Raw genomic sequence first — 288,358 nt, forward strand, 5'->3', positions numbered from 1 at the left:
AAGTTCAGTGCATATAAACCACTTTCAAAATGTCTGAAACCAGTTTAAGATAAACCTGGATGGATGCAGTATCAGACTGAACTGATTTAGGTTTATTGAACTTCTGTCCCAAATCCCCTCAAGATTCAAGTTAACTCACAGTCCCCCAGCATCCCAGGATGCTTTGCACCTCCACGGCAGCCCCCTTCCTTTGCAGGATGGGCAGGCTAACCTTGGCCCAAACAGTCTGCCCCAGCTGAGCGAGGAGGTGTGCTCTAGTGTCCCTTGTATTATGGTCTGAGTCACTGCAGGCATATGGCTGCATTTCTGCAATCAAAAGTGAATGTCCATTCACTTGCTTATCGGTTCAATCTACGCAGTTTAGACTAAACTGAAAATTGACTTGATTCAGCCTCTGGCTTTTTGACTGTCTGCACTTAGCCCAAGAGTTTATCGGCCTTTTGGTCTGGTAATAGATTTGAGCCACAAAGCTCAGATCCATACCTAAAGCTTCCCATTTGGAGGAGAATTAAGATGAAGAGCTGTTGCTGCCCAAGATCTGTTAAGATGAGGGCTAGACATAAAGGACCAGATTCAGACCTGATGTGTCATATGGTGTAGACTCTCTGGCAAGATACAGACATGCAGGCATGAGCATTTCCCTGGGGACAACAGCTACTTGTTCCCAGGGAATGCCCATGCATGCATGCTTTGGCGCATGCCACATTGCACCAGGTAGGGGAGGGGAGGCTGGGGCCAGCACCTGGGCTGGTCCCAGCAGACTTACCTGAGGTCCTGGGTGCCTCCCAAGGCTCTAGAAGCAGTGATCCAGCAGCAGGGAGCCTGGCCAGCCACCAGAGCATGGCTTTGGCTGGCCAGGCTCCGGTTTCGGGTGGTGCACACTGCTGCTACATGCACTGCCCTGCTTTTTTCTTCCGCAGGTTTTTTCCACGCTGGGATCTCTCAGTGTCATAAAAACCATCCCTGCACTACAAATTAGTAGCAGTGTTGCATACTGCACATGGGCAGTCGTTTGGATGCGTCCTCTTAGTTAATTTACATTGTTACTGATGTTAATTTTGCCTTCTTCACCTTACTGGGTGTTTTCCCTCTGCTTTATACAACTTTCTTCTGTTTTGTTGCCTGCTTTAGAGTCAGTGGCCAAATTATGAGGTGATGTGTAAGTGTGAGTTGTAATAATGTGGAGAGTGTGTGAGCACAGATTCAAGTAGTGTAGACAAAGTGTATGAAGGTATTACTCAGATTTTGAGGAATCTGGAGAAACTGTAAATTAGATCAACTGAGACTCTCGCAAACTAGTCTCTGAAAGTTTGGAATTCAGATGTTTGAGGGCATAGAGATCTGGGTTATCAGTTCAAACCCATTTCTATTGTAGCTCTTTGGAATGCAACAAGAGGGTGTTCTTATAATTATGTTTGTAATTAAATGCTGGTGAGAGGTGATGAAAGGACATGACTGAAAAATGCAGTCCTCTGGGTCACACTTTACATTAAAGTTTGATGGGTAAAGAGTTTAGAAAAGATGAACCAGTGTTATACACCTCTTGCAGAAATGACCACTTAGACTGTGAGGTCTCTGGGGCAGGGACCATTTTTTTGTCTGTACAGTACCCAGCACAGTTGCATCCCAAGTGATTGCTAGGGCTCATAAATCCCACTGTAATAAATAAATACTACTCCATTGACTTAGTAATCTCTTTAACAGTTTATAACTATGCAATAAGCATGATTATAACATGCATTAATCATTTATTGACCCTTTATATATGGGTCATTATTATTATATAGAGCCATCCTCTGTTTCTTCACAGAAGAGAAAGATAGGTAGAGCAAGTTTTTGCTTGCATAGTGGCTCAGTGAGTTACCAACCAGAAGGCCCAGTCTTTCTGGATAAAAAAAAAAAAATAGCCTTTCTTCTTAGCCAAGCCTTGGTCTCTCTGCTGAGGCTCCAAACGAACCTGCTGCTTGCCATGGCTTTTGTGATGTGGGCACCTGCTCACTTGAAATTGGATGGAGACTTATGAGCACATTTCACATTAGAAACCTAACAGCTGTGAGGTGCTAACAGTTTTCTTCCTAATCAAATGCTTTACCTCTAACTTCAAAACGTTAAAATATAATGGCTAAGAAAAATGCAAATTAATATGAAATCTTTTTAGAATTGCTTCAGCCATTGAGCATACAGAAATGGCTGTAAGAGGCATTTGTATTGCTTAATAGTCTGAAAATAGAGAAACATTAAAAAAGAAATTATGTCCAGAGCATGTTGAATGGTATTTGTATGTCTCAGGAGACCTTAGCTAGAAACAGCTGAATTACTTGAGCGTTTTGACCCTTGAAACTCAGGTCCCCTTCCAACTGGCAAGTGAACAGTGCTAACAAAACAAGAAGGCTTGGGTCTGTCTTGCTGTGTTCTCCAACACTTACTCTATTTTCTCTGAGAGAGAGGGAGTGTGCACAAGAAGGAAGCTTTCTCCATTAATCCCATTCTCGCACCTTCCAAAAGTGCTTGGCCTATCTATACTCTCATGCCACTAGGAATGATCAAACTTTGAGACCCTGTTACTTATTTGGAAAGTTCTGTCTAGAGCAAAGAACTGGTGGTCGTGACACGTGGGGAGGTGACAGATGTGCAGTTCCCTGCGCTAGCTCATGGCGCTTTACATGAAGTGCCACTAATTAGAGTACTCCCCTAACCCAAAAGATATTTGCCTTTTGGGTTGGGGGGAGGTGGGAATCAAGCCTGTGTGCAGGAGCCCAAGCAGCCTGCTTGCAGCAGAGGAGTTGCCCCTCTTCCTTGGTCCCACTCCCCTCCCTCCCATCTCCGTACCTGTCTGTGGGAACGGAGGGGAGTGAACTGCCGGATGGGTTTGCCCAGCCTGAGCTGGAGGGGTGGGAGTTGGGGGGGCGGGGCTCCAATCCAACCCCCCTTCCCTCCCCTCCAGCTCAGTCTGAGCAAATCCCCACTGGCAGCTTGCTCCCCCTTCCTTCCTGCAGGCAGCACTGGGGGCGGGGCTGGGCTGCATCCCTATTAACCCTAGGGAACACAAGTTCCTTAAGGCTCTCCACTTTGGAGCACCTTCATCTGATCCCTCATATGAGGAGGGTTAATTCGCTGCATGATCGGCTACTTTAAAAGCGCTCTGCAGCCGTGCATGTGTGTCACAGCATGGCTACAGAGTGCTTTCAGGGGGCCGATCACGTGACAAATATAACTTCTGTCTGCTTCCATGATTTCTACTCTCCACATTGCCACTCATTAAACTGTGTGACCTTGGGCCAATAACTTAGTCTTGGTGTTTTTCACTGTACTGATCTATAAAATGGAAAGGATGAGGGTCTGGAAAGGCTTTTTTAACTAACGTCTGTGAAGCAGAGTGAGATCCTTGAGAGGAAGGTGCAACGTAAGTGCATACTTGAAGCAATGAGTGGCCCAAGCCATGCTGTTCTGAGTCAGGTGCGCTGAGCTCAGAAGCTGGATTCAAGTTTCTAAGAAGGCTGGTGAGAGCATGTAATTGTGTTCTTCAAAACAATAAATGCAAACCAAAAGCAACATTAGCTCTGTTTGAAAAAAAATCTGGAGGGGAGGGGGTTCTGATTTTTTTCCATGAAGTGATTTGTAATGACCTATTTTGTTTTGAAACAGTTTAACTCTCTGCCATGCCTCTTGAAAGAATTCAAGCTTCATTATCCCAGAGACAAAGAGCAAGACAAAATATTATTTAGGTGGATGTGGATGTGTTTTATTAATAAAAATGGAATAGATGTATAATTTAGTTGTATAACCCTCTAGCATATTGATAAAAGAATAGGCCCTTTTCCTATGGTTCCAAACTATTTCGTCTTTTCTGTAGTGTTTTGTCATTTTCTGTCCTCAAAAAGGTTGACTCACAGCATATGGGGCTCTTTCACAGGTCAAGTGTGTACCATTTTTTAATCAATCAAGGCTTCCTTTCCAATATGACACAGCGTAATACAGATTTAGCATTGCAAATTATATCTTTGAATGATTTTATTTCAGAGTTACACAACTATTGTTAAAATGTCACAGAAAGTCCAAATCCTGCAAACACTTAGCACTAGGTGGTATAGCACGTTATACTAAAAGTTAATTTCACTAGATGCTGTAAAGTGATGCATTTATAAAAGCAACATGTTTTACATTTACTTCCAGTTGCACGCTAGGCCAAATTCTGGTCTCAGAACAGCTTTATTAGCATCATATTGTGTAACTCAGATGTGACTTTATTCCAGCACGTTTATATTTCTAGGAAATTACAAACATTCATTTCACTGGCATTTCATAGCTAGATTTCTGCTTCTGGGTCTAGCACAGCATGTTGTAAAGTATGAATCTGGATGTATATGTTAGAAACCCCCAAAGTCATCAGTGGGACTATTCATAGGCCCCTTTGTTATGTTACTTTTATGCTGTGATTAACATGTACATCATGTCATAAATGGCAATGGTGCTTCACGTGAACTCAGTTTTAGGTGCCATAAAATGGCAAACCAGCTATAAAAACGTTCATTATATGTGGAACATTTTCATAGCTGGTTGGTATGGCACCTCAAATTGAACATGTGGCATGTTCAGTGCTGAGGCTGACAATCAGTTGGTTGCTGGATCCAGCCATGCTGGGAAACTCGAACCAGCCCTGGTGTGGTTCCAGGGCCAGAGCCAAAAATCAGCAGCTTTTGTCAGCCCCAGCCCCAGTCCTGCAGGCACCCAGCTTTCAACTTCCTAGTACAGGGAGAGCCCAGGATCACAACCCCTGGTTCCACCTGCACTGGCAAGTAGAAAGGGCATGATTTGAGATCTGAGCTACAATTCCATAATTGTGGCTCCTGGCATGCATGTATAGTATAGCGTGGCAGAAAGTGCAATTGTTGGAACTGGGATGAGATCCCATGGCAGCGTTAGTTGTGGGAACAGAAAGCAAATGTACTTTTATTTTTATGTGTGTACTGCAACATGGCATGCTGGCTGTTTAGGTACTCCTTTCTATAAAGGAGCCGATGGCAGGAAACAAACAGCTAAAAATGACAATGAGTCTTTCAAAATCAAGAGAGACACTTTTGTTCCAAGCTTTAGCATTAAAGTCTTTGCGCCTCAGAAATGCAATGTATATGTTTCAGAGTTAAAACTTCTTCATTTTGCTGCTGCTGTGAAATTAGTCTATTTCCCCCTTTCCAAAGCACTGTACATGTTGGCAGGGAAGACTTGTTTTGTTGGAGTGCCAAAGTTGAACTCACTAGCAACTTAAGTGGAAAAAATGAACTGGATCCATTTGTTTCATGAGGATGATGTGTATCCTGTTAAAAAGCACTTTGGAGACTAAATTTAAGGCAGACTGTGCAGGTTTGGTACTGAGGGAGGTGGTCGAGAAAATAGGTGTAACTCCTTGGTTTTTTTAACTGTATGAGTTCTGGGTTTGTGTAAATGAATAGACATGACTTTGCCCCTGGGTGGCTGTGGCTACAGGACATGCTACCACCACGAGTTATCTGTCTTGCAGCATTACAAGTTGACAGCATAGGATTCTTCTCTCAGCTTCCCATGTGAACGCTGGATCCTTCCACTAATGGATTTGTTACAGGCTTGACCCTTTATGTAAGAAACGCATCTCAAAGGGCATCATAATTCCCACTGCTGCTCAGACTCGGGGTCTATCCAGATGGTTAACCTGACCTCCAGGAGTGGCCAATTCAAGAAGCTTCAGAGGAAGATACCAACAATTCCTGTAGTAGACATTTATGGAGCAGCCTTCCCAGAGAAGAAGTTTTTGCCTTATTTCCACTCATGGGGCGGTTGGCTAACAGCACTGCCAGTTTCTTATAGACCATTCAAAGTGCCAGTCCCTCCCTCAGAGTGCCCATGGATCAGGATCAGGAGAAATAGGTGGAAAAGACCTAGTTCACAGAGTGCAGCAATTATGTGGCCAGATCCCCAGCCTCGTGTATTGTAGGCGCTGCGCTGGAGTTGGCAAGCTGGGTCCTCAGCTACTGTGAACCAGCCTTGCTTCATTAATGCCAGTGGGACAGACCCTTTGCTACTACTGTTGCTGCAATTCCACGGGCACAAGAGAGCTTCGTGGCTTTGCGTCAGCTCATGGCGGAGCCTAGTAGAGGCATGTCTGTGCACTGTATTTTTTGCCAGTCTCACAAGGAGCAAAGATCTTGCCATATTGCTTTGAACTATGGGCTGTCTTCAAGCAAACAAAAAGCAAATAGTATCCACCCAGCCCTGCCTTTCCCAAATTGTTAATGGAAGTGGAGGTCTCTTCCTCCTCTGCTGGAAGAGGCTCTTCAGCTGCCTCCACAGCACAATTGCTGGCCACCATTTTTGGGACCTTGTAGAAATGTTCTCTGCCAGTTTGGTATCTGTGCAGAGAGAAAGAGGCAGGGAAGGAGAGAGGGTGGCACTGATGAGGGGCTTGCATCATCTCCTCTTGGAGCTCTACCTGTGGCTTTATTACATTTTACTGAAGCTTTCTCCTTGCCAGTTGAGGGCAGTCCAAGGGCCAGCTGCTACTTAGGTGTCTGTGACACAGTGACTGCAATGGAGACAGTCTCCATCCCGACCTCCTCTGTTTGCTAAGTCAGCAGAGAAGATGGAGCCTCCTGAAGATCTCTTTACAGAGTCTGGGCCAAGTCCTAACACCTAGGATGGTATGATGTCCTCATTTTGTTCTCTTCTCTGCGATGGTTAAACTCATTGGAAGGAGTTACCTGCTCCTAAATGTTTTGCCTTCAGGTGGGCGATCCAATACACTGTGCCTTGCTAAACTAAGAGTATGGGCTTCATGGTGATTGTGCATTAGAAAATCAGCTTCTCCCATGAAGACAGCAAGTTATGGTCACTGGTGCCATACTGGGATAGTGCTAGCAAAAAGTACTGCCTCAGGAGGATTAAAACGCTCAATGCTAGATTTCAGTCCTTGCGGCAGAATGAATAATGACAGTAGCTAGCACTGTCATCAGTGGACATCAGAGTGTTACTAGTGCATAGAGAAGGGAAGTAAGTATCTTGCACAAGGTTTCCCAGCAAGCTGGTGGCAGAACCAAGGGTGGAGCCCAGGTCTCAAACTTCCAGTGCAACGAGCTATTGAGTAGGCCTCATTGCCTCCAATCATCATAAATCCCACATTTAAACACTAGACTTTTTGAAGTCTATCATTAAGTTTATCTTCTCCAGATGAATACCTCATGCATGCTAGGGATTATGCAGACTAATCAGATCCATATTAGGGAGAGGTCGGGACAAGTAAATTAATGCTTTTTCTTGTGTGTGTACTTTTCATGTGATTTTTAAGAAACCAGCCCCATTATAATATGTCAAAAAATTTGGGGATGATTGAACAGACCTGAGCCGCCACAGAAACTGGTCTAGATAACTCACAAGATGCAGCACTTCCCTCTGAGGTTGTTCTGACCTACTGCTGTGGCATGTTGCTAGTAGCCCGTGTGCTGTTGCAAATACCTGGTATAAATTGTCACGTGTCCACTGAAGTCGACAGACTCGTTCCCAGTGTTAGCAGCTGGAGTTCTGGTCATACACCTATTAGTTTAGAAGTGGTACTCAAACATTTTCAAACCAGAATCATCATTGCATGATGATCCCAACCAGAAACCATTGCATCATCTAGTCTGACTTGCACAGCACCCTTCTGATGCATCCCCATCCATGGGTTACACTTAATCATAATTCTTCTTAGTACCTATGATCCATACTTTGGGGCAGCCAAATCAGAAGTGAAAGAGAGTGGTCACTTCCCCTGAAGGTTACAGACAGTGACAAAGCAAACATTTACAAAGCGCCTATGGGTAGATCGAGGATTTCGAAGAAGTGGGGTACAAGTTACATGTAACATCTACTATTGTTGCTTTCCTAATATGCTAAGGGCCTAGCGCTACCTTATTCAGTTAAATATCCAGGCAAAAACAAATATGACTATTGGAATGTGCACTCATTTCCTAGATTATATATTGAATTAAAAAAAAAACACAAACTAGGCAAAAAATACAGTATCATTACATGGCACTCAGCAGTCTGGTGCAAGCTCAGCCAAGTTTGCATATGCAGCTTGCTGGAGGCTCTGTTTGTTGTGCATCGGACTCCTCAGCCACTCCAAGTTGTGGTGGTACCCAATAACCTACCAAAGACCTAATCTCCCCGGTCTCCTGAGTCCAAAGTCTGAGAAAGGTGATTAGTCTTGTAGTCGTTATGGCTAAACTTATGCCTCTTATTCATATTCATAAAACAAAATCTAGTTTTCTTGAGTGTCTTGAAGGTGCCTCTGATGCTTTGGTGTCAGTCGTTTCTATACCTGAGTTCATATGACCACACCTGAATTAAGATTTTTAACTAGAGCTAAAAACAGTTTGCAGGACTGTGAAATTGAAGAGAGCTATTACTAGGAATGGTGAATAGGTAGCAAAATTGCAGAAGACATTATAGTTCAAATAGCAGAACATCAAGATCATTAAAGAGGACAGAGGATCATTAACCCTTGTGAAGAGACATTAGTAAGAATCAGATAGCTTTTGATGAGTCATGAAATCAACTGAGTCCCTCAGGGCTGCCTGAATAGAAATGCCACCACCTCTTCCAAGCCGTTGGTTTTGAAGTTTGGATGGAGCAAGGAATCAAAGGGAGGTGCAATTGCACCGCTTCAACCCTTACCATATTTGTCCCTGAAAGTGCCTGAGTGACTTAGGAGCCCAACTATTAGAATCAACAGGAATTAAGCTTCTAAATCAGTTAAGGACTTTGGAAAGCTGTACCTATGGCCTAGAGTGAATGTTCACATCGAGGAAAACAAAACCTTACTTTTTCTGAAATATCTGAACAGCGAGAATTGCTTACCTGACTGGAAATAGCATCTCCAGGTATATACACATTGGTGGTAACACCCGGCATAATTACTGCATCCAAACTGGCCTCTTGTAAGGTCTGGTAGGTAGATGTGGGTTCACCATATGGTGGTGCTGGCATATCCTGTAGTGCCTGCTGTTTGCATATGGTGGAAAAATCATGATGCAGCTCAAATTCCTCTAGGCAAGAAGATGCTGTAAATAGCATGGCTGAGTTTCAAACTCTCACAGTACAGTGGGAAGGGATCCAGGATTTTCTGGTGTCAGGAGGAAGCAAAAAAAACATTTTATGGATCCTAGGGGGGGAAGAAAAGAAAAGCTGCCCCAGCTGGATTTGTTAGCTCTGGCAGGGACAAATATTTGGCTCACGTTAGGGTGGCAACATCTGAAGTAACAACAGTTCCCTCTGGGATCTTGCTGAGTGCATGTTGGTGGGCTTTCTCCCAGCCCAAGAAGGGTTGACACCATGCCAAAGTCTGTGTCAGGTTCTTGCTTCGCACAATTTATTGGTTTTCCCGGAAAAATTGGGCATTATCCCCCCAAATAAATTAGTTCCCTCATCCAGTAAGGGCTGCAGTTGCTCAGAGGCTTTTCTCACACTTCTCCAAGCTCTTGCCCTGGCCCTGCAGGACTGTACCTACAGTTTCTCCCACTGTCTAATATGTGGACATTTTGCTCTGCTTCTAGGCCTCCTGCTTCCAGGAGAGCTAGTCCCTGCCCCAGACTCCCTGCTGGGTGTCTCTGCTCTAAATGAGCCTTGCTGACCTTCACAGGGGCCAAGACTCAGATCTTTTAAAACATATAAATGCCTGACTCCCACTGAAATGCCCTTCAGACCGCCATCTAGCACACATCCCTCCAGGGCCAGCTCAGAGCAGATAAAATAGTAACAGGCAGGGTTGATGGGTCTGCTCTTAAGGGGACCATTAAGGAAGTACCAAACCTCGGGGTAGCAACTGTTTCCTTTTGCAAACATTGTAGCATCAGCCTACAAGGAGCTGTGGGGTTTCCAAAGGCCAAATAATTCAAGAGTGAATAGTTTTATGGACTAGAACGCCCCACATTATTTTTCTTTCAGGAAGAAAACTGGAGATGGAAAGCTTTCCACTTGGACAGGAGACTTGTCTGCAAGCTAGGCCAGCACTGTGCTAAATAAGTAATTGTGCCAAGCACTTACGGGTAATTAGGCACGAAAGGACTCAGCAGTCTGCTCCCCTCCAATGTAACTCACAGCCTGCATATTTGCAATGTGCCTTTTGCTTCTAGGGCTTCAGAGTTGTGGCGCTCAAAGTGGGTCATGGGTATACCAGGTAGTCAGGAGCATTACTGGGCCAGGGTGGCAAGTGAGCAGCTATAGCCTGAACATCTGTAGTGTTTCAGGCACAGAGTCTCATCAGTGCCATGGTGGTCATTTCTGTTTAAGACATCCTTGTAGCTTCTATTGCTTTTGAAGAAGGACTGCTACTTAACTACTATGATGCCAGAGGACCCTGATAGGATGTCTATCTGGTTCTGCTGGGCAGATGAAGTGCATAGCTGGGAGGGATACCGGGAAGATGATCCCAGTCATGGAAATCGGGGGCATTTGCTAGCTTTTGTAGCCTTCTAGCAGAGGAACGCTTTGAAGTGTGAAATGGCACCAGGTGATGGGAAGCTTCCTTTGGTCTGTATGTTTAGCTGTGATTAGCAGAGTGCAGATGCTTATCCAGACCTGCACAGAGATTTCCAGTAGTTCGTGGGATTAAGCAAACCAGAAAGGCTCCAAGGTTTGCTTTTCCTTTGGCACTTTCTCTTGTGACCCTGAATGAAATGAGGAAATGCAGAGATGTGTAAACAATTAACTAAACTTCTAAAACTTGGCTCCACTTCGAAGCAACATTTTTCCCACCAATTTTGATATGACCCGAAGTCCTGCAGTCCAGATGCAACTGTGGGTAAGACTTGGAATGGATCTCAGTTGCGAAGGGCAGCAAGTTTTTGGATCCATGCTTTTGACTCACCTGCTAGAGAAGTCAGATCTGAATTCAAAGTCTTCCCAAGTTTGGAGCTATTTCGGTAAAATGTCCAGGTTGAACGCAGCATTGAGTATGAAGTATAGGGTCATGTTTGTGATTGAGGTAATTCCACTGAACACCATGGGGGTAAGCCAGGAATAAATTTGGCCCGTGGTCTATTTGTTCTAATTCAGGGGTGGGCAAAATGTGGCCCATGGGCCGTATGCAGCCCGCCAGCCCTTTTATCCAGCCCGCGGGGCCCCTAAACAGTTTAGAAAGTTAATATTTATCTACTCCTGGCTGCCTGTCATGCGGCTCTCAATGGCTTGCCAAAACTCAGTAAGCGGCCCTCCGCCTGAAATAATCGCCCGCCCTAAATGGTATTGCTGACTCTTGTGATTTGGTTCTCCTTGCAATGCGACTCTGAGTATCATGATATTTGGTGTTTTCCTTTAAAGCACCGCTCCTGGAGTCCAGGGAACCTGAGGTTTCATTTAAAAGACAGCTTCTAACCTCTCTGGTGGTGGAGGGGAGCTGAACAATGTAATCTAAGTATAACCTACAGACTCAGAAACTGGGGGAGGGGACCCAGAAGTACTCCGTTTTAAAAATATGCGTTTTCAGCCAAACTTCTGTGGCTTGTTGGGGAGAGGCTTTCTGACTCCTGGTACCTGAGCAGCTGGAGATGGCAGCTTTGTGAGGATGGAAGTGCCTGTGCCCAGTCCTGTCTGTTTTCCTGCAAAAGTCATGGTCCCCCCCTAAAGAAGCCTGCAGTCTAAGACCCAAGTCCTATTCCTACTGAAACGAATGGCAAGCTCCCTTTGCTCTATGAAGAGAGCAGGATTGGGCCCTCTCTTTTTAACTAAATCAGCATGGATTGTTTTCTCTCTGGCTATTCAATTCCTATGGCTCATTCAACAAAAAATCCTGTCCAGGAGCCTAAAGATCCAATTCTGGATGATAAATTCTATCATGGAGTGTTTTCCTCCTTTTCAAATGTGCTTGGAAGGAACAGATTGGGGAGAAAACTCCCACGTGTTACGGGAGCATTTAATCATTCTTTAAAAGCCGGTCCAGTTTTATTTTCTCAGGGGAGCATGTTGCTTTAGCTGAAGCAGAAAGCAAACTATCCCAAGTGTAGAAAAAACTCACCCTGATGTCCTATTTGACAAACTGACCTGCAGGTCATAACCTGAGTTTATTGATCTGTGGGGCCTTGTCTGGGTGCCGGGCATGTTTTCTGGACTTTGGTTTCAGCTGCATTCCTGACTCCTGAAAGAGTAGGGGGTGTGGACTTCCACTAGGAGTAACCACTGGGAAGGAAGTAATGTTCATTAAGCGTGCTTCATGCAAGCAGTGCAGGACTAAGCATGCTCAGTGAAAAAGCTCGTCTCCTTTGCCTGTCAAGCCCTGTGTTTGAACTCGTTCCAGAATACTGGATTTACTTTTCACAAGGAAAGAATACCTGACTGGACTGCAGTTTTTCTTTCTTTCTTTTCTGTAGTACCCAGAAGATTGGAAACAGTGTTCTTTTTATGATCAATGCAGTCTCAGTCAATACAATATGCTTGCATGCAAATATGAGCATTTCAGTGGAGAAAGAAGAGAAACTTTGCTACCTGTGAAATGAAGACTTCTTAGGTCAGTAAAGAGGGTGAATAGAAACTAACTTTTCTAAGCCCATCTGGCAGCACATTAACTATTTTTCCAACCTTATCCCGCCTCCTCCAAATCTTTAACAGAATTAGATCAAACTTTCAAAAAGTTTATTAGCTAAGTTAGACAGTAGCTTTGCAGCTGCTTCATATTTCTGATATGATAAAGCAGTTTAACATGGAAATGCTGGTTTTTTGGCTAAACTCCGTTTCTGAAAACTTGAGCTACTCTTATCTTAAAGGGTTTTAGTTTTTTTAAAGTGTTTACTAAGAGCTTAGTCCTTTGCTTCCACCCCTCTTCACTTCTCAGAGCTGAAAATGGGATCTATTTTTTAATAATAAACTCTGGTTTTGAGCAAATCTTGTGGCTAGTTCATGTGATCATTTCTAATCTGAATGTAGATGTTCTGCATATTAATGAATGACTAGTTTTTGGTGGGAGGTGGAGGAGAATATATTGCTTTTCCTTTTGCAGTGAGAAAGGAAAGAGATTTTGCGTATTTAAAATCGAGTTGAAATAGCATGCTTGAATTTATGAGTTGTTTTGGGACATTTCAGTTTTACATTTAAAAACTTCTTTAAAGGCATATTCTCCAGAGATTTGTAAACACTGAACTTTTGGAGGGGGAAAAGAATAATCCTTCTTTTAATGCATTTTTCTGGCTAATGGAGAGTTTTTGGAATGAAGAGCGAGTAGTTAAAGAAGAAAATGATCACTGAATAAGAGGTAAAGTATACTCAAATAATAGAGTTTAAAAAGTGCCTTTAGTGAATGACACTCTAGGACAGAGCAGAAAATGCTTTTGTTTAGCTGCTATTTTTGATAAACTTTTGCTTCAGATGAGCTCTGAAGCAGCAGTTGTTCTTATCAAAGCTTAATATTCAGGTTAGGAAGTAGGGAAAGTGTGTTGAGCAACTGAATACCCAAATGATAGTCAGGAGTTCTTTTAACTTTTTTTGAAATAATCCAGCAAGTAAATGAGGATCACGTACACTCACCGCAGTAGAATGACTTTGTTGTAAATTTATTTTTCTATTATTCAGCAGTGTAAAATAGCGCTACGTCTGAAACTGTTTCTCCATGAAAAAACAGAGCTCCGTAGAAGGGATGTAGTTAGCTTAGCAGTGGTGCATGCTGCTGTTGGAATACAAATGAACAGCATATTAGTAATGTATAATTGGTTGTCTTTACTACCCAGTGACAATAAATGAAAGCCCTTCAGCTTCACATCAAGTAACACTCAGCCTCTCTATTTCAAGAACAGGAGCAGGTTGGGAAGTGGGATCGATTGGCTTTTCTAACCTGTTTAGGTACTTTCAGCTGATTCCCACTGGGGTCACCTGTACTGTGGAGAGGGGCAAGGAGCATCTGGGGCCAAGTAGAAGGAGTCTGAAAAGGAGCAGGCATGATGTTCTGTGATGGTTTTGCTTTTCCCTGTACTTCACTTGGGCTCTTAGGAAGCTTTTGGGTGGAAGAAGCCCCCAAAACCTGAAAAAGATCATGGAGGCAGCGGGTTGATGGAGTTGGCAACTCCTGGGTTCTGCTGCTGGAAGACGCTGGCCCACCGCATGCTCAGAGGCCGTTCAGTTCCTTTTCTTTATGCCTCAGTTTCTTTTCCTGTAAGCAGGGATGGAGACATTTAGTTACTTCTGTAACTAGAGAGTGGTGCAAAAAGTGTTTCATGTTTGCAGAAGAGAGGCGAGCTAACATTGCATAAAATTCATATCCAGGCTTGGATTTCTAGCACCTCTGACTTCAGCTCCACAGATTCAGTTCGGTTCATTTTAGTGAAAGGAATAATTTGTCATCTTTTGACATCCAGATGCAGGTGTAAATATCTCCTCTTCCTCCTCCTCCATTTTCTGCATAACCGAAAGTCCAGTTCATTTTGCACTGTGGAAGAAGGAAGGAAACATCTTTGGAACTTGGTTTCCCATTTCCAGGATGAAGATTAATAACTTTTAGGCTCACCGGGAAGTAGATGACAAACAGCTCTTAGAAGTGTTGTGCCAAGTTCTTCTACCAAGGGCAGGATTAAGGCTTTGCAGGTGAATACAACAAGGCTCCCAAACAATTTAAAGAAGACTGTTCCTCAATCAGAGACCAACCCTCAGCTTGCTACTCCATTTAACTTCACCTCACCTTTATTTTCATGCCAAAACTCTCCTCTCCCCTAGATTTTCACACTACAAACCTGCTGGAATTTTTATTCAGTGCCTGGACGTAGCATCTTTGTTTAAAAATTGTGGCCATGATTTCTTTAGACCCTGGGCATCTTCAAGCTATCATGAATGTCTGGCCAAGCAATTCAATAGCCAGCAGTTTGTTGAATATATGCAACATATATCTATATCCCTTTCCTGATGTCCTCTCAAATACATTGAGTTTTGGCTTGCTGAGTGATTTAGATAGTTGCAATGCTATAATGCAGCTCTCCAATCTTTTCTTCTCTGTTAAAGTTTGGGGCATGTCTTTTGACATATGCCAGGTAAAACAAGAGGTGGTGGTGGCTGTTTGGAGGAAGCCAGAAAAGAAGAATGGGGAATATTGTACTACCCCAAAGTAGCCAGTTATGTTTGCTTTGCATCTGTGTCCCATCCTGGGGTGCGGAGGCTAGAAACATGAAGATCTACATGTTCAGGGTGGGTGTTCCTGTTTTTACCTTTCTGGTCTGAAAAGCTTCACTAGGGGCTGCTATTAAGAGGACGGCTGCTCAGAACTTGCTGCATTTCAGGGTAACCAGGTCCGTTGCAAGTGTTCTGGTTTGGTCTGTCAAAAGTGAGGCCACCACAATCAAAAGTCACTTTTGAAAATGGTTGCATCTCTGGCTGGTCTTCTTGTACTATTGCCAGAGAAAGCCATGAATTCAGACAACTGGAGACTTTCACAACAAGCATCCTAGTTCTGCTGCTGTTCTCACCTTCTCAAAGTAGTAGTACCATGAACTAGAAAGCACAGAGTTATGCTTATTGCTTATTCCATGGAGAGTGAGGTGCCCAACATGGAATTATCTCTCTTCTGACAAGGCTTAGAGCATGCCTTTACGTTTCATATCTCCGGGGTAGAAATGCAGAGCAATACCCATCTTGCGATACTCAAGGCAGCATTGCAATGCGTAATGCTCTTTGCAGCATCTCAGGCACTTTTGCTTCTGTCCTTATTGGAAGGACTCTTCTTCAGGTTCCTGGGCTGTAGAGCAGTTGGTAACAGTTTGTTCTTATTTGTATTTCCAGATTTTGATTGAAACCCAGTATCCCTTACCTTGCTTAGGGATATCTGAGCATGCCCTTTTCACCTTGTTTCTTCCCCTCATGAGTATATAACGGCAATAGTAACATAGAAGCCATAAGACATATCATTAGGGAAGCCAGAAGTGGTATCAGGAGCATCTGTATAGCACTATATTGGTCATGATCAGCTGCCTATTTATTATGAGTCATGTGGAAGATTCATCCTGTGCTAAAAAGTTGACAAGGCAACATTTTCTTGCGAGTATTACTAGGCTTTTTGTTACTGGCTTCCATCTTTGTAATATGTTTCTTTAACCCAGTTGGTAGCTCAACTTAATCCAAAGGTGAAAGACTTGGTTTCATAGTTTCATAGCTGGTAGGGTCGGAAGGGACCTGAGCAGATCATCAAGTCCGACCCCCTGGCTTGGCAGGGTGTTCCTTACTCCTCAGTTAGTAGGGGGAAAAAAATTTCCCTGAGCCAGAAGTATTAGCAGCTAGTGACTAGTAGTCATGGGTCTGACCCTGCAACAACCCATGAGACCAAAGTGAAGCAATCTGTTTTTCAGCTTTTCAGCAGCAGGAACAAGGAGGACTCTTAAGCCAGCTCTCATAGAAGGAGAGACAGATGCAAAACCTATATCAGAGTAGCAGAGAGAGCAGGAATGATCTCCTAGGGAAATCTTTGCCTAAGATCAAGATTTTTTCCCCCTAGTTGTTATGGTTACACTCGCCATTTCTCTATATCACTGTGGTGTGGTAGTTGAGATAAGATGGGGCAGTAACCATAAGCAAAATGCAATCTTTCCGCCATTTTATTTGCGTTAATTAAGAAGACAAATTCTGTTTGTTTTTACAGGTTGCAGTGGAACTTTAAGGCACTAATAAAATATAATATTGTTCAGACGTCAGACATGTAAGTACAAATATAGTTCAGCATTGCATAGTATGTCAATAAGGAAAGAACTTGGATTCTAATGATCACAGAACAGGGCGCACGTTAATAGTACGCTGTTTATAAAACAAGGAGACTGGGGAAAAACCTAGAGATTTCATAAACCCTCACTGTTTGGCCTTTGATTCAGCAAAATCAGGGTTGGCTGGAGCCAGAGCCTACTTAATTTGAGCCACAAAAGCTCTTAAGGTAGTTGGTGGTGGGGGAGAGAAGGAAGGGGAGAGAAATCGTTCTGTTTCTAGCTTGTGACTGTTGGAAATGGCATTGCGTAGCATTTTCTAAACTGCTTGAGTGACTTAAGAGTCTAAGCCTTATTTTCAAAAGTGACACGAGTTTTAGGTATCTAGAGGTGCAGATAGGAGCCTATGTAGGTTAGGTACCTAACTACCATTGAGTTCTGCTAAGAGGTAGTGTCTGATTCATCACAGGCATTTTTGCAAATGTTGTTAATCTTCCATCTGCACCTTGAAGTGCCTAACTATTTTTTGTTAATCTGCACCTAAATCTCCTTGACCTTCAGTGGATCTTGCTGTGGTCACTTTTAAAATGGGACCGAGGAGCCTTAAGTGGTTTTGGGAAAGCATGTACTCATCTGCTTCAAATTAACAAATAAAAGTAGCAAATGGCTCTTGGCCTCCAACACATTTGGCAGAAGAGTAGCCACGCAGTAGCTTCAACCAGGAGAGTATTTCAGTAACCACCACCCAGAACCTCAAAATTCAGATCTGAGTCTCTATTTTGGCCACCCAAAAAATCAAGTTTGTTTGGATTCGGGGTTAGCATTTGGTCTGTTATTGCAGCAAACAGCTGTGACATTTGCTCCCATTTCACGTCTGGGATGCTGAACTCACCAAAGCTCAGGGATGTTTGGATTTGAGGCTGCAGTTGTGTCATTGGAGCGGGAAGGAATGGCTGCAAAATCTTGGACTAGAATACGGTGCTGGTTCTGGCAGATCCACATTTTTTCATGTGCGAGAAACTGTGATCTGGGCCCATCCGTGGCAGAAATGAAAACGAGGGGAGAAATAGTTTGCATTGCCATGGAAATGCTCTGCAAAAACAGGTGTCTTTTTCTGAACTGCTTCTGTGCTGCCATCAGGGTTCAGGTGGCTGAATAAGCGCATATTGTGTTTGCCAAGCAGCGAGGGCCCAGGCCTGTTCCCAAGTGCTTTTGTTTGGGTGTATGTAAAGCTGTCAATGCATCGGTCCTTCAGCTTCAGCTGTTTGAAACTCCCATCTTCTCTATTGATTTTGCACAGAACGTTTACTGCCCTTGAAGGTGCGACCTGTACCTCTGGCTAATTTATTTCTGTCATGGCTGCAGCATTCTGCAGGGTGGCATTGATAGGAAAAAGGACAATGGGTTCAAAATGGAATATAAATCCAAGCTCTGAAAGCCTCGCAGACATTCCCGTACCTCCGAGGCCTCACCCACCCCCACCCTCGAAATCCCCAGTGCAGACTCTGGAAGGTCCTGGGTAAAAAAAGAAATCAAATTTGCAGAACTAATCAGTTAGGTCATTTGGGGATGAGCTTTTTTTTAGGTGGCGCAGCGCTGGACTAAAATGTGTTAATTTCAAAAGTATTGAAAAAGTATCCTGGTTTCTGGGCCTGAACGGACAGCCCTGATCTGAATCCCTCTGAATATTTCTGAATCCCAGCATCAGTGCTTGGAGCCATCTGCATTTTAGTCCAGGGAGTAGGGCTAGCTTGGATCTTGTCTGGTGCTGAATATTCACTTGCCCGTCAGTACTGGGAGAAGGGCCGAGGTAAAACCTTTTGGTCGGGGCGATTCGGGTGTGTCGGGCAAGGGGTTTAAGTGATGTTGCTCTTCCTACTTTTATTTAAAGTTCTGTTAAATGATATTTCAATGAGACGTGAGGAAGCGTCAGTGCTGTAACCTTCTGTCCCCCTTGCTCAGGCTGGGCTGCACTTTATTCTTTGGGTTGTTCGGGTGAGATCAGTCGCCCTTGCCATCAAATATGTCAAAGATACTTAAATCCATTGGGCACGTCTTGGCCACCTCTCTGCCGTATTCGGGAACGCTGCTGTGTGACACACCTCACCCTCACACTCCTCCTTCTCATGCAGCAGCGAAGGGAGGCAACGTATCCAGCTGAGAGCTCCTCTCCCAAGCTGTCTCAGGTGTGCTTCATCCGCACGCACTCAGTGTTGCTGTATGGTGGCTCCACTGCCTCTCTTCTGGGTTTTGGCGGGAGTGGACAGGTCAAGCTTGACGGTTGCAAGGCAGACATGTCTCTAGTGAGTTCTCTCTCCTTTAGGAAAGTGGAGTGAGCTTTGTAGCTCTGTGCGAAGTCACACGACATTAATGGCAAAACATTAGTGAAGGGGAGACTGGGTAAAAGTTTATGTTTAGGTTCTGAATTAATTAGGCCAAATAATTGAAATCCAAGCACGAGACCATATGAAGCAAAGATACTGTCCTTCTGAGTCACATAATCATAGAGATGGAAGGGACCTCAAAGGTTACCCAGTTTAGAGGTAGACACCCTGGGGCGTAGGTGCCAGAAGTAGCATGGATAGCCTGTGTGTGTGGCATATGGTAGATCAGGGAGGGGACAGGGAGCAGAGTGGCAGGTAGGGCAGGAAGCAGAAAGGAAAGCGGTGCATCAGGTAGGGAGCATACGAAAGGAATCAGACAGCAAAGCAGCAGATCAGGCAAGGAGCACAGGACTGAGAGCGGAATTAGAGCAGAAGATTGGGCAGGGGCGGCAGATAGGAGTGGCACACGGGGAGGGTGCAGGGCTAATATATGACATGCCAATCAAGAAAATTTGCTCCAAGAATGATCTAGTTCAACCTCCTGCATGAGTGCAGGCTGCCCTGTTTTTAAACCCTCACAGACAATATGCAACCTCTTCTTGTTAACCTCCAAAGATGGAGATCGCATAAGTTCCCTGGGCAGCTTGTTCCAATAGCCTACCCGTCTCACAGCTAGGGAGTTTTCCAAAGAATTTTTTTTGCTGAACTTTCCACTGGCAGAAACTGAACCTGAGACCACACGCTTGAGACCTTCTCGGCTTGATGCTGCTTACTACTGTCAGCTGCTGTAGTGGCCCAGCCATAGGGTTTACTTTCAGCAGGGTACAAATCGTTTCCAGTTTCAGGAGTATGAGTGTTAGAGCTGGGTATAGTTCAGACCAGAAGACTGCAAAGCTCAGAGCTAGACCTGTAGGAAAGAATCAAATCAGGTAGTCACTATGGTACAGACATTACACTTTTACTGGTGTAAGTGAGCAGAAACTGGTCTGTACCCATAATGAACAGAAGTTTGGTGCATACAGGCTGGTTTTAAAATGGCAGAGTCCAGTCTAAGATTTGCACCCCCACTGGCAACAAAGGGTGAATGTGTGTCCTGTTAGCTACCAGTCGAAACTACACCGCTTACAGAAAACCACGTAACTTAGACTGATTTTGCCTTGAGCTTTCTGAATGTCTGTACCTAGCCTATGTGGCTTCAGGTCCCAATGAGCCAATGTTGCAGAGTGGGAAATATTTTGCTGCATGTCTTACATGATGAATCACCTTTCTGCACTTCTAAAGAGCCTATTACTGTAAAGCTGTGGGGCAAGTTAGGAGACGTGAATTTTTGGGGAGATTTTTGAATGGGAAGAAGGTTTCACATTTTCATACAAAATTGAGAAGGCTTTTCCTAACATGGAAGAGAATGCATCTTACCTCTTCTTTCAGCTTTGTGGCAAACATAGATGAATACAAAATCTCTCAAAGCATATAATTATGGTTTGTATCACAAAGAAGCTGAATCTGTGCATTCAGGCACAGAAATTCCTGATCTCAGCATTTCAGTATTTGTATTTCTGTTTGTTCCCTTCACCCCCCACTTCCCTTTTGGTTTGTTCTTTTCAGCATTAAAATAAGAGGAGAACTTGTCTTCTCGTGGTATTGCCACCCTCCAGAAACATACACACAGAGAGAGAACCTGAATGGAAAAGGTCTTGTAGTCTTTAATGGCTTCTTGGATCACTATCGAAGCCCAGGAAAAGAGTATAAATACAAACACACTGATGAAATAATACTAGAAAAATACTACATTTAGTACAGGATCTTGGGGTCTCATTGTCCTTGTCCTTGTGACAGTTCTAGCGAGGTCTGATTTTACAGACTAGACCATGCAGGGGGGTCCAGTAAAAGATAACACCCACAAAGATCCTTGCTCCTTGCATTTATTAACTAGGGTAACTCTGGTATAATTCACAATAGACTCAACCCTGGGCGTTTCACTTAAAAACACTGCAAAGATCAACTCAAGGTTTTATTTCCTGGTGTATTTCCTATCATCTTTTCAGTTCGTTTTGTATGTTTGTAAAAAAAAAAATGACAGCCCCCACAACAAACCTTTAAATTTGTAATGTGGGGGCAACAATTTTCAAGCATTCCCCATTATAATCTGAAGTTTCATTAACAAAAATTTGTGATTACCTTTAGTTTGTATTATTTTTGAGTACTCGGGAGTGTGCTAATTAATCCACAGAAACACAGGCAGCCCTGAAGACTGCATAGCCTAAATTAGGATATAACGCAAGAAAGAAACAGGCAAATGGAGAGAAAAGCCAATATTAGAATAATGACGTCACATGACCGTTCCATGCAGACCATCCCCATGCAGAATCCAATGCCCATCAAAATCAAGGCAAAGAGTTGCAGAGAGCAGTGAACTAATTACATTTGGTTTTTGTAAGTGCATCTACAATCCAGTCAGGACTCGCAGCCCCAGGGTGCTAGACGTTCTGCACATACAACAAAATACAGGGCTTATACCACCTCCATTTTTTGTTGTTTGAATCTAAGCCCTGTACGGTGGGTACATTCAGTGCAACTGAACTGGGTGCCTTGCAAATGGGTAAGATCTATACTGATATATAAAAATAAATTTAAAAAATCTGATGCTGTGTTTGTGTAAAATGCATGCTCTTTTCAGTATTTACTCAGACACATTGTGTACGGTAGGTTTCTATGGGCAATTCTGACATACCTTTCTCTGCAAAATGCTAGTCAAGGCTAAATATTCTGAAGTGCATCAGCTTTTCCCTGACAATCCCTGTCATTGAGCCCCTTCTGAAGATGAGCTTCATGCTGCTTTGTTAAGGCCTTTCTTTGTGGTATCACCAGGTATGATTCTTGGTTTTAGCCACCATTAGTGTCAGCAACAGAGTGTGCACAGTGCAAACTTCTCCCGCATTATTTCGGTACCAAAAGGCCCTAATAGAGGTTGACGCCTCCTTATGGAAGCTGCTGTATGCATATACCAAGAGAGTCCCTAGCCTGAAGGCAAAACTGTCTGAGGATGGGAGAAAGAAAATCATAAATATCCCCATTTTACTGACAGGGAACCGAGGCACCGAAAGTTGGGGTGGTTCTACAGGAAAGTGGTGCCTGAGCCAGCTTGTTGACAAAAAGAGCCTTTTTCTCAAGACCCACTGCCATCTTTTAAGCAGTGTTGTCGCTCCTTATACTGAACTCTTGCACATTTCCTTCTTTCTGAGTCAGTGGTGATAGATGTTGTTATGATGCACTTGACTGTGGGCATTCTCCTCCTTGGGATTTGACCAAAAACGAAGGCCGCGTATGCTTGTGAGAAACCTCACAACAATGTTCATCATTGCATGGGCGTTAACTTCTGGGTCAGAATCAAATTCTAGTTTGGTTAATTACCATCTGCTTTTCGAAAGTCCACGTGTGTTTTCAACTAACCAGAACATTCGTAACGTCATAAAATCATAGGACAGTAGAGCTGGAAGGGACCTTCTGTTCTCTGGGGACCCAGATTTAACTCCTCATGCAGCTTCATTTCAGTAAAGGGGGAAGTGATCCGTAAATATAATTCTTGCAGGAAATAGTGCTAGAGGGTCCTAGTGATACCATAGCTGAAGCATGCAAAGCGGGAAGGGAGCATTTGGAATTAAAGGCATTACGTTAATGCAAATGATGATCATTTAATATTCTGTGCACCTAAACCTACTTCAGCTGATTTTTCTAGAGCACAGATAGAGAAACAGAGACATCACACCATTAAATATTCCTAAGTATCTAAGGTTGTCAGAGAGCTGCTTTGCAAACTGTTTTTTTACATGAGAATGCATCTCATATGCTTCACAGATGTACAAATCCCTGTTTTGTAAGGCGGGTTATGAAATGCATGGATTTATGACTTGGAGCACAGGGAGAATTAGACTGTCCGCAAAATGGCATGGAAATCACTATTTGTGTAACAGAAAATTAAACATCGGCATCTAAAAAACATAATGTATTTTGCAGTCAACAGTTGTAATGTGGTTTATAGCTTCTTTAGATACAAGGACTGTAAGTGTGTAGCGAACACAGTCCCTTTGATATAGCATAGGAAATATTTGCAGTCATTGCATCTGATCCAGCAGATAGCTATGAAGCTGCACATGTGCATGTGGCACCCCTTGTGTCCCGCTCCCGGCAGCCCCAAGCAGCACCCCTTGCAGGCTAGAATGGTGCCCACCTGCAAGGGGGAGCCCAGGCACCCAGGGGCCCCTCACTGGCAGGGGCAGTAGGGCCCATGCATTAATCTGCCTATGAGTTTAAGACCCATGCTTTAGAACGGCATTAATATATTGCCGGCTGGAAGATCAACCACTGGGCTAGCACTAGAGGCTCCATGAAGTCCACACGAGGTTTTGCTCATGTTTTTAACATGAAAAGCTCTCGGTAATGCGACAGACACCTGTTAACGAACCTTCAGTTAGATACGGTGGAAGCAGGGACTAGGAAACACCACAACTGCTGGCAGGTTTTCTTTCCAGCTGTGTGGTTGGCTTGCTTTGTAAGCTTGAGGGACAAGTCATTTAGCAGCGTTGTGTGTCTTAGTTTCCTCATCTGTCAGCTGGGGATAATACTTCACAAGGGAAGTGGAAGTATCATTAGACTGATGTGTATAATGTGCTTTCACATGCTAGGTAGAAGAGTGGGAGCATTAATGTGTAGAAGAGAAAAAGAAAAAAAGTAGGTTAGCCTGTCTGGGCTTGTCACACTTCCACTGTGTCAGCAAACTCAGGGAGACAAGAAAGCAGGGAGAAGTACCGGTAGATCAAAAGAATACATTAAAATAAAAAGTAAACAGCGAGAGTTAAACTTCAACTTATACAGCAGCAAATAGAGGTACCCGAGGAGATGCTGTAACAAATAGCCTCGTTTTTGGTGCTCAGCTCAATTAGCCCTGCGTTTCCAGTGGGTGCCAGAGCGTTCAGCTAGTGCACTCGAGACATCCCTCAGGGAATTCCTGCAGCTCACATTTTGTCCTCTGATTCCCATCAGGTCCCACAAGCTAATCAGGGTCTCCTTTGCCCACACAGGAGACCTTTAAGTAGGGAAGGAATTTGCGTTGGAATTAGAAAGTAGCTCTGTCTGCCAAGTCTGCTCTGTGGTGGCACCCCGGACCGGCGGGGGGGATGTATCTACTGCAAAAGCCAAATTATATCTCAGGTTATTACATCCTGTACACTTGGACAGCGCCTTCCATTTCAGCTGGAGGAAGGATTGCTCTTTATTTCCTGCACTACACTGTTGTGTAGTGTAGATGTGTTGTGTTTAACAGCTGCTGTGCATTGCAATGGTGGTTGTGTTTCAGCGATGTGTCTGCACTACAAACCTCTCTCCATTCGTTACCTACCTCACAGATGTTGTAAGATTTAACTAATATCTGTAGGCAAATGGAGAGTCTTGCATTAGTGATGCTGTTGCAGCACAGAGGAGCAATGTTTGGAAGGAGTTTGCAGAGGAGACCACTAGAAGGAAGCATTTTGAGAATTCATGTTTTCTAGGGACTCCTTGTAATAGAAGGGAAAATTCTCCATATGCAGAATAACTAGAGACCATTCGCTCTAGGAATTTAGAGCAGTGCAGTCTTCAGAGCCAGTGTTTCCTCCCCTTTTCTAAGTCTGTGTATGAAGGGGCACCATTGTGTCTAGATTTGCAGCTTTGAAAGGAACAGATGTATCTTCACAATCTATCGATCACTCAACTGGATCAGCTCCCAGGTTGCCATTTACAACAGAGCACACACAGATCCTTTTTCAGAGGTGGGAAGGGAACTACTTGTTGGTGTCTTTGGAGTTGGCGGGTGTTTGGCGTGTTTGAAAATCAGGCTATTATGTGCACATAAAAACTCTCTTTGCTCCCGTTTGCATCCAGCCAACCACTAGGAGATGCCATCCATCCTCTGTTGCCCTCTTCTTTATCTCCTTATATGCTTTAAAGGAGCCTTTCCATAAAGCGTGAGGGTGAGTGCAGGCAGTTTTTGAACTACTGCATTCTTTCATATTTGATACCATCTGTTTAGACTGATCACGGTTCTGAATCCATAATGGAGCCCATTTATTGCATCAGAGAGTCATTGAAGAGAAGGCTAAGAGGGTACAGCTTTACAGTGGTCAATGGGGCTTCATCCTTTTACGTCCAGTCTTGGTTTGGCTCATCATCTTGTTGTGAGAAGGACCAGCTGAGTCTTCAGGAATTCCTGGTCACTCGCATAGGATCAAGCAATGGCAATCCCACTCGCTGTAACTGCAGCCAACTGCCCTTGAGAAATAGAAATGCCTTTATGAATGTGTCTTACAGTTGAGAGCTCCACTCATCGGTAAAAATGCAGAGCAGACATCTTCACCACAAAGACCCCTACTCCATACAGCTAAATAATCAACGTAAATAGGGACTGATAGTAGCAAATTCCTCCATAGCACCTTGCACTTTATTCTGAGTGTCAGCTTTCTGCACCTTCGGTTAGTTGTAGGCTTTTGGAGTAAAAATGCTCCATTTTCATCTTAAATCTCATCAAACGGACTCATTTGTGGCAAATCTAGTCTACTTGGAATCCTTGCCTCTGTGGTATCATCTTATCTTACACATGGGCTGACTTCTGCTGCATTTCATCAGGAATGCAATCTTCCTCTCTGAAAACTGCAAGTGACCACAAACTTCCTTCCCCGCGCTAGAGAACAATATGTGTTCAAACCAGCTGACAAGTAGATGTGTCAAGTAGGTGGCAAAGGCGAAGAAAAGGCATATGATAGAGGCCTTATCAGTTTGTGTGTCTGTACCTTAGGCCATCGGAGCGGAGGAGGATGAAAGCAAGCAGTACATCTCTCAGAGCATGTAGGAAGACAACAGACATATGAACACCCAACTCGGAGGGTAGGAATTCCAGCCTTGGACACGCAAAAGCTGTGATTCAGGAACACAGCCAAAGGGCAGCTCTGAGCTACGCTCCAAAATCCTGCGCTTAGGAATAGGGCCAGAGCCACGGTTTGTCTCAGACTCTGGTCCTTCAGCTTTTGTGCTAGTATCAAAGAGGGTGGAGCACAGATTGGCAGCTCTCTCCCTATCTGGGTTTTGATGCAAAAGGGGTTGTTTGAATGCAGAACAGCAAGAATGAGGCTGTTTCAATAGGCTTGTAAAACAGCGGTCTTGAGAATTCAGATGAGGTCTGTTTAAAAAAAAGGAAAAGTTATAAAAATAGTACTCTGTCCATCCTCTTTCAAACCCCACCATCTGCGCAGGGAAGGTTTTTTTTCACTCAAGATAACTTTGATCAGAGTGTATGGAACTGCCCGCCATGGCGTCCTTTGTGTCTGGGGTTTATGCACAGCATTTCTCTAGAAAAGAGCCACGGGGTGTGATCAAGTTTATATTGCCTCAAACACCAGTGAAATGGGAAGATTAGCTGGTGCAAATATATTCTGGCAGAGGTAAGTTATCGTCTTCGGGGGCCCAAAGGACAGACTTTCCACTTTTGTGAGCAAGCAAGGAGAAGAACTTAACCAACCTTGCACAGAAAGTTCTTAACACTTGTTGGAGGGTGTGTGCACACGTGCACGCGCGCGTGTGTGTGTTACAGTTATCCTCATAGGGATGCTCACAGGTGCCTTCGTTTAAAACTGGTTAAACCACGTAGTGGCTTTAATAAAAAATGGAAATGAAATGTCAGTGATATCCATGGTTGTATGCAAGGGCTAGTTTAAAGTCTCTGCCCTAAGCAGCTTGCAGTCAGTGCAGTGCAGAAATTGGGTAGCGTGCACATGACACTGAGGCAACCTTTATGGTAAGACAAGAGGGAAGACCAATTTGAAAAATTCAAACCCGCTTTGCTAATTGCAAATGTTAATTGAGTGTGAGCTCAGCTTCTAAATTCTTTTCAAATCCTGATCCAGGTTTTGGTCTTATGGCCCCTGCCCTGAGTTTGTTCTGTATTACTTTATGTCTTGTTAGTTGTTTGGGTACACTCTTTTATTTCCTATAAAGGCAGGTACATCTCACTGGAAACGGGATGTTACCTAGGTCCCGATTCCTTGGAACCCGTTAACAGGCTGTCTCAAGACTCGTACCTAAATGCCTTTAAACTGTCTCTTTTCTCTCCAGTTCATTCCTAGAATTTTCTACAAGTCCATAAATTAAACCAAATCCCTTGATTTTCCTATAGTTCTTCCTTTTTGAGACCCCATGTAATTTTTGCCCATTATCCTCTGAGTTTAAAAAAAAAAAATCTCTGTAACATTCTCATTTTGATGAAATGCAGACCATCTGCAGCAGTTTGGGGCTTGTCGTGCCTTCCTTCAGAGAATGATATTGCAGAATCATCTCAAGAAAGAAGTGACTTCCTTCACTCACACAGTCAATCAGAGGCAACTCCCAGTCTCCTATTCTAGTTACTGTACCTGTTGTCTCCTTAAATGGAGACAGTTTATTCACTCAAAGGCTTTTGCTTTATGCCTTGTCATTAGCTGGGTAAGTTCTCAGCCTGGCTGAGGCATTGTCTTATCATTTATACCTCTGCAAATAGGGTGGAAACTATAATTGATCAGACTGGGTCTTTTTTGCATTCATTCTGCCCAAGTGAAGCTAGCACAGGAGCAGAGACTCCCATTCTCTATGGCCTGAAATATCTTCTTGGGGTTTTTTATGGCTGTAATATATTTGACCATTTCCTTGGAAGGATGGTGGGATCCTGATGATTGTTGCCTGCTGTTTGGACACGCGCATCAATACGATAGCTCTTCTGCATTATTTGGGTTTTGAGCAAATCCACCATGCGAGTGGGCAGCATTGCTCTTATTTGTATTGTGGTACACCCCAAATGTTGCAGCCATGGAGACACAGTGCGGGTCTGAAACAAATGGTGGGCCTTTCTTCAGAGAGTTCACAATTTCCATTTTCTATCAGTACTGATGCTTTTCTCCCAGTACTTCACCTATTTGCTTCAGATCAGTGTGGCAGCTAAAGATCTCCATCTTAAAAATAAGGCAGAAAGGGTTGAAGGCTTTTCCCATGTCACACAGCACAGCTGCTGCTGGAATCTGGACTCTCAATCCCATTTTTTTTAGCCACCATAAATAGCAGTTTTAGACCAGGACACATCCAAAGATTATCATAGGATAAGGGCTGCAGGAAAATCAGGATGATGAGCAGCTTGATGCAGAATAGCTTCTTACTGGTGGGACAGTAATTCATATTTCAGAGATAAGTGTCTAAGTATGTAATGCATATATTACCCTTATTTAAAAATAAAATCCCAGAGAATTGCCTTGTAACTTAGTCCAAAATAGCACGAGTACTTCATATCGACTGCATAAGGAAAATAAGAGTTAGCATGTGAAAACCCCCCAGCCTCTTTTCTATGAATATATCCATTAAAATGTTTTTAATTGGTTGACTATCAGCGATGCCGTAGAACAGACGACATCTTGAGCGATTACAATCTTCTGCGGGTTTTCATGCCTCTTTGAATCTTGTGTGTGTTCGCCGGCTATTCCAGCTTGTAAGTATGTCACACCATCCCCTCTTGAACAGCCTAGCTATAGTTTGGCTTAAAAGACTTCTCTGTCTCTTGTACAAACCAATTAACAGCCACTTTCCATTTTACCACCGGTGCCTAAACTGTAAGGAAGACTGGCCACTAGCCAATTCATTAAAGTCTCCAGGATAATAGTTTGCTGTCTAATGAACAGTCTGGCTTTAAGCCTCCCCATTCAGCTGTGATGGTGCTTCTGAAGCTGACAGATATTTATAAGGCAATGAGGAAAGGTCATTTGTTGGCCGTTAGTTTCATTGATTTGTCCAAAGAAAGTTCTAGATATTCACCTCTGCTTCACGAACGCGGAATGAGGCATAAGCAAATGTCCCAGGGAAAAAATAAATGGATTTGCTCATATTTGCTTTAAAAATTGCAAACAATTACCCCCGGCTGAAAAGTTCCTTTTGCATTTTTGGCTGCAAGGCTTTGTCTGTCCCATATCAAATTTACTAGCCGTGGTGGTGCTTATTAATACTGCAGTCACTGAAATCAGGGCCCCTTTTACTAGGATGTGCAAACATACACAGAAAAAGAAGGGTCCTGCCCCAAAGCATATGGTCTGAGTAGACAAGACAGGCAAACGGGGAGAGAAACCAAGTGTTGTTTCCATTTTACGGATGGGAAGTAATGCACAGAGAAGAGAGGTGGCTTTCCCAGTATTGCTGGGGAGTGTTTGAAGCTGAATGGGATCTCCTTGCTCCCTAGTGCAGCATCATGTGTAGCCCTTAATCTGTGGCTCTTTCTCATGGCTTGTGTGTGCATATAACGAGAGACACGCTGTGCACTGGAAGGCATTAATTGATAGCTGCATTTCTGCATATTTGCTGACAAGACCAAAAGAAAATGCAACCGGGTTGACTTCTATTTCTTTGCATTTCAAACACGAGGGAGTTCAGCCCTGCAGGTGGGTTATGAAATATTACCGCTGCTTTTCAGGTGGGGACACTGAGGCAAAGAGAGAGTGGGCGGCTTGCCAAAGGCTACGTTACCTCTCTGTGGACCTTGGGTTATGCCCAGGTGACCTGAATCCCGATTCTGGGACGTAGCTGCCAAACCATTGATGCACCCAGCTGGAGCAACTTTATAATGACCACTTCTGTTATTTAATTCATCCCTGTCCCCCTTTACCATTGCATCAAACACTACCTGTTTTTCCTGGCACTGGAACATTATGAAGGCAAAAGCCTTCTAATGAAGGAAGGCTACAGTGCAGACCATTTTTCTTTTAAGTAGTGAAATTAATTTGTTGCTTTAACTTTAATTTAGTTTAAACTGAAGCCACTGTCTGGAATTGCAAGTCAGACATTTCCAGCTCCAGTCTCATAATGCCCAAGAGAATAAAGCCAAGAATGACTTGCACATTTCTCAGGCCGTGTCGTTTGCAGATGACTCAAGTCTTCCAGCAGGAAGCAGAGATGAGCTCAAGTCACCTAACTTTGGAAGGAGATCTGGATTTTTCACTGGAAACTTATTTTTATGGATTAAAAGAAATTAAATGGGTGAAAACACATTTCCAGTGGAAATTTCCAACCAGCAGATTTGTGCGTGCGGCTGTGCACTCAGGAGAAAGGGCTGGACACGATTGTTCAGTGTTCATCCAACACCTGATGTAGCTGTGGCTGGGACTGGGGTTCTTGGGTACAATGAAAGCAAATCAAAGCAAAGACCGCCAGGGGAAGGTGCCAAACCCCTAGGTCCTGGGGCAGAAGCATCTCCTAAAGGTCGCCATGCAAACAGGGGTTCCCATTACACTTGGTAGATGGCAGACCCTGAGTTACTCTGCTTTGCTCCCACTGAGAAACTCACAGGGCAAAAAGGAAGAGTCTCCCCTGCTATAATACACATGGGAGCCTGCCCTCTGCTTATGGTTGTGGTTTGGGACAAAGAGACTAGAGCTGGATTCTTCTTAGGAGTGTGACTGTGGTAGTACAACGTTGCCCTGTGCACCAGAGACAAGTACGGAAGCAGGAATCACTACCTGGGCTTATGGAAAGCAGACTCGGTCTCAAATGCAAAGCCTCTGGTTTCTTCCAGCGTGCAGTCCGGGTGTTGTCGCTCACTCCATACGGAGGAGGATGGAGCAGGAAGGATCACTGCTTGACGAAGACCCCTGTGGATGGAAGATGCTGGACTGAATCCTGTGGCGCAAAACTTCTGGTGAATGCATCTGTTCGAGTTTGCCCATTCGCCTCTGGTGACGTGTCTGGTGGAGGTCCTGATGGACCCCAGCCCGCCAGGCTCGGTTTTGAACCATGCCTGCTTTCCTGGGAGCTTGCTGCTCTTGATCTTTGGCAGCCGTCTGGGCAGGCTGAAGGGGAGCAAGGAGCATGGGAGCTCTGGATATTCGCAGCCCACACTCCCAGGGTCTGTGGCTTCGGGGCAGTCCCCCAGGTTACAGGCCTCAGCTGGGAAACCAAAATGGTTGGTTTTCATTACGAATTGGAAAGAAACCAGCTTTTAAATGACTGAAATCGTGGCTGAAATGGGATACGGAATTACCTCTTTCTGCCCAGATCTGCTCCCGTGCCCCAAGTGCATTGACAGCCGAGGAGTCGCCATCTGCTACAGAGGCTGTGCTTTCAGCTCACTGCTGCTTCTGCGATGCAGCAGCTGGAGAAGGGCAGGCCCGACAACAGGCAGCAGGGGAAGGGCGAGCAGTGCAGGTACCGTCCCCGGCTGCCAACGCCTCCGTGCTTGCGCGTCTCTAATGCTAAGAGAGCAGGGAACTCTCTCGTACTGGGGCGGCTTTCAAAGCCTTAGCAGGGAGCGGTACGCATCACGAGTAGGGCTATAGAGAGAAGGAAAGGAACCGAATATTGAGAAGTAGAAAGTGTCTGTGTAGCTGATGGCAGGCTTTGAATCTGGGACTGTCGACGTTACGCGTACAAGTGCCTGCTGCTTGAGCTAGTGGGTAAAAACTTCCAACAGGTAGAGGTAGCAATCTCGCAAACCTCTACAGCTCAGCCAGTGGCCGGGAAGGAAGTGTGAAGTTCAGAGGAGGAGGAGACAAGAACTGGCTAGTGCAGGATTAGGCTAGGCCGAGAGAGAGGAGGAAGAAGTCAGAACAAAAGTGGAGTTTTGCACGAAGCAGCGAGCACAGGCTGGGTGGTGTTGGTGGGGGGTGAGCCAGCAAAGAGAGCGATGACGTGGTTGGAGCGGACCATGAAATGAATGGAAAAATTTCCCACTGCAGATAAGAAGCGAATGCATCTGAGATGAAGAGCTCTCAGCCTGGCAAAGTTATTAAGTATCTGAATTCCTGGAAGCTGGCCCAAGGACATTGTTAAAAGAGGACTGAAGTCAAGCATGTACCCCCTCTCTGACCTGGCTGAAGGATATTTAATGTTTAAGCCCTTTAAGCAGAGAGAAGCACCTCTTAAAGATGCAGGAGCAAAGCAAAATCCTTGTCACTGATCTGTGCATGTTCTCGCACCAGCTGTGGTTCAAAAGGATCCCAGCAAATTGATCGAGTCCCAGAAGTGATCTAGGGATCTGGGACAGACATTGCATAAACCAGTTTGACCCAAATCAGTTAAGTCTGATACTACATTCAACCAGGTTTATCTTAAACCAGTTTCAGCCATTTTGAAACTGATTTATGTGCACCGAACTTGTGTTTGCTTACAGGTTTAAAGCAGTTTCTGATCACTGAAACCCGTTTTATGTGTAATGTCTGTCCCTAGCCTGGAGGATCAGCTATTTCCAAAGCCAATACAAATCCTTTTCAATCCTTTTCCTTCTCTTTTTATGTTCAGTCTTTCCCCACTTTTGTGTGTGTTTTTTGCAGCCAAGGAAGGGGATCGAAACCATTTAGGCTTTCCAAGCTCAGGAGTTACAGGATGAAAATGAGTAAAAGAAATGGCTAACGATGCCATTCACTTACATAGCGTTTTTCCTCCCTAGATGTCAGATGTGCTTAGCATCATTATCCCTGTTGCCTAGATAGAGAACCAGAGGCACAGAGCAAGAAGTGATGTGCCTACAATGACCTAGTAAACCAGTGGCAGAGCCAAGGATTGAATGCATATCTTCTGAGTCTCAGGCAAATGCTCTGTCCCAAAGACCATATTGCCTCCTGCTAGGAGGAAAATGTATCCTAAGGATAGAGATTAATCAGACCAGAAATTTTCTCTAAGGGAAATGGTAGAAGCTCCATGATGTGCAAAGAAAACCCAAGAATCGGTTGTACAGAAAGCCTGTTGGCAAGTGAGCCCTTATTTAGTGCTGGTTCACAATGGACAAGGTAATCTTGGCCAAGCTGTTTTCCATCCCTTGCTCCTATTTGCACTAAGGATTAACTTTCATTTAGGGCACATTAAGGTGTGCTAGATCTGCATACAAAACAGTTCAAAGATCGCTAGAACAAAAGCACCTGCAGCAGCAAATAGCTCAAAAGTTCAATGGCTGTGAGCACAGTGTATATGCGTCCCCCATTGCACAGGCTGCAATATGTCTTCGATCAAAACGGCTGCTGAACTCTAGTAACACGGAGAATTTCTGGAGATTCAAAGGTGGAGTCACAGGACACAAAAATGTCATCATTTTGTAATTCCATGCACCAAGGCAACCCTGTCCTAGTGCAGTTCCATGCTTCTTGCAGTTCCTGTTGCATTGGATAGGCACCAAAAAACTGAACAGTTCGTACAAATGGGACCATCTATCTAGCAGATCTTTTGCTCCCTAATGACACCCAGGCTACATTCTGCTGTGACTGGCCAGCATTTTGCTTTTAGGCTAATGTTACAGTTTACCAGAACTCATTCCATATTGGCATTTGATCCTGAGAGAAAGGGAAAAATCTGGTCAATACGGTTCTCATTAGCCAAAAAAGCTGTAACATGCTGGAATCATTAGTCGTTTGTTGATTGAGTTAACCATGCAAGGCGGACTGCAATTGATCTCGCTAAATATGCTACAGTTAAGGAGAGTCTGTTATAAAACTGCTTGGATGACATTAAGTGTCTTGGAATTGGCCAAGAATATTGGTTTCAAAATTGTCGTTTGTCTTTAAACTGAGAAAAGATGGATAATTAATATTAGGGTGCAAAGCAAAATGACCTCTCTCAAGGCGTTAGAAACAAGGGCCTTGCTTCATCTCAGTAGGAAAAGAGGGACGAAATCCGAATCATTAGTGTGCTTGCAGAGGAGGGCAGGGGGAGGCACGTTTTTTGGTAGTGGGCCTTCATTTAGGACTATACAAATATGTAGAGAGGCAGCATTGGTCTGCTTCGTTTAAAGATAACACAGAAAACACAAAAGCTCATTTTCTCTTTGCATTGCTTATAATTTAGCCAGCGTGTTTAAAAAGATGCTGATACAACTTCTGGCTCAGAAAATGGGTGAACACGAGTTACTGAAGGGTGTTACCTTGGAAATATATCATGATCGCTTTAAACCTTCTCTGTGTCTTTCAGCTTTTGAAATGCTGAAGATCACATCTTGAGGGAATTTGTTAAAGCCTTTGAAGTATTTTTATGTTATGCCCCTATGGCAGAAGATTGTGCAGATCAAGAAAGCAGAGAGTAGATTTATTCACAGAAAATACATTTAAATTATCCAGATATATGGGGCACGCATACTTCATTTATAGCCCGGTGTCTGTCTCTGAAATCCTTCCCAGGAACGGGGTTGTAGAATTTAAAAATGAGCTTCTGTGCGCCGCACTTTTGGCCTTTCGGATGTAGCGCAGCCTGTATTGTGCGGTAAGTGGGACAGACTTCAGAGAAGAGCAGCAAAAGTGATCGAGGGGACCAGAGTAACTCGCTTACAATGAAAGACGAAACACCCTACCAGTCTGCGGCTTGGCGAAGTGGAGACTACTGCACGTCAGTGGACATCGCTGGAGAAAGGCATCCAGCTTCAAAATCCCCAGTGTAGCCCACAGCAAGATTTTAGCTAGACTTTTATGGCTAGGTCCTTATCTGGTATAACTTAACACAACTCGCTTGAAGGCAGTAGGCATGAGTCCTGATTAAGGAGATAAGGGTCTGGTAGTCTCTGGATGGAAGCACCATGGATGTTGCAGTCGGAGTCATTACTGATGGGCTTTTCTCCGTCTACGGTGCTAAAAACATGATCATAACCGAACACAACAAAATTGGCCAGGATTGAATAGGCCTATAGAGACCCAACTCCCTTCTCCTTTTTGCAGCTACATCAGCTTTGGACTGCAGCACTTGCGTGGTCCCATTTTTGTGGCTAAGCAGATGAAAAATACCATGAAATAGTACAGCATAATGAAGACCAGCGCCTCCCAAATGAATATTTGAAAGAGGCTGAGATTTGGTTTTTGAGAGACAAAACAGAGTCAGACAGGAATAGTGAATATAGACAGGGGATGCCAAGGGAATCGTTTCCATAGAAACAAAAACATGGAGGCTTTCAGGGCTCCCCCATCTCAGCCTTACAAATTCATATGATTATCTTAATGGTCAACATAATGGATTGAAAAGATGCGGGTGATTAGTAAAATCTGATCCGAGTTTGCTGCAGATGTAGAAAGCATTGTCCTGAATTCTCTCTCTGTCTTGGGCTCAGACTGGCTCATACTCGCTGCTTAACCGGCCTGGTATTGATCTGTTGTAAATAAGGATTAATTCCATAGCAATCATTGGGTTCGGTTAGTGTAAAAACTAGGAGAGAATCAGATCCAGTTTCTTTAATTAAAATGCAGGGAAAAAAGTTCTCTGCTTTAATCTCCACCCCCCCCCCCCGTGCGCCGGGGGGCATTTATGCATGCTCAGATATATTTTGCTTGTAAATCAACAACAAAAGATACTTCAGAAAATATTATATAGTGTACTTTAGTTAAGGTGCACATCTACCTATTGGTCCTTAATGATGAGCAGTTGTTTTCCTTGTTTCCTTTTATTGTGGGATAACTTCACAATAACTTCAGGGTGTTCAGAGCTACTTTTTTGGATCTCTAGCACCTGAAAACAGCTAGAGCCGCCGGCAGGACGGAGAAGCCTTGGCCACGCTAGCACAGTACTGAGGAAATTGGGGCTTCAGTCCCAGCTGGAGATTCTGAATGCACGACACAATGCAGAGGCTTAACTAGCGTGTTCAGTGTCTTGGGCGGAGATGCTGTCAAGTACCAGAGAGCAGGGTCAGGGAGTGCTGTGGGGTGCAGCTGGCACCCCCTCTAAATTGGCAACCTGAGGCTGGTGCCGCGCTCGCCCTGCCTAGTTATGCTACCGTCAGTATACACCAATAACTCATTTTTGCTAACGTTTGAAGAAGTTTGAATAGCCTTCTGTTTTGGTGGCTTCTTTATTTCTAGGATCTTCTGTTTGCTCCGTTTCTCTGTTTTAGATTTCTGTACAGACAGGAGTTGTAATACTGTAGGACTGGCTGATGCCATGGTCCGTCTGAGTTTCTCAGGACAGGTGGGCAAACTTGGTATCATGAGATTTCCTGCCCACCAACCAAAAACCATTCTGATAGTTCCCACAAATCTCCACTTTTTCCATACTTATCCGAAACAAACCTCATGCTGGAGGTGCAGCCAAACCATATCTCCCAGATCTATAATGCCCCAACTTTGGCCCAGTTTCCAAACCAGGGCAGAAGTGGGGCTCTTCCAAAGTTTTATGACACTTGCTAGCTGCTGCTCACTACTATGTAGTGTGTTGCCTTAACCTCCTCATGTGAGGCTTTATTTTTAAATAGGGCTGGGCGAATTTGTTCTGTCTGATTATAAATCAGCTTGAACTTTATTACCCACAAAGTTCTGCTTTAACGATGATAAGTTTCTGCTTCTCTTTTGGAGAGACGGAAATGGAGGGGAAAGAGGAGAGATTACGAACAATGCTAGGAAATATATGCATAGGACTGAAGACAAAGGTGGGGACAAGACATTTTTGAAAGAGTATGGTGTATATATATATAATATATATATTATTATATAAAGTATACCTTATACCTTTGCATACCTTATACCTTTGCTATTATATATAAAGTATACCTTTGCATTCTGCTAGCTGAGCTTTCGGTGAGGTTCTGCCATTTTGAATATGCAGAGTAGCTAGAAAGAATTTTGTTTGGGTTTTTATATATTGCATAATCCCTGAAGGGGGGGGGGGAAAGTTACAGAAAAAGGTTTTAAATCACAAGAAAAAATGCTTCACATCCTGCACACGACTTTTGCAAGCCCCCAGAATTGTTGGAGACCTTCCGGAGACCCTGACAACCGCAAGACTTGCATCTCATCTCCGAGGCCTGCCGCTCCATAAGCAGGCATAATGCTCGGGCTGCTTTTCAGAGGAAAACATCACAGCATTGAGAAGGATCAGCCAGAAATGACATAACTGCAAATATGAGAGGAAATCAAAGAGCTGCAGGGTTCCGCCCATGAGAGAGAAGCAGAACTCGACTCTGCCAGGGCAGCCAACGCTGAAACAAGATTAACAGGAAGAGACGCCCAGAGAGAAACATTTTTTTCCAGATAAAACTTGTGCATGTGTGAATTTAGACTTAACCCTGACCCACGCTTTGAATTGCTTTGCTTTGAAATGCCCTCCCTGAACTAATTAGTGAGGCTGCAATTCCGCCGTTCACAACTTTCATGATTTTTATATCAAGTTGACTGAGGTTTGGTATTTTTCTTAAAGCCCAGCTCATAGAGTCCTGGGAATTTGCCCGATCTTTATTGGTGCCTTTGGTTGTGAGTGGAATAAAAATGATAATACTACCAATAAGAGGAACAGGAAATATTTCCAGATGGATTGGAAACATCAAACTGTGCGCATAGCCTACTTCTGTAGCCATATCTTCTGGTCCCCTGTCCTCTTTCCTTTGTTCTTTGTGGCATGGACGCTGTTCATGCAAATGCTTTTTCAGTACCCAACATGGTGGGGCCCTAACCCTATTGCACTACCAATATTAATGGTATTTTCAGCCGTCTCATTCCTTGACTGTGCTTCTCCATCTTTTCTCCACGGTGGCATCCATTTACATGTCAGTATCCTCCAGAATTTTCCTCCTACCTAGCTAAGATCAAGGGTAGTATTTTCTAAAGCATCTAAGGGAATCAGTCTCCTATGGCTCTGATGGTCTGATTTTTAAATGCATTCAGTTTTCAAAGATGTGGCGAGGCACTTGGGAGTCTCCAAATGGCGTAGTTGCCTAACTCCTACCGAACTAAATTGGAGTCCAGGGCCTACATGCTTTTGAAATCCTCGTAGGTACCCTCAGACACTGAAATATCTCTAAAAAATTGGCCACAAATGGCTTAGACACTTCCTAAATTACTCAGACCCACTTTATCCCTAGGTATGATGCCTTCTAATTTAACAAAACCCAAGAAGCAAGACAGCACCCCCCAGGCTAAAGCTGCTCTTGGAATAGCTTGTTCCATGGTTAATGTTACCTTTGCCTCGAGTTGCAGGTTTACTTCACTGTTCATTTGTTACCATGTAGCATATTTTAAACCAACTCCATCAAGTTTTTAATCTACAAACATTTTCAACTGCTGAACTGCCTCCTGATTATGCTTGCAAAATGTAATTGGTCATCAACTCACACTTCTCTGACCCATTTCCAAAGCTATTTCGTTTGATTATGTTTGGTGATCTTTTCTAAATTATGTCTAGATTTTATCTGAAATCCATTGATAATGGTTATTTAAGCCCTTTCTATGTTATCTGATTGTTTTAATTCCAGGGAGTACATTGAGGAGTTTAAGTGTGTATTAGATATCACATTGATGGATCAGCCAAGCGAGGAACATTTGGAAATTCACATATTCCTTTTACTTTGACCTGTGATATTTGAAATATAAGCCTCTTGCATGCCATTAACAATTTGAATATCTATAAACATTTCTCAGTATGTTTAGATTTTGTTTTGGAAGCGTTTGGATATGTTCATGTAGTTTTTTCCTTTAACCCATCCAAGAATATTAATTGCCCATTTGGCTTGCTGTTTGCCATTTATTTAATCCCTTTTCCTCCAAAGTAATATTGGAACGCATATTGTATCAAGTAGAGCAGTGACAGCCATTATGGTCTAGTGGAATTAGCACAAGGGTGAAAGCCTGAAACTACTCATTTTAATATTGCCTTTGACACTGACTTGCTATCTAGCCTTGGTCACCTCTGTGCTCAATTCTCCCAGTTGCAGAACTGAGTTAATCTCAACCACTTGAGAACACAGTACATTTTAATAGGGTTTGTGCAGCACAATGTTAAACTTAAAGTGCTGAATTGTATTGGTAAGGGCTCTTAACTTTCAGAGGTGTACTACTGGTACAGGCACTCAGAAGTTGGCTCCTTATCAGTGCGTCTCGCTCCTAAGTCTAAGTACAGATAGTCAAAAAGCCTGAGGCTGGATTGAATCAATCTGCACAGGTTAGTCCAAGCTGCCTAGATTGAACTGATAAGCAAGTGAACAGGCATTCATTTTTGACTCTGAATACAGCTACATGCCTGCAATGGTGCAGGCCAGGCACCAGGGGGTACTAGAGTGCACCTCCCTGCTGGGTGGAGCAGACAGCTTGGGCCAAGGCTAGCCTGCCCACCCTGCGAGGTGGGGGGGCGGTGCAAAGCATCCTGGGATGCTGGGGGATTGTGAGTTAATTTAAATCTGGAGGGGAACTGGGACCAAAGTTCAATAAACCAATTTAACCTAAGTCAATTAAGTCTGTTATTACATCTGTCCAGGTTTATCTTAAACCGGTTTCAGCCATTTTGGAAGTGGTTTATGGGCTCTGAACTTCTGTTGTGTTACAAATTTGAACCAGTTTCCGATCACTTATACCAGTTTATGTGTGTAGTTTCTGTTTCTAGCCTAAGTGTCTAAGTCACTTAAACGCCTAAGTTAGTTGTATGCTTTTGCAGACTTTACCTTACGTCAATAAGTACTTTCTGTTTCCCTACAAATTCCTCTTGTCACTGTAATGGTATATTCTTTTTCATGAACTGTCCAAGCTATTCCCTGGGCAGTGCTGCTCTGTGCAGTTAGAGAGGGCATATTGCACCCCAGGGGTGACTTCCTTGAAGTAGTAAATCAAATGTCTTCTTTTCACCATCATAGATTTTGGATAAAAGGCTTCTGCCATTAGCATAGTCACAGAGGAAGACAGGCTCAAAGAGGTATCTAGGTACTTAAACAGGAGTTAGGAGTCTAAAACTGATTTCAACTCTAGCCTTGAGTAGGGGAACTGAATAAAGTCAAGCACACTTTTGGTACCACAAATGTTCTTCTGAGTAAAGAAATGCAGTAGAAGAAGCAGAAGTCTTTGCCCTGTTCTGCTGCAGTTTTTTTCCCAATGTAAAGGCCCTTGCATGTATGTTGTGTTCAGCAAATTGATTAGCTGTGGCAAGATACAGCTGTAAATATCTGGCACATGGGAACCACAGCCTGTTTTTGCTAGCTAGTTGAGTCAAGCACCCAGATTTTGATAAAAGCCCCCTTGGCTGCTTAGCATAAAACCAGGGAGGGTCAGCTGCGTGACTGGTGTAACTCGGCAGACATGAGTTGGGGTCAGTGGAGCTGATCATCTGTCCCAGAAGATTGCTCGTTGTCCCAGTCCTATTCTATAGGGCCCAAACCTGAGCTCCTCCTGCTTGCATGTTGAGCCAGACTGATCCCTGGTACGACCGCACGGTCAAGTAAGTAGCCCGAGAGATGCACTTGCCTGTTGTATTCTGTGCACATCCCCACACATGGACCACGGTCTCCTTTGCTTGCGGCTAGACAGAAAAGATGCTGCTTGACGCAAGTTGCTTTGTGGTATTAGCGTCATGGATTGACGGCTCACTGACTTTGGGCTTGGGGTCAGGCCCTTGACCATTTGAGGAAGATAGATATAGGCTGAAGGGCAGAGACCTAAATACAAAAGGACCCTGGCTGGACAAACTCCACAAGGTTGTGATGCACATCCCATTCATGCTCCAGCCTGAAATTGCTTTGGACTGGTGACTCACCTGTTCCCCCCGGTGATGGAAATCAGGGTGGACCAATTGACTGAAGATGAGGATCTGACCAAGGGTCACAAGAAGCAATTAGACACCTCTCTGAGTATTGCATTTGTGTGAGGAAAGGAGATGAAACAACACTGTACATCTCGAGCTGAGAGGTAACGAAAAGGCTTGCAACGTCATTGAAGCCTGTGCTGACAAGTTGGGAGATATAGATAGATAGATAGATCTATATATCTATAGATAGATAGCTATATATTATATATATAATAAATATGGCTATATATTATAAGGTATATATTATAAACATATATTATTTATATAGAGAGAGATATTTATCTATATATAGATATATAAATATCTATATATCTATATCTATGTATGTGTGTGTATATGTATGTGTGTATGTATGTGCCCGCACACACACATACACACAGCATGCTGAAGAAGAAACTAGGGAAAGGAGCTGCAGAAACCTAACTATGGACTTACCTTTTAATAGCTGAATGTATACCTATCACAGAACGCAGTATCACCCTGTATAGCATGTTTTCTCAGTGGTTTGTCCAGTCTAGTCCCAGTCAACTGAACTCTGCCTTTTTCTACTGCAGACTACCGCACAACTGTCATTGTCCCAAAACACTGATATGCAGCTGGTTCAGAGATATATAAGTTATTGGTGACTTTTCTGAGTTCACACCAGGTGAGTTTTAATGCCGCTCTCCAGCCTGTTGTGTAAATTCCCTTACTGGGCCAAAAGACACAGTGGCCTGAGAGAAACTCTCCTCTGATACACCACTGTAGACTGAGTAGCATGGAAGTTAACAGTTACTTCAGGTTTATACTAAAGAACATGGGAACAGGATTTAATCCATGTGTTTCGTGGGTGCATTGTTGGCCAGGAGCACGTACTGTCTCTAAAGGGATGCAAGAAGGCATCTAACCATATAGCTAAGTGTCTTCCCAGACCAGAAGTCAGTGGGTCAATCCCAGTTCCTGCCCCTGACTTTGGACAAGTAACAACATGCGTTTGCCTTTTGTTTTGGGCTAAGATGAAGCGTGCTTTCAGTTTGCTATCTATTGCATTCGTTGACAGAGGCTGTGTTTTCAGTGACAGACCGATTCACCCATGGGTTGGCCTAGTTTCTCTCAGGCGTGACTGCTAAAATTGGTGGAGTTGCACCTGGGTAACGCTGGGCTAACCCAATGGCGCAGCAGTATCTATGATTCAATTAGTTCTCCCGCATTTCTGATTGCTATGACACATATATAAAATGGGTATTTTGGTGCATCTTTCTCATTGAGCGATGCTGTTAGGGTAAATGCACTAATATGAACAAAGCATTTCATGATCTTTGGGTGAAAAGTAGAAGATAAGTGCAGCGGGTTATTCTGATGAGGAGGAATATTTTACTCTTCTTTAAAATTTCAGAAACTTTTAGGATCTGAGTCTCACTGAAGGCAGCAGGCTGCCACTAACTGCACTGGGAGTTTGTTCAGGTCCTTAAGCGGAGAATTCAGCTAGGTTCTTCCTACAAAACACATCTCTCAAGTGAAACTTTTGCCTATATTTTCCCAGAAGATTCCTCTCTTTCAGTTCAGAATTTTAGCAGCAATTCTTATGCTAACAGGGGTCAGGAGATGAGATGTTTCTCACGTTACACTTGAAGCTTCTCATGAATAATGGCCTATATCACCTCTATTGTCTGTCCAAAACATAAGCAACCAGACATAAGGGCAGAGGAGAAATTTAAACAGTGCTGAATGAGCCAGCAGGACAGAGAGAGAGAGCTAAGATAGTCAGGGAATGACACAAATGCAAGGTAGAGCAGATGGTTATTTAGGGAAATGTTTGAGCAGATTAACTACTCAGCAGCTAGAGAATGAGTCACTCCCTCTGGTTAAAAAGTACCCTGAAATTTTCAGAGTGAGATTAGGAGAATCACTGCTGAAGATCACTGTAGCCAAAATAAATTAGAGGTCATTATTCTGGAGTGAATTTTTTTTAAGTGTTAAGTAGAACACGTCAGGCTTTGCACAGAAATCTCAGGGGGCTGCCATAGTTTGGGCTCCCATTTGGTCCAGTTTGGGGGCAATCTGTCCATTTCTAAGGTCTTTCTTATTATCATCTCCCTCAAATTAGTTTCTTTGCATTTTTCTTTCTCCGAAAAAAACTGTGGGGAAAATGTCATGATGTTTTGAAGAGAGATGTAAAATCGCCCAATACTGCTTTGCATTTTTGTTCAATACGAATGGAGCAACCATCTGATTTTTATTTGATATACGCTTTTATTGCTACTGATGCAATAATGGAATAAACATAAAAAGTACCATTAGCACATTGAGAAAGCGTGAAGTGATGATGTTAGGTCTTGATCTTGCAAGCACTGCCACTTATAAATAACTTGATGCATGTGGGTTGTTTATTTGTATTCAGTGGGACAGCTCGTGCAAAACTTCATGTGCATGCAAATGTTCTCTTTAACTTTGGACTTTCTCCATATGTTAGTGCTGGTTTTGTAGGGTATCTGGCTTTGCTGCATCAATACCACAGTACCTATAGGAAGGTATGTTGCCAATCGTCATTTACAGATGATTTTTCCACTAGAAATTTCATAGCCACTGTTATTTTTTTCGACGTGTTTTCAATGTGAAATTCTATACCAAACTGAATGTACAACTTTGGGCGATTGGGTTATTGTAAAATTCCCCATTACAAGTTGTAGGAGCAAATGAAAGGATCCCAGAGGTGGTGGAATTGCGCTAGTTTATTCCAACCGTATTTGGCCTCTGGTCTTCGCTGGGGGCTGTCAGGTTACCTGAAAATAGTCCAGTCTCATTTCATCCATTTCCCAGAACTATCTTTTTCTTATAAGGCCCTGATCCCTTATTCCTGCACGCAGGGTCAGGTCCAGGCCTCAGAATATTTTAGCCTCGCAGCTTTCTATTGACAAATGCACTTTCAAGGAAGCTTTTATTGAAACTGTACAGATCTGAACTACATCCTGGGTGCAAAACAAGTTTAAAATGACAGTGTTCTGTTTCAGCACTGTGGGGAAAAAATACAGATTTTTGTTTTGCAAGAATTTGAGTTTCAAATTTATTTTCCATTAAAAAAAAGTTTTAAAGGATTGGAATCGGCCCCAACTGCATTGAATTAACGGGAAGAAACCAATTTTCTTTTCAGATTTTTGTTTTCATGGAACGGTATTGAAATTTGGCTAGTTTGCCCAATTTAGGTGGAAAAGCACATCGATATTCCAATTTATTGACTGATTTACTTGCACGGCAGAACATCTGTTTCAAGTCAGCTCTACTGTGCAACTCTGACCCAGTGAAAACCCACAAAATAGGGCCTTCGTGGTATATAGTTCTTCCTCCGCGCTTCTGAAAAGACGTGATTATACTCACAGGACCTAACCAACCCACAGAACTGAGTGCCGCAGGAGGGCATTATGTCAGTGTACCAAGGCTGGTTTTAAAATCAAGAATAATTGTAATTATTCAGACTCATAGAAGGATGATACAATTTTGCTTTTGGCCATAATCTAACTGGTACACTCAGTAGGAATGTTTTCACATGCTGTGTCCAGCAGTTTATATATACAGTAAACTATAGGAGGAGAGGTTACCATCCTCTAAAATATAGAGACGATTGAGTTAAAAGAGAAACATTAAGGCTGTTTCCTATTAAGACTTACCAACCATCAGAACAGAGTGGCCTCTTCAGACATAACAACAGTACCTCATATGATCCTGTGTCTTAGTATGAATGAATAAAATTAATTTCTCAACCCATTGAATTGTAAATACATTTTGAGCCTGTGTATCCTTGTATTATCTAGGATTAAGATCCTCTTTAGAAGAGCCATTTCCATACATTTCAACCTGCCAATCCCCAAATGTGTGTGTGAGGGTTGGGAGGGGGAAGGGGAAGCAGATGCAGTGAGAGGGAGAGAACAAAGATAGGGAATGCAAGAAAACGATGAAAATAAAATGGGAGTCGGGTCTGGAACATAAACGCCATTTCTCTTTCAAGACTTTGCATTTCTGATGTGTTAGAATCAAAGTAAGAGAATACAAGACCAAGAAATTTAGGTCTAAAAAGTGATGGACAGCTGAGACATCTGGTAAAATTTTCAAAAGTGCCTAAGTGTCATTTTCAGAAGTGACTCAGCTTGGATTATCAAAGGAGCTTGAGGGTTTTCAGCTTTCAGGCCCACTGAATGTAAATGTGGGTGGGACACTTTACTGTCTTAATCTTTGAAAATCCCAGCCCAAGTCTCATGAGAATTAAGGGTCTTAAGGCCTCCTCTATGTAGACACTTATGAAAACCCCAGGAGGCACTCATCTGCATCTTTAGGCACCTAAATAACTTTTTAGAAGTGTCCCTTAGATTCCTAAGTCACTTTGATGCTTTTGAAAATTTTTACCAGACATTTCAAATTGGCATTTCAATAGCACAGTTTTAATCACATGGCTCATAATCTTGCCTGACTGTGGACACATCTCTATTATTGAACCCAAGCAGAGCAGCGTGGTGCCCCTTCCTTTTCCATGATGTACTTGATGCCTTAGAGCTGAAGGCCTTAGCAAAAAGAGCAACTCACTGTCAGGAGAATGCTTCTTGCAGTGTTTTCCTGGGCCCATGCCCCAGGCTGCTATCCCTGATGCAGTTGTATCCAACAGGATCCAGTAGGCTTTGAGTGGGAGTGCATACCACCCTTGAACCATGCCCTTCAGGAACGAATCTCATGCAAATATAGAGGCTGCCACTGCTTATGCCAGGTTTTTGGTCAGGGGCTATTAAGGTGATATTCTGTTAAATGAGCCTGAGTTTTGCAAAGTCAATGGCCACGTTAGCAATCGTCCAGGAGTCCAAGCAGCAAATTCTCGCCAATTCATTGATTCATAGATTCATAGATGTGAGGGTCGGAAGGGACCTCAATAGATCATCGAGTCCGACCCCCTGCATAGGCAGGAGAGCATGCTGGGTTCAGATGACCCCAGCCGGATGCCTATCTAACCTCCTCTTGAAGATCCCCAGGGTAGGGGGCTGGTCCACCTCCCTTGGGAGCCCATTCCAGATTTTGGCCACTCTAACTGTGAAGAGGTTCTTCCTAATATCCAGTCTAAATCTGCTCTCTGCTAGCTTATGGCCATTATTTCTTGTGACCCCCAGGGGCGCCTTGGTGAGCAGAGCCTCACCAACTCCCTTCTGCGCCCCCAGGATGAATTTATAGGCAGCCACAAGGTCGCCTCTCAGCCTTCTCTTGCGGAAGCTGAAGAAAGCCCAGGGTGGCCAGTGTGGCCATGCTAAAATTGCTACGACAAAGGAGATCGGTTTAGGAAGTGGGTTGGTTGGGTACTTGATACTGTGGGCTGGTTCATGCTAGTCTCAGGCCTGGTGTGTTAGCTAAGACTAGCAGGGCCCCAACACGATGGAAGAGGAGGAAAGTGGAGGAGCAGGTGATTCTGGTTCCTTTGCAGATGTGGAAGATTATCAAATAAAGAAAAACGTCTTTCAGTTGTCACGGGGGATTCACCACTGTCCTAACACACCTAAAAAACTTGCCCTGGCCAGCTCAGCTAGCTATATTCGCTATGCAAGCAGCATGTTTTTATTCTCAGCGTTGGCCTAGAAGTAAGAAAAAGTATTTACGCAGGGCCACTGTTTTACCTGCCTAATTGGCACATACAGCTACAGATTTTTGTATCAAATTGATTCACACACAGCTTTATGGTTTGAGGTCTCCCTCCCTTAGAGAATACCTCCAGCCCTCTTGTCTCACCTGTGGCAGCTCCCAATACTCCTTAACTGAATTGCCTGGGGAGGGCGCCAGGACCAACACATCAGCTTTCATCTCTTCCAAGCCCCGTTGTAAAGCAGCACATACTCAATGCATAGCCTAAACTCCTAAATCCACAGGCCAAGCACAAAGCTGAATTCTGTGATTTGTGCAACTCCAAACATGCTGTTTGAACTTGACTGATAATGCCCGATAATCCCTGTCTGTGCCAAGACGCATCTTGAGGGGATTGTGAGAAACATGACTCTGGGTCAGCCTGTCTGGGCTGTCCCAAGAGGTAAAAGAAAACTGGGCTTTATAAATTGCTATAAATGGAGCTGCCTCTTTCTAAACCTGGGTGTGGATGCTGCGCTGGAGGTAAGAGCCAAGCATGGGGGTAGAGGCCAGAGTGCCTCAGGGGTTCAGAGTTGCTCTGGATGATCTGCAGTGGTTGTTCCCATTGACACGGGAGACTGTAGGGTGGCCATCATTGAGGACGGTCCGGTTTTCTGCTACTCTGTCCTCTATTGATACCAAACCCAATGCCCTTATGTCCTCCATTTTTCTCTGGAAGAAAAGAAAGGCGTTGGGTTTGGTATCAATAGAGGACAACCGGACTGCAGTGGCCCCTGGAGCAGCTCAGAATCCAGGGGATGCTAAGGTGGCTGAGTTCCCCCTGTCCATGCCCTGTGTGCACCCCTTGTACTATACCCCTAAGAACCACAGCACAAGGTCTCAGCCTGGACAGCTTTTTCTACAAAACCTGGCATCTTAGAATAGAAACCCCTGCAGAAAGATTGAGAGGGGGCAATTAATAACGCTCCTCTCTCTGTCTGCTGCCGCTCTGTGTGTTCTCCTTTCTTGGAGAGGCCTGAACACTGGGGCTTGTCCTTAGAGCACCATGCATACTAGAAGCAGCATTTTTCATATAAATTGGGAACAGAACTGGTCACCAGAGTTTGAAAATCTGGCAGGCAAAGCTGATTGGACATGCTCAGAAGAGCTCACGATCTCACTGCTGCATGCCCTTTGGGCCTGCAGTGAAAAACAAGTCTGCACATTGCCAATATTTATATATGTGATTCTATTGTTTTTATCTGGGAATGAGATCAGCTAGCGGGAGAGAGCCCAGAACAAAACCCAGCACATTTGAGTGTTTGTTCTTTTTTTTTTTTCCATGGCAGTACTAGTGATGTGAAGCAGTGATCACCGCTCCCACATAGATCTTCAGGCCCGCTACCCCAAGGCTTCACGGCCTTTTCTATACCAGGAAACCTTTTCCCTCTTGCAGTCCCCCCCATCCCATATTAGGCTCTCTTTTTTGTCTTGCTGGAATATACCTTCCACCCCCTTAATTTAGCAGTACCCCACACATTTGCAGCGTTGTCTTTGGACAGCATTTCCATTACTGGCATTAATAGTCCCTTTGCTTTTCACGAGCAGAGAGAGCCTTACAGAGTTGCTTACAAACGCTTATGCAGTTCTGAATTGGTCTATAAGGTGCAACTCTGCCCCGACTTTTGCTTTCCACGCTAATGTTGAAAGGACTGGGGCATGTAGGAACGGGATTGGCAGTGATCTATTTGCTTGGGCATGACGTACTGTTTATTAAGTTATCTCTTACCATGGCTGACCAAGGGCAAACATCATTTCAGCATGGCCACCTACCATTTCCAAGAAAAATATCAGGATCCTTACCAACAAGCATATCCATTGCTTAAAGTATTACTGTTTTCCAGGAAGATTTTAGATGATGTGTTGGTACTGGCTAATCCTTACTCTCTCTGATATCAAATACTGTAAAGATATCTCTACTAGTTGTTTTCCTTGACCCTCTGAGGTCAATAGCTACAATAACGTCTCTTTACTTTTCAGCAGACACAGATGATTTTGTGTAAAAGTAGATGAAACAATTAATCCAGACTGAAAAACGGGAGGGAATATAGTGCAGTTCGAGATGATACACTGCAAGTCTTTTATGCGCCTGTATCCAGCATAAGGTGAAAACTAAACTGTGATTTAGCAACTGTTTCACTTTGATACAAGCTGCCCTGGTTTACATTTAACTGATGAATGCTCACAAACAGTTGGTCTGCCTCCCTTTAAAGTGATATAGTCATTCTGTTTGTCCACAGCCTTTGTGACAATGGCAGCGGGGTTTGGGTATGATTCTGTAGTGGTTCAATACTTGATATATAGGCATTGGCTAAGCATGTACGTACATAGGAGAGCCCCTGCTGACTTCCTCACCTGGTAGAGTTTTTTTTACTTCTAGATCACTGGAAATACTGATTTGGAGGGTCAAGTTTCAATCTTGAGGATATGATCTCAAGAAGTGCTGAGTACCAACAACCATAATGGAAGATAATAGGAAATGGAGGTATTCAGCATGGTCTAAAACCAGGCTCTGAGTATGTGTGTGTGTGTATATGCATATGCATGTGTACACACATACACACACGCGCACGCACACACATACAAACACAGAGAGTAGATGCATATACATGCTTTGGTTAGTCTATAAAATGCAAATGTACCTTGTCTTCTACCTGACTTTAGACTACATGGCTAACTACATCCCTTGCTTAGGATGCCAACCTGACCCAAAAAGAATAACAGGGGTGATCAGAGAAGAAACTGCCAGGTTGGAGTCTAGTGGACTAGAGCTGGGACTAGGCCTATGTTGCCTCTCTGCTGAGCTGAGGACTACCACTGAGGGTGCGTGAGCCCTGCACACTCGCTCTCACCCTGTGTGATCCCACATATAGCAATTAGCGGCCTTGACTGCATGCCCAGCACTGCTCCCAGGTTCTCCTGAGACTGGAAAGAGCCAGGATTGACATGGCCTAGGAGCCGTTGGCTCTGCTGATGACTTAAGAGAAAAGGTGGCCCAGTGGCAGTGTGCTTGTTGGGACTGTCGAGATGCTGGAGATAGTAGCACTACTCTTGCTCCCATGGGTGCTGCACGGGTGAGATAGATACTATGGTAACAGGGGCCATAGAAGTACTTAAGACAGATGGTCTAGTGTGGATGAGGGCTTTGGAGTCCTTGGTTCTGTTCCTGGCTCTGCTGCTGCCCTGCTGCGTGATCTTGCACCAGTCACTTCATTCTGATTTCCCCACAGGGGTGAGGATACTTCCCTTTCTTCCCTTTAAAGTGCTCTGAGATCTATAAGTGCAGGCTGCTGTGTGTGAAGGCCGCGTGTGCTATCGTTTCTGCATCAAGGTTGGCTTATTTCAGCTTGATTTCTTGTGCCTTTGTTCAGCCTCTTCTGAAACAATGGCAGCAATACAAATTCCGTGCCATTTGCGCACATACTTTTTTCTCTCCTACCTTTTCATTAGAGCCTCAAGAAGATTAAAGGATTGTTTAATGAATCTAACTCTCTGACCTCTCTAACCAAGAGAGAAGTACACACAGAGAGAAGTTCTAGTTATTGAGAGCTGGGTCCTAATTTATCTCTATCAGGGGCCATGATACTGCCATGGTAGATCAGACCAGTCATCTGTTTAGCTTTGTAGCCCACCCTTGCCAGTGGCAAAGAAATTAAGTCTCAGAAGAGTTAAAATCCGTTGACTGGATTTTACACGGGTGGGAGATATTTCTCTTATTCTCAAGCAGTAGGACACAAACTCAAGTGGTGAGTTTGGGTCCTAATGCTTGCGGGTTGGGTCCTTTAGAAGTGTTTCTCCTCATTTGTGTAACTGCAGATTATATTCTTATTATTCATGTAAATATTGAAACTTTTTGAGTCCTGCCAAGCATTTTGTTCCCGCAGGTTAACTGTAAATTGGGGCTAAAAGGTATCTTCCTTTCCTTCAAATGAAAGGTCTGACTGCAGTCCTGTGTTTGATGCTTTGTAGTGGGGGGGAGGTAGGGGTTAGGAGATGGTGAAAAATATGTTTCCCAGACAGTGAAGACATGCAAAGGGAATTTTTGGAGGAGGTATCCAGCTGGTTGTGCCGAACCTATCATTTAAATGCTGAGATGTAACTTTATGATTAATCACATGCTAGACGGCCAAGATCATTGCAGAGGTGTCGCTACTATCTCAATAGGAATAAATAAAATAAATAATGAGCTTATTTAAAAAATTGTTATAATTGGGATTTTAAAGCAGGCCCTCCCATGCTAAAAATAGCTCTTCCTTGAAATGAGCCCGAAGTAATGCATCCTGTAGCAGACTCGAATCCTCTGGTCAGGTATGGAGGAGCCTGTGTAACACTGCACAGGGGCAAAGCGTTATTCTCAAAGGTTGGGGTTAGCCATGATTATTAAGAGTTCAGGTATTGTGTTCCTGTCTATAGCACAACCAGACGACACCTAGTTTTCTCTGTTGGCCGTGGCTAAGAGCAGCTCAGCAGCTTCTGCAGCCACTGATACATTTCTCCAAGGCCAGATGCTCCCTTTACCCATCCCATTGTATAAGACAAACAATTACAGAAGCATCCTCTTTATCCAATTTGTCTGCAGTGGTAGCACTATAAGCTCCTTTGAGAGAGACGAGGAAAAGAACCCTGAAAATTCCTACTGAAAGCTTGTCGAAACTCATTTTAAAAAAGAAATAAAATACCAGAGCGTATGTCTGTCTGCAGCCGCGGCAGAAGGGAAAAGATGTAAGCAAGCCCAGCCGTTCCTTCCAAGGCTCTGTTAGTTCCTGGATAGCAGCCAGCGTTCAAATCATGGCTCGAGGCAGTACCCCTTTCTCCCCTCTCCCTGACCTGCTAACAGACAAGACATTTGTACATTATTAAGCAGTGGAGTACATACTGTGCCTTGCAACTGGACAGTCCAGCATACAGTTCAGAGCTGTAAATCTCCAGTTGTGCGGTTCATAGTGGCTCTTGGATAATGCCAGAAATATCCCCTGGTGCCCTGCCCTAGATTTAAAGATTCCCCCTCCTCACACATACAAAGTAGATAAAGCTGCTGGACCTATCAACCTTGTGACATGAGTGATTGGTTGTGTGTTAGATGCTTTGCGAGGTGTATGCACTGCAACTTGGCTATGAAATCTGCTGCTCTGAAGCCTAGTGAGATCCCAAGGCAGCTACAGTTGTGTGATGTGTAGGGGGAGGAAGGTTTCGGTTCCTCTGTCTATCCTTTTTAAAACATTTGTCCATTCCTACATGGTTTCCCCCTCTTCTTTGGCTGCAAATGAACTGGCATCTCTCAGTGCACTTCAGTTACTGTTATTTTGCACAACGGTTTCATTCCCATGCCATCATACTTATTTGGTTGCCTTCTCTTTACTCACCTGCCTTCAGTCTACGACCAACCTATAGCATGGCATAGGTGCATTTACAGGAAGGGTCACAACGCCTCTCTTTGTGTTGATTTCTTTAAACAAAACTGACTAAGAGACAAAGAGAAGAAAAAGAGATGCCTTAAAAACATACATTTTGTATTTAAAAAGAGAGGTGAAACAGACCCGGGCAGTCTCATTGTCCTTCCGTTGTTCCGTTTGTCATTGTTCCACATCAAGACTGAACCTTTGTATCATATGACTCTCAAGACTTTCGAATCTGACCTAAAGTCCAACAAAGGCAGTGGAAAGAATCCCAGTGACTTCAGCAGACTTGGATTAGGCTTGTGGTACTTTCACGGGCGCAGCCTTTCTGCTGCTGCAGCGAGCGCCACAGTAGTGGAAGAGGCAGTAGCCGTTCAGTGTTGGGCACGTGTAGCAATGTGATATGAAAGGGTCCCATCTCATGGTAAGGGGGATAGCCCAGCTTTCACAACTCATCCTGTTCTTGGCCTGTCTTTTAGGATTCCTAGTGAGATATCAGTTGGGGTACTGGTTCTGGCGCAGTGGATCAAGCATGTGAGGTCTACTAATTTTCTTCCTCCCTGCGGTTGAGTGGCCAGGAGACGGGGCTGACTTGTGGCTTGGACTCCCAGCTATTTGAACTGGCGACCTAGAAGGGACGGGCTTTGTAATCGTTGGAGATGCATAGCTTGCTTATACTCGAGGAGAGAGGGTTTTCTAAAGCAAGCGGAAAAGAAAAGGCTAAAGGGGATTATAAAAAAAAAAAAAAAAAAAAAAGAATCAACGTTAAAATACTTTAATAAATATAATAGCATCCTAGTGAATCTCAGTTTTAGTTTTCTGGTGGTAAACTACCATCAGAGACCCGTGGCATCTGCCCTTTGAGAAGGGGGACTGCAGTGTCCCCGGCCATTCTGTGCCGCAAAGCCTTGATATATATTTTTTGTCATCGATCCAAAGTCTTATGCCAGTCCAGTGATGTAAGGTCACTCTAATTTCATCCCGCAGTTGCTGGTTGGTTATTTTTGTGCACCATTCCTCTCCCTTCTGCCCCCACTCCCCTCCCATTTCTGGAGGTTAATCACCGTGTGAGGTGAGTCCATCGCTGGCACATTCTGCGATCGGGAAAGTTTGTTGCTTCGTTATTACTGCCTTAGCACCAGGGGAGGAATCTACAGGGTCTTGCCCTGTGGGTGACTGCACTGGTCCACGATTTGAATTGCAGGACTTTTCTGGCTAACTATGAGTCTAATGGGGGTTGACCAGTCTGAGTCCAGAAGAAAAAAGGACTCCCTCTCGTAAGCTAGAGTGTTTAGCTAACAAACATTGAGCACTTCCCATGCTTAGCCACACGAGGAAGAAAATACCTGCCAGGAAAGGGAGATAATCCCATTTTAGGAAAAGCACAGTACAGTTTGCTATTTTTTCTTTTGGATATTTGGGGGTGGGAGTGAGATGTATATCAACTGGCCCAAACCTCCCCAAAGATCATGCCCCAAGGATGAAATTTTTCTTTCCTTTTCCCTTTCTGGTCACGTTTTACCACTGGAGTTACTCAGCGAATTAATAGGTATAGAAATGCAAAGCTCTTTTCTTATTACATGCCATCGATCTGATTGCAGTGTCATTAATTGAAAGACTCGGGAAATGTGATGGATGGTTCGGCTCAGGATTCCACATTCGTTTTGGCATGGCCCTGCAGGAGAAAAGCTGCATGAAGCTGATTGAAGGGCCCCTTTTGTCTGACATGAATTATTCTTTCATTGTCAAACCTTGTAACAGCATTCAGACATAGGGAGATTTACAATGTGAAATCCTAAACGGGGTCTATTCTTAAAATAAAATTGGGGGGGGGGGAAAGAGCTTTATCTTGCAACTTTGAAAATAGCTACATTAAAAAAAAAACAACCCTATTTCTGCAAATTAACTCTCGTCTGCAAAACCCAAGAGGCTGATGTTTCTTGCTTAATTTTGAATTATTTCAATGCTAAGGCCTCAAGTGAAAAACAGTTGCTTTAATGGTATAACCGTTGTCGACGTTTTTATTATGCCCAAAGATATTTGCTAGCGTGGAAGGGCTTGTTTGCTTTTTGTCTACTGTCGTTTACCTTCCATATGGATTTGCCCACGAATCTGTGGCTTCCCAATATCCTGTGAAATTAGAGCTGAGGATTATTTTCTAGGAAGAGAAAATATAAGTGTATAATGTTTAAATAATTGTTGGAAACATTTTGGAAAGCAGGGGCATAGTCAAAGTCACTGGTTCTATCAGGCTTTCAGATCTGCATCCAATTTCATCCTAAGGGCACATCTTGTCAGATATCTTGTGGCTTTGGTCTTAGCTGCTGACTGCGGAGGGCTCTGCTACTAAATTCTTGTTGCAACGAACTGAGCCATGCAGCTGGGCAGTGCCTCCAACATCACAAAATTGAACAATAAACATGTAGCACAAAGGTGCAGCTTATCCCTTATGTATCAGCGATGTTATCGGTTACAAAGTCGCCTAAGAGTTTTCAGGGCAAAATAGCCACCCGGCTTTTAGTCTCGTTTGAGGAAAAACCTCCTGAAATAATATTATACGATATCAGAATAATGTTATGGGTGTTCCAAACGCCTAGGGAAGTTGAATAGCTAGATGAGACAGAGGAGACAGACTAGATGAAAGAAACCGGTAGATTAGATTACATATGATTAGTGGTGTCTATTCATCTAATTTTTATTTTTTTTAAGGAAAAAAAGAACGATTTTATCAGTTTGTGGTATGTTTGAAGGAGCAAAGGCATTAGAAACTGCTGTAGCCTCAATATGAACATGCCAAGAAATAGAAGGGTTTGACATAAAATGTAACAGTGCAAATATTTAAGTTCCCTGTGTTAGCTTCCTACCTCGCTTAGCTACCTATCTGTCTTCTTGACTTCCCTAAGTGGTTATAACACACCCACCACCAGGATTCAGTCCTCTTTCCATTTTATTTAACTATTTTCCCACCTCGAATGAGACGACACGTTAACTGATTAGTTTGCGTTAAACTCTTGAGCAAACACACCATCTATTCAGACGTATACTTGCGGGCAACAAGCTGGTCTGATGAAGATTAGCAATTTATAGGAAAGTAGGGAACAGCCTTTTCAGATGCTAAGAAATTAAACGAATTGAGGGGAAACGCTGTTTTTCGCCCCTCCCTAGTCTGCATGTAGTACCCGTACATGGATGTATATTTTAAGGTCTTATTGTTCAGTGAAGAGCAAGACCACGTTGTAGTTTTTGTTTTGCTTTTGTCAGTCCGATAGGACCTTTTGGCAAAGGGAATGAGAGAGCCTGGTTGTTTCTAGTGGGGTCGCAGAGCCCGGGCAATGCTCTCCTCATTGTACTAGTCCTGTGGTGTGTCTGTATTTCAGAAAGCAAAGAGCCTGGATATACCCTCCCTGGGCACACTGGAAATCTACTGTCACCATAGCGCCTGCAATTCCCAGCAGCTAAGTTTCGAAATGAACAGCATGACGGGTCAGCACAACACCCATTTAACACTGTTTTTTTAAAGCCCGTTATTCTTGTATTTTTGGCTGTACACTAAGCCCTGGGATTCTTGAACTCAGGGCTTCTTTGGGTAAAGGAATCATTATCCTGCACTTTCTCTTTAATCGTGGTTCGTTGTGAGCACCTGCTATGTGGTTGCCAGTTACTAGTTACAGTCTTCTAGCCTGCTCTTATTGGGGCATTTCTCTGTAGGGGCGTATTTTAATTTTCTTTTCAAAGATTTTTTTTTTTTTTTTGAAGCCTTCTAAGGCTAAATAAAGTTGATGGCTTTGCAGGGGCAAAAACATGGGAAGAAAAACATTTTTGTTTGGTATCACTTACCAGCTTTCCAAGGATTATCAGATAAGTAGAAACAGAACTAATGATACAGTGCTAGTCAGCATATGTCTCCATGTGGAGCTCTGAGAGCTTATCATACATGAGGAAAAATGCTTGCTTACAACTATTTCCATCCAGTTATTTAATTGTTATACTTCCGTGCACTCCCAAACACGGGTTACTATTTTTGCATATTAAATGACAATCAAGGCCGTAGCGCAGCTTCTGAAATCTCTGGAAATAAGGTTTTCAACAGGATAGTCTCATCTTTGAAATGTTTTCTCAATAGACAGTAAACCTGATCTTTTTTGCATCTTTACCTCTTATTGTGGATTCAAGGTGGTTTGGGTGACGGGTTTTTTGGGTTTTAATTTTTGGCTTTATTTTGTCCTCCTTGATTTTGACTTTTTCCGTTTTTAAAAGGTAAGATTTGTTTCTCAAGGTTAAAAAAACCCCCAACAAACGAGGATAAAAGGTGCTGTATTTTTCTTTTTAATTGTTAGGATAACATCTAAAACCAAATGGGAAGCACCTTTAAAATATTCTTGAAATGAACTGTTGCTTTAAAAAATAACTATCAAGTTCTATTTTCGTTTTTGGTTTTTGTGCACTCGAATTCAGTGAATTAATCATTCGCTTATAGTCTCTGGTGGAATAGTTAATGTTCTTATACATGTAGATATACATTGCTTAAAATAGAAGATGCCAAATACATATACTTCCTAAGCATCTTTCAATCAAGAACAATTGATCAAAAATGAATGCAGTGCTACAGATAAGAGCATCTTTTATCTTAGAGCCTTTAAACCACCATTTATTTCCATCTAGTTTAGCTTAATTTCTTTTTATTGTGGTATTCCAATGAAAATATACAATGCCGTGTCTAATTTTGTTAGCATTCACATTAATAACCTGTAACTTTACATAACAATGAGCACTAAACAGCGAAAAGGCAGAAACAGATGCAATTATTTGTTGCTAGCTAAGTTACTGTACGTGACCCAGGTGCTGTAGTACTATTTGCATGTGTTTCCCACCTTTGTTCACTCAGACACATGGGGATCTCAAGCTATTGCTGACTAATTGATAGTTGTAGTAACTGCTATAGGCTCCTTAGATTAGAAATGCATGCAGACGTGTGTCTTGATTCAAACATTAAGGAACACACACTCTCACTTACTTACATGGGCAGAAAGTCTTCGTACTAATAGAGGTGTGTGATGGAGATAGCAGGACATAAAACAGAAGAGAGAGAGAGAGAGAGAGAGGGAGAGAGACAGAGAGAGACAGAGACAGAGAGATGGCATGCAGCATATATACCCCTACAAATAGTTCTAAAATGCGTTTGCAAATGCAGAAGTCTTCAGAACCATCCAACAGTTTCAGAACACCCTTTTTATCTCTTCTCCGTGGGACGTCTCCATCCAGATTACTCGAAAAAAGCGGAAAAGGTGAGAGCTCTGCCATCTTAGCTCTGAATTCATCTGATTTCCTTTTTTTTTTTCCTCCCTTGTATTCCTCATGCCATTGTCCATTCTTATGATGGCAGCCGCCCTTGCTCTTGAATGCAAGTGTCACAGCGGGAGCAAAAAGGGTTGAGGGCTGCATTGTCAAAGCCATGGTTGCCTATTGTTTCTTAGCCTTTCACTGCTCTGCTTTTCCGAGCCTCTTTCCCTATCAGTGGCCCCTGTCAAGGGGAGGAGTAGGGAGAAAATTGCAAGAGTTAGTCGTCCTTTTTATTGCACACTGTTATGATAAACAGCCTAGCAATACATTCCACAAAATTAGGAATTATAACGACGGGACCGGGGGAAAATTCTTTGTAGATTTGTGTTTGTCGCTGCCCATGTGTCAAAAGCTTGGTTTCTTAGGGCAGACTTTTGTACTGGTGTTTTGCCCAGCAAAAAGTAGAGGCAGCTGCAAAGTGAACAGTGAGCTATTTAGCCACAAGGTAAAAATTTCCTGTTGCTATTTGGATACCGATGCTTTTCAGTCTTAAGGAGGGGAAAAAAGCATGACTGAAGGCATTTCTCTAGCTGTCCATCCATTCATCCATCTATCCATCCGTCTGTATTTTACATGTTAAAGCAAATGATTATATATATATATATATATATATATTTTTTTTAAGGACAGAGACTCTGTTTGCAACTTGATTTTTTTTGAAAATGGCTCAACACAGAGCAAGGTTTGTGGTACAGTTCATTGAATTTTGCACTGGAAAATGAAGGAGGAATGACTCTATCTCTGGTTGCAAGAGAGTGCTGGGTTGTCAGATCATCTAAAAGTAAAATTTCTGTTACTGATCTAAAAGTCACCTTTTTTTTCCCTTCTACAAAAATAAAGTGCTCATGCCTGTTAATTGACATTTATATGTGTTATATTGTCTTGCCTGAATAGGCCAGTTTTTCCGGGTCTCAAAACTTTAGGGAGGTTTCAGAGTCATGGCCTCAGAAGTTTTTTGTTTAACGATGTCTGGGTATTGAAAAAAAAAATCTAAAATGTGACTTCCTGTAATAATTAAAGTGTATACAAATATCCAAGTTGTAAATGATCCAGTAGTTTTACCTTAAGGTGCTGTGTGTCTGTATTGCTGATTTTTTTTTTTTAAATCTGTGCTATCTAAGCAAGTAGAAGAGTGGCAACTGAAATTTTGCCTAGTGCTTTAGTATATACATTAGTGTTATGCTAAATACCAGCATCTTATCAATCCCCTTTTATTTATAGTTAGCAGACCCAATTTAGCTAAAATTTACCCATCGTGGAATTTCATTTTTAAGAGATTTGTGCATGACATTACGTTAACCAAATTATTTTGATATCTATAATTACCAAGAGAAAATGTTTCAAGCCATTTGAATGTTTATTTCTTGAACCCTGAATATTTAAGTGGTTGCGAATGTCTAGCACTATTTTATCATGTCTAATAATAACTGGCAGAGTGCTTTCACAGATGTAAATGTGGTTTAAGTCTTATAGGGGTTTGGAGAGAAATGCCACTTAACTGAAACTTTATATGCTCCTATTTTGGTTATGTTTGAGAGGACCTCATATTTGAGTCTTCCAAATACTAAATTCACAACAAAAAATATTTTGAAATAAATGGGGAAAATATTTCACTCCAACTGTTTTTTTTTTTTTTCCTTACAGAATTGTAGAAGTTACGGATTATAGAGTGCTAATAGTCTAATGAGCAAATTGTCTTCATGAAGTCTGAAAACACCTAGCTTTGCTTTTTTTGTTCTTAATGCTAAGCTTTTGCCATGTGCATTATCTTGCATTGCCAAGTTTAGGTCAGGCATGTGTCTGTCTGAAAAATCTTTAGAAATAAAACTTTTGAGGAAATGATGAAAGAACTCTGGCCTTGTTTTAAACCAAGGTCTGAATGCAATTGGGGCCACCCTCAGAGCACGATGTTTAATTTCCATTCCACATCTGCCTTATATTTACTATTGCAGGCCAGTGGTTACGTGCAAGGAGCACTTATCAGTGATAAAGTTTAGTAGCTCTTTTGTCAGGGGGCTGTTATTTCTGCCCTCTAAATCTGGGCTATCATTTTGTAAAATCTCCTATAATAGGAGCCAAATGGATAACCTGGGATCCTTAATGTGGGGGAAACTACTGTTGTGGACGAGGATTCAGGAGAGTTACAAATTCTGGTCACTGTCTGTTTTAGACACAGGGGGCTAAGCCTGATCTCATTCACTCTTGTCAGTCCACTGAAATCAGTGGATTTACATCAGTGCAAACCAAGTAAATACTGTGTCCGAATCAGGCCTAGTGAATCCTTTTCAGTTCAAGACCACAGACTGAACTTGCAGTTTTTTATGCATGCAGAGCTCCTACTTACCACATCTAATGTTAGATACCTGTGGGCCAGATACAACTGGACCAAACCTGAACTCATGTACATAGATGCAGGTCAGTTATTTCAGTGTTAACGCCTGATTCCCAATTACTGAAACGAGATCTGAGTATGAACTTTCGTGAGCCAGGAATAAGCCCTTGAATAAGTAGACGTATGTTTTTGCATAACTGTAGACAGTGAATTATTTTTCCCATGTGAAAAACAAAGTGGGAATTTTCAGTAGCATTCAGCATTGGCCTAACTCTTCTCACTGATGCTCATGGAAACCCTTTATTTTTCATGGAAGCGGAGGTAGTTTGTTGCGAGAGAAAATAGGAGTTCAGTTTGAGTAAAAAGCAGTAGGATTTGGACCCACAAATGTGTTTCATTTCTGCACAGAGCAGTCAGTTGGGAGTGAATGAAGTTTTGTAAACTTTGTTTTAGAAAATAATCTTCTCTGCACATTTTCTGAGGTGCAGTTTTAATATAATAAATGAGCTCATGGATCTTTCTATTCCTGGAGGCCTATTCTTTTTGGTTGTACAGAGGACTAGCTCCAGCCCCATCTACCAGTTAACTCCTCAGAATAGGGTTTGAGTGGGACCAAAGTGATGCACAGGCTTTGGACTCGGGAGTAAACTTGATCTTCCCTTCATTACAGGGAAACTTCCTGTGACTTCAGAGGGAATTGCTCGTATCCAGGAGAGGGAATGAATCTGCCAGGCTGCACTGGAGACAAGCCTCTGAGTGAGAATGACACTAAAAAGCTGCTGGCAGAGCAGTGGAAACCTTACTACTGAGTAATCTTCTCTCAAGACTTCCAGCCTTGGGTTACAACAGGGTTCATGTAAGTAGCCTGACGCCTTTCTTGATCGAATCTAAGCACTGAGCCTTTGACATTTTCCATCAGTACTTTCAGCAAAGTGGTAAAGCCAATGCCTGCAGTCCTTGTGAGCATGCATGTATGGCACACCCCTTCCCCCCCCACTGCTCCTGCTGGCCTGCTTGGGCTAATGTGCACAGAAGGTCCAAAGATGTGGATGTAAAACCAGAGCACAAGGAAAGCGAACCTTCTTGGTGGGAAAAGTCAAGAAAATATGCATGGCCGCTGTAGACGAGTTTGTCATTGAATCCACATTCCTGTCTCATTATCACTTGCGGCATATAGGAATCAGGTAATAATACCCTTTATAAATAGTTTGAGAGCCAGCTACCGAACTCAGCCAGAGCCGCCCTATTCAAGGGCCCAGTCAAAGTCAGCCTCTAAAATTCACTCATCACTGATATCATGCCCAATTTTAGCTGCTGTTAATTCATATGGTCAATGGTAGCTTAAATGTAAAACATGTAAGCTACCATTGACCAAGAATGGGAAAACAGCAAATGCTAGAATAATAAAGCTATCGTGTGTCATGTTCTTTACAAGCGAATATATCCCAGACCTTGTTTCCTGTTATGTTGCCTTCATGTTCCCTCAGGGCTACCCACTTTGAGCCCTGGACTGGTTTCCTAGTCAGCTTCCTCTCTTTTTATTGCTGCCCCATGTGTGTGTGGAAAGCCTTCTGAGTCTGCTAAGTCACCACCTTCTCAGATCCCTCCTAAAACCCATGTTCTTCCAGGTTGTCTGCAAGAAATGAATTCGTCTGTTAGAATACATGTGTGTTTGCTATGGATCTGGTTAGGTTGATGTGAACTTACCTACACCAAACACCCATATGATTTTCCTCTTGTAATCCTTTTCCTTCTTTTTCCATTTATTTCTTAATGCCATTGGTTGTGTGAGTCCTAGAGTTACATTAGTTAACATCATGGCTCTACTGACCACATCAAGGCTTTTTATTGGCTACAGAGAGGTTGCGGTGTTGTTTAACTGGCGAGTTGTAATAATCAGAACTTCATTCCCAGGTACAGGCCTTAGATCAGAAAAAATCTGGATTAAGACGCATTAGCAGATGGCAAGACAGATCTTTAGGTCCTGGGCATCTGCAACCATTACTTAAATCAGTGAGAGTTGCAGAAGCTTAACACTTCTTAGGAACATGCATTCATGAAAGAAGAAACTAACAGTTACTTGCTTCTTGGTGATAAACTTCCATGTAACATCACCTCCTGTACAAGCACATCGTTATTGTGATGCATAATGTTACCAAAACCCGTTAGAGTCATGAACACGTATTTAGGAAAGCTCATAAATTTCCTTTAACTATGGACTTTACTTCACTGAATGTTCCTAAGGATTGGGACTATTATTCATGAATACTAACCCAAGTCCAGTTAAATCCTGGTACAAAAGTCAGCACCAGTATTCCTAGGCTCCAAGGTGATGCAAGTGATGGATAAGATCACAAGTGACATTTCCTCTTGTCTAGCTGCCGAAGGGTGGTTGGTTGCTTCCTTCCACTCTGTTTGCATTGCTGGAGGAGAAGACATAGTCAGCTTAGTGAAGCATTCATTTAGCTGTTAAGACCAAAGGTCCTGAAAGTTGCATTGTGCATGCAGATATCACGTGGCCCGGACTTACAGATTTCCTAAAAATACACTACTTTATTTGCATATTCGGACTTTGTATTTGATTGATCTTTTTCTTTATTTTTATTTCCTGTGTCTGTTCCCTTTTTCCAGTATCAGTAAAAAATAAATCCTTTTATTGGCTACTTCGGGTGCCCTTAATTGGCTTTGTTCTGGGACAAAGGAGGAGCCCTCAGGTGCTCCTGTCTCCTTTGGGAGGAAGAGCTCTTCCTCTCTGGCTCGTATGATGGCTTATTTCAGACTCGGCTGACGAGTTCCCCAGTAGATGGACTCAGCTGTCTCTTGGCTCTGCACTGTCATTGCTACTGGTGATACCACTTCTCTCAGCAGCCACACTGTGACAGCTTCCACGATGCCCTCAAGGAGCATGAGAAACTCAGTTTTTCATGCTGCACATGCTCTCTGAGGCTCTGAGTTTGGACTGGAAGTGTGCATTTGTGGGCTGGGGCAAGGAAAGGATGAGCAATGTGTGACCCACACATGATTTGCGGACTCAAGCTCACTTACTTCAGCCATGGGTTAGGTGGTAATTCTAGTTCACATGTCCAGTCATAGAGCACAGTAACCTGACTAGGACCACAGAGACTAGAAGTGCATGGCAGCATATCCTGTTCTCAAGTCCCATCAATGCCTCTGGGAGAATTAAACACCCACTAGAGAAAAATAGATATTTGTGTTAGATGCCTAGATTAGAGGCATCTAACACAAATTAGAGGCACAAATGAACACAAAATTAGAGGCATTAGAGATTAGAGGCCTAGACTAGATGCCTTTCTGGGATGTATCCTTTAGTTACACATAACTGGACTCAGCGTAGGGATAACTGGGTGAATCTGGGTGGCCTTTTTGTACTGGAGGTCAGACCTGATGGTGTAATGGTCACTTCTAGTGGTCAGAAGACCTGTGGATCCACTCTGCTTCTAACCAGCCTTGGAAACAGGCCATATAGATTAATGATTTAGGAACCCTTTGCTCAACTCTAACCAAATATGCCGTCAATAAACATGGAATTTCACATCTTCTTTTCTTGTTGCTAGCAAACTTTGACATTTTCATGTTATTTAATTCATAATTAAAATATATTAACAGCTGCCTTTTCAGTACAGATGGTCTGCAGGTGAAACTTGTGCATGCCCAAACTACAAGATGTTGGACATCTTGAATTTTGCAGCTTGTTACCTGTCTCTTCCATGTCATAGTGCCATAATTTGGAGAGGAATAAAGTTGTTGAATAATATCCTTGTTTTCTTTTCCAAGTCCAGGCTTTATCTCTACCAATAATAGTTAAGGTCTTTATGATATTTATAGTCAAAGTGCATTACAGGCGGCCACCTTGACTTACCTTCTTGTCACTTACCCCAAAATAGGAAGTCATTCCTGGAAAGGAGAACAAGCACCGTTGTTGCCCGCAAGCTCTTCCCAGGAAAGGGCAGCATTAAGTCCAACTTGTGTGGTCGTAGGAGTCCTGATGGAGGAGGTTGCCCAAGAAGTGTGTTGACTCTCTGTGATGCTGTATGGCTTCAGTCTGGTCTTGCTATTCACCTCCAAACCACTTGGCAGATGGACTGGTTGGCAGCTTGGGCATGTGCTTTACAGTAGAGTTGACTAATTAGCTTTGCTGCAAAGCATCACTGTCTACACATGCGGCATTATTTTAAGCTGCAGTAAGCTAATTAACAATGCCATAGGGCAGTACTAGTACTATCCTCTGGTGGAGCTATTTACTCCACCACAACACACATGTAGATGGTGACTGGGGCTGGCTAGGGGATGAGGACGCTACAGGGCTGGGGCTGCCTGCTGGCTATCCCTGCACGATAGTACCCTTCTGCCCCAGCCAGCCCCAACGCTGCACATTGAGCTGGGTCAGAGCAGCTCCAGGCTTGCAGGCTGACCCCGCCAGGCCCTCTGTCAGTGGGGGCTACGCTGCCTTGGCTCAATGTGCTGCGGTTGCGGGTGCAGGTATAAATGCTGCACCTGGGAGACAAAAACTCCAGCACAGTTTGCCCAGGCACACTAATTTTATATGTAGATCTGCTCACTGTATGTTACTAGCAATTGTAGTTTGGGCTCCACTGACTCCACTAACTGAACTGATTTTTTCACATAGAGAAACTAATCAAAGAGCAATGATTTGCAAAAGTCTATAGAAGGAGTAGTGTCAAAATGTTTTTCAGGATGGGAGAAGGGTTTCCTTCTGCCTTCTACTTGACCTAAGACTGTACTTTGGGAACCTTGATTTTGTCCTGGGTTTTTACAGCTCAGCACAACAAAGTCTGGTTCATGACTAGGGCACCTAGGTGTTACTTCAATGCAAACAGATTATTATAAGAAATAGTAGAAGTCCTTACTGCCTTTGTGGCTCACCTCCCTGTACTGGGGTAGTAGCATCAGTCCTGAAGTGCCCCTGGTAATTGAATGCTGATGATTACAGAACTTTGAATAAACTCCCAGTCGAGCATGTCTTTTCCAGGATAACTGTTTAGGTAGGCAATTGAAACGTGTGAGGAGAGAGTTTAAGAAAGGCCAGGATTCATTTAAACCAGTTATTAATCAGCTTTTCTTATCTAAAATATCTATATAATTTAAATTAATAAATGTAATCATGAAGATGTGAGCATTAATTAAAACCATGTAAATGTCTCCATATCTCTCATAGTATACACCTAGTACCTACAGTGCAGTGCAAATGCACATATGTACTTTAATAATAAAGCTATATAATTGGCCTGGTAATCTTAGTCATTGAGAAAGTGTGTCTGTTTCCAAGGCTGTATTATGCTTGTAGTTTGCAGTGTGGATTGCCGTTTTGGATGCCTTCTTCCAGAAGGTGATTCAAAAACTAAACATTCGTAAAATGATCTTATAGGCCATCTGGTTCTTGCTCGTTTGAAAAGCTGCATTCAGAAGAGTGGATCAGACAAGGAAGTCCATGACTAACCTTCATTGATGGGAGGTTTAAAATAAACTTGTTGCGACTAAAGACCGCCGTGCCAGTTTTCCAGCATGCATGTTGTCATTTTAATGCAGTGCACTTTATCAATCAGCTAATGATTAATTGCAGCAGGATGGTTCCCGATTTGAAATTAGACACAAAATGCTAATATGCAGGGGACAAGGTACACACAAACTTTGTCCTGGATCCAGCAAAGACTTGTACATAGGTGCAGCTTTGCTCATAGGAGTAGACTACTTGAAGTCATTATTAGGATTACTCATTTGGGCATGTTTGTTGCCCATTGGTCTATACATGATCTATGCCTTATAGATTTCATAGACATTAGGGCTAGAAGGGACCTCGCGAGATCATCGGGGCCAGGCCCTTGCCCAAGGGGCAGGAAGTCAGCTGGGGTCACATCACCCCAGCAAGATAAGCATCCAAGCGTTTCTTAAAGGTATCCAGAGTAGGTATTTGCACCATGTCTGGGGGAAATCTATTCCAGATCTGGAGACTTGGACTGTAAAGAAGTTTTTCCTTAAGTCCAGCCTAAAATGGTCTTCTAGCAGTTTGTGACTGTTAGACTTTGTCTTTCCTTGGGGTGCCCTGGTGAGCAGATGTTCTCCCGGTTCCTGATGTACCCCCTTATATGCTTATAGGCAGCCACCAGGTCACCCCTGAGCCTTCGCTTCTCCAGGCTGAAAAGTCCCATGCCTCTCCGCCTCTCCTCATAAGGCCTGCTCTCTTGACCTCTGATCATGCGTGGGGCTCTCTTCTGGACCCTCTCGAGCTTCTCCACATCCTTTGTAAAGTGCAGAGCCCAGAAGTGGATGCAGTACTCCAGCTGCAGCCTCACCAAGGCCAAGTAAAGCCAGAGGATGACTTCTTGGATCTTGCTCAAGATGCATCTGTAGATGCAAGCCAGTTTTTTATTTGCTTTGCCGGCTGCGGCATCACACTGGTGGCTCATGTTCATCTTGTGGTCAGTCATGCCCCCAAGTCTCTTTCAGATGTGGTGCTAGTGAGTGTAGCACTGCCGAGCCTGTAAGTACGATGTGGGTTTTTTCTCCCTTTTATTTTTCTGCTGTGCCCAGTCTGCATAGGATTTGAGTATTTTGCTATCCCGTGTAACAACCCTGTGCAGCTTTAGATGCTCATGTGGGGAGCTGAGGGGGGAAGGGAGTCCCCCCCTACCTCGTAGGCCCAGCCTGGCTCCCCCCAAGACCCCATCAGGGGTTGCCAAGCTGGACCCATATGGCAGGGGCGGCTCCATTCCTCCCCGCCAAGACTCTTGACAGCAGCAGCCATAGCTGCTTCACCTGGAGCTGGTGCAGGGGGGAGGGAAGCAGAGCCCCCCTTGCCTCATGGGTCTGACCTAGCTACCCCTGCTGGGGTCTTGGGGAGAGCTGTACTGGGCCCACAAGGTGCGGGGTGGGGGGGGTGCTGTGTTTTTCCTGCCTCCTGCCCCAGCACTGGCCACTGTCAAGACACTTGAAGGGTGGCCTGGGAGGGAAGGGAGCCCCCCAGCCTTGTGTGCCCAGCCCGGCTCCCCACAAGACCCTAGCAGGGGTAGCTGGAGGGGGGGGCATGAGGCATGTGTGGCTGGGGGGGATCCCTTGCCCCAGCCCACCCTCCCTCCCCAGCTGTGCAGGGAGGAGACTGCCTCCACTATGTGACAGCCCTGGGGACAGGGCTGGACTGGTGCTCACCCATGTGAACACCAGCCTAGCCCCATAAAGCTGCATGGGATGTGGGTGTAATCACCTAAAATGAAGGCTCTTTGCCTTAGTGCGCCCTGTCTGATACTTAATCAGACGAGGGTTAAATTTTCATGTGATCAGCCATTTTAAAAGTGCTCTGCAGCCATGGGTGTTTGTAGAACACTGTCCATGGCCTCATCTTGTGAAAAATGTCACTTCTCTAAGTGCCCTGAGTCTAATTCTGACTTCCCTTTGGTAACTCCACTCAGTACATTGGTGTTCTTCATCATGCACCGTAAGTCAGGGTGTATAAGTCTTAGAATATGCCTAAGAATGGTTGCAAAGGATTATGGAGCAGTATGTTATGGGAAGAAGCCATTTTGAGGGTCACACGCCAAAAAATGCTTTGCGACGGCTGAACAAAGTTACTCTTGCTGAAAGTTTGTCCAGGTTTAACCTTTTTACTTTTGCAAAATATGCTGTGGATTTTTTTTAAAGGATTTTTTTATAATGGTATTATCATTGAAATCCCTACCTAAGACCCTATCCATCAAAATCATGTTACATGTTTCTCAGCCAAGTTCGCAGCATGCATGGTTTAACAAATACAAAGTGCTTGGTTATATAAGACACTATAAGTCATGAATACATTTTCTATATATCCTGGTCATTTCCTGAGTAGATTTCAACTAGGTTGAGAGCTGAGTGAATTTAGTGGAAACTTGCATTTACTTTTATCTGAGAGGAACTTAGAGAGGTAAGAGAAGTGAAGCATGTTTTGGAATTGGGCACTTCTACCAAGATCTCTGTGGGGGACATCTTGTTGAGCCATGTTCTTTCCACTCCACTGCAGGACTTGTAGGAAAAAAATGTCATCAGAAGACCTTTAAAATATTGCGGTAGGTCATCATCTGGGGTTGTTTAACCAAAGTCAATGGATTCTCAGTTTGCACCAGCTGAGGATCAAACCCAATGGAGAACTGAGTGGGAATAATCCCATTGCTGGTACGTGTCATTGCCAATGGCGGTATCATATTGATAAAATAACAGCAGATTTGAGCTTTCACCCATGTGCACCAATCCAAATCCAGATGCTCCTACTAAACTGGTCAGTCTTTCCCCATGTAAAATTCTCATTGAAGAACACTGAGAGTCTTAACTGGGAAGGATATGACCTCATAGAACTTGATTCGTTGACCATTAATATCCTTTTTCATTTTTTTTCACTGGCTATTGGATGAGGCTTTTGCCTAAGGTTCAGGGAACTCTGGCAAACTTTTTTTCACATCTCTATTTCAATCTTTAGCTGGCCCCTTTGCTTTCTGGTTCCTTGTCCTATGAAAGACTCTGTTAAGAGATGGCTATATAGTAGAGAGATTGGCTATGCTAGCCTTTTTCCGTGGTGTGGCTGGCAACTTGGTTTGCAGCAAGCAGCACTCATTTTAGTTGAACTCTTAAGACTGGTGAGAAGGATAAATGTAAACTGTGACCGATTCAGGCAAGCAGTGTATCTGTAGTGATTGGGGACTCTCATGATTGCATTTAGCTTACGGGATAATTATAGTTACAATTGAGTTAATCATCCAAACTCTGAGAGGACGCTGAGCTGAGCAGAAACTCCTCCATCAGTGCCATCATTGTTACATACTACAATTTGTTATGTGTCCACCTGGAGCTCTTTGGTCCGGTAGCTTCCTCTGTCTCAGACGTGGATCCAAAAGTCTCCTTTTTGTCTTCTTGTTTTGTGTCCTATCCCCAGTGGCACAGGACGGTGAGCAGTATCTTTTAGGACAGAGAGAAGGGAAGACCCCAAGAAGCCTGATTTCTACTTCAGTGCTTAGAATTGCACCCTTAAGTGTCAGTTTTCTCCTCCAGATGAGCAAGACTTTAACTATAACCATAGCATAGATATAGAGCCAACATAATATTTACTGTCATTAAGTTCTTGTTATATTCTCTATTAAAAAATGGAGAGTCTGACAAAAGGTCGTAATTTATCAGCAGTCATTTTTTATAACTTTAACAAAGGACTGAAAATCTGTTCACTTTCTCTTGCTGGCTGTTTCAGTGCTGGATCTCTGATCTTGTTGCTAAGTCACTGGTTTGCGAGACAGGAGACCTGGATCAATGGGTTTTGCTGTGCTGTTCTTGTGTGGCCTTGGGCAGGTCACTTAGGGTAACATTTTCAAAAGTGGGAGCTTGCAGTATTTTCAGAAATGAAATTTTAATGGTATGTAGGTGCTGGACCCCTATTTGTTTCAGGGTAGGGGCTACCTCTCTTACCATGAGTTTCTAGTGTGCCCAGAACAACGGGACCTGGTCTTGGTTGGGGACTTTAGGTACTAAGGTAATGCAAAGGGTTGCAGAAGGGACCATAGTTATAACTTTTTTACGTCTAGGTCTGCATTAGGGCTGAAGGGTATTGGCAGGGTCGGGTAATGGGAAGTAATCATGTACATAGCCTCTTTTTGCACCATATCTGTTCTGAGAGAAACAGGAGGCTTCAGTCTTCAAGGTTTCCAATCCCTTAGTTTTCATGAGAACAAAAGAATTCTCCCAACTCCGTAGCTTATAAGAACCAAAACCCGTCTTGGGATTTCTTCTGGGTCCCCATCACAGCATCTGCTTGGACCCGCTGCTTGTCCCAAAGCTGTCAGGTGTCCAAAGTGCAACAGTGAGACATTCTTTCACTGTAGCTGATATGAGGCACCTTTGCTGCCTGGCATACTTGATGCTGAAGGCCCAAACTGGTTGAGTTCTTGACTGGTTTATGGTTGTTGCTAACTATTTTGAGGTTTAGTGAAGCAAAGATCAAGTGTTTTCATGGATGAACACCAGGAACATGTAATATGGGCTCCAGATGGTTGATCCACCTCATTAGCCAACTACTAAGCCACTGCAGAAGGGAAACTTTTGAGGACAGAAATATCTTTATGACTAGAAAACCATTCAAATTTGGGAAATGGTATCTGTTGACAAATGTTGACTGAGAGGTGCAGAATCCCAGACCTAGGACATTGCAGCTCCATGTGAAACCTGTCTTCCACTCGCTACGCTGGCTTCCTATCACATCACATCACAGCCGGTCTTCAAGGTGCTCAGAGGTTTAGACCTAGGATCTCTAATAGATTACCAAAAGCTCCAGGACGGAGCACCACAATTAACCATCCTGTTTGGCAAGCACCCTCTGTAGGAAATAAAGCTTTTGTTCAGCCTGGTCCAAGAAAGGAATGAACCTCTACCAGATCTAAGAACCACCATTATCTTTTCCCGGTACAAGGTGTACTAATAAAAACGTAGTGCTGAGATATTGAAAAGCTAAATACCCACACAATGTCTTTAATGGTGGGGAGAATACCGGGAGAAAAGAGAAGCTAGTTGCTTCACTTAATATACTTCTGTAAAGCACGTTGATCCCAAAACGACAGAGGCAGTAGAAGAACCTGAGCAGAGTAAAATAATAGGGAAGAAATAACAAGGACAAAAGAGAGGTTGTCTACCTTGATCTGCATCCCGGACCTATCTCTTTGCATGTATTAACTGGCTGCATTGGTTATGGCAGACATTTTAGGTTGAAGTTACCTTTCTATATAAAATTGTAATTCATATATGAATGGGTGGCATAACAGTAGCTACAGGAGTGAGTGGATCCTGATTCCTGCTGAGTGACAGCCGTCTAACCATTTGTAACCCTGACTCCTGTCATATGAAGTGCTCTTTGCAGCACTCCTTTGTATCTCACCTTTATTATATGGTATATTAGTGACAGCAGATTTGGACCCACAGTATTATGGTGCAAAGTAGAAAGTGCAACGCCCAGTACCAACTGTAATAGCATAATAGGATAAGTGCGAGAGAGAAACAGCAGGATATAATAGGTACTCAGATGCTTCAGTGCTGGAGGCCATGTATTTACCTGGCTAGAAGAAAGCTGGAAAAATAGGGCAACATAAGAACAGAGTGACAGTATACATTCTCCAGGAAGTGCTTGTGGGTGAATTGAAAATGCAGCAATATGGCACATTATGTAACAAATAACAACAATAATACCTGCACTCAGTCCTGTTCATACTGCCACTCTTCACCCAAGGTGCCTAGCGGATCTCAGAGTACTGCCCCCTACCTTGTTACATTGCTTATCCCCCCGTCCCGTATAAAATCTCTCCACTGTGCTTCGTTCTTCATGAAATCTGGAATGACAGAAAGAACGAGTACGTTCTCCAGCCTAGTCTAAATGTCACATCTCCAGCTGCAAATACTAAAATGCAGCTACTGCACAGGTTACCAAAGACCAGCCATGCCATGTGACACTTGGGAATGAAACTGGTGGGGGAATGAATCAGAAGTGATGATACCAAGGAGGTACTAAGGATACGGCTTATTATGTGCAGGGAGAGGTAAGTCAGTGGTGATCATCCAGGCCTTATTTAGATCACTTAACAAAATGTCATTGTCTTTGGCATGAAGGATAGTCTGGCTGGCTGGTGTCCTCTCTTCCATATCCATGGTCAGAGGTGACCCTCTCTGTTTAGATTTGCCTTTGCAAGGAGGTTGGTTACCTAAAAGGCATTAGCTTGGGCCAGTTTCAGGGTGAAGACAAAAGAAAGCATTCACTGTTGAGCTTTGAAGTGCCACCCAGTGCTTCAAGAAGAAGCCAGGGAACAGACTTGCTAATGCCTTGTACTTAGACAAGAGGTGTCTGCAAGGGTTTAGATAGGGCTGATTCTGCCTTGAGCAGCAGTTGCGCTACATGGCCCCACGAGTCCTTTCCAAGCTCTATTGTCTAGATGTCACACAAATGGAGGGAGAGGACTGCTGGCCTTCGTCTCCCAGGAGCTGTAATGTCTAGCTTTCTCACCCCTGCCTGTGCTGACCCAATTTCCCAACAAACTGAACAGTCTGGAGGAAACATCATGAGTGAAACCTGCCACTTCTTCTGTTCTTCCTCTCTCCTCCCGAACCTTCCCCCACCCCACCCTGCCACATTTGCAGATGCAGACAGGGGAGATACGGCTCCCTAGGTTTTGCTTTCTTGTTTAGCAGGGGGTTATGCACTGAGCTTGGACACTCCCTCAGGCAAAGCCAGATGATGTGCTTGCCAGTCGTTTTCAGAGTTAAGATTTATTTTTCCATCCCACCCCCCCCCCTTTGAAGTTTACTGCTCTTATTACTTTCATGCTCTTCTTTTTTCCTTTTTTGCTACTCCAAGTCCAGATTGCTGAGCTCTGACTGGGCTTCTGTTGACCACTCACACTCACTTATGGTTTTTCCAGTTATCCGGTTTACCAGTTTCATTTACTTCAGTGAAAACAGATTTTTTACTCATTTGCTGACTTGGACTGAGAAAGGTGGTGGCTCATATATTCTCCTGCTGGAGAGATGACTCATGTATTCTTTTCTTCTTACATAATGACTTATATTCTCTTTCTCAATGGTGCTTAGGAACAAGTTAAATGAACCATTTAGATGAGTCTCAGAGAGACACCAGAGATAGAGGTGATATGTGTAATATGATGTTACTTCATTGCTCTTCAGCTCGGGCTGCCTTGCACTGAGTTACTCTGTTAGACCTCTGTACGCCTGCTTGCTGATGTCAGAAAGAGTCCAAGTGGGTTTAGCTACACAGCGGTGGGCTCAAAGACTATGTCAGAAGGTGTAAGTTAAGTCTTTCATTTACACCCTGACCGCCTTTTGCTGTGTTTTACTCTTCTGACTTCATCCTAGTACACAACTGAGATATGCAAACTTCTAGAGAGTGGGCTAAATTCCCTTTACCTTTGCTCTAAGGCTTTGGGGCTTGTCTAGACTGTTATTATAGGCCAGAGCTTCAGGTGAAGTATCACATCACATCAGTGGAGCAATGCTAGGTTACATCAGCCAAAGTTTTGGTCCTGTCCAGGGGTGGTGCAAAATGCTGCCCGCAGGCTGGGTACGGCCCACCAGGCCATTCTATCCAGCCCGCAGGGTCCCTAAACATTTTAGAAAATTAATATTTATCTTCCCCTGGCTGCCTGTCATGCGGCCCTCAATGGATTGTCAAAACTCAGTAAGCGGCCCTCCGCTCGAAATAATTGCCCACCCCTGTGCTACACTGATATTACTAGGGTTCAAGAGATATAGAGAACACACGTGTGTGCAAGACCCACAAGACTGGTTTGTTATAAAGGGACTTGGGATTAACTGAACTGTGTAACAAAAAGAGGGAAGTTTGCTGGGGATGGAAGAGGAGCAAGAGAGGGGACCTGCAGGAGTGTATTTTTGTCGTGGTTACCACCCACTGCAAATGCATTAATGAATAGAGCTCTCCCTGATTTAAGCTTCTGCAAATGGCCTAACTACCAATGGGACTCCTTTAAAAATATCTTCCAGAGAAATGCCACCATCCTTAGCTGCATTTCTGGGTTTGAATGGTATGGAACTGGATGCAGGTGTTGGACTCCCTGTTTTCCTCTAGTGTTAATCCATCCGCCTCCCCGCTTCAACCGTTATATGTCAGGTCCTGAAATGTGTCTGAGGTTGATATATAGGCTCATGTGATACCACTTGTGTTATATAAATCTTGAAGGAAATGGATAATAAAATTCACACCACAGTTCCAGGAACTGCCAAGATGGAGGAATGTGTTCAGAATGAAACACAGTGCGGTCTTTAATAATACAACAAGGTTTATTAAAATTACTAAAAAGTCTGTAGTTCTTTCCTAGGTAAAGTATAGTATAAAGATTATTTAAAACAATAAATCCTGAGGTTAAAAAAACATTAAACATTTTTGAACGTCAAGAAATTTGCATGGAACATCTTTCTACATATTTAAATATGTCTCCTTCTACATATTTAACAGATTTATTAGGGAAAATCCAATTTAATTTTGTTTTCAGCCTACAAAGATGAAAACATTTTGCTGACTTCTAGGAGGACAGAAAAAAAAGTATCTATAGAGAGTTGTTTTACGTTGACTCAGTTACTTTCCTGAGGGGCATATGCAGAAGTTTAACTTACATTAAAGAGGAGAAAAAAGTTCTTTATCAAACACAGTTGCACTCCTAAAACAGAAAAGTGAAGATTTTAAACCAGAATGTATTAGATTAGTGGGCAAAAATTACAGAAGCCTCCCCTGGCAAATTCAGATGTGGAGTTGGAGACCGTGCCATCTTGGATAATGGTATCCAGGTTGCAGCCATACTGGTCTAGAGACAAAAGGAATCAGGACTCGTGGTAGAGGTGATTTCTTTTATTAGGTCAGCTAGATTTTTGCAAAAAATTCTATGTGGGAGAACTTTTACAATCTATTCTTGCAAAAGCTTGCAATTAAAGACTTTTTTTTTTTGCAAAAATCTGGTTGGTCTAATACAATATATCACCTCTACCATGAGTCCTGATTCCATCTTGGATAATGGCAGCGAAAAGGGGTTCAGGTGCCTGTTTCATGTTTCCTGAGGATGAAGAGAATGGGTTTGTTGAAAATATTGGATTATATCTTTTGTGTGGCAAAATCACATTTCCCTGAATTTTCATCTTGGTTATTTGTTGATAATTAGCTTGGACCATATAATACTATAACAAATGTAATATTTTAGGTTCTTGCATTGCCTACGTCACAGTAGCATTTAAACACCTCATAGTCTTTAATATATTTATCCTTAAGATATGCTGGGGAGGGAGGTCTGTATTGTTATCCCCATTTTGCAGATGGGAAACAGAGGACACAGAGAAGCTAAGTGACATGTCCAAGATCACACAGGAAGCCACTGGCTGTCTGAGGAGCTGAATCCATGTCTCCCATATTGGTTAGTGTCATAACCACAGTCCCATCCTCCCTCTCTACTGTTGGGATGATGGATTTGTCATATTCGAATGGTGGTATGAACGCACACATATACATGTTCTGTATATGTATGCATGCATGTGTGCATGGGGAAGTGACTTTTAGGCAGCCGGAGTTAGAAATGGGGAGTGCTTTTTAGCATCCCTCCATGCGGAGACCGTGCCACGGGATATTTAAACCACAAAGGACCTCAGTTTCTGATCCCCTCTGAAATGTGGGTAACAAACATCCATATTCAAACCTGCCTGGTACGTGTGGCGAGCTTGAAAAGTCATTTTGCTGCAGCTGTGGGAACCTCTGAGTGCCAATGTCAATGTGTCACATGACAAACTTCAATCAGATTTTCGGCTGCAGTGCGTGGAGCACAGAGACCATTTTAACTGCATTTGCACTGATTTGCTTCATATAGGAGACGCTGGCTATTTAGCATTATTGATTCCTCTTGACTTATTGGATGCATTAGTTGCCGTTGACCGTGGCATCCTGTTGGAACAGACCGGTGCATCACGTGCTGCCATCTGGCTTTGTCCTTGCTCCGAGTCAATTCCCGTTTTACTCAGCAGATGTCTTTTGTTCTTGACAAAGATTGCTCATCCAATTGCTCTGAGGTTGTACTGTGTGTCTTAGCTAGGCTTGGTCCTGTACGCCCCTTAGGTCAGACTGTTTCCACTCCCTCCAGTCTATATTGCTGTTGCATAAACCATAAGGAGTCTGGTTTTTTTTTCCCCAGGGGGTCTGGCCAGGGTATTGCTGAAATGAACTTAGTTCTGCCTTGAAACCAACCAAGTGAAAATGTCTGTTTAAAAAAAAGCCAGATCCATGTTTGATATAAAATGACACAAATCCATTCCTGATTCCAGGGCAGCTCTGCAGAGCCTGGCCCTCTGGGCTTTACAGGAGTTTTTCATGTATTAGAGGGAAGCATACAGGAGACACAAGGGAGGGTTGTGATCTGCAGCTGGGATTTGCAAAGGAGCCCACCGAGCCGAGCTCCCTTAGGTCCCTTTGGATTTCTGCACCTTCCCAAGCACTCGCGCCTCTTGTGTGTCTGCTTCTCCTCCCCCATGGCTCTGATTCTCCTCTTCCTTTTGCCAGTGGGCCCTCAGGATCCACTTTGCTGAAGTTAGTTAAGTTCTGGCAGTGTTAAACCAAGGGGAGCCAAGCATGAGGCTCTGCTGAGATTCACCCCTGCATGAATGATTTCAGTGGGAGCCCTGGGCTCATGTGGGCACTCTACTAAGAGATGAATTGCAGTCTTGTTGGCTACAAAAAGCTTCTTGGGGCTTGGAGAGCAATGGCTTGATCTTCACTTCTACCCCATCTGGAGAGATGGAGTCGTTTTGGATCACAATCCAAATCTCCCCAGAGGTTAGACGGATCTGGGTTGGTGATCACTTGAGGCGCACCCTGCTGCTGCAGAGATCTCTGCTGTGTGCCTTCCATATCTTCTGTTCTCTTAAAGAAAAAACCCAATTGCTGCAAAAATGAAAAATCAGTAGGTTCTGGTTTGATTCTTCTGCAGTTAAAAGCACCTTAACTTTGTTGGCTTCACGGCAGTAACTCCCCATTTGCACCTGTGCAAGCGAAACCTGAATCAAACCCACACACTCCAGTCAAAGGCTTATTTATTTCCAGTTTTCGTGTTCCTTTTCTGACCCATTATCACTTTGGCCCAGTAAGAAAATGTTGCATTTCATTTAAAATCATACCATACTTACTTAAGCCACAATAAATTACTGTGTTATCACCTTGCTCGACTGACTGAATCTTTGTTCATGTGACAGGGAGCCTTACAAGAGAGATTTCTTTTTGCTTTGCCATTGGGAATTGGAAGGGGAGGGTGCAAAATTAAATTTAAAAAAAAAATCTATTAAAAGGAAAACTGACTCCAGCGGTGAATTATGTCGCTGTCATTACTGTATCTGAGCTCCCTCTGCTGGGTGCACATGGAATCGGCTGCCGGTAAAACGTTACTGGCCATCACAAACAATAGGCGTGCAGAAAAGAAGGCTGCAAAGGCAATGCACCTGAATCTAATCTTGCTTTATGCCAATTTATAACTCCGCTGTGTTCAGTGGAGTCGCTCTTAAGTTACAGTGATGTAAGCAAGCAGAATTAGACCTGGTATTTTCAACTGTGCTTGCAGCTTATTGCAAGCTGGCTATTTTTGTTGTTATTCTGGCCTTGTGTCTTGTAACACAGACAGTAGGGGGCCCAGCATGCTGCTGTGCAGCATCTCCCATCAGCATATACAGCTGTGCAAAACAGCTGTGAAATGCTGCCATTTTGAATCGGGTGAATTTGAAACAGACTCTGTACGGATGGACACGAAGAAGGCGCAAGGCAGCTGAATTAGCCCCGGTGCACCCATCCAGTGGAGAATGCACTATGGCCGGCGGCACAAATCAGGAATAACTCCCCTGAAGTTCATGGGCTTTGTGGAACTGGTGCAGGAGAGCCAAATCAGCCTCATAACAGAGATAGCTGCCAGTTGCCAAGCTTGTGCCTCAATCCAGATGCCTCGTCTTGAAGGTAACGGACCTTGACACGCACTCCTGGTGGCACTGTCGCCCCATCGCCGTCCTTGTCTTTCTGCAGCAGCAGTTGCCCTGGGCTTGATGACCTCCACCTAGCATTTTATCAGAGGCAGGACACTAATTCTTTTACATTACAGGAGAGCAGGGCCAAGGTAGGCTGCGGCCCACGTTCTGTGGGAAGCAAAGGGAAACATCCAATCGTCCCCGTGCTGCCTGGCTTAAGGAAATAGCACTTCCCCTCTGCACTCCAGGGTGACAACTTCCCATCGTCCTTCACGCTCCGCTAAACTTTGGCTGCAGATTGGGAATGAAATTAAAATATCGGAGGCAGAAACCAGCAGTATCTGCAAAAAACAGCCACGGATCTTACCCCAAACCATGACCTGCCCTCCCAGGGCCGAGCACATCCTGCACTTTCCAGAGCCCAGGGGCTTCCATGGACCATCGTACTTTTGCCAATGGCCACATGGCAACACCTGAGCCTTTCTTACTGTGTCCCTGGTGGGGAGGTGTCTGTTTCTTATCGATATGGGAGAAGACCTTTAAATGCATTTACTGAGAGATTTAAATATCAGGGCACCCAGAGCTCTGGGTGGTGATTTGCCGTATGCATACAACCACCCAACAGGTCTTTGGGCAGAATGAAGTCAAAGCCTGGGTGAGCTAACTGGTTGGGACCCAGGACGTCTGGGTCTGTGACTGGTCCTGGCACTCTCTTTGTCCTCTGAGAAGGCACTTGGCCTCCCTGTCTATCTCGTTCCCTTCTCATCCTTTGTCTGCCTGGACTATTTAGACTGCAAGCTCTGTGGAGCATGGGCTGTCTCTTGCTCTACGTGTTTGTGCAGTGCCTAGCGCCACGGGGCATTGAGCTCGGCTGGGGCTGCGAGGGACTGCTGTTGCACTAATAACAATAGGCAACCTGCCAACTATTGAACAGGTTGGCATTGAATCAACTCCCCTCTTCACCAAAAGAAGGAGTCTGAGCCAGTGTGGGGGGAGGGCTGAAAAAGAGAAAACAATCGGAATATACAGGTGAGCTTTCTGATTGAAACCCCGAGCTTTGTCATAACGGATCCATCTTTCTTCCTGCTAGAAAGTTTCCGAAGAACAATAAATTCGCTCTGGGTCTGAACTGAATGCAAAATTGATCAGACTGCAGGAGCCACAGGGAACCTATTATATATGTATGCGTGTGTGAGTGTGTGCATGGGTGTGTGTATGTGCGCGCGCCATCCACAGCGAGGCAGAGGAGTCTGTGTGCGCATTGCTTATACATTCACTTGCAGCCACTTCCTCCTGCACCTGCCTGCGGATGCCACAGAAAATTGATTTTTATGAAATGAAAAAGGTGAACCGTGGCACTCGGCAATTCCGAGCCATCTGTCTTGTCAGGGCTGGTGGTGGAGGGAAGCAGAGCAAGGTGGTTACTTAGAATTATTCATTAATAAAGATCCACATAAATCCCAGCCAAAGTGCCAGCCTGCTGCATGCAAAAGGGAAAGAAAATGACATATTTTCCTGCAAGAATTAGGCAGCATGGCAACCCCCTCATCCGCCCAAAGGGAAAGCCGAGAAAGCAGTTCAGGTAAATGAATGTTCCTCAAAGGGTGCTAAGTATCTCCTGAGAGGTGCTGAGTCCCTGCAGCTCCCAGTGCCTGCAGCTCTAAAAATGAAACAAGGGGTGTCTTTTAAAAATACTGTTCGGGCAAAGGAACAGCTTTGGGGACGCACTGCCTTACCTTTGCTCCACCCTGGTCACTCAAAGGGCTTGGAAACTGGTTGGATCTCCTTAGCATGGCATTCCCTGGCATAGCCAGCTCCTTCGTTGCCCCTGCCATGACCATCCAGGCTCCCCTACAGCAGCACTACCATGGGGCTGGCTCCAGACCCAGTGAGCCACAACCAGCGCTGCCTAGCCGCAGCTCAGTGGCGCCGAGAACTTCGTCCAAAGTCCTCTCCCACCTCCAAAGTAGGGGATGAAAGTACTTGCCAGCCTCAACTGCCTTTTCCCGCACTTGGACAATTATTAAGGTAGACTGCATCCCAGGTATGTGTTTCTTGCCTTCGTTTCACCTCGCCAGCATCACCTTTGTTCCAGGTGCTTTGATTGACTTTCTGTTCTTTTGAAGCTGGCTCCTTTCCAGCCTTTTTTTAATGCTATTTTTCTTTTCATATCACGTTGCGATATGGAGCTGGGTTCTCGGCTGCAATAAATCAGCGTAGCTCTGCTGAAGACAAAGGACCTGCTAGTTTCCTTCGGCTAAGGACTGCGTTTTAAAAACCGAAGGAGTGCATTCTCCTCCAGTTTTATCATTAACCTTCTCTGTACGTGGAATTGGACTTCAGGTTATAAACTGTACTGTTTGGATTTCAAAGTGGCAGACTGTATCCTCCTGTTATTTTTCCAATATTGTATCATGTCAAAGGCCTCTGTTTTGAGATCACGACAGAGATTACGAGGCCCCCACAACCCTCTTCTGTTCCTGAAGAATCAATCAAGCTAAACTAATACTTTAATAACTACTTTTCTTGCCAAGGAAATAAATTTAGGCGTATGCACGCGCACGCGTGCACCCACACACACTCGCACACACTCTCACACACACACACACACACACACACACACACACACACACACGGAGTAATGCAGCAAGGAGCTGAGGAGGACCTCGTCTGGTCAATGAAAGGAAGAGACGGATGTCTGGTGCCATGGCAATGGAATACGGATTACTTTGCTCTGAAAAATAGGTTCCTTTTTTTTTTATTCCAGTGCTTTTTCTCAGGCAGCTAAGAGTTGTCACCGAGTCTGATGAGAGGCCCCTTTAGAGGAAAACAAGTCTCCGAGTAGAATTGAATGCCTGCTTTCACCGACTGCTGCTTGAACGGTCTGCTTTGCTTTTAAGAAAAATAAGGATACAGATGACCATGTTTGTTTGGAGCACTTTCACAACCAGTGTGTGCGAGTGTGTGCGTGCGTGCGTGCCCATTTCAGTAATTTGATATAGATTCAGATGTGTGGGAAACCAGTGTACATTAGTGAGCGATTTGTGGAGGGGTTTGACTGTTAAAAATGTTTCACGTTGCCAGATATCAGGTAGGATCACATAACTGAGCAGTTTGTGCTTTTACCCCCTTGAGCTTGAACCTCGGTGGGTATCAGGTTGTTCCCTTGAACTGTTTACACGAGCTGACAGTCTGGCCTCGAGTGATCAGGAGGTTTTCAGACCAATCACCTTCCATTAGAAAATGCCAATTCATCAAAGCCCGTGACCCTCAGGGGAAAAGGTTGGCTTGGGCCAAACTTTTCCTCTCTCAAAAATGGTGAGAAAGTGTTAAAATTGTCAACCCCCCACCCTGCAACCCCTTTGTTTCGATGTTTACAAAATGCAAAAGTTTCCTGTTCCAAATGTATCTCTTTCATTCACTCTAAGGACATTTGAGTGAAAAAAGGTAAAAACAAAAAATATTTAAAAAAAAAAAAATCTGAAGGAACTATTTGGAAATGATCAAAGCAAGCTGATTTGTTGGACCCAAGCTGAAATGGTTTGCAAAATCTTTGGAGAGTCTGGCATACTATCGGTTTTTAGGTTGGGATTATTATTTTTCTAATTGTAAAAAAAAAAAGAGGATCTAGAAAATAGTTTTGTGTCTGGCCCTTATCTGACCCAGGCAGAGTAGAGAGGTTGTGAATCTCCATCCCTAGGTTGTGAATCTCCAACCCTGAAAGTTTTGAGAGCGGGTTGGAAAGACCCTTGACTGGGATGGTTTAACCAGGGACCAACCTGCCTGGACCAGGGGGTGCACTGATGCAGTCTCAGCTATCTTCTACAGGGTAGCTTGGCTCCTGGCAGCTCCAGTTCCCCACAACCTGAATGCTTGGATCACCAGCAAGGTCCAGGCATGACTGGAGTCCTGGGCTGGTGGGAGATACCAGGGGCTTCCAAGCAGCATTGGATGAGGAAGACAGGGACCTGTTTCACTGTAAGTCCAGCATCCCATGCTGCTGCTTGCAGAAGCCGTGGCTGGAATGGGGCACAAGCAGCCCTGGTGCTTCCCCAGCCTCCATGTCTGCTGGGGACAGTGGGGTCTGAGGGCAGGTCCCCCCTTCCTATGCCCTTCTTACATCTGCCCATGATTGAACTAGGTGACCTCCTGAGGATCCTTCCAAAGCTACTGTCCTATGGTTCTGAGATGATTTAATCTGTCTAACAGCCTCAGAGAAACAGGCAGGTATGAGCAAAGCCATTTACAGCAAGTGAGATGAGGTATATGTAAGTCGAGGATTTTGTTAGGGGTTTGCAATCAATTGCCGTATGATCTAGCCTCTGTCCTCCTCTGGCCAGTTCTGTGCTCAGATAGCAAATGGAGAGGTTATCTGGCCTGTCCTTTCTGAGAATAAGATTGCTGGGCTGATGTACCCGCTGGAAGTTAATGCCACCAAAGCCAGTGGGCTTGATTACCTAGTGCTTCAGAGCTTTTTTCATTGTGGAGACTTGAGCAAAGTGGGACAGGCTTTCAGCTCGTGTAAACCAGCTTGGCTTCATCAATGTTAATGGGGCTATGGCAGTTTATACTGAGTGAGGAGTGGAGAGCAGGGGTGCTTTGTTAATGATTTGTGCCCACATCTTGTTCATGTGAACGGTGCTAAATAGAGGAGATCCAGGCCTTTAGTACCTATGCTCATTTTATGATCAGCATCAAGCCCCGCACCCCCATTCCCCTAAGCAGAGTAATTCTGTTGTACTTTCTTCTTCCAGCAGGTACGTATGGCCTGAAACTATAGTTGGAACTACTATTGCAGTATTTCCTCAGTGTATGGAAGAGACTTCATAAACCACAGTATAATATTTTGCATTTGTGCACAGCCCATCCGATCAGGAGTAGCTTGGAAGTAGCTCCCATGTCTAATGCTCTGTCTTTACTAGTCCTCAACCAAAAATGATCTCTTTTATTATAGGTGGAGTGGGAATAGTGTGTGTGTAAGATGGACCAGAACTTAAAAAAAAACCCAGGAAATTGACCCTGCATCTGTGAAACAAAATCTTTGTCCAGGTAAAAATTTCTGGTCATCATAGCAATAGCGGAATGGTTACTTATTTTTGGATTTTCATTTTCACTGATTTACTTAATGCACCGACAGTTGATCTGAAGTGAACGAGAACTCAAGAGGTTTTAGTTTAGTTTAATTTTGTTTTTAGTGTGTGCATCTACATGTTTATTAATGTGCCATAATTATGGTGCATTAAGTCTAGTACTTGTAATAACAGGTACTAAATGCTCCGTAATCAGTGCTACTGCGCATTAGCACAGATAAATGCTTTTTGTGTGACACTTAATATCCACTGGACTAATCTACTGTCCACTGGCAAAACCTGTGCTAATACATTAGCAATACAATACAATACATCTAATGTCCACTGACAAAACCTGTGCTAATACATTAGCTTATTAGCACAGGTTTTGCCAGCTGTGCTAATGTGCAGTAGAATTAGTCCAATGGGCGTTTAGCATCTCGTATAGATGTGCCCAATGAGTACCAAACCACGGTTGCTTTAACTAGGAGGAATAAATAGCCAAATAGGAAATATGGTTTCTTTCAGTGCTTCTGCCCCAAATCTGTGCACCAAAGGGAGAGTGGGAAGGTGAGAACATGACTAATATGCATATTTATTGTTTTCTGGAGGAAGGTTAGTGGATACAACTGAGTGGAGGTTTAGGCCCTGTGAAGCTATCTGGTCTCATAAATAGATGCTCACTTGTTTTCCCATTCTTGATTATATGCACGTACCTGCTGCCAAACACACACACACACACACACACACACACACACACACAGAGCCAAAATTTAACTTATGCTGCTGTGGTTTTCATACTGGTGTCAAGGAAGACCCCTGTCAATGACCAAAGCCTCATTCTCTTCAAGGTTTTCTTCCCTTTGTATCACAAAATGATGAAAATCATTGTGGCATCAGAAAAGATAATATTGTCCCATGAATCAGTCTGTGTCCAAGTGTGCTATTGCCTTCTGCTGGACAAAATCAAAACCACTCAGCTATGCAGTGTAGACTCCATACTGATCATAGCTCAAGTGATAGAGTCTGTACTCTTCCAAAGGAGGGAGGAGGTGGGATGGTACTTTTGATCCCTGTTAAAATTATAAAAAGGAAAGAAATGTCAGCACTGCAACTTCAGTGACTTTCCTTCAGAATTGCAATGTTGACCCTCAAAAGGACTAATGTCTTAGTGAAAATTGTCATGATTTTCTTTGCCTGGTTTATAGCTAGCTGTAAATGACACTAAGCCTTTCTATAGTACATTTCATCCAGGGATCTCAGTGTGCTTTGTAAAGATCAGCAAATATCAATTTTGCTTTTACAGATAAAGAGATTAAGATTGGGGGGGGGCAAGTCCAAGCACATCAAAAGCAGCTCTCAATTTTAGGTTTTCTATCTTAGATCTAATGCTCAGAAGTGTTTAGATTCAGCTGAAGTCAATGGGATCTGTGGGTGCTTTGATTCTCTGAAAGTCAGGCCGGATTCCTCTCAAACTGGGCACTAGAAAACTGAGACACCTAATGGTAAAAATGGTAGTGTAAGTAGCTTGTGGAAGACCATGCACAGAGACTAGCAATGAGAAGTCCTGATTCTCAGCCTAGCACTTGATCTTTTCTACTATTCCATTGTCTGCCAGCAAGTTGTCTTTCGAGGTTTACAATGAAGAGTTGGGCTAAACTAGTGGTAATAGTTCAAGTGTGTTTGGAAAGGGATTCCAGTTCTCATGGGTTTGCACTAGAGCTGGTCTGAACATTTTGGCGCCTATGAAACCTTTTTTTAAAAAAGGATTTTTTTCCAACCAGGCACAACCTGGTCCATCCAGTTTTTCCAACCGGGTCCATCACTCTGGGGTTTAAATCAGAATTCCCGCATGGAATCAAACTGCCCATCACTCAAGTACAATCAGGGCAAGGTGTTGGGCCAGCCTTTAAAACATTAGAAAACTTGGACAGGATTTGTACAACAGAGCGGTAAATTCAATGCCAAATCACAGGGAACAAAACTAGACATCGCAGATTACTACTTGTAAAGGGATCTGAGCTTGTATGTATTTGGATACGTTGTGGCATGGGTTTTGGTACTTTTTACAATTGCTCTATACATTGGGCTCTGTCCGGGGCACATTTCCTGTGATAGATCTGGGTGACTAAGATTGATGGGTATAAAAGAATTAGTATCGATGACACATTATGAAAGGCTCAATAAAAACCGCAAGCTTGAGAAGTTGGGAAGTCTTCAGTCATTTTCTTTTAATTTTATTATTTCCTTGGCCTGGCCTTGGATTATTTTCAAGAAAAGTGTGACAAGAGGCCAGCAGTTGACCGGAGAAGGCTTTTCATTTTCCATCCAAACCTGTTAAATTGTGAAATGTGCACTTTGTTTTCAGATCAGTGATTCTGGAGTAAGCTGAGCCCTGATTTGCATTTTAAATGAAGTTGGATGTGGTTTTAGGGAGGACCTTGAGCTCTGGTAAAGACGAGTGCAGCCCATTGAAATCAATGGACCTTTGTTAATTTACACCAGTCAAGGACTCAGCCTGGAAATGACACGGGGCGCAGTGGGAAACCCCAAAAAGCAACTTCCAGACATAAACACATTATGTGCAAAGCATAAACATTATTAAAACAACTCTAGCCCTGCAGGGCAGGGTTTTTCTGTAATGCTTTCTTGATTGCACTTCCTCAAGGCTGGTGAAGTGAATAGTGGGCTGATTATCCATGGACCGTGATGTAAATCAGTATGAAACTGTTCCCATTGTATGTGAGAGATGAACTTTGCATATTCATTGGAAGGCAATAGTCAATCCTCTTCATATTCCTCCTTCAGGCTCTCCCAGGGCCTGATCCAAAGCCTGTTGAAGCCAACGGGTGCCTTTGTCCTGGCTCCTCAATCTGTTCCCCATTACTGCTCTCCAACCTGCGCTGCAGAGGTTTGCTGTGTTAAAAAAATAACACCCTGCAAACACGGCCTACAGTATTGACCATTTAAATGATCACAGCTGTATATGATGCATTGAAAAGCAGATGGATCAATGACTTTTGGCGCAGAACAGATGACCAGAGAGGAGGAAAAATAAAGCAAGTAAAAATGCTCTCTCCACGCACAAGTCCAGGATACAGTAGTGAGCAGTAAAAAAGGGCCACATACAATGCGTATAAACAGGGTAGTTTTTGATCAAACCAAAAGACCCCACCTCAGAGGGGAATCTGTGTCCTTTTACATCAAGCTGTGTTTGAATGAGATTGTGGAGGTATGTCTGCTTCATGTGTCCAGCTCAGTGCACTGCCTTGCTCCAGCTCGCACACGACCCACCAGGAAATGCAGCAGTGAAGTCTTTCTGAGGGCATCCCCTCCATCAGCTGATGTACTTGACACATGTCCAGGGCGTACCCCCTAAATGCTGCATCACCACACTTCCCAGTTTGATGGGTTGGTGGGAACAGGGGCGGATACATAAGCTGGGCTTAGGCACATCCCTCCTCGAATGCCCTAGGAACGCAATGCAGCCAGATACCCAGAGCCTCACCCATGGTATGCACCACTGACTTCAACAGGACTTTACATTGCTTACTGTGAGCATCAGGACCTGGGCTTTAGCAAGTCGTCACAAAAGAATCAGCCCCTCTCTAAAGATTTGTGTGAGTGCTGCATTTTACAGAAGGCCACTCTTGGTTTGTACAGTGAGAGGACAAGGCTTTTTGAACAAATGCACAGCATGCATGCATTAATCTCATTATTCAATTATGACGGGCTTTTTCTCCTAGCACTTTAATTAAGGCTCATTTATTAAGCATTATACCATCTTTTGGTTAAACATAAAAATCAACCCTAGGAGCTATACATGCCAAAAAGATAATTGCCCCTTGGAATTCAGATGCTTCAGTAACTTAGACTGAAATCTGGGTGAATGTATTTAAGTGTTGTTGTCTTTTTTCCCAAGCATATTTCATAATTTTTAAATATTTCCATGCCATAAACTTTAGTACAAACTCCAGATCTAGTTAGGCAATCAAAATGTAGGGGCTTTTGGATAATTCCAATCAACCAAGTGCATTTCAGATATATTTCTGTTTTCAGAGAAGAGGTTGTTAGCATAATTTATTGTAGATATGAATTGCTGAGGGATAATAAATGGCACAAATGACTTTTCAAGGAACCTCAGAAAGGTGAGGGATGAATTTTAATTTTGTAAATTCAGATTATGATTTGCACCAGTGTAACTAAAATTAGAAGCACTGTTTAACTTTGTTGGAGACAGGATGGTGAACATTTGGTCTGACCCAGGATGGCTGTTCTTATGTTCTTGTGTGTCTTTGGGGCTAGTGAAAGTTTTCCTGAAACCTTTAATAGAAATAGGATTGACACTAAGACTAACTCTATATTTTAAGGGTCTAATCAACAGATTGATTAAGGACTTAAAAAGGGATATAGAAACAACGAGGGGAAATAATTGTGGAAAAGAAATCACACCAAAATGCCACTCCTCAACTGACGCGTGGAAAGAGAAGCGCTGCAAAGAGCATAGCAGAGACGGAGCATTTGCTCCCACAACTGCAAGTTATTTAGATAGCTCTGATATTTGGTGGGAGAAATGTAGTAGGGAAAAAGCACGCTTCTCCATGCTTGATAGGAATTCGCCAAATCACAGAGAATTTGGCCACTGACCACCTAATTAATAGGTCAATAATGCGTCTCAGTTACTGTTAATACTGACTTTCTGGTGAAGGGCTTAGAGGTTCTGTCCAGATTCTCAGCAAAGATTATATTCCTCTGAAAAAGCTTCCAATGGACCTCACACCTCTTCACCAATAGGTGTTTTGGGCAGAATGATGGAGAAAGGGTAAAAGCGCAGATGTGGAATTAGACTCCCACTGAAGTCATGAGAAGTTACCTGTATCTTGACGTTGGGACCTACTACGACATTATAGATTGAGAGACTGCTGGCTTTTGGGAAATTTGACGGATGATAAAAGAGAAGGGTACAGTAACTTGGGAATAATGGCTCTGCATTGACTTCTCAGGTATGAACAACTTACAGACATTGGAAAACAGATGTGAGACCTTGTGAACTTTCCTTGATTTTGATACAGAATACTGTTTAGTGACATATTTGCAACTGAGCATCTTCTGGGCTTGATGACCTGTATGTTTTAACAATGTGATTTACTGTATTATCCCATTATGGTTTCTGCTGCTCCGTAGACTCCTATTAAATGGTAGTCCCACTCCCCTCTTGCAGACATCATCCTTGCATTGAGGGATAGCCGATGATGATGATAAGGGCAGGTAACTTCAAATGTTACTGTTTTGCCACAGCTTTATCTCGGAGGCTTTAGCCCATTAACCATAATGTTTGTTAGGTACTGCTTCAGTTTGTCCCATCGGAAAGGATACCACACAGCCCTTTGCTGACCATCCAAAGCTATTCTGTTTTGGGCTGGTTGCCATCTTTTCTGGGCAAATGTACAACTCATGTCTTGAACTGTGCCAGACTCACTGTTTGAGGTTCATTTTCAGCTTTGGAGCCTGGCTGCACAAAAAGGCTACATAGTAGTATTCACATTACATATAATCTGACTCCCACTAGATAGTCTTCGGGGATTAACAAGGTACCCACTGCTATACAGCATGTTTTGGCAGTAAGAAGAGCTGGTGAATCCCATGCCATCCTTTCTTCTGAGAGTCTTCAAGTTTCTTTTTGGCACGTATGTGCAATCAGGCCCAAGATATAAATACTGCCAAGACTTCTTGCAGAATACATGACATTTATATTGCTATGCAGTTTACTGATCTAAACATACCATTGCCTTGCCTTGATAGCCCAGGGCAAGTACTAACCAGTTTGCATGTAGGCATCACGCCATCTGAAAGGATGAGCGTGAGTAGAGACAGTATGTGCATCATCTCTGCATGTTGAGAGAACATGATTCCCAGCTGAGGGTATCCAAATGTGTCTCCATCCTGAATTTGCATCTCTTCGGGTAAAAATGACATGCCAGAACTAAGCATATGGTAATGTAAATACAACGGGTAACTGTTGTGCCGCCGCTTCACATGGGTTTCCATTCTCCGGGGGAGATCTTCAATTGACATAAATTGGTCTGGCTCCATTGAAGTCAATAGAGCCAATTTATATTTGCTATACATCTGACCCTATGAGATTGAAATAGATTTTTAGATAAAGCCTTGGGGAGTGTGCATGTATGCACACAAGTGCATGAGTGAGTGGGTGTAGAAGAAAGTAGTTGAAAGAAAGCCTTAATTTCTTTTTATTTCTTCACAGAGGACATCAGATACATTGCAGTGGAGTTATTACCCATAAGGTTGGGACTTCTGGGCTCTATTCACATTTCCATCATTAATTATTAAATGATGCAGGGCAAGTCACCTACTATCTTTTCCGTGATTCACATTTCCCTAGTAGTAGTAGTTAAGAGGGAATAACAGTATTTTCCTACCTCCTGTGGGATTGTGGGAACTGGTTGATATTTGGAACTTGAAACATGCTTTGAGATTGTTAGATAAGACTAGGTATCCAGGATCAAGTTAGGATTTTTTTCTACAAATCCTGAACCAATCAGCTGGCTGTGTGGGTCCATCCAAGTGACCTCAAGTAAAAAAATGTACATGCACAAATTTTGGGTACTTCTAATGGAACTTCACTGGATCTGTCCATAATATAAATCAGTTATAGTTTTAGTGAGGCTGCTGTCAAAATGATATAAGCATAAAAAAATAAACCCAACGGATTGGCTTGAAATTTCACTTTTAGCAGTGTAAATTTATCAGCTTCAGTTGGGTTACTACTGATTTATATAACTTTAAACCAGGAATCAAAATCAGGCCCATTATTCCTGTAAGAGGCATTGCTGTTGGATTAAGGTATCCAGGCACTTCTGAAACTCCCACTAGGATATGGATCTTTTGGCACTGAGATACCTTTAAAATTCTGGCTCTAAGTAACTTGCCCATGGCCACTCAGGACATCAGTTGCAGAGCCAGGAATTGAATCCAGGTCTCCTTAACCACACTCCAAACCACAAATCTCCTTGAGGCAAACCCATGCCTTAACCACTGGAAAATCAAAATGCAAAAGCCAAGTGCAAAACCGGAGTTTGAGGCCAAGCTTGAGGTTCTGAATGGTTCTGATCTTTAGGAAGTGTGTTGATCCATCTCAGATCCCTTCTGGGTTTGGTTTCACTGGAGCAAAGGATTGTATTACATGTAATGAATTTCAGATTCTTGAAGTGAAGCACGCAGATGGTGCTTGCATTGGCACCCTGGGGATTTTGTACGTGGAAAAGTACGGGTAGAGTTTTGGGACCTGAGGAAAATTTCTTTTGACATTTGGGCCCTTATCTTCCAAAAGTCATGGGATAATTATCCTTCTAAGGAAGTGTTTGTGTTCACTGCAGGTTATACTTTATTCAGTGAGCTGTACCTTTACATGCATTTGGGTGTAACAAATAGCATTAACATTTGCAGGGCCTTTCGGGCGCTATGTTTTAAATGTGCTAAAATAAATAAAAGTAAGAAAGTGAGGACAAAAGGAAAATTTTCCAGAGGTAAATAAAGGGAATATCACTTTGCCTGAATTGGTGTTTCACAAAAGCATGCAATTAAAGCAGGCCTCAGAACCGAGCCATCATATTAACAATAACATATATGTCGAATTCTTATGATATGCATTATGGTTTTGGGATCGGATCCAAGGCCCGTTTAGTTCCTTTGACTTTGAAGTGAGTATTGTATCAGTTCCTCAAAGAGATTAAAAAAGCTTTTTGTGATTTAAAAGAAAGCCAGCCTGATCAGGAGTTGTGAGCTATGAAGCTTCTGAGTTCGAATCCTGGTTCTTCTGCTCACTTGCTGGCCTATGTCTCAATTTACTTACTTAGCAAATCAGAGCTAATAGCACTGAGCTGCACCGAGGGGTAATGTAGAGATAAATTAAATTAGAGTTTGCACAAGTGTTTTGAATGTATACAGATGCTATAAGAAAGTTGCCTACATATTATTTTTTGTTAGGCTAGACTTGGCAGCTGCAACACACTTGAATTATGTCCCATTAAGAAGTTATGAGGATTATTTTTGTTGGGGACAAGGGGAAGTGGCAGAACTTTTACGGAGCTAGTTTTCTGGCCAGGATCCATAGCTGGTATTAACAGTCTTTGACTTCACAGGAGTTGCACCCTTTGACATCCACACAAGATCTCTTCTTAGGTAGCTACCAAGAGAACTTCAGCTCTCATTATATCTTCATGAACGAACCTGTCCTAAAGCTTGAGGTTAATTTGTCTTCATTTTCCTCCACTTAGCTAGACATCACACTTGAAGTGCAGGGAACAAAAGGAGAAGAAAGAAGAAAAAGATGGTGTGGTATAAAGCTCCCCAGTGGCACAAATGTAAGTACATTTGTTTTCCAGTAAATATACTGTATGACAAAAATCTTTTTGTGGCATACTTTTCCATAATGGAGGACAGGGTGAGAAATGGTGAGATATGGATTGTTAATGGTCAACGATCAGCCACAGGTTCATTATGTACAATAGAGAGAGTTGAATTTCCTCTCATTGCCATCAGTTTTATGCTGGTTGTAATGTCACTGCCTTTGGTAGAATTAGTCCTGACTTATGCTAGCAGAAGTGAGAGAAGACATAGACTGAGGCCATTCAGAATGAAAGCCCCCCGATTCATCAAGGCGATTACAAACATGGCACATTTTAAGCCTATGTGTGGATCCATTTCATTCATTGAAGTCAGCTGGGTTATCCTCATGTTTGTATCTCCTAGGTCCAGACACATCCAATTGGCTTTTTAAGCACATATCAAATGTTCAGCATATGCATTGTTTACTTGATTCCAGTGGACAACTCACAGGCATAAGATTAACCAGGGGCTTAAGCATTTCCAAGAATCAAGGGTAGTACCACAGAGGGTCCTGAGCACCAGCTAGGAGGGGCCAAGAGCCTGCAACCATCATTGATTTCAAGGACTTGATGAACACATTTGCATGAGCTACAGCCATGAACATGTAACAGTGACCTAGAAGGATGGCTCTTCAGGCATTGCTGTTGGTAGAGAAATTAATGGGAAAGAGGCAAATTGTTAACGCTACATAGGAATATAATATACTAACGACTGAGGCCAGATAGGTTCATCATTTGGAAGCAAGGCAGAGTGAGCACAGCCTGCCAGGGTTGCAATATTATTGCAAGTTCCTCATCGGCTATCCACATTCAATCGTCTCCTGGGTGCCCCCTCAGCAGAACGGAGCCAAACAAGCACAAAAAAGGGTCTCTGAGATGCTGTAAAGTCAGTCAGCCTTGCTGTGAGTCACTGAAGGCAGTCTCTAGTGGAAGCACATCTTGAGTGCACGAGGCTGGAAGATCTGGCCACCCTAGTACATAAGGAATTGGCATGCTCTCCATTCCTTAGGGCCGTGGTTCAAGGAGAATTCAGTATTTCCTTTTTGACTCCTTTGGTTAGCCCTCCCCACGAGCCTTATGGCCCATAAAAGTTCCCAGGCCCATCTGATCCCACTTCATCAAGTCCAAACTCCCCTTTCTCCTAGCACCTGAGGATGCCTGTGAAACCCGCCGTCCTCAGAACAAGCACAGCAAAGTCTGCGGCTCTTGCCAGCTTCTCTGTCCTTTCCCACCTGCTCTGCTGGTAGACCTAGAAGGAGCCATTTCTACAGGTGAGATGTGCAGGCTTCGTACCGTTCACTGAACAGCCATCAATAAGTTTAATCCCCATAAACACAAGTGCGATTCAGACCAGCGACTGAGAGCTCCAAAGCTCCATAGCCCGCGACCAGTCTCACCGGCTTCTTATTCCTCTGTGGTTAACCCCTCTCTCTCTCATTCCTTTCAGTCTGACCCTTAATTACTTTCTGAGCCTCCTTTGATTTGATACAACTAGAATTTATCTCATTTGTGCATTTCACACAGTAACTTCAAAAGCACCACTGGGTCCCTTTGAGGATAGGATTGTAGAGCATTGGCACTTCCATAGGTCACTTAAAGAAAATGAGAAGCAGCAAAATGGACAGTGTATAGAGAACGGTATGCTGAAGAACGTCAGAAAGCCAAATGTGCCCCAAACGAAGGTACCCTTTCCCCCCAGTGTGTCTTTGTGCATAGGACTGGGTAAGCAAAACCTCTATATCACTGTACCACTCTTTTAGTTGTGTCCCTGCATACAGAGGGGATGTTTAACCTGGAATAAGTAGCAGTATGCTCAGCGTCTCATTTTGATCTCTGCGCACAGACCATGAAGGATTTTTGGTGGGGCTACTTTTCTAAATGAAAAAAAAACTCCTGCTTTGTTGAAAATCTCTTTGATACACAGTGGGACTCCTCCATCATTTAACCAATGATTTTACATCACTGGAATGCAGAAAATCATCTAGAATTAAAAACAAGCCCTGTGAACAATTAATCCGTTTTACATCACAGAAGGCAATGGAGTGCCACCAAGGATTAATTTGACCCGTTAATAATGCTTAACGTAGTTTTGTAGATCTCAGAGCTCTTTTGACTTTCATAGTTTAGATCTGTAATGTGAAGTTTCTCTTGGAATGGGTCCATTTTAACTGGAAAAGGGGCTTATTTCTGAACAAAGTCAGAAAAAAAATAGCCTTTCTCTTTTTTGCAGAAATTGACCGCTTTTTGCATTCTTAAAGTCCGTGAAATTCAGTGTCAAGTACATTTTGTAACTCTTTCATGCCCCTCCGTCTATAACTCAGATGCGACCCACTGTGCTGGGCTCAGAGACTGCAGGACATCCTGCCAATGACCCAGCATCTGCAGAAGCTTGTAACATATGTCCAGTGACTGTAGTTAGATGAGTCATGTGTAGCTAGGGTCAAGTTTCATCTCAGAGAAAATATTACAGCCTAGGAACAAACCCCTGAAAATAACAGGAATTGGGACTCTATTTGGGCCATAAACACAGGTTACGGCAGTCTGGCTATTTGCTTTAATCCCCTCTGCTTCTATTTTAATTTTATATGGTATTGCACTGTAAACCACTTTCATTTTTGCTCCTTTATACCATGACATAAGGACTTGGGATATTTTGGAACCTGCAAAAATGCCATTTGCACCTATATGGCCTACCATGAATTTTCCTCTGGTCTTGAGCTGACTGCCATTCCTGTGGTGCTGTGTCAACATCTTCATACAAAGGGCTTTCACACCCCTGCTAACCCCAGATGAACTCCCTGTCCAAGGAGGGGTGGTTGTGTGTGCCCAAAGAGATGAGACAGGGCAGGAGTGAAAGCAATTTTGCCCCTTTCCCAGGCAGTTCTTTCTGTGCTGTACCTGAATTCGGCCTTTGGATGACGCTCATGCCATGGGTAACATCAGACATGGCAAGAGCCTCAGGTTAGGCCCTTTTCAAAACAGCCTTGGGTACTTAAGGCTTCAGCAAGCCAGGTTTTGAAAGGTATTTTTATGCCAAAAAATACAGACGGGCCCTTAGACACTTCTGAAAATCCCACTAGTTACTTCAATGCTCACATGCTTCTGGTAATCCAGATAGGTGTTCAGCAGTAGCTTTGGTACCCAAATATCTTTCCAAAGCTGGCCCTATGGGCCTAGGTCACTTTTGAAAACAGGACTTCAATTCTTAAGTCATTTCGGCATCTTGTAAAAGATTATGCTGTGTTTGTGCCTAGATACCTCAATATATAGCCTTATATCTTGTGTGGAAAATTCAAACTCTGTGCCAGCCCTCAGCCGCGGTGTATGGTAATCATGATTGCCAAAGGAACGGCTTTGGCGGGCCCGTGAGTGCTGTTTCAGGTGGGCATGCAGCAGGAACAGGCTCTCAGGGACCGCTTCGGTTCAGCCAGAAAGAAAAAGAGAAAGAAAAGTCACTTGAATTTAAAACTATTCAGTTGGGAAGGAGGGCATTCATTTTAATGGGAAGGGGCAAGGGAGGGAAGATCTTTTAAATGGCCTCTCTGGAGAAACAGGGATGATGCAGCCTTCGAAATAGCAAAGAAGCTGCTTGAGATAGTCCCATTGCTAAGACCATGTCTGGAAGAGAGATCTAGCCCACGCAGCCTTTGGTGCCGTAAATACTCCCGGCATCAACACAGTAAATGGTTAATCTGCAATTTGCAGTGATGCATTTTACCCTGATGCATTTTGCCCAGCACTACACTTGGAGTTTACCTGAACGCACCAGGGATTTGGGCTGGCATACATACGAATGATGAGGCCCCTGAGAGCAGCAGTTCCCACTGCATGAAAGGTGTAAGGCTCTTAAAATGGAGGCGCTTGTTACATGGTGCTTTCAGCAGAGCTGGTGCAGAGCCACGGAGACATCAAACTGTTCTGATGTAGCAAAGCAGCCAGCGAGTGTTATGCAAAAAGTGGAGACGAAGCTGGATTACAAGGGTCTTGCTATTGCATTTTTGCAATATTTTGCTATATATTTGGGTGTGGTTTAGTGGGTAGGAGCCAGATCAGGACAGGACCTCAAAACATCTGTTTGATAGTGGGGTAGAGCAAACCTTTCTTCATTTCCCACCTCTCCTCTGAGCAAAAAGTTGGTGAAGGCATTTCATGTCAGTTAGTGAATTTAATGATGCCCTGGAAGAAGGAGGGGGGGGAGAAAAACTGTGTTTGCTTGTTTCCTAGGTACACCACAGTGCCCACAGCGAGTCTCGCCACTCCCAGAGAAAGTTTGTGCAAGTCCTAAAATAATTTCATCCCACTGGCCCACAAATATTCCCATTTGGTGAGCCTTATATAGAGTAATTACTGTTTAACATGGCACCACAGCTAGGTCAGGGCTTATTTTGGGTTGCAAGTTATAAAAAGCTGTTTGTAAAAAAAAAAAAAAATGCCTCTATTTGTCAATCTGTCGTTCTGAACAAACGGGTCTAGAAACTTGGTAGTTTACTTATTCCTGTTTGTTTGCTTTAGGCGTCAGCATTCATCGGAGGGCTGGCAGCGGTACCAAATGCATCTAGCCATCACGTCCTGGTTTATCTAGATGTGCCTTCACTTTAATTATGAAAATGTAATTGCTAGGTAGCCAGGTGCTGTGGGAATATTGACCCCACAACACCTGTCCAAAGACACGTGTTTGGAAAGGGGGTTAAACCCAAACAGCTACATACCACGGGCAGGTAACAGGTGTGGCCACTGAGAAAGAGGTTAAGGCAAGACTCTTGCCTTTGCTTTTCATCCAAATGGCCCATTACGTGCTCCAAGCACAGTGAAATTTAAAGCAATCAGTTTTTACAGCTGCTTGCAGTAGAGGCAACTCTATTATCCACACTTTACAGCTGGGAAAACGGAGGCAGACAAAAGTAAGTGCGACTTGCTCAAGACACACAGTGAATCAGTGGCGTCGCTTTTGGATAAGCATCATGGAGCTCGGGTTCTTATTCTTGTGCTCGTGCCTCAAAGTTATTTCCGATTGTAATAACGGGTTGTGTAAAATGCCCGGTGCACAGACAGCATGTGCGCGTCTAATTTTGCTTGGCTCATTTCTAAAATACAGCTAGCTCCAAGGTGAGAAACAGCAGCTCATTAATGGTTCAGATTGTGCAATAATATAGAATGGGAAGTCAATGATATTGTACTCAATTATGTAATTACCCATGTTGAAAGCTGGCCAAGATACCACCCACACTCTCGCAGAGAGAATCACAGCTTCTTTAATGGTACCAGGGGAGACAGTATTGTTCAGAGGGTTAGAGCTGGAGACTCTTGAGTTAGGATCCAGGTTCAGTTCTCAGTTTTTACTCTTGTCTCATTGCATTGCCTGGGGTAATTCATTCCCTGACCCAGAGTGATTTCTAACAAGGCTTTCACTGGAAGCAACTGGTGTCATGCTATATGAAATGATAGAAAACACAGTTACTGACACTGCTACCACACAGCGTGTGCTCCAGCTTTGTCTCCTTGTATTTATCAGGGACCACACTCTGCCTGGAATACCATACAAGTCCACAGAGACATCTAATGGCTTCAAGCAAACAGGTTGCGGCAGAAATCACACTTCTCTTGGAAACTCCCATTTGAGTGGAAAAGACGTCTGGTTTCCTTCTCTGCATGTTCTGCCATTTCATGCACCAGGCCAGGTCTTCTCACCCCAGCGCACAGAATTTATGTTCTCTTCCATCTGAGCCATGATCCGCAAAGGAGTGCAGGAAAGCAAATCTCATGTAGGCGTGTTTCCGTTCGCATAGACTTCTGCTGCTGAGAGCTGGATGCAGGCAAGTGCAGGTTCAAGACCATTCTGTCTCCCTTGCTTGCACAGATGCATTCAAGCCTGACCTGGGGAACTCAGCAGAAACATATGTTCCAGGTAAGGAGCCAAACCATCCTCCTTGTGCAGCAATAGGAGCGGTAGGAAAACAAGAGTTAACACGTCACCGTGCTGGGCATAGCAGCACAGTCAATAACTTGCCTGCTCCTTGGTCATCATCATTCCAGCAACTGAAATCTGCTAAGATAGTCTTGAGATTGTGTTGATTTTCATCAGCTTGGCTGTTTCTAAATGTGATGCTTTGCCTCTCTGGGCAGGCATCAAGGGAGCATACCAGGTACATGTTTCAGAGGCCTAAAAAGAAGCAAATTTTCTTGGTCCATTGATTTTCTTTCTTTGAGATGATCTATACCAAGGCCCAGTGCTTTGTTGGGAGAAATTAGAAGCCAGGCATTGAGACTGGTACAGAAGATAAAAGCGAGAATAGGAACTGCTTGTACTGGATGGGAAATGGTTTTCTGAGCCTGTGAGCACTTATGAAATCTCAAAATGTTTTCTTGCTTTGCATTGAGACCAAACTGCGAACTTTCAAAACTGTTCTTGAAAAGCAAAAGAAAGACACCTCACCACAGCTAACAGGCTTGTGATCCAGGCATTCACCTGGGATTTAAGAGAGACAGATTAAAGTGCCTTATCCATCAGGCAGAGCTGGGTCTTGAGCCCGTATCACCCAGAGGTGAGCACCTTAATCACCAGCTTATTGGTTATTTGCAGCTTGCTTGCTCTGATTTTACCAGAAACCATCTCAGTGAAAGCTTGATTAAAATAGCTGCACCGCTGCAAAAAGCGTTGGTTTTTATGAGCAGGCCTTTGCCAACAAATACAAAGAAAAAAGAAAAGCTTGGTTGAAAAATTCCTGATCTGCTCTGGACATTTTCTCAGGTTTTTGGTTTTCTTCCTTTGTCCTCTTGTACACCCAGACTTGGCTATATTTCCTCCCGATCAAGTTTCCGTACAAGCTAGAGGTAAGCACCAAGCTTCACCAAGTAGATATACCAATCTGCCTTGCTTCTTAAGCTGGACGGCCTCCTTGCAGGAATGAGAGAGGCGTTCACTTCCCTTGCCTATCCAGATGTGGGCCTCTGTGCTATGTGATCAGCTGCCAACACTCTCTTGTGCTGTTTGCTCATTGCTGCTGGGGTCCTGAGACTTCATTTCATATCTCACCATAATCTTCAAGAGCATCAGATTGTCACTCCGTCCCCAGCACGTCCTTCTGCCTTGTAAGAGTCTTTTGATAAATTAGGTGGGTCGCTCCCAACGAGCATATGGCGAGATCAGGAGGATTAGCCAAGGGAGCTAGGCTCCCGCACAGCCTCTTTGCTGTATCTCAGCAGAGCGCTGGTGATTTTTCTCTTGCATTATGGAGCATGCACAAGCTACTGCCTACCCCAAAAGAGCCTCATGAGGATTGGGTGAAGTGGAAGCAAGCAACTCCTAATGAAGCCGGTGAAGAGAACAGCTAATGGCAGAAAATGACTGCCCACCGCGTACTCCTTATTTCCTGAATCTGCTGCCTTAGACCACGTCTGAATCATTTTGTGACAATAAATCGAGTGGAGGAGCAACAGGGCTGTGAGTGTCCAGACACAGCGCCTGGCCAAGGTGCTGCCTGTTGCTTTGCATGGGAGTGGAGGGCTCCTTCTAGTTTTAGGCGTCACGCGGGGATTGGGATAAGGCTGCCTTTTTTTTCCTTGCAGCTGACCATCGTGCCCTTGTGCTAACCGTTCGCCATCTACGCTCACCTCTGCAAGCCTGGCCAATGTGGCCAAACGGCAGCAGCTAGTGCTCCATCTTGTAGGATAGCACGATGCTTATCTGAATGCAGAGACATAAACGGTAAGAGATTGAATGCAAATGTAGCATCTAGCAGCCCTGTGCTTTCTCGCAAACTATTGATTAGGTGTCTGATTTGCTTTCCCCTGATAATAGGCCATAGGAAGAAGCCAATAGGGCGAGGAGAAAGAAAACCTGTCATGATCATTCGATGCAGCTGGCGAGCCAATAGGGAGACAAAGCCAGCCGATTGGGTTAGAATAAAACAAGGGTGGGGGATCTGTCTTAGCAACAGCAGAAAACAACTCTTTCCCCCTCCCCTCCATGCCCACAGTGCAGCCACACTGGAAAGTTCCTGATTATGTTTCTTAATGCTTTTGTTTCGCTGAAACCCAATTTGAACGTGACTAGTTTGGTGCACGGACTCGCCGTCTTTACCTGTTCACTCCGTGATCCTTAGCAGAGGACGGATGGGTTTCTTTTCTTTCTTTTTCCTGGCCAACTAGTTATTCTTCTAGGTACCTTAATTTCAAATTCCTTTGTGTCTGCGGTGGGGACTGAAAACGAAGGTGGGTTTTGATCTGTTTCCAAAAGAGAAAACAATACAAAACAGGGACCCAAGTAGGACTCCCTTTTCTCTGGTATCGGTTAAATCTCAAAGGAAGCAGGCTGGTGCAGCGCACAGAGTTGGCAGTCACGGTTGTTTGCTCAGCTTCTTCCAGCAACTCTCTGAGTAAACTCGGGCCGATGATTTAACCTCTTTGGCCTTGCTTTCCCTGGAAGTCCTCCTGGGTCTGCTCTGCAGCATTCAAAATCCAGATCGCCCCACAACACAGCCGATGCCTAAAAGTCCCAGTCGCAGAGCTTGCAAAGTGCATTGAGGTCCTATGATGATAGAGGCATTCCCTGCAGAGCAACGTCTGCTGAATAACATGGAAGTCATCCCTTTCGGGCAGCATGGGTGAGATCTTATGGTCCTTATAGTGAAGGTACGGAGCATGGGGACGCAGCACAGTCTAGTTGCTCAGTCGGTGAATAGGGAACCAGGAGAAAGCTGGTCTAAGCTCAGTGCCACCAGGACCTTGCTGTGTGGCTTTAGGTGATTTATTCCAGGTCCCCACACCTGTTTTATCACCAACCTTTAGTTTGTCTTTCTTAGTTAGATTGGAAACTCTTTGGGGAGGAGGGCAGTTCGTGCTACAGCCCCGTAGAGGACAGTGCCACCTCAGTCTCTTGCAGGAAATGGAAGCAGTATCCTGAGAGTATACCAAGGTACAGGGTTTTTTTTTTCTCCCCAGTTTAGTCAAGGGAAAATACAACAAGCAATTAAAACCAAAACCCGTCTGAGCATTTGCAGGAAATCAAACTTTGCTGTTCTCTGAAAACGACCTTCATTGTCCTCTCCTCACCTGGTGCCTTCCCCAGCTCATAAGCATTCACACTTTTATCTCACTATTTGCATGCTGATAATGGACATAGATTTTGTTAGTGTTGCATCTGTCGAGACGATGGGTACAATAATAGAAGCACCATCGGGACCAATATATATTGGTCTGAGGAGTGCGTCCAATAATGTCTAGGTCAGGGAGCCTTTAACTGCAGAGTCAGGGAATTTAGTCAGCTGTCATCACTTCTTAATTAAAAATAGCTGAGACGCGCTTGCATTCCACTACTGTGTGTGAGCTCATTTGTCATCTGTCCTCTGCTCACCAACAAGCCACCCCTTCTTCTCACCCCCAAAAGAGAGACGATGCGCGGAAACTTAGCAGGTACAAAGACAACAGAGCAGGTTTTAGGTGATGCCACAGATGAGAGAGGAAAATACCTTTGCATGCCACACGTACCTCACCTGTGGGACTCACTGCTGTGAGATGACATTGAGGGAAGGTTTAGCAGGATTCAAGGACTAGGATTTTTAATGGCGTGGTATAATGCATATCTATCTATCTATCTGTCTGTATCTGTATGTGTGTGTGTGTGTGTGTGTGTGTGTGTGTACATATATATAAAATGATGGATGCCCACACTCAGGCTTCAGAAAAAAGGCAGTCAGTTGCTGCCTGAGGTTTGGGAGGAAAAAAAACTTACCTTATGAGCAGATTAACCCACAGTTTTCCACCCTGGCCATTCTGCATGGCCAAGGACAGAAGAGACGGTGGGTTTGGTCCGGTCGGGAGTTCCCGGTCTGATGTACATAACTGACTGGATTCCTCGCTCCCCAGTAAATGAAATTTTGCAGCAGCGCTGATAGCTATCACCTGCCTGTAGGTTTCACTAATTTATTTGCAAAATTCCTGAGGGGACAGGGAGATGGGAGGTTACGCCAAGGTCCAGGAGCTGCAGAGGGAGATAAATAGCATTTTGAAATGAAAATGCAAGCCTGTTTCCTTCCCTGCTTCTCCCCCTGCTTCCAAAAAAGAGAATACTTTGCTTTGCTGAGATGCTAGTTAACAATTTAACACTTCAAGGCATGGGGAATTTTTTTTCCTGGCTTCTCTCTCTCCAAATAAAGTACTGGTAGAAATGTATTGGGCCTGCTTTGAATCTGTTACCAAATTCTATTGAAAGCCATTCCTGTTTTACACCAGTGAGAGTGAAAAGAGAATTATATCTCTTCTGTTTATTATGCCCAAAGAAGTGATCGTTTGGATCCTTTTGATACTACAATAAAAGAGCCAGATTCATGCCTGGTATAACTTTTCTAAAATCAATGGAGTTACATAATGGTAAATGTGACCCTCTGTCTTGAAATATTATAATTTATTACATTTATTACATTTATTATGGTAGCACTGAGGGACTAGCTGAGAACATGAAGCCAGTTTAATAGGAGCTGGGCACACAGAGCAGGTGAAAAATTCCTGTGTCAGTCAGGAATAATGTAACAGCCAAATAATTTAATATCCTCTGATGAGCGAGTGGCTAAACTCTGCTGCTTCCCATTCTGGAAATTACAAGAAAACTTCAGGAAATTAGATGCTCAAATCCTATTGAATCTCTATGCCATTTTTGGCACCTAATAGTCATAGGCTCTTTTAAAAATCCAAGCCTCAACTGCTTAGCAGTCCAATCAAGTATTGGAAGAAGGCGTTAATGGTAATCCAGTTACAGTTCACTTAAACCTCTGGAAAGTCGACCATATATTTTCCACTAGTCAACTAAAGTGCCTCATGTATGGCACCCAAAGCAGAACAGGAGTGAGGGAATCAGCGAATCATAGAAAACAAGGTCTGGGAGGGACCTCAGGAGGTCACATCCAGTCCAACCCCCTGCTCAAGGCAGGACCAGCCCCAGCTAGATCATCCCAGCCAAGGCTTTGTCTAGCCGGGTTTTGAAAACCTTCAAGGATGGAGACTGCACCCCCTCTGTGGGGAGCCTGTTACAGTGCTTTGCTAGCCTCTTTCTAATACCTAACCTGAACTTCCTTTGCTTCAACTTGAGAGCGTTGCTCCTTGGTCTGTCATCTGCCATCACCGAGAACAGTCCAGCTTCATCCTCTTTGCAGCCGCCCTTCAGGTAGTTGAAGGCTGCTGTTAAGTCCCCTCTTGCTTCGCTGCCCGGTGCAGTAGTCTGGGAGCTGACCTTGCCTGTGAAGACTGAGGCAAAAAAAAGGGCATTGCTCACTTCCGCCTTTTCCGCATCCCTCTGTCACAAGGTTGCCTCCCCCATTCAGTAAGGGACCCGCACTTTCCCTGATCCTCCTCTTGCTACCAATATACCTGTAGAAACCCTTCTTGTTCCCGTTCACGTCCTTTGCTAGCTGCAACTCCAATGGCACTTCGGCCTTCCTGGCTTCATCCCTGCATGCCCAAGCAATGCTCTTATATTCCTCCCTAGTTACTTGTCCAAGTTTCCATTTTTTCCTTCTTGTGATTTAGTTTTCTGAAGATTCCCTGCAAAGCTGAGCTGGTCTTCTGCCATACTTGCTAGTCTTCCTGCGCATTGGGGTGGTTTGTTCCTGCACTCCCAGGCTTCTTTCAAGTACAGCCAGCTCTCCTGGACTCCTCTCCCCCTCAGTCGGGCTCTCCAGGGGATCCTGCCCATCAGTTCCCTTAGTGACTCAAAGTCTGCTTTTCTGAAGTCCGAAGTCCTTACTCTGCTGCTCTCCATTCTTCCTTTCCTCAGGATCCTGAACTCAAGATCCTGAACTCAACCAATTTGTGGTCGCTGCTGCCATCCACTACCACCTTCCCCACTACTTCATCCCTGTTTGTGAGCGGCAGGTCAAGAAGAGCACGGCCCCTAGTTGGCCGCTCCAGCACTCTCCAAAATCTTCCTGGATCGCTTGCGCACTGCTGTATTGCCCTCCCAGCAGGTGTAATGGTGACCGAGGGTCCCCCATGAGAACCAGGGCTACTGACTTGGGAACAGGGCTAGCTGTTTAAAGAAAGCCTCATCCACCACTTCCTCCGGGTCCAGTGGTCTATAGCAGACTCCCAGCACGACATCACCCTTGTTGCTTTCCCCTCTACCCGTAACCCAGACTCTCAACAGGCCTACCTCCAGCTTCATACTGTGCAGTCATATGGCTCTTTTACATAAAGTGCAATTCCTCTTCTCCTCCCCTGCCTGTCCTTCCTGAACAGTTTGCACCCATCCGTGATGGTGGTCCAGTCATGCGAGCTATCTCATCGTTCTCTGCTATTCCAATCATGTCGTAGTTTGGTGACTGTGCAAGGACTTCCAATTCTTCCTGCTTGTTTCCCCGGCTCTGTGCATTCATATACAGGCACCTGAGAGAACTAGTTGACTGTCTTGATTTCTCAGGAAGCATGAGAGCACCCCCCTGTTGCCCCACTCCTGCTTGGACTTCTTCCAGGTCTCCCTGGATTCATACAGCCCATCAGTTTTCTGGATTTGTCCCTAGCTTTCCCTGCCATTACATGGAACTGTGGGTGGGAATGTCCCCTAAGTATTTACTTAAGGAAGGTGACACACATTTAAGAGGATGAGAACCGACATTATTTTAGCTCCTCCTGAGTCTTTCTAGGAAGTTGTGCTTGTTGCTGGAAATGAAGCTCTATTCTGAAAGTGAAACCACGCTGTCCATTCACTCAAGAAAATCAGCCCATTGCCACTTGAACTGAAGGAGAACTACTTCAGCTAGTACTAGAGGCAGCTCCTATATCCACTGTATGGTATGGATACTGTAGTGATAACAACTATAATTTACAGATGCTCCCAAGCAGGAGACTGAAGGAGCTGGAAATTGGGAAATGGTCCATCAGTTGAGTAACTAGTTAAGTTATTGAATTAGAAAGAGACAGAAGGCTTACAGAGGTTGCCTGTATCTCCGCTATAAAATTCACTGGTGCTTAGTTCTGCTCATCCCTTGTATACCTGTATCTGTTCAACGCAGTAATCATTACAGCTACTGGAGGATGATTTTGTTAGCTCTGGCACACAAATCCCACTTTGCAGGCAACTTTGCTGGGAGTTTTACATGCAAAGTTCGTGTATATGGTACAACCTGCCTGACACCCTGGGCAGACTGTGTTATATATCTCCTTTAGTGCTAAATGCACACATGTTATGGAAAGGCAGAGCATGTACTCATTAACCACTTCCCTCCATTCTGTGCATCGTTGGAGTGCATCGTAAGGGGACACGGAATAATTGATAGGGAAATGTCATGGAGAATCTATTGGCTTTGACTTAATCTTGTTCTGAGTTTTTCTGCTCTGCCAAAGAGCATCTCAAGGTGTGCTAGCCCAGGGAGAATGAAGCAATGAGGAAAGGTTCCCAGGGGCCCCTGCCATCAATTTTAGGGCAGATCTAGGACAAATTTAATGACAGACTGGTGACATTGCTTGAGGGTGACAAGCTGTACAAACATTTCAGAACCTCAAACAAGTTTCGTGTAAATTTGGCTTTTCAGAACTTCATCTGTGGAGCTCAAAGCACATGGCAGACGTTTAAGCCTCATAACCCTTAGGCGGGGTAAATTAACCTCAGGTTATCACTGTAAATTTTTTAACTATAAGGCCTCCCTCTTGTTTGCTTGCAGGTCCTCCTTAACAAAAATCAAAACCCGTAAGTTATTCCTTCGTAGAATCAGAAAATAACACTCCTGCAATATATCTCCACTGAATCAAAGTCCTTGTCTCCTCTTCTCTTCAAGGAACCCTAGAGGCTTCTTACCTTCATGTCAGTGGAGACATTTTCAGATTGCACAAAACTTTTTTCAGACTAATTAAGCTCTGATGACTTCAGCTGTATTTGCAGCTTCTGATTAAGGCCATGATACTAATTAAACTCTTGAATGATTAAAAATGCAAATAGTCAGACCTGTGTTCAGCAGCAGACTTTCATTTCCATGCTTCAGGACAGCAGAGGGAATATTTTGGCATCATCACGGGTGGTGACAGTCTTTTTTTTTTTTTAAATTGCTACATTTTACTTTATGCAGAGATAACAACATTGGCTGCTGGGGTAAATGTCATGTCTGTCTTGCCGCTAGAGGAGGAGGTTTGATTAAAAGAAAACAGAATAAAAGACCCCTCTCTCTATTGGTGACTTGGTGGAGAGGATTTGAACGCGCCACAGGGACTGACTTCACCTCTCATCTCTACAGGCAGAACCTGCTTCCCTAGAAAGCAGAGGTAAAATTCCTACAGCCAGATCCTATTCCCCCTCTTAGGCATCTCTAAGTGCGACTGTATTTCATCTTGCTCAAGTCCCTGAAAAGCTATTAATGCAGAAGATAGGTGGGGTCTCCTCCTTGTTTTTTGTGACTTAGTGTTAAGGCTAAGATGAAGGCATGTTATAAAGATAGACATGTTAATGGTTTCAAGGGGCTTGAACAGAATGGAATAAGATTGCACTTAGTGGCTTTGATGTCTAAGTACCACTTAGATGCCTACTACATGAAACAGAATCTGACTTTTAGTGGGTAAAATCCATCCCTGTGCAGAAGGTTGGCGGCAGGAGGCCAGTGCTTCCCTTGCACCTTATTTTGAAGGCTTATGTGGGATGTAAGCACAGGCTGGCATTCTTGGGGAGGATTAAACCCAGGGAGAGTACAATCAGGGGAGCTTTTGAGGAGATTTCATTAGGTTGGGTTGGAGACTTATTGGCTGGGGGAGGTAGAAGAAGCTGGAAAAGCTATTGCAAAAGCTGTGTCCCATCATTGAATAAGTAGCAAATGTTTTACTCTCTCAGGCTGGAAATTCAAGATAGTGCAGCAACAGCAGCATGAGACTAGGAACATAATTTCCATGCTGTATCAGACCAGAGCCTTATCTAGCCCAGTCTCCTGTCTCCAGCAGTGGTCAGACCCAGATATCTCGGAGGAAAACCCAGGGACCTTGCAATAGTCAGTCCCAACCTACCCTGAATGAATATTGCTTTAGTTAATTCATAAAGAAAGACATTTTAAAAAAAGAGAAGTGAAAAGGGCATTCAAGTGCAGCTATACCTTGTCACATGGAGCGTATCAGGTCTGCAGATGGTGTAAATTGGCATATATCCACTGAAGCCAGTGGAGCTGTATCAGTTTCTGCCAGCTGAGGATTTACCCCAGTCCTTCCAGTTGGTTCCAGTTGCACATGCGTGTGATGATAAATGGGATTGCTGTCAACATTTTTTGGAGACTGTCCTTTTAATATGCTAAACCAAAGGATAAGTGGTAATTACTGTACCTAAAAATGGTAGATTTTACCCTCCTGCTTACAATGGGCTGCAGGTGTTTCACAGCCAGCACAAGTTAACAAGGACAGACGTCTTGGCCGAATGCCAACATGATAAAATCGTCCAGGGGGAGAGGGGGAAAGAAAGAAAGAGAGAAAGAAATCACAAGAGTCATTCCATGCTGAGGTTTTGTGCTTCTGTGTTTCCTGAAATGAATACAGCGGTCAGTAATCAAAGGTTTAAAAAGTCATTCAGCCCCGCCTGCATGCCCTCCAAATTAGAATACAAACCATCTGCACGGCGGGATGGAGTGCCCTTGAAAGACAGCCCTTCAGATCCTGACATCCATTACACCAAGGGAAGAGGGAGTAACTCCACTGACGTTACCGAGTCCCCTGGATTTCGGACTCTGGCCTCTGCCAGAATAACATTTGGGGCCCAACCCTTTTATATGGTATCACCATAGTAATAGGCGTCTCTTCGCCAGAGCTGATGAGGCATCTCTGCAGGATTGTCTAACTTTAATTACTCCCTCTCAGCCAAAATTTGAGCTCCATAGAAATAGAGGCTCTGAAGACAAGGGAGACCAGTCACAGGTCAGCAACCTCCCACCCTCAACCACTGGAGAGCCAAGTCTAGGGCCAGCAGTCCCAGATGCCACAATAAATCCCACGCTTTGTCTAGAAGTTGTAACTCTGTTGGCAAATCGGGGGGGAGAAAGGACATGCCGTGGGAACACTGAAATAGCATGCGTGTCTATTGCTTTGTCCATGGTGTTGCTCTGGAAAGCCCATGTTGTGAAACAAGAAATCTTAGGTGGGATGCATAGAGATTTAATGGCACCGCAGCTCCTGAAAACACTGGAATATAGAAGTATAAAAGGAGAGATGGAGCAGAGAATCAGCAGCCAAGGATTTGATTCAGCTCATGCCAGATACCAGGGTGTACTTCTGAAATAAGTTAATTTGGTTCAAAGTAAGAGATCCCTGGTGCAAATTGGAGACCCAGGAACCTGTTGGGTTGTTCGGGTCCAGAATTTTAGTTCAGCCTCTTTTCTACCCGAGTGATTTTTAAAAATATATTTTTTTCAGCTGTTTAGAAGTGAAAAGCAATAACTGATGGGTATTTATTCTGTTTCCCTCAGTTAGATTGACTGGACTGCGCCTGGGACAGAAGGATCACAGAAGCTGGGTTAAAGTTAGATTCAAAGGTAAACACTATTACACATCACATGTATCACTACTTTTAAGGGATCGGTCCTTCTTCCCTTGGGTCATTGGGGATTTGGGTCGGCCATTTGTTTTGGTTGGAAGAGAACAGGAATTCTGTCCTACTCGGTATTTGGAAAGTGCTTGGCATATTTTGATGGTGCTTGCAATGCAGATACTAGTAACAATACTGAATAATTACCTCTTTAAACCTATTGTGATAGCTTAGAAATTCTGTCATCTTTGTCAACCTAATCTGTCACTTGAGCACCGTTGCTATAAGCAGTCTTAGTCCTAGGCCTTACATGCCGTGGATATTGGTGCAAAGTAATAAAAATAATCTTAACACTTAGTGTCTCCAGCTAGGGACTTTTTTGGAAATCAAGGCAGCATCACATGAAGGCTGGGTTACAAGGACATTATTTCCTTTGATCCTTTCAGTTCTTTATTATCTGAAGGGAAGACGAGAGTAGAGGGTAACCTCTCCTCCGCTGGAAAATCCATCTCAAATGTGCCTGTCTGCAGCTAGGAAAAGAATGGTTTAAACTCTGCAGACCATTAATCCTTCTCAAGCCTAAATAATAACAATGTAAAACCCGTGCACGGGTCAAGGATTTGGCACCAGCGTATTGGGCTAGGTAGCCAGTGTCCTCCTATCTTTTAAAAGAGTTAAGCTTTAAGAAACCTCTTCTAGCACAGTTAGGGCTGACTGTGAGTTGGCATGCATATCCACCGTGTATTGTTTGGCCTTCATCCCCACCTCTCTACAATGGCAAACAGCACTGCAGAAATCCCACGTCACTATTTGTACATGCACTGTGTGCGCATTCGGCTTCAAGAGCGTTCCCGGTGATCGGTTGAATTTAGCATTGGAGGTTCCTAAACCCAATGGGAATAGCAGTCCTTAGGGGGTTTGCAGACATGCTACGTTATCAGCGCAGAAGATGCTCATCAAGGAGTGGCCTGTGTGAGTGGAGGTTAGGAATGGGTTCAATCAACAGCACTAACCACTGTTGCTTATACTGACTGATAGCGTGTCTGAAGCCCGCTGTGTGCCCACTTCCTTTCTTATTTGTGTGCAGGGATACAAGAGGGCTCTGGCATGGCTGAAGATACAGAATTAAGTATGATACAGAAATGTATGATTGTCTTGCATATTGGTGTGGAAACTAGGGAGGCATACACAAGTACTAAGTCGACTTAAAATAAGGTGACTTAACACATGTACAGCTCCTTGACATGATGGTAGTCATCTTGATCTAGTACAGAGGTTCAGTTCACTGGTATAACCTAAATCAATTTGATTTGAGTGTAAACCAGGTCTATTTTAGACCGGGTTCTGCATTTTTAGCCTGGTCTATGTGCACCAAACTTTCGTATGGTAATGGGTTTAGACCAATTTCCCATCACTTAGACCAATTTAGATATAATGTCTGTACTTGGCCCTTGTGAGCTAAGTCACCTTAACTAATGTGATTCAAGATAACACACCTCAGAGGTGCATTATTTTGTGCCACATTGAAGTTGACTGTGCTCCACGTACATGTGTATGCTCTGACACTTAAGTCAACTTCAGAAAGTTAAGTCATGTTAACTGTCAGAAAGTCAGTACGTGTGTACACACCTAGAGGCTCTAATAAGAGAGCAGGGTCTCCTTGTGCTAGGTCCTGCACGCACATGACATGATTCAGGCCCCAAGTTGTTTATAACTTTTTTAGCAAGCAGAAGACTGCAAGGGACTCGTGAAGCAACCATGATGAGAAGGCGCCTGAATGCCGGTGAGTAGTTTGTAGGTATCATGGCAGAGGAAGGTGGAAGGAGAACTTTGAAAGGAGTAATCCTATATATTTCACTCTTATGATTTTCTCCTGTTTTTGAGGCAGGGCTCTTCTGGATGTTGGGTTGAATTTCTGTTCTGCTCGTTGCATTTACTAGTGAAACAGTGTGCCCATTGCAGGATCAAACCCCATGTGGTTGGAAGGTTGTTTAAAATGTAAAGGTGCCGTAAACATATGCACCTGGGTGGAAGACAATGAAGCTGTGCTGGTTTCTGACCCACTGTCTTCAGACACAGCCTCCTCTGTCAGATGCCAGCAGGTGTGCCCCCTGCCCAGACCCTCGCAGGCTTTCTCCTGCTGCTTCCCCTAGTTTCGGTATTACATCTTTGCCCTTGTCACTGTTTTTAATCTGCCTCTGCTGCATTTACAGCTCTTGTTGCCTGTGCTGAGTCGCAGCCTCATTTCTGAGTGGCTGCCCTTGTGCCAGGAATCAAAGTCAGAGACGGTGAAGCACCCTCGTCCTGCTTTAGCCCAGCATATGCTGCTCTCAGGACTGTTCCTGCTCACTCACTCCACCTGCTGGGACAGGCTCACAACATCGGTCTCCGAAACCCCTAACAGGTCCCCTGGCTTTCTATCCAAGATCACGCTTCTAGGCTTGAAACTGCGCAGACAGCTGCAGTATGCTCGGTGAGAGCAGGCGCTGTGTCTGAGCTTCCAGTTTTTCTGTCCAAATCATTGCTGGTTTTTTTTTTTTTTTTCCAAAGGCTCTCCTGGCTACATAGCCAGGTGCCTTGGTTATACTCCTCCATGTAATACCTAACTCAAAAACATTCGGGATTGGCTTGAATTTCATGTCATTTCAAGTCTCTGATGAGTTTTGCCCTGATTGAAGCATCTGACTCTTCTCTGGCTTTCAGATAGGAACCTAGTTTGTATTAATCCTAGATCTTATTCCTGGTTCGCTGTATTATCTATCACTGGATCATCAAAATGCTTTCATCCCAGCCTGCTCCCTCTGAAACACGATGCCTATATCCGGTCCTGGCAACTTGACCTTCTCAGATTTTTAACTCGAGAAAAGCTAGAGGTAGGTTTAGTGCCAACCTTCGTTGCCACATGTTTTTCTACTCCACTTGATAATTCCCCTGGGGAAAAAAAAAAAAAAACCTGGCAGAAGGGCTTAAAAATTGGGGCCGCCTCTGATTCCTATTTTAGTTCTTCATCCCTGTTGACAGTTCAGCTGGATATAATATCCTTCTTTAGACTGTCCATCAGCTCAAAACAAGTCAATAGTATCAGCACCAAGGCTACAAAGGGGTTTCCTGATGGTGCCAAGAAGATGAGCATTGGTAACAGAGCAGGGATCCTTGTGTGTTGTGGAGTCACGCAGACTCCAAAATGCATCTGCTTTATTTCAGGACACGTACTGCGCTGAATGGTTCTTTGTGCGCCTTCCCTCTGACTCCCGAGACCGGCTCAGAGGAACCCAGAGATAAATATGACAGCTACTGTTATATGGTATCCCCTGGATACCATGTCCTGACCTGCACCCGCTGTCTCTCTTAACTCTGTCAGTAATAATGTTTATATTGCTGTGTCAACTTCATTTCTTATCATGTAACTAGAGATGGGCCATGCGACTGGAAAGTTTTTCTGTACCTCTGCATGCAGGGTCACTTGGAGGCCCGCAGATGGGACAGGCAGTTTGCCACTGAACTATTTACCCCGGGCGGATGCCATGATGTTCTATATATCATTCGAGGGAAAAATGATACCCCCTGGAATGACAACAGCATGATGAATGTGGGCTCGTTGGCACAGTTACGGCAGGACAAATCTCCATACCCACAAACATGCCTTGGCATTGTGGGGTTGCATAGGTGGCGCCTGTCTAGATCTTGTGTCGGGTCATCAGGTCCTAAATAGTTGCAAATTCTCTGTGTAATTTCAAATGGCTACAATAATATTAATTTCCTGCCCCGGACTGTTTTGTGTAGTGTTGATGTACACTGTTAAATGGCTCTCGTTTTCCATCGTAAAAATGCTTGCATTTCAATAGCAGCTGAAGGGATTTAATGTAGCTACAGCTATGCAGGGAGAGGGGGGGATGGAGAAAACAGGTCTCTGTCTAGATAGGAGTTCAGTTTCTGGAATACCACCAACATAGTGTTTCACCTGGGAAGACCTTTTGAAAGCCCAGCTTTTTGCCATCTAGTTCTGGACAATGCTGCTTTCTGAGCCGTCTGAGAGAGGCAGACCTTTCTGCTGAGATTGCAGTGCCTGGCATCTAATGTCCTGGCTCATTAAGCCAAACTCACATAGAAGCCAGAGTTATACAGAAGGCAAAAAGAGGGTTTTTACACGTGCTGGGGGTAGCAGAAAGCCTGAAGTCCCTTCACAGGTGCTGCTCAGGGACACATGGGGATGTTGCCTGCTTTCCTCTTTCTTTGTCTGGTCCAGTAAGAATAACTGCCAGGGCCCAGAATAAAGACTTTTGGGCTTCCTAAAAAGGTGAAGATTATTCCACATGTGGAGGATACTTAAGAAGAGATGCAAAGCTGGGTGAAGGACAAAGTGAGCAATGAAACGTAGGATCAGGAAGGACAGATAGATGAATGCATCATTTCTCAACCACGTCGGGATCCTTCATGATAAGCATTGCCATGTAAATGGATCCCCTCCAGCTTTTTTAAAAACATTGGTCCCCCACTCCCCAGCTGATAGGATATTGGACCCAAGTTCCTGGCTGCATATGCTGCCCAGTGTCGATTTTATGTCAGATTTTTCCCATTAAGGTCAATGTATGGTTCTTCAGGCTGGCTGTCCTGCAGGTGACAAGTTGAGCTGTGGGTAGCCTGTGAAAACGGCGTCCTGTTAGTCTTTGGGGAAAAAATACAGGCTTTGATACAGAACACTTGCAATGCCCTAGTTTGCTTCTCCCTTGGGCCACCCCCATTGTAGAGTAGATCTCCAAAAGCAAATGAACAAGAAGAGGACAGAAATGTCTCGTCTCTGCAACCATCTGAGAAACTGGGTATTTACAGTATCTCAACAATCTTTGTTTTTGCTCACAATTTTTACCTGTTTTCTTTCTACTCTACTTTTCCTTTCATTAAAAAAAAAAGTTCTAATGATTAGGTGCCCATGCTTCAAGATCATTTGGTACTTATTTTATGTTGTAGTTCATACTGGGGAGCCCCACGACGGGGACAAGGACCCCAGTATGCCAGCAGCTGCAGAAGCACAGAGCAGGAAAACGGCCCCTGCCCCAGGTGCTTACAATCTGAGTAAGGTGAGCACGGTTGGCAGACCGAACCAAACTCCTTTGGATTTGTGCAAGCTTCAAATCCTAAACGAGATCTGGATCCAAGTTTTTTACACAGTCCCTAAATGTAAGCTCAATCCAGAGAGCATCCTCGCATCATTTGCCCTCTAACTTTTGAGACGCTTTGGCTGTGGTTTTTTGCAACTCTATTATCTCTTGGCGCTTGCTCCTTGGATTAAATGCCCATGCAAAGGCAGTGGAGGAATGAGACCTCCACTCTCTGCCTCATTGTACTGTAGTTTATTTAGGCATTGGATCCCAACAGGCTCTGACACGCAGGGATGGAGTCATGGTTAGTTATACCTTCATAAAGCACTGGCTGGGTCCGTGTGCAGGTCATTGTATTTTGGCTTTTACAAGCCAGTAGCAAATGGCTACCTTCTGGAGCAAGGAGAAGACACAGAAGGGTTTGACTTCCTGAATGTACATGTCCATCCCTGGGATGCTAGGAGGCAGTTCAGAAACTTGCTGCCCCTTGCTAACCTGTTGGCTAGTACCCCCCTTACAAGATACACGAGGTCTACAAGAGGATGTAGAAAGGGGATTTTGGATAATGTGGGTGTACCGCTGGCACCAGAGGACATCGGGCTTTCTGTGCAGAGGGACATGCATTATGGGACTTTCCATGCAGTGGGACATCCTCAGATGGGAATTGCCAATTACGTAGCCTAGTCCTTCAAAACTTGTGTGAGGCTTTTGGAGGAAACGAAACATTTCAACCCGAGGAGAGCTTCTCGCCGCTCTGCTGGAGCTGACTGGTTTATAATGAAGACAGACCCTGACGTTCTACCTTCCTTCTCTTGTAGGCTTTGTGCAAAAGGCATGAATTATTCCACCTTAAGAAAAAAAAAAAAGAAAAAGAGCCCACACTGTGCAGAGAGGGAGAGAGTTACAGAAAGTGGGCCCCCTGCTTTTTTCAGAGAGGGAATGTAAGCAGATCCGAGCTGAAACTGCTTCGCTCAGCAGTTTTTGGCTTGTTTTAATTGGCCTGGCCTGAAAGCATTCTGAATGCTGTACCTGTGCCAATGAAAATGCAAATGCTTCCCCTAGACTGAGGCACTCATACGGGCTGAGCCCCTGCTCTGATAGCAGCAGCAGGGCATGCCGACGTGTATGTGATGGGAACCGGGGAGGCTGTGATCTCGCCCGGTTTTCAAAACAAAGGCCCATGGAAAATAAAGAATAAGGCAGAGGCGGGTGAAGTGCAGAGTACCGTTTGGAAAGCCCTGGAAAACAGCAGCTTCTCCTTAGCAAGAGACAAACGCAGTCTCCCCTCACACCAGACTTTTGATCTCTATTTTTAACTTTAGGGGGAGCTCTGCCTATCTTCTTGAGACTCCTCATTGTGCGCGCTCAGCATGGGATCTGTTGCGCTCAGGTGCAAGAGACCCCCTAGAATCACGAGTATCCCCATAACCTACGAATAGGTTAGAAACCAAATTCTGAGCTCAGTTACTTCTGCGGGGTCCCAGCGAAGCAGTAACTAAGATTGCAAGGTAAGGTCATCATAAAGGTCCACTACACATGGCAGTTAATGGGTGAGGGGTGAGGGAAGGAGAAATATGCAAGATAAGTTCCTGTCTTTGTTGGCTGTACTGAGACGAGTGCCTGGCAGAGCTATAACTGGGTCATAAATCACCTCGCCGTGTTTTATGCTCCTGCCTTTTACTTTTGCTGCAGCCCACTGGAATGTTTCTGTATGCACCGACTCGAGAGGCCATCCCTACTTGGCACGTGCATTAAGGGTCAAATTCTGTTCCCTTTTCCACAGCTGCAGCGTCCCTGGTGCATCTAAACCAGCAGTGGTTCTGCTGCCTGGCAGATTCCAGATGTGGGGAGCAGTTGCAGAAGGTTTGCAACTGGTGCGTCATGAAAAGCCCAGCTCTATAGGCACTCGTGGGGGCAGGATCAGGACTGGTGCATGAGACCTGCTGCGAGTCGGCCCAAGAATCAGCGTGGGCTGAGAGCATGGGACTAGGAATTCTAATCTCATCTCTGCCAGAGACTTAATATGTGACCTGGGGAAGTCTTCGAACCTTTCAGTCTCACTATCCATGCAAGGTAGGGTTATAATAATACCTTCCTTTTTGGGTGTTATATTATTAATACCTTCCTTAGATTGTAATAATACCTTCAAGTGTTATGACTTGATATCTGTACGACCCTTTGAAGATACAACATATTAGGAGGGTTTATTTTTGGAGAGAGGTGAAGTTAGTGCTACCTGGACACAGGTCTAAAGTTTCCTGAAATTCAGAGGCGTGGAGATTTGCATATGCTCTCGCTACAGTCAAGCTGTGACTGCAGTGTACTGGTGACACATCTGAGCTAGCTGGCTCGGGGACCGCTAGCCGGGTAGCTGCTGCAGGCTCACAGCTGGGCATTGGCAGCAAAAACAACCTGGGCTTGGCTCCCTTGAAGAATAGAGGAGGAAGAGGCATGGCTGTGGGTGCTTGGGGGTTCTGTGTTTGCCCAGTGCCTGGTCTACTGGGCTCACAGGTCAAAAATAAGCTACAACAACAAAATTGAGCCCTTCTCCTGCTCTATTTCAGGGGCAGATACTTATTTGCTGTCCTGTTCCTAAGGCATAGTCGGCTTAACTTTACAGCAGTGCTTGTCCCCACAAGAGGGAGCTGGCAAAAGTTGGTGATGATCTAACCCTACTGCCGGAAGGTCCCCTGCCTGTTATTTAATGGTAGGCTCAGCAAGGTCCACAGGCTGATATGTTAGACCCTACATAACTTTTTAGCTGGAAGCTGCAAGCTGAAATCCTGCATAGGCTGGAGGATGGAGGGAGTTAACTGGAGGGAGTGAGGAGGAGAGAAGTAAGAAGGATGGAGGAACGATTAAGGATGGACTAGGAACAGGCCTGACTTGCTGCCCAGAAGGCTGAGCAACCTCAGAGCCTGTTTTTCAATTATAAATGTGTTTTTTAATTTATTTTTTTTAAAACTGTATGCACATGTCTGGCTTTTGAAATCAGGGGCCGTGTATGAACGAGACAGATGGGATTTGTTCCCCTCCTCTCCCTTTCTCATGCAAACACCAACAGAATGTTCCTAAACACCACTGAGCAATTCCTTAACCTTCAGATCCTCATCGCCGCAGATTGCACCACATTTGTTGATATATAAACACTTGTAGCACACCCACCATGGGAGCATCAAGGCATGTCCTATGCTCTTTATCGGGGGGAAAAAAAAATCAAGTTTAGGCACTTCTAGAGATCCTCCCTTAGACCCTATGTGCTCTCTGTGCTTACATGCTTAATGGCCAGTTGGAGCATCTGACTGCATCCGATTTAGTGGCTCAGGTTTGAGAATGGCGTTCTGTTTGTGACTAACGCCAGGTCTTTTTTCTCCTTCCACCTTATTGTTCTCTTGGGTTATTGTTGATGATGCTCTGAACTCCGGTCCCTTGCCCACCGGTGTTTTACCTCCCAAATTCCAAGTTTTATTTACTCCCCTTCTCTATAATGGGTCAACTAGAAACACGTGGCTCACACGTGTGCGAGGAGAATCAGGTCCCAAATCCAAATTCTTTGGCTTTTGAAGTAATTATATTCAGGCTAGGTGCTAGAACTCACCTTGAACTGGGAGTTTTGAGAAGGGCATTAAGTAATTAATCTTAACCGACTGGTGATTTATCTGTCAGTTAGTTACAGTGCAGTGTAACCTTATATTCAGCAGTGTGCAGGTCATTCGGAGAGCCTTCCATCATCCCCACCCACTTCTAACTCTCCCTTCCAGCTGGTTATACAGGCAGTTTTCCATGGTTTTGTCCTTGCTGGCTGTATCATGTCTGAGTTAGTCCAGGGCGTTGGATGCTATTTGGCTGGGTCCGGACATGAAGCCACACTAACCATGTGTCATGGATCAGAAATACAATAGAACGCCCTGCTTGCTTCAAGTGATGAGTCTTCCAGTTACAGAACTGGCTCTGTCCTTTGCCATGATCACAAGATGGGAAACCTGGAGAGCTCTTGTTTGATTATGTGGGGTTTTATAAGAGAGGTTTTTAATTTCAGTGTCTCTGAAGAGTGCAAAGAATGTCAGTTTTACTTGAATTTGACCGTAGGTCATTATGAGTGCATCATAGTTCAATTCTGGCATATACGTACCTGGGTCTTCCCCATAGGTGTTCATACCTGCCCTCCCCAATGCATACTCCAACAGCCCCACCGTTACCATACATTATTCTGTATAGCTTACCCCCTCCCCAATATGCCAACACACAGAGATGTCCCCCTACACACACAAATACTATATACTTGCACACACCTCTCCCACGTATAAAGGTACCTACTCAAACATAAACAAATGCCAAAATAACATCGATCTACACTGAACTCACATATACCCCATGTGCGTTTCCCTTCATATACACACAAATCTTCTCTACATCCATTTATCATTGCAATATAAAGATTTGTGACACACCTACCAATGCATAACCATCCTGTATGTAGACATCTATACATTTTCTCTTCCGACATATGCTTCCCCCATTTATAGCTATACAGATGATTGCACTCAATGTATTTTCACCCACAAACCTATATCCCTATACAATGGGGGATAGGAGTCAATCCTACATTCAAAGGGATAGGAGCCAATGGGAATCTAGCCCCCTTACTTTACCTGGATGAACTAGCGGTCTAACATTGCTTCTTCCTGTTTCCATTATTTCTTAGACTTGTTGTCAAGTTAGGACCCAAGACTGCATTCACAAAGCAAACCAGTCCAAATCAACTGCTGACTGATTATTTTTTTTGTCCTCATATCAAGTAATGAACACAAATACTTTGCATTTTCTAGATAAATACCCAGCATCTTGGGGTATTTAAAATTAGATTTGTATACATTTACAGAGCAGTGATTATTTTAATCTCATCTGAGGCAATTAAAAGGCAGCATGATGACATTTAAGGTGATATTTTTCTCCCCATGTTAAATAATTATATTTTTTTTAAAAATGTAATGATTAACAAATTGTTCCATTGCTCCCATTCTGGATCAACCTTTCCGTTAATAATCCAAACCATTAAACATCATCTTTCTCAAAGGATTCAGCAGTTAAAAAAATTGACAGAATCTTTCTGCATAAATATAATTGATAATTACTTGAGCAAAGACATTTCATGGGATACACAGGTAAGAGTTATTAAGGTTTGGCGTTTGAGTCAGCTAAGCAACCCGTAAGGTTGATGGCTGACTTCTTAACAATTATGAAATTAAATTAAGGCAACAGCTGAGGATCTGGCCTTTGCAGGCCAACACCAAGAGCAAAGGGGAAGGTGGTTTGGTGGATAAGCTGTGAGTCTTCGACTTGGGAGAAATGAGTTCAAGTCTGCCACAACTTCATTGATTATTTTGGCCAAGTAATGGATGTCTAGATTTTTTAAAGCTTTTTCATTAAAGTCATTGGGAGTTTGGCACCTAAGTACGATCTAAAAATCTGCCCTTTGGTCTTTCTCTTGGCAGAGAGAATGCTTGTTTTTCCCCATAAGTATTGTGAGGGCAAGTATGTCAAAAACTGTGAAGTATTACTCTTCTCTGTTAATTGGGGTAGTCGGCGGTGTGTCTCAAAGTTCGTAAACTTTTTTAGACTCCATCCCTTTTTTTGGATGCTTAGTGACATGCTCTGGTCACAGTCAGACAATGAAGAGCTCCAAAACTGGGGTGGAAATGTGAGGTTTTCACCCACTCAGTTTATTGGGCTGTGCATTTCTCCAGCTGTTGGAGGTAACTATAATTCGGCCTGGGATCAGTCATCTTTTTTCCGTACCATTGAGGCCTTCCTCCTGCTAAACCCAATGATTCAAGTTGCTTTAAAGGAATTGTGCTTCTAGTTGAAGGTTAATGTAATAAGGAGACACTGACCCTTTAAAAGAGATGCAGCACAAGTAGGTGCCCTACTGATGGAGTATAGACTAGAGACACCACTGTGCTTTAAAAAAAGACTGAGAGATGGACTCAAGGGAAAGATTCCTGAATTCACTGATAAAAGAATCTGGTCTTGTGTTGCTAATAGTTTTCTCTCTTTTTTTCACGCTCCTTTGATTTCTTTCTGATCCATTTTCACTTTATTTTTATCCCTGACCCCTTTCTACTCTTCCCCTCTCTAGCTCTGAACCCCCACCCCAGATGTCCTATGCTTTATGTGAATACTGTCATTGGGTGTTATTGATGCTGGTATATTGGTTTTCATGATCAAGTTCAAAACCCAGCTAGGATTTTACTCGCTCCGAAGTCCTCCGAATTCCCTGTCTCAGACCAGGTTACATTACCCTCCTGAGAACAGCTTTTCTCAGGAAATGTTGCTATTTCCGGTCTCAACTGAAGCCAGGAAAGGAGGAGGCAGCAACGAAAATATTTTTTAAAAGTTAACTGGACTTGTTTAGACTTCATAACAGGGAAAATTCACCTTCTAGTTGTTTCTTCATTTAAAACAGTTTCTTGAGACCAGTTTGTTCGGGGTGAAGAATCTGAATTTGGATTCATTTCAGACTAAGGTTGGGGAATTGGGTTCAAGACTGAACCTGAGTGAACATTGGGGTATGGCAACAGCATTGTGTCTTGAGCTGCTTTGCCAAGACTTTGGCCCCAAGTAGCTTCCTTTATGCTTTTCTGCTTCTGCTGACATTTCCAGAAAAAGTCCCTTTTTTTAGTTCCTTTTTTGACCACTTGGAAACTTAATGGGATCATTGCAGTCTCCTGATTTGGGATCCAAACCTCGATCAGACTCTTTGGGATGTTATTTATCTCGAAATTCCCATGAATTCCTGCTGAACCTGCAGACGCTAATTTTAACCCAGTACTATGTTAATATAAAATGGACTTTCCTAAATTTCATCTGTTAGGCTTTCAAAGCTGCTTGGGGTATTTTAATTTTAACTGAAGATGGGTGGTTAATCCCTTAGACTGTTTTATAAATCTCAGATTTATTTGTATAAATAACCGATAAAGTCACCAGTCTCCACAGTGGCTAAACAAGTTAATTTTTTTTTTCTGATATGAATGAAAAAGACTACCTTAATTACCCAGTGCAGTTACAATGGTAATCTGTATTATTACGAAAGCTGTGCAAACAATGGATGTTGCATTTTGCAAAGACCGTTGGGATTTTAGAAGGTGGCTTTATTCAAACCAAAAATTTTGAAATGCCCCGAAGGAAATTTCCCCCAAAGAAACATTGTTTAAGGTTGATCAAAATGTTCCACGTTGTCAAAACCGTTTTGTTTCTGTGTCACCGTTTTTTAAAAAAAGACTGGATTAAACATAGTACAAAACAGAAATATTCAAAACAGAAAGTAATTTACAGTGAAATACACCGTTCTAAAAACGTTCAAATGGGTTATTTCAGTACCATCCAATCTTTTGCCAGTTTTCCTCCAAAGCAAAATTCTGCCAAGAGTGGCTCCGTTTTTCAAATATGGGTCCAGCAGTTTCCCTCGTCTGCTATCATCATCCTGATTACTACTGCTATTAGCTTATGTTGAAGTATTGCCACAGAGCCCCAATCACGGACCACTGCCCAGTTACTCTAGAAATGGCGTAGACACTAACTGTAAATGCCCCCTGCCCCAAAACTCAGATCCTTCTTTTGATGAAACGGGTGGGGGTTGCAATATTTGCACACACTGCGGTGATGCCCGGGGTGCCAAGCTGGACTGGTGCTCCATTATGCCTGGTGCTGTACAGACACGTGGGAAGAGACAATCTCTGTCCCAGAGAGCTTACAGTCTAAACAGATGAAGCAGGGGAGAGGAAACTGATGTACAAAGAGGGGAAATGACTCGATCGAAGTCATTCAGCAGGAAATAGAGCTCAAGTCTCCTGATTTCCAGTCCAGGGACCTTTTTGTTAGACTACGCTGTCTCACAGAGATAACCCCTCCTTAAATTTAGGACTAGTTCCACATAGTTCGGGAGTCAGCTAGGAAACTTTGAGTGGATTACACACACGCATGCAGAAATGCTTGTGTGTTTGCAGCACAAACAACAAATATACCCATCTCATCCTTATTCCCTGTGCCACACAACTCACCGCGGTAGCCGTGAACCTGCAGGTCCATTTGAGCCCTGATGATTTTGGACCATTCCTGCAGAACAGTATCGAGTTGTGCAATTTGGGTTGTTTTTGTTTTTATATAGTAAAGCACGGATAACGTTTACTCATGAGACAAAATAGGGACACACTGCCAGAAACAGAGGCTCCTGTCAATTATACAGGATGCCATTGTGGTATTATCATGTGATTCATCCACGAGGCATATGAGCAATTGTTAACCTCAAGGCACTCTCACTTTCCTGCCCTGTGACACATACGTAATTCAGTGCAAATATCCCAGATGTTACTAAAACACTAGGATTATAGTTTGAAATCATGACGTGTGTTGCCTTTGGCTTTAAGCTTCACATGTTGCCCTTAACTATGTCACCTGGTGCTCACGCATCAGGATCAGAAGGAGAATTTTCCTTCCAGATCATGTAAGTGATGTACCATGCAATTTGCCATCTACTTTATCAGCACTGGCTGTCCACGGTGGGTGTGTATATGCAGAATCAAAATGGTCTTTGATGTTACTCCACTGAGGTCAACTATATAAATGATGAGTGTGGCCCAAAAGGTCTGGTGCCGGTTAAAAAAACAGAGTGAGAGACTCTTAGTGAACAATTTGTCCAATTAAGTGAGAAAAAAAAGACCATGGCTGAAGTGATTTCATTTAAAAGCTCGAAGGAAGGCTACGATTATGGAGGGAGGAAAAACAACCTCGCGCGTTAAACTTTAAACCGATATCTAGCAACGTACCTAGTGGAAATCAATATAGCGTTGCCCACTTGGGAATGCGGTTTTGAGATCCATATGTCCAAACTACTATATACTGACTATCACTTGCAGCGGATAACATCCCAATACTGAAGGCCTGCCCTTGAACCCACTTCTTTAGCGCAATAGTACATGCACCACAACACATCTCTTAGTAAGCTGGGTCGTGGATGGGTGAGGCATGCTGGTGGGCACCGGGTATTTTGCAGAGTTTTTACAGTCTCCAGTGATTCCAGTGCCGGTGCCACGTCCGCTGTTACCATGTTGGTTCGGGCACACCTTGTTGGTCAGCCATCTTTATTCAACTGTTTTCCTTCCAGACTTGCACCACTAGATGGCAATACAAGGGCACACATATACCCTCTCTGTGTTACCCAATAAGAAAAGACAAATTTTGCCTAAAAAGGCAACTGAAATTTGAATTTTTGGATGCCAACCAACTGTTCAGTAACTTAAAAAGACATTAATTTATACTTCAAGCTCCTTAAAAGTCCAGGGCTAGATGCTCAGTGGTGTGTTGACGGCGATAGAGCTATGGTAGTTTATACCCGTGGCAGATTTGGCCCATATCAATCAGCTGTCCATAAATGCGGGACTTAACGTTTGGATTTGATAAAAATTAGGAGGGGGAAAAATAGGGAAAATTAGCAAAAATTAAAAGGGCAATCCTGAAGTTGGTCATGATAGTCTTCTCCCAAATCAAAATCTGTTTGGTGTCCATCTCTAGCTACTGACCCGTCCTTCCAAAATTGATCCTTGCTCATTCAGCCACAGATTTTGTGATTAATAACTGAATAGTACATCGCAGTTTACCAAGCCCTTCAACGGGGAACGATTCTCCTGTTTGGAAAGGGCCAGCGGAAAGTCTGTGCACCACTCAAGCCCTGTTTTGTGGTGTGAAGTGGGATTTAAGTGGTCCATGGGCCTTGAGCTGGTTTTAAGCACAAAGGTGAATGACACCCTCAGTGCCCCACATAATTAGAGCACACAGAACATTTGTGCGCGTGTATCCTTGTACGTGTGGAGTGGATTAGCGACCTCATTTGTGATGAAGATTATAACGAGGAGGGAAAATGTCACAACATGGATAAATACTCATGCCAAATAATAGTAACGAGAACAGAAACAGTAGAAATGTAGCTCTCATCATACTAGTCTAATCATAGGGTGGTCCTTTTTTAGATGCCATGAAGACAGCTGTTGTCTAACTGAGAGCTGGTTCTGAAGATGTTTGTTAGGAAACATTGTGCCTGAGATTTCCCCTGTTTGGATTACCCTTTTTTTTTTTTTCTGAACAAGCCCTGTGACTCCCCTTTTTGATCCCTTCAGCTTTCTCAAGCTAAGCAGGGTCAGGTCAGGTCAGGTCATCCCTTGGGAAACAGACTTACTAGGAACACCTATGGTGAGTAATGTAGGAAGTGTTGTGGGGGGAGTTGATAGGTGAATTATAGATTATAAGGCCCTGTCGTTATCTAGTCTGCCCTCCTCCATAATGCAAGCCATGGTGCTTCCCAGAATTAATTTCTGTTCGAACTAGGGCATTCCTTTCAGAAACGTTTCCAGAGATGGAGAATCCACCACCGTCATTGGTAAATTGGTCCTCTGGTTAATTATCCTCACTGCTGAAACTGCGCGTGCCTTATTTACAGTCGGGGTTTGTCTAACTTCAGCTTCCAGCCTTTGCATCTTGTTATGCTTCTGCTAGCCAAACTGAAGAACATTTTATTATCAACTTTTTAACCCCATGTAGAAGTGCGCAGGCCGCCATCCAGTCGCTGCTGTTCCAGTGTGATGCGAGGGTCGGCCATTCTCTTCAGAGCTGTTGTTTTTTAGATGAGATGTTAGACAGAGGTCTTGACCACTTATGCTCATTTAAAGAGCCATCTTTTTGCAAGCCTGGGAGTGTTCAGTTCAGTCTTCTGGCTGTGTTCTGATTTGGTTGACTTTGTCCTGAAACTTCTTCCTGCGACGCTTGTTATCCATGGGGTTCCTCTTCAGTTCCCACTTAAGTCATTGCCTGTATGCAGTTTTGCATCGGTTTGATTCTGTTTGCTAGGACTGCACTTCTGGTTTTTTTCCTACTGATATATCACTGCAAGTCGCAGCATGGATGCAATTCCACTAGTATGAATGTGCCTGGTATCAAGTAAGGCCTTCTAGTACTGGAATAACGATACCTGTGTAAGCAAAGTTACACTGGTATTACTGTGTCCACACTCTGTGGGGTGGTACCACTCTGCATCAGGGTACTTACAGTAGTACAACATTTGTGTATTGGCCAGCCATCATGTTGCAGTGTAACACCACTTGCTCCTCTGCTGTAGTAAACTGTTATATCAAAGAGTGTATTAAACCCTCCAGCCTACCATACGATACAATCTTATGTTAGCTGGCCAAGTGTTGTGGGATCTTTTGGATTGTAAAGCAACTATAGGCTAAAACCACAAAACAATACTTGTAAAAATCAATGGGAACACATCCATTGACTTCAGTGAGTATTGGGCTGGGATGTGGAATAATTATCATCTGCCTGATTTTTCTCTCTTCCACATACTTTCTCCCTCTGTCATCGTCCCTTCCTTCCTTCCCTCTTCAGTTATTACATTGAGAACTAATTTTGTCTTTAAAATCTAATCTCGGCTCTGGGATGGACTGTTCCTTATTATGTTTCTGTGATATTAGAAAGGTAGTTAGTTAGGTGTGTTAACTTGAAGTCAGGCAGAAGACAGGAGTAAATTTAGATCTTATTATAGACTAAATCCGAAATGTATAGCATGAGTTTTTTGCGAGTCTGAGCTCCCTCCACCAGGTGCATGATATTACCCAGATTTGACCCATTTTCTTACGGACATGCATTAATTTATCTTCAAGTTTTGAAAATTCCTTCCATATGCAGCAGAGTGGAGATTTCTTTTAGTCATGTAACAATAAAGTCCTTTAGACTCATTGGAGGCAATAGGATCTCACCAGTGTGAGTCAGGTAAAAGAGGAGAAACAAATACCCTTGACTGGATGATTACCAGGGGCGGCTGAGTAGCTAGATGGGATAGAGATAGATTGTGAAGGAGTACGCAGGCTTTCCAGTGCGCGGGGATGAGCAGGACTAGGAACCATTCACTCCTCCCGGGACAGGTGGAATAGGAAGCTGTTCCACCTCTCCCATTCACAGGCCCATGCAGCAAACTTGATGCAAGGGACGTTGTAATTTATTGTTGGTATGGACCAACAGGAAATTCCTGCCTCCACCCCCCGGAGCCCAGAGGAAGCATGAGAAGCATCGTGACTCAGAGGCATGCCTGAGTCACATTGTACGTCACTCCCGGGTGGTGCGAGCTCACATACCAGCCCGGTTCATGGCTATACCTAATGTCACAATCTACCCTGTAAATGGCACCTGCTATTATTTGCACTTACAAAATGATGCCTAGAGTTATTTGCAGGCACAAAGTGAGAAGCTTCATCGAACAAATCTGACTTAATTAATACTGTTTTGAATATGCTAATAAACAGCACAAGGCAGGTGCTTGGCAGTATTATGATAATCAACGAGCTATTTATTACAGTTCATGAAATATATTTAATTAAATGTCTCTCCCTTCTTGGTACACAGTGTATCTGTCCTCAGCTCACCATAGAATCAGTGAGATCATATAGGGTCATTTAACATCCAGTGTCTGGTAATAAATCACAGGGCTCAAGAGTCTGCACTAAAAGGCCATGAACGGACCAAGAATCTAAGCATCAGCACAGCCAGAGTGAATCCTCCTTGATAAATTTTCACTTATCTCAAATCCAGTTATTCCCTGAAGGCAACCTAGTTGTCTAAGCAAACACAGGTCACTTTACCTTCGGTAATGAGAGCTTTGCTGTTGTCAGTGCCAGACAACAGACATAGCAGTTACAAAATGCACTTGAAAGTCTTTCTGGTAACGGGATGCCAGATTAAATGAACCAGTTAGTCTGGTTTGCTTTTGGGCAAGATATAGGACACCTACTTAGACGGTGTCCTACATTGCGGCTTGATCACTTGGCTCAATTCTACCAGTAGGAATGTAGTAGTCCAATGAACAGAAGAATAGGAAGAGGAAATACAGGAGTGGAGAAGGAATGACTTTATTCTGATGTCAAAAATTCTACTATTCAGTTATAGGTTAACTTTGCTTTCATAGATTTCATAGACATTTGGGCTGGAAGGGACCTCGGAAGATCATCGAGTCCGGCCCCCCGCCCAAAGGGCAGGAAGTCAGCTGGGGTCATAGGATCCCAGCACAATAGGCATCCAATTTGCTCCTGAAGGTATTCCATGTAGGTGATTGAACCACCTCCGATGCCAGGCTGTTCCAGACCTTGGGGGCTCGGACAGTAAAGACATTCTTCTTTATGTCCAGCCTGAAATGGTCTTGTAGTAGTTTATGACCATTCGACCTCGTCATCCCTTGGGGCGCTCTGGTGAACAAATGCTCTCCCAGATCCTGGTGGTCACCCCTGATAAACTTATAGGTGGCCATCAGATCACCCCTGAGCCCGCGCTTTTCCAGGCTAAAGAGCCCCATGGCTCTCAGCCTGTCGCCGTAAGGTTTGTTTTCCTGACCTCTGATCATGTGCGTGGCTCTTCTCTGGAATCTCTTAAGCTTCTCCACATCCTTTTCGAATTGTGGAGCCCAAAACTGGACGCAGTACTCCAGCTGTGGCCTCACCAAGGCCGAGTACAAGGGGAGAATGATGTCCCAGGATTTCTTTGAGAAACATCTGTGGATGCAAGCCAGCGTTTTGGTTGTTTTACTAGCCGCAGCATCCCACTGCAGGCTCATGTTCATCTTGTGGTCAACCGGGACCCCCAAGTCTCTTTCTTCCGTAGTGCTAGCCAGCCTATAAGGATGCTGCAGGTTTTTCTTCCCAAGGTGGAGAACATTGCATTTTTTGGTGTTAATTACCATCAGGTTCTTGTCTGCCCATTTGCTGAGACTGTCCAGGTCAGCCTGGATCACCCGCCTGTCTTCTGGTGTGGAAAGTTTGGTGTCATCGTTGAACTTGGCCAGTCCACTCCTGACTCCAATGTTCACATCATTAATGAAGATGTTGAACAATATGGGTCCAAGGACAGAGCCTTGGGGGATCCCGCTGGGCACAGGACACCACGATGATTGACTTTCATCAATTACTACCCTCTGGGTCTGACCAAGGAGCCAATTTCCCAGCCAGTGGATCGTGGTGGACCCAAGGCCACAATTGGCTAGTTTTGCCAAGAGGTGATCATGGGATACCAGATTGAAGGCTTTTTTGAAGTCAAGATATATGACATCAATCTCATCTCCCTTGTCCAGGTGATAGGTCACCTGGTCATAAAAGGAAATGAGACTGGTCAAGCAAGACCTACCTGCAACACACCCGTGCTAGCTATCCCTCAGGATGTTGGCGTCAGCCAGTCCATTAAGGATGGCCTCTTCAATAAACTTTTCTAAGATCTTCCCCGGGATAGATGTCAGGCTGATAGGCCTATAGTTAGCCAGATCCACTTTCCTCCCTTTCTTGAAGATCGGCACCACAATGGCCTTCTTCCAGTCTTCGGGCACTACACCAGAGCACCAGGAGCTCTCAGAGACCTGTGCCAGGGGCTGGGCTATGATGCTCGCCAGCTCCTTGAGCACCCTGGGGTGCAGGTTGTCAGGGCCAGCTGACTTGAAGGGATCCAGCCTCTCAAGAAGTTCCTTCACAAGGTCAGCATTAATGGAGGGCAGGGGATCTCCCTCACCTGGACCTCCCTGTCCCATAGCGGGCATGGGCATCCCATGGGACTGATGAAAGACCGATGCACAGTACCTATTTAATAGGTTGGCTTTTTCCTGGGCATCAGTTGTCAGTTGCCCCATCTGGTTTAGCAGGGGTCCAATGTTGCCCTTGCTTTTCCTCCAGCTCCCCACATAGCTGAAAAAGGGCTTTTTATTGTCCTTGATGTCCGAAGCTAGTTGGAGTTCAGTTGCAGCCTTGGCTTTCCTGGTTTGCTTCCTGCAAGACCGGACCAGTGCAGAATAATTCTCCTTGGAGGTGAATCCCATCCTCCATCCTTTGTCGGCCTTTCTTTTTAGCCTCAGGAGGTCTGCTAGATCCCTGGAGAGCCAGGGGGGCTGCTGTGTGCTCTTGTTGCCTTTTCTCCGAGATGGAATAGAATTAGCTTTATGCCCACTTTATGGAAATGGGAGACTTGTCCCTAGGCTTGGACTACAAAAAATTCAATTAAAAAAATAAAGATCTTGATCTGAACTTTGAAGCTTGTCTCAAAGTATTCAGAGAGAGAGAAGTTAACATCAAATACATTATCATTTCCTTAAAGTTCATTCATAGGCATTGTCTGGATTTTTCAAAGATACCTTTGCGTAGGGGTTGGCAACCTATGGCTCATGGGCTGGATCTGGCCCATGAAGAGATTCGATCTGACACACAGCTGTGGGGATCAATGGTACACAGCAGCAAGGACACCTTCTGTGCCCTGAACCATGCACTCCTGTCATGTGCCACCATTCCTGTTGTCAGCATCATGTCCCAACGCTGTGCTGAAGCATCCTATGTTACCCTGTGCTATCAAATCTGTGACTCCCCGTTGCCTTTGGCAGTGGAAATTAGTGGTAGTGAATGGCAAAGGTAAGTAGAGCCCAGAGCAAGGGGGTGGGCAGTGGGACATTGTGGAGGAGGCACCATGAAGGGTCCTGGCAGCTGGTAGCAACAGCTGGATCACAAGAAGCAGCCAGTCATTGTTAAAGGTTGCTGGCTCTTGCCTTTGGGAGTTGAACATCTGTCTCCCACTGAAGTCCCAAAAGTGAGACAGAATGCAGTGCCATGCAGTGACACATGAGCTATCTAGATGAGATGTCAAAGCAAACCAGCTCCCATACCATGGATTCCATGTGGGTTGATTTAATCCTGCTCCTTAAGGCGTGGTTTCACTTGATAGTGGATCAAGATTCCCTACATTTGTAATTTGTATGTCGCTCTGTCTGCTGCGGTCTGGAATCACTTTTTCTCTCCCAAAAAGCTTTCACAACTTAAAAAAAAAAAACAACCCACATTTTTGGCAACAGGTCATTTTTCTAAGCAATTAATTAAGTGTTGGGTTTAAAAGAGCTCAGTTCAGTCTTCCAGTATGCGTCAAGCATAAATTTTGGATTAATCACTGAGTTACACTATGACTGAAAAAGGGCAGAAAAAAAAGAGGGAGAGAGTAAAAATTTCCTCAGGAAATGAATCAGAGGAGTAACCTATTCCTCATTTCCACTCTTACAAATGGGAGAGAGAGGATTTTGTCAATGGTGGGTCAGTTTACAAATGTGTCCTTTGCAGTGTGAGTCATAATCAGTCATAATACATTTCACTGCAATGCAACCGCAGATGCAGTTTCAACCCGGGAGTGAATGCCAGCCAAAGTTAAACTGAGTAACGGGACCTCATTCCCATAGTAATAGTAAGAATGGAAAGGCTACCTGTTAATCTCCTTCTTCTTCCAACCTCATCTTGTGTCCCTTTAAATTGATGTCAGCTCTCCCACCATCTTCAAATGGACACTATCAGGACTCAGTCCTCTGGTTCCCCACTCGTGATCAAAGGAGTTACGGGTAGTGAGAACCTTGGAAGATTGAACTGTTCCTGTAAGTCCCATACTGCCCCTGCCCCGTTCGGATTATATGACTTAAATCCAAAATATGGGTAAACTCTTTGCTTTGGAATCCACTCCAAAAGACTATTTTGATTGCTTTTGGGTTGGTGTCCTGCCTAGGAGAGACTGAAGATGAGGGAGAGTAAAACTTTCCAGCCAGAAATGGACTATTTTGGCAGCAGAGACTGTGGGTGGGGAAGGATTAGGATTTTTTCCTTAGCTGGTTTAAAAAAAAACAGAAAGAAAGAAAGGAAGAAAAGAAAAAAAAAATTATAATAATAAAGTAAAAAATTTAAACTATGTTTTGAAGTTTCCAAAATTTCAAAGAGGACCCTTCTAGTCGCAAAGATAACAAAATAAAACCGTAGTCAGCACTAGAGCAATTTAAAAATGTTTAAAAACCATTGATCTAAAATGACCAACAATTATTTTTTAATTTTTTACAATTTTTGGATAAAACATGAATTTTTAGTGAAAACCTTGAGCCAAACATCAAAAGCTGAAACTTTTCAACCAGATCTACTTCCCCTAGAGTGTAAAGATGAGTTGATTGGTTTTCAAGATCTCTTTTCAGTGTACTAAGGTAGCTGTACGTACCTGCAGGGCTAAAAAATAGAGGTAAGAGATCAGAAGTAGGTACCAGATCCTTGGCTGTTGTAAACCAGGGTTTGGCCTTTAAAGTCTATTAAGCACTGGCAATTTATACGAATTAAGGAACTGGTCTTATGGTGTTCAAGAAGATTTCTAAAGAGACAGTGTGGAGAGTCTGTTCAGCAATACGCCTGTCTGTAAAGTCCTTGTGCTAAATAAATTCTCCGAGAGATGGCTTTGGTTGTATTTCTCTTTATTAATACCATACATTCACCCATCATCTTTCAGCTGGCAAACTTCCAAAGTGCTTCATTGTTCCCAAATGAACATATTTGTTTGTTAAAAATAATGATGCAGCTCCAGGGGGCTTGGGGAGGAAAAGCCGGAGAAGAAAGATGATAGAGATAAGGTCAAGCTAAGGTCTTCTGACTCGGGGATCGGTGCCTTGTACAGACAACCGTTCTTCTTCGGTATACAGTTAAAACTTCCCTCAGAGGAAAAAGTGCTGAAGGATTTTAAATGTCCATGCAAGTAGGCAAGGGATTTTAGTATGTAAGTTTTTGCCTGATGCACTTTAAACTGGACAAAGCTCAATTTAGATTCCCAAAGAAAATCTAAATTTGGTGGTTGAGACATATACACCCTCTTCTTTCTGTATCCCCAGGCAGCGCTCCCCGCCCTGGCCCTCCCTTCTCAGAACTAAGGATCCCGCCTAATTCTTTGGACCAGGAAAGCATATTTCAAGATCAGCATGGAACAATTAAACCAATGATCTCTATGCTTCAAGGAGAAAACTGAGCTGCAGTAGCTCTGCTTTGACAGGTCTTTGGAGGATTTCAGGGAAGTTACACCCACTTCATTCATGATAATCGGCTGTTTAATGCAGAGCAGCTCAGTGTTATGAATGAAAGGGAGCATGTTTTGGCTTGCAGATCAACTCACAAATATAACGCTTCATTCGTCAAATACCCAGCAATGTAACAATCTGACTTCATTCTTGAAATGGAAATTAAGGAATTGCAAGATTCTCTGAAAAAAATGCATCCTCCGTTTCTTTAAAGATCCAGAAACAGTTCCCCTTCTCCTTTCTGTGGACGTACGAGTCACGGTGGCTGGAGAACTTGGAAGAAAACCAGAGCCTCTGGACTGAGTTTGGTGCAGCTGAAATAAGGTCTTGGTGGGTTTTGTGCTTTCATTCTCAAGATGCCAACTTCCTGGATTTTGTAGCGTGTGGGTTGGGAGACAGCAGGGGTAGCACATGGATCGGGTCGTTCTGATTTCATTTGAACATGGATGTAGGGAACCTGCTGGCAAGGTCCAGGGGCTAGCCACGTTGGCCTGTTTATACCACTATGTATTTATCTCTTCATAGTAAAACTAGCCCTGGGGAAAGCTTCACTCTTGGGCATCACAGGGCTGCTGGAAGAGTTGTGTTTTAGGTGCCTTCCCAGCTTCTGGGTGTGTGCAGACTGTTCACCATCCCAGATATTCTGGACGCTGGTGAAGCTAAAAGGGAGTGCTGAAGGCAAACAGTTTACGACATCCCAAAGTGTGTGGGGGGGAATGAAGGCAACTTAATGTTATATTGGCCACAGCCTTTATCCCCAGGTTGTTCCTGAAAGAAGCAGAGTTGAGAAGAGGTGCAGATTCCACCCCCGGCCCATCCTTATCACATGACAATGATCTGTTTGGCCCCATGTCCTGGGCAGGAATGGGGGGAACCATTCAGATCGCGTACAGATTGACAAGTGATTGCAAAAAGCTTGAGTTGAAATCCAGTTGTTTTGTTTTGATTATTGTAGTTTTGAAAGTAATGTGAATAGCCATTTCCCTTCTTTCTTGAGGCTTTTCTTCTGGATTTGGGACAAAAGTAGTTGACATCTATTGTAACTTTCTTCCTTCCTTTCCTCCCAAGCGTTAGGTATTTCCACCATTCTTCCTTGGGGTGTGGGCATGCTGCCATGCTCATTTCAGGAACAAACTGAACCACAGGGAAGTTAAGTGGTTTTCCCAAAGAATAAGTCAATGATAGAGCTAGGATTGAGCACCTAACAGAAAGCCCTTCAAAGCCCGTATGTCCACGTTAGATAGGTCTTAGATATGGTCACCCTGTTTCCCTAATATTGTAGCTTTTCCCAGTCCTCAATACGTGCATCCTCAGATTGTCACTCTGAGGTATGGCCTGGGGTGTTATCCTTTATAGATGGAGCCGGAGCACAGATGGACTGTGGCCAGCAGTCAAATTGCCTCACTGTGCACCTGAAAGTAGGTCTTGCTCCAACTAACTATTGCATACCTGTTTGGTGAGGCATCTGGCCATCTAGATGATCTATACAGAGCATGAAATATGGTGCATGCCTCCAGAGGGCATATCAGAGAGCCTGCAGACCAGACCCTTAGTTGTAGCTTGGGGCGTGCCGAAACACAGAGGTATGTCTGAATTCCCACCCCTCGCGCTATCCTTTGTGCATCTCTGTTCACTTGTGATTCGCAAGGTCTATGGCCACTTCTGAGATAGACACACATGAGGTTCGCTGGCACAGTAGTGATGTCCCTAGAGCTTAGGGGTATTAGTTTAAGGACATTTATTTAGTTGGTGTAATAAAAAATATCACATCTACCCAAAGCACCCTGTCTCCCTAGATCTTAGAGCATTCACCCAGGACATGGGAAAATTTTCTGTCCCCTGTCCCCTCTGCCCTTGTCCTTATGCTGGGTCATGGCCAGCCAAGACTGCAAGTGATATGGAGGTAGAAAGTGAATGATCAAGAAGGATCCTGCCTTTTTAGTTCAGTGATTATGGTTTTCCCACTGTTTTTTGGTTAAGAAAGAAATAGCCAGCGGCTCTCTGCACAGAGAAAGCCAAGCAAAGAAATGGTGAAGAGTGTATTTGAGTTTAGGCACTTTTGTTCATCAATGTTTATTCAGCAGTTTGAGAGCTTCTGTTGAGATGGGGTAAAGAAGACTTTCTCAGCATTTCCCTTACGCAGGATCTCCCCTAGAAGCTCCCTCCACCCCAACCAGACATTTCCCTGGAGCCCCTGTCTCAGATGGCAGTATGGAAAGAGCTGATTGCTCACAATCCCATGACAGTGTGGGTGCGGGTGGGTTTGTTCTGGCTACCAGACAAGGCATTAAACGAATGTCTTTCTTTCCTTCCTTCAATCTGTATTTTGCAGGACGGTATGGGAAGAGATCAAGGATGGAAGAGTATTTCATTTTTCCACTCATTTTCAGGGTGAGTCAAATCGCTTGCTGTCCTTTACGGTGCAGCAGAGAAGTTTGTTGGTAGGTTCAGAGGAATATCTCCCTAGTTTTATCTTTTTAATGATAACACTGGCCCTAATTTAGCAGCAGTGAGGTGGAACATTGGGATTTTGTCATCCGTTTCCAAAACTATTGTCAGCTGCTTCTTTTTTTTCCTATTCCTCATTTTAGTCTTACACTGTGTGGTAGGTTCCAACAGATAAGTTCATGCCAACCTGATGATTATTTAATTAACATTTGCCCTGCGTCTTAAATCTGAAGAGTCTTTATCTGCTTATTAATTAGTATATTATTTATTATTGTGCGGGTACCTTTATTGTAGTTGAGTGTTACTTCCTGAGAAATTTGTGCAAGAATTATGACAAGGAGTAATAGGATGAAAGAAAGAATAAGAAAATTTAGGCGGATTAAGGCAACGTCTTAATGGGGAGATTTAGGTATTTTTTTATTTATATTTCATGAGCACATGGAAGCCATAAGTACGACTGTTATCCTCACTGTCATAAGTGACTAGAAACTTTCAGCGTTTCAGGTTTTACTTTGCTCAATTTAAAACACTTAAAAGGGCTTGATTTTCAGAAGTGCTAAGAGCCTGTCCTCTGAAAAGCAAAGTAGGTCCCATTAAGGTGTCTCATGATGGACATCAAAAACCTTAAGGTACTTGGGGTGGGATAAAAATGAAGGACAAAGGCCATTTCTGCCCTGAGAGCTCATATGATTAAGGCCCTAGCTCAGATATATTCCTGGCTTTACACTGATTGCAATGAGCATTGGATAGGGTAGCCAGTAGCTACCTGTAGTTGTTTGAAGGATGTAATCCTCAGTCACTATTACACCAATGAGAGATTTTTTTTTCCTGTGAAAGAGAAGTTGGAATTGACTTGCAATGAGGGAGTGAGTGCATAGGCACTCAGATCTCTCAGTGATGAGCATTGCCCAAGATTATAGATATAACTAGAAGTAATGGGATGAAATGAAGAAAGGGCAAGCCAGGTTGAAAAGCAGGACAAATTTCCTAATGGAAAGACGGGCTGCTTTACGAACAGACTTTCAATGGAAGTCAGGTGCTGAACACATTGTGGCACTTCTGAAAATCTCACCCTTGGGCTAAAATTCACCGATGCCAGTAGAGTGCTACTGATGTAAGTGAGGGCAGAAACTGGGCCTCATTATGCAGGTGGGGCGAAATTCATACTGTGCAGAACGCACTACCATACGCTGTGCACCATTCAAGTCTTTATAAATGGTACTTACTACTTACCACTAGCATGGGCATTCTGCAGAAGGATGAAAATAATCTCTACTACAGATGTATCTATGTGAAGACCATGTCTAATTGATATCCCTGAGCGCTACAGCAACATGCATATTAAGTGTGTATATACCAACCGTACGACAGCATTCATGACATATAGATGTGTACATAATATAAAAAGGCACTCTAAATATGACATGGGTGCAGACTTGTGTGTGTGTGTGTGCGCACACACATATGTGAGCATGTGTATGGCACGTGTACATCTAATTCTGCTGCTGTTAAAATCTGGGCCCAAACTCCTCCTGATCAGGCTTCCCAGTAGAGATAGGTGGAGGACCACCTAATGTTGGCCGACCCTAAATGGAGACACAGGATAGTGGCTGAATTTCTTAGCCCTTCCAAGACGGCAACACTCTGGGCATGCCTAGAAGCAGATCTTGAGGAAACTTTACTGCAAAAACGTAGGCACCTGCAGACTGAAAGCATCTCAGGCGCTGGGAACAGTGATTTGAGACATGCCCACTTGGACTTAGACTCCTAAATTATACCCAGGATGCCCTGTGTCTAAATTCAGAGCCTTGCAAAGACAGTGAAAGATATCCTTCACGGCCTTTTTGCAAGCCACAGATGCGGGCAAAGGCATATTGGCAGCAGAGATCCCACATAGTTTGACCTCACATGGGTATTCCCAGCAATGGCAAAGCAGTCCAGGGGCAATTGTGAGGTTATGTCATCATCTAGAGCAACTGCTGGCTGTTTTGAATTATGCCAGTGATCACAGTGCCCCGAATGCAGACAGCCCCAAGTTGGGCATGAAGCCATTTTTGCCCCATGCCCGAGATGGCCCAGCACTGAGTCCTTCCCTTTGGCTCTTGCTGTGTTTGTTCAGCCCCTGATAACAGATCATGAAGATCATGCATCACTCCTTTCCCACCTAAGCGAACAAAAAGTGTGAGTGGTGTGCGACAGGCGCTGAAACAAAACTGGCAGCCAAACTGATATTTCTGCAGCACGTGTGTCTCACTGGCGCTCTTTGCTTATAAATTCTCAGATTATAGCAGGAAAAAAATGAACGCAAAGTTAAATCTCCCCTATATGGTGCAGAGGAAATATGAACAAGGTGTCTGAAAAGTTAGAGCCATCTGGGTTTAGGATGATGAATTAGATGCATCTAGCAGTAACATAGCTGCTTTGTATTATGTGCTTCCATCCATGAAATGCCATAACTATGCTGCTTCTGGAACATTCAAAGTTTAATGTGTTTTGAATAATATATTACAGTATTATGGAATCGTATGTAGTATGGGGCTTCATTTGCTAGACGTTTAAATTCCTTTCTACACCAATATTGTGAGGTTGTTTTTTTTTAAAAAAAAAAAAACCAGAGTAAGCACCCACTAGGATCCCATAACTGGATTTTTTTTTTTAAGAGTATTGACCCATTTTACATGTTAAACAGCAAGGGATGGTAAAGTGAGGATCAGGATTGGGTCAAAGACCCACAGCTGGGTCTTACCTTTCAAAAGGCTCAAAGACCAGCTCCTCAATTGACACCTGATAAAAATGCAGAGCAACTTAGATGAAGTTCTTGTAGTTACCAAATATAAATCTGAGGAAAGGCAAGGCACTGCAGACCCCAAGCCTCTTGGTAGATTGCTCCGATGTGGGCTCCCTAAGACAATAAAAATGTCCATGAAAAACATATGCAGATAAAACCTGAATTTAGTCTGTGCTGTTGTTATAAATTGTACAGAGCCCTGGTGCAACGAGCCTTCTAGGGCTTAAGAGACACAGGACAGAACAAAAATTCTTTGGCACAGACCTGAAAGTGGAGCTGGGGAATAAGCTGTTCCTGCTTCTGCAGTGCAAATAAAACTCTCCATCACAATGCATGAGCCCCATTTCACATTGATAAGTAAAGTATTGATTTTAATCATCTATAATGGAACTGATTAGCTGAACCAGGGTAGCCATGAATGCTTTCAGGATGTGTTATCTTGGATTAAAACAAAGGGTTAAAAAAAAACTCTAGGAAGAAGACCTAGGAAGGAAGCATTAACAAGCCCAAGACATGCTCAGGTTCACCTGGAGCTTGTTAGGTGGGATGTGGACCAGAACAAGCTTCCCATCACCATAAACTGCAAACACCTGGAGATGGGTGGGACTTGAACTTAATATATTTGCAACCTGCAGGGTCACTTTTTTGTTTTCTCATGGGTAGTGGGTACGGAGGAAGTAAAGGTTTGGGGAGAAGCTCAGTTCAGTTTGCAGGGACTCCTGTTCTTGCAGTTAGAGATCAACAATTTATACTGCAATAGCTGTTAGGGAACAGTTCATGATTTTAGTGGGTAGTGTTTTTATGTTGGAAAAGAGTCTGAGTGTACAAAATTCAGGTCAGGGTTTTGAATTCCCCTGAGTGTGAGGGTGCCTAACCTGAAAAGGGCCTAATCATGGCTTTTGGGTCAGGAGCTAGGTCTGAGGGACACACCAAGTTTAAAAGCATCTATGTTTAGTGGTAGGATATATCCTCCTGAAGGTGAAGAAAGATGTATGTCTGGTAGAATCACTTTGATTGCTGCTGTATCAGATGCAAGCATCTCATAATGCAAAATAAGGAAGCTAAGGCCAGGTACCTTCATCAAATATTGGTTCTGTTATGGCTGTGCTGGAAAGAGCTATGGTCAGCCAGACTTCTTGCCAATAAATTGCAGTGTGACTTAGCATGATTTTCTCTCTGCTTTTTATTTGTTTTATTTTCTTGCCTGCCATCCTATTCCTGGCTATGGCTCAACTTTCCACAATAAAGAGGACTTTGCTCTTGGGGTTCAGCAGAAACCCTTCTTTGGTTTCCATCCCTTCTGTGGTCAGAATGTCTCCCAAGAACATAAAAACAAGAACAAATTGGTTTCAGTCTGTCTGCCTTCTCCACAGCCACCCCTGTTCTAGCAGGTTGGATTATTGGGTCCTCCAAGAGTGCGTGGCTTTCCCTCATTAGCTTTGCAGGTCAGGCACTGTCAAAAAGCATTTCCCCAGCGCAGCTTATGGTTCAGACCCCCCTACAAGGCGTTCGCACACCTGTGTTCCCGATCCCATGGGCTGAATGCTGCTGTTCTCAGATATGCTCAAGAGACTTTTCAGGAGCAATGTAGAAACATTTCCAGTGAAGTGGCACTTAGTGTGTCTATGCTTGGTGAGCAATGCTGCCTCCCTCTTTGCTTATGTTGGAGAGAGCATTTATGACTAAAGGGAAAAACACTAAAAGTAGCTTGCGTGTGCCCTTGTTCAGCTCTGTCATGGGGGGGGTGGGGGGGGAAAGGTAGCCTGGTGGTTAAAGCTCTTGACTGAGATTGCCAGTGTGGATTTAATTCCTGGCTTTGCCGGCCTACTCCCCTTATGGCTTTGGGCAAGTTCTTCAGCTTCCTTTCTCCCATGTGTAGAATGGGGATGCTGATTATCCCTAACCTGCAGGGGCATTTTGGGAATGCATGCATTCATGTTTATGAGGCCTTGGGTACAGTGGGCATGAGCATCTGCCTAGATTAAATTAGGTTTTTCTGTACTCAGCTTCCTCTGAATTCATCGCAGAGTTCCTGACTCCCAGCTTGTGCCTTCACCACACGAGTGAGGTGGAGACAGTTATATATTTGTCTGAGCCCCTTGTTATAAGGGTGGCAACATGAGTTTCCATTCCCATTTGTGTTCCCTCCTAGCAGTCAATTTGCCATTGCCCTTTTTATTTCCCACCCAACTCATAATAAACCTGCTCCAAAATACAAAAGATTTCTCTTCTGGTGATTTCCCAGCTTGGTGCGAATGCTTGCTAGACTTTTTTTTTTTTTTCTCTCTCTCTCTCCCGGCTTTATTTCAATAGAGAGAAATGTAGTCCTTGCTCCCAGTGAAAAATTGCGTTGGCAGCCAGGGTTATTTTGTCGGACGTGTCGCTTTAAGTGGCGCCTTTGCCATCTGTTCTGTCTGCTAATTATGAATGCAAAACAAACGTAACTCACAATTGCTTCATTTAAAATAAGGGAGACTGCAACGACTGAAATGTTCTTTCTTTTTTCCATCAGATGCTGCTTTCTTTCCTCTCTCTGTTTCACACCCTCAGCGGGGTAGGAGCCCGTGTCTCCTGTTCGTGTTCGGGTAATAGGGATTGCCGGGCGAGGTCAGCGCAGGGATACTGACCTCGCCCAGGAGCTGGTTCCCAACAGGGGTCAGTGCCATCTGCTTCAGAGGAAGGTGCAAGACATCCAGGAGTGAGCATTTACTGGGGAATTTTTAAGGGAAAGACCCTTCCTGGCAGAAAGATGGGCAGCAGAACCTGATGCTTGAATCACGAGAGCCTGAGTCTCGTTTCATTTACGCTGCTGGAGGTTGTGACTGGTGTAGACCCTGTTAAGATATGAACCACTTCTTAGGTCGCTCTCTTCCCAGAAACTGGACGCTAGAAGAACTGTGGCAAAAAGCTGTAAGGTGCAGGGTTCACTTGCTGCTATCTCCAACCGCACAAGTTAATTAATGACTCCTCTTCTTTCCCCCCGATGATGGGCTCAGAGGCATTCCTCCTTCAAACTGTCTCCCACCCCAAGATCAGCCGTCCTTTAATTGCCGCGAGCTTGCAAGGAAATGACTCCCCTTCAGCCAGCTCTGCAAACCCGGAGCATGAGCATCAGCAAAGCTGCTTCTAAGCCAGCCCCGGCCAAGGTTCATGAGACTAGTCGGGAAAGTATCACTGGAAGCGCAGGCACAGATTGAGGTGACCTAGATTTTGAAAGCGAAGATGAGATAAAACGCTCGCTCTGCTCTCTTCTAAGGGGACATGAAGCCAAAAGCCAGAGCAGCGAAGCAATTTCTCTCACTGCATCACGGAAGAAAAGGGGATTTTAGTCCTTTCCTTATGTAGCTCCATTGACTCGAAGCCTCCTGTTCCCCCTTGTTTCACTCTTGCACTTTCTGTTTCTTTCTTCTGTGTTTCCAAGAGCGGACAGAGACGTGGCCCTGATTTTTTTTCCCCCCCCTCCTGATAATAGCTGCAGCTTTCAGAAACACTGCTGCTTTGTTCTGTCCTCCTTGCTTATGGTATTGAACGTGTAGATACATGCCTTTTACCCCCAGCCATCACTGGCGCTACCAGAATCAACACATTCCTTTTTATTTGAACTCCAGTTTCAGTGTGGGAGGGAATGGAGCCGCCGCTGCTTTTATACCTACCAGAAGAAATCTTCAAGATAAAGCACTTTCTTCTTGTGAAGCCAGTGTGGGACTCTTTCCTTTCCTTCCAAGACATTTGGAAATCCCGTTAGCTTCTTTTATGGGAATTTCCATGAAGAATTAGAGTGAAGCTCTTTTCTGTTCTGCATCTCTGCATAGCTGGTTGTGTGGGGCAAGGACTTATTTTTCTAAATAACGTGTCTGAAACCCTTACACTCCCAGCAAACTGATGTGGCCCTTCAGCCCACTGGGGCGCATTACCACATGGGGGGCTATCAGAGCAGACCTTGAAAGCTAGTTACAATGGCTTTGGTCCAGAATGACAGGTCCTACACTTAGACTCCTTTGAGCAATTGGATCCCAATCCCGATCCCAGCTCTGTAGATCGAGGCCACTCGTGCTGCAAAAACAGTTTATACTGGAAAGGTTCTAGGACTTTTTTTCCTAAGACTCAAAGCTTTGCAGTGTCCCAGGGCTGGAAAATGCTCTTGTGTCTTAAGCAGTGGATGAGACCCAGGAGATATGAAATACATTCCTGGCACTCTCGCACACTTCCTCTCTGACCTTGGGGAGTTGCTCATTCTCTCTGCGCCTCTGTTCTTCATTAGTAACATTTAATGCTGGCAAGTCTTAGGATTTCAGCTCCTGGAGTCATGTTCTTGTTATGTGAGGGAGTCAGCTGGAATTTTTCTTTTTTTTATTGTGCGGGTGGGGAAGAGGGACATCATAACACCAAACATAAATCTCCTCTTCCTCCCTCCCCCCAAAGGATGACAAATAAGAACATGAGAACAGCTGGGGTTGGTGATACTGAGAAGTAAAGGCAAAATACGTATTGCTCCTCATTTTCATGGGGTGTCCATGCACAAGTCTCACAGAACGGATCAGAGAGGCCAACTTTACATACTCCCAGGGTTTTATTTTAACAAGCTCGTGATAAATCAGTCCTCCTATTGGTATCAGCTGCCTCGTTGCGGAGAGCTAGTTCTAAATGACAGATGCTAAACAAGTGACAGGACTTGATGGGCTATAGACATGACCTTCTGATAGATGAGGCAGACATTGCTGCCAGCGCTGGAAAGAGAATCATCTACTGGAGCCGATTTTACATGAGGCATGGACATATAACACAACTAATACCAGTTGTTTCAGGCCATTTGATACAATGATAGATGTGTTGACAGAATAATGCACAATTCCAGTGGTACTGTTTTGAAGGTTGACTAATAGAAATGTAGGACAGCCACTCATCTTCTTAAAGGTCATCTTTTATTTATTTGTTTATTTTTCTAATTTCTCAATCCAGTTGGATATAAATGCAAGCCGTATATTTTTTGGCAGAAGGGCATTTTTATGGCCACGAAGAGGTGGCTGGAGGAATTAACCTTACATTCTTTTTACGTTATCCATGCGTAGGTGTGAGCATTTCTTTTCTCCCTGCAAGGCACATTGCAGGCAGTGGCAGCTCAAGGGCTAACGCTTGGGTGGGGCTCTGTAACTTGTCCCAGCTGCACGCACATGCGCGTTACGGGATGGGCACTTGCACTTCCCCTTGGCTTCTGAGGCTGCTAAGCACCTCTTGTAAGCATATGGCACCTTGTAAAATCAGACCCTAATTGGCCTTCCCCAAAGTACCGCTCTCCAAACTATTCACTGAAGGGCCCCTTACTGCTGATTTGGATGCTAGCTTGCCTGTGTGCAGTGTACAGCCCGGGGCACTCATGTGGCTGTTCTAATATTGATCCTGCAGGTCATGAATATTGTATAGAGTTGGGATAATGGATGGAAGAGAGACTCGCTCAGTTCTTATTCAGTCTGTCCCCTGGTCAGGGCAGCTGGGTTTCGCTATCACCCAACATTTTCTTGGTGTTTAGTCTAGAATTTCCCTTTTGTCTCAACTCATTCCTAGTTACAACCCCCCTGCAAGGGCCAAAAGATAAGCGTTTTACTACAATACTTATCCAAGTATATGAAGGTTTTATCAAAAGCCATGGCAAGTGTGATGCATTGGCATCTGGGTCTCACTGTTCCCTGCCTCGCTGAATTTTTAACTACCAACCTGAAGTCTGGACTTCCACTGTGTTATTTAGATGGCCTTTTCCTGGGGTAATTCCTTGCAATTCAACGTGTGCCCTTTCCTAACCCTGGCAGTCATTCAGACCCCTTTTTTCCTAGAAATGGGAATTTAAAAGCACACAATCATGTCAGTGTGGCAGACTAGACCTAGGCACACCTGCTGTGCTGGGCTGGGTTAGCATTGTGCCATTATTCTGTTGCAATCATTGTGAAACCTCCTGGTGGACCTAGAACATCAAGCATCAATGCAGGCCTGGTTTTCTTGCCTGGCATGCCTAACGCAACTTTTATTTGCTTGTCCATTGCTTGGGTCCTACGGTGACGGGCATGACAAATCTTGAGCTATTCTAACACGGTAGCAGCAGCAAGATGATTGAGGTATTGCAATATAACAAAAAACAAGAGGTGGACTCATAAAGCAAGCAGTTTGGATCCATTGGTCCAAGGATCTGAAGTACTCCAGGACCTCCCCCATTACTAGGTTGTTCTAGTTCTGATTTCACGTAACTTATTGAACGTCCCATCAAGGCAGAGAGAAGAACACATGCCAAACCTGTGGTAAATGTGTTCAGGGACCAACTCTCTACTGTCAACCTGTATAGCAATAGTTCAAAGTGTCCTTACTTTTTTTTTTTTTTTTTACTCCTTTTTAAAACATAATTTGCTGCTAATATGTTATTTCTGGTGGGGAATATACCACATTTAACACCTTCTCTCTAGCTAGCTGGCACTTGAGTAACATGTCAGGAATGTGCTGAATATTTCCTACCTCGACTGGGGATTCATCCCCTCTTTGCACATTTCTAAGCCAACCTTGCCACTGGATGGCTTTTCTCCATGACTTATAACCAAGTTTTGGCTTTTGCCGCAGGAATGCGCTAGCCTGCTTGCCCAGAGCTGTAGGTGTTATCCAACTATATTTGCCCAAGACCCACAGCTTGGATTTCCTCTCCTAGTTTTCCAGTGACACAGTTCAAACACGTAGCTAGCCAGACATGCAACGAAGATAAAAGGTACACGTGACAGCGAAGAGTAACATTTAAAAATAATGATATACCTCCAGCTATAAAAGGAAGTCTTAACTATCTGCTTTCTTCAGGCTGAGTAAGAAACAGGTGCTTTGGGGACATGGGAATAAATGTATATAGTGGCTTTGAAAAATTCTCATTTAGCTCACAACCAAAATGACGATGTGCTTCTGTCTCGTTGCCCTGTGGACTGGGAGCTCCTTTGGAAACATCATGCAAAGTTGACCAGAACTGAAAGGGTTTGTGTTTTGTAAAGTACCTGTCGGGGTGGTCTTGATCTTACTTCGGCCTTGAAGTATTGCTATTCCTATTGCTAAATCTCTCTTCCTGTTCTTGTGCAGATCTCGCAGACACGGAGGCAAGCTAAGAGCCTGAGTGAAGGAATTTAATTTGACACAGGGGTTGTTTCTGGGGTTAAAATACTCAGTGTTACCCTCCAGGCAGCGCATACTTGTTTGGATTCAGATCCAAACCACATGAAAGCCCATGGACTTTGACTCAGTACTTTGCTGCATTCCCTGACTTGAGGAGGAGGAGAAAGCTGTGGTTTTCAGAACAAGGGACTGGAGCACTGGATGGCGTGGTAGTGATTGAAAGGTAATGCCATTCAAAGGCTGGGCAGCGGCAGTGTTCACGTGGGTTGCCACAGACCATTGTTACAACTGCCTCTTTCTTGGTGCTCAGTCATTGATTTTAATGAACAGGAAACTAGGCTGCTCTCTTTACCATAACCAATGTTGGACTCCTGTGGATGAGCAGACGGTTCCCCTTAACTATCAGTTCAGCGCACTTCAACAGCAGGAAAAAAACCATTTGAAGACTTGAAATGATCTCTGGAAGTTAAAACTGCAAAATCTGGTTTGAGGGCAGTAAGGCTTGACTCCAGCTTGTGTCTGTTGCTTGAATTAAATCGGACTCAATCTTTTTTGAAGTTTATAACAGTTTGGTAAACTTAAAAAAAAAAAAAAAAGCCACAAAATACTAGACTTTCTGTTTTTCAGCCAAAATAGGAAACGGATACCAAGATGTTGAGCCCAGACTCTTTCTCCTGGACATGGGATTCACTAAACAAATACGTTGGGTGAAGCCGTAAGACTTTTTTTGTCAAGATGCTTTACCACAGACGGTCAAATCTTTGAGCCTTCACCCACTGCTGGCTTGAACCTGGTTTACTAGCTGCTATTTCTGACATGGGAGGCATCCAGTTTGTTGGTGCTAATGAGAGCACGTCATGAGCTTGCAGACCAAGGCTGTGGGGAGAGATTTTTGTTCCCAAATCTATCAAAGGCAGAGATGGGGACACAACAGAGTGGTACCGTTGAGCCCTTGTGATGAGCCGGCTGGTTTTGGAGGGTGTACAGTCTGTTTCTTTCTCCGTCACCGTACAGCGCGGCAATACTCATGAATAAATCTGAAAGTGTTTCACAGGGGGATTATATAATATTATCCCCTTCTTGCAGGTGAGGAAAAGAAGGTGCTAAGATGTTAAATGATTTAGCAGGAGTCAGGCTGCACAGGGCTCAATGGGTCTGGATGAGGAAGGACTGAATCTACAGTGTTTGTAAGAGCTGGGTGCAGTGAGAGTTGGTGTTTCAAAGACAAACCCATCAGCTGCCAAGTCGTCCCCAGGACCCTGCAGGCAAAGGCACCAGACACAAGTACAAGCATTAGCACAGGGCCCAGCTTACACCCCTTTCTTCTACATGGGTGTGAGAATTTAGCAACGAGAGCTCATCAAAGGAACAGCTGCCTGTGGACAGCTCAAAGTCCAGAGAGAGCAATTTGTAGAGCACTCGAGTAAGTTTGAGGGAAGATATGGATGACTTCAATTTGGAGGAGTTCTTAATTCACCTCTCTTTTCTTAAGCAATCACTTCCTTTGTTAAGTGAGTGGTTTTAACTAGTTCCCTTCCTATTTTGTTTCAGATGCTTGATACCACACCTAAAGCTCAGCAACTCAGGTGAGTCAAATGTCCTTCTCCCCTGCAGACTTTATTCTTAACAATTAGGGGCGGTTTTGCGTGCAATCTGAGTAGAAAGAGGTTCAGAAGTCTTCAACTGCAGTCTGAACCAGAGGTTTGTTTGCATTTGCCCGAGCAAATACTTTGCAGAAAAGACCCCCCCCCCCCCCACACACACACCAAAAAAAAATCACAAAAATGTAGACCCAGCTTAGTATTTCAGGCCTACCTTTAACATTTTGAAAAACTCGGCCCTTACAATGATGATGACCTGACCTGACTGCTCAAGACCTTCAAGCCGATAGATTGACCGCCTCATTGAAATACCTTCCATGTTGCAGGGTTGTTGGTTGTAGCTGTGTTGGTCTACAGACATAGTCGGGCAAGGGTCTTTGGGTAGATGTGATACCTTGGAGACCTCAAAGCAGCAGAGTCTCCCAATTCCTGAGAAAGGGTGTTTATGCCTGAAACCTTGCAAATAACTTTTTCCAGCTATTTAGTTGGTCTACTAAAAGAGATCACATCTACACAAAGAACCCTGCCTAGCTGAAATACCTACATTGGATTTATTATTTGAGTGTCTCCATCCATTACTGCCCCAAGAGCTTTTTAAAAATGACTGAATGTTATTATACCCACTTTATGGGCTGGGTAATTGCAGGTGAGAAGCTGTTAGTTAACCTGTACAAGACCATAGTAAGTTGGTGGTAGAAGTCCTAGTAGAACTCAGGTGTCCGGCGTGCAATGGGGATCCTCTCCAAAGAGACCCATCTTTCTGACTCAGGATTTAAGACCCCTTATCATACCCACCTGTAGCCACGTAGGCCTTCACTAATTTAAGGTGGTTTCTTAAAAGTGCCCTTCAGTTCTCCAGGCTCTATGACCTTCATGACATGTCACTAAAAGTTTTGGATTGCAATGTTGCCGGCAACATGCTCTCTAACTTTGGGTCTAACTTCCTGGCCTGTGAGAATCTCTCCTTGAAGAGTGCAACCTTTGCATTGTTAAGTTTACTGCGGTGCAGGGTGCAGAGGACAGTAAATTGCCACAATGGCAGAAATAGACCTACTAAACACCACAAAGGAAGCTCTTGCTTATATAGGCCTTGGTTATATTGGTTTTGATGGAAGATGCCGGCCAAGTTATGCTTCCCGTCAAGCTGATGCATTCGGTTTTGCCCGTCCTCCTCCTACCTACATCAAGTCATTACTTAAAGTTCAGCAGAGTGACAACTAAACGTCAGAAAGCCCATCGCTATGACAAATTTAGGACTGTCCCACAGTTTTGTGGTGCTTGGTTGTGAGTCTTGCAGGGCCTTGGAAGCTGAATCTTTTTTCCTGCTCAACCTACGGGATTCCCAGTACTGTCAGTATGAAGCTGCCTATGGAACAAAGAGATTGTGCAGTTGTCGGTGGATCCTGTTGCTACAGATTGACAGGCAAGTCCTACCCCATTTGTACAAGAGGACCAACAATGTGATCAAGCCTTGGAGCTGCTGTAACACTCCTCCACCTGTTTGTAGGAGGGAGGCAGCAAAAGGGACTTCATTGCATCTCCTGTTTTGCAGATGGTGCACTATGCTGGCTTTCTCCAGTGTCACACAACAGACGTTTGCAGGCAGGCGCATGAGGAGGAGCGTATCCAGGGGCTCTGCTCAGATCTGTTCACCACAACCTGCATGCAGTGGGTCCTGCGACAGTCCAGAGCCCGTAATACGAGGTGTCTGGGCTGTACATCTGCTCAGACGCTAGCCTCTGAACATGGGCAGAGGACTTGGCTCCCCTACACAAATAAGTTACTTAAGCGAAATTGAGCCCATGTGGCCCTGCTTTTTCGGGAGAGAAGAACAATGGCTCAGTGGCTACCACACTGAAATTGGAAACAGCCCTCAACTGCTCCGTGACAGAGCAAATCATCTTCATCTCTCTGTCTTCATTTACATGGTTATACAATGGCCATTATAATGCTCCTTAAAACATGTTGGGGTTTTGGATGCCCTAAAACTGCTGAGCATTGTTGTTAACCTCAACTTTACCGAGGCCTTGGGAAGCTGTGAGTTAAAACCAGGGCTGTGTGAAGCCAGAGGAACAAGACAACCCCTGGGGATCAGGAGGAAGGTGCATTTCATAAGGTTATAGCATTTCCCCCGGGAAGCTGACTCAAGCAAGCACCCAGTATTTGATTTTAGATTTCTATAACTGTAGCATTAAAAGGATTTCATCTGTGGGGGAAGAATCTCAAAAAAACCCCAGAGTCTGAAAACCGAAACGCTGCTTAATGCTCCTAGATGCACATCCCAGGAGTATTCAGGGGGCAGTTATACCAATCCGTCCATCGGCGCGACAGCAGTTTAGAGATCCTGACCTGAGAGGAAAGACTGTAAAAGTATCGCCTGTAGCCTTTTAAAGAAAGAAAATGTTAATTTTGCCCAAACCAAATGTTGATTTACGTCAGCTCCCATTTAAGGTGAGTAACATTCCCAACTGTCTGTGGTTTTATTTATTTTCTAATGAGCTTTTCTCTCTCCTTTTTTTTTTAAAAAAAAAAGGAAAATGATTTCCTCCCTCCTCCCCGCCCTCCCTGAAATTTGCAGCTTATGAATCCGCACATTAGAAAAGAAAAATGGTTGTTTAATATGTATGTCTGACCCCACTGTGCTGGGAGAATGAGATACTTTGTGGTACAGAACGTCTGGTGGCATAGGCTGGGTCCGACATTGTTAGATCTGGCAGGGATTCAGACATCTGCCAGGGGATGTGGGATTTTGTTATAAGAAGTGGGAGAGAGAGCGAGGGAGAGGGAGTGAGAGAGCACGACTGACACACAGCGAGCGAGACGCAAGAAAGCTTAGGGAGGTTTGCAGCTCTCTACATACGCCTGTGTAACACGTCCTCTTTAAAATTCCCTTACTAAGCTCAGCTCCTATATTTTATATTCAGAACGCAGGTCCCCGCCCCCCACACTCCTCCCCACCTACCACCACCCTCTCTCCCTTTAACTTGTTAAGTTTGAAAGATGATATATACACACAGTTTGCTTTGCCAGTCAGCCCGTTTAAGGCCAAGATTAATGCAGTGGATTGGTGCAGTGGTGTCGCAGTGGTGCGTGATCGGAATACAAGATGGAATATAGGGGGAAAAGGCCAAGAATTGTGCCTGTGTTCTGAGTTTACACAAGTCCTCTTTAGCAACTTGTCTGATTTTTTTTTTTTTAAATTTTTTTTTTTAACGTAGTGTATGCGTGTGTGTCTGTGTGTACGTGTGTGTGTGTGTGTGTGTGTGTCCGTCCCCAAATGGCCAGTGAATAAAACATTTTTCCAGCTTTTAAACAGTCTCATTTCCCCCCGGTCTTCCCCTCCCCACCCTTTTTCCTTTTGTTAAATTAGTGGGTTAAATTAGTTGCCTGACTTTTTTTTTTTTTTGGGGGGGGGGGGGAAGATGCCAGGAGGGAAGAGAGACCGGGGTGGGGGCTTAATAGTTTTCATTGTGACTTCTACAGAGTTGGTCTCTTTCCAGTTGTTCACATCTCAGCATGTGGAATTATTGTGCTTTCTCCCAATTTGCCACAGAATTGGCAGTCGCCTGACATTGTTAGTCATTTGAAACTTATTTGGGTTTGATTTGATTTTTTTTTTTCCCCTAATTTATTTTATTTCAAACCAGGGCTTGTAAAACAAAAGAAAATTGTGGCAAGATGGTCCCCTGACCCCTCCCATTTTTCACTTCCCCCCCTTCATTTTTTTTTTTTTTTAGTTGACTACCGGAGAATTAATACCACCCCCCCATAGGAGGGAGTGGCCTTTTAGTGATCAAGGTATGTTGGATTTTTTTTTTTTAAGTTGTGTGTTACTATGTTAATAGTGTGGGGAAGAGACTTGACTCAGAGGTACTGGACGGGGGGTGGGGGGGCATGAATTACCCTAGAAATGCTATACCTTGAAATAACTCAAGGGAAAATAGTTGCTGCCTCACTTGAGCTGCTTTCAAAATCTTGCTGTGCGTTTTTTTTTTTTTCTTTTCCTTTTTTTTTTTTTAAAAGCTTTCCATAGAGAGAAGGGGGGGGGGGGGGAAGAAACCAAGCCAAAAAAATTTTGAAGGCTTGATCTTGGCTTCTATACAAACAGATGTTGCCTGTCATTCCGTTGTTAAGCAGGCACCAGATTGGAGCAAGCAGCAGTTTAGGGGGAACTGCAGCGGAGTTGGAAAGTGGGAGGGAAAGATATATATAATTTTTTTTTTCTGCTGTGCACATAAATATTTTTTCCCCCGGAATTACCTTTAATTACAACAGAGCCTCTTTGAATTGTTGTTTTATTTTTTTTATTTTTTTTTTTTTTTAATCCAAAAAAAATTTTTTTAGTGGGCAAAAGAAACCCAAAACAAAAGCGGAAAAAGCATTAGCAGCTCACCCTAATATACCAAAGCGGCTTTTTGCTTTTTTTGTATTTGTTGCTTTTTGTTCTTGTTGCTTTAGGGAGGGGGGTTGGGGGTTTTTTTTTACCGGGTTTTATTTTATTTTTTTTAATTATTTTTTTGCATGTAGGTGAACATGTATAGGACAGGGGGTTCTGTTGGAAATGCTTAAGGCATTCTCGGTAAGTGAATGTTTACAATGAATTAGGTCAGGGTTTCTGTCGCTTTTCTTGCTGCAGACCCCGTTTCTGACAGGTTTGCAACTAAGTTTCTGTAAGTAGAATTATGAAAGTTGAAGGCCTTTTTGTCGCCTTTCCAAGTTTTAGCAACATTGTAAGAACAAGAATCACATTGTTTATACAGTAGAAATTCTAACGAAACACGGATACTCTCCATATTGTCGCTCTTTTGTGTGCTGCATGTGCTTGCGGATTTAATCCCCCTGGTTTTTTTTTATGCTCTTTTTTAAAATTTCCCTCTTTATATTTTTCCGCTTTTCTAATCTAATTGCGGCATGCTCGGGGGGGGGAAAAGACATGGGAGTTTTGAACTGAAAGAGTTAAAAGTTTCTTGGCACGAAAGCAGCAGTTTAGCAACAGATCAATTCATTTAATGAAAGAAATCACAGACCAAGCCATCTGATTTTGAAATTTCACATTATGCTTTCACTTTAAAACAAATCTTCCATTTTCCTTTCCCCTTGATTAATCAACGCTGCTCTTGTTTGTCTGTTGATTTTTCATAGAAACTTTGTCTATAGTCAGACTTTTCCCCCCTTACTGTATACATAGCATATGTCTGTGTGTTGTGGTATAGTCTTCATTTGCTATTTATACATATTGCACTTACCACTACCGTAAGCAGTCGACTATAAACCTCTGCACATACACCAGCTTGCAATGGCAGAGTTTTTCTTCTTCATGATTATTTTGTTTGAAATAAAATTTAATATTTCAATGTGCAGACTATATAAACTATCATCAAGGTGCTAGGTAAGATATTAGTCCCTAGCTGTCCTGGATTGCTAAACCTGCACTTGGTGTATACACACATGTATGTGTAAACATGCAAGGCTAACTCCAGATACAATATTTGACGGTGAGCAACAACTAATATGTAATCTATAGATGAAGATGCATTGTTGGATATACCTGATGTACATCCCAAGCTCATTGTATACCAACTTTGTGCGTATACATGTGTGCACAGACTGAAAGTTTCTATCATTTAATACTCAGAATGTGCTAAATAGATCATATTTATGGCATCGCATTTTTCCTGGCTATTTAAAGCCTGAAAAGAATCCTTAAGTAATGTTTTTGTTGGTTCATTTAGTGCATTTGAGTATAAATTCAAGTTCGGATAGGGTTTTTTGGGGAGGGGTAGCTACGTTCCATAAAATAAAGTAAAATAAAGCATTGGGAAGGTTGTTTTGTCTGTTGCCGTCTTCAATTTATGCAACCTTCCTTTAAAAAAAAAAAAGAAGTCACTTAGCTCACAATAAATGAATGTGTTTGGTGAAACAATTGCAGCCCCGTATTGAATTTTGATGGAGGCTTCTGCGCCGTGATGCCGAGTCTTTTCGTGGCGGTGTTGCGTCAACAGAAAGGCCACGATGCTTGGGTATGGATGAGCTCCTATCAGAGGAAAGCAGCATAAGGGTGGTGATGGGGAGAACCTTCTTTGTTAGGCTAAAAAATATATAACCCTCCCTCCCCACCCCCTCCCCACCGCCCAGCAAAATCCCCTCTCCAAAAATACATGAGTGAAAGAGAGAGAATAGGAGTGAGAGAAAATGGGGATTATATAAAAAAAATTACACCCTCCACCCCTTATGTGACTATGGTGGATCATAGACCTTGACATTTATCATGTCTTGTTCTTAGTAGTGTTCCCCACCCCCCCCACCCCCTGTTTTACTGGAGCTTGTCAGGGCTCTGAGCAAAAGGAGCACCCCCAAAATACCAGCGACATTTTGATGGGTGTCATTATAGTTACATCACGACGCGCTCCTTCCCCAGCTCTGTTCTCGGGCGAAATTCAAATAATTTTTCTCCTGTTAGCAGCTGTGCACGGTTTTAAGTCGGTCTGTAACGTTGCGAAAGGAACAATAAAATGAAAGGCAAAACCAGCATCTCAAAACTTGGCAAGTGAAAGCAGCTTGGACTGGCAGCCAAGAATCCTGCTGTGGTGCAAAAAGAATAGCATCCACGAAGCCACCACAATCAGGGGTTTCTCTTCTTTTAACAATCGCGTCGGCAGAGAGAAATAATTATTCCTTGAATCAGGTTTAAAGAGTCAAAAAGCTTAAAATGCTTGCTTGGTGAATCTTCTCAAAAGCAGGTAACGATCTTCCGATTTGATTCTGTCTTGCCAAAATTTAACTGTGTAAGGAACTATACTTGCTAACTAATCTTTTTTTAAAGAAGTCGATGCATGTAACTAACCAAAAACGCATTTGGTGCTGCAGGCTCCAAGTTTTGCTTGATTTGCATTATTCGTGTTGGTGGCATTAGATTTGACAGATTTCTTAAACATTTTACGTATCATCAGAAACGGGGCTTATTCTCAGAGATTTAACCTGTTATGCTAGGGGAAATTGAGCAGAGGAGTAACATCAACGCCGCCTTCTTTTATGAGCAACCGGGTTTTTGCCTTTGAGATCCTGTCTTTCTCCTTTCGGTTTTCTGCTCCTAAAAGTGCAGAACGCTGTGTACAAAGGCCAGTGCAGATGATTTAAAATGCCTACAAAAAAATCTCTCTAAATGTTTTATTTTCTAGGATGTATTTCTAGAAGTGTTGGGCCTAGCAAGATGGCAGCGCTTGTACAATACGAATTTTTATGAAGTGCCGCTGCGAAGGTAAAGTGATTTCTACTAGATTCTTCTTTGACTCTGTTTTTATTTATTTTTATTGTGAAGTACTTCAACCTACAGGTATATCAACATAGATCTAGGGAAAAAAGCAGATGAAAAAAAATCATTTTTTTCTGAAGGCCTCTTTTCAACAGAGTTAAAACTGGGGGGAGGGGAATTGTTTAGGAGTAATGTTTCTTATTTGTCTGATTTTTACGGCTGAAATATGAAATGGCTGCAAACAGCTCTTATTCAGACACACAATGCATTCCACATTGATCAATTTTCTTGGAAAGTGCATTTGTGCAGTGTGGTTTGCTGGAGAACCACCCACAGACCAAACCCAGCCTAATGCTTTTGGAGACACATATATATACACACATATACATATACATCTATATATATAATTTGTACATATTCCACTATACATTCCCTTGACTGAAAGGCTGGAAAATGCCAGTCTTCTAAAGGGTTAGTGTTAATCAGTATGTCTCTGCCGATTTTTGCTATCCCTATTTTCTATGACTTAAGTTTTTGGTGATTATTATGATCACTTTTGGGGTCTTAAATAATAGTTGAGCAAAATGTATTAGGAGAGACTGCAGAATCTCTACCATGTCCGTCGATGCTTTTGCTTTCTAATTTAACATTCTGTGCAAATATGTCCTCGAGACAATTGGTGCATTCCTCTGTCAGAGGTTTTTACCACTTTTTTAATCGCTCACCAGGTCTCCTGAAGGTATTAACCACTGCATAATTGATCTAGGTGGTGAAATGTTTGAAAACTCACCTTTCCTGTAATCCATAGTTTTCCTCCTAGCACCCTGAATGCATTCAATGGAAAACAATGGAATACAATTTAGAAAAAATCAGATTTAAAAACATAGGATCCCAGTTCAAAAGAATATCTGTTGTTTTGTATCCCCCTCTCCCCTCCCCATTTGCTTCTGCTTTTACTGGTTCCTCCTGTCAGAAATTTTAAACTATTTATTTCTTTAGAGTGTATTTATTTTATGAGCCCTAGGAAGTGCTAGCTTGGCCCTGGACACTTTGTCAGAGCATATAGATATCCCAAATTGAAAAGGGCATGCCTACCAGAGTGTCTTCCTCTAGTCTCAAAAGAATACAGAAGTAGTTCCATAAGATCCATGGTGGGGACTCACTGGAGTGACTTATGGTACTGTTTTGACACGTACATTTGCAATACTGGAGAGTTTTTTTATAACTTTTAAACACATATAGCTATGAAAATGAATTTTTGTACACTCCTAAGTTTTCCTTTTATTTTGCTTCAAAAAGCCATTGATCAAGACAGCAATAGATGGAGGGCCAGATTTTCAACGTTGCCCAGTATCCGGAAGCTCTCATTGCGAACAAGTGCAGAGCCCTTGCAAAATCTGCTTATTTCAGGTGGCCTAAAATGGAGCTGAATTGTTGTGGAAATCTGGCTGATAGGGTCCACCAGTTTTGGTGTGTCCAGTACCCTCGACGTCCATTGAAACCAATGAGAGCTGAAGGCAGGCATCATATCATAAAGTTCAGAGGCCACCAAGATGCTTAACTCCCCATTCAGTTTAATTTTTGTTAAGGACAGTAATGAATATAGCAGTGATTGGGGGAAAAGAATATTCGGTTCAAAGAAGGAATTATTAGAAGAAAGGCATCATAGTTGGTGTTTTATGTACTATGTACACTTTACAGTAAGAGTATTAAATAAGAATACAAGGCAAGAATTTAAGAAATATCATTTAATATCTTCCCCAGAGACACAGGCGCATGTTTTGGGACCTCCAAAAACACTGTGCACCAGATAGATAGAACTACAAGTGCCATTATATAGAGAGTATCAACTGTTACAGACTCCTGTGTTGCATCCTTAAAGATGCTTGCAAATCTGAAGCAAAATTCCTAGCAGTTGTAATCGAGCCTCATACGTGTAGCAGCCGTTGTATTAACTCTTTCTAATTGCAGGCCCCTCTTGGGAATCTTAGAAGTGTCAGAAAGTATTTTTCATTTTCTACTTCAGGTCCTTTAAAATATATCACCTTGGTGGAATTTGTTGTAGAAAAGATTCAAGCGTGCCATATTCAGTTGGCTATTCCCTGAGAGTGTATATGTAAATATAGGTATATATAGTCATTGGTTGAGGCTCCATATCATGTCATCCCACTTTCTTGACCATATTATACTCAATGGTAGGCCAGAACTTTTAATTGCCGGTGCTCCTAGATTCCTATACAGGCTTCCATATAAAAGCTGCTCTGATTATTTGCAAGGCACCAGACACCTGATCACGACATGATTTTTGAGCTTTTAGACCTTATGAAAACCTGGTCACGTTTTAGGTACGTACCCCCAGATCTGTACAGGGGCTGAACTTGAGCCAGTTGTGTTTGCAGCTGTTGGCCATAGTTTAACATCTCCATTTCTGGGTGGAGGATGAATAGAGATCCAGGAGGTTCCTGTAATCGGCCCATACAAGTCGTTCCAAAAAGGACAGTGCAGTTCTCTGAATCGGGTCCATTTATCAAGCTAGAGGGGTAAAGCATTTCATTTCCAGAACTTGCACGTGAACAGAAATGAGCAAAATAATCCCTGTCGCAGAATTATTTTAGAGAAGTTGACGGCATTACGCTTTAATGAAAAAATACAGAATTTTTCCAAATCTTATCTTTCATCTGAGATTTGGAAAGAGTAGAAAAGAGAAGATGGATGTATTTTTTAAATTTTTTTGGGGGGGGGAAGGGGGAAAAGGGAGAGAAGTGAGGTTAATGTGAATAAGTTTGTTCAAAAATTCCATTCAGATCTTCAGGAAAGTGACTTAGTGTTTAATTTTCTTCTCATCTTCAGCATTGCACACACCCAATGTAATTCCATTAACTTTAAGTACACACTAATTATACAAGAGAGAGGACTTCAGAGGAATATTTTTTTAGTTGCAATGGCTGACGTTTGCTTCTAAATGAAGTTAAATCTTATTAGAAACCAGTAAAATATTCACATGGCTTTTTCTGCCTGTAGCTCTTTAGGTAGAACTATAGCCAGCATTTGCAAGATATTTAGGGATGAATGTATTATTATGTATATTAGCAGAGATTATATTTTTTGCCTGCCCTTAAAATCTTAATTGTTCTTAATGATTTTTTTTTAAAGGCAGTAGTTAGTAGTTACTTACTATTAATGACTTTTCTGAAAATCCAGTGAAACTCTTCTTTCTTTTGTATGGTTGTTTCTTTTGGCGGTTTAGTCAGGATACCCGAATGAAAGGAAAGACGATCCTTGTCTTAAACAAACAAAAAGTTAATATATTTTAAAGAAGTACAAACTCTCACTGATTTTCTTTTTCTTTTTTTTGAAATTTTTTTTAGAGCACTCTCCTGTTATAATCTAACACAAGTAGGAACTTTTCCCTGTTGTTGGCTCACCCTACAATTTTCAATAAAACAGTAAACCTGGCCATTGGTTATTTAGTCTCATATCATCATCCATAATTCCAACCCAAAAGTAGTGACAAAAAAGAAACAGTTACTTTTTGGTTCCCACCATGTTATTCATAACTTATTTTGCTGCTATTTTTTAAAAAGATGTTACTATTGTTTCCTTTGCTCCAGTGGAAAGCAGATAATGTTAGCAATTGCTGTAAAACAAGTAGGTCTTCCTAAAAGTTGTCTTTTTTAATGTACTGAAGAGTTGGAACACTGCTACTAACTAACAGAATTGACATTTTATTTGCAGAATGTTTTAACAAAGTAAAATTAACAAACTAATTAATAAAGAAGAAATCGATGCCCGTTGCCACAAACCCGTAGATCCGAACTTGTGGTGATATTCCACACAAGCTTGTATCTATAGGTATGTGTCTTCATGGCAAACGCACAAAATGTGGGGCTGTTGTGTTTAACCTGACAATGTCCAACTTTGCTGTTAGCATCTCCTCGCCCTCCTCCCCTTCTTTCTAAGAAATAGAAAATGAGAGCTGAAACTCTTGTTCTGCAATCATCGTGTCGGTTTTTTGCTTTGGTCATTATTAAAATGCCCTCGTGGTCATCCAAAACCAGCAACTTATTTGTGCCTGAGTAAAGTGGGCCGCCGAGAGTTATTTGACATTAGGCTAAAGAAATTAAATCTCTGATGCCTTGTGTATGGTCTGAATATTTTATTCTGGTTGTTCATATTTCTTTGTGATGTCGGGGCAACAAACAACAAACAATTTACTTCATTTATAAAATAAGTTGAATTCGTTGTTACAGTGAGGAAACAAAGGCCTCTTCTGGAAAGCGATTTGTTCTGTGAGCATTTGTCCAACAGTTTTACCTCTGTAGATTGAGAAACTCTCTAAAGCAGAAATTCTGTTCTCCTTAGACCAGTATAAATCTGAAGTGACTTCACTGGAGGCATTGGATAGAGCCCTCCAACTCTGAACCTCTGTCAAAAATGAACTTGTTGTGTACCCCCACTCCCTTTCCTTCATGCGAAAGATATTATCTATGTCTTTCAAAGCAGTTTGTAGAAAACGAGCAAATCTCAGAGGATTACTAAAATGGAAAAAATGTGTAAACAAACACTTAACATGAAAACCAGTGTAAAAGAGCTGCAAAATTTTTGTCATGAAAAGTAAAACAATTGCTTTTAAAACTGGGGAGCATTAAAAGTAAAGTAACCTAGCTCTTCTACATATTAATACTTAAAGCTGTATAGACACAAAATAGTCAATGGTTTCTTTTAGCAGCTTGCCATGCTACTTCTGCTGGAGTGTGGGTCTGCATATCCATTTTTTAATTTGACTTTTGTCTGAACTTTGTGTAGATGTCTCCAGTCCAGAAATGAGGGTGCCCCCCCCCCCCCCCGCCTTTGTTGGATTGTCTGTTTTATATTGTATGCAGGCAAAATAATAGCAGAGAAAGGGATTTTTTTTTTTATTCTTCTAAACAATCTAAAATCTTTTCTATGTCCCTAGACTTAGAAATCATCTTTATATTTAACCTACACCGTTTTGGCAGGATATTTACTTTTATAATGCCAATGTCTTTCCCCTTATGCTTGGATCGAAAGGTTTTAAAGGAGTATCTTTCATATCTATGTGGTTACTACAAGAACTTGTGCACAACAGAGGGTACGCAATGCGTTATATAAGGTAGTTATTCTTCAGGTGTACAGTTGCTCCCTATTGATAGAGCAGCTTCAAGGTTGTGGTTGATCATTCTGGTTGCTTGTTCTCAGAATTGCATGGGTGAAGTATCTGTGATGATACATAATGTTAATTTTATGTTGGCTTTTCAGAGACGCATCCTTTTCAGTTATTCTCTGTTACTTCAAGGCCATGATGAGGCTCAGTTAGGGACACTTCCCAAAATGCCAGCTTGTGAATAAGTCTCTCATTATTGAAATAAATAGTAAAGCTCCCATTGGCCTCGACAGCCTTGGATCAAGCATCACAATCGGAGTCAGAGGGAGTTTTGCCATTGACACAATAAGATCAGAATGACACAGTACCCGATGGACACAACGGGATGGGTTTATCCTAGGAACGCTGAGCATATGGATTGCTTTTAATACTTTAAAGGCAACCTTTAATGCACAGAGTTTAAAGTCAAAAGGGACCCCTAGATTATCTTGTCTAACCTCCAATGAAAAGGGACGCAAATGAAATCCTCCAAAGCTTTAGGTGCTTTGGAATTCAGGTTTTTAAATCCAAATATGGCACTTGTAGACATTGGCCTGCCAACTGAGCTTATTGAGAAGACCCCAGTTAAACACCGAAGAGTTTCTAGATGCTGGCACTTCCAGTGGCATTACTTTGTTAATGCCAGAATCTCCGTCAGAGGAGCTGCCTGGTTCTGTGTAATAAAATGAGTCGTTGCTGTTGGTTTTTCAAGATATTTTTTTTTAAACATATTTTTGGATTAAATAAATACTTGAGCCAAGAAGAAGGAAAAAATCTGCCCTTTTCACATAGTTTAGTTCAGGTTTGGGGTTTTTTTTTTTTTTCCTATTTACTTTGCTGGAACCTGCTTATAAATATCTCCTTTTTTTTTTTTTTTTTGGCGGGGAAAAATTGATCTAAATTTGACTGGGTGTCTAGAAAGGATACTTAAAAAGTATCCTTTGGGATGGAGAACGTGGGCACCACACTGCTCTGTGCAGAATGACCTCATCTTCCTTTCTGGGGCTACGTGATGCTGAATGCCATTCTGGGTGCCACGTGCTTCTGAATGCCGCAGACCTAGACCTGCCTCACTGTGACCCTGGGCAAGTCACTTTCCCTTCCCGCACATCGCTTTCCCTTTCTAGAAAATGGAAATATGAATGACCCCTTTTCTGTGCAGGACTTGATGATATATAAAGGAATAGCTGTAGCTAAGAGCTAAATAGTATTAGCCTGCCCCCTCACCCCACCCCCAGTTCCAGAGTAGATTTACCTGCCATATATGGTACATTGGCTCACATTATTAAATATGAGTCAGGTTTTCAAAACAGCTCCACCACCACTGAGGTCCACAGATTTTCCACAGCACGTTGGGCACACATCTGAGCTGACCTGTTTGGAAAACCTGGCATCAGTTGCAGGTGCTGAGCTCTGAGTTTCTGGAGCTGCTGAAAGCTGGCACTTAGTGTCATGGCTTTAAACGTGCCAGGAGCTCCGTATCATGTGATACACCATTCTCATGTGAAGCTGTTCCCGTAATCCCTAGTGCTAGCCTTCCAGAAGGGACTTTTCAAGTATGAATGAATCATTGCTTTGGGTAGCAAGATTTCCTGACAGAGGGCTGCTTTGCTAAATTCCAGTTACGGGACTGTCATTACCATGAAGAATAAATGAAAATGTAACTGAAAACGTTATATTTTCAGTGTTGCTACATACCAGTGAGGTGTATAAGCATAATTATCTCCAGAGAGAGAGACAGAGAGAGAGGAAGGTCCTCCCGCCACAAAGTGCTGAATGCTTGGGAGCCGAGCGCCCCGAACCTTCCAGATGCCCAGGATCACAGAGAAACCCTGCCTGTGCACATATGTTGTGTGTGACAGGGGCAGCTGCACTGGTGCTGACGATAATTGTAATGTAAGTGTAGACAGAGTTAATGCGCTTTGAATGCATTGTCAAGTTGACTTGGAGTCATGGTTTCTGAAACGGGGCTGAACCCAACTGTGGTCCTGGCCATTAAACCATTTCGGCCTCAGTTCCCCAGCCCCTGGCTTCTTGGTGGTGTGAAGCCTTGGTATTCAGAGCTAAGATTAATGCTTTGGTATTCCAATGTCAAATCCTGTTTTCTAGCCACTTAACCATTTCCTATCCCTCTACCCCTGCCCTGCCAACACACACTTTTTTTTTCCTTATCCTTACTTGCTATTTTGTATGGCTCTGTTGGGGTTTTTGTTTGTTTTTTTGCATTTCTTGGTCTTTCAGATTTTCAGTTCTCTGACAATCCTACTGCCTCTGTTTTTCAATTCAGCCATTTGAAACGAAGCTGCATGATATTACCTATATGAGTATTATGTTTTGTTTCCTGTTTGCTCCTATTTCCCTGAACTTCATAAAGTAATTTGATTTTTGGCAAAACTGTGCAAGACTTCAACCATGTCTTCTTAACAGGCTGGACTGTGCAAGTAGAGTCTATAGAGCCTCCAGCCTTCCAGTCTTGACTAGAAGTCCCAGCTTTGCTGATCAAGCTAGATTGATGCAGCAGCCTTGATGCGAGAACCTTACACCATGCATGAAGATCCCTTCATCTTCCACTGAGATGCAGCAACTGCATAATTATTCATGGACTCTACATAACAGCAGTTAGGGGAAGGAAGTACAGAATACTTCCCCAGTTCAAAACTGCAAGTGGAACTAGGGAGACAAGCTAGAAATGGACCTAAACACATACTCACTCTTTTGGAGAGTATCATTGGGCTCCTCAAGGACGGCAAAAAAGGTCTAAAGATCTTATCCATGTATCCAGAAGACAGCATCTCCGGTATCACGGTGCCCTTCCCCTAACACCAGGTTGTTGCGTCACTTGGTTAGTGTCTAGTCAGGAGGGAAAAACACCTCTTTATGCACCTACAGATGGCTTGTGGGAGGGGGCTGGGCAATAGATATGTCTACATTAGATATGGGAATGAATAGCATTACATTTCAATTCAGGAAAGATACCAGTGTGCCTACAAGTAATCACATTTGCTTAGAGACAGAAAACGCACTATTCCAAACCTGCCCTCTTATTTTGGCTTTGGGTTAAGTCAACTCACAACTCTATTTTTCCCTTCAAAATGACAAGGTAATTTCTGGATACATTGCACCTCTCACTGAAGGGGGGAGCTAAAGCCCTGTTGCAAATAGACTAATATTACACCCATGCACATAGAGATACAGAAATCATTTATCTACTACTAAAATGGAATCATGCTGCAGTGAAACATGGCGAGGGTTTATTAACCCAGAGCCAACACTGCACAAGAAATTTAGTAGGCCTACGCGAACTGGCTAGTATTTGCCTTGGATTCGGATCCAGCTGAACCACCGTCCCAGTTTGAATCAGTGTCCTGATTTTGATTTGGTCTAATCTGATTCGGAGATTTGATTGCTGCCATATCTCCAAATGGCCCAGGCCCATCCCCTGCCCGCTCTCCCAGCCGGGCAATGCCCGCCCCAGCTCCCAGCACTTGTTAAAAAATAAGCCCCCACTCCCTGGGTGCTGCTGTGCAGGGGGCGATCCCCCACAGCACAGCAATGGCTGCCCTGCCCGCCCCAGCTCCTGGCACTTGGGGGAAAAAAAAAGCCCCGACTCAGCGGGTGCTGTCGGGTGGGGGGGGGTGGTGATTCCCCCACTCTCCCAGCCCCCTGAAAGAAAAAAAATGCAAAAAACCTCTGCACTCACTGTTCCTGCTGGTGGGGGGTGATCCCCACTGCCCCCCATTGCTCCACACCACTTGGGAGGCTCTGCATGAGCCCCCAAAGCCCCGAGGCCACTAGAGGAGCAGTAAGTCCCGGTTTTTTTTGGGGGGGGGGGCGTTCCTTAAAGGAGTTGGCCAGGGTGGGACACCCGTGGGGGGGAATCAGGGGGCTTGTGGCAGCATAGGACAGTGGGAGGCACCGGGGATCACCCCCCTGCCCAGCAGCTCCTGGTGAGCACTGGGGCTTTTTTTAAAAATACGGAGCTGGGGTGAGCAGGTGCAGCTTTGGGGGGTGGGAGGGTTGGCAGGGACCCCCCCCCCCCCCCGTGGTCCCCTCCCCCGGCCCTAGTACTTTCCAGTTTGGAGTTGGCTGCGGCTCCCTGCTGCAGCCACCAGGGATTGCCTGAATCATCAAAGCTCTCCAAATCTTTTCTGAAGATTCGGAAAGCTTTGAATCCGTTTGGACCTTTAAATTGGTCCCCTGATTCAAATCAGATTTGGAGATTCACCACGCAATCGGGCCAAATCTCCTCTGAATCAAATCACCACTCGAAGCTTCTCACAGCCCTGAAGTTTAGGACCAGAAGTACAGAGCACGGTATCCAGTTGCAACTGCAAGAGGGGATTTAGGTAGGCAGAATGCAGTTACCCTTACCGGAGTTTGAATCTGAGCCAAACAGACTTGTTCAAAATAATCAAATGTGTTTAAACTTTTACAATACAAAGCAATACCCTGTGGCTTGCTCTTTTCAAATCAGATAGCAAGTCTTTTTGTTCTTTCAAGAAGGGAAAGAGAGAGGAAGGATGATGTATCTTATGGTTCAGATATTAAACTGGAACCCAGTTCTGCGTTGCATTTCAGTATCTATTTTAAACTTCCTCTCTGACCATGGAGAAGTCTCTTTATTTTCAGTTGCCTCTGGTTGGCATCTCTAAATCCAGGACAGTGATTAGAGCTGATAAATGAATTGCAAATTTGAGACCTAGGTGCCAAGCAAATTACAATTGGAAACCTTGGGCCTGTTCAAGCTCTGGATGCAAGAAATCCCCCAGAGATATGCAAACATTGCATCTCTTGATAGAAAGGGCCATAGTAAACTGCAGGGAGGAAAAAGTTGGTGCACGCTTGCTAGATAACGCATCGTTCTGTCGCAGAGTTTACAGTCCATGCCACCTAGTCATGACAAAACATGGCCACGTGATGGTGTTGTGAGCGACACCAGGCTCTGCTGTGGCATCTTAGCATTCCTCTCGCGCTTCCTGGTGGGCAAGCAGAACCAGTTTTGTTTCCAAGTTAAACTCAGATCTACTGAGTCTAGGAAATACAAAGCTCCGTGTTAGGTAAATCAGAGCTGATTCAGACCACTTGACCACCAAGCCCCTTTTGCAAATAAAAATACAAATTCAGCCGAAAGCAAATTTCTGTTTGTTTGCTTGCTTTGGAAAGATGCTGACAACTTTCAAAAGAAAATCTCTTTAGGAAAAGGGTCTGCTTTTTTGAGTCTTAGCTGAATCCAAATTAATTTATCATGGAATCCATGGAAAATTAGGATTAGAAGAGACTTCAGGAGGTCGCGTCTGGTCCAACCCCCTGCTCAAAGCAGGGCCAGCCCCAACTAGATCATCCCAGCCAAGGCTTTGTCTAGCCAGGTCCTAAAAACCTCTAAGAATGGAGATTCCACCTTCTCTCTGTGTAACCTGTTTCAGTGCTTTACTACCCTCCTAGTGAGAGAGTTTTTCCTGATATCTAACCTAAACTTCCCCTGCTGCAACTTTAGACTATTGCTCCTTGTTCTGTCATCTGCCACCTCTGAGAACAGTCCAGCTCCATCCTCAAGGGCAAAAGGAGGATCCAGGGAACTAGAGACCCGTCTGCCTCACCTCCGTCCCTGAAAAATCATGGAGCCAGATCCTCAAGGAATCCATTTCTAAGCACCTGGAGGAGAAAAAGATGATTAGGAACAGTCAGCATGGGTTCACCAAGGGCAAGTCATGCCTTGCCAGCCTGATTGCCTTCGGTGATTAGATGACTGGCTCTGTGGATGTGGGGAGACTGGTGCATGTGGTGTACCTTGATTTTAGCAAGACTTTAGATATGGTTTCCCACAATGTTCTCCCAGGCAAGCTAAGGAAGGACAGGCTGGATGAATAGACTGTAAGGTGGATAGAAAGCTGGCTGGAGCATTGAGCTCAGAGAGTAGTAATCAATGGCTCAGTGTCTAGCTGGCAGCCAGTATGAAGTAGAGTGCCCCAGGGGCTGGTCCCGAGGCTGGTTTTGTTCAACGTCTTCATCAGCAACCTGGAAGATGGCACAAAGCGCACCTTCAGCAAGTCTGCAGGTGACATCGAGCTGCAGGGATACACTGGAGGGTAGGGCCAGGATTTAGGGTGACCTAGACAAACTGGAGGATTGGACCAAAAGAAATTGGGCCAGAAGGAGATATCGTGAGGTTCCACAAGGACAAGTGCATAGTCCTGCACTTGGGGCAGAACAATCCCATGCACCAGTACAGGCTGGGGGCTGACTCTGCAGAAAAGGACCTGGGGGTGACAGTGGACAATAAGCTGAATGTGAGCCAGCAGTGCGCCCTTGTTGCCAAGAAGGCTAGTGGCATCCTGGGCTGCATTGGTAGGAGTGTTGTGAGCAGGTCAAGGGAAGTGATTATTCCCCTCTCTTCAGCATTGGTGAGGCTACATCTGGAGCAATGTGTTCAGTTTTGGGCCCCCCCAAGTAGAGGAAGGGTGTGGACAAATTGGAGAGAGTTCGGCAGACATGACTGATGAGGAAAGACTGAGGGAACTGGGCTTATTTAGTCTAGAGAAGAGGAGACTGAGGGGGGATTTAATAGCAGCCTTCAACTACCTGAAGGGCGGGTCCAAAGAGGATGGAGCTGGACTCTTCTTAGTGACAGAGCAAGGAAAAATGGGCTCCGGCTGCAGCAAGGGAAGTTGAGGTTAGATATTAGGAAGAATTTTCTCACTAAGAGGGTAATAAAACACTGGAGGAGGTTACCCAGAGAGGTGGTGGATTCTCCATCTTCGAAGATTTTCAAAACCCGGCTAGACAAAACCTCGGCTGGGATGATCTAGTTGGGCCTTTGAGCAGGGGGTTGCACTAGATGTGACCTCCTGAGGTCCTGCCCAGCCCTAACTTTCTATGATTCTTTGTAACCGCTCTTCAGATAGTTGAAGGCTGCTATCAAATCCCCCACTCAGTCGTCTCTCCTCCAAATTAAATAAGCCCAGTTCCCTCAGCCTTTCTTCAGAAGTCATGTCACAGCCTCCGAACCATTTCCATTACCCTCTGCTGGACTCTCTCTCATTTGTCCACATGATTTCTGTAGTGCGGGGCCCAAAACTGGACACAGTACTATAGATGTGGCCTCAACAGTGCTGAATAGAGGGGGATTTCTGAACAAATGCTCTATCTCTGTGATAATTCAGTGGAGTTTGATGCCTTATCCAAACTCCTCTGAGCTGGAGGGAACTTTTGAGCCTCCTGAAGTTCAAAGTGTCAGTGATGGTATGTCATCAAACACATCTCAAAGGTTACTGACTGCTTCATGAGTGGACCATTAACAACCGTATCACCATTTCCATTGTAAATTCCCTTTTGCCTGAGGTTTTCAAAAGTCAGATGTAAAAAAGATCACTCGAGACTAAAATGGACCTTGAATTGGGGTATATCTGGGCTTCTGTATTTGTTTTTTCTCCATGACTTAAGCAAACTTGCACAGTGCAAGAGCTTTCCACCCCCTGATTGCAAGACCTACAAAGCCTAGTTGAGATCTGAAAATAAAGGTAGGTCCATTCTCTTCTTTTTACGTCTTTCCCAAAATGCACATTTTATAGTCAACTCTCAGCTGAGGATACATGAGACAGAACAGAACCCTGTTTCTCTTTCCTAGAGCTGTATTGACCCGGCATCACTAATGTTTTATGTCCCTCATTTGCTGCAAGTCAGCAGAAATGATCAGTAGAAATGTTTAGAGTTGTACAGAACTAGTGATTTTTTTCAGGCAATATTTCCTTTGAATATCTATTCTTTTTTTAAGGGGAGGAACTGAGAGGCTTACCCTCCTTGAAATTTATAATTTCCTTTGCATTTTGACAGAGCAATTTTTGCATCAAAAGATGTGTTTTTAAAAGGAATTTTGAAATATTTGAGATGGAAGTCACCACTCAGAAATGAGGCCAAGTTATTGCTTGTCAAAAAAAAAATAAATTACAAATGTTTATGACCTTTGGGTGGAAAGGGGATTTCTTTCATATTTGTAATGAGGAACAAATCTACTGGGGCAGCATTAACAAAACGGTTAAAGCCATAAAGTTCAGGTCCAGATCTGAATTTTCGCAACCTTCTCTGGAGTCTCTTTGCCACAGCAGGAGCCAGGATTCAGATTCAGGCCCAGAATTAGCCTGACTTAAAGTCTGCCAGTAGTACTCTCTGTGATACCCTTCTCCAGAACAAGACATACATCCTAATCCAATATCCCTTCAATTTTGTGAAATATTGCCATCTATGGTACAACCTGTACTGATTTGATAGCTAGAGCCTCTGGGTCTGATTGTGCCTAGACTAAGGTATTAATTACGGGTTGATTCAGATTTTTCAATACAGCTACTCCGCATATCCTGGAAACCACAAGAACAGCTGTTGAGTAAGACGGCACCATTTTAAAGAGGCGCATTTCCGATGACAGTGCTGCTTTAAAACAGTTCTCCAGAAAATTGGCTCAGCTATGGCACAGATTTCCCTTGTCCATAACTGTGTGAAATCACTTCCTGGATTATGAAGGAGCAAAATGCTCTAAAAAAACCCCCCAGAGGTGCACAAACTTGAACAGACTCTTTTCCCAACTACAGCACTTTCCCCTACCACTATATTTAATAAGGAATTTTATGACATCAATACATATCATAATTGAACATTGTCATTACATGACTGCACATATTTACCCTAATTACATAATTAGCTATAATTGCACTAATTGGGTAAAGACATAATTGACTAAAATCACTGTAAAACAAACAAGGAAATTCACACAACCAGAAGATGGTACATGCAAAGCACCAGTGCTGTAAGTCTAACTCCATAAAGGATAGCATACCCCATACACACAAGCAATTGCAGGGTGCAGTTAAGGTGGAACGTAATTAGGTGACCCATGCTTTCGTATTCGACAGTAATTGCTCAACTAAATCAGCTATCGCTGGAAACTCTAGTTGACCCAGCTGAGTGGAGCAGCACTGAGTAGGCGGTCATCTTCTTCTGTGATGCCACTTTCCTGGATCTGCCAAAGGCGCAAAGTTGTGACAAATACATTTCTGAGGTTGTGATGTCAGGACCGCAGGGATGGAGAAGACAAATAGAGCTGCAAAAAAAAAAATACATCTAGGGGGAGCTAAGGATCAGGCCTGGAGATGAAGGCTCCTTTAATGGTAGACCTTGATGCTTCTTTATACCAAGGTCCCTATTCACAGGTCTACTTTAGAAGCATTAAAGTGGGTGTAAATGATATATGAGAGACTCTCTAGGACCTCTTTGGACAAAAATGTCCATTGATCTCCTGAATGAGGACTGAGAGCCAGGTCCAAGTTATTTTTGGTGGAAGTACCTGTTTTAAATGAAGCTCAACTCCCCTACTCAGTATAGTGGTGTGGTAAGGGGAGGGAAGGGTTAGGGTGTTCCTGCAAGCAGAGGTTCAGTGGGACTAGCTGTCGACACCAGGAGAGTGCTCCATGCTAGCAGGAGTCACCTGTTAAAGCCTTTGGGATTTGGCTGATGCATTGGTGGAGGTTGAGAAAGGGACGAGGAAGAGGTGGGCAATAAATACATAAATAAATAAATAAATAAATGACAGAAATTTTCAAACCTATTTCAAATTTTTGAGTATTTGCAATACAAATATGGCCATTTCAGTAGTCCAGCTGAAAAACAAGACTGCTTCTGAATGAAACGTGGCATCCTTCTTTGTTCAGGATCATCCTGTGATAGCCCCATTCATTTATACATCCAGAATAATTCACTGAGGACCTGATTCTCACATCGCTCACTGAGGTGGATTTCAAGGTGTGCACTTGTGCAGGAAAGTCCCAGCACCGACCAGTTTGGATACGGTGAGCGGGATCTGACCCATAATAATTTCTACTAATAATGCTCAGTGTATTGTATGCTGATTAAAAACAACCAGGAGCATTCACTTCTTATTTTGTAGCTGAGCCGCGCTGTGGCTAATTTTGATTTAACACTCATTTTCTATTGCTGTTATCTCCTCTCAGTGATCAGATGGGCTGAGCTCTCAATTGCCTCAGTTAAGCAAAGCCTTTAACATCACTTTCTGCAGTTTCGACTGAAAGTTGGTTGTTTTCAGAAATGTTACTTCTATGAAACCCCTTTGGTATAATATTCATTCATGTGTGGTGACCACTACAGGACCGAAAGCACAACTGAAACAAAGCTTCTTATTTTCTTTTTTAATTAGAGCAAACGTTTGAGGAAATAGTTTGGGATTATTTACTCAGCTCTGTGTAAAAGCTTTTCAATATGTAATGCATGGACCAGAATGCCAGCATTAGTCAAAATGCAGTAATGATGTCAATATTTTTACTGCTTAATCGCACTACATAGTCCTTATTATTTGCAATGAGATGCAACAGCAATGGCAAGATTTAGATGAGAGAAAATATTTGTCAGAGATGAGCTGCTGGAAAAGATGATTACACCCAGGGTTGGGTATTCCAGTGGGTCAGTCTTTGAACTTGTATTATCTGTAGAAAAGGAAAGAGAGATCGGGAACTTGCGAAGGTGGAAAGGGGAATTAAGTGCCTTGCTCTTATGGAAAATCAATGAGATTCTAGATTCACAGACCCTGTACATCAGCGCAGCTCCATTGACTGGAACCGTGCGGTGTTAATCCCACCCTCTGAGCATCTGTCCCTAGATGTGAAATCTAATGCTTAAGAACGAGAGTATTGCGGTCACCCATAATAAGAAGTTGGGCTGGTTTCAGCATGAAACCAGATCCAACAGTACCTTGTCGGCAGCAGCAAGGTTACTGGTCTGAGCACTGGGCTGGGGAGTCGCGTGTGGCTGGGTTCTTATCCCCTCTCTAACATTGATTCCTTCTTCTAGGTGATACCCTTGAAACTTCTCCGTTTGGAAAAGTTGACGTGCTTCCTTTTGCCTATACTGTTACTATATTGCACTAAACTGTGCTGCTGACTATGATAAAGCCTAGATGTTTTCTCAGTGAGCATATCAGCTAGAAGGTCCCTCCTTGAACTTAGTCCATGGAAAACTCCAGTTACACTGATCACAGGCTATAGATTTAAATCTTTCACGATCAGTCGCTTTTTTTTCTCATAATGCTTTAACAGGCAATGGTCAGACTTTAGAGGGAGGAGTTATTTTTTCCCCCCAATTAACTCATATCTAGACAGACGTAGGATGTGAGGGTAATTAATTAGCAATGCTAGTACTCTTTGCATAAGTCAGTGCCATCACTGTAATGTCCCAAAATGGTATATAGAAGAGGTGTCTGTCACCAGGCACAACTACGAATTTTAAAGGTTTGGTTTGTTCTTTATCCCCTTCCAACAATGAACACATGTGCCCGAGTAGGCGCTCACCTGAGGGAGGCAGAACTGATTCGGTCCCAGTCTCGGGACAAGCATATTTCATTCAGGCTGAAGCTCGTTCCTATTTGCAAGCTGTAATAAATAGACTACTGCCCTAAGTAACATCTTGGTGGTTAATAGGAATGAGTTTTAAAACAAGAGCATCCTGGCCACTTGGTTATGATCTAGTAGAATTTAAGATGCCAGGTCTTCCTTATGAAAAGACAGTATTTTATTCTTGCTGGTGAGATGAACTCAGCTGACCTAATGGATCCTTTTTATTGCTAACAATAACCCTAATGGGGGCTCAATACAAGGTAAAAATTTACTACAACTTTCTGCTGCTTTCAAGTTCTTCTGTCTCTGCTGCTCAAAGATCCACAATAATATGCGGTGGCCTTCAAAAGCCAAGGTCCATGTTCAAAGGCAATATTAAGTTGCTGCTTCATCATAGATATTTATATGCCACTTTTTATCCTAAAGGATTCCTTAGCACTTTACTGATTTTAACATAGAGTTTCTCTGCTGAAATACAGATGCCTCTGGGTGGACGGGAAAGGAAGTTTTGGTCAAGGACAACACCTCTCCTCTTATGAGAAGTGACAAGGGATCTTTTGTGCCCACAGCAGTCATAACCTTGGCTTATGATGTCTCATCTATTAATATAGGGCAGCATGGAAAGCTGTATTTGTTTCTGTGCCCTTTTTTAACCAGCAAAGCATTCAATATTGCTAAATTAGCAGGTGGCATGATGAGAGTACTTAGTTTTTTTGAAGTAGACATTGTATTGGCTGTGAACTGGTGGGTAGCTTTCAGCATTTTTGACTGCATGCATCCAGGTTGAGGTAGTAGGTTGTATAGTTTAGAATGACACCAAGGGAGATAACTGTACAACCTCCTAGCTTTCCTTGGGTCTTGCACAAAACGGCGTGGTGACAGACCGTTATTCCTCAGCAATGCTTGCTCTGGACACTTGGAACATGGAGGAGCAGGTAAGATGCAGTTGGAAAAGCTGCTTCACCCCATATGGAACGTCAAATGTTCATTCTCAGCTTTTTTTCTTTGGCACCTTATCAATAAGTATTTAGCAAAATCAGTGGACTGGTAACTCTCGTTTTCCTTTATTAGCATTTGATCATGCGAATGTGTAACATTCCTAAAACGCGCCATGACAACCTCGCAATGGTATTGACTTTATGGTCAACCATCAGAAGGCTCCAAAGGTAATATGAAAAGCATCACATGCTGTATCCATCCTTGAGTTGGATGATTGTATGTCCCTTGGTTAGCCTTGTGACTAGTGATTATGGGTCGCTTAGTTATCCTGGGCACCAGACCCTAAATTATGCCTCACTTTGTGATCATGTGGGAGGCCTAGGTATACTTGTGGAGGGAACAACGAGTGGATGGTGACTAGTGCTGGTGGCACAAGACAAGACAGTTCAGGGTAAGGCTATTCCTTGTGCCACCGAAGCTGCACAGGGGAGGTAAGCTGGCTACAAAGCCAGGGTACCAATCCCCATGCTTTTTTTCTAGGTCTGCAGTTTTGTTATGAACGTCAAGGTCATGAGACATCCAGTCACACTTCTCACCATTGCAGTCCTGATAACAGAGTTGCACATTTCAAGATATGGAGAATGGGTATGGGCTGAGACTGACTGTGATAATGCAGCATATACTACCCAAGCATGGTTCTTCATCCTTCTCTGGTAAGAAGGACTGTAAAAGAAGTTTATGAATCTGCAACTTGTTCGCATAGATTTAGGTAACTAGTAGGCTTTACATAAGTGCTTAGGCACCAAACTGCCATTCAAACTATCATCTTTAAAAACCTAGATACCTTAAAAAATCGGCCCTTAGTTTTATAACTCAAGCAGTACAGGCTTAGGTGTTTAGCTTTGAATGATGAGGACTCTGACCCCATTGATGGCCTGGTGGGGATTGGTTTTCCTAAAGTTTAATCAGGGCCCAGAAGTTTTCTATAACTGCAAAAATGGCAGGTGGGAGAACATAGCAAATCCGCATGCACAACTGGGGGCTATTGCTAATGAGATAATTTTGCAAAGTTAGTGAGTTAAAAGAAGAGATACCTTCACAATGGAGGGAAATATGCACTTAGTTCATTTGTTTGGAAAACTCTAAAACAACATCATAATTTATGATGGTACCTGAAGGCATAAGGAATAACTGTGCAGAGGTCCATTTCACAAAAAAGACGAGTTGGAGTCATATGAGACCTCAGCACAGCTCTCTAGTGCTAAATGTTTGCAGAATGCGCAAGAGCCTGCCAGTTTCTTGAGCAGCTTATAAAGCATGTGGCTCAAAAAGTGTGGATTAGTGAGGTTCTACTTGTACTTTGTTTCCAACAGGATACGAGTCTCATTACTGTTCTGTGTCTTTAGAACAGGGCAATTGTTGGAGCTAGTGGTATTTTACAAGGGCAAGCGCATTCAACATCTGCAAGCAGGACTCTTCCAGTGCAATGCTTTTGAAATCTTTTGTCCCTAATCTTTCAATATTTGAAGTCCAGATTATAAAACTGACAAGTCACACTGATTTCTATGCACTGCAGAGCTGTTCCCCTTGTCTTCCACTTTGTGATCATGTGTGCAAAGCAAGTGCAGATGGAAGTAGAGTGCAACCAAATCAAAATGCTTCACCTGTATATTGGTGGTAGCATTTTTAATCTGTTTTACTTTCCCAGCATAAGGTGCAAAGTAATGGATCATCAGGTTCATTCACATATATATTGGCTGCTTAAAACCTTTTAATTTATAAGGCCGTATGATTATGTACAAGATAGCTATGCAAGTCAGAGAACTTACATGGCTCCAAAGAAAAAAAGGCGTGCTATCTATACAGGAAAAAATGATTGTTTCAGGAGTGGTGGTGGCAACAATTGTTATCCAAGATGTCTGTTCTGTTATGAAAGAAAATACTATTCCAGGTCTCCCCTGATAGAAGTATTAGATTTTCAGCTAATTATGTTTTCATCATGTCCTCAGATACCCTTTTATCATATGTCCTCCATATGTCCTTGTGTCACATGTCTTCCATATGCCCTTTATATAATTAAGCTTTTATCATATGGCTTCCATCATCTGTCATTTAAAAGGCTTCCAGAAGTATATGGCAGTGTTACAACTATGGACCTCTTGCCTTGAGTATGAGAGCAGTCATAACGTACATCTTAGCCCATGAGCTGTAGATGGAAGGAGGATGAAACAGAAGGAAGGTGACTAATTCTTTTAATTGCCAGATTGGTTATTCTCAGCTTGGACAATGAGCAAAGTGAAAAGTTTCACTTGTGTTCATGTTTAATTTCCAGTCCATTCCTTCTCTCAGGTTGGTATGTAGTATATCGGTGCCAGCTCAGGAGAAGATTTAAACAAAACTCAAGACAAAAATGTTTGTTACCGAATAAACGGAAATGTTGGGCCCAGATCGGTCCCTTTAAACCTGGAGTCAAAAGCAAAGTGCCAAAAATTTGCACGGGTGGCAGAACAAAAGAAAATAGGATAGTGTACTCTAGCTGAACAACAGGGCCCCTGTGTTTCTGCTGCAGACAATGGAGTACAGTAGTACTGTGCATTTACTGGCATAGGCAGCTCCTGATAGATAGGGCCGTAATGGGGTTGGCCCTATTTCTCTTTTTTTTTTTGGAGGGGGCAGGGATGGGCAAGGGAGGGGGAAACCATCCTACTTCAGGTTCATATTCTAGACCATCTGGAATGTATTTTGCAAATGAAGGCTTGGGTACTGGTGCCACGGGCAGAAAATAAATTGGAGATTAATTCTTTGGCTGGTTGAGTCTTCAGCAGCTCTTTCTAGCAGGCTCTTTCAGTGGTGTGAGAAAAGATAAGGCCAAACCCCCCCTTTCACTTCTTAGACTGACTCTTTTCCCCCCCCGCCTCCCACGTCAGCAATCAACAAGTCTCAAGCAGGTACACTGCTGCTTTTATTTTAATTATTATTATTCCACATTTCCTTTGAATTTAATGCTGGTAAAAAAAAGTCACGTTAGGAAGAGCTATGTTTAAAGAGCAAAGGATCCTATGACCCCAGCTGACTTCCTGCCCCTGGGGCCGGGGGCTGGGTTCGATGATCTTCTGAGGTCCCTTCCAGCCCTAATGCCTGTGAATCTCTGAAGTGTGTCACAGGGGCGGCAAGGGAAACTTCCTTCCAGCTGTTCCCTCAATGGGTCTTAAACCTGACCTCAGAGCCCCCACCTGTTAGGGGGAGAGAGAGATTTGCTCTTCATTAACCCTTTACTCCTTGTTATCTAGGCTAAGACTATCCCCACCAAAAGGCAGTTTTTCTGATGTGACCCCTTGCGCAGTAGAACCCACCAACTCATTGCACTAGTGCAGAACTTCAGTGGGGATTGAAAAACTGCCTTTCATCTGTTTTCACACCCAGTCCGAACTGTGCCGCAACACTTCTGTTGCTGAATCAGATGCATCAAGTAGAGCCAAATTTGTACATAAAAGTTTTGTAAGAACTGGAATGCCAGAATGACTCATTGTTTAATGAATAAGGGCCTGAGTGTTCTATTGATGCCATTTATAAATCTGTATAAAATGTATAGAATTCATGTCATAACTGGAATTCCAAGCACAGCAACCTTGTGAGCTAAATTATGATGATGGTAGGGTACTGCACAACATAATACGGGTCCTGACGGCTTCTGCTTGAAAGCTACTCAGACGGTGTTAAAAATAAGACAATTTCATTACAAAGATTCAGACCTCAGGAACGCCGATCGCCTTTCCTTTTGACGCTAGAGAGCAGTGGGTGGGTATGTGTGTTGTGTGTCTGTGCGTACCAAAACGTAATCAATAAGCAAGAGATCTGTCCTTATCAATTAGAAACGCGTATTGATTGATTTACGCTGGGGTGAATGGAAGCCAGTAGAATTACATGTGTGTCAGTGAGATCAAAATCCAAATACAGCTCCGGGAAGAGACTAATGCAGGGCCCTACAATAAGTAAGCGGTAAAGCTGGGAACTCAACCCAGATCATCCCTTCCGGTTTACTCACAGAACCATCTTCTCCCTTCTGTTGCCCTGTTGATGATTTCAGTAATAAGCCATGAAAAGCCTGTGATTTGTTTGAGAAACCAAGCAAAACTCTGTGTTTTAGGTTGACTATTGTGGCGAGGCTGCCGAGTTCCTGCAGACACAGGCAGAGGCGAATGCATGCACAAGTGAAATGGAGCTAGTGGGAATTTTGACATTTTTGCAAGTGATTTCTAGCCCTGACTGGAACAAGTAGAATGTGTGAAATTTCTCCTAGGAAGGAGACCCCAAAGGTCTTTGTTGCAATTTTTCCAAAATGGCGTTCCCATGCAATTTTTCCAAAGGAAAACTGTTCCAGTAGCCCTGACTTGGAAGGCTTGCAGTTGCTCCATGTTGTACATGCTTAGGTTCATATATTTTAATTATGATATGGGCAGGAAGGTGGAGCTGGCCTCTCTGTATTTGGAAGACGGGCTGAGAGCTGGCTGCTTCCATTTGACTCGGTTTTGGGTGCTTCTGCAATGGAAGAGTGCAGTCACAGGCTCTCAATACTGGCCCTGGCTAGCAGCAGATCCACGGATTTAGGGAAGAGACAGAGGAAAAGTCAGTCCTTGAGGGAAGGATGTGGTGTACAATTTCCTGTTTCCCTTGAAGATCTATATCCACAGAGGAATGATCCCAACCCTTCATTATGAAGTGTGAGTCACCCTAGTGCTGCCAGAAGTTTCACCTTTTTTCCCAAGGTCTGTAACAAGACTGTGATTCTCAAGAGCTTGTCTTTGTTACAGATGTGACACCTCCAGCTCACGTTCTGGTATTGCTTTCATAATGTATTAGCTAAATGTCAGAATCAAGTTATTTATAGTTAAGTGATGTATAAATGGCATGCATAGCACTAGTAGGAGCACAGCATTTTTGTGAATGGGCCGCTTTTACACATGCAGCTAGGATGTGTCCAAATTGCAACATCCCTCAGCAAATGAGACGATACAATTGTTTGAATAAACTGGTTTTTATCCAATGACTAAGTAACCGAGCCAGGAGCTTGAGACTCCCCTTTTCCAAAAATGCTAGATTCCCTGAGGGAGGCTCCCTCTTGTTTTCTGCATTGTGGCCCAAAAAGTCTTGCAACCTTGATGGCCCCACTTCAACAGGAAGAGGCAGATGGCATCCCTAGTTGGCCTATTCTAGAGCCCAGAGGTTAGGGCATTCCTCTGCCCAAAGGGGATGTGGATTTGAAACTTTTGAAGAGAGGAACTGTGCACTAATCTCCCACTTCCTGGGCTCAGCGATTTGGTGGGTAACAACCTATCCACCATTGTCTTTGCATTGAGTTCAGTGCTGTCAGTAGGAGTTAGGCAAGGTTTTTGTGCACCCGTTTGCAGGGCTTTCTCAGGGCTCAGGTGGAGTCCAGGGACTTCCCTGCAAGAATTTAAATCTCAGCAGAGCTTAGGCAGGAATTAGGCACCACAGTGCACCACCCAAACCACCACTTAGACTGAGCAGAAGAAGTAGTGTAGGCAGTGGGGACCTTCACAATCCTAATGGAGGTGTCTGATGAATTCAGGGACCCTTCTAGGTTTTGTGTCTGGCATAAGGCCGATAGGAATTACTGTTTTTGAACGTAGGCAGCTCAGCTCCATCTAAGCCAAATGTAGGCACTTAAGGACCCACTCTGAATCCTGGCCTAAGCATGTGTGGAGCCCACTGAATTATTGGGGCAATGGACGGCAACCTGTTTGGGACCAGGGCTGCATGTCAATCTGAGCGTGTTCAAAAAAGACCGAGCAGACTAACCGAGTGCTGGACCACTTTGAGACTGAAGAGACCAAGTTTTGTTTCTGTGAGAAAGGAAGCAAAAAAGGACACGCAGTAGGAGTAAATAAAATACCACCGTGAAAGAGCAGTGTTTGCTTCCATTCTTCCTGTCCCTTAATAGATGAACTAGGTGACAAACAGCAATCCAGAAATTGTAAGATAATTATGTATGATGCTTCATTAGACTGTGGAGCTCATTGCCACTGGAAGCTTTTGGGACCAAGAACTTAGCATGATTCAAACCAACATTGGATATCAAGAATATCCAGAATCCTAGTAGTTAATATTAATAAACTTTTTGGAAAAGAGACGATCCCTAGAGCTTGAGTCTTTTAAAGCCAGTTTCTAGTTTTTTGAGACCAGGAATGAGACCTAGTAGAGGGAGCAGGTTATCCAATATTTCTCTTGGTCGGGGTGCTAACACTTCTTTTAAAGCATCTAGTATTGGTCTAATCTGGTACTCCCTGTGCTCCTTCACACAGTTGGCCCTTGGAGCATAAATCTGAATAAGGGGAGAGAAATCAGCCACCCTCTTGTCCTTCCAAGTTTCACTGAAATGGGCTTTCCTAACTTAACGTGATGTTGTACTTTCCATACAAAGATCCCAAAGTTCTTCACAGCTGTAAATGTGAGACAAGGCGATGTTTTTATGATCGCAGATGAAGAAACTAATGCACGGAGGGGTGAAGCTACTTATCCAGGGACACGAAACGTATCACGAGAGGGGCCAGGAATAGAAGCCAGGTCATTTGGTTTGCAAGCCTGCATCTTAACCTCAGACACATACTCTGACCTTTTTACCACCTCATTAAAAAACAGTTCTTGGAACTGCAGCATTATCATAACTATTAAAACATACAGGAATGCTGAGAAAAGAGTTGGGGCTTGATTCGACTTTCACAGTAGTCTTTGGGCCCAATTCAATATTTGACTGGTATCGACTGACTTCAGTGGGCTTTCAAAAAGGCCTGCCTACTGTCTAGGGCTTCTGTAGAGTCGAACCAAAGTTGATTTTGGCTCTTTTCTTTATAAGCAGCTCTATCAAGGGGGGGGGAGGGGAAGAGTTGTGTTTTTTTTCAGTTTCTGTTGTTTTTTCATCTTCCATGACAAGAAATAACACTTGTGATATCAGAAGATGGTTCACAAGAAATAGCCTTTGCAGCTTGTCCAACTGTATTCCTCTCGACTTGGCCTTCCTTTGCGTTCATGAAAGAAGCTGCTACCTTTAACTGGGAAAATATAGGAAGGAATGAAAATAAAAGAGGGACGGAAGGAAGAATGGGAAGGAAGATGGAAGCAAATACATTCTCACTATGAGATAAAAAACTGGTAGAGTTCATTGTGGACTTTGGTTTCTTTTTGCAACAGCTCCTGAAATATGGAAATCTGTTTTAATTACCCATAACGGCCCCAAGTTGTTTCAGCCATGAAGTTTTCCTCATTTATAAAAAGGAGACTAACTGGTGAATAACAGTGGCAACAATACAGGTCATTCAGGAAGCAAACCATCTATGTGCTATCTCGGAATAGCACCCCAGTAATGCTATAGCTAGCCTGCTAATTCATTCTTTAGCTAGGTCTAGAATACGCATTTACAGAATAGTCCTCAATCTGCAAGGAATAATCACAATAGTATAACAAGCTCATAGGGACGTTATGGCTTTGGTTATACTTTAGGACTTCATATCAGCATCAAGGACAGAACTACGTGATCCTGATCATTCAGGAGTGCAAGCCCCCCTTTTATCTTGAGCAAAGCTAAATCTCTTTGCTCTGTTAGCTTGATGGGGCCTGTCACACCATTCTGAATTGTATTCAGTAAAGGACAATTTCATAGACAAATGCGAAGCGCACACGTATACTTACACATAGGCTCATACGCAGAAACGCTGAGCGCACACGCCTTTTGTCAGCTCACTGAGAAGTGTTTTAGAGTAAGAGGACATTGAGTTACCATAATATCCCATTATGTTCAAATAGTTAGCACTGGCTAACACTCTGCATTAAAAATGTGTAACTTTCGTAAACCATTTCTGCCTACACCTTATGTATATTTAATTGGTCATTATAGCCCCTGCATTAGAAAGAAGGAAATGGCCTCTTTACAACTGAAATATAATTACATTCATTAGACTTGAGCCAAGTTTCCCCAAATACTGGCAAGGGATTCCTGTCCCAAGTGCAGAACATTACACAGGCCTTCCTTGATGTGCAAACATGTGGAAATAAGATTCTGAGACAAAGGGCTTTTTGCTGAGCATATGAAGAGAAAATAAGTGCATTTGGTGAAGCAGTCCCTTAGCCCATGGCCTGAGCAACACTAACAGTCATTATAAGTTCTTTTGCAATATAACAGGGCCTCCGTGGGGCTAGATAGGGGGTACAGGCTAGTGAGCAGGACAAAATATAGCAGTCAAGAGACTTGAGGTCACCATGTACTGAGCAAGAACAGACCAAGTCCCTTTATATTTGCTTCCCCTCTGTCCTTAGTTTGACTTTGCCATTTAGATTGCAAGCCCTTTAAGAAACGGATGTTCTCCCAATGTGTTTTTACGGTGCTTAGCAAAATGGGTCCCTGATCTCCTTGCGAGTCTCGAGGTAATTCTCAAATACAAACGACTGAGTGAAAGAGTGCCACGTATTCCAGCCCTTCTATCATTCAACTGTTTAGTGATATGATAAATTGGGGATCTTTCTACATCCGATGTGGGCTGAAGTTATGAAGTTGCAGCATCGCAGATACCGCGGTGTAGGTGAAGTCAGCGGCATGCCATCAGGGCTGTATCTCCCCGACTTAAGAAAACAGAGGGTTGTCGGGCAGCTGATTCCTATTCAAGTAGCAGCACCTGAGGACAATGGGATAATTTAAACCCAAGAAAAAATGTCCAGTCAAGTTTGTCTGCAGACAGGGGCATGGGTAGTGGATTTTCCTGCAGGAGATGATCGGTGAGCAAAGATTGGGTTCAATGAAAGGTCTTAAACACCGAGTCGGTGAGACTTGAGGGAAAATTGGAGATACTCATATAGTTACAGAAAGCTTGGGCAGAGAATGGGCACAAAGGGGTGAGGTGTCACAGCAGAGGGGTCCGGTTTTAACTGCAGGTTTACCCAAGGAACAAATAAGCTGGCTGCACAGGAAAGAGATCCCATCACTGGGAGGAGCAGCCATTTGCAGATGGACTTGTGGACTACCTGGACGACTTTTTGTTCAGAATTAAAATAATGTTTCAGAGAGGTGAGAGAGCTGGAAACTGCTGATGGGTGGGGTCTGTCCTTGTGTGCAGAACTGCCTGGGCTTTCTGCTAACTGATGTAAGGGCGATGGATCTTGGGTGACCCTTACAAAGTCCATTTTCTATTTACCTCAACTATCATAAGCTCCTGAAGAAGTGAATTGCAAACCCAGAGTGCTCACAAGACCGGGAAGGGGTGCGCTTGGTATGTCTTGGAATTAGAGCTGGCTCCTAAGCAGCTGAGCTGCGAAGTCCCAATTCTGTGGCGGGCGGGCAGGCAGAAACCGGATAGTGCCCATAAGGGCTGTGCGAAGCTTTGGGTGGTGATTCGATTCGGAGGAGGCGCAGCGCGATTCGGTGGCCGAATCTCTGAATAGAATCAGGGGACCAATTTAAGGGTCCGAATCGATTCAAATCTCTCCGAATCTTCAGAAAAGATTGGGAGAGCTTCGATGATTCAGGCAGTCCCTGGTGGCTGCAGCAGGGAGCTGGAGCTGGACTCCAAGTTGATAAGTACTAGGGGCTGGGGGAGGTGACCATGGGGGGACCCCTGCCAGCCCCCAGCCCCTGCCTGATCCCCCAGCCCCACCAACCTCCCCCCCCACTCCTCCAGCCCCCAAATGTTGCCCCCAGCCTCCCGCCCACCCCAGCTCCTGGTGCTTTAAAGAAAAGCCCTAGTGCTCACCGGGTGCTGCTGGGCAGGAGGGTGATCCCCGCTTCCCCCCACCACCCCACACTGAATGGGGGGCCCTGCATGAGTTCCCCAACCCTCCCCTGCCCCCCTCATGGGTGCCCCACCGGGGCCAGCTTCAGCCCTTTAAGAAACAAAGAACCCCCAAAGAAGCCCAGGACTCATCGCTCCTGCAGCATCCTCAGGGCTTCGGGGGCTCATGCAGAGCCCCCACATGGCATGGGGCAGTGGGAGGCAGTGGGGATTGCCCCCCTCCGGTAGATGTGGTGAGTCCAGAGGTTTTCTTGGGGTTTTTTTTCCTTCTTAAAGGGCCGGAGCTGGCCCGGGTGGGGGAGCGAGGGGGGTTGGGGGGCTCATGCAGAGCCCCCCATGGAGCGTGGGGCAGTGGGGATTGCCCCCTGCCCGGCAGCACTGCTTTTTTTCCCCATGTGCCAGGAGCTAGGGCGGGCAGGGCAGCCATTGCTGGCTGTGGGGGATGGACCTGGCTGATTCGGAGATTCAGAGATTTGGCAGTAGCCAAATCAATTCGGGACAGTGATTCAAATCACTGAATCAAATCGCTGTCCCCCGAATCGGCCAAATCCGAAGCGAAAGCTAGCTGCTTCGCACAAGCCAAGTGTCCATCTATGGGAGCTCTGCTTGAGCTGCGTGATGGGTGGTTTTCAATACATTTTAATGCCAATGGTTAAAAATTATTCCATAAATTAAAACACTGAATTATATGATGATTTTTTGCATTATGTATGACACCTAAGCACAGGAAGAACTGTTAAAAAAACAAAAACAAAAATCAAATCCCTCGTCTTCAACCCCCTCCTACCTCCGAAATTATATAAAGCAGGTGTCTTTCTTTGTTTAAACCATACAAGAAGATTGTATATGCTAGGTGCAGCAAACTCTGCTCTTAGCTACCCATGTCAACCTCCCTGACTTAAGCCCTGCTGCTGTTGGCATGGATGATCTCAGATTGCCCTCCTGGGCTTCAGAGAAGGTTGCCAACCAGGGTGCGATCCCCCAAGACAGACTCCACTTTCAATTCATTTCGTAATGATGGCGGTAAGAGTAGGCTGTTGACTGGGGCACTGATTCAGCAAAGCATTTATGCATGTGTTTAACTGGAAGCCATATGGACTTTAGCACCTGCTCAGCTGCTTTGCTCAACCACAGCCTGAGAAGAGTAGTGGTAGCAGGGAGAGAGAGAGAGAAAAAAACCCAGTGGATTCATTTACTATTTGTTTCAAAATGATGTCTGCTCTTGCTTGGATATCACAGACTTGAAACTGCAAGGATAATATTTATTAACCTCTACTGTTCTTCCTTAAAAATGTGATCAGGAGGGAGAATTCACATGCAAAACTGAGGTTATGGAAAAGTGCCATGGCATCTTTGTGCCCTATTGATTGTGAAAAAGCTCATACTGTTTGAGGCTGCATTATATAGCAACGCAGATATTGAACTAATGTATTAATGTGCATTTGTCCTCAGAAAACCCAGTGTGAAGAAGAACATTGGAAATATATTTTTAAATCTTTAATAGGGTATTAGAGCAATTTGTCAGTGATTTAGTTTTAAGTAAATGGGGAGAGTGTGACAAACTGAGTTGTGAGGCCCTAAAATTCTTTGAATAGTCCATGTTTTCCTGGAACAGTTGGGGAAAGGCTGCCAGAGAGGTCTTGGCAGGTTTTCTAGGTGGCTGGCCAAGTCTGAAGCAAATGTGGATAACTAATGGGCTGTGGCAGCTCCAGTTCCAAGTCCCTACATATATAGCATACATCTTTATTTTAGAGGTCCCGCTGCATAGAGGAGAAAATGCAATGTTAATTGGCTTTTTTTATTATTATAAAATAGGAAAGAAAAACACTGCTGTCTTAAAAAGGATCCATTTCCCTTTTTGGTCTTGAAGCGGTTTGAATTGTCGTCTGAGCTGAGAGAAGGTAGGGAATAGTAATCAATAGTAATACTGTGGCTTTCCCAAGGGGGCACTGTGTTAATCAGGAATGGCTTGTATAGCAATAGTTCAAGTCTGTGAAAAAGGCAGAAAATGCTTGGAGAACAGATTTCCTGGCTAGATTGACTTTGTTGTTCTTGCCGTGCGTAGAGAGCGAATAATTTAAAGCTGCAGTTAAGCAGCAAAGCAGTTGCATGATTTAGGCCCTGAATCCTGCAGGGGGAATGGACCTTTCATCTTCAGTCCACCCATGTGATGTAAGAGTCCATGCAGACCTATTCACGTTGCTTGGGTCTTGGTTATCAGCAACAGGATGCTTTGTCAAGGGGCCTCTGCCAAGGGTAAGGTGGATTACTGTCCTTATGTTTCCAGGCCGCGGGTGACACTTCTTGTGCGATCTCAGACTAATCTCTGTCGTCCAGGATCCTTTGGTCATGTCATAAAGCTAGCTCATCGGGTTCAGTCTTGTTTTACCATCCACTGTGCCTCTGTTTGAGGTGCTTTTCGCACTTTCTGATTCTGCAGTCATGGGAGAAAAAGGATTTAGGATTGAGTGACTGGACTCTGACGTGAGATCTGAGGTCCTTTCCCAGTCTCCCTGTTCAGCCTTGGACAAGTCACTTATTTCTCCTCTGCTGCCACGCCCCAGCTATAAAGCAAGGGACAATAATTCCCTATGTAGGTCGTTGTGAGGACTCGTGTATCTCTATACCTGAGGTGTTCAGATGCTATAGGACACATGAGAAGGGCACGCGTGTGTGTGTATTACCATATATACACACACACATAAGCATTCACTAGCTGGTTAAACTCAAATGGAGCAATTTTGCTATTGAAAGATACAGTTCTACCAAAGAAAACCCAATTCCAAAGGATATCATGGCACTTAAATCATTTTAAAAAAAAAAATAATTGGACTGTCTGTCCCAGTTAACTCAAGAAGACATGCGGTCAGGTTTGCTCTATTTGCTTTCCTTCTTCAGCCCCATAGAAATGCTATGTTGTTGCTTTGTATTTGAAAACAATTTAAATTAAGCTTTGGGTGTAATATAGTCAGTGCTACAATATTACAGTAATGCAGAACTATAGACTGGCACCAGGAATGGGGAGACTGGCTGCAGTATTCCCGTCCTGCTGCTATTTCTGGTATGCAGAGGCTCCTAGAGAAGTGTCTAGTGGGCCAAATTTAAGTCCGTGGCGAGAGTAGCGTCTTCCTTTACACGCTAACCTTGGTGCACTTTGTCATGTGCTTTTTGATGCGTTTGGCTGCCAGTGTTTTAATAGACTCTAGATGCCAATGAAGTAACTGAAAACAAATCCCTGAGCCTTCATATAGTAAGACTTTAAGCCTCGTCTCCTGGGAGGTAGGGGTGACTGGTGGTTAGTGGAGCCTTGCCACAAAGTTCAGACCCGGAGCTGAACCCTCCTCACAATAAACGGATATTTCTATGTGGAAGATCTCACCCAGGCCCATCTGTAAGCCCCAACCCCTGTCATTATATATCTTGGCACTGTACGGTCCCCCTGTGAGAAGACCCTCTGCCCCAAAGAGTTTACAGTCTAGACAGTCAAAGATGAGACTGGAAGCATGGCAGGTCAATAGGATTCTTCTTAATTTTAATTCAGTGCCCTAATCATGGGGTCAGGCTGCACCGGTCAGGTCTGTACTAGGCTCTTCCCCTACCAGGATGGCTCTGAGAGCATTCGAAAGGCTTTAGTCTTCTACACTCAGCTGTTTCCTGATTTAGATTTCGCTCCTGAGCAATATTTAAGACCCTTCTGTGTTGGGAAAACGATTGTCCCTGGGTTTTTCCTTACTGAAGCTGAAGGCAGTAATCGGCGGGCTGAAAGAACCTGTAAAACAAGCTTTGCATCTTATCCTTTAAATAACTCGTTTTTTATTTTCCTTTAAAGTTTAACTGTGCACTTGTTAAAAGCGTCGGGCGTCTGAAACACACGGGAGGACGATAATGCTGTGGGCCTCTCCCAGCCTATAGTCTCAGAGCTCTTTACAAACATTAATTAAGCCTCAGAGTCAGATCCCTCTCTTCACACGAGATAGATGTGCCAGCCGTGCTCCTTTTTACGTGGGGGAAAACTGAGGCTCAGACAGGCTGAGTAACTTGCTTAAGGGTCCAGAGTGAATTAATGGCCGAGCTGGGAATAGAACCCAGGATCCAGACACCTGGCTCTTGACTGTAATCACTAGATTACATTCCCTCTTTTCAAAGCGATCCTAGTGCTTCTTGTCTATTGAAATGTAGGTCACCCAGCACTGTTATTAATCACAGGGACGTCTCATTTTACAGACAAGCAGTAATGAAAAATCTTTTCTGTTCTGCGTTTTACTTTTTTCAAAGGCAGCAAAAGGCTAATCACGCAATTCACCGAAATTAACTTGTACGCGTTTGTTTGCAATTAAAGACCTGGAAATGAATAGTTTCTTGTCATAATCATAGCATCCAGAGAAGATAGGGGTTGAAATGGGACCTTTGTGGTCATCTTCAGCAGCCCGGTCCTCTCCAGCAAGCCCTGAACAGTGGGTGCCAGTTTTTTAGCCTGTAAAATCCAGCGTAATTCTGTTGATATCAGCAGAGCTGCCATGATTTACACCAGCTGAGAAGCCATGTACACTTACACAGTCTCATTGTACTGCATTCGCTGCAATGACTTCCCCTCATTAAGCAAAACGGTTCCATTTTCTGACTACATTAACTGCAAGGTCAAAACATGGTCCTATCTACATTTCAAGGTGATTCCGGTAACACCTAAAGACCATGATCACAGGGCAGGGCCCCATTATGCTAAGCACTAGACAGACAAGCAACAAGAAGCAGTTCCCATGGACAGCAAGCTCATGATTTATCTGAAATTCTCCTCTCGTCCATGATTTTAGAACTGTTACAACACATGGAGTTGATAGTCGATGGCTTCTGTAGTAACCATAGCCAATTCCAGCAGGGTAAAGATGGCACTCTCCATTTGCAAACCCTGCCAACACAGTCTAGGACGTCAACCTTTCTGTCTGCCTCTTCCATCTTTCACGGCTAATTAAGATTTTGCTGCTTAGAACGCGGGATTTTACTGATGCACGACATGGTCTAAAAGCCAACTCACTTGTCCAGAATGGACTTGAAAAACAGGAATATTTTTTAAAAATCCTCTTATTTATCCACATATAATCACGGACAACTTGTAGATACACAAGGGTTGGTCAGGGGAGAAAATCACCTTACCGAACTCAAGACAGGTTAATCCTTTGCAGACCAAACCCATGTCTGCACCAAATCGAGGGCCAAATTCTCTGATGTTCTGCCATTGTGGTACAAAGCAAATGGCATCATCTTGCTTCTTGGTTATCTTCCATTACTAGACTAGTGCAGCTCCATTGCTCTGTGACTGGATTACTCACTACAACCACCATTATCCACAAAAAGATATAGTTAGAGTGAAGAGACCTTGGACAAACATGTTTGTGAACGAAAAAACACTCTTAAGCTCATGAGCTGTCAAGTAAAGCTCAATTAAAGTGATTTGCTTCCATTAATATGCCTTGTGTTTGGAGCTGAGAGCATACAGGTGAGTCAGAAAAAGAACAGCTACTCTTTTAAGGAAGAGACTAAATTGAATTGTTGGTGCTGAAGAGGAGCTTGCGGTCACATCAGCCAAACTCCACCTTTGCTGTTGGCCAAATGAGATATCAGGCAAAGACAGTGAGAATAATTTGGACATTACACCTCCCATTTAAGGATCTTAAAAGGCACCGGGATTTTGGGTAAGCATTATTGTGCCCCTTTTACATATGGGGAAATGGAGGTAGGAAGAGGTGACGCGACTTTACCACTGACTCACAATGGGACATGAACCACAAAACTCTCAATGTAATTGAATAGTGAATCAGAAGCTTTAAATCATCAAACTGTTTGCTGATGCTGAGAGAGGATGTTGATACTAGTGGGTTCTGAAAACTGCCTTTCACAAGAATCACCCTCCACAAGTATCTTTAAACTTCATAATTTGTATCCTTCCCCATGTCAGTCATATTCATGGATGAACTTGGCAAAGCCTTATCTTACAATTAAACCCAAGTCTTCCAAATTGCCCACTGGGATGGATTATGAAAAGTGCTAAGAACCTTTTAACTCCCATTGACGTCAGTGGTGAAGATCAGGACCTCCTTGGATTGGGCCAAGTTGCTGGAACATGAAATTGGAAATGGAAATGGAAAGACAAATGGCCATTTTTCTCTTATGCTTCTTTTTCCCGTTTCCTGGTTAGCTCCGTTACCTAATAAAAGGAATGGAAATACAAACCGATAGGCCAGATCTTCTCTTAAATTGGCACAACTCCAGTGACTTCAGCTTGGCCTAGTGTGTGTATCTGTGTGTATATGTATTTAATAGACATATATACGTGTGTGTGTGTGTGTATCTATATCTATCTATCTATCTCTCTCTCTCTCTCTCTCTCTATATATATATATATATATAGATATATATTTGTCCTGTAGCTCAGGTTCAGAGTGCAGTCCTGATTGTCATAGTTAGTTGTGGTGTGTTAAAACATAACGCTAATGTTTTGTGTTGATTTTAGCACCTTTCGTCCAGATGGATTTCAGAGTGATTTACCAAGTATACATTGCACTGAAATGCAACTGTGTCTGGGGCTTGACATCGGTAACTAACCACTTCACAGCATGGAAAGAGTACACCATTTTGCACAAGGACCCAAAACCATAAACCCTACCTGTATAGGAAGTAAACTATTCATACAGAGCAGACAAATGCAAAGTCACTGAGGTGTCATGTGAATGACCTCTACACGCTAACTTGTACGGAGGCCTTTTTTGTTCATCTTCTGTAGGAAGGTAGAGGGTAGAGGGCCTTGTTCAAGCTTTAGAGAGCTTAGTAACCTATGGTCACAGGAAAGCTTGTGGTCTAGATGTGATGATTAAACCACTAAGCTATCTTCTCAGGCAGATCAGTCCTTCCCCCATCTTTTTCCTTGCTGAGCTACTGATTCCTATGTAAGTCCCCACTGTGACTTAGGAGGAGTGAACATTGCTTGGTCTTTCCCTTTTATCCACAGTTCCTGAACAATTGTCCTAGATAAAAAATAAAATGCATTTTTCCCTTCTGTTTTCTATATTTCCATCCTTTCCTTCTACAAGACTTCTGTTACCCCGTTGTGCAGCTCAGATCACAAGACTCTTTCCTGAAACCTGGACCATGGAGGGGATTGCTAAAGGCCCAATCATCTCCCCATTTGACTCCAGCTTATGTCAAGAATGACCAAATAATGTTATCAGCCACTGGCATGTTGGATGGCCTGAACCAGGTGCAGTGAGATTAGTTGTCTCTAGGTCTCTATGAGGTTTCTAGCGGACAGGAGTCTGCATCATGACTACTATTAACTAACCTCAAGAGAGAAACCAAGGTTTAAATGGGTCTTGGAGAGGTCTAGTGATCTTTCATCCCTTTTGTTTTAGGATGGAGGCATGTTTGGGGTGGAGAATGCTTGCTCTATCACAACCTATTCTTTCTCACAGATTCTTGCAGGACACAGGTCAGAGGCAGATTATCAGCTGCTTTTCCTTGTCTTGGGCTTAGTATGAGCAACCACCAAAGGGGCAAGACACTCTATGTACAAATGCTACGTGCCAGAAGAGGGCTAAGGATACAATTTTCATGCCAGGCTGTGGGCCCTTAGTCTCCTGAGTCTGAGTCTTTGAAAAACAAGCTTTTTGCAGGTCTAGTAAATAATGTGTCCGGATGCTAGTGATGATTCATAAAAGCAATTAAAAAAGGAAAGTGCTTTGCCATGAGTGTAATGTCTTGGTTAAAAGGCATCCTTCAGTATGTGTAATGTAGTAAATAGTGGTCACTGGGGCAGGGACCACTATGTTTAAGGTTCTGGAACCATTTCCAGTATATTTCTTGTTTGCACATGCTCATAATGTTCCCAAATGTTCAACTTTGTGGCTGTTTTTTCCATGTTTGTTTGATGTCTGCCTGAAGATAACCCCCCCTCCCCAACCCCCTCAAATGAAACTGTGCAAATCTTGCCTGACACTTCTGACTTACTGAACAGTGGGGCACAAGTCTGAAACTTGGCCTGGATAATAGGATCACAAGGTTTGAGTTCACCATATTTTTAACCATGTTACCAAAAAATGTTCTGGCCCGGACACAGATAGAACATGTTTCATGAACACGGATTTCAAAGAATTTTGAGTCATCTATACCAAATGAGAGAGAGCCATGTTCAAACATGACTGGGGGATATTTTTCACTATAAAACTATCCCCAACATTATCCAATTGCTCAAGTGAGAAATAGGTCCTAAGGCACATTATACAAAGAGGTATGTAAGCTTCTTTCTGCACAGCTTTTATGATTTTTCTCAGCCAACCTGCTCAATAACGAGCACTACTATTCAAGTCCATCCTAGAGCAAAGATTTCTAGTCCTGCCAACTTATAAAACCAGATGTCTCCATTTGTCTTGGGACCTCCAGATATTTCAAAGCTGGGTCTCCAAAGGTGAGTGCATTAATTCACTTTATCATCAGAACCTACCATATATATGTGTGTGTGTGTGTGTGTGTGTGTGTGTGTGTGCACGCACCATATATGTGTGTGTGTGTGTGTGTGTGTGTGTATGAGTAAGGGAAGCAAAACAGTTTACTGATTTATCATGGATCATTAGAGAGAGTAACTGTATTTTTTAAACATTGCCAGTATAGATACAATAATTAGAGATGTGCTTTTGTTAAGATCGCCAGCCACTACCCACTTGTACAGTACCCTTGGGTACTAAATAATTACCCACTTTGTGTGGTTATCTAGCTCACTAATTACCCACAGAAATTGGGGTCAGGTGTTAACTGCTTGAAATAAGTATCCTCCAAAGGCTTGACTAAATTGTATAAAGAAATGATGTGTTTGCAGCAAAACTTAAAAATGTCTCTCATATTTTGGGGCGGGGGAATGTGGGTAAAGAACAATATGCTAATTTTCTTTGTGATGCTAAATTCCTGCACAGTGCTGCAGATCGCCCAATGGGGGTCAAAGGATGAGCAGCAGGCACAGGCATGCTCATCCCCATTAACTGAGAGATAAGGGCTCAGTCTTGTCCAGCGCATGCTCAGGTGATGCTGACACTGGTGTAACTGGGAAGAGTCAGGCCTGTCGATGTTGAGGCTGCTCCATTTCTCCAGTGCCTGGGTGTGGTGGCAGAGAAGTGAAAGCATCTTGCTACAGCTTCAGAGGCATGAGCTGGACCACAACCTGAGTCGTGCTAAAAGATGTCCCCCAGTCTGTTGCAGCTGTAAATCACAGAAAAACAGGGCTGGAAAGGACTTTCAGGTGGTCATCTCCACCAAGTGACGGCAGGATCAGCTCTGCCTAGACTAAGACAAATGCTGGTCTAACCAGCATTTTTTTAAACTTCCAGTGATGGAGATTTCACGCCCTCTCTAAGGAATCTCTTGCAGTGCATAAGCACTCTCATCTAACTGAAATCTCCCTTTTTTGCAATGTAAGCGCATTGCTGCTTGTCCTTCTTGTGGATGCGGAGAAAAACTTGATTGCTGTCATTTTTATAACAACCCTCTTTGTGTCTGAAGACTGTTATCAAATCACTTGTTGAGGCTTCTCTGCCCTAGATTAAATAGTCCCAGTTCTTCCTTGTTTTCCAAATTGTTTTGCATACTTTCCATGTGTGTCTCTCTAGACTTCTTAGCATTTTTACTGAGGTATGGTCATTCAGGTGCTTGGATGCGGTGCTGTTCACACCCCTTCCTTGCGTGCCATGAATTAGTGCGCGTTCTCCATGCTGGCCCAATAGGCCATGTGTCTCAGCAGGACCTTTGACTTGATAATCATCCAGTTTGACCTGCTCCATAACCTCAGCCGTCACCTAGAGGTTTCTCACAACTTACCCATGTACTGTATAGCAGTAGAGCTACTTTTCTATATGCCCATTTAACTGTTGTGAGCTTTGGATGCATATAGAAGGCGCTTATGTTCAAAGACTGTTGGTGGTAATGATCTTTGAGTAATTCCTGTCTCCAAGGGAGGTACCCCAGTGAGTCAAAGCTTTCTGGACAGCCCCACCCTCACCAGCCTCCCAAACACTTATTCCATAGTCACTTTTCCTCTGCCAGACCCACACAAGCCATCCAGCTAGCCAGAGTCTCAAGAGACAGCTCCCTCCTTCCCATCCTAGCTGCAGCAAACTTAAAATCCCTGAAACGAGTAAGAACTAAAAGAAAAAACCCTAAAGCCCTTGAAATATTGGCTACTTATAACAGAGGTGTGCTTGACCTGGTTTCTAACCTGGTGTCTGGCATTGGTGTCGTCCTTCTCCCATGAACAACGGCACCGATTTCTGTGAGAATTAGTCAGACTAGACAACTATCTGCATCTTTGCGCACCTAAATACCTTTGAAAGCCTGTCCCTCAGTGTCTGCACAGTGCATGTAGTAAAACAAAGAGCCCGTCTTATTTATTTAGGATTCGATGCTCTTCGAATGAACAGCGTCTTGGTTTTCAACCAGCCCCTTTTGTGATCCGTGTAGAATGAGGCAGGATCACTTGCTAACTACCCCCCACAGTCCAGGTAAATGAAGTGGTTTGGGAAAGGCGTTACTAGTCACTGATACACCTAGGTGTGGGTCTCCTATATTGGGAAGTACCTGTAGTCTGCTTTGTACCAGCACAGCTCTGGAAAAAAAAGCAGTGATCAGCCTCTTCGAGAACAATACAGATTTAGTCATCATCTCTGTCTCTTTTTTTCCTTGTTGTTAACAGTCTGTGTTATTATTTACCGTTATCAAGGGATTTAGTTTGATCAATGAAGTGTATATGCATCTGACGGACATTTGAAGAGGAAATGCATGGAGAATGAGTAACATGTCTGCAGCAGAGGGTGTGTGCGTGCGCGCGCGCTTGTGTGTTAGCATCAGTGCTCGAAACATTGACTGATGAGTTCATTTTAAAATCCAAGGGCATATAGCTGGTAAATTAGCACATATTGCAAATATAGTCTGGTGTGAGAGAGAGCAAGACTGCCATTGAGCGGAGAGGGGTGGGTGTGGAGGGATGGCGGGGAGAGACTGTCAGCTTTGAAGTCATCGCAAGCATGAGACAGAGAGTCTGCCTTCCTTAATGCAGACTTAAAGCGTTGCTATTTCCACGAGATGCTGCTGGCTGCAGTGTCGTGGAGAGGGGTGGGGGCTTGGGGGAGGGAGGTGAAAGCAAACCGAGATAGTAGTGGTTAATTGTATTCTTTTAAAATTCAGATCCAGTGAGATGCTAAGCAAAAGAACTGTAGACCCACCACGACCATCCTCCTGCCGCCCTCCCCGCCCGCCCCCATAACACACCCATTTTTCCTTTGACAAAAAGAGGATGGGATACCTGATCCATGTGCCTCGCTGTCTGGGAGGGAGGTTTATTATGATTATTTGTATAATGCCATGTCTGGCCTGAGCCCTGACCCAGAGGTATATTTTTGGTCTCATTAGTAGTCAGGGAGATGCTTGAGAGTATCTGGCGCTGGCAGTCAAGCCTGATGCACTGCAACACGGAGGGAGAAGGGAAGAGCGTTAGCAGGAGGGGAGGTTTCAGTCCAGCTCTTGTCTCCAAGATGTGGAAGGGGAAGTGAGAAATGATGAGAGTGGCCCCAGCTTTGGAGATGTGATAGTGATTTGGGGTGAGACAGGGGAGGGTCCCAGCAGAGCTTAAAAGATATTTCGGGAGGGGTTACTGGGGTTGGGTGGGTGGCGGTGGCAGGGGGGAAGTATCGATTCGTTATTCTGCTAAAGATTTAAGTAGGCATGCAAGGAATCTGTAGGATAGTTGGCAAGGGATGAGGGTGGGGAGGGGGGTAAGAATCCAAAAGAGTCTGTAACCAGACACTGAAGCTTTCCAGGAGTGAGACTGTGTGTGTGTGAGTGTGTGTGCGAGAGAGAGACAGAGCGAGACAGAGCAAGAGAAAGAAAGGGGGCAGTGTGGTTTAGTGCATCTCATCTGGTCGTTGATTTGAGCCTGATGCTTGTTGTCCCTCAACAGCCTCCCTTGCCTGTATTTTTTTTTCTTTCCCCCTCTCCTCTCCTTTCCCTTCTACTTCACTGAAGCCTAGGGGAGCCAGTAAAGATTAAATGTGCTTTCTAAAAGGCAGCCACTTCATGCAGCTATGTCTACTTCCCCCTACCACCACCAGCCGCCCCCCCACTTTTTTTTTTTTAATAAAAAAAAAAGAGAGAGAGAGAGACAGGGAGAGAGGAGGAGGAGGAGGAGGAGGAGGAGGAGGAGGAGGAGGACTATAGTTTAATGATGCCGGGACTGGCTGATCCAGAAGGAAAAAAAAAGGAGAAAAGATTTGAGATCCTGGACGAGGAAGGACTTTGGTGAATGGTCTGAGACTCCAGAGGTGAGAAAAGAACCAAGTGCAATATCATTCTTATTCTTTGTTGTCCCCCCACCCCGTGTTTCTTTGGCATATTGATATTTCTATTTGGAACGGTTGTTGAAGGGAAAGATTTAACGGCAGCCTGCATGATCTTGGCATCCCGAGCCTGTCTGTTTCTACTAAAAGGGAAAGGGGTGGGGGGAACAGAGAGGAGAGGAAGACGACGAATCAAGCAAATGCCCGAGGCTTCAAAATATTTTCAGCTGCGTAAGGAAATGAATGGCTAATATTTCGTGTTTTAAACTCAGGGCCCCTGTACATTTCTGATTCTCTCCGCTGCACTGCCAGGGCCTAAACTGAATAGAGGGAGGCGGCGGTGGAAGAATTGGACCGATATTATTTATCTGGGGGACGTAGCGAGCTCTGGATCCAATTCTGACCTCCCCACAAGCCCTGAGCGACTCCACTGACTTTGGGGCTGTGCAAGGTGTAAAAGCCAGCTCAGAATTGACTCCGCTGTGTTTCTGAAGCCTCTTTGCAGCTAGGAGCTATTGTGGAAATATCAAGTGTGCACACGGTGGGGTGGGGAATTCTTGTGTGCAACACTGGAGCTGGCAACAGGCATGTAAGGTGATTTATTCGCCAGGTTTTCCCTTGAAATACTGGCACTAGAGTTAGAAGGGGATGGGTGGAGGGGCTGCATCAGCTCTCTGTCTCTCCCCCCCCCCCCGCAACCTTTCCCAATGACAGACTGGAGCTTTCTCTTATTAAACTGGCCTTGGCTTCATCCTTCCCAGCTGATGTATTAGTTAGCAAGAGAGGGCCGCAGTTGATTTAAAAAAAAAAAAAAAAGAAAAAACAAATGCAAACCCATAAAGAGAGGAAAAGAGGCAGGCTGGAAAATCCTAGCACCACAAAGGGCAGCTGCGGAGGAATTTTTTAAGAAAGATGTTTTAAAAATGCAAGCAGATCCCCATATACACACACCCACCTCCCCCCACACCCACCCTCGCGCGCGCACACACACTCTGCTTTCTTGTGTCAAAAAATGCAGAGGTATGGTAGCTTTGTTCTGTATAATATTCCCTTCCCCATATACTCTGAAATCACTCGCTCAGCCTGGGATCATTCAAATCTACATATTCTCGCCCCCCCCCCTCGCCACCCCCCCCCTCCTTCCCCAGCCTCCCTTTGCTTTTTCTTGCTGCTGCTTCTGCTGAAGACTGGAACCTTCCCCACTTCCAAATGGTGAGTTTTGAAATAATTTTCTTATTAACGCTGTAATATTCCTGCACCCCTCCCCAACTGGACTACTAAAGGGGGGAGAAGAAAAAAAAAAAAACGCTTAGCCTATGTGCTATTGCATGCTTTGTGCCAGACTCTGGAAAAAGATATCCGGTCTGTTATTATTTCTGCATTATTTTTTTATTTGTTTTTTAGCCGAAACAATGAAATAATTCATCGCCACCCCAAACTCTTCCCCCCTCTCCCCCCCTCCCCCCGTAATCATTTCAATAGATGTGTTTTAGTTCATTTTAGTAAGTGACCTTGTTCAAAACAGTAAGGAACCTGCTGTGCCTTGCTTGTGATTTTAATCAAAAGTATTTAAATGGAATGTATTCTCTCAACAGAGTGGGTTCCTATAGAAGCTCTTTCCTTCCACCTGTGTGTCCTGTTTTATAATCTTGAACCCTGACGTGAATTTGCCTGCCATTCTTTTTCCATTTCTTTTTTGATCCCTGTTGTTGCAAGAAATAGTTTGTGCGCCCCTCTCAATCCCTGAGACCCTAACTTGTGATGTTTAGCTTTTAAATCCACGGGTTAGGCTCTTGGGAGCTGTGAGTTGTGCTTTGGCATCTTTATTTTACTTTACTTTCCTTTATTTTGTTTTGTTTTGGGTTTTTTTGCATTTAGTAGAAAGAAAACTTTAAGTAAAACGGGGACCTTTCTTCGTTGGCTCTGATCAGCTAACTGTAGGGTAGGGGTAATATTTATTATGGCCGTTTACCTTGAAAATATGATCTCCAATTAACGCGTGCATGTATGAGAGAGAAAGAACCATACGTGCGTGAGATGCATTTATAGATAGGGTATGTGTGTATGCATCTATAGCTGCACACAATACGTGCATGCATGCGCATATATAGATAATGATGTGTGTAGACGATACAGATGTAGACGATACAGATGTATATGTATGAATATGTATAAAGGTAGATGAAAAGACCTGGGTACGTGTGTATATTTACATGTGTGTGTGATTTCATGTATATAAATCTGCCTGAGAGAGAGGTTTGCATTGCTGCAGGCCAGTGAATATAGCCTCTACCTTTTTTTTTTTTTCTTTCTTGAGAGCAACACACAGTACCCTGAGAGCGTAACAGTAACAGCTCGGTACCTTGGTGCTTGACCTCAGACCAGCTCAGCTGAAATCCCAGCATGCCTCATGCTTCCAAGTTTAAAACTGAACGATTAATCTTAGAAATGTGCTTTATGGAGAAAAAAAAAAAAAGTCAGGACGGGTTGGATCCTTTTAATTGTTAGCTTGAAAATAAACCAAACAATAAAATGCATATGTGTACAAACGGTTCCAAATTGCTATTCTTCCCAGCAAATGCTGAAGTTTGTTTTAGTCCATACAACTCCAACTTTCCAGGCTTTAACCTCAAAATTGTGTGTAAATGATGAAGCAGAAATCAGTAATGTTAAAATGTTCCCACTGTTGTTTTTTTTCTTTATTAGATTTTTATAATGCTGTAAAATTAATTATGGTTGCAACTGTATTTCTTATCTCTGTTCTGCCAGGCAATTTATAATGAAGTTACTGTACCTTTTTATGGCACCGAATGATTGTTTTATATTTGAATGCAAATGCTTTATTTTAAAACACAATGCAACAAAAATATTAATTGCTGGTGTAATATTTCAGTTACTTATCAGTTTATGATATGTCTGAACTGGAAAAGCTTTATTTCTTTTTCTCTGATATTACATTTTCAAGGACTCTGAGCTCCATTGCAGAAAATGCAGACAGAATTTTACCACTGAATTGTAAAGCCTTCCAAATGTGCTATAATTTCATTATCAAGCTATAAATTTGTCCTAGATTATATTTAATTTCCAGTACCTTTTTGGTGTTTAAATCCAAAGGGAATATGCTAAGGGCTACTAAACCTTTGTGCTATCCGGCTATTGATTTCACACCTGAGATATGTGGAAAAATGTCACTTTCCCTTTGAAATATGTTACTAATTAATTTGCAATCCTTATTCTCCAAATGGCAGGGGGAGAGAAAAGACCATTTTGTTTGCGAGAGTCGAAATGGTTGTACTCCAACTAATTTAATGTATTTGCGCTGAAATCTCTTCCGAAGCCATGTCATTTTAAACAATGCCATACAGTCTTTGGAGGACGAATTTGAAAAAAAACAAAAAGAGAGTTATTCACGTTGCGCTCTGGCTAAGATAGTTATTTTCTTTGCACCTATACCACAAATCCGATTGTGTCGAATGTGTATCTGTGTTTCAGTGCGAGACAGCAGGGCCTGATCCCAAGCCCATTGAACAAAAGGGAACTCCTGCCATTGATTTTGAAGGATTTGGATCAGGCTCTGAGCTCCGTAGCAAGAAACAATATCTGCTAGTGCATGTTTTATACATCTGCTACAGGCTACAGAAAGGACCATGCCTTCTCTCTCACCCTTGGGATGATGCTAGATTTGTAGGTGCAGTCGGAGAATGTGGGGAAGGGCAGATGCGCAAAACAATGCAGAAGCTTTTATTTTTTTATTTTTTTATATATATATATATATATATATATATATATAAAAAAGCTTCTGCATTTTATATATATATATATATAAAATCGGAAAGGCTCCTTTTGCTGCAGAGGCAGGTTCCTCACCCCTCCCTCTCGAGCACATCACTGAAGTTCAGTGAAATGAATAACATAATTGGTAGTTGGTTCAATCACTACCAGTCTAGACTAGCCCAGACACATCAATTAGAGGGGGCTGTCTTTTTAAAGGGATAGTGCAACCGAAACAAGTAAGGCCTTATTGATACAGATCTCTCCAGCTTGGCTGAAATTTGAAAAAAATAAAAAAAGGAGGGGGTGAACAAAATTCGAGCATTTTTGGAACATAGAAGGCAAGAAACCTGAGAGAAAAGGAGGGAATAAGCACCGAAACAGATTGCATTCCCGCCCCATCACCAGAACCTACCAGCACGTACTCCCTAATTCAGAACACAAGGGACGCGGGTTCAGTGAGGTTTCAGAGCTGGATTTGTGCACGTGTGATCTTTGAGATGTCAGTGTTATTGAAACTTAATTACATTATAAATATCAGGACAGTGCTATTTCCCTGTAAACCAACAGGAATTGACCCCAAATTTATCCAACAGCGTTTTTTCCTCGCTGCAAACAAAATAAAGGAGGTGTATAGATATATACTGCCAGGCTCTGATTGTCTCCTCTTTGATAAAATTATAAAACAAAAGTCATCCCGCAGACTTTCTGGACCCCGCCAGAAGTCCCTATAAAGTAAACGATGAAAAGAAGGCTTATGTTACGGGCCAAATTACCGAGAAAATAGCTTAGCATTTATTGGGTGGATTAAAAATTAGAAGCAATAAAGAGCCAAGCCTGATTTTCGTGAGTGTTGAAGACAATGTTCAGTCCTGAGAAAAAGAAAATGCTAAATTATTTGACTAAAAACACATATAATGAGATGTAACATAACACATTCCAAGGTAATCTGTGTAATACCTAGCATGGAAATTAAAAGGAGGGGTGGGGAGGAACCCAGCACTTGCGCGCCTGCCAACATCTTGACTGGAATAGTGCACTCCCAAAAGATGCTAATTTAGCACGGTACCTTTGGCCAGATCAACTAGGAATTTGGACTGAGTAAGGACCGCAGGATGCGGCCCTGTGACTTCAGACTGGTTAGAGGTCCATCAGAACATGCTCTGCTAAGCTGCAAGAAGCGGTTTCTGGTGGGGCCAAAAGGTGGAAGAGCTTGGACCATTCCAAAATTTTGCTTTGTTGCTCTTTTCTCTAAAGGGCTGTAGCAGTACAAAAGGTTGCACAGTGCCATGGTGCAGACATGGAGAATAATTGAACTACCTGATTCCTTCCAGGGAACTTCAGGATATTATTGGGCCAGTTACCAAATTATGCAACTCGCCCACAATTAAATGGTGGGTGCTGATTAGATGATTGATAAAGTCTTAATTGATTTCTGATTTAGTCCTAGTAAGCCAACTGCAGCTGAAAATGAGAGAAAATATAGCCTCTGTGTAGTTTATTTTTTTAAAAATTAACTCTTTAGTTCCCATATAACAAAAGCATCTTTGGCCATAGTTCAGTTCTTCTAAGTGGAAAGCTATTCATATACAGATGTAGGTACACTAAAACTCACTACCACTGGAAACTACTGCACCGTAGAGAGAATAAGAAAATAACTCTTTGTCTTCTCTATTTTTAGACTCGATTGAAATAATTGTGTTCTCAAACAATTTAAATGGATTTATGGCTTTTTTTCTTCTTTTTTTTTTTTGCTGCCCCTATTTGCCTCTATTGGCTATGTTGCAAGTAAGCTGGTATGTAAATGTGGGGTTAAAAAAATCACACGAGGTTGATCAAACCCAAAAAAGGTAGAAGTTTTTTAAATGCTGTCTTGTACAGCTGATGCTCATCCTGTTGAGAAGTCTCTGTGCTGTCCTGCATTCCTGCAGCCCAGCCTTTTTCCCAGCCCTCAAAGTGAAAGAGCATCTCAGCTCTTCTTCACTCTTGAGAACACACACATTGTTTCAATAATCCAGGCAATAAATGCTAATTAGTAATGCTCAAGGACCCTACCAGTCAGAGTAATTATCATAATTTACCTCTTCCTTGTTAAATACATTCCCTGCTGATTTAATTTTTTTTTTTTGAGGCAATAGTTTGACTATTGCTTCTTCCTTTGAAAAACCTTTCCCATTGCATTAGACATAAGTATGTGTGTGTCTAATATCTGTTGCAACATGGAAACACACTTTGCTCATTGGACAGGAATTGGAGATATAATTTTGCAGGTGGGAAAATCTATAGACATATTCTATTTTAAAACTAAGATTTTCCCCCTTCCCTTCCTTTTCTGCCCCCCTTCCCATCACCACCAAAACCCACTTACTGAGGAGAACAAAGGAAATCACTAACTATAAAGCATCATTAAGTATGAACAGCAACAGCAAGATAAAGTGTATGATATGACAACATATTTTATTGCACAAAAATAGCGATAATTAAATAATTCAGTGGTATTCTTGGCTAATTAACACACATCTTTCAGAAGCCATCAAGAAAATGGATCTCATCAAATCTTATAATATGCGGCATTTCTCAGAGATCACATATTTTCCAATGTTGCTGCTATTGTACAAACAGATACCAGAATATGAAGGTTACAGATATGTGCAGGCTGAATCAGGCTGGCTTTCAATATGCTCCTTTTGTACATGAAGGGCTCAGACATTTGTAGGCAGTGAGTGAAGACGGCAGGCATATCCGATGTTAGTCAATAATAAAAATCACAGATTGAGAGAATGAGTACTTTTAAAAATTGATCTCTTTAAAGGAATCATTATCAAGATGAGGTTCATTATTGTGTTGAACGTTATGGCGCTGGCTCCTTTTGATTTATAATTTGCGCACGTACACTGGAGTTTGAGATCTTCTGACATGGCTCACTGGGATCTTAGATTGCCCATTTTCTGCTTTCCTAACATTTAGAAACATGTCTACCAACTTCCAGAAGACGTTGGAGATCTCTTCATTTTAATTTGGAATCCAATTAAAGGGCCAGATTCTGACATTATTTGCACCAAGTATAACTCTGAAGTAACTGCATTTATCGTAGTGGAATTGCCTTAGCTTTACCGTAGGGTAAAGGAGGCCAGAATGTGACCCCGTGGTCTTGGGGAAACACTTTTTCCTCCAGGTGTATGGGGCTTCATGCAGAAACCAGGGGCTACACATAAGGGACATGGCTATCACAGAAAGAGAGACTGTCTGCGACTAGTGTACAGCAGAGCAGACTAGACAAGCACCTGCAGGGTATTGGTGCTGCTATTGGAAATCTCTATGGTTACCTCCTTTCAGCTAATAATATATGATGCATCTAATACCTATTAGCTTCCAGTACCAACATTTATGCACTCTTTTGCGGGATACATTGGTTAACTTGGATTTGTCCGTATTACTCCTTCCATATTACTCATGCCTACACTAAACAAATGGAAGTCAATACCATCTGACAGAAAATTAAGCATACGTTGCTGTAAGTAAATGGCAATATCCTACTCACTATTTAAATAATGGAAAGGGCATATAGCTTATGGTTTAGATGCCGTATTTTTACTGCTTTTCCTACTGGCCCAAAACAACAAAGCTTTACTCGCATGAACAGTTTTGTCTCCCACTGACTGCCAGACTACTCAGACAAGTAAGTGTTATAGGGTATCTTGAATATCTCTTTTATTTATATATATCAAGGTAGTACTGAATGACACAAAGTGGGTTGGCCCCATTGAGCCAACTACTGTTCAAACATATAGTAAGACCATCTCTGCCATGTAGATATGACAAACTACACTAGACAACAAAGGACGAGTGGGGAAAATGAGGAATGGAGATGGGAATGACTTGTCAAAAGGCGCAGAGAGCAGGTCACTGGTAGAGCAAGGTATAAAACCAAGGTTTCTTGGCTTGGAGACCAGTACCCTTTCCAACGGGCCATGCCACCTCTCCTATTGTGTATCGATGCATGCATTTATTCATCTTAGGAGCAGGGTCATTATAAGAAAGGACATGAATTCAACATACCAAGGAGCATTTTGAATGCAAGCTTAGCTACCGTTGGGAACAAACACCAGTTATTTAGGTGAGCAAGTCACGTTCCTTTTCTAGACGTTCCTGAGCCAGTTTTTGGGTTTTTTTTAATTCTAACCCCATGCTCCGGCAATTGCAGCAGGTGTGAGATGAGCATATGGCTAATGTAAAAACATTGTTATATATCTAATTTTCAAGGAGAAAGCATAGTCTCCCTCGCTTAAATGCAACAGAACATTGAGTTGTTTCTGGAAGTCAGAGACCCTACAACTGCTGTCCTTTAACAGAGCTGTTCCAACCCTAACAGATGTATTTGTAATTTACTCTAGCGCGACAAGTTTGACAAACATTTTGTCTATGACATTTTGTTTTGCTGGATCTTCCGCCTATGCTGCAGTGTATTCTGCTCACAGAGCCCTGAGTTTGATGACGTCCGGTGGTGTCTTGATGGTGTGAACCAATGGTAACGGGCGATTTAAGCTGTATGTGCTTAAAAACAGAAGGTCAGTGTATAAAGGATGAGCATGGGTCTTGCTGTACAGTCTGCACTTGGTGTGCTGCCCTGCTGTCATGGGTAGTAACTACTGATCATGGATTGCTTGGACTCCTAAGAAACCAGTGGTCAGTTGACCTCAGCAGATGCCACCTCTCCAACCATGACTGCTAATGTAAACTCAAAGCAACGGCCAGTTGACCAACCCGAGTTGATGCTGCTGTGTTGGCTGCAGCTGGTTGATTCTGCAAAGCTGTAGAAGATGGGACAAGGGGCGTCATTTGGAGTTGTGTGTGCCAAAGAGGAGGATAAGCAAAGTCAAACGGGATAGACAGTCCCCAACAACTCCCTCTGGCCATCACAAGAAGCTGCGCTGATGGCCTCTGCTCCCCAACGTTTTGTTGATCACAGGGTGCGGGATATTTCTTGTATGAGAGGAAAACCTGCTTCTTCTGCAACGGTACCCTAACCAATAATCAAGAAGTGCCGTGGATCACCTGAATGTCTGGAGCTGGCCCTGCTAGGAGAACTCTGCCTCTGTAAAGCTTGAGGCTTGCCTGAACTCTAGCTACACCAGGAGGGACAAGAGCTTGCTAAAAATACGGGTGGACTTGGTTTTCCTGTGCACACATGCTTGTATCATGTCTGAACATGCAAAGAATATAATTAGCTATTCCCAAGGAATCCAGTAAATGGTGACTCTGCAAACCAATTGCCTATTTGTGCTTGTTTCATTTGATCACCCCTGAGGGCCCCATCTTGCCTTCAGAGCGTGTAGTTTCCCACAACAAAAGGGTGGATTGTTGTAGCGTTGGGCTCCTTCAGCTTCCTGGGGAAAGGCAAGGCTAAAACCAAAATGGGGCGGACAATATGGGCTAATATTTGGGGTGTTTCACATATGCACACACTAGGAAAAAAAACTAGAATGGGCAAACTTGTCCTTCCATTCTACCTGTCTGTCCTAGCCATTGCGCAGCCCAGGGCAAAATAAATTTCACCAACTTCTTCCCTCCCACATTCACATGCTTAATGGTACCATCACCAGAAACTGCTGTGAAAGAATCAGCTCTAGAAATGCCACTGGTCTGATTTTACCTTCCTGGACAGTTGCCCAGTTTGTTCATATTTTGGGCCAGCCTTGAACCCATCAACGTAATCTGGTATACAAGGTCTATATTAAAAGCTATCTAAATGTATTAGCTTTAATCTGCAGTGCATGCCATAGATTATTCCAGAAATTACATTACCTTTGGGGATTGATTTTTAGACTGCGTGCTCCATTTGCTCATGTGGAATAGCACCTGTGATTGCATTTTTGGCATGGGGACAGGTTTGAAACACAAATTGAGACCATGTTGAAAGACACCTTTGAAACTTTGGCTCCTTTTTTGACCATGAGTTGTCAAAGCATTCAGTCCCCACTCAAACAAAATGAAAAATCAGTTAAAACAGAGATGGATGGATTGATTGATTGATATAAAATGCAGTACAGTCATGGCTATTCCAAACTTGTTCAATATGTTTGTGCTCTCCCTGAAAAGAGGTCAAATCTCTGATGTTTGTAAAGCCATGGGATGTAGTCTGCACTTGTTGAGGTGAATAAAATTGATGGTACCATTTCCCAAGATAACTTTTGCCCAAATTCCGGTTGAAAAACAGTTGTGTCCACATGAGTAGATCCTTGTGCTTGCATGGAGCCCTGTGGAAATGATGGAGTGAATGCCATGGACATGTATTCGGTGGGCCAAAGGCAATATCATGAGGATCTGGGCTGAAGTGAGCACTGCCCATGTATTTCAATGGACTTGGCCACGTCACTAGTAAAAAACCACAGTACAAGCCAGTGGGGGAGGTGAGCTCACTGTATTTATGTTTCAGCTGAGATATTAAACCCAAGGACCCTTGTGTTGCTCAGGGACAGATGTCCAAGGAAACAGTTAGTTTTCCTTGGTACATTTTGTGTATCGTTTTGTTGTTTTAATATTCAAAATGAAAAAAAAATATATTTTTGGAACTAACACATCCCTTCAACTGTAAGGACAAAATGTAATGAGGTCTATTCCATCTTCACCTGCACCCGGCTTCCCAGGGTAGAATTTGGCTTTGCACATGCACTGGGGAATACCATGTGGCATAATATTATCACCAATAAGGGACACTTTACATGGGTATTTATTCCTATAAAAGCATGGATCACACAATGTAATTTTAATAATGATATTTAAACCTTCCACAGCAGCTTCCGTCTGAGGATGTCAAGGCACGTTATGGCCAGTACTGAGTTAAGCTTCACAAACCCCATGTGAGAGGTAGGTACAGGCTACCTCCTATGTACAAATGGGGAAGTCAGGTATGGAGGATGAAGGCCCACACTCACTGTGCTAAGGCCCTTGCTAACATGGGTTAGGGCAACAGCACTTCTCCTCTAGAGCTCAAAGAACCGATGAGTAAGGATGACAGAATTTAGGTCCGAATATCCTCCATTCTTGGACGCTCTTGTTTTTCAGATGCCTGCCTCCTAGTGCTGTGGGTTTGCTTTCAGAAGGGCTGAGGAGTGAGCACTCAAGGTCAATAGAAGCTAGGTACTCGGCCCCTGTGAACAAGTATATCCAGCTTTAATCCACTGGCACCATTGAAATGCTTGGCCAATCGACTTGTCCAAAGTCTGTGACAGAGCGGGAAACAAAACCTCACTCTCCTGCCATCTAGTCCTTTGCTCTCACCATAAATCCCACTTTTGCTCCTCAGTGCAGTAACAGGTACAACCTCTAGTTGAATACTTCTTTGTTTTTTTTAAATATTGCTTTACAGCTATTCTCATATACTGCTTTCAAGAATGTCCTGCGATACAGCAAATACAGCAGTTGAGAAAAAAGGCGGCCCCCCAGCAGTCCCTAATTTATTTAAATCACATTTGTGGAGACCAGGAACTACAACCTTCTGCTCCTAGTGTCCCTGAGATCAGTTAAGTAGCGTCTGATACTCGAAGCTGGGGCAGCTACAGTGGAGAGCATTAATGGGCCTTACGCTCCTGTCTCCATAAGGAATGCAACAAGCTAGGGAGCTATCAGCAAAGGAGCCTGATTCAAATATAGTAGCAGTGCCAATTAGTCCTTAAGTGGCATCCAAGGTCCCAAACATGCCACAATTTTTTCCCTTGTGTTTAGCACTTATTGCCATATTAAACTCCAGGGGACAATAGATGTGAACCCATTCGAGACAGATATTGGTCTCTTCAAAATGAAGGCCTAACTTCCAGACTTGTAAAGTTTTTGAGACCTTTCGTATATAAATGTGCAGGGAGAAACCTTGGCTCTGTTGAAGGCCACAGCCAAACTTTCATTGACTTCTCAAGGTCTGAGATATCGTTACAAATGTTGTTCTCTTTTAAATGTACCCAGACCTTGTTTCCCCGTTCTTTTGTTTCTGTAGTGAGGTAAAGGGAGCTGGGAAAACCATCTTGAAATCAGTGGAGGGAAAAAAATCTTAACAGTTGGAAAAAAGTAAGGTAGAGCTTTCTTCTCTGAACTTGGATCACATGCCGGACATGAACCATATTAAATCTGGTTCTACTGTACTACACTCAGGGGATTTAATCCAGATTTATGCTGACATGACCCAGATTATATCCTGACCCTATTTTTTTTTTATGACAGTGACATTTATGGGCTTGGCTTAGGAGGTTATTGTTTTTATTTCCTCCATTTTTTGTGTTTCTTGTTCTTTTCATGCATAGTCTCCCACTATAGCCATCACCCCCTAAAACAGAAGGAAAAAACAGTGCTAGACTTGGTGGAAAAAATGAAGGAACAAACAAATAAAAAAATCCCCCAATTATCATCAGACCATTTATTCTTTGTGCAGTTATGCTTCGTCTACTGGACTAAATACATTTGCAATGGTAAATAATAGCAGAACATATGGATAATAGTCTGAGCACTTAAATATGCTCAGTGAGCTTGCCTTCCCCGCGCACTCCTTATTTCTTGAGGGTTTGGTTATATTCCTTGCATCTGATTAGATAGCCCCACATTTAAAGCCCCGTATCTTTTCTCTAGTAAATGAGGAATGATTGCAATAGAAGTTACACATGTAAGAGACAAAATCATCCTTGATTTAACCTTATTGCAGTCAAGAGAATTATTTTGACTCAGAGATCATAAAAACAGATGTTTTGACACTAAAACTAGAAGAGATCCATTAGAAGCTTGCTCCTGCTGACATTAGCTAACTCTATTCCAGTAGGCATTTGTCTTTCCATACCAAAAACAACTTGGGATCTAGATTTAATCCACTTTGCAAAGATTGCTAGTGCCATGGTAGCAGTTTGCTGGTCAAGACATGAGCATTGTGGGGGGACTTCAAAAAGTCTTTCTCTGATTGGCACATCTAAGAGATTAATGCAACGTATGATGGGATCTTATTTTTGTTGCTATTGTTTTTCTCTGACATCAAAGTCTTTCCTCAATTATTTTCTAAGATGCATGATCGAAAAATCACCCCTAAGATGGGCTCGACCTTCAAATAAGGCTCCTTCATACCTTAGATATATGCTGCAAACCCTTTATGCTGGCCCTTTGCGCAGGGGTGTGGGAGGAGAGTGGATTTTATCTCCTGACCTTTCCAGTCACACCGCCAATACATTCCAGAAGCATTTTTCACTCTCTGTCTATTAGCAGGGAAGTTCACTGAGGCAGGGACGGACCTTGGCTGGTTGTCCTTGTCCCAAAAGGTCCATGCACATGTGGAGACGTTGTAGAAATAAGAATTGAAAAAGCCAAGTGACGTGGACAAGAATTTCATTATCAGACTCAGATTTAGGACTCACGATCCGCTAGCACCTGCTCCGTTGTGCCGCATACATCATGTGCCTTGAAACGCAGCAGGAGACTCAGTGAAGGTTTTCGGGCCAAAACAATGATTTCCTACAGGTCGCCATTCCCATTAGTTCAAACACTGATTTAAAAGCCAATGCAGTAGCCAGCTGGATTCCCAAACCACTGACATGCTTCCACCCAGAAGCTTCATTCGAAGTCCCAGGGCCGGCCCCTCATACCTCTTTGCTCTCAGCAGAGGTTTGTGGATTCGCACCAGCTGAGACCTTCCCTGAATCTGTTGAGACTGGGCACTTCAAAGTTTGTGGCTGCACTGCTTACATGGATCGCTGGGACTCTGGATTAAGTCCTGTGCATATCTGCATGATTACAGTGTCAAACAATTTGAAAGTAATTCTTGTAGCTGCTAAGTGTCAAATGAAAAGGTTATTTCTGTACCTACTGTACGTTACTGATCCTTGCTTTAACAACTTTGAAAGTGGAATAACAGATGTCCGTGGCAGCTAATGCATTTAACTAGGTTCTCCTCTCTGAACAGTCTTTGGGTTGCCCAGCAATGACCACATGGAGCCAATCCATGGGGGCATCATGGATTCCTTTTCTTGGCTTCTCAGCGCTTGCAACCTGCAAGCTTGTATGTATGTATGTGCTGAAGTGCCCAGCCCTTAGGGTGACGCATGTAATTTTTCCAAATTTGGAACTGATACAATACTTCCTGGAGCTAGACAGAAGCAGCAGATCAAAGACAGACATGAACGTCCCAAGTTCATTTCATGGAATAACCCCAAAACCTAATGGTGACAATTTAAACATCAACATTATCTACTAACTATTTCACTGCTGGTAATTTTCCACAGAAATATCTAGCTCTCCTGACATAAGGTAGATTGTGGTTGAAGTTTTGGTCCTTAAAAAGAGTTCCCCCCCCCCCTTTTTTTTTTACACCACCCTTTGATTCCGATTTCCCAGGAGCAAAATGTGACTTCAAACCTGAACTGCCTGAATGCAAATGATCTTTACTCAACTCAGGGAGCTAGGAACCAGAGTTAGATTAGATAGATTTGGAATATCCAGTTAGAATGAGGAATGCAATTTATTTGGGACAGAAAACGAAGAAACAGCATTTTGTCCCCAATTTTTAGCTCCTGAAAGTTGGAGGGGGTGGGGTAATGTTTTTTACCTGCAAATAATTCTGTTTAAGAATTATTGAATACATTTTTAAAAACTCCAAGGCTAACTGACTCTAATGTCTATGCCAGCACCTGTATCTACCCCTAAATGATATGCACACCGGTAAAACATCCATGGACGTTGCATATCTTCATGCCTTCAGCTGCCTCTTTCTCTTTCTTGCTTTAAGAGAGGCATGTAGTTTGGACAAGACCCGGACCGATCACAAAGTGAAGCTGAAACTGGAAATAAACAATGCTCACGTGAGAGCAAAAGAGGCTGGTGACGCCGGCACTAAACCCTCCCTGTCTTGCTGGATAGGGAGCTGTATGAAAAAGGCAAGGCTTGTACAAGGCAATATCGTATATCCAACGTGGTAAGCAAACAGTCCAGGTACCAGCTTGCTTATCTGCTCAGGCAGTATTTCATAGGCACCCTGTCACTGAAGGTGACATTGGAGGGATGCTACATGATGCTTGGCATAGGGTAGGAGAGGAAAGGTAAAAAATGGGCCAGCACAGTTTTGCCATAGACCCTAGTAAGTCTATAAACCAGCTTTCTAGCTGAAAGTAGCCCGCTTTCAGGGAAGCCCCCTGGCTGTTGCAGAACTGGTGTAGGTGTTGCTCTCAGCCTTCAGAGTAGGGGTAGATTGGGGCTATAGTCAGAGGGCATTGTACTATGGCTTGCCTAAGTTTCCCAGAGCCCATGTAGAGTAAAAAGGGATGGAGTACAGACAGGTGTTATCATTTCTGCCGGTGGGCAAGCACCCCCCTGCACCACTGCAGAATAAGGGAAATCCAAAGGTGATACAAATCGACTTTGCCCACATGCTCCATTCCTGCCCCATGCAGAGGAATGCAATCACTGCAATTCAAGCCTTCCCTCCATTTATTGTTTATACAAAGATCCATCTGCATAAACCGAAAAAGATTGGAATCAGCCTTTCGTCTGCTAATGGTCTATTGGGATCCTTTTATGTTGATCTCAGAACTTCTCCCCCTGGCATCGGCCGAGTTAAAGAACCCACTGTTATAATGTCCAAAGCGCTATTGTTGTCCCGTGTTATCCAAGAATTGTTCCAGTGTTCCTTGGTTAGTTTTTCTTCAGTTTTGCGGCTTGTTTTTAAATAATAATAGAAAAGAAAAGAAAGGAGAAGAAAAAGGAAGAATGGGGTTGCTTTTTTTCTCCCTGCCTGCCTGTCTGTTTTTCAAGAACACTGGATCCAAACTCCTTCTAATGTCGCGGATCTAAATTTTAGTTTATGGGCATGAGATTATAAAATGGATTAAGTCATAAGGTGAAAGCCAGATTCTTTGTTGTTGTAGTGGGCAGGTTTTGGTTTCAATCCCAGCCTAAGTCTGCACTTCTCATTACTGGCCCTTCCTTAAAAGCTCCGGCCAAACCAGAACACAGGCTCCAACTCCCTTTAAACTTCGGGGAAAATTAAACTTTACTGACATCTTGGATTAAGTTATGAGATTTTGAGATTGGTCCTGCAGGTCGATATCTCCCACAGACAGAGATTCCCCGTCTGGCCAGATGCGAGACCAATTTTTATGCTGCCATTTACCGTGTATATTCCATGTAACCCGGACATTGATCTCCAGACTTCCTGACTTTTCAGTACAGATATGAAGAGAAGTAGAACGATTTGAAGACGACAACATTCCTTTCCTAACTTCTCGTCCATCGGTTGCCCAGTGGGGAAATAAATGCGCTTTCCAGCCTTTATGCCAATTGTGTCCAAGTGTCATTGAGGGAAAGAGTAGTAGGAGTCTGCATGTACCGGGTAGCCTGTGCTGGGTGAATAATAGAAAGATAATTTGTATCTAAAATAAAAGATTTGTGGCGTATTTGCCACCTGCAAGATAATGCTCTGCCCCACACAATATATACAGAAGGGGTCTTAAACAGTAATTTAATGGCAATGGGCTACCTAGGGCATTTCAGGATAGATATTAGACCATGAGTCAGGAAGTAACTACGCAGCGAAAAGATATGATATTATACAGGAGCCTCCATTTCTAAAAAGGATGTTTAAAATGCTTAGCATTCCCAGGGCAGTTTCCAAAATCCTGAGCTAACTCTGAGTGGGGTGCTCGTGCGGTCTTTCGAAACTAGCTTTTGCCCTGACAAACCTGCCTCTTGATTGCTTTTTAAAACATGACAGGGTGGGTGGGCAGTGAGTCATTCAAAGCTCCTGCATATCTTATACACAATATATCTGGACGCAATCTTAGCCCCGAGCCACTAGGGAAGAAACAGCGTAGACTGATTTGGGCTGATACTTGAGATGCAGAATTTTTCTGGGTTTCAGTGGAAGAGGGGGTTTTCTACCACGTCCAGCTTGGCACACAACACCCAAGAGTATAAAGCCGGGAGGTGATATTAAGCAGCATTATGTGACGGGGGAAATTCCCCCTCCAGAAACAATGGATCAGTCCATCAAATATTGCACTGCACAAGCCGACATCGCTGCTCTAAAAATAGATGTCTGCACATTCAGTCAATGGAGTAATCCAATTGCCTGAACATTCTTGGTTGCTTTATCATTTAAATTGTAATAAATCACAGTATGCCACATGCTGTATTGAGTTGCATCAAGTTACATTGCCACCAATAACATGCGGTAACCAGATGCAATCAGTGTGACATGATGTAATTGAATTGAAAACTCAATGCATGAACTGTTTTGTCTAAAAGTTGAAAAAAAGGCCCTTTAGAAAAAAAAAAAATGAGTGTGTCTTTATTAAAATCATCACTCGCGTCATGTTCTGGCTTCTTGTTTCTCCTCTTTTATGCTTTGATGATTGAGCCTGTTTCAAAGCCTGTTGACGTTGAGGGGCTCTCTCCTTCCTACCTTGGGGGTCTTCAAGAGGATGCTGGACAGATATTTGGCTGGGGTGATATGATTTGCCTGGGGTAATATGACCGTGGCAGGGGGTCGGACCTGATGATCTGTTTAGGTCCCTTCTGACACTAAGTGGTATGAAACTATGAAAACTGCACTTGATTTTGCGAGACTTTGGACTAGAAGCATGGGGAAGATTTCTCGGGCAGCTGGACTCATGCAATGAAGCCCCTACCATTTTTAGGGAGATTCTTCCACAGTCATAATAGCTCTTCCCATTGGGAAAATTATCCTGATATTTATCTAAAAATTTCCTTTTTTTAACAAAGAGTAATGGAATGAAATTATCCTGTGTCTCTTAGGTACTCCTTATTGCTCATAATTATATCCCCTTGGACCACCTTAAAAAACCTCCTCTCCATTCATGGTATTGTACTAACTTCAGATATTTCTCCACAATGAAAGAACATAAAAGGATTATTTCCAACATTGTTGTTTCTTAAATGGGACAGTAAAGCTAAACATAATCCAGCCAGATCCTCAGCTAATGTAAACCATTGTAGCAGTATTCAAATCTACTTGCTGTCCTGGTTAAGGGGGAAGAGAGCATCTGACGGGGCCAGAATACAGTCCAGGCAATGCAATGATGCCATTTTGCCAGCTGAAGATTTGGCCCAGCACATGCAGTGGGACAGAATTTAGTTTCAGGGTAGCCATACAATGCAGATGGGAGGTCTGATTAAAGCATGGGTAGCAATATCCATGCTGGCTTTATTCCAGCTAGCTCGGGTAGCAATGCAGTGAAGAAAGAGTGGCACAGACGTTACCATGGGATAGCTGTTCGAATCCCTGGATCCTGGTGGCCCACCCTAAAAAATCCATCCTTCTGCCCATCACTACATCGTTGCCCAACACAGCTAGGTTAAAACGAGCTCAGCCATGCTGACATGGCTGCACTCGCACCTCCTGGTTGCTGGGAGGAAGGGCCTGGATACGCTGGCATAGCTGTGTAGACACCAGCGGCAGTGTTACGAGTTACAGTGATAGAACGGAAGTCAGACCCACGCGCCTGTAGGGGAAGGAGTTTGAAGGATGATACATTTTAAGGGTCTAGAGCCTCGAAGGAGGGGAAAGATGAGATCTGCTTCACTCACACATTGCACGGTGCTTCCCAAGGAGGCATTTTTAGATTAGAAAAATTCAGCAAGAAAAGGCCAAAGGAGAAGATGAATCAGGCAGGAAGGAAAGCCTCTTCTATTATAAAAATGGCAATCGACAATGAAAGAGAAGAGGTTTGTCAATATTAGCCTATTGTGTACAACCTCACTCAGCACAACTTGTATGAATGATGGGATGCTCATAGAGAGCCCTGCTAAGTGTCACCTGAGAGGGTAAAAGAAGAGTATCTTTCCTCATGTGCCATCTATGGCAGAATTTGGCTCTTTACCCATTGCAGGTAGGATGTGTGCAAAGTGCACAAGTAATAAAAGGAGATGTTTAAATTAAAAATAATGCTTTACCTCTCTTAAAATGCATTAGAAGGGTTGAGAGAAGGGTTAAAAGCAGTCTAAAGGGAGGGAGATGCCCACCCCTCGTTGAATTTAAATCAGAATTTGTTAGCTAACTTCTGCAAGCTCCCTTAGAAATCCCAGCCTCTATTTCAGAGGATCCCACGACCCCAAAAGGTTCATTCTTATTATGAACCTCATTTTACAGAGGAAGAAACAGAAGCACAGACAAATTACGTGACTTCCACAAGGTTGCACAGAAAGCCACTGAGAGCCAGGAAGAGCCCAAGGGGCTCCATGAAGGCCAATGGCTAAACTCTGACTTCAGTGGGGCCCGGATTTTATTTCAGATCTCCAACCTCCCGTCTTTATACACAAACCAGTAGACCGTAAGGAATCGCCGACCAGCAACACTGTGTCCAGCCTTCCCTAAGTGCATCGACACCCCTACGTTCATGAAGATGCATTTCCCTGAATGTCCAAATGACGTAAAATCCTGGGTCGCTGCAATAATCCAAACAGCAGGAAAATTCTTGGAGGCTGAAGCCAGGAAAATTGTATCAGCAATTGTCTTGCTCAAAATACCTTTCTGATGAGGAGCTATTTAAACATCTTCACAAAAGTGCGAATTCTTCGGGAATCGTTAATCTCATGCTTTCAGCATAGACAGGGCTAAGATGCCAAGAACCAATATTAACGCTGTCTCTTGTCTTAGTTTATTATCTCAATTTGCCAGCCTGATAAATTGGCTCTGCTATTGATCACTAGAAGGCAGCGGTCCTCTTCTTCCATTTTGTTTCCACTGAGGATTGTGTCCACCTGGCACAAAGTCCTCCCCACAAATAGCATTGAGCTGGAAAACTCTGGTTTTGAGATTAGCAATTCGTTAAAGTCCCTTCTTTATCCCTGGAAATTTTCAGGCACAGATTAGGCAGACACTTGGCTGGGGTGGTTTAGCCAGGGATCGTCCTGCTCCTCGTGAGGTCCCTTCCAGCCCTACACTCATATGATCCTGTGATCCAACTCCTGTTATGAGCTTTGGTTTTCAAACTGCAAGGTATTTTTTTTCCAACAGCTTTGACCTGTTTAAAGCCCCATTTGTACTCATCTCGGCATCACTGAGTGGCCTATTTATTTAACAAAGTGTGAGGCCTATCCTAAAGAATATGCACCAATTTAGATGCAGAAGATTCCCCTGCTGGTATGAACACCGATGACTAATCCCAAAGGCTGTTCCTCTTAGTCTTTTCCAAAGAGTTTGGTCTCCTGAGTCAGTACAGGTTAATGGAGTCCCCTAGTTCTCTAACAATAAAGCACCTGTCTCCATAGCAGCTGAGTGCCTCTCAAGCAAGTGCATGTTTCATTTTAGTTTGCCATGTTTCCACAAAGGGAAACTCCATCTCTGCCCATCTCTTTCTTTCCTGGGAGGCCATTTTACTAGGGAGGATGGGAACAGCAACTGCGACGTTCCTAACGTTAGGAATACGTAGTTTGTTTGTGACGCCATCCTTCCAACTTGCCGATGTAAGAGGTGTTGGAAAGCAGTGAATATTAGGAAAACACAATGTTGACAAAGTCGAGACCAAGGCAAAGGACAGTAGCTCAAACTCTCCTGATCTGGTTTGGACTGAAACCAGGGATCAATTTTCATTGACCTCCAGTAACTGGCAGGATCAGCTATCTGCTCTCTTTGAATGGTTTGTTCAGTTTCTCCTGAAACTTTCTAGACATTTTTCAACTTCGTTAAATTATGAAAAAGTCAATGTACTCCACTAAGTTCTTCAGAAGATGCTTTCCAGCCCCAGCCTCTTTCCACAGAAAATAACCCGTAGCCCACATTGATCTGAGCACCCGGGTAGCAACGTTTTCTTTATAAACCTTATTTCTTGGTTTGGTGCAGAAATGAACATGAAAAATTCCCCCAGTTCGGGGTGTTCAGAGCTGGGTTGTTGAAGCCATTTCCCGATGGGACGTTATATTTAGGCCAAATACTTTTGCTGCACTGCAGTGTACGGTCATTGTCTGGTTGTGAGGACCATGCTAGCACTGGGACTATTAGAAACAGGGAGCTCTTTCTGGGCATATTGCTCTAAGCTGCACTGATATCATGCTATTCTGTATCATTGTGCTGGTGATTACCCTGCCATCTCATAGAAGTAGGCGCCGGACAAAATAATAACAATAGTACTTTGCACTTCTAGAGCTTTTGTCAGCTGAGACTCTCAAAACTGTATACTGCTCTGACTCATGATGTCTCATCGGTGCAGCAAAGTACTAAATGAATAGTCTCCCTGCTTTGCACACAAGCCAGCTGATACCCACAGGAGTTACACGTCTCGCCCACAGTCACAAAGCAGGTCGGTGGCAAAGCCAAAAAGAGATTCAGTAGTTTCTGCCTCCCAACCGAATGCTTTAACAACAGGCGTGTTCTTTCTTCCTACCAAGCATCTTAATGCAAAAAAATTAACAAACTGTGCCAATGGAGTTGGGCAGAAAGAAGGGCCTGGCGGACTGTACAGGGTAATAAATTTTCCTGAAATTGTTGCTCCATTGTGGATTGGTGGAGTTTCTCCCTAGCTGCATCAGTGGCAGCCCATTTAAAACTGGCTCATATGTTGTCATTACCTCTGATGGTTAGCAAACGACTATTTCTGGGAGTTAACTCTCCTTTATGATCTCCTCATAATGATAAAGTGGTTCTTTTAAGAGTCCTATCAGTTGCCAAAAAACGATTATTGCAAAAGTCTAAAGCCATTTCCAAAATAATTTATTGGACAACTGTGCTGTGACTGACTAGGAAGCACTAGAAAGACTCTCATTTAATACAGCAATCAACTCCATTGTATCTGTCTATGCATTTTTAATGTGCCCATAATCATAGGTTCCAGATGCCATATACATAACAGGAGCAGCAGTTCTGCCCAAAAGAACCACACTCCCCACCCTTTCTTTTTTGGATGCAGCTTCCATCCCTGGGATAGTTCTTATTTGTTTGCCTCCACCACGGACATGGCTGCAAAGCCTACAGCCAGCTTGTACAAAAGAGACATGGTGCCTAAGCTTGCTATCCAAAAATAACGAGGAAGAGTTAGAGTTGATCTGATGTGTGAAGGAGTGAACTCCTCAGCTACGGGCCAGATACTGAGCGTGCTTCGTTCTGCAGCCTCAGAGTGTTTCACCCTGGGATCCACCAGCTGTCATGTCCTAGATCTTGCTTAAACCAATGTTGTTAGATCTTACCTTGTTCACTATGCCCTCCAGTGTGAATTTAATCTGGTCTGGATCTAGCTATATACTTGTTCCGGTGTGAATACCTTTTCATTCATTTAACTTACCTTGCTCATAGAAGAGGGTCAGTCTTAACTGCAAAAAATGCTCTTCTCTTAGGGTTACTTGGGCGTTCTTGACAAACATAAATTTCTCGTACCAGCAAATCACAAAATCCTAGCAAATTACATTCAGAACCTGAAACAAATCTGTGTTCATTCAACCTGCAGAAAGCCATCTATTCCACCAGTGTCCTTTTTTTAAACTCCTTTTCTTTGGACATTTTCCTAAGAATAACTGGAGTGAAGTACAGTATTTTACTCTTGTATTAGAATAAGACTTCCAAGCTGATTGAACAACAGGATGTGAAGCTAGATTTTTAGTAAAAAATGGGCATGTATACACATTCATTAATGTGCCATAGTTACCGGACATTTAGTAGTTGCATAATCAAGTACCAAATCAGTGTGCAGTAACTGGAGTTACTGCTCAGTAGCACCGGTACACGCCTTTTTAGTGACACAAATGCACAGTTGCTTATTAATAGTGTGTAGTAGCGTATTAGCACTGTTTCTGCCATGACGCGCTACTGCACAGTATTGTTAGGTAGATGCATTCAATGAATAGGAAACATTGGACCTGATGGTTACGTGTATCCAGGATTTAGGAGCCCTCTCTCTTAGATTTTCAGTGCAGGCTTGACTGTTGGGTGCTCCCCCTGGAAAAGCTGGGTGTTGTGTTTCACAGATGCCGATTGTACACATCTTCCATTTAATTAATTTTTGACTATTGGGTCCAGAGATTCCACTGCTGGACACCTAAAAATGGAAGAAACCCAAATTAGGCATCGTTTTTAATATCCTGCCTTTCTTTACCCATGCTCTGGTTTTCCGCTTTGAAATGGGGATACAGACATTTGAACCTAGTCCATAGCGGAATTTGTAGGGCTTAATTATTTACCACTAGCCACGAATGAGGCATAACATGCATCTGGGATGGCTCAGGGAACAGACCAGGCAACAAAATCTGTCATATTTGGGCTCTGGTGTTCTCCCTTTGCTCCAGGGCAGAAGCGTTTTCCACAAGTGTGTAGGATGCAGAGTACTGCTACCATTGCACCAGCATACTCCTACCAGCTCTGTGGGATGGGGTGGAAAAAACTCACCAGTCCCATCTGTGAATGCAGGTCATCTATGCCAGGTGGAAGAAGTGCATACCACACCTGTATGCTGTTGTTCTGGCAAAAGGGAGATCCAGAAACTTACCCTTAATACACAGAAAACTCCTACAGAGCCTTGCATAGGAGTCACTTTACCTATGTCAAGCGTTATTGTTATAGATGTTATACAGAGCATGCCATTATCCCCAGAGGCACTGGGCTCTTCTTTGAACTTTGTACATAAAAAGCCCACAACTTTGCTGTTGTACGGATGAGCTGTAATTTTTCAGTGTGGTTCATCCTCGTTCTAACTTTCTACTTTACGTGGTGTCAGAGTTCCCATGTTTAACAGAGCCAGGACAAAGAAGCAAAGCTCCTTGTTTTTAGATCTGCTCTCCCCCAGCTTCAAGGGGTCCCGTTTTTGCCGGTTTGAGTAGTTAAAAAACCTCACTGAAGCTAATTAGAGCTAAAGGCATTATACTCAGGCAGAGAATTTGGCTTATAGCATTCTGCCACGATCCCTTTACCAAGAGAAAGATCAAACCATGTGTCACAGGGGTTTTGAGCTGCTGTTTGGGTTTGAATCCACTTCCTTTACCCAAAAAACTACCCCTTTCCATGTCTCTTTCTATCCATCAAGCCTGTTATCTGAACACAGTATCAGTCATGATCATTTTCACTTTCTTAATGTTCCAGATCCAAGTTCTGTTAAAAATAAATAATAAAAAGCTGGCAGAATTGCTTTCTTGAGTACCTTATATTTATTAAGTACTACCAACAGAAAAATGCCTGCGTTTTGCAGCTCATGGAGACTGAAGGTGGCATTTTTTTTGGTGTCTGGGATCCCACTGTCAAGCCTGTCGTCTTTGTCAAAAGATTGATAGAAGGTTGGCTTGGCACAGCGGCAGGGCTGGAGAGAGGACATCATTTAACAGATACTTAACGTGTGGTCAGCCTCTGAAGAGTGCCTCCTAGAAATGACATTGTGGTTTTTTTCCAAATTTATTTTCCCTCAACAACTTCCAGAAACAATCTGCTGAGTTTACAAATCTAAAGGTGATTTGGCCTCCTTGCCTTCAAACTCAGCGTGGGATCCAAAAATGCAAGCCTCTTCTCTGGGCCTATTAACACGAATTTCACAATAGACTTTTAGCTGACAGTGTTGTTGATTGATGCATGACTAAGATCCAACCTGCTTTTACATGGCTTCGTGGACTTTTCATTGATAATGAGAGCAAGAACTTGCTTGGGTTCTTGGCAGAGGTCACTCAGATTATTTTTGACCCAGGCCCCGCCGAGTGCCAGACCAGCGTCTGAACCACTCGGCCATCTGAGTACAACTTAGTGACGGTCTTTTTGTGCACCACTAAGCTCTATCACAGATCTCAGTGTGGCCTCAGCCGGCCGCATTGGGTGTGTCTGCACGTGCTCACTGAATGCACGTTAGGCCAATTTAAGGCACATTAAAGACGTGCGTCTACATGTGCACACCCTTCATGCACCTTAAAAATGGTGATTTTAGGCTCTTCAAGCCTAAATTTGATACCTGCATAAAGCAGGTATGAAATTTATGCGCAAATAGCTAAATCACGTTAGCCAACATGTAGATGCACTAATGCACATTAACTCGGTGTGTGTCAATGGATAGACAGCACGGTAATGTGCATTTAGTGCATCTGCATGTGCATTAATGCAACTTAGCTATCTGTGCCTAAATTTAATGTGTCTTAATGTGACCAATACAGCTACAACCTGGATACCTGATGCATCCTGATGTGCATTAATGCAGACATGTAGACACGTGCAAAGGCGCTTTAAGTTGAGGCATGCGTAAATACATGTGTAGACACACCCATTGACTCCTATAGGAGTGAGATGCCTATATAATTCTAAGCATCTAGGCCCATATCTCTCAATTCCTTACAAATGTTCCTTACTCTCATCTTTTACCCGTCTGGCCTTCCTGAATTATAAGCTCTTTGGGGAAGGACCATTTTTAACTATATGCTTGTACAATGTATTGCCTGTTTGGTCTCCAGTTTCAAAGGGAGCTTATCCATGTTGATAGATCATGACCAGACAGCTTATAAAAATAGTCACTCTTCTGTGAATAAGCAAGTATTGAAGGTCATTAGAAAGCTTTTATAAAGGATATTTCAAACTGACCTTACTTCAGTTGATTCACAACTCTGAATGATTTAGAGAAGGTAGGCTCAGAACATCTACTTGCCCCTTCTCATAAGTGAAGGACAAGGGGGCACTGAATAATATTCAAAGGAAGCAAATTAAAAAAAATAAATACTTTTCACAGAGCCCAAAACCAGTCTTTGGAGTGCTTTGGTTAAAGATCTGATGATAGAGGCTAAAAACTTCACAAGTTTAGCACGGTGAATGGAAAATGACATCGGTATTACTGAGATTACTCCCAGCGTTACATAAGGAAAGGTTAATAAAAAGTAGTGCACTAGTGCTTGAGGATTTAAACCAGCTTCTAACCTAAGGGATCAGGAAGGAACTTACCCTAGACATACGTTATTCCAAAATTGTCCATTTTGAAGTCAGCAGCCTCTGCAACTAAACCAGAAAGAGGTTACAAACTGCACTGTGCTGCCCCATGGTTTGATCCACCATAGCAATCGGTGCGTTCCTAATGTTCATACCGACTAACACAGGGTGTTTGCCATGTCAAGAGAGAACAAAAAATGGAGAATGTCATCATGGTGGAAAATATAAAGCAGGGTCACACAGCTGAACCAGCGGAGCATAGCACCTTTATTTTGCAGTGGAAATGCTGGAGAATCAAAACAAAAGGGATCCTTCTCCAATAATTCAATATATTTGGATATACCGTTCCTCATGACACCCAAACCCTCTTTAGTACCTTTTGATTTCCCCATTCAAAGGACGTAAATTGGCTAGGAGCACTTATCTCCAGTGGTCATCTGTGCCAGTGACACACTTAGAGTACAATTCTCCCATGCCAAGGTGGAGTAATTTGGTCAAGCAACATTTACTCCACCTGTTTAATTCAATTAACTAAGCTTTTAAATTATTACTTGTGTTAAAAGGAAGCTTACCAGGCAAAAAGTTGGTTTTGTTAAGGCGTAAGGCTGTGAGTCGGGCAAACCAGGTTGTAGTCCTTCCACCGTTGCAATGGAGCCCCTCTGTGACCTGGATTAACCCATTTAATGCCTGCTCTAAACCCCCCTAGAGTAATTAGAAAGACTCCCTTTCACTTCAGCAGTCATTGAATCACAACTCTTTTTTTTTTCTTTTGCCTTTCCTTTGTGTTTAGTTTCCCCCTAACAATTCCTGCTTTTTAGGGCACAAGGCCAAATGATTCACATACAGTATCCAAAGAACATTGAGATTTTCACCAGAGTGGCACTGGAGATGTGAGGGATGACATTTTATCAAGTATGAGCTAGGTCATGAGAAGTTAGCTAGCTAAGAAGTGGGGACAATCTCTGGAGAGAATTAAGGAAGAAAAGAAAAGGTGAAACAGAGCAATGTGAGGTTTCTGGTTGTGCAAATAGGGAAAGGTGATGCGTACTGCCACTGTACTCTGCGGAAATGTTCTTCACCTCTAATATTTCTAAAATTGGGTATTTTGGAAGCCTTTTTTTTTTTTTGAAGGGAGGGTAGATTCATGAGTGTACATGAGGTGTTAAGCCCAATTGCCATGGTACTAGTGCTTACACAAGTGAATTTTGCAAAACCTTCTACGTCAGAACTTAACTTGGCAAACTTAGGCCTGTTTGGGGACTCTAGACCTCATTTTAGCCAGCATTTCAAAATCTAAGTAGTGGAAGAATAGATAAATCACTCCAGATTTGGCATATCTCCAGCACAACCAAACCCAGGTTCCAACATCCCCATGCTATTTGAAAGCTGATATTTGAATGTTTGAAAGCTGAACCCAGATCCGAAACTTGCAATTGTCTTTTTTTTTTTCCCAATGGTCAAAACCAAACTCTTTCTTTCTCTCTCTGTCTCTCTCTCTCTTTGAAGAATCTTTATTTCTGGATGTTTAAACTACATAGCACACCTCAACTTGAACTCAGATTTAGTGGAGCCCAAGCCATTCTCTTGACGCCAGTCCGCAGGAGGCAGGCGGGACACAGGAAGCTTAGACAGGCATTGAGAGAGAGGATTTGCAAGAGCAAGACAATGTATTGGGAGAGTCCTATGTGAACCATAGCCCCAGAAGCATAACTAGTAAGCTTTGTGCCTCGGGTGCAAACCCCGGTGGCCATCGCCTATGGAAGAGGCCACCAGGACATCACAGCACTGAATTTGGCAGCAGCATCCACCACTGCACTATTGCTCCAAACCTTGCACCCTCCCTCCTTGCCACTGTGCTGTCTGCCCCCTCCACAAGTGCTGCCCCAACCCCCAGCCTTGATTGCAGGGCCGCTCTGTCTCCACGAGGTGCAATGGTTGATGCATCTGTTGCCTTTTAAGTGAACCAACTCCTCCTTTCTAGTTTGCCCTATGCCAAACCTGTGCCAGGCTCCGCACCGGACACGAGGTCTGGCTCCCTTTGCTGGGACCATAGCAATGTATCCAGACTCCCCGCCTGCAGCAGTTTGCTACCGCTGGTGTGCGCAACAGCCTCGGGAGGTGGGGTTTGGAGTCAAATCCCACCACCCATTTTAAAGCCCAGTGCATTTTGGAGCTCTATACATTTAAATGGACTTAAAAAAAAAAAAAAAACAACCAAAAAACTATTTGCATATATTTCTGAAACAAAGAGACTGCAATGACAATAAAGATAAACCCTATTGGTAAATGGTATCTGAAATTACAAGACACACACACACACACACACACACACACACACACACACATTCATTGACATGCATGCACACACACACACACACATGCACATTATATATATGTATTACATATTATAGTCATTTTAATTGCTTGTAATCTACCCCCCTTTTCTCCCCTTTCTTTCCCTTTCCTCCGCCTGCCCCCCCCCCCATACGAGTTAATCTGTCGGCTACATTCTCAGCTTTTCTTTTGCTTCTGGTTTCATTTTCAGATGACAAAATTCAAGGCACACAGCTCTGCTGTCTGGTTGCCATGGAAACGGCAGCCTATTACCGTACCTTGTCATTCATCAAGAAAGAATTGCACTTGACAGAGATAGACCAAAATGCCTGCAGTCTGCAGCATAAAAAAAAAGAGAGAGAGAGAGAGAGAGAAAAAGAGGAAAAAAAACTGTTTTCTTTTCTTCCAAGTATGTAAAAGGGCTTTAATGCCTATTTAGTTACATGTTTTATTTAACGTTACTTCTTATCCGCCAAGGTGATTGTTGATACTCACTGAAATAGATATTTCCCCCTTTAAAAGATATTTAAGGAAATATTATAGTCTTGCTCTAGTCTTTCAAATCCCCCTTCACCCTCGTGCATAATATAAAGGAAATGGCTAAACGATAAACGTTTTGCATGTTGAATTCACCAAGTGACCACACAAAGGCCGTCTTTCTGCTTAATTATGCCTTGTGTTGGTTAGCTTCCCTGCATTCTTCGCAGAGCTTCAAAAAATGAGCAGGACATGTAATAAATAATTGAATTTTATCTTTCATTAATTTAATTCTTCAAGTGTGTGATGCCTGTGGAATACAGGAGCTTTAAGGAAAAAAAAAAGGTGTGCATCTGCATGTACGCATATAGATAGATGCATAGATGTGTGTGTGTGTATATGAATATGTATATGTGTGTGCATGTATGTATGTATAAAAAGGTAGAGATTTCTCTGTGGCTAAAATCTGCAGTCATTCTTTCTAAAGTTGGACCGGTCCCAAATTCATTGTTCTTCAAAGGCAGGAAAAGGTAATTACTTGCTGTTTTGCCTACCTCATCCCTGCCATTTGAATTAACCCAAATTAATTTCTGAAATATGGGGCCTAATACTTTTTTTGTTACCAAATGCATTTATACATGGAAAGTCCTAGTATTGTTATTTTTAAGTCTGCTTATTTTCCTGGTAATTGTATGCTTGGTTAAAGATCTGTAATTGGTTTTCGTATTTAAAAAAGAAGGGATTTTGAACTAGAGGGTTCCCTTACCTTGGTCAGTTTGCTTGTTAGAGGTGGGATATGTTGTAAAATAGGTTTTATGGGCCATGTGGTATTTTAAGTACATATCCTCTTTGCTTGGGTTTTGAATCTCTGATTGTTGAATCTTTTGTCCCAAAGATCAGAGAAGAGGAAGAGAGATAGCAAGGGAGGAGGACAGAGTGCACTTTAAAAAAAATCCTTGCATGGATTCTAATGTGAGCTCTGTTTATTTTCATTAGGTGTGTCGTTCGTGTTATAATCAGCTTTCGGGGTTAAGGTGCTATGAACTTTTGAAGTTCAATTTCTGCTCCCCACTGCAAATAGAAATCAATGGGCTGCTCTCCTTCCACCTTCCAGCTTTCCCTCTACACCATCTCCCCCATCAGTAAGGGATACAGAGAGAAAAATACACAGTGGTGACTGCACAAAATCAAATGCAGATCTTTTCATTAGAGAGGTGCTCAGCGCAGGCTAGCTGGGAAAGTCTCCAGAGGACACGTTCTCGCCATTTCAAATGTACAAACCTAGGACATTTCTCAACATGGGTTTTAAATTTATTTGCGGCAACAACAAGCAAAAGAGCGGGGGTGGGGGGGAAGAGAAAAAGATGCACTTAAACGTTTAGTAATATGTTAGTTCCTAGAGCCTCTCCTGAACTTTTACTTTAATATTGCCGCAACACCAGTGTTCATTTCCTGTTCAACTTCAGTCCTACCTTTTGATTTTTAAATCTCCCTTAGGCTAGTGGTTTCAGAGGACAAAGAAATGAACAGGCAGAAACAATTAAACCAGCAGATACAGTGAAAACCAACACCGCAGCACTTTCACAGAAATTGCAGTGTATGAACGAATTCTGTCATGTATTTGATGTTTAGTACTCAGTCTTATCCTTACAGTTTCTTCCAGCCTTCCTTTCGGCTAGAGGAATTCTGTTATCCCTTAGGACCTCATAAATACATACAGGCACTGAAAATATTTTCTCTGTATATTAATATTACATGATAATCTCAGCGAAGGAAAAAAAAAAAGCCCATACCTACATCTTTTTAATTGCAAAATGGCTCCTTAAACCCATTTTAAATGCTCACATATGTCTTTATGAAAAATTGGAATTTGGAATGTTTATACAGCCCCGAATAGTGTGAGTGAATGTGCTTAAATTAACTTTTCAACTTGATTTACAGCCTGAAAATTCTGCAACAAGACGCGAGCGTTATCTGTTGAGAAAGAAATAGATTTTTTTTTTTTGGTTATTGTCTGTCTGTGTGTCTACACTATTAAACAGAATGACAGCCAAGTTGCCAGCTATAAATGCACTTTTCGGAGACAGAGGGACTACTGGGCATTAACAAAGAAATAATTAACTCACTCAAAAATTAACCTTTATCAGTTACTGCCTTATGAAATGTATTTCACTCAAGTATTAGTACATCTATTGTACAGATTCTACAGCACTAAGGAAAATTTCCCTTGAAGTCCATGCTTTTTTTTTTTTTTTTTTTGCTGGCGAGAAGAATAAACATCTATCAAACCTCTCCAATTAATCAGTCCTGTCTATTGATGTGCCTATCATCTAGCTATCTATATTTCTGGGCTTTTATTCTATGCTCACCCCCTATGGTACCAGAGCATGTGATATTCCAGAAATTAAGAACAGCAGCCTTCAGTGCTGCTGGGTATTTTTAACCCTGTATTTTGATAGAGCTACAAAAAAAAAGGCTCACAGGTTCATGTGGATTCTTCAATTGTAAAGCCAGAATGAACCACTGTGATCTTTTCATCTGCCCTCCTATATAACTGAGGCCAAGGAGCCTCACCCAGAAAAACTCTGCATCCAATGTTGCGGCAACCATTTTAGCTTTCTTTGCACTTTGGCATATGAGGGATAGCTGATTCTCTGAAGCCAAGCTTTTAAACACATTTGGCACATCCTCCAGATTTGAAGTCACCCTTAATCTGTGAAAACAGTTCAAGTTGGAGATATGCTTTATATGGGTCCGATTCAATAAAAAAAAGCTCAGTCTTGCTTTGGCAGTGCAAAAGTCCCATGCAAGCCCTTACAAGCCTCCAAAAATTGACTTTTGAGGTGAGGAGGGCTGCTGCAAAGCCTTAGATGAGGTTGCATTGCGCGAGAGCCAGATGGAGTTTTTATTGAATCCAGCCTTGAGTATCGACACAATAAAACACCTCTTGTAAATCGAAAACTTTTTTTGGTTGGTTTTCTCTCTGCCTAATGGTTTAGATTTCTTTCTTTCCTTCTCCCCCTGCTGTAGTGAAAATTTGAAGACAGCTGCTAGTCAACTTAAGACACTATATATATATTGCCACAGCGCGATGTGTGCCTATCTAAATTTCAGTTGGGATGGGGTGATTGTGTTTTCTTTGAACATGTCTGAATCTGAAATTAAAATGTCACGGCCCAGATTATGGTTCTTACTCACAATGAGTAACCTCCTTTGCCTCAAGTCATCCTGCTGAAATGAAGAAGGTGACTTTCAAAGTAAGGTACCGCTCACAGGCAGCTCACACCATGCTGATCTCCTTGCTCACGTTCCGTATACAGGACCCTTGCCGCACGTAGTCCCATTGACTCTGGTGATAGTAAGGTCCACCTGAAAAAAGAAACTTAATCTCAGCTTCACAAAACAGGGTTAGGCATCCCAAGTGGGATTTGGGTGGAATTTAGACTGCAAACAGATGTTGCATTTATCCTGGGATTGGCATGGGACAAAGCGCAATTGTACAGATGTCCATATTCACTGTCCCAGGATAAATTAAAAAAAAAAGTTTCCCAGATAAGAGGTAGTAATAGTTTTTATCCCAGAATACTGTCAACTATGCCGAGTTATCCCAGGATTGCATCACTGAGTCAATGGCAAGAAAGCAGCATGGCATTCAGCCGTTCACTAATCCCTGATTTGAAGGGCAACACGTGTACATGCCAATCCTGGGATATGTTTGTTCCAGGAAAAACATAGGCACAACTTATCCAGGGACAAATGCAATCTCTGTTCCTAGCCTTAGGAACCTACGTCAAAAATTGCAATCCTCCCAAGCCCTGTTTCGTGGCCGTTAAATCCTGGAAGAACTAAGCTCTGTAGGCAAGTAGGTTTTTAACATTCATGTTCTTTTGGGATCTAATTTTTTTTTTTGCTTCTCTGCATTTCCAGAGGTGCCTTGATCTTGACATAATACAAGTAGACGCATTTGAATTTGGATCAGAGTACAGTATGACTCAGTTTATTTTAGGGTTTTCAAAGCAGGATCTTGGTACTGATCCAGTTCTGACTTAGGCAAGCTCACATTATCTTCACTGGGGAGTTCTGCAGGAGAAAGGGCATCAGGTTCTGGCCCTACAATAATATTGCATATTTAAGTATCACGTTCAACCCCAGGGGATCCTGAAGCACTTTACAAATTGAAATACAAACCAATCTTTTTTTAATTAGCATAAGCTGGGTGGAGAAAAAGCAGAGATGAAACTACAGGGCAGGGGGGAGTATCTGAGGCAAGACGCTTTTCAAAAAAGGTGTTTCCCGCATGACTGTGAAATTAGCCTATTGACATCTTTGACCAAAAGGGTTGAGTTTGAACTCCAAATTGCTCCTGGATTTTAGGGTTGCATCAATGGTCAGAAGGGCCTGCTGGTATCTGTTCTTGGTAAGGTAACAGATCCTTCTTCCCTGATAGGCACCTTGCTGTTGTGCATATGCATCTGTGTCCTCCAGATTGGGTGTCAGAAATGGGGTTAACTCCATGGGTTTAACTTCATAGTCTGTTCAGAAGTTACCACTATGCAGAATGTGGCTGCCCATTTGCTTGCTGGGGGCAGTAATCATAGGGACCCTACATGGTTGCTTCTTGGTGGCTGGAGGGAACGTCACCGCCACGGTGGCTGAGGTTCACAGAGACACTTTTATTCGCGGTTCCTGAGTCAGAGTATTCAGGACCTGGAGCCAGATCTATATCGATGGAGGTCCTTCCGCTCTGGAAATCACTTCCCATCCTCCTTCATCGGAGCCCAACTTTATTGGAATTCAAGCCTGAGAAGACAGCTGCTAGTAAACTTAAGACGCTATATATAAAACCACAGCATGATGTGTGCGCTTATCTAAAGTTCAGTTGGGATGGGGTGATTGTGTCATCTTTGAACATGTCTGAAATTAAAATGTCACGGTCCAGATTGTGGTCCTTACTCGCAATAAGTAATTTCATCAGCCTCGAGTCATTTACAAGGTGACTTTCAAAGTAAGGTACCACTCGCTGGCAGCTCACACCAAGCTCCCTCTGATTTTCTCTCTGATTTCTGCTGAATTGACAGCCTTGAGGATTAGTATGCGGTTTACCAGTAGGTGAAGCCTCCTTTTTGGCAAAGGGCAATGCAATGAACGTCCAGAAAATACTTCTTTATTACATAAATAAAGCGTCTGTGGAACTCATTGCCACAATCCAGCTTTGAGGCCAAAAGATTAGTAACATCTGAGGAAAAAAAAAAAAAGATTAAGCATTTATATGCATAATATGAACAGCCTAATCTGCATAACAATGTAAGGTGGTTTTGCTCTATAAAGCATTAAAGAACGGTGGACCTGTCTTCTTGAGGGGCCACCCCATAGCCTCTTGTAATGTTAGCTAGCTGCCATCAGCATAAGCCCTCGAACTGGAGTTCTGTAGATTCAGCTGGAAGAAAACCACAGTGAGATCCTTGAAATTTGGAGCTCTTTCCCAAAACAGCCTGGCAGGAATGCAGTGCTTATCAATTCTCCCTACTTTTTGCCTTATTTTTGTATTATGCAAGCTATTTTTCAAAATGACTCCGCATCAGAAGCTACATGCTGGGCGTGCCTACATGTGTGCATTTTTACTGCACTGTAACCTAAATTACTGTGCAGCACAGGCGCGCATCTACACATTCCCACCTGTACTGTGCAGTAAAGGTGGTGGCTTATGCTGACTTGAGCGTAAATTTGATACCCGCATCATGCAGGTATCAAATTTACGCCCAATTAGTTACTGCGCAGTAACACATGTGTAAACACCGTACTGCACAGTAACACTAAAGTTAGTCCCAAGTCAATCCACATGCAGCATTAATGTGCTTTAACGCATGCACATGTATATGCCAGCCTATTCCCGCCTACTGTGCAATAATTTTAAGCTGGCGTAAATGCACTTGTAGGCACGCCCTCTGGGTCCTTTCATAAATTAAAGCAAATTAACTTTAAAATAAATGAATGATTTCAATAAAATATGTATATTTAAGTAAATATGTTATGTGTTGCTTCATCAAGGCACTGAAATATCATCTATGGAATGAAATATAATGGAATGAGAATTTCCATCTCTGCCACTGACTTGATTTGTAATCTTGTAGTAAAGTCCATGGGCCAATGTTATAAGAGAAAAATATGTAGTAAATGTTGATACTTAAAAATGAATGTGTACATAGCTACTGGTCAATAAGAAGTATTTGACCTTCACTGGAAATACACCTCAGTTTGCTTGGAAATAAAATTTGCCTTATGTTCAAAAAACTATTGGAAACTGCCAATTCATTACTGTTTATAAGCATTTGCAACTAACTCCTTTAGTACAAAGTTGAGCCAAGTCCCCAAAAGACCCCCTCACAATTTTGGGGAAAAAATGTAGATCCCCAGTTGGATTCGAATCTAAACCTTGTGCCTTGGCAACCTAGTCGATTATTAGATGTCAAAATATTTCTCGATAAAATATTTGTAAAGTTTTAATAATGGTTCCTGCATCTTTATGATTCTCTCCTCCGCCCACCCGTACTGTCCCCATCCCCCTCCCTCTTTTTTTTTTTTAACAGGTGCCAATCTAGCCTGTAAAAAGTAAGCGTCTTTTTGTTTTATCACCGTTAAACCATTATGGCCAAGATTCCAGCTGGATTTCAGTCTTTTCACCTTTTCCTTAAATTCCTGCTATCACTTTATTGCTCTGTTAAAGGTCTATATCTGATTTCTCCTAGAAAGACTCCATTAGCTCCCAAGGAAAAGATGTCTTATCAGAAGAAGCAGGTGGTTAGAATCACCGGATTCCACACCCAACAAACTTGCCCTTAAAAAGTTTCGACTTAAAATATGACAAAAGAAACCAATCTCAGAAGCTCTCTAGAGTGAAAATGTGCGAGAAGGGAAATGCTTTCAGCATTCTCTCTACTCTTTCTCTTTATTTCAGCTTGACTTTATTACGTTCATCTGCATTATGGTAACGTGCTTTTGACTGCAATGGGATTTTCAGATGAGCCAGCTTACAGGAAGCAGGTGCCAAAGGGATTTGAGGGCCTGATCACTTTAGGCTCATTTAAAAACCCCAGCCTTTGGCTGCTCTACATATTTTTTAAAGTTTGATTTAACAAAATTTTGGAGCTGAATGAAAGTCTGGGGGGGAAGAGGGCAGGGGATACTGTTCTGGGATATTTTTCCCAACTAGATCTAACATTGAAAAATCATGTTCTGTGCAATGCAAACACAGAGGACATATTGGGATGCTGATTTTGCTCCTTCCTATTTCTTCCCACAAATATTCATAGTATGCTTGGTAGTATTTGCTTTTTTGCCCACTTGTAGCAGTTCTGACCCAGGTTCTGAACAACAACATGAGCTTCTTAGATTTATTATATTGGCCTTCTCAAGTTTGGGAAGTTTAAACATATTTTCAAGTCTTTCTCTACAAATATGGAAGTTGGAACTTCCCTCTGCCCCCCTAAGTAACTAAATAAAAGTTGATATCCTCAAAGAATGACACAATGCAGGCATGGGGTTTCAAGAAAAATGCTAAATATTCTTAGTCTTGTGGTAAAAGCATGCCAATTGGCAATACTGTTATCAGACAGTTAGACATCTATAAAATGCATCTACAAAATTACTCCCAAAGAACTGACTCCACAGCTATTTGTGGTTGCAACAGTTCTAGTGCAGCATCTGAGGCCAAGTTGAGGCCAATCTAAAAGTCCAGGGTATTGAATGTTCCTGGTTGATGCTGAAAAAAGCAGTTGTATCATCAGCTGTACAGAGATTAATTATTTTGTAAGCTTTGGAGCATCCTTGAATAGAAAATAATAAAAGCACTATATTCATTTAAAGAGATGGCACTCCTGTGCCCACTTGATCTTCACTAACCTGTGGTGTAGACACCCACACAGTCAATTGGGTCGCCAACTGGCCAGAGGGCCGCACCCAGAGGGTGGTAGTGGATGGGTCCTTCTCGACCTGGAGGGACGTGGGCAGTGGGGTCCCGCAGGGCTCGGTCCTCGGGCCCGCACTGTTCAACATCTTCATCGGTGACTTGGACGAGGGGGTAAAAAGCTCCTTGTTCAAATCTGCTGATGACACTAAGATGTGGGGGGACGTGGGCACACTGGAAGGATGCAGCAGGCTACTATCAGACCTAGACAGGTTACAGGGGTGGGCGGACAAGAATAGGATGGGTTTCAACACAGACAAGTGCAAGGTGCTGCACCTCGGGAGGAACAACCGGCACCATACCTACAGGTTGGGGAACTCCCCTCTTGTCAGCACGGAGGTGGAAAGGGATCTGGGGGTCATCATTGACTCCAAGATGAACTTGGGCCGGCAGTGTGGGGACGTGGTCAGGAAGGCCGCCTGCACCTTGTCATGCATCCACAGATGCATCTCGAGCAGGGACAAGGAGGTGATCCTCCCCCTCTGTGCGGCACTGGTCAGGCCGCAGCTGGAGTCCTGCGTCCAGGTCTGGGCGCCGCACTTCAGGAGGGATGTCGACAGCATGGAGAGGGGCCAGAGGAGGCCGCTCGCATGATCAGGGGACAACAGGGCAGGCCCTACGAGGAGAGGTGACGGGACCTGAACCTGTTCAGCCTCCACAAGAGAAGGCTGAGGGGGGATCTTGTGGCCTGTTATAAACTAGTCGGGGGGACCAGCAGGCATTGGGGGAGTCCCTGTTCCCCCGAGCACCGCCAGGAGTGACCAGGAATAACGGTCACAAGCTGGCAGAGGGCAGGTTTAGGCTAGATATCAGGAGGCGCTGCTTCACGGTCAGGGCAGCTAGGGTCTGGAACCAGCTCCCAAGAGAAGTGGTGCAGGCTCCTACCCTGGGGGTGTTTAAGAGGAGGCTAGATGAATATCTTGCTGGGGTCATTTGACCCCAGTACTCTTTCCTGCCATGGCAGGGGGTCGGACTAGATGATCTGCTCAGGTCCCTTCCGACCCTACACACTATGAAACCTTCTAGGCACGTGTACACCCTCAGCGGAAAGTGACTTGTGGGATCAAGGCCATAAAACTATACAGCTTTGCAAAGATAAGATCAAATACCGGTGTCCTTTCCTAATCTTTACCAATGCGAAAATCTCCCTTGATTTCACTGGGATTTTGTCTGAACAAGGGAATTATGATCTGGCCTATTTAGAGGTTCAGACTTTGTGAATGCTAGGCAAGGAACACTTAACGAATTAATGTCCCAAACAAAACTGCGAAACAAAGGAGAACATCTCCAGGTTACATTTATTAAATAAGTTTGATATTTAATAGAAGAGTAAATGCCTTTTTCCTAGATGAAGGGTATTCTTTCCCCATTTTGTCCGATGCAGAGAAACTCATCAGGATAGTCACAATTCCACAGAAGTTAAACAGCTCCACCCCAAACCTCAAACGAAAAGGTATAATGATGCGGGGGGGGGGGGAGGGGGGTCATTCACTTTCTAGCATAAAAAAGGTGTTTTGAGGAGTAAAGAGATTTTGTTAAACCAGTCATGGCCAACCTTCTGGTTTTCTGGGCTGGATAAGTGGCACAGGGCCAGGCCACACGCCAGAGCCCCTGGGCTGGATCCGGTGTGGGGTAGGCATGAGGGGTCGGTCCCTGGATGCAATCTGTCTCGTGCTGGATTAAGTCATGGGCCCAACCCAGCATGCCAACACAATCTAGCCACGGGGCTGTGTCATCCAGTCCACAGAGCTCCCCACAGGGCCATAAACTTGGCAGTAGGAGAGAGGTAGCAGTGTTAATTATCATGTCAATTAATGCTGCCACTGCTCCCCAGCCGCCAGACGTTTGGCCGCAGGAGGAGCCCCACGGGCTGGGTGACAGGAACCTCATGTCCCAGATTCGGCCCATGAGCCAGAGGTTGAGCAGTGCACCACTGCACTAAACAACTTCCTCTACTGAAATATCAGCCCAGACTTTTAGAGTCCTACAAAAGGAAAAGAAAAGTGGATGCTTTGTATTGCATTTTTGAAAATATCTCTTCATTAAAAATCCTTTGAAAAGCACAGTGTAACTTATCCTGAAGGGTTTGCAGAGGTTTTCGACTTATCATTATTGGTAAGTCGTATACCAAGAAGTTCTGAGCACCTACAATTTCAGTAGAAAACCCACTGGAGTTAGTAGCGTAAATAGAAGCTGCTGTCATGAGCCAGAGGACCAGGCACCCACTCCTTGTGCAGGTTCAGCATCCAATAAAGTTAATGGGACCTTTGTCCAAGGGCTGAGTAAGAACCCATTGTGAGCATCAGAGCAGTCAAGGGATCTGATCTGTGAATTAAAGCCAAAGTTTGACGCAAATGATGAGCACGTGAAAATCAGGCCTTGCAGCTTCTATGATGGTTGGAGGAATCAGACGCTAGCATGCAGCACTCAGAAAGGAGCCAGATGCTGATCCTAATTATTATGATGTCAGACTGGAGTATACCGCCATTGATTACAAATCACCAAGACGACAAGCTGGGGGAAGGCAGCATGAAAACTTTTTTTTATCTGCCCTTTTTCATCATTCACATGGTAACCCATGCTAAAAAATTGCCTCTAATTATTGCAATGTATTTGTGGTAAACATCTCAAACTTTCCCCATCCCTGTTCCAAACACTTCCTGTACTTTTTGAAGGCTGTTACACGTATCGTACCATATAAAACCATAGCTCTGTTGAAATATTGAATGAAAAACCCAGGGAGTTGAGGGTGTTTCTTTTCCTCTTGTGAATGCCCATACATTTTTCCTTTTTTTGTTTTTTGTTTTGTTTTCTTAACCTTAAATAAGCTATATAAAATTATGATGCTGTAAAACACAGGAGGGAAAGATGAGTTAAGGAAATGCTCTTAAACATAAGCATATGAGATAATGAAACTAGCTACTGGGATAAGCATATTTATTGGGTTTGTTATGTATCAAATGTAACAAAAGTAAAGTGTCTGAACAACTCCATGTGTGGTTCTTTCACACTCTTTGATCACACAATTCCGCCTTTAATTCAGATGCAGTAGAGCTTAAGTGGCTTCATTGATGTGTTAAGTGTGGAATGATTTTTGTATAAAATAAAAAAAGACCCCATTATGTGTCCAGAAAAGCCTTGTGTGCACTGGTTTATTGAGACAGGAAGTCGGTTTCCCACACCGAACAACAGCGTTGAGATGCTGAAAGATTGTGTAGGGAAGAAAAGTAAAGGAAACTTAATTTTCTACCTGGCAGAAATCGGCCTCCAGAGGAAGAAGTAGACAATGAGATTGGGCTTAAACTGAATAATAGAGGCTGATTGATTTTTAAGAAAATGTTTCACACCCTTTATATGGGGGTTCACGTGCTGTGTTTTGTCAGTAAGATGCGGGGTTTTGAAATACATCTGTGTAGTCTGCCTTATGGCTAAGTGCTTCCTCCACTATTATGCACTCCAGAAATGAAGGCACTCAGAAGATAGGTTGCCAGGTGAAAATATAGGGTTAAACATTATATAGAAAGGTATATCTAGCAATATATTGGCTAACGGGAGGCTAAACTCTGTTAGCTCATTTTAAGAGTTTTTGTATTCTAGGTGATCAGAGAGGAAATCAGTGTGAGGCCCTTACAAACAAAAAACCTATGTTCTCAGCTGGTGGGATCAGGGTGTGACTCCAGCTCGTGATTTGGTCCTAGGCTGTCATGCAGCTAAGCGTGATCTTCTTTCATTATTCTTTTCTTTACTTCCATATCATGTAAAGGTGCGAGAAAAAGATATAGTGGGTCAGAATAAGGATTTAGGGTCAGAAAATAATTGTAATATAAAATACACTGTTAACAATGAATATTCGCATATACACTGAGCTCCAGTATTGAGCAGGAAAAATTATCTCCCCGAGGGATTAATAATAATTATTGGGAAATGTTTGTATTTTAGTTGTACCAGAAGGGACCCCATCTAATATTGGGTTGCTTTGTTTTCAGCCCTGCAGAAATACATGATAAACTTTGTGACGAAGGGCTTGCCGTCAGAGCGGGGACTACAAAAGGCAGGAGGGAAACACACTGGAGCCACTGTAAAGTGACTCGCCAAAGGTTATACAGTACATCAGTAGCGGAGCCAACAATAAACATCACCATGTGAAGGTTTAGTTGCTCTTTCATACAAGTAGATTTTACATTCCCTCCCCCCTCAACCCCCAACCCCGATAACCACGTCCAATCAGAGAGAATTCTGGTATTTTTTGTGAGAATCAACAAAACTAAATCCACCCGGCCATGAAAGGTCATGGAAGACCAAATTCTTGATTTCTTAATATGGTTGAGGGACACAACATCTTCCAAAGCATTTTTAGCCTGAATGGTAAACTCCCTGAGTTCTCGGTTTGTCTGCATGAGTTAGGCCCTTCTGCTCTTCTGATCCTAGAAAAGATTAGTGGGACGCTGTAAAGGAATATGGCATATCTTAAGCAAGCATACCCTTCACTTGTTCTCAGCCCTTTTTTTCCATCCCTCTGTTCCTCCTTTAGCATTTTTCAAACCCTAGGAGACTCTTCTCCCTTTCAGCACTATCCCCACACGCCCTACACATTCCTTTGGTGTGCATTACACAATGGCCTTATCTCTTGCTCGCTCACTCGCTCGCTCTCTCTCTCTCTCTCTCTCTCTCCCCCTAATTATGAAATGTGTGGTATGTGGCTACTGCATGTGAAGTGGAAGCTGTAAGTAGGCAGGAGTCACGCACCGGCTATTGTTTATTATTTTAGAGCCCATTTCATCTCCCCGGGAAAGTGATACCTGTTCCCAGCCCCAGTGGAAACCAGAATGGGTTTCTTTTTCTCTACCCATTGCCTTGTTTTTGTCAAGGGAGACCACCTTCTCTTCCTTGTGATCACCCGCACCACGCTGAATAAACCTACAGGTCTGAGGCCTGGAACGGACTCCCCCCCAGAAGTGGTGCAAGCACCTACTCTGGACTCTTTGAAGAAACATTTGGACACCTACCTTGCTGGGATCCTGTGACCCCAGCTGACTTCCTGCCCCTTGGGGCAGGGGCCTGGACTTGATACTCTTCCAAATTCCCTTCCAGCCCTGATGCCTATGAACTCTATGAAACCTGCTCTTCTTTACCAGCCCTCATAAGGACGGTGCTGTACAGATAGGAATACAAAGGGTTAAATTCCCCTATGGACTGCAAAGACACCGTGGTAGAGATAGCGTCTGGGACATCTGAGAGCAACAGGCATGTTGGAGAATCTGGTTCTTAAAGAGGCACGTGTTTCCCGAGCTAACGCTACCGCATTCCCGCACCGCTCCAGAGGGGTGCATGGTCTAAATGCGTGCTAACTCCAGCTCGGCTCATTTCAGTTTCTCTCTCAGTATCTGAAAAAGGTAGATGATCAGATGAATTTCCCCCTAAGTACCTGAAATAAATGGGAACTGTGGCTGTCAGCAAGAGGCATTCTGTGCCTGGCAGGATCTGGTCCTTAAAGTGTAACATTTGGGATGGGGTTTCACCGTTTGTTATTGGCCTACCATCGCTTCCAAGGAAGATGATTTCCATAGCCTGTCCACCTGAATGATTTTGGAAATCCCGCTCATTACATGCTGCTTCTGTGAGGGTTAATGCTAGAAAGAGCCTGAAAGAAAAGAAATTGTAAACCTTCAGTTTTTTGCATTTTAGGCTCTAGTTCAAAAGATTATCAAAGCCAACCAGTATGCGTTCCCTGCATTTAGTGCCTACCCCTCTGCCCCCACTTTTGCCATTCTGTAGCTAAACAAGAACGGGGTTTTCTGATCTGAATCACAGTTCAGCTTGATACAGTGTGAAATGCCTGAGCTCTTAACCCTCTAAACCAGGTTTCCCAAGCTGTTTCTTATTGCGCGTACCCCCTTCCAGATTTACCAGCTGCCTTCATACCCCTCCCAGCATACGTTTTATATTTTAACCTCGTAAATGCCAATTATAATGAAAATTTAATCTGCCATGACACAATGTCTCCTACATACCCCCCAGAGATGTCTTGTGTACCCCCAGGGGTACACATACCATAGTTTGGGAACCCCTGCTATAAACTATGGGATTTCATCTAACAGAAATGCCGGTGGTCTTTAATTCAGGCCTGGCAGAATTTTGCCAGCCACCAAACCAAGTATGGCAAATAAAGGATATTGTTCCCTTTCTCAAAAATGTCAGCATCCTGCAAGCACCACACGGCCTTGTATTAAACCTGTATTACCGGTGCATATGAAATACCAAGTCCTGAAAGATCTGCTTCAGATGCCCTTGGTGCTACTTTCCCACACGTGAGCTTGGGTAACATGTTTTAAGTTTGGGGTTTCAGTCACTTCTGAAAATTAAACTCGGGCTCCAAAATTACTGTAACTTCTGCCATTTGGTGAAGATGAGGCTTTCACCCTCTAGCACTCTAGGAGCCATGTCTTGGACTGCACACCTGCACTAGTGCATTATGTTGCTAATTAAATTATCTCCGTTATGTTGCTAATTAAAGGCAAGATTATAACCATGAGGAAGAGTGAGTCTTTCCCTTCCATTTGTGCCATGTTTCTCCCAGGAGCAAGTGAGGGGGCAACAGGAAGGGCTGTGGGTTTGTAAAACCATAGCTCTTCCCCCATACACTAGCTGGATGGCAAAGAGGAAGCATGGCATCCTTCCCTCCAGCAGAAAAACGGTGCTGGAGAGGAGCTGTTTCTCAGAGGGGTGTTTCTGAGACACAGTACCTCCTGGAGGGGCGTAATATATGCTCCACCTCTTGCTCATGGCACTGCCTGAAGGCAAAATCTCAGGCTCTGAAGCTTGCGCTCCCTTCCTTAAAAATAAGTCATAGTGGAATTTGCACTGAAGTTGATTAAAGTTGATTGGACTCCCGTCGTGTGGCACGTATATTGTCTGTCACGTGGAATGATACTGGCCATTGTAACTTGAGCAAAGCCAAAGAAACTGGAAAATCAGGGGAAAGCCCTCTGTAGAAATCCCAAGTGGGGTTAAAAACCAATCCCCAGTTTTTGCTATAACTCTCAGAGAGCTATAGCCTGCTTGCTGGTGACAAAACAATGAAAAATACCATCACAAATAACAGGTATAATTTTCTTTTCACTTCTTTCCCTATTACAGTGAGTGATACCATGGGCCCAAATGCTTTTCCTGGTATAAATGATAGGAAAAATCAAACTCAACATTAATTTGATGAAATACAGTGACAGAAGACAGGATGGGCTGAGATCAGTCTGTGCCTGAGCAACTGCAGGGAAACTGAGTGAGAGGAATGGATCCAGCTGAAGATAATCTGGGGCGCCCTAGCCTGTTCAAAAGTTTCTTCTGACACCAGTTAGCACGACACATTCATCCCTCTGCTGTGACCAAGAATCACGGTGGTTACAGTATTTAATGCTTTTATATCCCCACAACATTGATACTTCAATAATTGTTCTTCCTTTGACTTCTTGAATCTTGATGTAGAGAAGATCCCAGCGTGGGTTTGCACTTGATTTCATCTTTGGATCTCTCACTGTGCAAATCTGCAATGAGAATAAGCAGCCATTTGCTTTGGTGTTAAGATGAGGAAAAGTGCCCCTGACATCCATAAACAATATACCTACATAAAAATGGGGTAAAGGAAAGCAAGAAAAAGCCCCAGATTTCCATTTAAAAGTTCCAATTTAACATGGGAAAGATGAGTTTCTTAGAGTATTTTTTTCCCTTTGCGTTTCAGAAAAACGCTATTGTGACACCGGTCAAAGCTTGTGCTTCACTTAGTAGGCCCAGAAAGTACCTGATCTCAGAGAAAACAAATGTTGAAGTCATCAGCTGCAAAGGATCCATTTAATTATGTCCTGGCATTTTTAAAACTGTCTGGTGATCTAATCGGTTCCTATTTTAATAGGAATTAGCCTACGATGTCTGTGAATGTGTGTCAGCCTGGAAATCCAGCACCCATATTCACATCTCACCTCAAAAAGAAAAGGGAGCTGGGGGAGGGAGGAATAGGTTCAGTTGAACTTTGCCGTGTGTTTTCAATTAGTTTTAAGCCATGACTGTAAGTTAAAAAAATGCAAAGCAGCCTGATGGAATTAGAGCAAGTCCGATTTGGTTGTGGCTAAACGGGCTTTAATTTCATGTAAGACGGAACATGAATTTTAAAAAGCCCAGACAGTGTATCCCATTGGCAACTTGAACATCCCCAAAGTAACAAGGGGGGGAAATCAGTGGATTTGGCCTTCAAGGCTCAGTCTGACAGGGCACCCTCTGCCTCCCCCCACTTCAGTGGGCACTGAAGACGGTCAGGACTTTGCATTATCAACCCCCAACTTTGAGGTCCATCATTCAGCGGTGTAAAGCATTTGACTGCTATTGACTTCAGTGGGGCTTCTTCAGTTAACAACACCAACTGAGGATGTGGCCCTGCGTGTGTGGAGAGCTAATATATCAATTTGCCTGATATTATGACAAAATCCATTTGACTTATCCTGTTAGGAAGTGTCAGACTGCTTTCCAACTGCACCCAACGATTACTGACTTTCACTACTGCAATTAGCCCCTGCTCCAGTCTGCGTTATGCTAGTAAAATATGTTTGACTCAATTGCAACGAAACGCCTGTAAATCAAGGGAGACTTAATACCACGTCAGCATTTTGTCAGAGTGTCGCTGATAGACACATCGGTGCAGCCAAAGGATATTTAATCACACAGGAGAAAAAAATTGGATGGCACCATTTTTTGGAAACATTTTATGATGGGCCCAGTTCTGGGTATGTTTTATGCATGGAGCTTTCACCAAGCACGAGCGGGTCTGGCCTGTGCTCTGCTTGTTTCACCTGCGTTTTAGAAGCAAACCCATTTGAGAGAGAGGCATTTGTAGCACTTACAAGGCTATATCCTGAGTTTTTATGTTTTCTATACTATAAGGTCAAATACAGCCTACACATTTAGAAGCATCAGGGATGTATAAGGTTCGGTTGTTTCAGACTGGAAGTTAATTGTCGTTGTTTCTCTCTGAGATGATATACCCTCTGTGTTTCATTTCCTGTTTCAGGTTTGAGTTTGTATGAACCTAGCCCTCAAAGCGAAATTTCTCTAGTTTTGCTGGATTTGGAGTAAAAATTGTGCCAAATCATTGAGCTTTTTGGTAGTTTGAGGCTTTTTTAAAAAATGTTTCCATGGCTCTGTTTAATGTGTACATGCGGGCCGGGGGGGGGGGGGGAAGGAGCAAGTCCCTCAGCTATTATAAATCCTCATTGCTCCATTGAGGTCACTGGAACAAGACTGATTTACATCAGTGGAGGATATGTCCCACTTGGCCCACACTAATAGAGGACTAAGAGAATAAGGCAAATGAATTCCTGGTCTAACCAGGTTTCGAAGTAGGTTGTAAGATTCTGCCCAGTTTGGTTTGGGTTTGAAAATATTGAGATGTCAATTGTTTTGCTCTGGGTGAGCCAGGAAGTCTGTGGCTAGGCCATGTACCCCAACCTCCTTTTCTGCATTATGTGAGAGCAAATGGATCATAATGATTAGTTACTGATTTCTCTGCTCTCTGAACAGCAATGTCCCTGTGTCAGTCCCAATAGCTGCAATGCAGAATGGAGGCTTTCTCCTTTTTAAAGTTGTGCAAAACCCACTCGCTTTCACAAATCTTTTTTTTTTTTTGCCTGCAACAGCAATTCATTATTCTCCAGAAATAGCTGCAGCTGAACACCTGTTGTGCAGCCCAAGAGGCTATCAGCTGGCATTGCACAAGCAGAACTTATGTTTGCAGGACTGGACCAGAATCCTCCAGGTTTTTCACTAGAATTCTCCTTCTGTTTTACCAGACAAATAATCTGTTGCGACTCTTATTGCTTCTTATCTGTTACAGCTTGGACTTGTTCCCATGCACCATTTTGTTCTCAAAGATGCCTGAGCCGATTCCTCAGCGCTAGCCAAAACAAATGCGAATCTTGGCTGCCTGCGTGGTAGCAGCAGCTGGTTTGCTACGGCTCCCTCCACCTAGCACTGGGGCAGCTTTGACTTGAACAGATGAAGATGCCTTCCCCCCAGGAGGAGACCAGGAAACACTGGGGAGTGGGCAAAACTGAAATGCTTTCACGTTATTTTGATGGGGCACGATATGCATTTGCTGCTAGTTGCTGTTTGTCGTATGTATGCAGCTTGGATCCATCCCAGCCCTTATCTGCTGTATGACTTTGAGCAAGTCACATCACTTCCTTTTCTCCTTCTGCCACATCCAAATAAAACGGACATCACAGCTGGGGCCGTGTCTTGCTATGTGCATGTGCAGCCTAATGCTAGGGTCCCTCATCTGTGTTGGGACCTGTAGGTACTCCTTCTGCAAATAATAATGTATGTTATCCTCTTTGTTTGTCCTTATGGTTTTCAGATGTTAATGTTGGATACATCAGGGTCCTTATGAGTCTTTTTAATTATTAAAATTTAACATAATCATCTTTAGGAAAAAAAAGGGCAGAGGTGGGGGGAAGATATAGGGGAAAATGAGCTGAACAACAGATCAGGTGCAGAAATTTCTGAGCTCTTGAAAAGTTCCCAGCTGAATTCAGTCTTGAATTGAACTTCCCAGCTTAAGTCTCTCTCTTGCAAGGTCTGAAGGCATCTCAACTCTAGGAAAAGATGGCAAACCTTCCTCTGTAGACAAAGCTCATATTGGCAAAAAATGTACTTTTGCTGCTGGTATAGTTTATACTGGTTTCTTGAACTAAATAACTTATGCTGGCTAAAATTGTCGGTTGATCTAACCACATCTATACCTTGGAGTTAGAAATGTCACCACAAATCCCACCTCTAACCGCTACTAGCACTGGCAAAACTTTCTAGTGGCATAAATTCCTGGCATGTCTACATGTTGCCATTTATCCGGTGATCTGGAAGTAATTTTCCCAATGTAAGGGCCCGATCCTATATCCACCCATGGGCAGAGCTTCTTCTAACACCAGTAGGACTTCTGCGCATCCAACCATGTGCAGGGCTGGGCCTGAAATTAGGGATCTTGACACTCTTTTGTGATTGAAGTGGTCAAATGACATGCCCGAGGCCAGCTGGTCAAGCTGTAGTCAGACCCTGGAATCTAATTTTTAATTCTGCCTGTTCTCAGACTAAGCCCACCCTTCCAGGCTACTCCGCTCTTTCCACCAGACAAGTGTACTTGAGGCGAGCTGACCTGGCTGTTGGGATGCGCTGGACTTTGTGACTTGCCTCGTCTCTCACTCTGAGCCTCAGCTCCCCATCTGCGAAATCCCCTATTCTACAAGGTGTTGAAAGGGATAAATGTGCTGTAGACTGTCAAGTGCTCAGATATATGGGGACCGTATAGAGGCCCCACATCGATGAATAAGCAATACAGGAAGGTCAGGGTGTTTGAAAACTCCTAGACACTCTGTCTCTCCTGAGTCAAAAGAACATTATGTCACCCTGAAATGCCATGTATTTTCTTTTAAAAGGACATTATGGCAAGGCTATAATCAGATCTCTTAGTGCCTCAGACAGCTTCAGAACCTGATTCAATAAAAACATGGCTGGACTCCAGCTCTATGAAGAGAAGCAGGCTATCGATACTGGGCTTATCTCTGTCTGTAATACCTCCTTTCCGAACATATTTTAAGCAGTTGGGTCTGGGTTTTTCTTGTTTGTTTGTTATTGAGCAGAGAGGATATAAGGAGACCAAAAATATAGCAATCTGATCTTGTGTTTGGGTGGGGGAAGCTAATTGATTTGACAGTTAATCAAAAACTACTAAGGGAAAATCAATACAGAGTAAAACAATCTAGTCTTCTGTTCTATATCCTATTCCCAGGGGCATTGTTGATTGTATAGCATCATTGTCATCTATTTTAGATGGAAATGTTACCAACTAAAATGCTGCTGTTGATGTTTCAAAACGATTCTAATCTCATTTCAATAATAGTTTCTGTCTCTCTTTGTGACACACATGCCATAACATTCTTGGCTAAATTGACAGCATTAATAACACGCTCCGCTTTTATGTTATTCGGACCGCTGTCTGCATTTCTGAGCGTTCGCACGACTGCCTGATGTGAAGGGCTTGCATCTTCTTCGAAAGCTTCAGATAACTGAGTGCCAGCTGCTCCCACAGACCAGAATGGGACTGGCAGACACTGACCCAGCCCGGTTGAAAATCAGACCGCTTCCGTGAATGTGGATTTAAGTACATTGGGCCTCCACAAGTAAAAATTCTGGCAATATGTGGATGTGCCTAAGGTCACAGAAAACAAGTCTTTCACAGAGAAAGGGTCAAATCCTAAGTCAATCCTAATACTGTGCTTTTAACTTCTAGAAGGCATTTCCGCTCTCATTTGACTTACCCTAACTTCTCAAGCCTGCTAAATTGATGCCACAGGGACAAAACTCTGTACTAGATTTCTGGCCGTCCTGTGTCGGCTCCGAGCCTGAACTACCCTACGAATGGCATTTCCCAGGGAGGTTGGGAGTCAAAAATGTGATTATGGACAAACCAGAATTGGACAGATGGACACTTGTGTGTGATGCCTCAGTCTAAACCTGAACTAGAGCATCCACAAGGTTTGGGTGATTTGTGTCTCTTTTGAATACAGCTCTGTTTTCAATGGATTGGTCTTAGATTAGTTTTCTGGCAGCCCTAGGAATAACTTTTTTTGAGGCCTCAGTAACTTGTGTGGGCAAGCTCCTTATTTCAAAGCCCATTTGAGAGTGCCCAGCATACATTACTGTGACTACTGGGCTTTTTCATGAAGCTCTGCCGAGGCACCGGTTAAGCAGAGCTCCTGCTAAACTTCAGACGCATGATCAAATCCATCCTCTTCATCAACCCACTTTAGCAGATACTTCTCATTTAGCACATACATGAACTCAACTCTGTTCTTCACATGGCTCAAACAAGCACGTGCTTAAGTTTCAGCGCATTTTTGTATTCCACTGGAGTTGATGAAATTGAAGCCTGTGCTTAAATTAAGCATATGTGTTCAAGTGCTTTCACATAGCACCACCCTAAAACTTGCCCCCGGAGTGCTCATGACACAGCCAAGGACACAGAAAACTGATTTTCCAGGCGGGCCCTTCATTTAAAACAGCTTTCCTTTTTCACTCAGCAGCTGTGGATTTAAATAGGATGAACGTTTATTGTATTTTTCTCCCTCTGATTTTATCTTTTGCTTCTTTCTTCCCTTTCTCTTTTTAAAAGAATCTTCCTTTATTAATTTTTCAGGGAAAAAAAAACCCCAAACCATTGCAGGAAAACAAACAAACAAAACCAAGAGCAATAAGAGAGATATTTAGCAGTCATTATCCCCGACAGAGGAGGAAGAAATGCACAAATACAAATCTCTTGCTTTAGGCTGGGATTTTCAAAGGAGCCTAGGGGAGGTAGGTACCCAAATCCTATTAATTCCCCCTTATACTTTTAGCTTCTCTTTCTTGCTTGTTTATTTATTTTGGACCTGGGAAAGACCTGGTGCATGTCACTGTTACGTATTATGCTTCCTGTGGTAGTGCCTAAGGACAGACCAGGCACGGGGTCCTAATGCACTGAGGCACTGTGGGTGCACCTACACATGCAAATAATGTGAAGCAATAGACTCCAGCACAGTTTGAACCAGAGTTAAGTACTCCTGGGCACAGTATCTACACATGCCTGGGACAGCAGCAATTTGAACCGGGGTGAAGCAGTTTATGCCAGGGCTGCTGCTCCTGCTCTGGGTGGTGGCGGAAGGCAGCAGAGGGGCCGCTGGGGCATAAGGGGGCTGAACCTGCAGAGCCGTGTGCCTCACTGACCAGGGACAATTTGCGCCCGCGGTGAGCATCTACACGTGTTTAATCACATTTAATTACTCCACTGTAAGACAGAACTATCCCTGACAGTACTGGAGTTAATTAGTTTACTGTAGCCAAATACCACCACACGTATAGACAGTGAAGCTTTACTGCGCATCTAATTAGTCTACTCCTCAGTAAAGTGCATGTGTCAATGCACGCAGTATAACTGAAGGGTTATGAATGGTTTCAGTCCCAATGAGCTTACATATGGACAAGGCAGATAAAAGATGAAGGAAAGAGAGTAACCATGAAACTGGAGGAAGCAGAGTGATGATTTGCAAGCATCAGTTTGACGCCACCATTTTTCTTTGTTTTTAATATTTGGGGTAGGGTTGTATTGAAAGAGGTTTTGCTCAACAGGATACAGAGGAAAATGAGAGGACCTGGAGAAGAGGGATGCAGTGATGTCAGGGCTGCAGGAAAGAGCATGAAGGGGCACACGGAGGGATTCAATCTGACTTTTGAAAAACCCACCTGCTTTCTAAACAATGTCTTTCAGAGCAATATCACGTGTGAGTCATGTTAGAGCCCAAGAGCATTCATGCGTATTCCTGATGTCAAGTTATTTCTTCTACCAAGCTCACTTCCCAGCTCTTTCGACCTTTCTGAGGATGCCTCAAAAATACACTTTCTCACAGCAGCACAACTGAGGAGGGTATATCAGGGTGGCAGCCGCTGTCTCTGTCTTAGGGGTGTAGGAGGGAGGGAGCGCAAAAAAAAAAGCTACCACCTGAGCAACTAATCATGCCAATGAGATTGGCACCCTGCACTGACCTATACATTACGGCTGCCCTGCTACACTTCTGCTTTCTAACCATTGGTTACCAAATGGTCCTTATCTCTTGGTGTTCGCCATAAGATTTAATTTATTCAACTGCAGATTTTCAGGGCAGAGACTTCTGTGCAGCATCTAGCACAGCAGTTCCCGAGCTTTGCTGGCCTATAGCGAATGCTACTCTCTTGTTCTTCCGACATCTTCAATTTTAACTCCATTTTCCTGTTGCTATGCTGTAACACTTTCCCAGTATTAGAGGGTTGGGGACCATTGGCCTAGCATGATGGGGGCATGGTCCAGGATAAAAATTAAAATGACTACAAGGAATAACCATCATTTATGAATTCCAGAATCAAGTTTTAGAATGGAGCAAGATTATTTTACGTAACTATAGAAAGAATTTTATTTGTATGACTCGACTATTTTGTTAGTAAGTATGACATGAAAATATATTCTGAAACTTTCTGGTGGGAAGAATATATTTTCCAAAATAGGTCAAGAGTTAGTTCCTACAGCATTTTGCTTAATCTGCCTTTGCCTTTTTTATTTCACTGAGTGAGGAAAAGCCACAATTAGATTTAACTAATCTTTCCTAATGACAATTATTTGGAGTTCACTCTGTCTCTCTTCTCATTTCATTACCCAGGAACTGCATCTTCAGACCAAATCAGGGATAATAATGAAATGCCTTTCTCTCCTCACACCCAAGATCAAAAGTCCAAATTTCAGGATCCCAACAATACTCTGATTCTCCAGTCTTCTTACAATCCTGTCCCCTGACTGGCAACCATTGTGCCAATTTCTGATCTCATTACAATATCTCTTTTGAAGATAAGATACCAGAATTTAATGCCTGATGTAGCCTGTGAAATATGGTCGTATGCTATACTGCTCTGACCTTTTCATTATTCTGCATCTTGATTGAATAGCTATCCCAACCCTCTCCTACAGGTTGGGGAGACTATAATCATTGGAAGAATGGAATTGCTTGATAATCAGCATACAGACTACCATAAAGGTCAGAATAATCTAGTATATAGAACAGATGGATATACTGATAGGCAAAATGCATAAAAAGTGTAAGCACCATGTGTATATTTCCTGAGCTTCCATTAAACTTTTATTCTTCCTCCCATCTTCCTCCCTGCCCCACCCCCCCCCCCGCCTAGAAAACCAAGTACTTATTTAGAAAAGAGAATAAAGTGTTACAGAATAGTAGGGTTCTTGTTTTTGTCATGGTTCTTTATATACTTTATGCAAAATGCCTTCCCTTCTTGTTACTTATGCAGCTGGGCTGGTGGGAATAAGACTCCTTTGGGCTCGAAGGCTGGGTTGGAGCAATGTTTTGCAGTTGTGTTGTATCCTCACGTGCTCATGTGCTGGGTGGGGTTGAGAGGCTTTCCTTTTGGTGAACCACCCATCTTTTTATGACTTGGGAGTGGCTCATGGAGGGCCCTCTGCTTGGCCATTCAGTCCACTCCCCATGCAGCAGTGGTCTCATTCCAGCCAGCATTCAGCACTCACCCACCCCACCGTTTATATTTGAATGATGCTACATCTGTACTTGGGTAGCTGAGGGCTTTAGCCAATCACAGGCTGGACAGACATCTTCCCATAAGGAAAAACTGGCCACTACTGTTTATTTCTATTTACTCCACCTCAACCACCAAGAGACTTGGTTATCTGTCACAGGGCACAGCTACACATTCATTAATGCACTTTTCCTAATACATATTAAATTAGTACCTCTGGGTGCCTGTACACAAGCACAGAGGCTGCTCTGATGCACTGTAATTACTCAGTTAACTGAGTCTGCTGGAGCTTTGTTTCAAGCACCCTGCCACCATTTCGAAGCACGGGAATGCTGTTACACAAGACAATGTAGTGCTTTAGTTAGAGCAGCTCTTAGAGCCGCTCTAATTAAAGTGCCGCCCTCCCCAAAGTGAACCTCCTGAGCACATGTAGAAGTGCCCTCTAATGTGACAGGTATCCAGGCTGTAGCTGTATTGATCTAGAGGAAAAGGCAATTGGGACTTGTAGTAGAGATGATATCTTTTATTAGACCAACTAGATTTCTGCAAAGGAAAATTGCAAGCTTTCGGGCACAAACACCCGTCATCAGGCATTGGAGAAAAGATTGTAAAAGTTCTCCTGGGTAGAAATGAACGTTCATATTTCAGAGGAGAGTTGGAGGTGTGGTAAAATCTCCTGTTTGGAACAGTTCTTTTTATATGCAGATTGGGCTCAGAGAAAAGTTGGAATAATCGGTTTACCTCACAGTCGTTTGTTGGTAAGCACGACGTATTTATATTTCCATCTGGTTTTGGTGTTTCATATTTCACAGAGTAAGTAGATGGGATGCTCTTCTGGGAAGGCATTTTTTATCTGGTAAGGTGTCCCCTCTAAGGTGAGGTACGAAATAAATGCTAATTTGGCTGCCCTACTGTACAGTAGCAAAAGTCCATGCTTTTTTAGTGACACTTAATGCACAGTTGCCTCTTTTTACTGTGCGGTAGCATACTAGCACAGTTTTTTACACAATGCTTTAATGCGCAGTAAAATAGGCTACTGCGCATTAAAGTGCACATGTAGACGCGCCCACAGTTGTGTCTGCAACTCCACCTTGGAGGCCCATTTAAGAACTCAATGGCTTAAACACAGGAGCAGGGACCTTGCAGGGAGTCCCCCATGCCTGTGATGGGGTTGTCATGTGAGGAAGGTGTGTTAGAGGTATGAAGCTAAGAGATCGAATATCTGTCCCATGTTCTGGTTTGTGAATTAATTAGAGACACTTCAGACTGTAAATCCAAGACAGAGGTTAAGTTTTACTAGGGACTTATGGAGTCTGATTCAATCCCATAATGCTGAATGACTTAATTTAATCATGTATATAGGCATCCATTGTCTTATTTCTGCACATACAAATACTAAATAATGCTGGGCAAACCTCTCTCATACCGACGCATTCTTCAGTGCAGCCTACATGCCCCTTTCTCTCCCAAGGATGTAGGCACAAGAAGCCTGTCAGCTTTACTGGCTTCTCAGTTTCAACTCTTAAAATAATACTGCTTGTATGGATATTTTTTTCAACAAAAAGATATTCTGCCACTAAATGTGGCTTATGGCAAAGGAAATCTTTTGTGAAATGCTTTTGCTTATAACCAACATTTATTTTTTTTTAATTTCAAATGAAATATTTTGTGAAAAATCTCGGAATTTTACAGTGCTTTGAAATTTTGTATTTCCAAGTTGTTACAACAGCCTTATTTTCTCCTTGTTTATCACTCTTCTCCTTTTTTCCACCACATAAAAAATGTGACATAGTTTAAATGTTGAATTCCAGTGGAACGATGTTTTAAAAAGTGACCATGAAATATGGCTCAATTTTTCTCGCGTTTGAGTGCTTTCATTTTCTAGTGGGAAAAAAAAAAAAGATAAAAGGTAGTTTAATTTTGCTTTCTATATTGATAAAAAAAAAATCAAATTGGAAACTGACATTTTTTCATTTTGAAATTTTTTCATGAAGAGACTGCTCGTACTTTTGACCAAAAAATATCCCTTGATGTAGTCTAGCACCTCTTCTTTAGAGCGGTGCAAAGGGCCTAGCTTCAAGGAAACACTAAGTTACATTATTACCATAGTGAATAGTTAAGACACCTGAGCTCATCAGAGGATTTCAGATAAATGTGCTAACTCAAATTTACATGCCTAATGGCAATGGAGAAGAGTAACTGAAGAATCCGATCCAAATAAAATGGAAACACAAAATCCATGATATCACAAATCATTTGGGTTATCTACATTAATCACTCAGGGAATTACCTCCCCTCCCTTTCTCAGAGGTCCCCTCACAAGATTCAGTGCAACCCAAAGGGTAGGAAATAATTACATCCAATTAAAGAACATGCAACATAGGCTGAGGTCAAGGTCATGCTCTAGGGATCTTTCATTAACCGCTTTAAAGCAGGCTCAGAGTGGGTTAATAAGAACCCTGACCTCAGTAATGCAGTATCAAGGGGGAAAGTGGGCCACACGGAGCGGGAGCGTTTCACTCATCTTTACACGTGGGAGTAGCCCCAGTGGGTTGGATTCAGACCTGGTGACAGTCCAGTGAACGGAAACGGCTGCATTTCAGTGAGCTCTGCCATACAGATCTGCAGAGTCCAAATACCCAGATAAGGCAGCTCAGGCAGGTGTGTGCTGACTCATTATGGGGCTCCCTGGACAATGGGTGCCTCTGTTCCTTTTCTGCTGCTGGAAGTCACCTCCGAGTCCCTTAAATCAGAGTACTAAAAGAGTTTCTTTTTATTACCTTAGAAATAGTGTCTCTGTCTCTCTTAGGCCTGCCAGCATAATTTGGCTTGTTCAGGCCTTCATCATTTCCCCCTATTGATTGCTCCAGTTTGCTTTATGAGTTAGTCTTTCAGGATGTGCTGTGCACAGCTCGTTTGTAAGACTGCTGCAAGGTCAGACTTAGACCTGGTCTGGACAGAAGACAAGGTTTATCCAGAAACTTGTACCTAAAAATCCTTTCCAAATTTGAGGAGACTGCGCAAGGAGGGGGATAGAAATCCCTGGATCCAAATATTTTCCTGTGTTACTCTCCTCTTCCTTCCCCTCCCCAATTTCCTGTGAGTCCCAACTCAAATCTGGAGGGAAAGTGCAGGAACCTCAGATGTAAGTGGGAAGAGGAACTTGTGACTGCCAAGCTGTTTTCATCAGTACAACTCAAAGCACTTCTCGAAAGAGGCAGGTGTGTTTATCCCCATATTACAAATGGAAAAACAGAGAAGGAAAGTAGCTTGCTTAAGGATGCTCAGAAGACCAACAGCAGGGACTGCTTTACATTCAGTGATCGCTGGCTAAAATGTAAAACTCAAGCCCAACTCTCACTCCAAGGCTGGAGCCCCATAGCCCACTTGTCCTTCCTCCGGCCACCAGATCGTGAACTCTTTTCTGCACAATAGCACAATTCAACAGGGGAAAAAGAAGGAAGGAGGTGGTTGCCCTTCCTTTCCAGTATAACCTGTAACCTGGGGGTCAGGCAATCTCCAGGGAGGTGGTGGTACCTGTCTGCTGGAGTTGCCCGAGGCCATAAAGGGGATGGCAACTGGCTCTCCCACTTTTTCATGGTGCATTTTTTAACTGCTGTCCTATTAGACAACAAAAGAGGTCCCAAATGAGACACCTCCCTCACCTTTTTTTGTGTGGCTCTGCCTCTTTATTCATAGCATGCGGGGTCCTCTCAGGTCTCAGCCCTGCGTATCTGGTTTGATCCTTTGTCTACCTCTGTGCCAGCTTGAACCTTGCGATGCTCAGGTACTGGTTTACTAATTATCCCCAACTGCAGGCTCAGGAGAGCAGGTGGAAGGGCCTTTGTTAATTGTGCCCTCGGGCTGCAGAGTTCTCGTCCTAATCAGCTACCCGCTGCAGCTATGTTTTTAAAGCAGGTTGTAGGCATTTCACTAGCCGTGCGTGCTCGAAAAAATGAACTCTCCTTTGACTGGCACCTTAAGAAATTTTGTTTTAGGTCTGGACAGTTTGTGACAGAATAACCAAATCCCGGGTATTTTCCACAGTAGCTATCAGTCGGCGGGGGGGTTTAACCCGTTGCATGCCCAAGAGGAACCCAGCCAGCCGGCTATCAATCAGCCACGGACAGGATATTTCTCATTTATTGGGATGAAAGGCTCTTACACGTTTTATGAAGCTCCCCTCCTCCCTGCTTCTTACTCTAGGAATTATTGCATGCTCAATAATTGCATCTAAATGGATGTCTCTGACATTGGATATATTTTCAGGATCTAATGTTTCTAGCTGAGTAATCTTGGCTGGAACCATTTTGCAATCTTTTATTTGGCTAATTTGTATTAAGACTGGCTTGAAACTGGATATGTTTGGATAGGGGGCCAGACCCAATGAAGGGCGGAGGTGCCTACAATGCCACATTTGGCACTACAAAGCCTAAGCGATAGGCGTCTGGCCCCCAGCGTGTGGTGCCCAGGGCCCCTGCACAGCATGTGGGGAGAATTTGGTGCCTCCGTTCTGGCTCAATACTAACTTGATGGGGAGCCCTCTCTTGTCGCAGAGTCTGGGCCTCACCAGAGCTCGTTGAAGCCACTGGGTATATTTTTTTGCTTAGATGAAGCCCTCAAGTTGACATACAGACCCTCTCAGTATTTTGTCCATATGGCAGAGTTGCTTCAGCATGTCTTAGGCATTCCCCCCACCTCACACAGGTCTGAGCAGCCTCAGTCAGGTAGCTCACTTTTCTTTAGCATAGATGCTCTTTCACTTTTCCTTTCAACGACGAAGCAAGAGGAGACACAGGAGCATTAAGGCTGCTTTTGACTCTCCTCTGTTGTCAAAACCTCAGGTCAAGCCAGCTACAGCACAACTGAGATCAGCCCCAAGACTTCTTATGTGTTGGCTGGGATTCTCCACCCCAGGAACCAGAAAATTCAAGAGATCTTCAGGCTCCAGCCCTGCCACCTCCCTCCCTCCCCTGACCTGAAACACATCCTCTGCCTGGGCATAGGGAAATCACTGCCCATAGCCCTGTATCCTCTTCAGGCTTGAGGAGCAGTGTTTTAGGTTGCTGGAGTTTCCCTTTTTCCTCTAAGGCTTTTCACAAATAGTCTTTGTATTCATTTGCTATCTTTCTATGTCTGATAGCCTGGCTCAAGGGGGAACACATGGTCCAGTTGATGCAGCGCTGGAGGGGGAGTCAGGGCTCATGAGTTTTATTCCTGGTCTGACACTACCCTGTTATGTGACCTTGGGCACCATCTCTTTCCCCACCTACCTCTGTCGCGTTTACTTGGATGAGAAGCTGTTTTGGGTGGGGAGAGGGGAGCGTACAAGAAATTTAGCACGTTATGCACAGGCAGAGGAATCGATTCCCCCTTGCAGATCCCCAACTGCTACACTACCATTGCCATTTTGTTTTGAGTTTGTTACAGCTGACCCCCATTCATGAACTCATCCTAGGGTTATCCATTCACGTGATGAACTTGGACTGTGAAGTGAGTAATCCTGTTAGTGAATACACCCTCGACTACAGGGGGGACCAATAATAGCTTCCTGTGCTGAGACAATATGGCTTCATCTCCCCACTCCCCAGAAGCCATCCTAGCTGCTTAAAATACCCCCTCGATAGCTTCGCCCTTGGTCTGAAAGAGGAGGAGGATGATTGCTCCATTTCGGCAGTTAAAATGTCTCACCGGTTGGTAGACAAGTGAGCTCTTTCAGTAACGTTCTTCAACAAAATACCTAACTGTGGTGCTCATAGCACTAACGTGCTCCAGTCCATAGAGCCAGCAGATAAAAGACCCACAGACTGTCACAGATTAGATATGAAATGAGCCTATGTTTCTGTACTAAACATGCCGTAGAGTCTGCTCTGCAAGCCGAATCATGGGACCATCTCCAGGGCAATGTACAGTAAGGGGAATGTGTAGTTCCCCAGAGTTGGGAACGGTAGTTGTCTTCAGAGCACTCAACAATTGTCAGGGTGCAATGGTGGCCATTAGAAACAGAGAATAATATCGGTACATACGAGAACATAATTTTAGCGGAGTTACTTTTGATTTGCGAGAGAAAAGTCAGGCCCAGCGACTCCAAAACCTCAGTGAGGTCTGCTTCATATTTTCTTTCGTACCATAGCTAAGTGATAAAAATTACACACACACACACACACACACACACACACACACACCCCCCCCCCCAGCAAAACACTTGCAACTGATAATGTGCTTTAAAATTGCATCTAAGCCCTTGTAAATCCCTATCTTTTGTTTGTCTTCCAAGCAGAGAGAGTCAAGTAATTTCTCTGGCTTATATACACTTATCTGTTGTTTTGGGGTTTTTTTTCCTTTTGCAATGGTCTGCAATGATCTGAGCTTTTTTCATGCCATCAATTATTATCATTCATTTTTAGGCTAGGGGATTGCTCTAAAAGCCACTGAAGTCAATAGAAATATTTCCAGTGACTTCAACAGGCAAGTACTCACTGGGTGTATTAGTGCTGCTGAGACCAGATGAATTATGTTAAAGGAAAACTGACTGCCCCAGAGATAAAGGTTTCAGTTTCAGAGCTCAGCTAGCGTTGCTTAAAATAACCCCAGCTCGGACTATCCACTGATCTGTCAGTCACTAACTTGCTCTCCACTCCAGTTGCTTTTGAAACCTTTTAGGTACTTTGCACACTCCAATTCATATATGCTCAAGGTAAGTCCACTTTACATTTCATATACCCCAGTATTGCAGACAAGTAGGTACATATTTTAAATAGAGACCCCTCTATGGAAATGGGACCATGGGGAACCACCGATCTGAATATGCCCTGACTTTAAAAAAGCTTAGATCCATATTGCAACTTCACAACTGGCTTTTTTTGGGGGGGGTGCTAAATCTAAACCATGAATTTCAATGTGGCCAACTTCTGAAGAAGTCCAGATTAGTTTCCACACTTAGTGTTTGGGTGCATCTTCTTTCATAATGTGGGATATACTTAGTCCTACTTACACGGAGCTGTATCTATCTCGCAACTAGCCCTGTTCATTTGAAGTTAACAACTGGAGTCACAGCTCAGTTTTTTTCCCAAATACCTTGTGATTTCATATCCCTCAGTTTTTCGAGATTCAACCCAATAGGTTTTAATTTACAGCCAAAACTGTGAATCCATATAGAAGACATTAAAGATCCCCAATCTTTTTTGTAATTGCTGAAAAGTTAATTGTGACTCTTGGCTGGTTCCCAACTCTATTCTGAGGTTTTCCAGATTTCAGTGGGAGTATTTTGCAGGTAAAAGTGCTTATTTCTTTTAAGGGGGCCTGGTCTGAAATCCACTTAAGTCGACAGGCATCGTTCCATTGACCTCCATGGATATGGGGCTCATGAAAAACGGGAATCATTGCAAAAACCCCCCTCAAAACCCCCGTCATTTGTGTGTGTGAAAATCAGATAGGTTAAAAGGGTACTCTCCACTCTAAATGACAAACCTGACACAAAGCATAGAAAGTTTGGCCCAATATTATCATCTGCCTATTTTATACCACCCTTGCACTTTTAAGTTCCAGGTAGGACACATTTCAACAGGCTACAAGAAAGACCGATCCAGAACTGGGAGTAATTGGATTCACAATATTTCACACCCCATTTAGGAGAAATAAAGAAGTCTGGCGTGTCCAACAAGGCTTTGACTAGAACCTGGAAGATTTGCTACGATTCTGTCATCACTCCTTCTTTACAAACCCCACGTTGGTGGAGCCTAGGAATCCTATTGAACTCATGGCTAATCTTGGATACATCAGTAGGAACAATAGTGGGGAATGCCTTTGATCACCTTTGTCTTGTCAGAAAAGTATTACAACCCGTCAACATCTTTTCCCCACCAAAAAAAAAATTTTTTTTCCTTTCAAAAATTGCTTGTTAACCAAAACAAAAAATCCCCCCGCCTCTCTGCTGATCATTAGAAAATCTCAGTCATTAAAGATATGCAGGACTGAAGAAATGGACTTCAGAGCCAGACTTCAGGTGCAGAGAGGGATCTTTGTCGTATACTTCCAGAGCTTCATGCTCACATTCATAAGGGATCCCACTTTACAACCAGCACATTTCAAGACCCCAAATCTTTGAGGCTCTCGGTTTGTTCGGGACAGCTACATCCATGGCCATCTCTTGGTTCATGGCTTGTTAAAGTAGCTGGGCTCCTCTAAGGTGGCACATCTGACAGTACCCAGGGATAAACTCTCAAGAGCCAGAGATTAAAGAAAAACACAAAAAAACCCAAGATGACCAAAACAATCAATTTATTCTTAATTATTTCCAAATGGCCACAAATCTTTGTTCCCATGGCAAAGATTCTTTTTTTCGTTATTATATTGTCAGTTAAATATTAACAGTTTCTGGCTGTATTAACTACAAATGTGCTACGTTTCTGAGCCAACGAAGGGCCGTCTTTTGTTGACATGAATAGGAGTTTTATCTAAGTAATAATCAAATAAGGACCTGGCCCAAAGTTAGCCAGGAAAACCTTTAGCTATGGATGATAAACAATCAGAAGACCTGGCCCCAAAGTTTTTTCTGTTTTGCCGGATAGGTAGCAAGTGTCTCTTCCTTTATGAGAGACAATTTGGAAATCATCTCTCGGAACTGGGTAGAGCGAGAAACTAGAAAAAGGTTTGATGTTAGAAATGCTCGTGTCTCCTTTGCAAACAATAAAAGCCTCAATTAAAGGCTGATCTCAGATATTTAAAAATTCCATACAGCAGTTGAGAAAGAGAAAGAGGGGTTTTTTCTCTCTCTCTCTCTCTCTCTCTTACTAGCAAAAATCAAGTCTCAGGTATTTGAGAGTCAGGAAAATTGTGCCTCACATTAAAACTGTGAGAGCTGAGAAGTCTGAAACTGTGATTCTTATCTCAGAAAGAGTTTTGCAGTCATCAATACCTAGGGTAAGCTGAAGTCCTAGAAGTGGGTGACCTTAATAGATATAACTCTGTATGGGTTCATTGTACCATGAAATTAAATTTTTAATCTGAATTGATGAACAAAAATGCTGGTTTGATCCATTCCCCTCCCCCATGCACAATATTTTAAATAGCTTAGTAACTATTTCAGTTCCAGAAGAACATCGGTGCACACGAAACAGTGATAAAATGGTTCACACCATTGACCAGAATGATCATGAAGCAAATTGTTATGGGAAAAAAACCCCATTAATGTTTACAGTCCTGGTAAATAAATATATTTCTGTAATGTATAAGTTACAAATACAGGGCCTGCTCCAGAACTGACTGAAATAAATATGAGTCTTTCCACTGATTGCAATGGACTTCCAGCTTCACTAGTCAGAATTTGCCAATACATCATATACATTTTCTGTCCAGCACAATACTTGCAGGCAAAAATACTCAGTACTCCTGGGTATCACGTAATCATGTAAGCAAAGCAAGTATGCAACTGTGTGCATAACTTTTCACTCGCAATAGCATAGACAAGATTAAAAACCAGTAGTAATAAAATCCTGCCCAAAGTGTTTTAAACAAAACAATTATTCTGGGGTTGTGCCAGGCATAAAACAAAGTCTAGGGGGACTCCACTCCCCTGCTGTCTCCTTTTTCTCCTGTCTGCCTCGATCTCTATTTTAAGCTTTCCAGTGGTATCCATTCCTGAAGTATTTAAGTGCTGAGCCTGTTTAGAACAATTTAATTAACCAAATAGTCTTATTTCTTTTCCCTGCCATAGGGAGGAAGAAATATTTATTTATTCAATGCATCTTGCACAGGTGATTTCTTTTGTTGTCTTTCACTTGGCATTTAAACTAGCTAGTTCAAAACTGGGAGAACAGAAGCTTTCCTCTAAATTTCAGGGAAGTCTAGAAGTGGGCCTCACACCAGATAGACTTCAAGTCCCAGCACTAATGAGAAAGTAGGAACTGCTTCACTTATTGCTCCCACTGAGTGGTCTTCGATCCCAACCAACTCGTCAGCAAGGGCGGGGCAACAATTAGCTCCATTTCACCAATGCGAGTGTTAACCAGCTCTTCCTGTGTCAACCATTCTTAGGTTTTTCCAGCCGCTCTGTACGAGACTTGGAAAGAAGGGAGAAACCCTTGTCCTTCATAATCACCCCATTCCAATCAAATTAGGACATAAATGGATCTTCACTTGTCAATCTGTTAACATTGATAATAGATGGCCCTCCAGCTGAACCAACCTCTACTTTCTTGACCATTCTCTAGGCTATGGTAGCAGCATATTTTTGCGCTCAATCCTATGAAGTTCCAGTTTGCTATATTGAGCAGAAAAGGCGCAGACAGTCCCTTGAGTCCCAACCTCAACTCACTGTAACAGTGCTGTAATTAGGTCAGACTGAGTTTCATCAGGAGATCTCAAAGCACATTTCAAAGGAGACCCATATATACATTTTCCAGGATAGTGGAAGAGCCAGGAATAGAACTCATATGTCCTAAATCCTAGTCCATAGCAGTGTATATCTGTATGTCAGACACCCCTTGACACAATGTCTTTAGGCGGTGAATGAGGTGCTACAGCTCATTTCATCCTTAATCTCACTCGGTAACACTTTATTCCACCTCCAGGTCCATTCGTTTCAGTGGGACACCTTTAGAGGTAAGGTACCACTCTGCTAGATTTTGGCAAAATGTACCAGCCGGATTGCAAAGCCGAAGTACATCCTCTATAAAAGCATGATTGCTTCCTGATTTGGCCAACTGCTGCTTTATTTCAGGACCTTTAAAATAAGCAGATAAAAACAGACTGACATTTCAATGCCACCAGAAATTGAGTTAAAACTCTGCCATCTTGTTTGTGTAAGCATCTCTGTTTTTAAAAAAAACTAACCCAGAAAACAAAAAAAAAAACCCACTAACATTTCCAAAACAGTAAACAAAAAATGAAAGCAATTAGGATTTTTTTAACTATTGTTTTTCAGCTGGCTATTAAACAAATGCACAAAATGTAAACAACTGGAACAAAATCCTTCCTTGGCTAACACCAGGACCTGAACTCAGTTGTATTAGTGAACTGGAGCTGTCAGACTGCTTATGGGACTCATTTGCTGCTGTTTGGAGGGCAAATAGAGACATCATTATGAAGCAAAAGCCAATGCCGTGTCCTTTATTATAAGACAGGAAGGCAAGGCCTTATGTATCCCATGCCCTGTCAGATGGAAAATATCTTGTGCTGTGGCCCAGTTATATGGTAGTCTTAGATAATAGCAGACATTTATTTTGTCATTTAAATTTAATCTATTTTTGAGGTGCTTATTGTTTCATTTCCCATGTGCTGCAAACTTGTATGGACACTGCAATGTTGGCACTGGGAAAGCTGGAGGTTTTGATAGGTTGGCAGAAGACAATAGTGACTTTTTTTTCCTGTTCAAGCATGAGAGGTGATGTGGGATGGGAGGACTGTATACAAGCTTGCTTATTTTGGTGACATAATCAGCAGTCAACCAGTTAACAAAGTGGTTTATAACCTTTTATCTTTATGCAGCTGCTTCTATCGGGGTCCTCAAGGCATGTCAAAGCCTTTAGCACCAAATGTACAAACCTCTTCCTCCTCATATAAATGAGTATCTTCATTTACAGGTAGCAATAGTAAGTCTACTATCTTCTATGTAGACCAGCCTCTCAAGGACAGTACATAGAAATTACAGAATCATAGATAATGAGGGTGGGAAGGGACCTCAGGAGGTCACGTCTAGTCCAGCCCTCTGCTCAAAGTAGGGCCGTTCCTAACTAGATCATCCCAACCAAGGTTTTGTCTAGCCAGGTCTTAAAAACCTCCGGGGATGGAGAGTCCACAACCTCTTTGGGTAACCTGTTCCAGCATTTTACTACCCCCCTAGTGACATGATACACTTTAGCTATGTTTTTGGGTACTGTGTCTTCACTGCTGCTGTTGTATGGTTGCTATCATGCCACAATTGCACTTTAACTTTGCCATGTATGCATGTTATGAGATAATCCTGGCGATGTATAGAACAGAGCACATCTCAGAGCCATTGTTCTAGGCTTTCGAGAGATTCAGGATAATGACACACCTTGACTTACACCGCTCACATTTTTGGGATTATCTTCCCAGTCCCGCAGGCTAGAAATGAAAGCTTGGATTTTGGGGTTCGACTTCTTCATCAAAGTGCGTGTCACCATATAGACGGGGCTATGTAATCGGTATACTATGCCCATGCTTCAGATCATACTACTTCAACTATTCCTCAGGAGTTTCCGTGAACTCGTGTGGAGAGAAAATATGAACTGGTCACTGCCAGAGACAGAAGTCTCTGGGCCAGTCAATCCAGAGCATCTAATGAGCAATCAAGTCACATGAAATATAATTTAAAAAATGAGAATGGATATCTATATAGATATTTATATAGATAGAGAGATATAGATATATGTATGTGTATGTATGTAAATATATATGGCTTTCTATAAAAAGCAGGGCTTTAAAGCTTCTACAAATAAATGTAGTGATCCAGTCCTTAATTATTTTTCTATGTAGGGCATTTTTATCCCTTTAATGAACCTGAGACATTGCTGCCATTAAATGTGCTGTGGGAAAAGGGTGGGGGGTGCTGCATCTATTCTGCTGTCCAATGGCCTGATTCACTTCTCACTGACATCGGGGATTGGGAGTTACACTACTGAAGTCAATGGAGTGACATAAGTGTATGTGAGAGGCAAGCCAGGCGTATGCACTTTCCTCTCTCTCGCAGACATATGCACCCCCACTCCCCTCTGATGTTTAATTTTACCCCTCTAACTGTCCTTGGCGAGCGACAAATACAATATGGAATAGAATACTTTTCCCAATATAGTTTTAATGGAGCATCAGGCGGCTCGTTTGGCTTGCCCTCTTACTGCAAGGGAAGCCTGCGTTCCAGAAGGTATCAGACCCACATCTGTCCAGCTGCAGCTAAATGACACTGGGCTTGGTTATTCTTACCCTGGAGTAAATCTATTGTCTTACTCTGGAGCTCCTTCTGAATTTCTGCAGTGTAGCTGGGAGGAGAGTCAGACCTTTCCCTGTGCCAAATGCCATTCCCCTTTGCAGTGCTGCTTGACTAAATGATTTCAAGTGGATCGATGATCTAATAATAAAGCTCCTTTCTGTTTCACATGAAGCAGTCGTGCATAGTAAGCCTCTCCCTCCTGAGAGATGGATCCCAGGGGAAGAGGAAAGGGGATTTTATGAGAACATTAGGGAGAGGAAGAGGGAAGGGTTTTTTTCCTCGTCTTGGTTTGTTCCATAGGCAGTGCTGCCCAGTAGTTAGATTCAGGGGACTGGGGACAATTTCTCGCATGTACAACTTTCTGATCAGACTCACAGGAGGGTTTAGAAAGTTACTTCATGTCTCGGTGTCCCCATTTGCAAAATGGAAGTATGTGCCTCTTGTAAAATAGGGATCTGCAGGTGAGATCACTGCATCACTTGACCCTTTCCACAGAACCCCTGAAAAAATGCAAAAGCTCTGCAACAGAAGAAATGGACACATTAGTTTTGCTGTTTTCTTTGCTTTTGTATTTTGTACATAATTAATGACATTGCTTAAATCCCCCAGTTTCTCCTGGACGTGGTTCCTCGCTTCCCCTCTTTAAAATGTTGTGCTAATTTACTGTGCACTGTTAAATAGCTGCTACAATTCACTCCAGAGACTCTGGCATTCCTCCAGTGGGTGAAAGGACCTGCTGTACTGGGCCTAGTTTGGATATGAGTTTGCAAAATTGAACATGGTGAAGAGAGAGAGGGGCACAGACATGTCTGAATTACTGTTACTGCTTTCTTGATTGATGAGCCAGATATTCAGCTAGTGTAAATTGGCATAGGACCACCATAGTTTAGGCCAGAAGAGGAATCAAGTGTGCTGGATCCGGTGCCACCATCTCCATGCTCCTTACTCTGGGGGGCTCAGGGGTAATTGTGTGAGAGGCACAGAGTGAATTTAGCAGGGGTAGGTTTCCTGCTTAGATGCAGATGGGATTGATAGCACCAGCTGATGTAAGCATCCCTATATGAGTAAGGGATTATAGCATTACCCCCTAGCTCCTATTGCAGGGTATGGGGCTTATGCATAATCTTAACTTTAGGACTGTACTAAAGTGCTTTCCTAAATTGGGCCTTCGAGCTTGACCCATAGCAGAGTTAAAGACAGTTCAAAGTCTCTGAAAGGCCTTGTGTCCTAATTAAAGCCAAATTCCCAGCGATTTTATGGGATTTAAGGTTTGTCTTTTACTTAAGTTTCCAGCTCTGGAAGAGACAGGATTAAATTGACAATAGCTCCAGTAAAGGTTCTCAAAGCAGACCAGCCCCTGGGCCCTCTATAGACAACGAAACCGGGTTGTGCTTCCTCGTGTAATATTTTTCAGGCGACAGTAAGTTTGAACTGTCTGGTTTTCTCAGTTGAGATCTATACTAGTAAATGTAGGGCACAGACAGAAGAGCAGCTGCCCATTGCAACTCATAGCGCCTTGTAGGAAGTGCTATGAGTTGCAATGATCCCCTGGATCAAACTGAAGTTTGCTGTTTGGTCTGAGGGTTGGGGATTCCAGCTGCTTGCTGCGAGCCTCCGTAGCAATGCTGCCCCCCCTCCCAGTCACTGTTTTTGGTATGGGAGGGGGGAAAAGGGGCAGAGGGAGATCATTCTTGGGGTTCCCCGGCAAGCGCTGGATGGTGCGGTAGGTGGATTGGAGCCCCTCCACCTCGGGGTGAGGGGTGCTCCAATCCTCCTGCCCACCCTCCACACTAGCTGAAAAAAAAAACAGACCAAACTCCTGCTCCCTTTTCCTCTTCCTGTTCTGAAAACAGTGACATGCTGGGAGCTCTGCAGACACAAGTTACAGAAAGAGCTTTATTTTGGAGCACTTTCACCTGAACCCTCATGCAATGAGGGTTCCGATTTTCGTGGGATTGGGCCCTTTTAAAACTGTCTGCAGACATGTACTTCTGTTTGGTTACAGCTATAGAGCACTTTCTGGCGAAAACAGTCACTGCTCTGCATCTTTAGAGCTATCGCATCTCATTAAATATGTATTGGTGGTTCTCCCCCAACCCACATCTTTTTCCTATTTAAAATCATTTAGTATGTATACTGAATGCAAATGAGCAATGAGTACTGATGAGGGGATTTGGAGACAATTGATGTTAAAGCACTAATTCCTGGTACATACATTATCTTTCATTCCTAAAGGAAGGACCAGGCAGCCTATAGCATGGAAATGGTTAGTGTACAGAGATATGTCTTAGCTTCAAAAGACTTTGTCTTCCCCTTGAAACATCATGCTAGAGTTAATGGGAAGTAAAGGCATACACTAAAGAGGATAGAAGTGAGTCATAAAAATGGAAATTATATTCATTATAAAATTTTTATGATTAAACTTAGTGTACATGAAAGGGGCAGGATTGATAGCACTTGGAAAGTTAAGTCCTTTCTTTTGCCTATATTGGATATATTGGATGGAGCAGAAGCGGCAGGACAATGCAAGAAAAAGCTCACATTGGTGTTCCAGTAGCAATGACTGGTTGGGAGTACCATGTTTCAGTTTCTGTGGCTTAGTTAGTGCATGGGCTTTTGGTGAGCCTGCCAGGTAAATCCAATGATGCTGGTGTATTTGTGCATGATGTTGCTCTGGAACTGAAAGGTCTATGAGCTGTTGTACCTTTAAGTGAACCTCCTCACCTGCCCATGCAGACTGTGTGTGAATTAGTTCAATGGTGGCTAGCCAGAAGCCAGTCACCAGCAGTGAGGTCTCTCCTGGAGATGTTACCTTTGCTCTTTCTTTTCATCAAAAAGAAAAGTAACAAAGATGGAAATCCTGTGTTTGTGCTCTGGTTTTGAAAGAGCACAACTTTTGCTTAAAGCTCTTTTCCATTGGGAGCTAGACTGAGACCCGCCAACTCAACCTCACCTCACTGGGAACGTCCATCGTGATAATGACTTTAGGCAAGTGCAAGTGTGGGCTGAATTCCAGCCACCTACCAAGAGGCTTAAGTTTCCTTCTCTAATTACCAATCCCTTTATCCTTCCAGTCACCACAAGAAACTTTTTCATCCTTAGGTGGAGCTTAGCTGAGCATGAACTTAGAGCAATAGGTTAGATATTAATAAACACTTTTTCCTCTAAAATATTATGGTCCCCAACTACAATGTGTCTGGAAGGGAGACAAGTCCGATCTAAACAACATAAGTGCTGAGATTTTGAGTTTTCATGAACTCCTAAGAATTGGTTAAAGGAAGGGTCTTTGTGATACTTAAACGCAGGTAGTAAGTTTGGGTTCCCAACTCAAGATCACTCAAACAAACTTTCTGAATTGACTGGGCATCAGATCAGGCCCCTGGCAACTTTAAGGGCCCCTATTTTTCAGGCAGTACTGAGCACCATCCCTCCGAAAAACCAGCCTCCTTCCGGCCATCTCTAGTTGAGCACAGTGAACTCACCTGCAGTGTCCAGCAACAACAAGAACCCCTTAAGTACATGGCTCTGTTAAAATCAAAGGGCATCTTGCGGTTATTTTCCATTCTAGTTCTAGTGAGGACTTCAGAACTTAGGCTTTAAATTTGCCCCACAGACTTGCACGAGCAGTGTCAAACCAAATCAAAATCAGCAGCATTGAAATTCCTTGGCTTTGCAACAACAGCGTAAGTTTAGATACTAGGATGATATGCACTTTAGTTGAAAAGGCTGATGCCTCCCTCAACTGGATAACAACTCTAGGAAGTAGTTCAGGCATCCAAAGTCCTGTGCTACTTTGAATGGCATCTCATTTAAACATTTGCTCCTCTTTACCTGTATGAATCCTTGCAAGGTTTCAGTGCTGAACCCATACAGAGCATTGTAGCCATCAAGCCCCTTGTATTCGCTTTCATTTCTGGGGGGATCTCCTTTGGAAGACGAAAATTCCCCAGGACTAGGCCATTGGACTATAAATTTTGAATCCTTCCTACTAGGACACTATTCACCCCTCCTAGTAGCTCTCATACACTTCAGTGGGCAAAAGGAAAAATTCTGACTTACAAAATTCACAAGCCAGTATAATCACTGAACTATAAATGAACACACCTGGGAACAAAATGGCACAGAGCAAATTGAGATGTATTATTTCTGGGTATTTCCATGTTCTTAAGCAAAAGGTACATTGTAAGCAGGTTTTTTCCATGAAGCCTGGAAATAAAAGGAACCCTGATGTTGTTTAAAAAAAGCAGAACCGTGGAGTACCACTTGAACTGCTGTTTGACCTCGCAAACTTCAGGTGAGAGCATATGACAGATGAGGCTACATCAGGTGATGGGAGTGCTTCCAGGAGAAATGACTAACCGCACTCAATGCAGCAGATTTCATCTCCTCTCTGCAAAGGTGGGTGTTATCTCTCTTTCGCTATTGTGGAAAGTGAGACACGGGTAGGTTTCATAAGTTGAAAGATGCTCATGGCCACATAAAAAGATGCTGGCAGAACCAGGATTTGAACTGGAACTTGCCTTGCCTTCCAGCTCTCTGCTCTAACTCATAAATCATACAAGTCTGAGTCTTAGGAGCCTTGATGCTGTGATAGAGGCTTGTAAGGAATCAAAGGATAAAGGCAAGTGATGGTGACCCATCAAATCACTGAGATCACCAATCCTTGCCAAAAGAAATGGGACCTGTCTGTTTGTATGGATCTTGAAATGCTACCAAAAATAAAGAAAAGGTGATGCTTATGGATGAATGAACCATCTCAGTCAGTATAAGGCTTGAATGAAGGGCCATAGCCTCACCTGGCAAAAAGCAGTAAAATTCAGTTGAAGCAAAATGGAGCTGTTTCTGCTTGTAGTGGCTGAGAAGCAGCCCCAGTCTTGTGCCTGCATTAATATAGAGTTGTCCTAGCAGTGGATTGTGCTGAAATCTTGCCTTTCAGCCCCTTCTCAATTCTCCCTTACTTCCCCCACCCAAAAAAACAAAAAAAAACAAAAAAAGAAAAGTAGGGAAAGTTCAGTTCCAAATCTAAAGGAACTGTTGCTTACTAGGTCATGCACAACTATACTGTATGCCAACATGACCATCTTCCAGACACAAGGCTAGATCTCGAGTTGGCATAAATTGGTGTAGCTCCACTAAATTTCAGGAGGGTTAAATGAACTTACAACAGCACCAAAGCCCAGTGTGGGATCCTTACTCTGAAATTAAAGTTTTGGGTTTTTTTCTCGTGCTCCCAGACGTGAGACATAAAGCCCAAGAAATCTTAGCCTTAAGGACCCTTCCTCACAGCTCATCCTGGTATTGACATTGCCTTATTAAAGCAATTAACAAGCTCCTGAACTGCTTGGCTAATGTTTCTAGAGTGACTTCTAATGACGGATAATGATAACAAGCGTGGAAAGTCTCTAGTGAACTTTGGCTAATGATGCAAATGTGGGAAAGGTCAATAGTATTATCTATTCATTGGTGACCATTTCGTTTCCATTCATTGCCCATTTCAGCTTTCATTTTCCTTTCTTAGCACATTTATGGCCACAAGAACATGTTCCTCATCCATTCTGGAGCCTACCAGTTGTTTCACAGATTGACTAAGATGCAAAGCAAATGAAGCTGAGCCTTGGAACTCTTCTAATGAGCTTCAGTCTAGACAACAAGTAATCAATTAAAGAAAAGAAAGTGGTTTCAGTTAGAAAAGAGGCACTTTCTTTCACAATGACAATACTTTGCATTTATATAGCATCTATCCTCAAAGGATCTCAAAGCAGTGTCTGGAACTGTTAGAGTGAGCACTTGGAAGCTGTAGAGGGGATAATCAAAGGGAAATGTGAAATAAGGCTAGGGGGAGATTGAAAGAGCCTACACTAAATATAAGAAAAATATATTTGTACTGACATCAACTGTCAGAGGGGGTTTTGGTAGAGACACGTTACCTAAATCACATCCCTAGCCAAAGTTTTTATGCCAACCAAGATTTCTGTTGTGGATCTAACCAGAGACAGGAGGCTTGAGGCATAATCTAAGGTCCAAGGAATGAAGGCCAAGGTCATACCTGCAGAAAGGAGGGCTGCACAGAGTGCATTGACTCTGGAAAGGGTTTGGGGGTCACAGGGGACAGGCAACTGGTCTCCTAATGTAGGACTGTGGCAGAAAAGGTGTATGACGGGGGTAGTATGTAGAAGGAAGGAGGTGTTTTTTACTTCCATATATAGGGGTCTACCCAACTCGAGGAGGCAGCCAACCAATTTCACGGGCAATTCATGGGACCAGCTGCCATTTTTTAAATCTTATCATGGCCAGGCCCCGCCACACTTCTGATTGGCCGAGGGGCCCTGGTGGCCCTGCCCCCTGCTGCTGATTAGTGGAGAGGTCTGTCTGTCATGTGGCTCTGCCCATCATTACCAACTGACTGAGAGGACTGCCTGGCATGAGACCCCATGCCTTGTCACTGATTGGTGGAAAGGGGTGGAGCTGCATGACAAGTAGCCCTCACAGCGAATCAGCTGTGAGGAGTACAGGTGGCAGCCATCTTGGGGGGAGAGGGGCAGAGCTGGCAGCCACTAGGGAGCCAGGATTTTATTTTTAGGACATTTTTTGCCCCGCTATGGATTTTTTAAAGAATGCCTGATTTTGCAATTATTGCGAAAGCCATAGAATGACATTTTGGGTAGGTTTTTATGCGTATATGGGGGTCAACCCTTTGGGGTATTTTAAAAAGGTACTGAAAAATTGGATGGCATGCAAAAAAGCGGTATAAAAGTAATTAGAGGGCTTGAGGAAATGTCAATAGTTATGAAGGTACAGAGCTCAATTGCTTTATCAAAGAGAAGAATGGGTGTTGACTTTATTATTTCACGGGAGGAAAACACTGAGTATTAAGGGGCTCTTTATGCTAAAGGCATAATGAGAACCGATGGCCAGAGGTCTAAGCTAGACAAATTCAGTAACAAATAAGGCAGACATTTTTGAGAGAGAATGATTTAACCAGCAGAAGAAACCAAGGAGAGTGGTGAATTCACTGTCTCTTAATGTCTTCAAACCAAGACTGGATAGCAGATATAATTTAAACTAACACAAGGTCTTGGACTCTGCAGATTTTCAATAAAGTGAAAAACAAAGTGCAGTTTGAGGACCTGCAACACATAGAAGGTCAGAAAAGGATCCTGGAGTCATAGGATTGGAAGACACCTCAAGGAATAGCTAGTTTAACCGGCTGCATGAAGGCAGGATGTGCTATTCCTATACCATCCCAGATGAATGAGTACATAGGATCCGGGTTTTCCAGGGCAAAGAACAGGTCCAGAAAACAAAATCAAAAAGAATGACCAGTACATAAAACCATCCATCTTGGCAAAGGAGCTTGTCTGACTATATATTTTTTTTTCTTCATGCCATGAGATGGAAACTAAAGCAGGAGCAGGAAGTGGGAGCTTCCCGAGCTATGTTCTTGGCTCTGGCTTCAGCCTGCTCTTGGCAATTTTGGGCAACTCATTTCACCTTTCTGTGCCTTAATTTGCCTATCTGGGAAACAGGCCTAGTTCCACATGAAATAGCATGCTGGCAGGAGATGTTGTGAGGAGTCAAACTCATCTCATTTTAAATAAGAGATAACCTTACTGATTTTAGTGATCTTATTGCAGATTGAGACCGGAATAACTGGAAGCAGAATGTAACCCTATATCATTTTCTGGAAGTCTTTTTTTCTACTCGTAGAGGAAAGAAAGATATCACTGCAAGGTAATAAAACTAAGACTTTGTATTCAAACTGCTTTTGAGCAACACTGTGAATTCCCAGATCATCTTTAGATTGTTAATACAAATATTTGTTCTCTGCTTTTTGCTATCAATCTAGTTAAGAGGACCCAGCAATGGATAGCTAGAGGGGCAGATGGGATTTATTAAATAACATAAAAACCATGGCATTAAGCACTCCGTGTGCTAATCATCACATTAATCACTTTGGCACCCCACCCTGTAAAGGATCTCCACACTCATGAACCCCTGTCCCTAACCATAGCCCTGCTGAAGTCAATGGGGGCTGTGTTTGGATGTCTATGCCCCGTGGCATGGAGCTCGCTGCAGGACTGGAGCCTATGCTTGTATACTTTATCCCTTTCCCACAGTCTTTCATCTGTCTCTGTCTTTTTAAACTGTAAGCCCTTTGGGTGAGGGGCTGTATCTTCCAATGTGTTTGTATCGCGTAGAGCACAATAGGCATCCTGCCTCCCTTTAAACCAAACTAGATAACTGCATTGGGGGTGGGAATCCTGGGAAATTAATAGGATTGTTGCTTTTTTGTATATAGAGACCCCAAGTGATCTGGGCCCCACTGTTCCTTGGAGGAGCTCGTAATCTAGAGTGGGGGAGGGGATAGAGAGGCACAGAGAAATAAAGTGATTCGTTCAAGGTCACATGCAATGGTCAGTGGACTACCCGGTTACCCGTCACTCCCGAGATGTCCACTTCTACCGGAGCACCTTGCCGTGTCCTTTGATGATAATAATTTGCAAAGACGGGCCTAAACCCTGGACTGCTTATGCAGTCCGTGCCTGATATGAAGCTCAAGGATGTCAGTGGGAGCTTTTCTATCACTCTCAATGAGCTGCGGCTCAGGCCATTATTACTCAGCCAGAAGAACTCCCCACTTCAAGGGCAGTTTGCCTGAGTAAGGTACTATCTGGCCCTTATATGCATTTACCTCTGTTCACACTTCCAGATTTCCTATTTAAAAGAAAAGGCTGAACAGCTTTGCTACAGGACATCCCTGGAATCTCCCAAAGTCTCCCTCTTTCAAGTACATACAGCAGGGTAAGAGTTGTATCATGGTTTGGATAAAATGATGCGTCTTTACTAGGTTCCTGTTCTCAAAAAACAATGTATTAAATACATAAATGTTATGTTATACCACTTCCTCCTCCTCTACAGTTCACACAGACTGCACCAGCACATAAATCCAGTTTTATTTCTCAATTTATTCACCTGGAACTAAGTGGATTAAATCTTTTTTTTCTTTCTTTTTTTTTTTTAAAAGAGCCTGGCACTGCATTTCCAAATGGAAGCACTGCAAATAATTGCAAATGTCAGGTAGGAAATTAGTGGCAGTTGTGGACATGCAGTTATTTTATATGCAGAACTTTTATGCTCGCAGAGTTCAAATGAAGATTTGTGTGTGTGTGTGTGTGCACACGCAAAATTTACCTTTAATGACCCTCTTTCCCCTTAATAAACCAGAATTGATTAGAATTTGGATTTAAAAGATGAAAGGGCTCTGCAATTATCTACTTGTATATGCCCTTCAGTAAACTACCTTGCCTCCCCCTCTCTACCTCCCCTTCTTCTTAAGAAGACTTTCCCAGGTCCCTCTTGGCTGCGGTTGAACGATGTTGGCTCATGTCCATGCTGCAACAAAGACCTGGCATTCCAGCTGTCTGCTTCTAATCTCCAGTGTCAGCTCTTGTTAATGTTTCAGCGTGAAATCAGAGGGGGCAAAGCTGCATGGAATATTAAAACCATGATCAGAATTCCACTGAAATGCTGATAGTCTGCAAGCGCCATTAGGAGGGCCGTCAAATCACTGTCTCGCATTAAATAAAAGAAAAGATTTCTATCGCCGGGGTGCACGGGAAGTACAATCAGTGAATCACTGAACTAAATTAGCATTTTTTCAATTGGAGATCGAAGTTGATTTATTGTTCTACACAACATTAATGTAACTATGTGCTTGACCTGTTAAGGCACCTAATTTTTCATTTAAATGGGTCCTTTCCCTCTATATGCAAAAAGGTTGCAATCATATTTCAACTTTGGAAAGTGATCAGAAAAGTACTGGAACGTTTCAGAATTGTCTTAGTGAGCCGCTCTCTCTCTCTCTCTCTCTCTCTCTCTCTTTCTCTGCCTGGTGGTCAAGGACACGAAGTAAAAGAAAACGTCTCAAATAATGAGCTTAATTCTTGTTTACGCTCAGACTATTTTACACCACTTTGGCCATGAACATGAGGCCTTAAGAACGGGGGGGGCAAATTATCCTCACAGACTGGTGTAAAGGGAACTTGATATAAATCTATTCCATTTATAATTTCAGAGCTCTTACTGGGCAGGGCTTTATGCAGTCTTTACTTATTACTGTCCCGAGTAAGGGACTGTAGGATTTGATCAAGTAGATCCTGTCTCAGTTCTTATCTCAGGGGAAATTGCTCTGAGTTCAGGAGTGTGGGCCTAAAAAACATTTGGGTCCTTTGAGCTTCATCCAGAGCTCACTGAAGTCAATGCAAATGCTCCAATTGGTTTTAACAGACTTCGGCCCAAGCCTAATGTGAAAAAAAAATAAAATGAGGCCCACTGTTTTCTGATTTTTTTTTTTCCCCTAAAAGAAACATCAATTTCTCCAAACTGAAACCATGGGGCAGGGCCTGTTTTGAAGAATCTGCTCGATTCAAAAATTGGAAAATAAAATGGAAACATGTCAAAACTGTCAAACGGGAACTTTCACTTTGTGGTTTAGAATGACCTTTCATTTGAAGATTTTAGTTAATTTATAGTCCAAAAAATGGTGTGGTGGGGGGTGGTTAAATTGCTAGAGGGCCAAAATCTAAGCTAAATATTTGAATTTGCTCAATCTGACTTTTTTTTTTCCCACTGTCATTTTGCAAAACCTCCAAGATCCTTACTTGCCATCTTAAATCCAGTTCAGCAGGCAGATTTTTTTTTTTTTCAAAAATTTCAAATCTGTACAGGAAGGAAAAACCAACAGGCTCCACTGTTGGTGCTTTTGTAACCCAGCATCCCAATCTGGGAAGACTATTGTACAAGTTGACATTCTCCAAATGACAATATAGAACACCCAGTGCCTCCTCCTTAACAAAGTGAAGATAATATACATTTCCAATTAGTGGTACAGATTCTAGTCATGTTCTCTTTTACTCCCTAACTATCTTTGTTTTGCTAAAAAGCTGGTCGGTCATTAATGAAATCCTGCAGTTCTGCTAATCCTAGATACAATGCAGCTTTTCTCTAGCAAGCTATCCCTGACATAAAACTACAGTTACCCAAGCTCCCTACTGCATTAAGATTTGCTGTCATTTGCCTTTCATTACATACCTGATGTAGCACAGTAGCAGACAAATGTCCTTGGCAGGCAGAGCAAAGTATTTAATTGTATTAGTTTCCAATTGCTCCTCCTTAGGAACAAATATATTTCTTTAAAAAAAACCAAAACAAGAAACCACAGTGTCATGGAAACTTATAATTTCTGGCAGGGCACAAATATAATTAGAGTTAAATTCTAGAAGTGAACTTACCAAAAAAAAAAATCTGTATGGTCAGTGCCATATGAAATGCCTCTCCATAGAGTGGAACAATGAGCCTTTCATCAAAGGGAACGAGTGATTAGATGTTTTTCATTTTCAGAACTTTAACAGATAAATGGGGTCCCTGTTCCTTTATTTGATGTGCTGTACAGTTTGGATTCAATTAATCTCTTCTGATCATTACAGAACTCTTGCCATGTCACATTGAAAGAAAAGGGGTGCCACGTAGAATATCGACCATCACCGTTCAGAATATGGGTGCTGGTTTTGGGGTAGGGAATTTGGTACGAGGAGATTAGAAAGCTGAGGGGACTGGCAATGGGCTATACAGCTGCACAGCCTTGGACTTTCCCCACCCCAAAGTTTCTACGTAAAGAGTAGATTGTATTAAATAGAGAGCAGTTTAGGATTCAGAAGGCCTGGGTTTATACCCCTGTCTCTGTGACCACGGGCAAGTGTCTCATGTCACGGCTCCTTTTATGCCTCATAGGAATGCTAAGAATAAATTATTTAATGCTCGTGAGGTGCTCAAATCCTACAGCGATAAATGCTAGGAAAGCCTAGAGATACATCTATGTCTGGATTTATACCAAGATAATCGGAGTACCTACATTTTATCTCTGCATTGCCAGGTTGAGTCCCGTGCAAGTCAGTAGCTTCCAGCAACTGCTACCCGCAGAGGGTTGTATGGGAAATGAGCTGGTGTTTTCTGTCCACACTGAAGTCTCTCCTCATGTGCAGAGACAGTCCCTCCTACTCTAAAAGGGAAGGCTAATAGCAGAAAGTTTGTGCTCTTGCTGCTGAGCTGTGTCTTCTCCAGGGACAGAAAGGGGGAATTTCAATCTGTAGGGCTCCGTTCATGAGTGCTTAATGCACTCCTCTGTCCAGAACTACCAAATTACACTAAAAAAAAATGAACTTGGATACTTATGGTCTTAGTCATCTTTTGCTTCCCCTGGTGCAAATCAGGAATAACTTCACTATTGTGGGTAAACACTGTGAAAGGATAGTTCAACCCTGTGAGCCTCATGTATTGCCCACTGAGGTCAATCAAAGGACCCCTTTGACTTCAGTGGGTATGTTTGATTGGTCAATCACGTTTGATTTCCACTGGTGGATGATGTGATTTAAAGTGAACAGAATTCAAAGTTCTCAAAGGTACATCTACCAGCGTTAATCCAGATTGTCAGAGGCCTCTTTTTCCCTTCTGATCACTATAAAACCAGACTAAAATGTATACTGGTGACAAACCGTTCACCTGATTGTTCTGCACTGAAATTATTTTATTACTGTTTATTTTGTTAAAACGCAACCAGTCGTTTATTTAGACTGTGGCGTCTTGTAATGGGATGTCAAAGCTTTTTACAAGTGGTGTCCATTAAGGGTTTGATCCTGCAGCCATTAAAGTCAATGGCAAAACTATCACTGACTTCAAGGGAGCAAAATGTGATGCTGATTTAACACCCTCATTCCCAGCTAGCCGCAGGGATATGGAGCCATGTGGGAGTTGCATCTCTGTCGTTTTGTCCACAAACCTTCAGTTTGTATATACAAGCTATTGCATCCTTAAAATAAAATGAGAGCCTGATTGTAAGCTCCTTGACGTCAAGAAAAAAGCATTTCAATGACTTTAAGAGCTTTAGATCTGGGCCTAGGCCCAATTTCTTATAAAAAGTCAAAAGATGTAGGTAGTTTTGGAAAGGGTTATAAAGGTTAGTTAGTTTAAAAGTAGCTTTCTCTGAACCTCCATTGGCTTTATCAGGGCCCTTCTGAGTGCAGCTCAACTTATATTATCTACAAGATTTCATGTCACTGCAATATCTCAGCTGCACTGATAACAAGATCTCTCAACATATTCTTAACACAAAACACACAAAGACTTTTGGAAGGTTTAGTCTCTGGACTAACTAGGTGGGAAAAAATCACTTTCTTATACCTACTGCTGGCTCAGGATACTGGGGAGGAGAATGGGGGGAAAAAAAGGAAAAAGGTTTTATTTAAAAATCCATTATTTTTTCCCCAAATATCAAGCCAGTCCATAATTGGTCAAGGGGTAAGAAGGAGGCACATTTTTTCCCCCAAATTTAAAAATATTTGATTGACTTATTCATCAAAGCTCTGAAATTTGGAAAACAGCAATTTTTTCTCTTTAAATTCAGCAACACAGAAGGATCAAAACCTTAAAGCAACCACCACAGTCTACCTTGCAAACACCACAAAGATATGACAACCTCCACTTTCCTGACCACATAGAAGCAATATTCTCTTACTTTTTTCCCCGAGAGAGCTGCCCCTCTCAGGATGTCAGACTATGACCTGTTTAAGTGTGGCTGGTATTTAGTTTCAGAAAATATTTCTCCAATGTCATAGGAATTCAGGCTTCCCTACACCATCTTATGACAGGCATCAAAATCTGAACATCTCCCTGCTTGCGTGCCCTATCATTCATCTGTACATTTTGAGTCTCTTTTGGCCCCCGAGGCAGCTGTTGGATGGGATAACCTGTGGCTGTCCTGGAGTTTCGGGTGGGGGGTCCCTGACCGGTGCCCAGAAAATCCAACCACCTCTGCAAAATACTTGGAGTTTGCCAAGGAACGATTTGACCATGTCATAATATTTTATCAGAATAATTCTTTCTTGTCTTTGCCATATCCCTGTGAAATAGAGAACTGCTAGTATCTCCACTGGCCAGAAACGGGGTCGAGACTTTCTCATCTGTGGCATGGAAGAGCCTTGAACCCAAGGTGTAGCTTGTGCCCCAACATCACCCTTCCTCTCTAAATGGTGAGACAGTGTGAAATCCTGTGGCAGTGCACTGGTGTGTATGTCCCATGCTTAACACCCACCACAGGATATTATAACAACCCTGCTGTATGGGGTACTCAGAACATTGTGCATTTAATGGCACCTATTGCTTATGAAAGACCATATCATCTCCTCTACATACCCCCTAAAATACTTCCATGTCCATCCAGAACAATGGTCTCCGGTTGCACCACTCAGCCATGCTGTTTTACTGCTAGCCAGGTAATTTATATAGCAAACAACAGACCTGAACCTCAGCAGGTAATTTTGCAAGTTGGGTTTCCTGTACGAAGCAGATAATTGTTTGGTACCAGCAAGTAGGGTGGGCAGATCCACTTCCTGCATACATCCGGGAGTAATGCACAGAATCCATTAGAGAGATGCCTAATCATCTTAACCTGTCAGATCCAAACTGCCCTCTTTTAAGAGCCAATTTGTTTCCCTGCCAGATCGATGTTCTTATCTGTAATTGTGCAGACCATGAGTGGCACCCAATAACCAGTTAATATTCAATTCAATTTCCACAAGGGGGGGGGGAAAGAAGAAAAATGTCTTAATTTAAACATTTATTGTGCAACTGTGAAAATGTCCTAAGTGAAATTAATTGAAGCTAGGGGAGAATAAGTTATAAATCATCTTGTCTGGCTTACATAAAATGTTATAAGGATATACTGCAGTCTGATCGTAATGCTATTCTGAGTTGATGAATGCTTTAACCCTAAGGTTACTGTTGTTATTCTGGCCCTGTGAAGGTGGAAATCTGACTCCTACAGGTTCTATAACATGGGGAGAGCTGATCTAATATAATAATAATCCAAGCATTTTTAGTTATAGTTTGCACTTTTCCAGCATCTTCCTTAGATGGAAAGGACTTGAGAAGTAGATGGTAGCATTAATGTTTGTCATCTATTTCTATCTTACACATCAATGGCATTTTTAAGAGATCGGATATTTGTATCACAATGTGGTCGTCATCATGTTGATATCATCAGAAAATGGAAAGCCAACCCTAGCACAGGCAGTAGAAAGGAGCCAAATGTGGGCTAGAAATTCAGAAGACGAATCGGGAATTTGAAGAACAAACAGCCAAGGAAGCAACATCAACTAGCAGAAGGTCCTTTAATTGACCAGAAGGAAGAGGTTTGCAAGGGAATGAATGAATGAATGCTGGCCTACCAAAGAGTAAAGGCAGTTGCTAAAAAGAGTAAGGGTGTTTGAGAGAAGTGTAATCATATCTATACATTAATTGTTACTGCAGAGGGTGGACCATGAAGCTGCGGGGCCAAAGGCAGAGGCAGTGGAACATGGCGATGAAAAGATATGAAACTTCTTGGACAGGAGCAACCCTACGTGTACCATGCCTAGGACCATGCCGTTCTGGTCTCTGACCTCCAGGTTACCACAACGCACGTGAAAAATAAAATACCAGGAGGTTGGTATGCTGTTTTGCTTAACGCTGTTTCGCTATAACGCTATTTTACATTGATACCCGATTCCACTTAGCGCTCAGCGAGTTTTGTTATAACGCTCGCGGTCGCCATCTTGGGTCATTAAAACCACTTGGGGGTTACCATCGTGGGTTGTCAAAAACTTCCGGTTTCGCTTAATGCTAGTTTTGCTTAATGCTCTTTTTTTTCAGGAACCAATTAAGAGCGCTAAGCGGGGGTTGTCAGTATGGCCAAAAATTAGTCTTAGGCTGCCTAAGGTTTACAGCCACATAAATATTTGTGAATAAGCTAAAAGTTTTCCCACCTCACCTTTTCCCTCTCTTCCAGATGACGGCTACATGTCTTTAAGCTCATCAGTGCAAAAGAAGATGGTGTGCCTCTCCTGTGGGAACTCACAAACACATGTGAATGGGCAGTGTGAAGGCAGATGGAAATTCCTAACTGTCAAATGCAAAGTATTTCACCCTGGAAAAAATAATCTCAACTAACTGCACACCTGCTTATCACTCATGGGGGGGAAAAATGGGTCATTGCTGTAGACAGCTCGATGGAACCTCTGTTTAGGGTGGTAGTGGCTAAACAAAGCAAGCAAAATGAAGAGAGACATAAAACATGAAGATAAAACTCAAAATCTAACACCTTTAAGTCAATGGCTTTATCCGTATTCCTGGTCACTCACAGTCAACGATACTGTAGAAAAGGAGATAGCTTGGAGACGGGCAACAAGAATGAATGGAAACATGGGGGGAAAAATCCCTACGAGTGAAGCTCAAAAGGGAAGAGCTAATTCAGATCCGCAAAGTGGAAAAAGGGTGGGGACACGCTAGAGGTACGGAAAAATAATAGCTGGTAGAGAAACTAGATCGGGGGCATCTCTTTGCGCTCTCTCATAGTGCAAGAAGAAGGATTCAGTGTAAAGCAGCATATTTTAAACTGACAAAAAGAAATACAGTCAGCCTGTAGAGTTTGTTGCTGCATGACCCCGCTGAGGCCATGAACTTAGCAGGACTATAAAATGGACGGGATGTTTGGATAGAGAATGAGGGCATCCATGGGTCCATTGGATGGGATGATATGGTTATCAAGTTCATGTTCTAAGGCATCGACTAGCCATGAACTGAAGGTGGTCTGAAGACCTGTCCCTAGTGAAGTCTCCATAATTATGTACCATAGGATCATTTTTTATTGACTTCAGAAAAAGTTGGTAGGGGCATATGCTAGTCAGGATACTGCTGTAGACCAGTGGTCTGAACCAGTAGGGAAATGTCTACGTTCGGATATGATACACTGTCACCGATTCGAAAAGTACTTTACACTTGTGGCGCACTTCAGCAGTGACATGCAGTCAGCTCTGAGGCGCAGCATGACAACAAGACCACACAAGTATACCCAACTATTTAAGATGGGAACAACAGACCTGAAAGATGACTGACACTTATGATACAGGTGCAATCACATAGGTGGTAGAGACAAATGAAAAAAATGTTTTTGGAGGGGGGGGGACCCCTGTATGAATATATTTCATTATAAAACTCTGCAAAAGTCACACATTATGTGCCTTGCTGGAGGCTATCGGAAACAATATAGGTAATCACCAGTATTAAAAGTCTCATTTGAAATCATGCAATTATTTGGCCAATTCAACCAGAGGCAGTATATAGTCAACTGAGCAGAAATGTGACCAGCCCCCCAGGATTCACACCTCTCCTTGTAGAGCTGAGATGGGGGAAAGTAACTGGAGACATATAACGAGCACATGAAGTTGTGATGGCAGGTGCATCTCTTCATTCAAAGATGGCACCTCCTGCAAGATCATCCAGCACAAGGTGCCGATTCAGAGGAAAGGCTGCCACCTACTGAAAAGCCGGCGCCACTTTCATCCTCAATATCTAAGCATTTCTTGGGTGCTTCCTATCAAAGCACTAACCCAAGCCGAACTTGGTTAGCCTGCTGGGAAGGACTTAACAAAAGGATCAAAGAAAGCTGCAAAGTTTAAAATTCATGAGTAAAAAAAAAAAAAAATCCATCTCTGGGAATTAAAAAAATGAACAACAGGATTTTAAGATGATCTGAAACTTGGTGACACAGGCAGTAAACATCTCACTTCCTCCTGCCACCCCTCCTGGGGTGATTGACTTTGAACTTTTTAGCAGAAAAATATGTGCAGCTGGGCGAAGGTAGGGACAGATGTCCCAGTTACTTTTGCCGTATTTTAGGGCCTCATGTTGTAACCCTGTTACAAAGGACTAAAGTCCTCCTGCCCTGCAGTACTTTTGGACTGCACCTCCATTCACAGAAATACCTGTGAGATGTAACGTAACACATGGGAAGCTGTCAGATCCTCATCTGATGTCAGATGGCCTAGTCTGTGCCGGTATGCTAATTTACACCCGCTGAGAAGCTAACTCGGCAGAGCGATGTTAATATAAAACTGGTATGAATGAAGTCAGAATCAGGCCTTGTGAAAGGAAGCATGCCAGAGTGAGAGAGAGGGAGGGAGAAAGGAAGAGAGACCTCATCGAAAGCCAGAAAGTGTATTGCTTTCAAAGCAAGCAGACGTCACCGCCCTCGATGCAGGATGGGATGTAAAATTTCAAGAGAGACGTGTGTAGTGGGTTGGGTTTTTTGGTTGTTTTCTTTTTTTTTTTTTTAATGGAAACTCAAGTGCATGCAACAGGAAAATAAAATGCTGAGCTATCATACAAACCTCTCCTCCTTCCTCTCTGTGTCAACCGGCATTCGCAGAGAATAGCATTTCATTCTCCACTGTTGAGGCAACAGCAACTAAAGCGAATGTTCATATGTGTGCTGAGGCATTTGTCCCTGGAAAAATAACATCTCTCCTTTCTCTCCTTCTATTAACATTTTAATTAATCCCTTTTAGTTATGAAATGTAACTTTACATTACATAAAAAAAATTACATGCAGTCTCTTAATCTGCTAATCCTTTCTCCAGACAAGCTGGTTCTTTTTAAATCAACTGCCATTTTATCAACCCAATGGAGCAGAGATCCGGACTCAACTCTATTCAACAATACATTCTTTTCATGAGAGACTGGCCTAGCTAATATGACACCACAAAGGGCTTGAGGAATTCCAAACACCCAGCTCTTTGGATTAAAAGCATAATAATCCCATGCAGTTTTTTGTTCAGAATTGATAGAATGGTTGTATAGTGAGTCACACTTGTTTGAACTTATCAAAGTAACAATATATCAAGCATCTCATAGGATGATATTTTATTTTCTCAGGTGGGTTCGACTTCTTACTTCTTTCAAGTCTTGTGTGTGTGTGTGTGTGTGTGTGTGTGTGTGTGTGTGTGTGTGTGTGTGTGCATTTATACGACGGTGAAAATGCCCCAACAGGTAAACAAGTAATATATACGAACCATCTTTGGCTCACTGCCTAAAACCAATTGTTTTTATTCTATGGTTTGGTCCATACACTTTTTTTATTATACTGGTATAATTTTCAGTTAGTGGCTTTTTTTTTTTAACTTGCTCACTTGTTTGGTTTGGTTTTTAATGAACCAACCCGACACCTACTGAGGACCAGTGAGACCAATATAAATACCAGTATAATATTCCTCTTCCTATACACACACCTTTATACTGTTCTAGTCTCTGTGTGTAATTTGTGTGTCTCAACGAGTTCTTAGGGCTTCAGCAAGCAAAGCTGCTAGAAGAAGTGACCCAATAGCCTTGATAAAGGATGAGATGAATCTGAAACAGGAGTGGAAAGATGCAATCTGGGATAACTGTGTGTTTTTCCCCACCTTGCCCCCACTGGAGCCTGATTCTGTCCCCATCTCAGCTGGGGACAAAGGTAAGGTTGCCAGCTGTGAATCTGTTCCAGGAGGTTTCCAGAACACCAACGTGCCCACGACACAACACAAACGTGCCCGTGTGCTTGCGTATATCAGTTATGGATTATAGGGCGTAGACTTTACATCAGGAAGGAAAAGGCACGTTACTATTATGTTTTAAAAACCCACTGGACTACTGTATAAATTGGAGTCAACGTTTAATATTTATTTTAATAAATGCCCTATCATTTGTCTCCCAGGTGACTCTCAGTAGTCTCCTGGAGATTTATATTTGATTCCTGGAGACTCCCTGGCAATCCAGAAGTGTTGGCAACCCTAAGAGGAGTCCGAGCATTTTGCACATCTGGACCCTTGCAACAGTTTTACATTTGACGAGATTCTCATCTGGTGTAAGTCAGCATGGTTGCATTGGTTTCCCAGCAGCTATGTTGAATTTATTTGCAGAGGCTCTTGGCCTTTCGCCTATAATGGAATCCATCTTGGTTTGCATTGCACTTAGTAAGAGATGAATCAGGACTTTGGTTTTTTTTTTCAGGTTTTTATGAGCATATAAAGAAGGCTATTGGATGCAATTACAAGGAAGCAAGCCTCTTAAACAGGAATTGATATATGCATCAGTGATAACGCAGCTCTGGCTGGAGGCATAGATGCTTATATTACTAACAAGTGATTTTGTTTGGTCACAGGTATCAGCAAATCTCTGTAGTAAGTAAATGTCCTGCCTCTGAGCTAGAAGCCAAGGGGCTGAAGGGCTTTGAAAGGCACTGCCTTTCTACTGGCACGGGCTGGTAATATGTTGTGGCAGAAAACCATTCCTGGGATAAACCCTCACTCAAATGGCCACCAAAATACATGATTAGGTTCACCCATAAGCAAAGCAGTTCACTGCATGCTTAAAGTTCAGTGTATACGGCAGTGCAGAAGGCAGAGGGGTATGGAGGAAGATTCTTTGCTCCCCTTCAACCCCTTTGCAAAACTCCTAGGGCACAAAGGGATAGGCAATGACTTTTAAAATGCCATTTAAGAGCACCTCCAACACAGGAGCTAGTGGTCCTTCTACAAGGGAGATGCACACTGTGACGGGGGCTCCCTAGACCGACTGCATCTGTGAGTAACTGCTTCCTGCAAGTTCGTCTCAGACTTACCCATAAATATAAGACCAGCGCTTTTATTTCCTGCAGAGATAAGAATGTCTCCCATCTTTACATATTCCGCATTGGAATCAATACAGCCTGCATTTCAGCAGCAGCGGGTGTGTGTTCCTGCGCTGTGCAGGATTAAAAGCAGACGCCTCCAGGAAAGTAAATAAATAAATAATTGGCAATTTCTCAGTGTCTTCCTGCTGTGTGGGTAGTGGCTGAGATTGCTTAGAAATAGGTTTATTATACATGGTCTATATATAACTGCACATAATTTTATAAATATATATTATATATACACATATATATGTGTGTGTGTGTGTATATGTGTGTGTGTGTGTGTATATGAACACAAAGGAGGGCTTAGAAACATTTCCTGCCATTTGCACCTCACCATCGCTTTCTTAATGTCCGCCTTTATTGTTTAAGAATTAAATTTTCTCAGTCTCTCTGCTTTTTCATCAGTGCTTAAACTGCTGCAGCCCGTGGAGGCAGTTCAGTTGCTGAAGCCCCAACTTCAGAGCCAAGAATAGAAGAGGATGGACATTTGCAGAGATTTTTCTGCCCCACCACCATTTCACCTCCAAATTCTCCTTTTGGAGGAAAGTAATTTAAAAGAATCTGAGTGGAAAAAAAAAGTGTTTAGGCCAGCTCTCTGGTTACTCAATAATTAACGTGAAATAACGTTGACTAAGATGTTGTTAATTCTTCCCAAATATATTTCCCATTGAAATTTTGTCAAAATGCTGATGTTTTAAATAGTTCAACCAGCTCCAGTAAGAAACCTTCCAGATTCAGATCCCATTGGGCATCAGCTCAGCTCTTTATCATTCTGAGCTTCTGTGCCAGGTAAAGCAGTAGGGACTCCAGGAAAGGGCCTTTTGGACCCTAAGTAAGGGTCCAAAAGGGCCTTTTAGCCCCCCAGGAAAGGGCCTGAACAAACCTCCAAGTTTTGCGTTTGGACATTTCTAGAGATATCCCACCTTTGAGCCCATCCCACACTAATTCTCCCCATGCTGCCGCATGTGCCTAGGCTGTTTGGAAAATCTGGCCATGTCTTTTCATGTCCAAAAAGCATCTGGGGGGTCCAGCTGAGATGCAAACCTCATTGCACCTACCACTGTTAAGGGTCATTGCTGCTGTGAAGAGCTTGCAGTCTAAATAAGACAAGTAGGCAAAGGGTACACCTTGCTCCAGATTACAGGTAAAGCTAGGAACTGAACCCCTGTCACTGGCACCCAAGTCCATCCAACATCCCCCAGGAGCTCTGTACAGGCCCTCTCCCTACTCCCATACAAAGATCCCTTGACTTCAGTGGACCACGATGGCAAACCAGGGGTCTGTTCAGGTGAAGCTTATTGGAGGACACTAGTAGCATGCAATGTATAACGGAGCGGCAGTTGCAGCTATCTTTAAGCTGTTCTTGCCAGTGCTTGACATGTCCTAGCTTACTCTTTTTCCGTTGCTTAAGCTATCTCAGCCCTCTCTCCATCAGAACCAGAGCAACATCTTAGGGAAAGCACCATTATTTGAAAGGATTAGGCCTTAAAGAATGTGCATGGGACTTAAGAAGCATTGAAGCACAGTGGGTGATACCAACAGCATCTGTGATCTAAGGAGTGCTCAGAAATGCAGAGAGGAATGCGCGGCTGCTGCGGTGGGTTATGTGGAATGTCAGAGGGATATGTGGGTGCTACAGGGTACCGGCGGCGACGGCAAAAATGTCTAGGTGCCTGCCAAGATATGCACCGGACAGTGTAAATCCCACAGGTGACGTGCTGGGAAAGAGGGAAGTAGATGGGTGCAAGAATGAAAACACAGATTAAGCTACCAGCATGTTTTGCTCTCAGTGCTGAAGTATCTGTCTCATGCTGTTCTCCTCTTAATCTGTCACTTGCAGTTAATAGCCGATCAGAGCAGCACTTTAATGAGTCAGCCAGATTGTTTGCATAAACAGTTGTTAGGCTGATGTAACCAACAGCACTTCGATACTGAATTCTCCTTGTATGACTTAAACCTCCATTTTTTCCCGGGTTTGCTCTTGGCCGGAGGGACACTGAGACTGCATCGGCAAATTTTGGTTTCTATTTAAGTAAGCGCCGGGCTCCTCTCCCTCCTCCCCCACCCTGTATGTTAAATCTTGATGCTAACACACTCCGGGATGTGACTTCAGGTGTAATAATTCACAGCTAGAGCTTTGTCTGAGTACTGCCTTTTGCAAGTAGGTGTGAATTATGAAGCTCGGCTTCTCACCTTGGAGTGCCTTTATCAAGATTATAATAATACAAGCAGTGCAAGAAAAGGTAAGCGCGGGGCATAATTTAGGAGATTACAATTCTGCTGTTTTGCAGTGTGCACTGACATAGTTGCAGCTCAGGTGTGTCCCTTGCAACAGCTTTCAGGCCCTTTAAACAAAGGTAATGGATCAGTTTGAACAAGAACATGGCTGTGGGCTCATTACATTTAAGGATACCAACCAGTTCGAGGCTCCGGCCTCTTCACGTTCTGACCCAGCGTTGAAGTCGCCTTATTGATAACAACTGTCCAGTTATTCAATGCCTTTTGAGAGATTTCAAAACCATCTATACAAGGCATGATTAACCCTCCCACCCCTGTGTGAGGCAGGTCATTGGGAATGTAACCCAGGACTCGACTTGCAGTCCCCTGCTCTAACAAGGCAGAATGCCACATGCATGGAAGATGCCATGCTTGAAAAATGGACCATCGATCCCCTCTTGTTGGGTGATGCTGTTCCAGCTTTGTATAAATTGAGCCCTGTTACTGCATTTTCCGATGAGGAAGCCCAGGCACAGGGAAGACGAGTGATCGTACAAGAACATAACCTAAACCTCCTGCCTTCAAATCAGGTGTCCTGCTCAATCCAGACAGTAATATTCACCTTGCTGTTGGGTGCTCATCCCAGCACTGAGGATACAGTACTATAAGTCTAGGTCCTCGCTAATCATAACTGTTCACGGTGCCAGGCATTGTTCAGTAGAGTCGGCTTGCAAGTCCTGATCACCCGGCCAAACTACAGCTTCGCAGGCTGTAGTGAAGCTATAGTCCCCGCATCTCAAATTCTCCTTGTGTTTTGAACTAGGCGTTCCAGTCTGAAGCTGTCCTACAAAGCTGCTGTCTGCTGCTAAAGACAGACCACGTTCCATCATAGAAATGCTAGCATTTCATTGTTAAGAGAGCTTGTCATCTCTCAGTTAATTCAGTAGGGTCTGGGACAGAAGCTCCATAAACCAGTTTGACCTAAATCAGTGAAGTCTGATACTGCCTCCAACTACATTTATCATAAACTGGCTCTGGCCAGTTTGAAAGCGGTTTATGGGCACTGAACTTCTGTTCCGCTGCAGGTTTAAACCAGTTTCCTGTCACTTAAACTGATTGACATACAATTTCAGTCCCTAGCCTACGAGGCTTTCCACTGTTTTCAGAAAGAATGAGAAGGAAGGCTTCCCGATATCCTGTTCTGGCCATTTATTTTGGAAGCCTCTAGGATTAAAAGAAATGCTGTAAAAACAAGAAATCCATAGGAGGAGGAAGTGGGACGTAATGAGTTGATGAGGCTTCTTGCAGCTGTTCATTGGACATTTGGACGTTACTCAGAGAAGTCGGATGAGTCAAATTGTGGTGAAACTGTAGTGCGCAGCTGTCTCCATCAGAATCCCGGGATAAGAAAATTAATACAACTTGTCTAGGTGTGAAAGCAAGCATAATGACTGGCTTGACTTTTGCAAAGCAACTCACAAGGTCAATGCTATATGTGATTTACCTCCAGAGAACGTCAAAAATCACTCACACATGACTTGGCAAGATTTTACCTTCATCAAAATTCACTCTCACTGCTTGTTGTCTTCATCCTGTGAGACACTCAGGACTCCAGTGACTGAAGTCTGTCTCATCGAACTGTCAAGCATGTAGAGCCAAAATTTCCAGTGTTGCCTCCTGGGTGCTTCCATCTTTATATGCCCAGTTTGCAGCCTCTATGTCCTCCTGCTTTCCAGAGCTGCTGAGTGCCTGAAATATCCATTGACTTTAAATGGAGTTCAGAGAGCCCAAGGAGTGTCAGATCATGTGCTCAACCACTGACATGCCTATAAAGAAAGAAAGAAAAAAATCAATGGCTACAACTTGAAAATGCTGGCTGTAACGATGCATTAATGTCATAAATTTAAACAAATGGAAATCCTGACCATCAACTGAAATTCTTAAGGTCTTCATTTCTTAAAGCAAATCCCTTGGTGCTAACAGTCCCAGAGAAGAAATCACCCATGCCCTGATCGTGTGTGAATTTGTTCTTCGCTAGGGACAGTCGAATATTTGCCAGCATTTTTTTTTTTTTTTTTGCATGGGAAAACTAGCTTATTGACGGATATTGTGAGAAATGTGTTCTCAGCTTTTCTTCAGTTGTCAGGTTGTTCACCAGGAACCTAAAAACTAATTTTTCCTTCTCAAATCCCAACAGGCTTCGCTTTAAAGTCAAAATGTATTGTTTTTCAATGAAAAATTGACATTTGGAAATTCACCATGCTCTGACCTGCATTATTGTTGATTCTTCTGAAAATGAAATAGAGCGGTAGCACAGGAGCAGCCTTTCCCTGTTCCCAATCAGCTGCTTGTTGAGACGAGGAAAAAAAGCTGGAACGAAGGAGAAGGGAGATTTGCAGGGCTCGCCCAAGGGTGAGACGAGATGGACTGATGGAGACTTCCAAACTGCAACGAGTGTCTGAACCATTCACAGGGCTTTTATGTGATTCCTGGATAAAAATAAAAAGCCACCTTGGCCAGGAAACCAATTAATACATTTTCTACCTCTCTATGGATGCAAGATAAGTATCATGTGGTGTCCTAGGAGGATTTCAGTGTGGCGCTTTTTTTTTTTTTTAAATATATACTTTGGGGGTTTTATTTAAGTATTTTCTAAATAGGAATCTGATCCAGCTCCCATTGAAGTAAATGGAAAGACACTCAAGATAGGCAGAGACATGAGGAACAACCCCATAGGGGCTTAGGGGCTCTAGTTCTGTGAGTGGCAGGCCTATCCACCCGGGAGCCAACGTACCTGCCAGCTGCCTACTCGGAAAACACATTGGCGTCGCTAAATCTGTTCTTTGCTGAAAATGTTTGCCTGGCTCGGCCTGTTTTCAGGAGCCCCGCTCCCAGAGGCTGAGGTCACTAAAGCATTTATCTGCAATGTTCCCATTGTCACTGTACATCACACATACATCCTGAAAGGGGTGCCCATGCATTGTGCAGGGGCAGATCCACAGCCCCATGTACTCTATTGGCCTTGATGAAGCTCTTCTGCCTCTGTTTTCAGAGGTGCTGAACCCTTTCACCCTTCTAAGACTTCAAGACCCATGCTGAACATCAGCATGCCTATGGGGACACACCAGCAGAAGTAGGGCTCTCTTGAATCTCTGGGGTTTACAATAGGCAGGGTAGGATTGCACCTTAGAGACTAACTCAGAGAATTGCAGCAGGCAAACTTTCCGGTCCCTTTACAGAGTTCCGCCTCAATGCCTCTTTATTGAAAATGTATTTTTTTCCCCTTTTTATTACCCTGGGAAAGGTTTTTTTGCTCTCTTTTTTTAAAATCCATTATTAATGATGTTTATTGGGATGAGCTAAGAACAGGGTCCCATTTAATCTAGTGCTGAGCAAAACTCAGAGCACTAGAAACCTTTCTGGTGTCCTGCAGAGGAAGGCATGTGTCCTCCTTTTCTGCTGCCAGACTCTTTCATTTTAAAGGTAAAGACAAGTCAGTTCTTTGCTGCTCCTTGTCCCCTGAAGTATTATACCCATACACTTCTTTGATATCAATCTTCTTAAACTTAATTGAGAGAGAATGGCTCCTTTCTAACCGCCTTCCTCCACCTTTGCCTTCATTATTTCAATTATTCTATTTTACAGTTTCAATAATGGCATTTCAAAGTGTTTTCAGGAGGTTATTTCATGTTTGTGCTTACAAGATAGATGCAAGGTGCTAAAGCTCTGAAACATCCCCCCCCATCTCAAATACTCACATGCTGGCATTACTGTGATTAAAAGGTGCACCCCATTACTGCCTACAGGCTTCTGTGAAGACTGCTGAGACCACATGCACAGATACATTTGGAAAGACAGTATCTGTCCAAGAGTTTATGATCTAAATAGGCAAAGAAATGGAAGGGGAAACAGAGGCACGCTCAGGTCAAGGGCACACAATCAGTGACAAAACACAGTTCTCTTGATTCCCAAGCCAGTTCCCTAAACAATAGATAACACAGCACTAGCCAGCAAGCTGTACTCCTCTCTTATGCCTGCAGAATTGCATTTTTTTTTTCCTTTTATACTGGCCTGCATATGTGCTGCTGCTAAAATACTCCCAGGAAGTGTGAATTTTTTTTTTTTTTTTTAAACTTCCTTGCAAACTATGAAAAATGGTATTCCTTCAAGGTGACGTGGTTGTTAGCAGCTGTGATCTTCCAAAAAGCCCGAAGGGGATTAGGTGTCTAGGCCTCCAGTTCAAAAGTGATTGTATCACAACCAGTTTTCCTGCCATCCCAGAGTTGGTAAAGGCTGTCGTCCTTCTCATGAGTGCGTTGCAGCATACATCTGGAGTTAAAAATTTGAGAGGGGCAGGATGCTTGGGGAGAAGAGGCTGATGTGTTTGCCAGGTAATCAGGATAAGCTGATGCTCGTTATAAAAGGGATGAACTGGTTTAACTGTAATCCTCCAGTAAAATGTAAACACCTGGGAAGGAGGTGTGGCTTGACTCTCTTTATATAGAGGCAGAGCAAACAGGCTCCCTTTTCTTAGTATTAGATGGAGCAGGAGAGATTTCTGGCTTTTCTGGGAACAGGCTACAGGGGAGGCTGCAGCATCCGTTGTCCTAAAGCTGTCAAGAAAAGTCCCTATATACATGGGGCTTTTCAGAGGCAGGGGAGTGGGGAATGGCAGAATGGCTGCCTTGCTACAGGATTCCCCCAAGGGAGCTCTTATCCTTTGGACTTATACTTATTTTCTACAAACAAGGAAGCTGCTAAGGATACACTCACCCCAGTCCTAACACAGGCCAGCTAAACCTTTATGAAAATTAATATTGGAGGGCTTGATCCTAGCTGCAGACCAGCAGTGCTTGTCTGAGCATCTCTATAGAGCAAAGAGGTGGGCTTCTGAGGCCCCTCTCTGTATCAGGCTGAAACCTTTGAAATACACGGTTCTCACACTGGGAGATCTTACAAGAGGATTAAGATACTTTTGTGGCATATTATATGGAAAGAAACACTATTCCCTATCATATAAAGGTATTGAGAAGAAACTACTTGCAAGCACACTGGATAGTAGCATAGTGTTTCCCAACATAGCATTAAGGCTGCTTTGTCTGCTCTTCCTGTCTCCCACTTCTAATGCTCTCAAGCCCATTCAGTTCAATAGGAACTGGATGGGGCTTTGTAAGGCTGGCTCCTGGGGCCACGCTGTTGCTATATCTTTGCTTTCAGCTGTATGCACTTTAAAAACTTGGGCAACTTGGGATCCTCTAAATCGTAGCCGCCTCTGCGGAATGGGATGGAAGCTAGTAAGCATCTAATAGAGTAACTTGGGTTACTTTCTGGTTGCTTTAGATGGTTATACCTGAAATGGCTAAAACCACTGTCCGAGAGGTTTTTATTAATTATATTGTTTCAGAGCCTTGTCTTTATGTAACAGGATTCATGTCAGGTGCATGTTTATTTAGAGAGGGTTCTGCAGCAAAAAATAAAAATAAAAAAAGAAAGTCATTTCAAAACTAAAACTTGGGCATTTTTGCTCAAACACATATAGAAGGTAGGGGTGGAGTTTTGTGGGGGTTTTGCCTGCTTATTCTTAGCTAGTCCCTTTGAAGAAAGAGGTCAGGGTCTGAGAGAGAAGCTGTCCAGAGAGCTCTGGGTTCCAGGACGGCCTTAGTTGTCTTCCTACCTGTGCTGATGGTTTAGCTTTGGGCGAGTCTTTCATCACTTTGTGCCTCAATCTGTGAAATGGGAATGCCTGTGAGATTAGTTAACATTTATAAAGAGCCTCCATGTAAAGTGCAAAGTTCTGCCTGCCATTTCCTTTAAATACATGATCCAGACCTGCACGTTTAATGAGATTTCTGCACACTTCTAAGAGAGTACAGGAGGGAAGAACAGGTTTAGCATAACATGAAATTTTCCATGGCTAAAATATAATTAGCCCTGATTTTTGAGGGAGATTTTTCTTTAATTTGGAGGTTGAAGTTTGGAAAGCAATTACTTAGACACAGCAAGTGGCAAATATCCCAGGAACAGGCTCTCTGCAAGACTTTTGGTGCCTCTAAGATGGGACAGAGGTAGAAAAACATGACACTTTCTTCATGCTATCTTAACACTTGTGGAGACTGAGCTTGCATCATTTAAGTCAGTGGGGAATGGTGCTTTCTACAATATTAGGATGGGGTCTCTGGATGCTATTCAGAAAGTGGAAGGGGCAGGATGCCTGTAATTTGAATTAGGAAACCAAAAAAGCAAAAGGATACCCATTTAAAGATCTTCACAGAGTTCTGTCTTAGGGTGATGTACTGGCAGCCATCCATCATATCTATACCTGGCAGTAATTAGTGGCACAATAAGGTCCATAATTGACTTGAATAGTCTTATTCTTTCCCTCCATGGTTGGGGTACGAGTAACTTTGCTTACAGTAGTTCCGATCTGGAAAAGGCTGCATATCTGTGCAGTAATCGTTTTGATTTCATTCTAGTTTGCCCAGCTTTACAATTTAAGATGCTCATCTTTGTATTGTTATTCTGGATCCAGGTGTGCAGTGAATTAGCTATCTTTACAACCCATAAATGGGAGCACCTGTATCCCAAAGTAATGTATGTTGGAACAGAGCATTTTGGAAACACCTGTATTTTTCCCCAATTGTTTGACAAGCACTACAATTTAAATCACTTGAACTTGTAATTAAAACCAATCCTGCCAGCTAACCCCAAATACCCTTGGATCAATTCAATTATTTTCACTGAATTTGATTTAACTTTTCTCCCAAAAAGACATTCATTATTAATAAAAATGCACTTAAAGATTTCACAGCAATCCGATGCCCACAAGCATATGAGGTAGCTGAAGATTTATTTCCACGCTATAGAAAAGAGCAAAGGCTTCTCCTCAAAATACTGTTTGATAAGTAGAATTGCATTTTATTTTAACAGTGTGAGGGGAAAATTATGTAAACACGATGTTTGAATAGTTGCAACTCAAACTGGTTATAGAATAGCATCTGCTTCAACACAAATATTTTTTCCATTGGTTGTAAAAATATAAAATTAGCTTTCATTAGCTTTTCCTTTTATTAATTGTTTTCAAACTCCCAAAAACCCATTTATTGCAAAGCCACACCAGTCTCCTTGAAAGAAACCCATTTTTGTCCTCTTAAGAACAAAGCACAAGACGGGAAGAAGTCTCTCAAGCAGTCACGTCTAATCTCCCTGTCTTCGACTCCCCTATGGTATGTCACAGTATGTCTTAGGTCTTTAATGTATGTCTTTGGTTATGGTGTACGAGGCTGGAGTAGACACAGGCACTACCAATATTCTGCCACTTGAATGGCAAAGATTAATTAATTGCTACATGATCACATAATCTCAAGGAGAAGACCATGCCCTGTGCTACAGAGAAAGGCAAAACTCTCTGCAGTCCTTGCCAATCTGACCTAGGGGGAAATTCATTCCTGAACCCTGGTGACTGGTTTGTTCCTGAGTAGAAGACCAAGACCCAATAGTAAATTTTAGCCAAAGCCCACTGCTTTAGGGAAGGCAAAGGAAGAAACCAGCCCAGAACCCCATAAAACATTCATGAAGCAAAAAATCCTTCCAAGCCCCGATAGGCAAGAAGCCCTGAAGTATAGGATTGAACAGACATCTTTTTTGAAATTTAGTGAACAGACCTGTACGCAGTATTCTACACGGGGTCTTGCCAGTGCTCAGTAGTTAACAGACATTGCTGCTAAACCTGTACAAAGCAATACCTAGAATCGCACTAGCCTTGAGTGGCTCACGTCATGGACACCCTACAGCTGAGCTGTAGACTCAGATCTCTCTTCTTCTATTGCATCCCATCTTACAGGCAAAGTTCTTGCTATTGGTCCCTCCGTACCCAACTTTGCACCTTGTGCCGTTAAATTACATAGTTTTCCATTCCACCAAGTTGTGGAAATCATCTGGTCCTCTTCCATGTGGGCAATGCCTGCAGCTCAGCATTATAAATTTTGTAAGTACCTATCTAGTTTCTGCACCAAAGTCGCTAATGAAAATGGTATGCGAGATGCTGAGACCAACCTTGAGAAACACTTGATGTTTCCAGTCTGGCAACTTGGCTTTCCACGTAGTCCACTCTAGTTTCGCTTTTAAGCCAGCTCCGTATCCACTTCATGAGTGATCCCCCATCCCTTCCTGTTTGGCTAATGATTTTTTATGACGCATAGTGGGAAAAGCTTTGCTCGGGTCTAGATAGTTCACGTCTACTGCATTGCTCTCACTTCTGAAGTCAGTTATCCTGTCGTAAGAGGATGGCGGATTGGCCTGATGCGACGTTCCAGGGATAAAGCCATGTTGGGTCTTGTCCTGTTTTCTGTTTACTTCCGTATCTTGGATTATTTTTGAACAGATGGAGCCCAGCTTTGCATTGTTGACAAGTGTGTTTTCAAATAAAAAGGTTGTTTTTTTTGTAGCAGTTTCCCTTTAATATATTGTAGATCTGCCAGCTGCATCCCTTCCTGCTCTTGCTCATTTGGAGAGCGGAGTAGGCACTGCAGTATTGTTATATGCACTGGCTTAGTGTTTTGTGCGGTGCTGTCATGGACTATCTCCGATAGGCCATTGGAAGCAACAGCAGCAATTGTCCACCATAGGTTGTCACTTAGTTTCATCCTGAAGGAGTGTCATGGAAATTTAAGGAGTGTTAAGGAAGATGAGAGAGAGATTTCTGTTCTTCACCCAGCCAAATACAGCCAGATGCATCAGACAGGTGCGATGTTAAACCTTATTATAAGATCCTGGCACCTAGCAAGCTCGTGCTTGGTCTACCCATTGTTTTCTGAGTTTGCCAAAGGCAGATCAAATTAGTTTTTGGTTGCTTCATCTAAATATTCTGGCTGGTGCATGCGTTGGTCCTCGACTGTGATCAAATTAATAACAACCTCTAGCAGTGGACTGAGTAATGAGTGCTCTGCACCTGTGACAATCGAAACACTTTTATACAGGTGCCTAAATGTAAGTGAGGCCCTCCAGTCTAAAGATGTCTAAAACAATTCTGTTTCTTCTGGAAATTAGATCGTATTTAAAAAATACTTGCATCCCTTTGTCCTTTCTGTTCCATTACCTCAAGGTATTTCACATGGAAAAATGCAGTTTTTGCTGCTTTCGGAGCTCAAATATGAGACGTGCTAGGTTTAAAATTTAAAAAAACCCAAAAGCCCTTCAACGCTTCCTCTCTGCTCTCCCAACCCTCTTGGCCACCTACCCTCTTTCTCCTTGTTTGACTTTGCCCTAGTTAATATTCCAACAGGTGTTTCCTTTTTAAGAGGAATTTTTTAGGTCGATGTCTCAAGAGGCCTTCTGCATAATAACAGCATACGCACTATGTGGCAGCTGGAATGAGAGAGAGCTTTATTTCCTTAACCCCACTGTTTCCCTTTCTTCAGAGGGACAAAGGGTCACA

The 288,358-nt window shown here is 43.3% G+C and overlaps 3 long non-coding RNA genes across 3 annotated transcripts; 2 read left to right on the top strand and 1 right to left on the bottom strand.

Annotated features, from left to right (window-relative positions):
• The first annotated feature begins 12,237 nt into the window (after nt 1-12,237).
• LOC149853460 (uncharacterized) lies at nt 12,238-199,694 on the top strand. The gene is made up of 14 exons (XR_016439209.1): nt 12,238-12,511; nt 16,613-16,669; nt 59,907-60,092; nt 90,144-90,230; nt 106,670-106,735; nt 113,611-113,900; nt 129,971-130,086; nt 132,089-132,147; nt 142,091-142,346; nt 143,675-143,709; nt 147,462-147,522; nt 148,252-148,303; nt 150,903-150,982; nt 198,800-199,694. It is a non-coding gene; the product is annotated as an uncharacterized LOC149853460 (long non-coding RNA).
• On the bottom strand, nt 55,615-64,241 carry LOC149853461 (uncharacterized). The gene is made up of 3 exons (XR_016439211.1): nt 61,510-64,241; nt 60,944-61,158; nt 55,615-57,085 (listed from the first exon to the last, which is right to left on the bottom strand). It is a non-coding gene; the product is annotated as an uncharacterized LOC149853461 (long non-coding RNA).
• Nucleotides 199,695-240,287: 40,593 nt separating the features above from the next.
• LOC149853462 (uncharacterized) lies at nt 240,288-275,007 on the top strand. Its single transcript, XR_016439210.1, has 6 exons — nt 240,288-240,424; nt 260,375-260,528; nt 263,765-263,861; nt 264,841-264,932; nt 271,494-271,667; nt 272,011-275,007. It is a non-coding gene; the product is annotated as an uncharacterized LOC149853462 (long non-coding RNA).
• The last annotated feature ends 13,351 nt before the right edge of the window (nt 275,008-288,358 follow it).

The sequence above is a fragment of the Crocodylus siamensis genome, chromosome 14 (assembly GCF_052110815.1).
Source record: "Crocodylus siamensis isolate JL-2025a chromosome 14, ASM5211081v1, whole genome shotgun sequence".
Lineage (NCBI taxonomy): Eukaryota > Metazoa > Chordata > Crocodylia > Crocodylidae > Crocodylus > Crocodylus siamensis.